General features: G+C 43.4%; 5 protein-coding genes and 1 long non-coding RNA gene across 21 annotated transcripts; 3 read left to right on the top strand and 3 right to left on the bottom strand.

Annotated features, from left to right (window-relative positions):
- Positions 1–11,411: 11,411 nt before the first annotated feature.
- Positions 11,412–134,174, bottom strand: SORCS2 (sortilin related VPS10 domain containing receptor 2). Its single transcript, XM_083448573.1, has 28 exons — positions 133,851–134,174; positions 124,240–124,307; positions 99,269–99,368; positions 75,945–76,109; positions 74,692–74,765; positions 67,382–67,446; positions 65,826–65,944; positions 64,394–64,483; positions 62,240–62,419; positions 61,077–61,223; positions 53,685–53,787; positions 46,433–46,509; positions 45,359–45,450; positions 42,101–42,208; positions 41,328–41,448; positions 38,780–38,913; positions 37,295–37,423; positions 36,414–36,585; positions 32,910–33,096; positions 31,143–31,276; positions 27,032–27,155; positions 26,510–26,622; positions 24,453–24,578; positions 23,226–23,325; positions 22,620–22,719; positions 20,222–20,379; positions 13,356–13,435; positions 11,412–13,067 (listed from the first exon to the last, which is right to left on the bottom strand). The coding sequence occupies exons 1-28, from the start codon at positions 134,139–134,141 to the stop codon at positions 13,044–13,046; spliced, it is 3,381 nt and encodes a 1,126-aa protein (XP_083304699.1). The 5' UTR covers positions 134,142–134,174; the 3' UTR covers positions 11,412–13,043.
- Positions 134,175–145,197: 11,023 nt separating this feature from the next.
- On the top strand, positions 145,198–150,091 carry GRPEL1 (GrpE like 1, mitochondrial). The gene is made up of 4 exons (XM_083448839.1): positions 145,198–145,338; positions 147,518–147,683; positions 148,339–148,420; positions 149,450–150,091. The coding sequence occupies exons 1-4, from the start codon at positions 145,235–145,237 to the stop codon at positions 149,794–149,796; spliced, it is 699 nt and encodes a 232-aa protein (XP_083304965.1). The 5' UTR covers positions 145,198–145,234; the 3' UTR covers positions 149,797–150,091.
- Positions 150,092–156,242: 6,151 nt separating this feature from the next.
- TADA2B (transcriptional adaptor 2B) lies at positions 156,243–161,216 on the bottom strand. 2 transcript variants are annotated; one of them, XR_014513140.1, is made up of 3 exons: positions 160,848–161,162; positions 157,795–159,819; positions 156,243–157,758 (listed from the first exon to the last, which is right to left on the bottom strand). XR_014513140.1 is itself a non-coding variant. In XM_083448762.1 (2 exons), exons 1-2 carry the CDS (start codon positions 161,115–161,117, stop codon positions 158,827–158,829), a joined length of 1,263 nt encoding a protein of 420 aa, XP_083304888.1. In that variant the 5' UTR covers positions 161,118–161,216; the 3' UTR covers positions 156,243–158,826. The 2 variants fall into 2 exon arrangements, 1 of the variants encoding a protein (XP_083304888.1); XM_083448762.1 differs by having other exon boundaries at positions 156,243–159,819; positions 160,848–161,216.
- A 276-nt stretch (positions 161,217–161,492) lies between these two features.
- CFAP184 (cilia and flagella associated protein 184) lies at positions 161,493–165,024 on the top strand (the record flags this gene model as incomplete). Its single annotated transcript, XM_083450328.1, has 3 exons — positions 161,493–161,789; positions 161,967–162,659; positions 164,384–165,024. 3 exons carry the CDS (start codon positions 161,493–161,495, stop codon positions 164,927–164,929), a joined length of 1,536 nt encoding a protein of 511 aa, XP_083306454.1. The 3' UTR covers positions 164,930–165,024.
- Positions 165,025–168,423: 3,399 nt separating this feature from the next.
- On the bottom strand, positions 168,424–218,132 carry KIAA0232. Of its 15 annotated transcripts, none has more exons than XM_083448536.1 (15): positions 217,974–218,086; positions 214,963–215,090; positions 214,489–214,599; positions 203,003–203,513; positions 201,792–201,877; positions 191,369–191,506; positions 186,032–186,098; positions 184,292–184,376; positions 179,623–182,893; positions 178,068–178,176; positions 175,861–175,965; positions 173,130–173,192; positions 172,819–172,920; positions 171,696–171,793; positions 168,424–170,922 (listed from the first exon to the last, which is right to left on the bottom strand). In XM_083448536.1, exons 6-15 carry the CDS (start codon positions 191,414–191,416, stop codon positions 170,746–170,748), a joined length of 4,125 nt encoding a protein of 1,374 aa, XP_083304662.1. In that variant the 5' UTR covers positions 191,417–191,506; positions 201,792–201,877; positions 203,003–203,513; positions 214,489–214,599; positions 214,963–215,090; positions 217,974–218,086; the 3' UTR covers positions 168,424–170,745. The 15 variants fall into 15 exon arrangements, with proteins under 15 accessions (XP_083304662.1, XP_083304664.1, XP_083304663.1 ...); XM_083448538.1 differs by having other exon boundaries at positions 203,472–203,513; XM_083448537.1 differs by lacking the exon at positions 214,963–215,090 and having other exon boundaries at positions 203,472–203,513; positions 217,974–218,125.
- On the top strand, positions 197,217–201,770 carry LOC310681281. The gene is made up of 3 exons (XR_014513200.1): positions 197,217–198,744; positions 199,097–199,987; positions 200,031–201,770. It is a non-coding gene; the product is annotated as an uncharacterized lncRNA (long non-coding RNA).
- Positions 218,133–218,448: the final 316 nt, after the last annotated feature.

The following is a 218,448-nucleotide window of genomic DNA, read 5'->3' as shown; positions in this document are numbered from 1 at the left end:
TGCAAAAAATAATTTTTTAATGTATTAATAATTCTGTATCAGTCTTCCATTATTACCAAACCTACCAATGGATCTGAGTTGTTTGACTTAAAAGAATACTCTTGTATTAAGAATGTAATTATTTTTATGATTGTATTTTCAAAGACAAAATCGTATTTAAAGTTTTCCATGAAGAAGGAACACTAAAGCAAGGGGATTTTTTGTGAGCTGTTATTATGTTTTCATATCTCCTATGTTTTATTTCATTGTATTTTACATTTCATTTCTCAGTGTTGGTGTGGCTGCTGTTAGTTATGAAATGCTGGGTCAAGAGCAATCGCGATCTTCCGAGAAAGACAATGGAGAAAAGGGCCACACGAAATGCAGGCCTTACTTGTTTTAGTTTTTTACCTTTCTTTCCCAGAAAATAATATGACAGGCACCTAATTGGTGTAACACATTAATTGACATTATTAATAAAAATACCCTGTGAAAACTCAGCCTTTGTATCTTAACTGTTTGCTTTTTTGTTCTGTTGCATGACAGCTTTTTGGTGATGTCTTGAAGGTGCTGGGAAGTTATTTCTGTCTCTGGGTTACACTGCCAACTTTAGATTGGTTTAGAATGGGGGGGGGGGGGACACAATAGCACGTTCCTGTGCCTTCCTCTGCTACCTGAACATACCTCTAGCATGCAGCTGCCATCCAGATCACACTTTGGTTTGATCTGGGCCACCTCCAAGGCAGGTGCCACTTGTGGAAATGAAAGCAGGAGCAGAAATAGGTTTGGAAGCTCACATTTCACCTCCAAGGTTAAGTTGGGTGATAAGAGTGGAAAACTTTCAGTGTCAAGACTGTGTTTTGCTTTCACCATCTTTGGCATAGAAGATGCCAAAGGACCCCTCTGGACCCCTCCTCCCGTTTCCATGCCCCCCCCCCGCTCCATGTTCCTTGTGGCCGCAGAGGGTGAGGCGCAGGATGTGATGGCAGTGATCCAATGGCAATTCCACACAGCTTTTTTCTTCTTGGGGTGTTCAAGGGTGTGAAGGACCGGCACCTCCTGGGATGCTGGAGCCAGAGGGATGGCTGTGTCCTCGTCACGGGACACTAGGCAGGAGCAAAGAATTGTGTGGTGTAGGCTAGGCTTCCCCAGTTTTTTTCCTCCTGCCTGGCGCAGCAGTTCATTCCTCCTGGCTCTCCTTTTTCGCCAGATGAGTCTATTTCGTTTCTTCTCATTTTCAGTTTAATTTCCTTCCCTGTCATTTTCTCTAGATTCCTGTCTTTAGAAAACAAAACCAAAAAACCCCAACTCTCCCTAAAACCCATCCCTACATTCTTCCATTTGCTGCATTATTTTTACCCTGTTTTTAGGTAATTGTTGCCATTCTGAAAATCCAGAGTTCCCGTGAACGTCTTTTTCTTTCTTTTCCTAGCCTCTCTCACCAGCGCCTCAGGTGCTACAGCTTTACTGATTGGAAAGATAAGGAACACTCTTTACTTCTGCAGCGCTTTGGTGGCTTTTGGTTTCTTCTTGTCCTTTTTTTCCTATTTAGTGCTTGGATTTAAGGGGTTTGTTTTCACTTCTGGCAGTTTGTTTCTTTTTGCTTCCTGTGTTGCTTTGGTGCACAATGGCCCTGAAAGCCTGCGCGCCTTTTTTCCTCAGATCACAAAAGCGGTGAGGGAGGAGCCCTTTCCCCATGGTTTCCTCCTTCCTTCTGCCACCACCACCACAGCCACTAGCTAGCCCTTTCTACATTGTGATTGACAACTCTGCCCTCCTGGTCCGTGGTATGGCAGATGGAGTGGGGCCTCTACATTTTTAATTTTATCCCCCAGGTGGCTGCTTGCGTGTAATTGAGGCAGTTGGTGGACTTTGCCTATTCCTCCTCCTGGTCCACAAAAATGGCATCCTGTTCCCAATTTACACTTCCTCAACCGTTACGTGGCTTAAAAGAGATTCAAGATGGAATCTGAGAACTCAATGTGAGAGGCCTTACACCATAGAGATTTCATATTGAGTATCAATCTCTTAAGACACATACCTTCACTTCTCACTCCATCCCACACATCAACAATATCCTCGATTCACCCTAGGCAACCATCATTTTTCAATTCAGGACACTCTTTGGCCTCTCCTCATCTCCAATAATTTTCTCCAAAGTAATGCGCTCGTGGCACAGCACACCTCCACTTCCAGGGGGTCCATATTTTTCCCATTGGCTCCAGAATCCCTACTCCCAAATCTACACTTCAGGTAAGACCAATCATTATTTCTACATATTATAACCAGAATATGGCCAGTTCTGATCAATGCAAAGCAACTGAACCAAATTCAGCCTCATATTATTACTATTGTGGTATATGTTAAATCCTAGCAGTTGTGCATAGAAAGGTTATAATAATAATTTATAATAATTTATTATTTATACCCTGCCCATCTGGCCTCTGCATGTACTCTGACTCAGAGCCTTAACTTTACCCCCACAAAAATAAAGACAAAATCAAGAGTGTCAAACAACTTTTAATAAAGGAAATTTTGTGGTACAATTTCTCAGAACAATTGCAGATTTGCTGTGGGATGCAGTAGTTGACCTGCTTACATATTTTGATGTAGATGTGCATAAAGCTGCATTGTGCACCTTATGTACTTATTTATCAAATCAGTGGCTGCTCCTCATTCAGAGTCTTCAGCTACTTAGATTGAACTATTGATTGTGCAATTGAACCATAGTTAAGTGTTAACATAAAGTCTCTTCAAATGTTTTAGTTGCTGCTGCTCAAAACCAGAACATATCACTACAAAATTGCCACTACAAATATACAAAAATATACTGGCTCCTCCATCCTACCCACCCTCCAGTCCAGTCTGGCAATCAAGACTCCTCTTTCTTCCCACCCCTTATGTACCAAGAGACCTGGCTAATGTTATCTACAACAGTGATAGGAAAGTGTGTCTGGTATTATCACATCAAAATTAGGTGAGGCAGAAGTAAAAGATTGGAAAACTTGTGATGGTTATTAAAAGCATATAAACATATTGAACATATTTCTGAAATCTGAGTACAAATCACTATTTATAAATTATTCCTCATGCTCCTGGACGTTTGGAAGGTAACTTACACCTTCATGGCCTGTATAAATAAGCATCACAGTTGACTCAAATCTACATGCAGGAGCTGAAAGCCTTTAGTGTTACTGTATTTCCATATAAAGAGACGCAAGCATTTCTCATGAGCCTAGAGTCTAGTTCACATTAATAAACAAATGTCATGGTTACTATAAGCATAGCGGCTTGCTGTGAGGGTGCTGTGATATGAGGGCAACTGAAAACTGAATTTGACCAGACTGATGAAATGGTCATGCATGAGCTCTCAACAAAGATTTGAGGGGCCGGATGTCACATTCTCATCACTCAGGACTGTAGTCTTAGAAGTGCCCAGACGGTAACAGTGGCCAAGACCACCTCCCTCCAATGCTATCCAATAAGAGCTGCACTTCCTTTTATCAGGAACCTATCAAGCGTACATCAATGGACTAAACTTACCGGTTTGCCTTCAGGGAAGATTCAGGCATGTCAACCAGTGCAGAATGCATTGCGTCAGTCTCCAGAACATTTAGAGTCTTCTATATTGTGTACTCATTACCTTCTGGATCCAAATTCAAGGCTTGTGGTCTTTGAGAGAAACACCAGGTTCAAACTGTCTAGAAAAGCATTCTCACTTCTTTTTTTAGTAGCTGACCCTTCTCCCAGATCCGCAGCTCCTACCTGAAGACTCCCAGAAGTCCAAGCCTGAGCACTTTTTGGATGCATTGCAAGATTGTCTTAATGGAATTGTTCTGCATGCAGAATGAGCTGGGCAATAATTCTAACAGGGCATAAATGCTAAAGCCTAATAATAGATGCAATACTATAAGGAAAGTTGCAGCACTTAGACTGAAGATTCTCTTATCTGAGGCATTGTTCATACTGGTGTGAAGATCAAGTCATGGAAGAAGCCTGTTCCATGGAGTTTTGTAGTTAGATGCTCATATGAAAAACTATTTAGAATATCAGCCAGGGCAGGCAAATTGGCTGGTGCCAAGCCATTCTGACTGCTCATCGTTTTATACATATAATTTTGGAGAAATCAGATTAATTCCTCACTTGTAGTTATAACTACGACAGTGGGCAGCAAGAATTAACAAAATAAAGCAAACTGCAATGCACACATCTCTCTCTTGCCAAAGCCCAAAGTCTGCACATACAGTGGATGAAATCCAGAGTACACTAGGTGTGCCTCAGTCCCATTGGAACCATCAGAATGAAAACACAAGACAGTTAAATCTCCACTTTAGCCACACCTTACTTTGGCAGGATTGCTTCACGGTTCCAAAAATGTTCTCAGGGCAGATTTCTGACAAGCCTTCAGGGGGTGGGGTAGGAAATTCCATAAACATGAAGCAGCTATTGCCTCTCTTTCTTTCCTTGATGTTTGTAGGTAGTGCACAGATGGAATCTTTTACAGAGATGCCTCTTGAGGAAAGACAATAGCACAGCAAGAAAGAAGAGTGTGATCCTTAAAGAGGCCTGTGTCGGCTTTTGGCCAGCATTAGTATGTGAGGGGAAAGACAAATCTCTCTTTCTCCCTCCCCCGCCTTATCTTGGGTTATTGCAGACTAAAATGGAGAGGCCGGAGTCCTAGGGGAGAAACCCACCCTTTGCTTCCCTGCCAATAATGAACCACAACTGTTTTTAGCCGTTCTGGGACCCGGGTTCCACACGCACATCACCAGTACCTCACAAACTACTGAGAATATACACTCTAGATTGTTGTAACACAGGGCTGAAAGAAAACTCACAGGGTGCTAACAGGAGTGACCCCCTTAATCCAGGTTCCTGGTGCCTACATGCTCAAAGATTGGAGGTTACTAACTGACAATGATGGAATGAGCCAGTTTACACAGCATGTTAAACCATAATGGTTTACAATGAATGGAGAGATCTCTGCTCTTTCACTCACCACCTAGTTTGAGTGGGAGCAACCAAGCACACTCCCTAGTTCAGTGTTAGGGCTGAAATGCAGACTGAGCAAAACCACAATTCGCAAGCCAAGAATGAACCACAACCTATGGTTTGGATGTGATGCTAATCACCTTTTGTTGCAATCATAGGCCGAGAGGGGAGGAGGGATGTCTGAGCCTTCTGCGAGTTAACAGTAAGCCATCAACTACGAGTGAATGTGGAGCCATAACATGCACTGTTGACCTTCATCCCTCAAAGTACATGCTGCACATTGCATGTGAACAATGACTGAAACGGCTAGATTCAGGTAGGTAGCCATGTTGGTCTGATGCAGTCGAAATATATATAAAAATAAAGAAAATTGTCCAGTAACACCTTAGAGACCAACTAAGTTTGTTCTTGGTATGAGCTTTCGTGTGCATGCACACTTATTCAGATACACTGAAACAGAAGTCACCAGACCCTTATGTATACTGGGAGGGTGGGGTGGGGTTTTTCTCAGGAGGGTAGTAGGAGATGGGTGATTGACTCAATGGGTATGGTAAACCTCTTGACAACTGGTAACGACTGCAATTAGTCCTAAAGGAAAAAGCAAGGGATAGTATGCAGATGCTTAGCATATGTAATGAGACAGGAATCCAATATCTTTATTAAGAGAAGGTCTCGCCATAGTTTTCAGTTTAGTGATAAGTTGTAATTCAGCAACTTCTCTTTCAAGTCTGTTTCTGAAATTCTTTTCTAATAAGAATTGAAACTGGGCTAGAAAAGTAGCAGGAGGCAAATCCTAAGCAGTCTTAGTTGCACCTCAGTTCACAAATTAATGGGTTTGGTCATTTAATTTTGATAATTTAATAGCCCCGCTCTTCAGGGGTTTCCTGGGTGTCTCTTATATTTCACAGAATCATAGAACTGTAGAGTTGAAAGGGACCACGAGAATCATCCAATGCAGGAATCTTTTGTAAAACATGGAGCTTGAATCCTTAAAGAGTCTTATGCTCTCCCGACTGAGCTATCCCAGAAGACTTTTCAAAAACAAAAAATGCATATGATATCACATATCAAATAGGAGTAGATCATACCCTCCAAGTGTCCCAATTTTCCAGGGACAGTCCTGGCATTCCGAAAGCCACCCCAGCTTCTGATTTGATCCTGGAATGCCCCTATCCCCCCCCCCCAGCACTGTTGCCACTAAGAAGAGAAGAAGAAGAGTTTGGATTTGATATCCCGCCTTTCACTCCCTTTAAGGAGTCTCAAAGCGGCTAACATTCTCCTTTCCCTTCCTCCCCCACAACAAACACTCTGTGAGGTGAGTGGGGCTGAGAGACTGTGACTGGCCCAAGGTCACCCAGCAGCTGCATGTGGAGGAGCGGAGACGCGAACCCGGTTACCCAGATTACGTGACTACCGCTCTTAACCACTACACCACACTGGCTCTCCAGTGTGGTGTAGCTGAAGTAGAGGAGGAGCCAGCACGTCCTGAGCAGTAGCTGTGGCGGCAGCTGCGAGGGAGCATCCCGTTGCCTCTCCAGGGCCGCTGTTGCCAGTCTCCTCCCTGGGCAGCTTGTAGAGGCTGCAGGAAAGTGGGAGAGGCGGCTGCCCCTGAGGCCCAACCTGCCTGGCACATTTGAGGGCAGGGTCGCCCAGGACAGCATGAAAGGGAGCGGAGCAAAGTGCCTGGAGTCTTGCTTTATTTTTATTTTTTTAATGCTTTGTGCATCCACACCTAATCTTTCTCAAATGTATTTATTGATGTGCGTTTTACTTTTTGTAAGCATACCAAAGAATAAAATAAAATAGGGATTAAGAGGGTTTCTCAGAATGGTGGAGGGCTTGTGTGCTGTGTCCTGTTGGTGAAGTGGTGGCGGCATTTCCCCTTCTGATAGGAAATGCGCTGTGGGTGGGAGCACAAAAATGGGGGTCGAGGAGGGTTAGCTGGTTGGGGGGTGGAGTGAGAAATGTCGCTATCTGCATCTGAAGAATGTTGGAAGGTACGGTAGATTCATCGGTGAAATAGGCTGTGAACACCACACAGGTGATGTTTTGCAGATTTTAGAGATGTTTTGAAGCAGCAACGGCTGTCTTGTTTGTTGGTGCATAGCTTTTTTCAAAAGGATGTTGATGGATAAATACTTAGCTTGGTTCTTGCTCTGAAGTATTTAGAAAGGGCTACGAAACTTGATAGAAACACAGACATCCAAGTCCACCTGTCCATAAAAATCAAAACTATCAGGAAATATATATGTTTTCTAGTGGGGGTGATGTGAAAGCCTGTCTTCTTGTTATGTATTTTAATGTACAAAATGCATGGCACATGGCAACACACATGCCCCCTTTCTCCCTTTCAATAATGTTTTCTCTGTATTGGTAGTGTTCTGGAAAGAATCTCCAGGTGTAGTTCATTCTTGCTGCAATAGCCACCCATTTTCTCTTAGTCATCAGAGAAGGTACATTCCAGCCAAGGCATTAACTCCCATTGCTTTCCATAAAGAAGACTGAACTAATATGCTAATATCTCCCACTGAAATCAGTGGAACTTTAAAATAATTAATTTCAACTGAATTTGCACCAATTAGTGATTTGATCAATTATATTAATTTGATTGTACTTAATTGTCTTCCCACAAGCTTTTCAGTCAGTTAATTTAAGATGGATTAATTTCCCCTTTCAAAATGTTAATTTTCATCATAATTATGAACAGAAAGATTATGAACTCTCCCAAGATGCCTGAGTCATCTCTTTAAATCAGAAGAAATTATTGGATATATTGTCAAACTCTAAAATGTGTCAGCTCTCCTGAAATTTTTCTTCCACCACAGCTTCACCCAGAGATAAAGTGAGTGGCTATAGGGATGGCAGTATTTTTAGATGATTCTGGCAGTGAAGAGAGATGTGGGTGGTGGCAGCCACTTCCTTCGTCTCAATTTAATCCATGGAGCAAATACCATGAGCTGTCACCTACTACCTACAAACAAGATGACAAAAGTTGTAGCAGAAGTTGAGGTAGCTGAGTTTTGCATTTGCTGTCACTGGTCTACTGGTGTCTACTGGTCACCTGTCTCTGCTTTATACTGCTCCCATTTTAAGTGGTTCATGAATTCAAATCAGGCATCTCAGAGCTTAACAAGCCTTTTGGCAGCTGCAGACAGTGGGGTGTGTGCATGCACATGCTATGAGAAACAGGATGCAAACTGAAAGACATGAAACTGCAGTACATACCTTAGGAGAGGTGAAAGTTGCAGGTCACCACAAAACCAATGAGACAGTGCTGCTTCTGTTTAATTTTTTTAAGCCTCCAACCTTGCTTTATGAAAAGAGGTGCTCCCTGCTAGGCGGCTTCAAAATTTCCTTACGCCTTCTCTTAAAAGTCTGGACAGTGAGTCCTGATTATCAACTGGTGAGTGCAATCATCAAGCCTTTCGAAAGGGCTGTGACCTGAGCTGCCCCCTTCTTGTCAGGCCTCCCTGAGTCTTATGCCCAGCTGGCCCAGGACAGGTCACCACTGCTCAAAGCTTCTACGCCTGAGCCATGCTTTCACATTGCTAGTATCCCTACCCTTGCTTCTTCCGGCCACCCTCACTGTCACTGTGGGGCTTTGCACCAGGCAACAGATCACGTAGCATCTTCTTATGATTTATATTATGTCATCAGTGTGCATTATGCTTTTGCAGAGTAAAAAACAAACAAACTGCTGCACCAAGGAGTTTACAATCTAATATTAGACACATGCGGGAGATTAGCTGCCAAATCTAACAAATGCATATTCTTGCTAGTTAGAAGGGGCTAATACCACAGAGCTGTATTGTTGAGAGGCAGAAAATCAGACCTTTAGAAAACATTTTCCTTCTTTTCTTTCTTGCTTTTTTTGACCAGTCTTGGATGCAGACATGTCTCTGCTTGCTCCAGCCTGAAGCTGGCTATACTGTAAATATACAGTATTTTTCGCTTTATAAGACACACCAGACCACAAGACGCACCTAGTTTTTGGAGGAGGAGAACAAGAAAAAAAATATTCTGAATCTCAGAAGCCAGAACAGCAAGAGGGATCGCTGTGCAGTGAAAGCAGCAATCCCTCTTGCTGTTCTGGCTTCTGGGATAGCTGCGTAGCCTGCATTCGCTCCATAAGACGCACACACATTTCCCCTTACTTTTTAGGAGGGAAAAAGTGAGTCTTATAGAGCAAAAAATACAGTAAATATTTTGCCTGCAACGGTTTGACTGTTGAACCAATGCAAGATTATAAGGAAGTAAATAATATTTTTAAACTTACTTCCCAAGTTGTTGCCTGATTGTTTGTTAAGGAAGAAAGGGGGAAGCCAGCCTACTTAGCTAGCTGGATTTGCTCAAAAGGCGGCTTTACAGCCTAATTCCTGTGCTTCAATTTTGCTGCTAAGGATGGGACTTTAAAAATCTATTCAACCCATCCCACAACATGGAGGAAGGAGGCAAGGGTAACAGGCATCCTCTTTTTGCAAACACACTCGTCTTACACAGAAGTAAATGTGACTTACTTTGGAGGCAGTGGGGTTAGGATTGCAGCCTTACCTGTCAATAAAAGAACTGCTAAAAGATTCCAAACTTTTTATTACACAGAAAAAAAACCTCGCAATCAGTACTGCTCCACTCCACTCTCATATAGGAAGAAGATACAAAGCTTGTTCACATGTTACACTGTACATAGGTACAAGCTGTCTTTACATATGTACAAGCGTTTCTGTGAAAGAGTGTACACATATTGATTGGCACACCTCAACTATTGTGCACACAGATTACACACTCCTAGAACGCTACATGTGAGTAGCTGTACGAGTGTACAGCTCAACTATTTGTGTACACAGGTACACAGATTGTACACTCTTTGAATGCAATGTGAAAACCCCTACTGTGTCAAGATTTCCCTGCTGGCATCCAAGCAGAAACTCACCCACAGTTCCCAGCAGTTTATCTGGCAATGGAGAAAACATCTCGCTGTGACTGCTATGCAAATATATATATTAAAAAGCACAGCAAAAGCTATATCAATATTATGTGACTTCAAATTGTCAGAATCTGAACTTTCTTGCAATAATAGTCCAATCCTTTTAATGTGTCCCCCCTCCTCCCAAAAAAGTTAGAAAAATGTTCCCTCTGCATTGCACTTTATCAGCCAAAGTCAAGGTTTTTTCACACATGCAAGAAAAGATAGAAGGTGATGGAAATGAAAGCTCAGTCACTTCAGTAAAGGGGATTGCATATTTGCACATGTTCTTTCGTATGTGCAAGGCTTCTCTCTTCACTAAAGAATGTAAGAAGCAGGAGTTCCATGTCTGTGCAACAATGCCCATGGAACTATAGGTTGGAATAATGGACTGGAACTCAGACCCAGCATGAACAGTACACCTTATAAAAACATTAAGGCAGGCACAGAAAACAAGTGTGCGTTTACAGTAAATGCATGCTAATGTTAAATAGTGCTCAAGGAACAAATCAAAAGCACAACAACCAAAACATCTCAAAACAAACACACCATTTAGCTTTTTTCTATTCCCTGTTTAGGGAAGGTTTTAATATTTAATGCTGTATTGTTTTTAACACTTGATTGGAAGCCGCCCAGAGTGGCTGAGGAACCTCAGCCAGATCGGCGGGGTATAAATAATAAATTATTATTATTATTATTATTATTATTATTATTATTATTAGAGGAGCAGAACTGGAATTTCCTGTGTGTTGATTCAAGGTGGGGATTTTCCATTCCAAGGACGAGAAGCAATATTTTTCATGAGGCAATACTAAAAATCTAGAATTAAGAGTTAGCACTGGACATCAACTGACTTATTAGCACTTTAAATACAGTTGTTCTAACAATCCACTTCTCCAGAAAGTGTTCCAAGAAACTATTGAATGCCATAAGATTTAATTTTGCTGGAGTCATAACACAGACCAATTTCCCCCCATTATTGATCTATGGGTATGGGACCTTGTGTTCTTCTAAACAGGGGCTTAATATTGTAAACAGGTTTTAAAAAATATATATAATTTATTGGATTTTTCCAGAAAAGGTAAATCCTGATTATCCTTGAAATAAGAGTTGGCATTTGATACCAATCGTCATGGAAATGCTGTGAAAAATTTGCACACATGTGAAGCATAAACACCCATCTGGGTGTACCCCATAGACCTGTGGTGATTTGCCTTCCTCATAGGGTTTCTAAGATTTCTGAAAAGTGTTGTCCAGCCTGGTGGACAGGAATTCTATCCTATATCCTACCTGGAGAGGTTTTGCTGTTTACAGTGCCAGCAGTACTATGAACAGTGCAATAAAGTCCTTGGGACTCCTCATGCCCAAGTTAAGCACTGTGCAGGCAAAGCGGCAGTCTGCATGGCTCCTTCAGAAGCAAATGTCCGGGGCATTAGTAGGTCTTGCGGCATCAACAAAGACAGACTGAGATCCTGAGCAAGTGGCAAAAAGACACAATTCATTCACAGCAATGTTATCATCCATTTGGATAGTCAGTTCCTGAATGCATTGTGCTTAACAGTTCTGCAGGATTTAGTGCTCACAAGAGGACAAAATAGAACATGACAAAATGGAATGTGCTTTCAGCAAAAATAAACATTGGCACCTTGGAGACATAGTAATCTAATACATACAATACTAGTAAGTGTGACATAACTCATTCTTATTTATGCTTGGTTATCCACTGCTATTCAGCAAACCTAAGGTAACTCTGCTATTTCTTTGCAAAAAGTGAGATAATTAGAAAGATGCTCAGTGCCTAGTTCCCAGCCGTGTTGTGGTTCATTTCCTACACAAGACTCTCAGAGCAAATACAGTTAGATGCAGGTTTGGCTGCAGCCTTGCAGTTCCTGCTCTATGAAGCTACTTGGGGTAGAATAAGCAAACACAGCATTTAACTTGCACACCTTCAAAACAAGAGTAACCATCACAGGAGACCATTGTCCTGCACACAGAAATAAGGTCTAGCTCAACGCAGGTCTCAGGAATGAAGCGTGACACCTAGGGGTAAGATTGAGAAAGTGCAATCATTTCAATGGAATTAATTCTCAGATTTAATTCACCAGATTGTCAGACACATCCAAGGCAGTGTGTTTTTTTCCAGTTTGTTCCGCCCCACAGTAGAAAAAGGAAAAAGACTAAAATAGCAAGTTCCAAGTATGCTGCTTTGACAGTACTATCCTGAGACAGGAATGCTTGTATAGCTATAAAAATAGAAAGTTTAAAAAGATACAAAAAAGGGTTACAGAAATAAAAAAAGTAATTACACTTGCTGTTATGGGGACCAAAAGACAGTAAGGCAGCCCAAGCTGCATACTATATAATTATGTAGGTTGCAAACTACCAGTCAGTCTAGTGGTACCCACTTACGGAAGGGTGGGTGGTGTCTGAAAAGGAGGAAACCTGGTCTGGGAACAAAACAAAGCAGAGAGTTTCTTAGTGGTGATGTACAAGAAGCTGTGAGACTTCCCACTTCAGCATCACCCTATGCGATGTTTTCTCACAGCTGCTACAGCCTGAAGGACTTGCACGGGGCCTGAAGAGGGATGCTAGTGAGTCATCAACGTGTCTCTTGACAGTATCTCTCTGAATTCTTCGGTTGTGCCACATCAGACCCAGGAGTCACTTCCTTGTAAAAGGAAACTATTCCCAACATTCCACCAGATTTCTGCTTCAACTAGCCAACAGCTTTTAAAACCAGTCTTCATGGCTCAAGAACTGCAGCCTCCTACTTGAAACTGCCACAGTGAGCTAAGTGCTGTATGCATTCAATTAAATGAACATTGAGAACTAGAGACACGGGAGACAGAAAAGGTGGTTGCAAGTGTGCCTAGGGCTACAGATCTGCTATCTTAGTTTGAGGTGTAAAAAAAGTCCACAGCCATGGAAACAAATTATATTATCTTTCTCTCCAAGTATTACACATCTGTGCCTATCTTCAAGACAACTTCTCCATCCCACCAGCAGTTTTATCTTCAGAGGGAGAAGGAGGGACGCAACAGAAGAGTCTATGTGTTCATTTGTGAGTATCAGCTAATCAGGTAACTGTGCTTCTCCCTGGAATTAGTGCTCAGAACCATGCCTGAGAGATTGCCTAAGGAACAGAAAAACAAAGCACAATGATTAGCAAATTACAGGATTTTGACAGGAACCCCACCCCCTTCTGTTCCAGGAACAATTCCACCAAATGGGATGGTGGGTTTTATCAAAATCGCATCAGGTGAGAGTGGTGCAGCAGTTTTGTGTTGCTAAAAATGTTGGCTTTCGATGAACTATTGGGAATCCCTGTAGTGTGGAGCCAAGTGACATCATAAAGTGGTTTGGGGGGAGGAGGCAAGGGAGAAGAATGGAACCATAGGCTCCCTTTTAAGATGACACTGACCTGGGACTGGACACTGACTGCCATCAGCAATAAGGGAACTCTGTAGCTGTTCAAGTTTCCACCTCTCCCAGAAGGAGTCACTGCAAGGTAATGGTGTGGAGAAGTCCCAAGGTGGGGGTGGCGATAAAGTAGGCAACATAAAATATATAAAAACAAAAGAAGTGAATGGGTGAGTCTAGAAATATGCCACTGTAAAAATTCCAAAATTATGAGAAGAGAGAACAGAAAGCTAGGATTTGTTTAGTCACACTACGCTGTAAAACAGAGAAGGCTCTGCTCAAACTGTCTCAAAGATGAGAAGGGAATCCCCATGGCAAATCTAACATTTGTCACATGTATTTCAGATCCTCATCGGAGGAAGCGTCCCCTGCAGTTAAGCTAAGAAAATTCTACGGCAAAAAGAATGAATGGAATAATTGAAACGTTTCCTTACACCATGGCCCTGACCTGACGATACATTTGCACTAAACGGGGGGGGGGGGGGGGCATGCAGGCAGCCCCAGTCAATCAACAACAAGAGTACCAATCACCTGGCTGGGAGTGGGAGGCGGGGCAGGGAAGGCTTAATCCAAATCCTGCTTCCCCCTTCAGAATAGTAGTTCTGGTCCATCATCTAAGCAGGGCTGGCCTAAGGCACTCCGGCACCTGAGTCGAACCACAAAATGTCCCTGCACCCAGCCAGGGAAGAAGGGATGAATGAAGATCTACATCAGGAACAAGGGTGGGAGGAGACCAGCCATGCCTCCTATGCGCCAAGATGCTGCGGTAGAGGCAGCATGTAGGGTGGGGGGACGACTGCTGAGGAGGCCCCCAAGGCGTGTGCCACAGCCCTTGCTGCTACCATGGCAGCAGGAGGAGGCTGAATCTGCGCCCCCTGTGGATCCTGCCGTCTGAGGCAGCCACCTCCCCTTGCCTCGTGGGAGGGTCGGCCCTGCATCTCAAGATGCCACGAGGGTGCTGGGAACCAAGCCTGGCAGCTGTTCCTCATCCACCTAGGGATGCTGCACTCACGTTTATAGGTCCTTATGCTGAATCAGAGTATATCACAGGGATCTCTCTCAAAAGAACAGCATGTCACTAGATCTCGAGAAAGGGAATGTGCATCAAACCACTATTGCGGCTAATTAGCAAAATGGAGGCTATAGAAACAAACATAAAAAATAAAAATTCTGGAATGGACCATTCACCAGAAAAATGCAGTTTCAGATAGGGTAGGGATGATATTACCATGAGGCTAAATGTCCCTGGCGTGGGGCAGAAGGAAACAACATTGTTTGTGCTAGGGTTGCCATACATCTGGGGAGAACTTCTGGGATTTCAATGGCGGAAGTGACGTCTGGGGGGAATTTCCGAAAAGCAGCAGTTCATCCTGGATTTTTTGCAACATAACCCAAAAATTGTTTTTCCAAAAAAAAAGGGGGGACACAATTTGTATGTTTTTGGATTTTCACTTCTTGAAATATGGCAGCTCTCGTTTCTGCTGACTTTCCATGGATTTTCCATGGGGGTTGGGTGGAAGGCTGCCCTATGTTTGCTTATAAGTTTTCTTACCTGCCCTTCACCATAAGGGCACAGGGCAGGTTACAACAAATCATGAAAGCAGTGATAAAACATGGAAAACCATTCCAGCCTGGCAGAAAGTGATGTGAATGCATCTGAACGTGAGAATTCATTGGGTTCATTTCAGTCTCAGACTGAACTGCAGCAGGTATTCTCAATGCCATCTCATCTGCCTGTTCTGATTTTGGACTCAATCTCAATAAGTTACTTGTACAAGTATACAAGGGTTGCTCAACTATAGGGTTCAAGCACAAATCAGGGCAATATATTAGACCACCATTGTCTACTGCTAATCCCACAGTTGGCACAATTAAAGGCATCATAAAAAAATTCCCTAAGAGAATCCAAAGACGAATTCCCAACATACCAATGCTATGTGAAAGCTGGGGGATTCAACAATGAAAGAGTATCTGTGTGTTTGCAGAAAATTACCCCTTATTATCAAGCAACTCAAGCAATTAGCAGGACCAGGCAAAACCAAGAGAAGACATATTTTGTTCCAGTTGTGTGCATCATGGACAACAACTTGCATTGTTTGTCTTTGGATTCGCTAATTATCTCACTGATGTCCTCTTTCATTGATGAAACTTTCAATCCCATTCAGGAACTTTACAAATTTGAAAACTTTGGGGATGAGTCTGTTACTTGGTATGAATTGTCGGCAAAAAGACTCACAACTTGGACACATTTAACTTGTGTGATCACAGTTTTACCTGCTTTGCAGCTGGCCAGCTGACATTGCACAAATTAAACACAACTTGTTGGTGCCAAGGGTTTTCTGACTAAATGTGATTTCAGTTTTATGCGTACCCCTCCCCCCACACCCTGGGAACATTGCCCTCGCACAAGCTGTGAGTCTACCAAAGAAATATAACCATCACTGGGTGATGTTTGGATCATGAGCCTTACTGAACTACTGGACCACAACAAAATGTGCTCTGCTATTAAAATGGTCATTCTCATAGCACTTTCCCTCCCAGTTACACAATGAACAATTAAACAATCCTTTGGTACATTGTGGAGGGTGAAGGCAGGGCTAAAATCGACAATGAGTGAAGACTAATTGTCAGGCTTGTGTTTGTTAAGCGTCCATAGAGAAAAATGGAAGAGCTATCCCAAGGATAAATTCATAAAAGAAAAGACCATTGACAACTTCACTTTTTGTTTACAGAATGATCCACCTAATACTGTATTTTATTTAGTGTCAAGGACAGACAACCCTCTTCCTTATCAGCCAACCCTGACCCGGCAACCCTCATCTGAGGCCCACAAAAGATCTTGAAGGTAGCAAAACAAGAATGGGCCTTTTCTGTGGTGGCTCCCCATTTGTGGAATGCTCTCCCCAGGGAGGGTCACCTGGCACCATCATTATATATCTTTAGATACCAGGCAAAACCATTCCTTTTATTCCAGGCCACCAGGTAATTAAACAATCTTTGGCCTTTTAAACTGGGGGGTGGGACGGTTATTTGTTTGTTTGTTACTATGTTATGCATTTTTGTGTTTTTATATTATAAACTGCCCTGTGATCCTCAGATGAAGGGTGGTATAGAAATTTAAAGGTAAAGGGACCCCTGACCATTAGGTCCAGTCATGACTGACTCTGGGGTTGCGGTGCTCATCTCGCTTTATTGGCCGAGGGAGCCGGCGTACAGCTTCCGGGTCATGTGGCCAGCATGACTAAGCCGCTTCTGGCGAACCAGAGTAATGCACGGAAATGCTGTTTACCTTCCCGCCGGAGCGGTACCTATTGATCTACTTGCACTTTGACGTGCTTTCGAACTGCTAGGTTGGCAGGAGCAGGGACCGAGCAACGGGAGGTCACCCCATCGCGGGGATTCGAATCGCTGACTTTCTGATCAGCAAGCCCTAGGCTCTGTGGTTTAACCCAAAGCGCCACCCATGTCCCTTGGTATAGAAATTTAATAATAATTTTAAAAGCATTAACAAAAAAACCTGAGTGGTTTCAGATCTTGTGTTTGGCATTCACCACAATGAATGTGTAAAAGTAGGGGAAATTCAGCCTTAGGGGTTTTAATTTGGTTTAGAATTCCAAGTATTGATGTTCAATGGACAAACTCAAGCTGTATGTTTTTCTCTGTTATTGGTAAATGGCAAATAAAGGAATTTGTTAGAAGTTAGTTCTGATATGTATAATCCCATAAAATGCAGTAAATTTCCAACAGGCACAATCCACTATGATTTCTCGTTGCTTCTCTTTAGCACAATGCAATGGTTTGTGGAATTACATTCTATGAAGACTGCAAATCATCAACAACAACCTATAGTTAAAAATCTTTTTACAAATCTACTTTGCCCCTGCCCCTGAAATTATTTCTGCAGACACCCATGTGCTTGGGAAGTTCAGCTAAAATATATAACACAGATCAAGAAATGTACCACCACAGCCTCTGTGGTGAAAGCAGAATTCAATTAGCTGTTAGAGACAAAAAGGTTTCCTTTTGAAAATGGAAGTTTGGTCCAAATGAAGAGAACAAAAAAGTAAAGAAATGCAAGCAGACTTATAGCAGGGGCTTAAAATGAATTTGAGGAGCAAATTGCTAAAAACATAAACAATAGCAATGAATTATTTAAATACATCAGAGGCAGGAGGCTAACTAGAGAAGTGGTTGGACCCTGGAATGACACGGTCAAAAGTGGGCTAAAGGAAGAAAAGGAGACTGTAGAAAAGTTGAATGAATTCTTTGTGTTCGTCTTCACAGTGGAAGAGGCAGCGGAGGCAGAACAAAGCCACTGTGAAAAGTAGCCATTGCTAGTCTTTCCTTCCATGAATCTGTATACAGTGGTACCTCGGGTTAAATACTTAATTTGTTCCAGAGGTCCGTTCTTAACCTGAAACTGTTCTTAACCTGAAGCACCACTTTAGCTCATGGGGCTTCCTGCTGCCGCCGCACGATTTCTGTTCTCATCCTGAAGCAAAATTCTTAATCTGAGGTAACATTTCTGGGTTAGCGGAGTCTGTAACCTGAAGCGTATGCAACCTGAAGCGTCTGTAACCCGAGGTACAACTATACAGTCATTCTCTTTTAAGCCATCCAAGTTGCTGGCCATCCCTGCCTCGCATAGGAGTGAGTTTTAACTATGCACTGCATGAGGAAGAGCTTTCATCTATCTGTCCTGAATTTGTGGAATTCATTGAGTCTCATTGGATGTCGTTGAGTTCTAGTGTTATGAGCAAGGGGGGAAATACCTCTCTGTCCACTTTCTCAATGGCAGGCATCATTTCATACACTTCTATCACGTTGCCTCTTACTTGCCTACTCTCTGAACTTGAACACCCCAAATGCTGCTCCCTTTCCTCATAAGGAGTTGCTCAATCATTTCTGGTTGCTCTTTTCCTTTTTCAACTCTGCAATATTCCTTTTGAGACGAGGCAACTAGAACTGTACACAGTATTACAAATGCAGTTGAACCATTGATTTGTGTAATGGCATTATATCAGAAGTTTTATTTTCCTTTCCTAATTATCCCTAGCAGGAAATTTGCCTTCTTCACAGCTCAACATCTTAGTTGAGCTATCCACTATGACCCCAAGGTATCATTCCTGGTCAGTCAGAGATGGTTCAGACCTCATTAGGGTATATGTGAAATTGGGTTTTTTCTCTTCACATGCACCACTTTACACTTGTTTACATTGAATTGTATTCACCATTTCACCACTCATCTTTTTTGGAGCTCTTCACTACTTCTTTTTGTTTTAACCACTTTGCATCATTAGCAATCATGGCCACCCCACTGCTCATGCCTAGCTCCAAATCATTTCAGAATAAGTTAAAAAGTATAGGTCCTAATACTGAACTTTGGGGGACTCCACTTTCTACATCCTTCTGTTGATAGATCTGTCCATCTATTCTTACTTAAACAATACCTGATACAAAAGAGGAGCCTGCCTCTTACTCCATGACTGCTAAGCTTACTCAGGAGTCTTTGGTGAAGTAGTTTCTCAACTGGATCACCACTATCTATATGGTATTGACACTCTAAAAAGGAGTGAGATGGGATGTATCCTTGCGGAAGCCATGCTGGTTTTGCTTCAGCGGGGCTTGTTCTATATGCTTGCTTGTTTTATCTTCAACTAGTATTTCTACCAGGACAAACATTAAGCTAATTGGCCCGTGATTTCCAGCCTCTCTTGCCACTCCCTGTAGCCCCAATCCCCTTTTTAAAATTGGTGCCACGGTGCTCACTTTCTAGTCCTTAGGCCTTCAGATTCACCTCTCCCTCAGCAGTGAGTAACTAGAATAGGAAGTACCGGTAATCCCTAGTCAAGCTAACAGATTTAGCTGTAGTCACTTTTTACAAGAACTAATAAATGTCAACCTAATTGACATATTTTATAAAGTATTAAATGTTAGATTACTTCAGCATATACTTTTTAAAATCAATATTTCCATTAATTAATAAAATATATAGATTGAAGAACCCAGAATGTATGTTTAATGCCACATCTACACCTTGCATTTAAAGCACATTTACAGTCATACATCATGTTATGGACACTTCAGGTTATGTGTTTTTGGGTTACGGACTGCAGGAAACCCGGAAGTACTGGAAAAGGTTATTTCCAGGTTTTGCCACTCACACATGCGTGCTGTGCGCATGTGCAGAAGCACCAAATTGTGCCGGCGCAGACGCGGCGCTTCAGGATGCGAATGCTGCGGGTTGCGGACGTGCCTCCATCACAGATTACACCCGCCACTCGAGGTTCCACTGTATAGCACTTTAACAGTCATGGCTTTCCCCAAAGAATCCTGGAAACTGCCATTTCCCCCTCACACAGTTACAATTCCCAGCACCTTTAACAAACTGTAGTCCACAGGATTCTCTGGAGGAAGTATGGTGCGGATGTAACCTTTGCTAAATCAGAATTCAGATATGAATAATACAGCTGCTGTGGTCTACAATGACCACCATATAATGAAGAATGCCACTCAGGCTGCTGGTACACTGGAAATGCATTTCCAAACGCTTATGGAATGGAATGAAACAAATGCTTTCATAATCAATGTAATTATAAAAGAAAGAGTGAGTTACTGCTGTATAGTGCTTGTCAAGCATACAGTTAGTAGTGATCTCCCCCCCCCCACCGCTGCCGTTATAATTTTCCTTATTTTATTCATTCAGCACTTGGGTCCTAAATAAATATTTGTTCCCATGGACTGACATGTGTACAACATATTTTTTTGGATGCTGCAATAATATAGCAGTTGGTATTATTGATTACGAGAACCCTTTTGAGAGCAGAGCAGAAATTTGCCAGTAAAGAAAGAGAAGGGTGTACTTACCTCTTGCATTTCCCAGTGTTTGACAATCAAGATCATCATCAATAAACTCCTCCCCCTGGATGATATTTTGGGTGTCCTCTCTACGGTTTACAGGGTTGGTCATCTCTTGTTCTTTTTCATTTTGCATCTGTGCATAGACATTTCTGCCTGGTAATTTCCTTAAGAGTACAAGACAGGATTGTAATGCAGTGTTGTACAGTGCTGCTCTGATCCACAAATAGGTGTGGATAATACTAGCTCATTAAGACTCAACTGAATTGGCTAGAAGCACCTTTTCATGCTGATGGGAATGTACTTGCCAACCTAGAACCACCTATTTTTTGCATGCTGCTATAGCCAGACTAGGACCTAAATCTGATGTTGGCAACCTAAGACCCATGGACTGGTTCTGGCCCATGGCCGTTCCGTGGATCGGCGTGCGTATTCCGTGCTTTTTTGGGGGGGCCACCATTTCCCCCCTCACCACGGGAACTGACTTCCTGGTTGGAAGAGCGCCGGAAACAGCGTGTGCGCATGCGCATAGGCACTCCTCCATCTCAGAAGAGCGCTGGAAATAGCTTGAGTGCACGCACGGGCACACACGCTCCAGCCCATTGAGAGGTCTGCTGGGGAGTGGACCGCCCCAGCCTGAAAAAAAGGTTGCTGACCCCCGGCCTAAATCTTTACCTCCAAAAGGAATGTTTAAAAGGTGCATTGAGGCAAATCCCTGGTTAAGAACATAAAAAGAGGCCTGCTGGATCAGGGCCATGGTTCAGCATCTTGTTCTCACAGTGGCCAACAAGATGCCTGTGGGAAGTCTGCACATGGGGCACACCACTGGCATTCTGTGTCATCTGACACGGTTCTATATGACTTGGTTGTGCACAATCAACATGCAGGTACAACTTGATGTTCTGCTTCTTCCCTGAGGCAAGCAGAGATACAAACCAGGAATTGTCAATTAAGCTTGGCTTCCTGTTACATCTGAACCCCTAGTCATGCTTCGTTTTCCCCATGTTTGTTTCTTTATTTGCATCAGGGGAGAAGCAAAGCATCAGGTTGCACCTGCGTGTTGATTGTGCCAGAAACAACGGTTGATTGTTATGTGTCAGTGTGGCCAAAGAATGGGAAATTTGATGTCTGTAGATTTCAACGTCCCAACCCTCAGTTCCAGAGAACTCTTCTATCCAACTAGGCCTGGACAGATCAATCTATTTACATTCTGTGTCAATTTTTCAGGTCTTCATTGATAGGTCCATTCCATTTCTGCATTTATTTGTGATTGTTCATTATTATCTCAATGTGCACATTTATAAATATATGTTATTTTTAAAAGTTTAACACTTTTTTGTGTATTTTATTTGAGTTGAGAACTACTTTTGAAGGATAGTTATGTTCCTTCTTCCATTTGGGAAGTGTAGATCAGGTTGTTTTGCATCAGAAATTGAATTCCTCAAGCATCCCCAGATCTAACCTAGTGTGTGTGACATAAGCTGACTAATAAAATGATTTGTTTAGCCCTGAAGTACTCCTCATTTGTATTTCCAGTGTTATGATGGCTCATTGCTCACTTGAAGGAATTCAATTTTGACCTTGGAACAACAGATTGCTCGTTTCCTGCTTACTCATTATTATGAACAATAGATCTTTAGTAACTCAGATTGGTACAGCTTGTGACTATAATTAAAGTGAAATGAATGCTACTGTCCTAACTCTACAATGCTGCTCTTAGGAAGCTGAGCACCAGGCAAGCCCTGAAAGATGCATGGAAGCACCAGGTTCTGCTCTGCTGAGTTTTGGTAGAGAGGAATGACACCAGCTCACCAGGTACTGTTCCTTTTCTCTTGTTGCAGCAGAGGGAATAACAGTCACATCAACCACTGCAAACCATTTTGAAGTCTAGTCATACAGTCTTATTCAGGACTCGCCCCCAAATATTTGATCAGGCAAGGGGGTATTTTTTTACTTTTTGATTTCTGGACCAAAAGGCTTCCACCCGGGACGTGGGGCAGGAGCCTAGCCCAGCCTGGGTGGGTGGGGGCAGGGAAGAGAACGCAAAGCCACTGGGACTTTTCTGCCCTGCAGGCACAGGGGTTCTGAAGCTGCTACACATCCTGGAAAAATCATTTCCCCACAGACTTTACTCACAACGTTTTGTACAGACAAAGTTACTTTCAGTTTAATTTTTTAAAAATCTGTCCCTACTGTGAATAATATTTTGTTTCCTAAAAAGGGGAATTATTATTATTATATCTGCTTTATATCTGTTTTGGAAGCTATTAACATACCATGAGAAGTTTATAATAATAGGGTTAGGGAAAAGATGTTGAAAAAAGGTGAAGATTTTTTTTAAAAAGAAAATACAATTTCTGCTTTATAAACATATTCTGCATATGATGCCAGATATAAAATCACTTGCCTTTTAAACTTGTAGAGGATGATAGCGCCTACAGCCACCAGAGAGATGACAAAAAGGGCCATTATCGCCCAGTACCCTCCTCCTCCAATACTCTGAGAATCTGAAACCAAAGGCACACACTGTTACATTCAATCCTGAGCACAATCAACCATCCTCTGTATTTAGCATTAGTGCAGATTCTTTTTTAATAAAGTGACCCTAAACTGTATCCACTCATCTTGTCCACAATGCAGTAAAGTCAATGGGACTAAGGTCCTGGGAAGGGCATAGCCATTGACTTAACTGCAATTCCCAGCACCCTTAACAAAGTCCCAGGATGCTTTGGGGGAGGCCATATGCTTTATGTATGGTGTGGAAAAGATCTAACTCCCCAGGCCTAACCTCATTTCTGGACGCAGGGAATCTTCACTTCAATAGGATTTTCTTCCATATAACATTTAAGAGCAAGATTTAAATTTTATTCAAAGTGATTGTTTTAATTGTAATGATAGGCTGACTGGTGTGTGTGTGTGTATGAATTCCAAACCAATATGGCGCTTCAATATTATTCTAACTTAAACATGAGAGGAACATCAACTCCTTGTCAAAAAAGGATACAAATTTTACCTGAATCCGAGCTAACTAAGGTCACAAAGACCCAGTGTCCTCCTCTCATGAAGAAACTGATGTTATGGGCATTCAAAGATTGCTTAATAGCAGCTATTCTCTGGAAACATAAGAAAAACTGCGTTAGGCAGGTCCTACCTTCCACAACCACCAAAAGGAAGTCATTGCTTGTGTGGAGTTATTCCCTGTTGAGTTGCTATGAAAATTCAGCCAAAAGTAAAATTCAAAATGAAGTAGGGGTTTCTTATACAGTGGTACCTCGGGTTAAGTACTTAATACGTTCCGGAGGTCCGTTCTTAATCTGAAACTGTTCTTAACCTGAAGCACCACTTTAGCTAATGGGGCCTCCTGCTGCTGCTGCGCTGCCGGAGCACGATTTCTGTTCTCATCATGAAACAAAGTTCTTAACCTGAAGCACTATTTCTGGGTTAGCAGAGTCTGTAACCTGAAGCGTATGTAACCCGAGGTACCACTGTACTCAAATCTGGGTTACCCACAGCAAATTTTGAGGCAAAACATTCATCTATGAGAAGGCAGTGAATCCTGACGCTGCAGAATCTGAAATAATTGCTATTAAAGCTGATGGCAAAAGATGAATATTTTAATACTATAGGGGCCCTGTGACTTCTGAAATATTGATTTTGTTCAGTGGTAGTCACAAGGACTTTTCACTTTATGCTTCAGCTGCAAGAGCACTGAGGCATGATTATGCATCCAGTAACTGCCCATATTAAAAAAGAAACGATAAGACAAGACTGAGCAGGGTTTGTCAGGCTAATATCTGTCTCAATTCAGCATGTACAGTATTTGGGGCACAGGGTTTTTTTCATGTAACATGATACGCTCTCCAAGGCTAATGCCTTGCACTCTTTCCAAGGAGGAGGAGGAGAAATAAGAAAATTGGAATGTGAATCTAGGGCCAATTCATACCTTACTATTGCAGCCTAACTGAATGGTTGCTTCCTATACCAATGCTGCACATCCCCAGATATGAGGAGTGTGCATCCTGGGGGCTCCAGTCACATAGAACAGATGTAGTCCTAGTGATGCATCAGCTGTTAGAGGGAACATGTGACAGTTCCCTCCTAAAATACTTTTAGGCCCTTCAAAGAGTGATTCTCTGCTTTGCTAGACACGTTGCAAAATCACACAGTGCTCTTAGTTTAATAAGGAGTGAGACAGTCAATGTGTATTGTGCTCTAAGTTACTATTCATCTGTCTTCTTACCTTGTTGCTAGGCATACTTATTTTGCTTTTGGTGTGGTTCATGGATAGAAGCACGTGTAAATCTGCAGTTGTGGGCAGTCCAGGTTTGACTACTGTAACAAGACCTTCTTCAGGTACGCCTGTTTCCTGAGGGGAGAGAAACCATTCAGAAATGGACTTGGACTGCATGGCTGCCTTTGTAATAAACTGCTCTACTATAGCTCCTTTAGTGATTTGATTTGATTTGTTTCTTGCCTCACATGAATTAGTCAAGGTTTGGAATAACTACTGGAGAAGAACAAACAAACAAACAAACAAATGGATGTAATAAAGAATAAAGAATAATAATAGGAAGATTTAGGCAATTTGTTTTAAAAAGTGGAAAATACTTATTAAGTTCAAGTGTCTTGTAGTTTCACCAGTGCCTTATTGCTTGCACTAATGACAGATTTAGTGCTGCGTGCTCTATCATCATCATCATCATCATCTAATTATTTATACCCCACCTTTTCCCCTGATGGGACTCAAGTTGGCAAAGATTCCCTTTTTTCCTCCCCAATTTTAACAGATGGTTATGCAGTCTGATCCATAGCTGTCAATTTCCCCCTTTTTAAAAGGGAAATTCCCTTATTCTGAATAGGATTCCTCGCAAGAAAATGGAAAAGTTGACAGCTATGGTCTGATCTTATGCATTTACACTATGTTAAGTCCCATTGTGTTCAGTGAGTCTCATTCCTAGCTAAGTATGCAAAAGATTGCAGTTCCATCTTCTAACATGGTAAGCAATATGTGTGTCTGTGTGCACCTTGCAGGGCAAGGTGGGAGATCTATTTATTTAGTTAGTTAGTCATTTTATCTTGCTCAAGGCAACTTCCAACTGAACAACCAACAAAACCCCATTGCATAGTTACATCAAAACCGGAGGCGGGAGGTGGTGGAATATGTATATATTCTTTTTTTAAAAAAACATTAAAACATTTATTCAAAAGTTACAATACAGCTTTGTCCATTGCCATAGTATCACAAAATGATCATTCTAATCCTCAGTCCCACATCACTGTCATGTTGGCTTGAACCCAACCAACAATCTGGCTAGACATTTTTAATCGATATATCCCCTCTATGATGATGATGACATTAAAATATCCTGTTCTTCTTCAATAAAAGAGAAAAAGGGAGACCAGATCGTGTCAAATGTATCTTTTTTGTAGAAACCTTTGATTAATCGCTGATGGTATGTGAGGCGTTTTGATAGAGCAATGCTCCAGATATTATTAACCCAAGCCTCTCTTGGTTTATTAGAGGTTCCTTCCATCGTTGGACAATAAATTAAAAAAACAATCTGAATGTGAAACATTTTCTTGTGAGGAGGTGATATTGAAAATTATAGTGATGTAGGTAATGTGTCTGAAATTGAGCAAAACAATTTAGTGAAATACTGATAGGAGGTGAAACATAACAGATCAAAATCATTTTTGTATCATAAGTATTCCACTATTCTTTTTACGATAGGCATTCCTCTCAAGCCAGTGACAAGTATTTTAAGAAAATTACTCCCGAATAATGAGTTAATCATATTCCTCTCAAGAGAAGTCAATTTGTGCTTGTTATGGATCCTCGCTGATGTACAGTATATCAAAGCATTGTTTGCTGTTGCTTGAGCCCTAAATTATATGCCATAATTTCAAATCTAATGCACACCTCAAATTTCAGAACCTTGAAACCAAAAAAATTATTTGCTGGTGATTGTAAATGTGCCATTGAATCAAAAGCATACCTTAATTTTTGTACCGCAATTTGGCCAAAAATGGTGAGCATTGGATTTGAGTAAATACAAGCAATTCAAGAGCATTTATTTACAATCACTCTGCAAACCTTGATAACTTGATAAATAAATAACGTAAAACCACATTCTCCCTGAAAAATGTCTCTACTTCATTTAAAGACACAAAGGGAACAAGAAGTAAAACCAAAACCAGTTATGTCATCCTGCTGCACTAACTCTATATACAAGCTTCTCCAAAGGCTCCACATTCCCTCTGTCCCATCTCTGCTAAATTTGCAAACCATCAGAGCACCTTTGCAATCTGTTGTGTTACGACACGGCCAACATCTTCCCGCCAGGCAGGTATGTTTGGGTTGTATAAGTCCAGGTGTTCAGAAAACCTTAGAGGAAGTACTTGAAAATTATCTGGAAACAGGAAGAGAGAACTTAAAAACAAATTTTGTATACATAAAAAAACCAATTCTGGATTTGCACAAAAGTTTCTCTGCACAAAGCTATTATGCAAAAGAAATATTCTATAACCACAGTCTTTATCTGAAAATTTTCACAACAGAAAACAAGCAACTAAGGGCAGAACTATATAGTACATGAACACACATGAGTAACAAAACCATGACAATCACTGGAAGAGTAGGATTAATTCCCCAAAGCTGATTGCGTGCCAGGATTTGTCATGTTCACAGCTGAAGCACCCACAGACTTGTAAATATTCAGAAAAGCCCAAGCTTTAACCCAAGCTGTCTCAGCTACAATAGGATGGAGGTGAAAGAATTTGCATAGTTTAAAATATATATTTGGAAGGAAAGTGTCTCACCCAAAACCCGGACAATCTTGGAATCCTGAAGCATGGAGTTCCCACAGGAAGCCTGAACTGTAACTCTGACTTCGCCCACCTCTGCAAAACTGGTTACCAAAAAATTCTCCAGTGACAGAAGTGGCTAAAAAGAAAAGAAAGAAAAGAAAGAGGAAAAAATAAGCAAAGTCCAAATGTTCAACTAAGAGCTTTCATCTTCAAATTGAAGGGGGGAACAAACCTGGGGACAATTTTCAGGGGAAGCAAAATTATTTGAAACATCTGAGGGAACTTCCCATTGGCAGCAGAGATGGTGCTCTCGTCTTTCTCCCCACTTTTAACCCTTTTATAAAAAAAAGTGTGCCCACATCACATTTGTCAGCAGAGGAGCTTCCCTTGATCACTACCAGCTGGCAGGTGCCATTTTTGTTCCCTGCAATGTCTCAGACGCAGCGTCATTCCAGGACATTATGAAACAAAAACAGAAGCCAACAGGTGGCAGCCGCCAAGAGAAGCTCCAATGCCTATGAGCAAGGGCACCAAAAAAGGTCTTAAAAAACCAAAAAGAAGACTGGCATTGCTGGCACCAATTCACAAAAACCTGCATTTTCTTTCAGTCCTGGTGAGGAACAAATGAAGGGTGAAGAAAAATGCTGAGAACATTGCAACTGGAAGCATAAATATTTCATATGGTAACAAACTGTTTATTTAATTTGGTCTAAGCAGGGCTTTGTTTGTGTGATGATTCACCAGGGCATTACCCTGGAACTTGTATTTGCTGCCAGGGCTCAACCCTGGAAAGCGCTCCTGGGTATTCTCTGGGTAGCGGCAGGTGCTCCAAGGCACTGGGGATTAGCAGCAGAAGATCCAAGGTCAGGCAACAATTATTTTCAGAGGAGCATGTGTTACATATTCTTGTTTCTATTTTTTTAGAAATTCATACGGGAAGCTAGATGCTGCATGCAAATGTGCATAACAAAACCTCATCAGTTTTGGGGAAAAAAGAAGAGCTTCAGGAACCTGCAATTTTGAGTGGAAGGACAGCAGGGGAGGAAAGGCGCTTAATCCTTTCTCAACTGGCTCCAAATCCTCCTATGGTGACTTTTCCAGTTCAGAACATTTTTATCCTGCAAACATGCATCTAGAACACACGGCAGGGGGAAGCAGCTTGGGAGGGGCTGTTCTGAGCAGAAAAAAGTAAATAAAGCAGCTTTCCCTCATCCCCTGCTGCCTCCTGGTGCTGCTTTTAATTTTAAAATGTTTTTTTTTTTTTTTACATGCATGCATACATACACACAAAATTATCGGGTGCATGTTATCCAGAACAAGCATGAGTAGAAGTATGAAAGATGTGAGACACTAAATTTTAAGGAAAATGCAAAAATATTAACTATATTATGAAGGAAATCAGAATGTATATTTGAATGGAATAAAGAAGGAAGACGAACACTTTAGAGCTGGCAAAAAAAGCATAAAAACTAACAAAATACCAGTTTCCTTAGACAAAAAGCCTTTCCTCACTGTCTGGCATGGGGAGGACCCCAAACTCCACTTGGTTTCAGGAGTCGTTTTGATTTCAGCCATTTCCAGTGGGGTTTTTTCTTGGGGGGGGGGGATGACAGTGCACAATGGGCTGGTTTCCAGAGCTCCCAAGCAAATGTAACACCAGTACAAAGATGCAAGCAAAAGCAGACAGCTGACATCATGACCAAAACCACTTCCAGTTTTGGATCTGCCAAGAGATTGCTGTTTGAATTACCGTATTTACTCAAATCCAATGTGCACCTTTTTTGGCCAAATCACATTGCAAAAATAAAGGTGTGCATTAGATTCAATGGCACATTTACCGGTACATTTACCAGCAAACAATTTTTTTGGTTTCAAGGTTCTGAAAATTGAGATGTGCATTAAATTTGTTGGTGTATTAGACTCGAGTAAATACGGTACCTAAATTCTCTCAGTTGTTTCAAAATCTTACCCAAATGAAATGAGCAGACAGAACATTAGCCAATGAGGGAAAGGACTAAAAAAACTAGCCAACTTAAGAAAAGTAGGCAAATAAGCTTTTGAAACCTAGGTCGCATGAACATCATACATTTAAAACATATTTAAAGCACAGAGCTTTCTCCAATGAATCCTGGTAACTGTGATTTACCCTCCACAGAGCTACAATTTCCAGCAACCTCAAAAAACTACAGTTCCCAGGATTCTTTGGACAAAGCCAAGCAGATGGTGTGGATGGGATAAAGAGCTGGGCAGCCATGAGGCAGGTGAGGCTGCTGCTTCTGCCTGCCCCACCACCAGTGGAGCAGTGCCGCCCCATCAGTGCTGATTTGGGACAATGTCACAGTCATTTTGGGTGAGATTTCACCAAAAACCGACGTGCCCAAAATTGGCATTGATGGTGGCAGCACTTCACCAGTGGTAGATGGGGCAGGTTACATGGCAACTGTGGGAGTAGGTCTGTGATGGCAGGAGCCATGAAAGCAGGGCAAAGCAGCACTTCCTGTTCATCTCCAGTGGAGAAACGGGAAACGCCACTCCTGGATGTGACCTTAATGTAGATGAAGTCTGTCTGTATGTGCGTAAGTGACAACGATTCTCCCTTCTGTGATTTGTACACGGGAAATTGAACACCCACATCAAACAGGTTGCTTGAGAATGGGCATAGTTTTAAGAAGCTGGACAGGTTAAGTTGGTCAAAGTAAGAAATTAAGCCAATTTCTATCAGAGCATCTAAGGTGACCTCTTACCCTCTCATACACTGAATTCCTAATAAAAATATTATTTACTTTTATAAAAGGATTATCACTCTTCCATACTGCTATACTTTGTATGTTCCTAAATTTATTGTTCTAGCCAAAGGCCATGACAGACTTGAAGAAGAAGAAGAAGAAGAAGAAGAAGAGTTTGGATTTGATATCCCGCCTTTCACTCCCTTTTTAAGGAGTCTCAAAGCGGCTAACATTCTCCTTTCCCTTCCTCCCCCACAACAAACACTCTGTGAGGTGAGTGGGGCTGAGAGACTTCAGAGAAGTGTGACTGGCCCAAGGTCACCCAGCAGCTGCAGGTGGAGGAGCAGAGACGCGAACCCGGTTCCCCAGATTACGAGACTACCGCTCTTAACCACTACGCCACACTGGTGTATTACTAAAATAATACAGGTCATACATCCATAATATAAGCCAACATCCATGATGTTAAGAGAGAGAAGTTACCAGAGACAACAAACTCAAATCCAATTTGATTTGAGATCAAACCTCTGAATTTCCACAACAATTTACAGCAATTTTATCTAACTCCCTTTCGCTGATTTTTTCAGCCCGTGTGTAGAGGGCCACTGTCTGTGTTACAAAACTATTATTGTCACTCCAAAGAAATCACATTTTCTGCTGGGGTGTGCTAGCTTGCTTGTGTGAACAAAGGCTTCAGAAAACGATCTGTTGGGTCTCTACATGAGGGGCAGGCTGGCAGATCACGAGTGATGTCTTCCATCTGAGGTCTGTCTGCATATGGGACCTTCTTGTAGTGACCATCCAAGACTGCAGGGAATCACTTGGAAATGCAGCTCAATAGAGGCATTTCTTAAGGAAACTGGTGAGAATTTGGTCAGGTAACTAGTTCTAAAATGCTCTGTTCTCAGGAATGGATATCAAGGGGGAAATTGGTGTTTCTAATTAGTTGCGGGTCCCTTCTAGATTCTATCCAGAAGAGCCAATTCCTTAGTTGACACTTATCCAAGGTTAATGCTAACCTTAGTTCTGGAAAATGATAATAGTTTAAAATCCTAAAGAAAAGACCCAAAAGGTCTTTATAATTGTGATTACTCTTGGAAAAAAAAGGAGTTGCAGTGCTCAGGTAAATACAAAGGATACTGGAGACAAACTTTTGTGTAACAGAATGGTATTGTATAAGATTGTGATGTTTCTCACATGTGCTACAAGAATAAGAAGCAAAATTTTAAAACAGGGGTGGTAAACCTCTTAAAGTTGCTGGATTACAAGTCCCATTATATCTGCCTATTAGCCGTGATGGCTGGGGCTAATGAGAGTCCAGTAATATCTTGAGAGCCACAGGTTAGGAACTCCTGTTTTAAATATTGGAGAAGTCAGAATTAATTACTAGTCAATACCTGAAGGTTGTTTCCAATCCACCAGTAAAACAGTGTAAAGTTCGCGTTTCTGGGAAAGATGATGGCTGTCAGGTTCACCTTCTGATTTTTGCCAGTAACAGGAACTACTTCTAGCTGTAATGCCTGCAGTGGAGCTAAAAAAAGTCCCTATCATTAATTAAGAAACTATTAATTTATCAAGCACTTCAGGTTCTGAAATCTTTAAACAATTCATCAGCAATATCATACTAAAGCGCTGAGACATATAAGCAATGCATTTCAAGCAAATCCCACATTGCCAACAGGTTGGGGTAAATGGCCAAAGCCAAGTGGTTAATCACTTTCCGGCAGCACTTTCTCTTGCATGCTAGAATATACAAGAAAATGGTCACTGAATTAACTCTCACACAGAATTAAATTTGAGATGCTCTTGCTTGAAAGTTCAGCATGTCCACTCATAGCGTTAAGGGACCCAAGAAATATTTGTGACACATTGAAATTTTCATCAAGAAAAAGAGAAGTGGATTTAATTATGCTTACACGTAGGAAGTAGATTCCAAAACCTTTATGAAGCCCCTCATATGCATGTTTAAGCAGCACTGAACACACCAACTTTGAAAGGCCTTTAAGGCTTCAGAGAATGGAGACTTTATGAAGTAGCTTAGCCTTCTGCTTCGAGAAAAGGAGCTGTGCAATCCCCAAAATTGACAGTTATAGTGCAACTCCCTAACCAGACTGAGCCAAAATATTGGCAGAGTCACTTTCAACACCCTATGGGACCAGAGAGCATACAAAGAGATTTTGCTTCAGCTTCAGCTTAGTGGGATGGGAAAAGTTTCTCCATCTTGGCCAGACAACCTCAGGAATTGCACATCTGAATTTCTGCCAAGTCTAGGAAGCATCACAGTTCCCTGGCTAAAAAATCAGCTTTCAGGAGGTTTTTGCAAAGATCCTTCTGTGTCCAAGACTTGGATGAAAAATAGACCAACTTCCAGGGGTGCTTTTTTGGTTAATAAAGAGAGCGGGGGGGGGGGGAGTATAAGAAGACTGCTTTGGTGCAGCTCTGCTAAGTGGGTGAGGGTGTGATATCTCTCCATCATCTGCCTGCCACCAGCTTCCTTATCCACCTCCTCTTTTAAAAGCTTAAGTCATGGTTTTGCTGGATGTCTGACCGACTAGACAATCTCTGTTCCCACACTAGTTTGATGCTAGGGCAACAAAACAGAGCATCTGATGGGCTTAAGTGTTACTGAAAGACTTTCCACACTATCTGTTTTGCACATCACCACAAAACAGACTGCACAAGAGGTACTACACTGACAAATAGTAATGTTGTAGCACCTAATGGTAGGACCTAATGGTCAGGGGTCCCTTTACCCTTTACCTAATGTTGTAGCACAGGGATCTGTGCAAAGCAGAGCTCATGTGCCACCTGTGTATGCTTCCATTGATTTCTAGCAGGTCGGCTTGGGTGCTGAACAGCTTTCAGGGATCCAGCGTACTGAATAAATGTGTCAGAGATCACCTACTAGTAGGAAGCACCTACTATGGACCTCTGGCAGTCCCTGACACACCAACACACTTTGGATTCTTAAACAAAAAGAGCACTTAGCTGGTCAAATTTAGCTGAGTCTCTGCTTCTTTCTGAAGTGACAAAAGCCTTCATTTCACAGGTTGCCAAGACTGAACTATGGCAATAGTAGTATGGCTATGACTACTTCTACTGCTACTAAGGATGTTGATGACAAAAGACTAGAGAAGAATTAAGAAAAAGAGGTAAAGACTTACACTGAACCTGAATAAACACAACTGCTTCATCTCGGCCTGCAGCATTCTCAGCTATCACTGAGACTCGGTAAATCCCGGGGTTTGCATAGCGGTGTCGTATGGGTTCACCTGTCAATGTGAGATTCACATAGATGGCCTTAACGCCATCGCCAAGGTTCAGCTGATACTTGGTGTTTAAAATATCTCCCTATGAAAAGCCAAGAACAGCAAAAATAAGAGACAGATAAAACCAAAACAAAGCCACACACACACACCTGCATTCAGCCCCATCATAAAAACTGGCACTGGGAAACAAACAGAATTAGTCATCCGGAGGATTATTACTGCCAAAAGATGATTGCTTTCATCTCTTTTAATACATAGACATTTGGAAGATTCTTAAATAAATCAGATGAAATGTGTGAGAATATTCCCTGGAATAATGCCTGTTCAGCATTCAGAATGTGGGAGTTCCTATGAATTTATCCATACTTGGCTTGGATTCAAATGTCAATGAGGACCCTCCTCAAAATGGGAATCAAGTCTTCCAACCCTCAAACTTCCTCACCACGCTCAGATCAAAATCCAAGTGTTTGGGACAGTATCATGCAGAACAACAGAAGTAAGTTAATCATCCAAGGCTCTCCCTCAGATTCAGATTTTTCTGATTGTTGTCCCCAGCTCAGGTCACTTTGGAATGTTCCCAAACCAACCTGAGGGTCTAAAAAACTGGACAGTGAAAAGTTTACATGAATTTCAAGGGTGAGAATGAATATCTGGCAATATATCTTAGTCTTATTCCAAACTCTACTAACCTGTCATATTTTGAAACACCTACATCTAAGCCAATAAACCCTCCAAACTACAAAGCCCCCGTGGGGGGTGGGGGTGGCTCAGCTGCTCCTGATCTCTCAAAATATTATGCAGCAGCCCAAATAAGGTATCTGATAAACTGAGCACAACACTAGAGAGAGATTATCTCAGAAGCAAGAAGGCCCTCTCTGCCATTGCACCAGGGGAAACAAGCCCAGTCACTCTCTCTAACATAGACTGAACCCCTTTTTGATGTACACCAGGGAACCATCAATCAATAAATACATAATCCTCCTCTTCCTCTGGAAATTCACCATTCCCACTGTGTGTTGGTTCCACTAAAATACTGGATCTTGATGAGGAATGATCCATCAAAGAATACTGCCTGAGGAGGGAATATTTATTTTCTTTTTGTTCCTTGGAAGAAGCCCCTTCTGTTTCTTTTCAGAGGGTGATTCAGCATTGCTCTAGATCAGGGATGGAAAACCCTGTGGAACTCCAGATGTTGTTGGATCCCACCTCCCACTGGCCCCAACCAGCATGGCAATGGGCAGGCATCATGAGACTCTGATACCAGAATAGTGGCTGAGGAAGCACATCTGCAGTCCCGCACCCTACACTTGGAACTGGAGTGGTTTTAGCAGCTCTTTGAGGACTACCTGCATGGGGAACCGGATCAGAACTGGTGAATATGTGGGTTCCCTTTCCCAAGTTTATGCAGCTCTGTAAAGCTTTGTTACAAGCTCCACAACAAATATAAGACCAGGAATTTGGGGTGTGCCCTATCTCCCCAGAGGTTTATATAGGGTCAGATGTCTTCTGGATGAGGATGTTCCTAGATTACACACCCTATTTTTGACTTTCCCTAGCTTATTTCACTCCGGGGCAAGGTATGCCATCCCACATGTTCCCCACCGCCACATTCCTTACACAGAAGGCAACTAGCAGTTGGCTCTTACTTCAACACTGGCAACAAGACAGCAGACTCCACTGCATTTGAGGGCAGCAGGAGACCCAGGACAGGACAGAGACAGAGAGGAGAATGGGGGAAGGACTCAGAAGGAGTAGCTATAGGGGGCTGCTGCTGCTGCTGCTACTCCTCCCTGTCCCCTCACCAACATTCCCCAACCTGAGGCAGCTGCATCATTTTAATTAATGCTAGGGTTGTCTTGCAAGCCTTTTCCAGCCTTGATATCAGGAGAGGACAGAGAGTAGGGCTGCCTGTAGCTTGCCACTCCTGCTCCATCTCAAGAGAAGAGACTCTGCAGTGTTCATAACAGCCTTGAGGGGGAAAACATCGTGGGGGAAGAAAAATAGACTGGGAGATTTCTGGAAGAAGTGATATTTGGATAATCCAAGCAACCTAACAAGGGGCCATTTTCTTCCTAACATATGTTAAGAGGAAGTTATGTGAAGACAGCAGAGGGGATTAATAGCAAGGAAGAGCTCTGCAGCAAACTTCTTTTCACATTAATTGGCCGGGCTGGATCTGGGAGGACAAGGAGTTTGAAAGGAATCTTTCCCTAGAAAGAATTGGCCAAGGTTCCCCCCACCCCCAAGTGGAAACTCTATCCTGAAAGAATAAAACACACGTCCTGCTTCCAAATGAAAGTTGATCCCAGCTGCAAGGATCATGGGCAACTCCGCTTACCCCCTAATAGGTAGGGGTGCGGTGGCTTTGCAGGACGGCCAGCACCTCCACCACACTGACAATGAAGGGCCTGATCCCTGCTGAAGCGTGAGCTTCAGTTCGTGCTCCCAGCTTGAAATCCTGCTCTGCGTCAAATTAGCCAATGGCAGACTGGCACAGAGAGATGGGCTCTCCGGGAGCGGGCTAGGGAGAACAATCAGGCTTCCCTCAGGTCCGCTCCCAGGGGATTTAAAGCAGCCCACACCGGCCCCCGACACCCAGCTCTTCTTCGTGGGATCAACCCACCACCCACTCTAGTAATTTTGCATTTACTCATTGAATTGACCTTCGTACAGCTGTGGTAGCTGTTGTATTTTCGTGGCTGGGTAGGAATTTGCCTATCAGGAGAACTGGCTATGACTTGGAGGTTTTGCCTACCTCGTAGCAATCATCACAACTTCAGCAGTTTAGGCACTGAGTGACCTTAGTCTTGATTGGAGGGGGGTTGTACCCCCGCTTTCCCCTCCAGAAACAGGGTATCCCATTAAAGGGATCCATGATGGAGTTGCTTCTGTTCATTTGCCCAGACAGTGGGCTTGGGTCTCAGTGCTCCTAGAGGCAGGGATCCCTGCAGGGATCCCCCCATTTGATGTAAGTCATAGGAATCCCTGCTGCTGGATTGACCCTGAGGTCATTTCCCATAGACAGCTCAGAAATTAAAATGCTTACTCAATGTCTATGCCAAACCACTTCATCTGTAGTCAATAAAGTTGTGGCCTGATTTGATCCCGTTCAACTGTGTGGTCTCTTTGATTGGTAGCTCAATTGAGCGGAGGAGTGGAGAGTGTGTGGCCTGGGCCTGCAATGGGTGCCACTGAGCTGCCCCAGTTAGCAAATACTAATATGGGGAATGTTTTAGAATGTGTTAAGTGTCCTGGTATTGGAACTGTCAGCACCTGGATTAATATGCCTTTTCTTCTGTGGTTAACAAATATGCAGGGTATCATGGCATTTCCCAGCTTCTATCCATTCACTAAGCAGATGGGAGACAAATATCTACAGAGGCAGGAAATTACAGTTACCTGATCTTGTTTGACAATGAAGGTGACATCTTCTCCAGGCTTAACAGCAAGGCTCTCCCCTTTGATGCTTATCTGCAGTCCTCTGGGAGCAGTCAGAGGGCACAGATGCTGAGATACGTTTTGCTGTAAATCCACACCACCCTCACATATATTAGATATAACTTTGCGATACCTGTAGAAAAAATGGAGAGCATATCTAAGTGCACAATGGGACTGTACGTCAAACACAGCATGCATCATAACTTGGAGGGATCTGATCTCTCCCCATGGATGAGGCAGGAGGAAAACAGGAAGAGAACCAGACCAAGGTAACCAACAGCACAATCCAGAAACACAGTGTTATACTGAGTGTTATACAGTGTTATACTGTGTTATACTGAGCCAGACTGCTGGTCCATCTAGCTCAGTTTTGTTCAGACTAACCAGAATTGGCTCTCTAGGGTTTCAGACAGGGGGCATTTTGACCCCTACCTGGAGATACCAGGAATTGAACCTGGGATGTTTTGCAGGCGAAGCACTGGGCTATATCTCTATTTGGATGTTATTCCCACCAAGGTCAAAGGGACTTGCTTCCACAAAAAGCCACATCCACACCATGCATTCAAAGCAATAAGATACCCCTTCAAACTGTCATGGCTTCAGCCAAAGAATCCTGGGAACTGTAGTTTGTTCAGGGTGCTGAGAGTCTTAGGAGACCCCTATTCTCTTCCCAAAGCCACAACTCTCAGAGTTTCCTGAGAAAAAGGCTTGTCTGTTAAACCAAACTGGGAATGGCTAACAGCAACCTTTCAATATCCATTTAGAAAGGCAATGGATTAACTGAAGAAAGGAAGGAAGCTATGGGGCTGCTTTCCACAGCAGAACACTCCCCAAGTACTTACCCTGTGCTGCTTCTGTAGGCCTGCCCTAAGACACAGTCCTCAGGAGGAGTTTCAGGGTGGAACCAAAAATCAGCAAAGCACGTGTTGGGCTCAGATTTTTGCAGTGCTGAACGCTCAAACCCATAATCACTACAGAACAACAAACAAGCATTAATCATGAAGTTGACTTGTCTTTACTATTAATTTGTAAAGTGTTATTTGTAGTGTACGTGGCCTGGGGAGTACGAGTACACAACTGGCATCTTTTGTAGCCCATAGGGAGGCCATCTCATGCCAAGGGTGTGAGGGTCAGCCAGCCCCCACCCCAGGGTCTCTTGTATGGCAGGAGTCTACTGAGCCCTGCAACCGGAATGCAGCCACAGTGCCCTGAGGACCCAATGCAAACAAGCTGCCTATCACCTGCAAGCTCCTTCCCAAACCCAAGCAGGCAGTGTGGTGAGTAAAAAGGCTCTGGAAAGAATGTGTGCAATGCCTCTTTCCACTAGTGTGGGCTGGCCCTACAGCACTCCATGCAGGAACAACCTTTATATAAGGGCTGGTCCAGACCTGGGCAGTAGGATTCTGGTCATGGCTGAGCCACTGTGTCCTGGGTTTCTCCCTAGTTTTTGTGGACTAAATGCAGGTGCCACCAGCTTGATCATTTGTGCTTGTAAAAGGACCATTGGTCTCAGCTGAAATATGGCTTTAGTGAGTTTCAGGCCATCACATGAGCTGAGTATGTAGCTACTTCCTGTCCTCACTCGGTCCATTTTCTGACTGACACAGGCCCAGAGCAGCTAGGAGCCAAACACAACACAATCCTTTTTCAACAAACCTTTTAAGTGTTGTTCGTTATCCTGGCCTGTATCTGTATTGGGTTTTAACTGTTCTTACATATGAAATTTGTTTCCAATTGTTTGCTGTGGAATCACTGTGAAATTCATAAATGGAATCAAACAAACAAACACAACAGCCCAACTATGGGGGCTGGGGGGCACCAGAAATTGCTTGGAGTTGTGACTGAGACACTGCCTTTTCAGTCAAGTCCTCACAGTTATGAAATGCTGTTGCAAGGAAGCTCCTCCAGGTTGAATAACTGCTCAACTTTTGGTGGGCAGTGAACACATTATGTGCGAAGGCCTTGGGAGGGAAGTTACTGCTGCTGCTGTATGTACTTCAAAATTCTACATATTTATACTTTATTTTCAAATGCCCTATATTGTTTTCAAAATCTGTCTGTAAGGTACCATGGGGGTCCTTTAGAACTGAAAGGTGGGGTATGAAGTCTTCTACGTAACTCTGACAAATACATAGGGGGGGTAGAACAGCTGGAGATATGAAGTGTTGACTATTGCTACCACCACCACATCCTCAAAGGAAAGCTAGAAATAATTTTCTCTTTCTGACCAGTGCATAACTACCACTTCTGTTAAATATTAGGGTTTTCAATAAGATTAATACAGAATATGTAGTTAAGCCGTCACAAAGACCTATAGAAAAGCTCACCATGAGAAATCAGAAGGGCTGCACTCACAAGCTGTGGAAGTGAGTGCTGATGTGAAGCTTCTTCCTTTAATGCACCACGAGGAAGTCTTCCTCTTCCGAAAACTTCTCCGCTGACCCATGATGCAGAGGTCGCCCTGAACATTGGAATGTGAACTCTCATAACTACCAGATAGGATTAAACATACAAAGGTTGTTTGTTTGTTTGTTTGTTTGTTATTTACCTACCGCCCTTCATCCAAGGATCACAGAAAGGTTTACAGTACAGTGGTGCCTCGCAAGACGAAATTAATTTGTTCTGCGAGTTTTTTCGTCTTGCGAATTTTTTGTCTTGCGAAGCATGGTTTCCCATAGGAATGCATTGAAAATCAAAGGAAACAAAAAAGGAAACAAACTTGCAAGACGTTTTCGTCTTGCGAAGCAAGCCCATAGGGAAATTCGTCTTGCGAAGCAACTCAAAAAACGAAAAAATCTTTTGTCTTGCGAGTTTTTCGTCTTGCGAGGCATTCGTCTTGCGAGGTACCACTGTATAAAAAACTAAAATACATAGCATAATGACAAAGAAAACAATGAAAACACCCACACACATTCAGTTTAAAAGGACATAGATTGTTTACTTAACCGAAGGCCTGGTGCCTAAAGAAGGTTCCCTGAGGAGAGCATTCCACAAACGGGGAGCCACCACAGAAAAGGCCCGCTCTCACGTTATCACCCTCCGGGTTTCAGGCTTTATAGGTCAAAACCAGCAATCTGAGGCCTACATGGCTTTTAATAATGCAGACTCTCTCACCTTAGCTAACAGCTAGCCAATTCTCTTTAGCACTAAAAAAAAAATTTTTTTTTAAATGGCCGACATTAGTAGAGGTAATATTTGATTTATACTAATCAGTGTTGGTGACTCCTTAATGGCCAGCTATCAACCTGAATTTTTGTCAGGCTGCTGCCAGTGACTCCTGGCTGGTTGCCCAGGAATGTACAAAGACATGGAAATGTTTCTTACCGTTTGCTTTCACTATCTACAGAGAGAGGCTATAGAACCCAGCCTCTTGGATAATGGCACTGTCCTAAGTGAATCTCCACCCCCCCATCTCCCCCACTTTCTCATTCGTCATTTGCATCCTCTCTCCTATGGGTGCTGACAAGGGCCTTCTGTCTTTGAGCTCTTTGCTCTTCTACTTTCAAGTCTTGCCGGGTTCTGGGAGATGGGGTGTCTGGAATGCTTTCTAAAGACACTTGTGTCCATCAGCTGCCCCCCCCCCACCCGATGCTTCCTCTTCCTCCTCCTCTTCTCCCATTATTTCCCAACTTTCGCCCTCATTGCCTCTGAGCTGTGACCCTTGTTGTAAATCTAAACTGTCTTTCTCTTCCTCCTCCCTGGAAGGGTCAAGCTGGGGAGGCGGTCTCCACCATTCCTCCTCTGCCCAGTCCCTGACAATTTTCTGGGAATAAACAAGACATAGATTTAGAAGCCCAAAGGGTAGGGAAAATTCTTCCCACAGGCTGGGTGGGGCTTATGAGGCTTCCCCATCTGGACTGCAACCTCCCCACAGGACAGTAATTAGGCTTGAGGAAAAGTATCTTACTGGAACCAACAAGTGGCTTTTAAAGTCTAATTACTCTAGGGGTCTGTCTAATTACTGTGGCAAGCTGGCTTTGTTTGAGGGGGGCACAGATAGGGAGGAAATGGTTAATGTGTGCTGTGACCCCTTTGGAAAATTTCCCCATAACACAATTAGGCATGAAAAAACTTCCTATTGAATCCTAGGCATGTCTACTCAGAAGTAAAGGCTGAGTTTAATGGTACTTACTCCTTAGACTGCAGTGCAGGACTGCCGCCTTAGTGTTAAATACATGAGCTGTTTTGAGCCTTGGCATCAAATGTTCCCTACTGCCCTTCCTCTACAAGAGGAGGAAATTAAAAAGTTTTCAATTGGTGTTTATAACAAACTGCAGTTTGTCTGAAATTAGAAAACTGCAGTTTTTACAGATCACAGTTAGTTAAGAAACCAAGATATTAAGCCAAGATGACACGATGACTTATTAAATAACTATGGTTTGTGCAAACCACCACAGTTTTCTGTAATTATATGAAACAGGCAACTGCAGCTTGTTATATCTAGACCATGAATGGAAGCTGTTAAGTTGTGGGTGAACATATCAGATGACACAGCGATTCTTCAAACAGCTCTTGTTTATTCACAGGCCAGAACAGAACTGAACTGAAGGGTTCAGCCAGCCTGCTTATACAGAGCTCCACTAGAATGCAACAGTAACCATTTTCTGTAACTATCCAATCACTGAACATCACTTTCAATCCCTTATTTGCATATGTGGACCTGAGTGAAAACTATCTACAGTATCCCCCTGCTGGCCCGGGTGAGAACTTCAGTACATAACACAAGCTTTACATATCCACCCTTTACAAACAAAAGTGGGAGGCAGGAGAGGAGAGGCACAGAAGCCCGGGGTTCACTCTAGTTTGTACATGTAACACTGAATCAGTCACCAGTGTCACCAGTTGTGGCAGCAACTATTTTAACTGAGGTTATACCTGTAGATTTGTCAGGTCCCATGATTCATAGTCCTCGTCGGTGCATTCTCGAGGAAAAGAAGGGCGGAAATCTACCTTCACTAACTCCCAATCTGAGCGGAAACTAATGTGTCCAAAGATTCTAAGAGAAAGATCAAAAGCTTCAGAATTAGATACCAGTTAAACAGGGGATAAAATGCAGGAGAGTAACACCAATCAATAAGTTCTATTTTGGTTGTTGGGTGTAAAAACGTACGTTGCATTTTCAGACTCTTAGTAGTCACAGTATTTTGTGTACAATTCTACGTATCAGTGACAAATTGCGTCCCTATCCCTCCCTTCACAGTGCCTGGGGACAATCAGGGCTCACCCACACTTCCGTTTGTCCCACTGATGTCACCAAGGAAAACCCATGGTTTAGCTCTGAATCAGAACAAACAGCAATCAGGGTTTTGGGAAACGGCTCTTACTCATGCATTCTAGGCAGAGGACGAGCAGAAGTGTGGACGAGTCCTTGTCACTAGGAAAGATAAACAGGGGCAAGTGGTGGCCAATGTCTCCTCCTTCCCTGCATGTATCTTTGTCATCCACAAGAGCCTTCTCTGCCCATCTCTTCAGAATTCTCAGAAGTGAGAATCTGTCTTGCCTGTGGAGGTTGATGTGATTCTTGTAACATGTATGTATACCCAGGTGTGTGCATGAGCACACGCGCACACACAAACAAACAAGGAATGTCTTCTAACTTCCAACTTTCCCCATGCAGTTTGTGTACTGGTGCAGTAGATTCTACTTACGTCATGACTAAAGTCTCATCTCCAGGCTCGCTGAGTAGGCCATCAACAAAAACGGAGATACTGGTGAAGTTATGAGTGCTCCATGTTTGGCCTTCATCGACACTAAACCTGTAAATGAAAAAAATATTGTTTCTTATTTATTGCAGGTCTCATTTATACAGAATGGTTTGAAAATAAGTACTGATCATCACCACCATTAGAAATAATTAATTAAGCCATAGGACTTTAAAAGCCCATAGTAGTTGAGTTGTGAATGTACGCAAGGAGGATGCGTGAATGTTATACAACAGTATTTTAATTCTTAGGTGCAGATTTTGCTGAGTGATTTTATTGTACTGAACCTTTTGGAGTTTTGTCTATATGCCAATAAAGGTTTGAGACTGAATGTACTGAATCCATCCCCTAAAAGTCATGGAGGAGGAAGACAGCAATGAAGGGAGAAGGTCACAATGTGTGGATGCCTATTTTGGTTGTTATCCCAGTCAGCTAAATCTCTCCACCAGTACATTTCCCTCAAACAACCATATCAGTTCTCCAAATTAGAAACTTAAAATCTTCACATTCCATTGTAGAATAGCATGTCTTGCACACTGCACCAGTAAATCAAGGACTGATAAGCCCCCCAGAGGAAAGAACACAGAATTTGCCATGCATAGACAAATTATGGTGGTTTAGTATGTACAGCAGTTTCTCTCTGAGTCACGACAGCTGAAGGGATTCAGCCTATAAAAAGAGATGAGAATCAACTATAGGGAATAGTGAGACCTAAGAATATGTGTTCAGTTGTGCTATGGATGTTACTACTTGTTTTAGAATAAAGTGTTTGTGATTTACTTCTGTCTTGATTCTTAGACATACATGTAAATATTTCTTCCAGCATTATAACATCTACTCTGGTGACCTGCTGTGGAAGTTCAGCTTCACATATGAGGAAGATGTCCATATTGTTACAAAAGTCAGGTGCCTGCCCCTCTCTCTGTGTTCCTTTGGAAAATAGAAGACATGGCGGAGACTGCTGTGCTTTAAGAAATATCCCCCCACCACCACCTATTTACACCTCAATTCTGCATGGAGGAAGTCCAGATCTTACAGCATGACCCACAACAGTGCAGGCAACCTTTCGCCTCCCTCTCCAAGATGGATCTTCACAATCCTTCCTCCTTCTCTCTCCCGGCAACCCCTTGCTTGAAAACTTCATTTTCCTGTCCCCTCAAACATGCACCCCATCAACATCTCACCCCCGCAGGCTAAAGGATTCCTCTCCTCAATGGCCCACCAACACTTTTTGTCATGTTAGGTTTGTTCTTCACTAAGCCAGCCAGGTTGCATAAGCCAACCAAGAAGTTCCTTTGCAACTTGTATTCTCCTTTCATATTACAAATGACCAAAACCCAAGCATTTGTTAATTTACCTTACATCTATGACACCATTCAGAGTGCCAGGCATGGGCGTCAACAACAAAGATACAGGCTGCTCTAGACAGATGTCTATGGAAGGATTACACTATAAGCTGCAATTTAAAAGTTGGTGTTAGCCCCTTTCTTCCAGTAAACCAACATGGTGGGTTTTATATTAGTCCAGAGTCTGCAAATTTTCTCATCTATGTGCTTATCCACACTTACCTTTTGCTCTGTTCTTTCCAGGCACAGGCCCGCATTTAAAAGCTCCATGTTCAAATGTGGTTTTTTCTTGCCTCTAAGCTTTCCCCACAAAAACCCACACTTTAGTGCTTAACCAGAGCAAACATCAATTCGGGTTTTCTGCAGACTGCTGTTTGCTCTGATTGAGCTTTAAAGAGCAGATTTTCACATGGACTGTGCCTGGAGAGAGCAGAGGAAAGGTAAGTGTGGATAAGCTCTATATTTTTCCAAGTCCTATAGTATTCTGGAGAATCCCAGGTTTATGCACCGGCCTAAGCTGCAGGAGGGTGGGGGGAACCCCACCCACAGTTTAAGGGCCTTGCTAGACAGGACACTAAGCTTGACGGTATGTCGTTTAAAAAACATCAATTAAGGGCAGGTGTGGGAGCCATTTTCATTGGGACTATGGCTTGGGGAGAGGGGCTAACTGAACAGTGTAGACAGAAACTGTACCATCTCACATACCACTCTCCACAACTGCTGATAAGTCCAGAGAGAGAAACTTCTATTAAGGCAAAGGGGAGTTTTCCTCATGGAGCTAACAACCGCTACAGGGGAGAGAGATTTTCATTGTGATACAGTTCTGATGAAAATCACACTGATGAAAATCACACTGTGCACCTGTTACTGTTTTTTTGAAAGATCCAGCAGCAAGTGATTTAGTGCAATGTCTCTTTTGGCTCCAAGTGTGTACTCAGACCTTGCATTCTCTAGTATCTATCAGTAGATTCTCTTTCATCCCTACCTTTAAAAAACAGAATTCATGAAGAATGGGTACATTCTGGAATCCTGCCTAACTCAAAAGCTTGGTGTAGGGCTCTACACTAAATATAGAAGCACAGGGCTGCAAAGGAGTGTCTCGTTCTCATCCAAACCTGCAGCCTATTCCAAGGTCCCCCAAGTGCCAAACCTATGCAGGGTGACCCAGGCAATCCAGTCCAGCTCGAAACAAATTTTCTCACACCACACCAGACACAAAACATATAACTCAGGGAATAATTAATTTTTAAAAATTTGAATGACTCAAGGAAATATTGCCAGCAATGCAAGAAAACAAAGCAAGCACTGCACAGAAACATGACTTAGCTGCTTTAACCTGGGGACAGTCCTTCGCAGTCTTAACCCCTACCCACTGTAACACTATTCCGGTGATCCTCATGCCTACAATGAATATTTATAGAAGGGGAGTACGATGGTAGTGATGTTCCACCCCTCAGATACTCAACTTCACAATACAGTCTGTGCTGCATGCATGTATGTTTGTAAATGTGGCTGGGTATCCTACAAAAAGTGTGATGATCATCTTAGTGAGTAGAGTTCATATCTTACCTAAAGGAGGTTTCAGTGGGATCAAAGCACTGCCCATTCAGCATCCTGCCTCTGTCTGCAACAGACTCTGATAACCCAGAGGAAGCACGCTCAACAAAAAGCCTGCCCCATCTATGAATGATCTTTGTATCATTCAGAGAGGTCCGGTGTTTATTACTGCATCAATATAACCAAACCATCATCTTTGCAGAGCAAATATTAGATTAGTAAATTCTTGGAGGGAAAAACTCATATCAACCAATAGACTTGTTCCTGAAAATGCGGCAATGGAAGTTTACTGTAGAATTACTTGAGTATTTTCAGTGGAATAGAGGTGTCTTTGATGGCCACAATCACTCCACCATGATCCAGATACAAGATGTGATGCTCCTCTTCAAAGACCTAGAAGGCAGGGGGGAAACCCAATAAATGACCATGCTTCGGGCTGGGGTGGGGAATGTATTACTAAAGTATCCCATGCTATATATTTAATTATTAATGAAATGTGTTGACCAGTCCTGAAAACACTGAAATGGTTACACATTTCCTTGAGCTGACTGTATATTGTGCTAGACTTGTTTAAATACAAAAGAAATATTTGAATATATGGGGTGGAATTCTGTGTCTATGGTGCTTATTCCATCAGAGCAAACATTCTATTCGGAACAATCTCCCCTATCCTCCCCCAGCTCACAGCTCTGTGAGGCTCTCCCAATCTTTCAGAGCAGATTGAGGTAGGGTGAATTACATGAGGCAAATGCAGGGGTCTGCAACCCGCGGCTCCGGGGCGGATACTAGCGAGGGGAGGAGGTGTATTGTGCGCCCCGACATTCCCCACTGTGGCGGGCACTGTACTGGCTGTGACGTCGCATGGGGGCGGTGCGTGCGTTAGTCACACACCGTCCCGACGTCACCTTCCCGCCCACCCGCCTGCTATATTGAAAGGGGGCATGTACGCTGGTCACTGTTTTGAAGGGGAGTGAAGAACACACACACACAAAAAGGTAACTTGTTAATTTAACATTTATTTCTATGAGGGGGAGTAATTCTGAGGGGTCAAACAAAGAAATAATAAAAAAGTGACAAAAAAGTTATTTTTATAATGACGAGTTTTGCGGCTCCCAGTTTTTTTTCCTTCGGAAACGGGTCCAAGTGACTCTTTTTGTCTTAAAGGTTGCAGACCCCTGGGCAAATGTTTGCACTGGTCACTTTATATTCCAACTTTACCAGAAGCAATCCGCCAAGGAAGAGTGGATGGGAGAGCAGTGTTAGTCTGACTAGGGGAGCTCTACAGCAATAATATGAGAAGAGACGCCTGAGCCAGTAAGGAAATGCAGAGAGCAATCTACACACAAACACAACATAACAGATTCATTTTCCTTACTTGTCTCCAGGTTTTGCCACAGTCAGATGTTATATACATTTCTTCTTTATATTCGACAAGCTGGGCACCCAGATTGCCTGGGAACAAAGGCAAAACAGGCAAGGCTTACTCGTGGTTATTTGTTCCGAAGCGCAAGAACCCACCTACCCCATAAGCAAGGGGCTTTCATCTTATGATGAGAATTAGCCTCACAAAAGCTGTGAAAGGCTGTCTATGTCTTCCAGGTTCCCAACAGCAACCCCAACACCCAATAATGAGTCAGGCAGCTCTGAAGAATTACATTTAAAGACTTTACAATTACCAGACCATTTAACTGCATGACTGAAATGGAATGACTAGGGGTCCAAGTTCTGTCTCAAAGCAGAATATCTTATTTCTTCTGCCAGGGGCTTGCTCAACTTTGGCTGCAGAGAGCTGGCCTTATTCTCTCTCATGTTAAAGTAATCCCTTCCTGGCACAGCCTCAATGCTAAGTTGCATTAACTATTCCCTCTCCTCGTATGAGAGCCTCTTAAAAATTTGCCTATGTCATTTTAATAGCAATAGCAATAATAATATTTATACCCCGCCCATCTGGCTGGGTTGCCCCAGACACTGGGCGGCTTCAACACATAAAAAATCATTTTAATCATTTATGTTGATTAAGCATGCCTGGTTCCACATATATGCATATTCCTCACTGTTACACCCCATACACTGGCTGACGTAGAGAAGTACTTTATGAGAACATAAGAACATAAAAATAGCCTGCTGGATTACCCTCTCTCCCCCAGTGGTTTCCACCCACTGTTAACTGTGGAGATAGCTAGTAGCCATTGATAGCCCCCTCCTCCATGAATTTGTCTGTCATGGGCCAAGAGTCTGCTTCACCTGCTGAGCAGCAGCCTGAAGGAACGGAAACACAGAGAGGGGCTGTGTCTCTACTGTGGAGGCTGGGGACATTCATCATTCCTGACCAGACCTTGCTGCTTCTTACTTCTCGTGACCTTGGACCCTCGGCTTTCTTGACTCCCAGACCATCTGACTTCGTGAACTGAGATCATAGAATCATAGAATCATAGAATCATAGAATCATAGAGTTGGAAGAGACCACAAGGGTCATCGAGTCCAACCCCCTGCCAAGCAGGAAACACCATCAGAGCACTCCTGACATATGGTTGTCAAGCCTCTGCTTAAAGACCTCCAAAGAAGGAGACTCCACCACACTCCTTGGCAGCAAATTCCACTGTCGAACAGCTCTTACTGTCAGGAAGTTCTTCCTAATGTTTAGGTGGAATCTTCTTTCTTGTAGTTTGGATCCATTGCTCCGTGTCCGCTTCTCTGGAGCAGCAGAAAACAACCTTTCTCCCTCCTCTATGTGACATCCTTTTATATATTTGAACATGGCTATCATATCACCCCTTAACCTCCTCTTCTCCAGGCTAAACATGCCCAGCTCCCTTAGCCGATCCTCATAAGGCATTGTTTCCAGGCCTTTGACCATTTTGGTTGCCCTCCTCTGTACACGTTCTAGTTTGTCAGTGTCCTTCTTGAACTGTGGTGCCCAGAACTGGACACAGTACTCCAGGTGAGGTCTGACCAGAGCAGAATACAGTGGCACTATAACTTCCCTTGATCTAGATGCTATACTCCTATTGATGCAGCCCAGAATTGCATTGGCTTTTTTAGCTGCCGCGTCACACTGTTGGCTCATGTTAAGTTTGTGGTCAACCAAGACTCCTAGATCCTTTTCACATGTACTGCTCTCAAGCCAGGTATCACCCATCTTGTATTTGTGCCTCTCATTTTTTTTGCCCAAGTGCAATACTTTACATTTCTCCCTGTTAAAATTCATCTTGTTTGTTTTGGCCCAGTTCTCTAATCTGTCAAGGTCGTTTTGAAGTGTGATCCTGTCTTCTGGGGTGTTAGCCACCCCTCCCAGTTTGGTGTCATCTGCAAATTTGATCAGGATGCCCTTGAGTCCATCATCCAAGTCGTTGATAAAGATGTTGAATAAGACCGGGCCCAAGACAGAACCCTGTGGCACCCCACTAGTCACTCTTCTCCAGGATGAAGAGGAACCATTGATGAGCACCCTTTGGGTCCGGTCAGTCAGCCAGTTACAAATCCACTGAGTGGTAGCATAGTCAAGACCGCATTTTACCAGCTTCTCTACAAGAATATCATGGGGCACCTTGTCAAATGCCTTGCTGAAATCAAGGTAGACTACATCCACTCCTGACCTTAGGACCGGACTGGACCTTGTATACTGTACAGACTCTGCCTTCAGGCAAGACCCCACTGAGACTTGGCTGGTTGGCTGGCTTCTCCCTCCACTAAGCTCTGCCGTGGCTGGAAGCACAGGACCACGACAGTCTAATTCTCTTTTAAAGCCATCTAAGGTGGTGGCTGTCGCTGCCTCTGGGAGAGCAAGATCCAAAGTTTGACTATGCCCTACGCAAGGAAGGGCATTCTTTTACCTGTCCTAAATCTTCCAGCATTCAGCTTTACTGGATGTCTGTGAGTTCTAGTGTTAGGCAATGCATAATTGTATAAACTTGTACCATGTCACCTCTTACTTGCCTTTTCTCTGCACTAACAAGACCCAAGCACTGCAACAACCTCTCTTCATAGGGCAGTTGCTCCGCCCCTTCATCACTTTGTTGCTGTTTTGTTGTTGTTGTTTTACTGATACTTTTAAAATATTTCTTGTAAATCGTTTAGAGGTTTCATTTCAATCAACATTTTGTTAAATAAAATAATTGCATAATGCAAATAGGGCCACAGTGTTCAGGCTCAGCATGGGAGACGAAGGGCTGCCAGAATTAGTTATCAGATATGCTAAGCCCCTCCCAAACACAGCACCCAAAATCCTGGAATGCACTCTACAAATTCACCCCATTTTTAATGGAACATAGCAGGATGTAATTCTGATTAAACTGAGTAAACTTGCCTAGGACTGGGCTGTATGGCAACTTCGTATAAAACCACACTCACCACTATTAATTGCTATATTTAATCTAGTTTAATGAGCTTTTTTGTTATTTCTTCTGGGACTGAAGGAATGGGTTTTCCAGGAATAGAAATTTCCTTCGTCATCCTTTTTCTATTTGCATCTAATGCAAGTGATGTGCATTTCTTAGAGAGGTGCCCTTTAAAAAAAAAATACTTAACTTTCATTTCATTATTTCCCTTAATTTTAGTTTTCAGATGGCAAGAGAGTTTTACTTTGGTCCTTCTGGAGGTTACCATTCCCCCCCCATCTCCCCCCCCCCGAGATGCTGTGTTATTTAAAATAGCAGACAACCTTTTTTCACTGGAATGCCCCAAGACAACGTAAAATTCAGAGCATTTCTTAAGGGTGAGGGAAATAGCAGCTATTAGGATGGGTCCCTGAGGTTAGCTCACTGCCACCATTGCCACTCCTGAAGGTCAGCCCCCAACTCTGAATGGTACCAATTAAGAACAAATAGATACAAATGTGAGTAACAAGAACCATTTTCATTCACATTCTTTTGATACTCTGTGTATTCTTTTTGAACAAATTAAAATTGAACTGAATGAATCCCATTCGATTTAACTGTTAATTCATTCTGAAAAGAATGCCCAGCCTTATTAAGATCAAGGACAAAATTTGTTTTTCTCCAGTCTTCTAGGAGGAAACTGGTTTCCCAGGAGTTCTGCTATGACAGCAAAGAAACTGGGAAAGCTCACCCGGCCTGGACACTTACTAGGTCCTGCTCATCTGAATTAATTTGGGATTAACAATGTACCCATGAGCATGCTTTTGGTTGGCCTCATCACTGTTTGGATCAACATGGCTAAATATCATGTCGCAACTTTCCTTCTTTGTGAAGTCAGAAGTTGAGCAGTCTCAGTAATTCAGGCTTGCCCAGAGTCTCTTCTTCTAAGCTGAACAATGGTCCCACTGTATTGCGTTGGCTTCCGCCTGTTTCTAACAACCCATCCTCTGCCTTTACTTTCCGATTCTGTTCTGGCAAGCTTGTGCTACATCAGTGTCTACTTCCTTGAAATTTATTCTATAGACAGTAAGTCTATACAAACAAACAGGAAGTTTTCATATAATTCTGAAGATCCCTATGCGGCCAGTTTAGTTTTCTGCCATTCTTTCCCCTCACTAGTGTGTGTCGCTGGTATCACACTTCAAAAAGGAAGCACTTCATTCCACAGGGGTTTACTTTCTTTCAGTGCTCGTAAAAATCCACTTTCTGAAAGACAATTCAATATATTATTTGCTGTTTCATCTTCTGTCTTGATGCCCATGTTGACTGTCTCCTCCAAAGCGACTTCCTATTGGTCAGACCCAGAACTTTAATTGCACAGCCTCTGGCTGTCTCTTCTGACTACCAGAGAACAGAAGGCTTTTTGCAGTGTATATATAGGCCGCTGCCTCTCTCTCTCGACGCCTTCAAAAGTAACTTTCCAAATATGAGAGACACCCCATTTCACTTCAGTAGTAAGAACTACATTTTAAAATCTAGTTTGCTCCTCAAACTGGTATAAAACAATACATATGACTAACAGGAAGCCACTAGTTGTCTCTTGCTGGGCTGCACAATTTACTACAAGCATCAACCCAAAAGTTGATGTTTTCTGATCAGTCGCTGATCTTGCATCTTCATCCTACACTTTGACAGTGGTCCTACACTTATTGTGTTCTGGCCTTGATCACACACATGCCTCTAAGTTTTGTAAGACCAGGAACATAAAAAAACACTGAAAGCCAGTCCAAGAAGCAAAGTAAAGAACGATCCAGGGTACAAATGCATGGAATATTCTCCAGTTGCAGGACCTTCCCTTCTATGTGCCATGAGGTCAGGTGAGGGAGGGCTTGAGCCAAAGGTCTGTTCCCAATCTCCCTGCACACGGAAGTAAGGCCTCAACTGGTTCTATGAATTATTTTGTGCAAAATCTGAGGAGAGAATGAGGTGCTAGAATTCTGCACTATACTGCTCCAGACGACTTTGAATGCTCCCACAGAACAAACTCAGGCATATTAACGAGAGGGCTATGCCTTCTGATATGCTAGCTTTTGATACTCCTACTTAAAAGAAAAGTAACTAATTTGGGTCCAGGGAGCTTTCAAAAAGATTATTACTCTCACCTGCTGTATAAAGTGATTATACTCATTCTGCATTAAAATGCTATATGTGATGCTCTGTGGAACACCCTCCTATCAGATGTCAAGGAAATAAACTACCACCTGACTTTTAGAAGACATCTGAAGGCAGTGCTCAGAGAGGCTGGGGGAACCCAGTCAGATGGGTGGTATATAATAAAAAATAAAATTACCATTATCATCATCATCAGGGAAAGAGCTCATCCACACTTCTGTTTGATCCGTTCCTAGAAAGCAAGGGTCCCAGTGGTTCCACGGGAATACCTGCTCTTTAGCAAAAGATCTGAACAAATGGCAATCCAGGGAAAACCTGAAGTGCTGTTTGCTCCAACTGAACACTAAAGAGTGGTTTTCCCTAGGGGAAAGCAGCAGGAGAAGAGGAAGTGTAGATAAGTCCAGGGTTCCCTGGGACCTCAAAAGGGCTTTGCCTTTTGTGTCTTGTTTTTTAATTGTAGGCTAACTTGTTTCTTTTTTTCCTTTTAATTCATACAGTGCAGCTTCAGTCACTTTCAAAGTACAGTGGTGCCCCGCAAGACGAATGCCTCGCAAGACGGAAAACCCGCAATACGAAAGGGTTTTCCGTCTGCAGAGGCACTTCGCAAGACGAATTTCCCTATGGGCTTGCTTCACAAGACGAAAATTGACGAAAAAATCGAATTTTTTTTTTTGCTCCAAAACCCCTTATTCTGAATCGCTAAGCTGCTAAAAGCATTTTAGCAGCAAAACCGCTAATCCCCCCCCTTAAAAAGCCCTTTTTAGCCCTTTTTTAGCCAATAGCACTAATAGCGCTACTCCGTCAATGGGCTTGCTTCGCAAGACGAAAAAACCGCAAGACGAAAAGACTCCCGGAACGGATTCTTTTCGTCTTGCGAGGCACCACTGTAATTAATAATGAACAGATGTGCATTCAATATTCATTCATTTAAATTTTTTGACTGAGAGGAAGGGAGGATTGGAAAAATTATGTGAAAAACACTTCCATCGTGAGAATATAATTTTTAATCCTGTTGGTGGTGTTCCCTGTTTTTCTCCAGGTGGTTGCTACAGTCTCTTTCCTGGGTTAGTCACATGTGTGATCCAAGCTAAGCAGGACCAGGTTCACATCACTACACTACAGAACATAGCCAATAATATTTGGCAATGTGCTATCACTGAAGGGAAATGAAGTCAACTGAGAGAAAGGACAAGAAAAAGCTAGTGCACTGAATAGGCAAATATTTTTTTCCCAGTGGCTCTGATAATTCTGATGTTGTATCAATGGCGCTTTTGGTTCACCCCCTGCAAGCAACACTACCGCAGTAGGGCCTTGGGAAAGTGCCTGCAATCAGTTACTCCAGGTGCGGAGCACTAAGGGAAAGAGCCAGGTTGTTTGTTCAGGCGGTGCTGATAGATAAATTTACCATGGCAAAAAGCATTTGCATGCACTTGGTAATTGTGTTCCACAATATCTCGGTCTGTCTTCAAACTTCAGCTAATTCATACATGAACTACAGTAGTGAAGAGGTAAAGGAGGAACGGACAGATTCAGTCCTTCACCCCCAGCTTCTGCCTCCCACCCCTGCTTTCACCCCCCTGTCCCATCTCCCCTTCTGCTCATGGGATTGTTTCTCTTGCTCCCACCGGATGTTCTGCACTCAAGGCAAGAGTGCAAGGGCTGCGAGTCTGTGAACTGCACAGCGTCATGTGGCTTCCCACTGGGCTCTCTCTCTCCTGCTGGGTGCAGTGCGCTCGATGCTCAGCTTGCCTGGAGAAAGAGGGGAACACAATACTCCACACAGCACCCAATGACTCCTACCAAGTGCTTATTATTGCCACTGCTTCTTCTTTCCCTTGTCAGGAATAAAAAGAATTAGATACACTGCATTTCCCTCTCCACCTAGGGTGTGGCATCTGTGGTGATGGCATCAACAGGTACAGCAAGGTAAAAGCAAGACAGAGGAGAGAGCCCCATCCGTGGTCATTTCTGTGCTGCTTAATCCTCCAAGCACAATGAAAATAATATGCACACATGAAGAAAGTTAACTGCTTTATATGGATAGATAATATGCAATGGAGAATTGGTTAAATGTCATATAATATTATGTAACTTTTTGATCCATGAACACCAAACACAAAGTGCACTCTCTTTTTTTACCTGCCCCCATTATGAGTCCTGGTGCTGTATCCTTGGTATGAACCATTCCTGACACATATGGATTGTCTGGCCAGCGGAGATGGAGGTGAAGGTGGCAATCAGGCTATAAAGATAACAAAGAAAAGTCTTTGTTTTTAGCAGAATGGCAGGAATGCCTCTAATTTTTGAAACAGCCACACACTATGGGTAAATGGTATGTAATGACAGCTCTCTCGGGAGAGACAAGGGTAATTATTTCATGAAGACACACTATTAGTACAGCTACTATTTCTGCTTCGACTATTGCTCCTGTGCTGATGTAATGTGCATTAATGCCAACAGCACAGTGAAGCAGACCCTGTACTGAGATATTACCCTATTGTATCTCTAAGAGCATTAGCACTGTTAATTTTGGTGGTCTTTGAAAAAGTCACCCATCCTTTGCTTAATCAGACTGAAATTGTAGCAGGAAAAAACATCAAGACACAATCAACTAACTAACCAGCAAAAATGTGTTGTCACATGGATGTTTTGCATAGTCACCATCGCTTTGAGAAATATATTTTAAAGAGAATTCTCCTAGTTCAGGGTAATTCCATTTATACTTCTTTCTGCACTGGAATAAGACATATCTCCCATATATATCTGACAACCCTGTGGTTTTCTACTGTATCTAATTTCTTCCTCCAGGCTTGGAAGTGATTGTGATTATTACAAGTAAATAAAGAAGATTCATTGCAAGATCAAAAGTAATATCCCTGTTACTCACACCCTTCTGCTTCCAAAAAAATAAAAATAAAATGCAAGGGTTATCCAACCACATTTTTCCAAAGATGATAATGTGTGGTCATCAGTTGTAAACTATGCTTATTCTTATTCACAATTTATTTATCACTGATATTTCTATCCTGCTCTTTACCCTAAGAGTGCATCAATAGAAATAAAAACCAATAATAATCAAAATCTGTAATAGAAACATTACATTTCCAAAAGAAAGATCCACAGTTGATGATTAGAGGATCTGACAAAAAAAATACTTTCTGCATTTTTTTCCAACAAAGAATCACCCTCTTGGTCATTCACTAGAGTCACTTCAAGCTTAGATCTGGGACTTCACAAATGTAGTAAGGGAGGGGTCATCTACACTTCTGATTGTCCTGTGTCTAGAAAGTTTGGGTCACAGCAGCTTTCCCCTTGCCCTGCTCCTTTCCCAAGGGAAACCCACACTTCAGTTCTAAATCGGAGCAAACATCAATCCGGAGAAAACTTGTAGTTTGTTCCAGCTGAGAGCTAAAGATTGGTTTTCCCTGGGGGAAGCAATTGGACAAGAGGAAGTGTGGATGAGCCCAGATATTGTGATTTTCACAACTCTTTTTTTAAAAAAGGCTCCCCCTTCCATTTTCCCTCTCTCCACCCCCCCTTTTCTTTTTTCTTTTCTTCTCCCCCTAATGCCTCAACAAATGAAATGGATTTGTAAAAATGTTACATGGAAAAACAACAACGAGGCATTACACTTACCGTATTTTTCGCCCTATAGGACGCACCGTCCCATAAGGCGCACCTAGTTTTTTTGGGGGGAAATAAAGGAAAAAAATTATTTCCCCCCCAGGCGCGGGGTTGGGGAAGCCCGAGCTTCCCCCGACCCCAGCCCCCAAACAGGCAGCTCTCTGCAAGCCGTGGGAGCCCAGTGCTGGCTCCCGCTGCTAGCGGAGAGGTCCGCGAAGCCTGGACGCGCTGAGCTCAGCGCGCGCAGGCTTCGGCATGCAGGCACCTCTCCGCCAGCAGCGGGAGCGCTCCCGCTGCTAGCGGAGAGGTCCGCGAAGCCTGGGCGCGCTGAGCTCAGCGCGCGCAGGCTTCGGCATGCAGGCACCTCTCCGCCAGCAGCGGGAGCGCTCCTGCTGCTAGCGGAGAGGTCCGCGAAGCCTGGGCGCGCTGAGCTCAGCGCGCGCAGGCTTCGGCATGCAGGCACCTCTCCGCCAGCAGCGGGAGCGCTCCCGCTGCTAGCGGAGAGGTCCGCGAAGCCTGCATTCGCCCCATAGGACGCACCCAGATTTCCCCTTCATTTTTGGAGGGGGAAAAGTGCGTCCTATAGGGCGAAAAATACGGTACTTCTGTAAAACAAGAAAATCCTTAATAAAATATCAAGATAAAAAAACAAAAACAAAAAAGGCTCCCATTAAGATTTATCAGAGAATCTCTCCTAACAGACACATATCTGTATGCAATTTCTCCCAACACAGTGCATACATTATTTTCACTAATATATGCATTTATATGCACACTTTACCCCCAGTAAATGCATTTTTGTACATACCACTTGGCTGTAGAATGGCATTGCAAAATATCAATTGCAAAAGTGTGAATTTCATAGGATGGCTGCATTTCAATGGATTGTTCCAGAATGTGCTAATTAGGTGGGGGGGGGGGAGGTCAGGGGGTTATGGCCCCAAGTGCACAATTTTGAGGGGGTGCAACCCTCAGGCCCAGTTTTAAACTCATTGTGAGTACTCTGGCATGATTCCAAAATACTAGCTCTAAATGCCAGTGACTCTGGAGATGAGTCAAAGCACCTTTCAGCGTCTTAACTTGGAAGCCCCGGGTGGGTGTTGTGCCTCACCTGGGGTTCCAGAAAGAGAGTATGATGTTGGGTTCTTTCCCCCTGCCCTCAGAAAGACCACAGGTGCCTAAAGTGTGTGCAGAGCCAGTTCCTTAGCTGCATCCTTGGCCAGGAGCTAAACTAACTCACAGATTTGTCCTGTACTGTTGCCCCCAGGCAAGGGGCATCAGCCAGCCAGCCTTCCCCCTGCACAGCCCCCCCCCCAGTCGGTGGGGGTCGCTCTGGCATCATCGGAGTTGGACATTCCTGGTCTAGGACACTATCGGGGGGACAGCAACAATAAGCAATGGTGAAGTAAAATGGTACAATGCTGACATGATGGAAGTCTCAGCCCCCAATATCTGCCAGTCTCTGGACCATATGCTTGAAGCAAGTAGGTGTAGCTTGAGCCAGACATGGGATTCTCTTCAACTTACCCTTGGCTGGCGCAGGAGCTCTAAAGGCAAAGTTTCCTGGGCACCATCAATGTGGTAGGATGGCAGGAAGCAAAGAGAAGCCCACTGCTACTAATGCTGCCCATTATTCCAGTTTCTCAATCCTCACTAAAAATGGCTGCCTGTAGAGGGACAGTCTTTCTTGTCTTTCTCTATCGTGCTTAGTTCAGATGAATTTATGAAATTCAGTTTCACACCAGGTCTCAGGAGGACCCAAGCACTTCTAATCATTATTTTAGAAGGCTGCACCAAAAGGAAACAAATCACCATCCTGAAGGTTAAGCTTCCACGAGGGAAGGCAAACCCATTTGCTCCAGGAGCCAGATTCTGCCCTGCTCTGCCCATGCTCTGCTGCCAGCCCTGCCATGGCTTTGCCCATGTCACCACTACTGCTGCCACAGCCCTCTTGCCGCCACCACTAATGTTGTCCCCTCCCCATTGCATTGTGGTGGCAGCATGAGTGCAGCTGCAGGCAAGAGGGCAGTTGTGGTGTTGGGGCGGGTGGCAGCATGAGCACAACGGCAGGAGCAGGGAGGGGGCCTGGAATTGGGGGGGGGGTGAGTGTCAGAGGTCGCTGGTGGGTGTGGCAGGGTGTTCTGCCTACTGTAGCAAAACGTCCCAGGTCACACCTGCCAAAGTCAACACTCTGAGAAGTTGCTTTAGGGTACTTCACCCCCTTTTGGCTCCCTAACCCACAAAACAGCTTCCACTTCCTTCCCCTCAAGCCGCTCACAGCCTCTCCTGGACCTGGGCTCTCTTGAGGCTGAGTTTCAAACAACTTCCTCTTTTGCCACTCTTTCTTCGCTCCTATGCTGCCCCTACCCTCCCTTTCCACAAGTTCCTACTTCTTCATATGCATTGCCTGTGTGTTCTAAGGTCCTTAAGCATTTTAGCATGACTCACACTCCCTGCCTGTTCAGCAGTTAGACCCCACCCCTCCCTGCCACCTCTACTGTCAATGGCAATACAGCCTGCCTTGCCCTAAGGACAGGATAAATTTCCCTCCTGCTCTTATCCTTGGCCCCATCTCTCCTCAGCAACCTGCCTCTTTTCTTCCCAATGCTTTTGCCTTTTCTTCCTTCCTTCCTTCCCTTCTGATTCTTGCTTTTACTCCACTGCTCTCTCCCCTTGTCCTCCAGCAGTCCCATCTCGGTTCCCTAACAAGTTTCTCTTTCTCCTGGTTAACCACCTCATCAGGTTTTCCTATTCTATGTCCTCCACACAGCTACCCCTGTTCTTGGGTGCTTCTACACTAGACATTAACTTTGGAATTGCCACGCTTCAGTCACTCACTTTTTATGGGACATCCACACAACAGTGTCGTCCAATCATTGCCACCCAGTATCTTTCCTGTGGTTCTTCTGCCTTTTCTCAGACCATAGGAAGTCCACCTTTTTTTGAAGAATGGAAGAACAGTGCAATTCTCATTGACGTACATGCCCTTAACACTACACTGTCTTTTTTTAAGGGTGAGGTTTGAAATAGGCAGTGAGGTTTGGGGCAGATGAACACATGACAGTTCAGCACATCTTCATTATAATATATGCAGTGGCTGGAATTTTATTGTCCCTTTATTTGCCTACCTTAATCAATATTTTAATCAGAGCTAAAATGATTCTCTAGCTATACTTGTTTCTTAAAGTGAAAGAGTCTTATAGCACTATAATCCTATCATTCTAATTGTTTTTAAAAATTATAGAGCTGTAACATTAAGTTATAATGATATTGCACTATAGTGTTGCAACATCTTATTTATATTTATATTTATAACTCTTATTTATATACAGTGGTACCTCTGGTTATGGGCGGGATCCATTCCAGGGGCCTGGCCGTATCCCAGAAAGTCCGTAACTGGACAACCCAAAGTTTACATATCCAGAGGGATACATAAGCAGAGGTACAACTGTACTAATTCCTGTGCTTATATTTATGTGGCTAAATTGCACCAAGAGTGGCAGATTTAGGATAACCCCAAGGTACACACAAGTACAAAAAATCTGAAAGGAAAAACAGAAGGGGAGACTGCCCTAACAGCCCCATAAGATCAGGCATGATAGCAGATGTAGCTCAGGTTCTCCAACCCTGCTCTAAGGTCTGTGTGAACCTGTTTTTCAAACAACCCGGTGTTTTGCATCAACTCAGACTGATAGAAACATTCTACAGCTGACTCCACAGATAAAATACTTATGAGTATTCCATGACATCTCTTCAGCACAAAACACACACAATCCCTTAATGCATAACAGTTTAGGAAAACACAATAATCAATCCTCATATAGGGGGGAAAGTGTGGGAAACAAAGCAAAAAAGGTCCTCCTCATGCCTTCTGTGATATAAGTGAGGAGAGGACCTGTGGGATCAAGCACACTAGCTCTGCCCTTCACCCCCGTCCTCATCACCCTCCATGAACTGGAGAGCCAGTGTGGCATTGTGGTTAGAATGTCAGACTATGACCTGGGAGAGACCAGGGTTTGAATCCTCACTTGTCCATGAAGCTCAATGGGTGACTTTTGGCCAGTCAGCCTAACCTGCCTCCCAGAGTTATTATTGTGGGGATTAAACAAGGAGGGGTAGAGCCATGTATGTTACCTTGAGCTCCTTTGAGAAAAAAAGTGGGATATACATGTGAATGAATGAATGAATGGTCTGAAATGGGGAGACTCCTGTGCTCACAGATGCTCCCCATGTTACATTACTCATGTAGGCTCTCCAAGTAATGGGGGAAACCTGATTTCAAATTGCAAAAATACAGGAGGTTCCCTGCTTCAGACAGCCGCTCTTCAACTAATGGAGGGGCACCAGGCGGGGTCACAGACAGTGTGCTTGTCCTCATGAACAATATTCACATGTGGAATTTCCAGATCACCATGATGCCCTAATAGGGCTAAGATACAAAAGGGGAAATGTGTAGCAGCTTCTGAGCTGTTATCCTTTATAATTACCACCACCACCACATGAGTATTGTTATTCCCATGTTCCAGGCAGAGGGGCAAGGCTGAGAAATAATGATGGAAAATTAATTACATATATTTACATGCATTATGAAGCCTTTACTCTGAATTGTAAGGAAGATGAAAGGATGGAAGAAAGTTGGATGGACTACTGTCAAGAGGTTGGATAGCTATCTGTCATTGATGCTTTAGCTGATATTCCTGTATTGCGGTGGGGTCGACTAGATGACCCTTAAGTCCCTTCCAACTCTGCAATTCTATGAACCTATGATTCTAAAATCGTTACAATACATTTCCTATACAAGAGAGGCTGGTGTTGAAGCCCACGTCACGACAGCCCCCACTTCCTCCTCTTTAGTGATCAAGTTCCGCCTTTTGTCCCAAATGCCAAATCATAACCTTTGGAGTTTTGATTTGTTTAAAATGAAAATTAGTGAAGTAGAAACAATTCAATCCCATATGGCCCAAATGTAAGCGGTGAATACTAGTAATTAGTCTGGCCTAATGGCAAATACTAATGGTGAGCTGCCCAGAGTGGCTGGGAAACCCAGCCAGATGGGAGGGGTATAGATAATAAATTTATTATTATTATTATTATTATTATTATTACTGATGCAGAACACATGAATCTTGATTTCTTTTATTTGAGACTGCTACTTTTCAGAAATCTTAGTTAATATAATAATTTAACACAGATCTCAATGGACCTGAAAATTTGTATGTGACTGGCCATTTAAACAAAATTAATGGGATTGTTGAGCTTAAACTTTTGCTCCTTTATTTTACAGCATGGATCGTTTTTTATTTTATTTATTTACATCAATTCTATGAAACAGCAATAGAAGAAGAAAAACTGCAAAAACCCCACTCAAGGGACGCTGAGATTATAGAAGAAAGACACATCCAAATTTCATATTCAAATTTCCTGGTCATACTATGCAAGAACAAATACTGTTTTGCTTGAAAGATATTGATTATTATTTTCTCACTCATTCTAATAGATTTGTATATTTGACCGATCAAAACTTGTTCCAAATCCAGGTAAATTCCAGAGCAGGAGAATCAATCTGAACATCCAGCAGAACCACAAGGCGCAGCTCCTTCCGTACTGGGTCCCTTTCAGGCGGCATCCCTGGGGGCTGAGGAATGCATCTGTGCCTAGAAAAGTTGCACGTCCAGGAGAAGCGTTCAAGGCTGGCCTTCTCACTGAATTGTCTCATGGAGGAACATAAAACTGTGAAATTCTTCATCTGGAGCTTGAAAAGGTACTAGGAAAATTGGATTGTTATGCTGAATGTTTAGATTAATTCCTGAAAATCTGAACAAACATTTTAGGGTGGGGGGGAAACCCAACACCTGTAATATATTATACCTATTTTTGCCATGACAAATGAGGGGTGGAGATGCTTACCGGTTTGCAGTCAACTGGTTTACCATTCATATCAACAGCTGGAGGTGTGAGATAGTCCCAGTTACGGCCTTTGTTGAATGTTATAAGAGTGGTAACTTTTCCATCTATTTTTTGATTAGCCAAAAACACTCCTTTGACTCCCCTAATCTACATTACAAACACAAAATGTAGGAAGGTTAATAAGCAGTATTCACAGCCTTCTCTAACATATATTTAATGGCAGTTTTTGCTAATGAATAACAAAAAAGTAAGTATGCCAGTTGCTTATCTACATAACCATTTATTTTTATATCACTGAAAGTTCTTTAGATTAAATAATGTGAAATCCATGATCATGCCCTCCAATCCAAGGACCAATCTGGGCATGCGGTAACTATACCAGATGCAGAATAAGTATTTCACATGCGTAAGACTGAATATTCCACTAAGCCTAGGGACAAAGGATAGGTCTAGAGATCTGTCTTCTGTCTATGGCTAAGCAGTGATCAGGATATATTGGGCACTAAATTTTTAGCTGTTTAAATAATGTGCAAATACCTTCAATACTTTGGGAGGCAATTATTTTCTCTTATTCTGAGAGAGTCAAATATGCAGCTCAGAAATATGTAGTTCTAGTAATCAATAGTAAACTAGTTGTATACCAAATTCTGACCTCCTGGAGGCCCCTTATCTATTTGGGGGCATTTGTCATGTCCCTTATTTTGAAAGGGGAGATAGTAAAAATGCCCAAATTTTTTAGTAATTAAGATTCTTTGGGTTACAGACATATAAGATTTCAGGTGTCTAGAAAAGATCGTGCGGAAAGACACTAACAGGTCTGGCACTCCGTGTGTGAGCCCAATGCAAATAGAGCCTACACACTGAACAATCCTCCCTCTGCAGGTTGGAGGAGCTCCACGAACCCCCAAAGGCGCTCTCTCTCTCTCTCTCTCTCTCTCTCTCTCTCTCTCTCACACACACACACACACACACACGGCCAGAGACAACAAGTTCAACCAGCACCCTCACAAAAGGAGTAAGGTGTATTTATACTAACATGACTATTCCACTATAGCAAAAAGAGGAACAATCGTTCTGATTCAAAAGTAGTCAAAGGAGCAGAAAGGATCAAGAATCAAGAAGAGTCAGCAAATCGAGGGCCTAATAAATGAAGAGCATTTTACCTCCAGAATATCTATTAGCACATTCTCCTCAGGCTGCTTGGTGCTCCTGACATTCTCTAGCACAATGGAATAGGAGACGCCCTGTGGGTCAGACTGGTAAAGGTTGTAAGTATCTGTCTGATACCATTCCTGGATAGCCACAAACACGTGGCTCTCGTCAGTGCTGATAATTTGTAAATCCTGAAAGGGAAAAGATCAATACAAAATAAAATGCATACCAGACAGGACAGCATTTACAACCAACTCACGCTTGCCAGATGCCAGGAAAAAAAACTATTATAATTCTCACCCCACAGACCAATCTCACATGTATTATTTGGAACAGAAAAACTGAAGGGTAAAGAATATGTAGCTGTATCTGCTAGCACATTATCTGCTATACAAAATAGATAAGACTCTGTTGTTTCCATATGATTACAAGATACAACATCTCTGAGGAAGATACATGGACTGAGGAGAACGGAAATGACAGCCTCTGCAAAGGGGGAGCTGGGATTGCTTGTGTGATTATACAGCAAGTTACCCATGTTGGATACGGAATGGGGGTATGACTTGTCAGAAAGACCATATGCATCAATCAATGCTGCAGAAGTGCTTGTGAAGCTGCAGGAAATCAGAAGTAGGTTGGGCCCCCGGCAATCCAAGTTGATAAATGAGAAGTTTGATCTTGTACCAGTTAACATAGGCAGTGAATACTCTGAAAGGCTGGTTCCCTAAACTGTAGTAACCCCCTCTCATCAGGAAACAAGCACCAAGAAATTATGCTCCAAACAACAACTGCCTGTCCTCTATGTTCCTATTTTGGTTGCCACACACATCAGGTGCCCAGTCTGAGGTCTAAACTTGTGTATGGGACTGAGACGGAATTTGTAGCCATGGTTGATGATATCTAATTCTGAGGACTGAGAAAGGCAGACTTAGCTAAGCCCATGGTCACTGTTGATAGGTTCCTGAGTTCAGTGCATCCTCTCTGGAACCTATAAGGTATCAACATCACTCACTCTCGCTTGACACAACATTGTCTAACACATCCACATACAAATAATAATGGATGCTCAATGCATAGTCAATGTTGTCAAATGTCCCTGCAGGGTGAATGTTTGATAAACAGGCTATCTGGCGGCAACCTGAGGAGGCCCTCTTTGCAGACGATATCCACTTCACCTCAGGAAGTGTGGGCCCATGGAGAAGGGCTTCCAAAGAAGATCCCAAAGCACGGACAGCATGTTGATACTGAAGTAGGTGATCCTCCAGAGATCTAGACCTCAAGCTCTGAGGTGACTATTACACACAGGGAGAATGTGGGGATACACTTCCCACAATTTCATATAAGGGTATTTCAGGGTTGGGCTGTGGGTGAAGTGGAACAACTACCAGTTTGGGGCAAGTAAACTACAAGCAACCCCCCTGTTTGCGTGGTGGTTGTGTTCTGACACACCGAGTGCTTTGATGGGGTGTGTAAGTAAATAACTTTTGTACTAGCCGTTGGCCATGACAAATCTGAATAAAAAATAAATATATGTAAAGGGATGCTGCATCACAAATAATCGTGTTTATTTAGATCTCTGTTTCCCTTACAGTTCAATGCTATTTTGTCCAGGGTCGTCTTTCTGATCTTTTTGGCCGCCAAAGCGAAAAGGGCTACTTTGTGAGTCATTGAAATGTTTACATTGCTAAGAAGTCATAGGATCTTCTCTGCCGGGGAGAGACATCTTTCCTGTACAGGTGGTAGGGTGAGAAATTGCCTCCGGGGTCCAGTGTATAGTGGGCAGTATAGTAAATAGTGTGAGATGTCCTCCACTGTGGTTGTCCACATATACAGAGTGTCTTCACTCTGTTGTATCGTCCATCCAGGCAGCTCAGTAAAAGAGAATCTTAATGAGGCTGGCCAGAGATTTGACACGTAACTGGCTCTAAAATGGACATTTTTTAGAAGGGTGTGTGTACAAGCCCGCCCTGCCCCATTCTGCCCCCTTCCAGAGATGAAAACAAAGCACATGTCAATGATCGCACATGTGCCGAACGCATGCAGCCAGGGAGCTAGCTACTTGTATTTAAACATTTGCACAGAATAATTAGTGGGGAAATCTAGCAAAGCACAGAACAAGTCTACTTTGGGCTAAGAAAAGGGACAGGAATTTTGTGGATAATTACCTTAGGCAATGCATACTTTGGCAATTTCATCTGTACAAATTCATTCCGAAGGTGAGACACATAATAGTTTGTTTGATTTACTGATGATGTCTGTGAAAGAGAAAAGGTTGGTGCCGTTTTATAATGGGTATCATCAGTTTCTAACTATTAAAGAAACAAAGCTCATTACTAATGATTAAAACTAGAAATTTCAATGTCACTATATAGCATCTCAACATAATGCTGGTATAGTGTAGAGGAACAAATCAAGAAGCTCTCAGTTCAAATCTTGCTTCCACCATGAATTCACTTGGTGGCCTCAAAAGAGACTCTCACTCTCTGAAGACAAATCCTCCTTTCCATATGAAATTTGTCCTGCTGAGAGGCAGTGGCTTTTCAAAAGTGGGGACTTGAAATGTGAATTGCTCCACTTGAAGGAGGCCTCAAATATCAGGGAGCAGCTGGATGAAGAGGCGTGGTGGGAGGCACCAGCTGGGGAATCCACTAGGGAGGCCCACTAGAGCTCTGAGAAGGAAGGCTTAGAGCCCAGAGGGTGGACAAGTCAGAGGATGAAGCGGAGCAGAAGGGTTGGAGGCTGCAGAAGCAACAGGCTTGAGTGAGAGCAAAGAAAGCAATGCAGACTCAGGACACGGAGCAGAGGAGGAGGGGCCAGAGGCTGCAGTCGCATCCACAGAGCTTGTCTTTCCTACTATAGTAAGCTCCCCCCCCCCATCTCCAAGGTCAAGAAGAACTTTGTGTTTGCATAACAACGAGCACAGGTGGCCCCTCCCCGACATAGGTGAAGGCTGCTTGGGAGACATCAGCTGGTGGGGAGACGTAGTGAGAAGTAAAAGGCAAAGACCTTCAGTTCTGGCAACTGTTTCATGGGGGCCAATCTTGTTTGTGGGCATTGCTGCCTGGTATGCTGTTTCCTTGAATAAAGAGCTAACACTTCTGCTTGTCTCTGCATCTTGAGCGCTGACCTGCATCTGAATCAACCCTGACACCAGGTCAACTTGGTTCAAACCCCATCCTAGCTTGGCCTGACTCAAATGGCTACTCTCGTGTGTGTCCCGTCCCCCCATGTCTTCCACCCTTTGTTACCTTGTCCCTAACCTGAAAAAGCCTTATTTAGGAGGGCAGTGCAGCAGGCAATGCAGGGACCTCTCATCAACTGCAAGTGACCCCTTGACTGAAGGCCTTATAAAAGGGGCAAAAGAAGCTGCATGTATTAGCACTTTTGCCTGTCATAGATCTTCAAAGAAACATAATGGGTCATGTGGCCATTTAAAAGATGTTCCTTATAATAAATTTCCGTTTTGGTTCTGATGGTCCTTATGTCACGTAGGCCACGAACCGAAAATTTCTGGCCAGTAAGCCCCACACTGTGGGAACAAATATGCTAAGGGTTGCATTAAAACTTTTGTAACTTACCTTCCATGAGTGGCATTACCTGAAGGAATATGTAGTCATCCTGCACTGTCAATGAGTTTTTGTCAATGCTATCAATGAAGAGGGCTCTCGGTGTTTTATCTGAACAGTTCTGAATTTGACAGGCCATGTAGCGAAAGCCTAGAGCGGGCAGGAAACATTTAGGCACCATGCAAATAAATAACAGATGCGCTATTTTAAACTGCTAACATTCTTTTCCTGAAGCAGTTTGACCTATTGTGAAAATGCACATGCCACAAAAGGTTTGCCCAACAAATCTATCACCCAGAAGCTAGCGATATATAAATGTGGGTGGGGGTCCTCCTTCAGAAGTCAGGGATTCTGGGGGATGGATGGGAGCCCATTAGAACTGCTTTGCTGCCTGACTTCTTTGACAGCTGCTTTTCTCCTTTTAAAGCAGTTTGCCAGTTGTGAGGCACACTACCCATGACACTGAATCACATAACTTTAAGCTGGGTGGATCTTTTTTACAAATGCAAGTAGAAGCTGTGGTGTGTCCTCAGGACTAAAGGGGTCAGTAGACTTAAACCCTTTCCCTGCTGTGCAGACTAGAGAAACCACACACACCCATGGCTGCCATTTGCATAGGGTGGGAATATCCCACCAATGAAGACTTCCCTCACAATGCAAATAGCAGCCTGGTGGCCAGGGGATTTATGCTGATCACAGCAGCTCCAGAAAGGTTAAAATTACCTCCCCAGTTGTAGTATTGAGCCTGGATTAGCATTATGTGTAGTATGGCCTACATCTTCTGGAGGTGGTTGGTACTGAGTAGTAGCAGTGGTAGGCCCCTCTTCCTTTCTTGGAGCAATGGGTGAGGGGACAGTCAGCTCCAGAAGCATATTCTGCTTGAACTCGTGGTTCTAAGCACTGGTAGAAGGAAGCAACTCTTTCTCAGGTCTCCAAATAGCCCAAGAAGGACCCTATCCACATATTATTTCAGCACATGAACTTGACCTTAGCTCAGCTTTCACTCAAAATTAGGATTACATGTTCATTATTAAAAGCAAGACCAGATCGCCATCTTTATAGCCCTTTCAATGAAGCAGGGTATGGTGGCTTGACTTTAACTCAAAAAGAACTTCAAATTCATCCTATAGTTTTACATTACAGTAATGTAGAAACATTCCTAACAAAGAGGTCTTGCACACCTCTTGGGTGGCTGGCAACGTTAGTATACTTAATGGAGCTCATCTTTGCTGGGCTGGACTGCTTGGTTGAAACCTCCATCAGCCTAATTTTCATTTGCGTATCCTCATCTGTAGTTGTGTACAAAGAAGGCCTGCACTGTAAACTCTGTGCCTCACACTATATATATTTGCCATGTGAGCTAGTATATCTGCAGCCAAGGATTTGACTTATCTCATCTGAAAAGCCGCAACCATCAACACAGGTTCACAATGACAATGACAGGTCATCCAGCCATTGCAGTAGCAAGGCAAGAGAGATAAAATAGTCCTGCTGAATACATATAAGTAAAACAAATTTATGATATATGAAAAGTGTGTTTCTAAATAAAACAAAGCAGGAAATGGGGATCACCTCCCCAATGCCTACCTCCTCTGGGATCTTGGACTTCCATGTGAACCAAATTAGGGTCTTCATCAACTCCATCAACTGCCCTGGGAGAATAATGAAACCAAAACTTATCTCAGGACAGCTATAGACCTTGGGTACTTACTTACTTACTTATTTATATTTATGCCCTGCCCTCCCTCCCCAAGGAGCTCAGGGCAGCAGGTAAACAGAAGGATTTATATGCAACTTCTCACAACATCAAGCAAAACATATTTTTTCTGCCTCCTGATTTTTGTATAATATCTCAAAAAATGTAAAAGGTAAAAAACACAAAAATAGGAGTCCAGAGTATCCCTAAAACTCCACTGTAGGTTACATGCAAGCAACCCATACATTCCCATAGTGCACACAAGCAAAAATATGCATTCCCATATAATACACAGGCAGTTCAGGGCAGTCAAGTCCCATCCCTTCACTATGACATAATTAACTGTTGGTTTCAATCATAGCAGACAGCAAGACAAACAACGTAGGTGTTAGTGGAAGCTGAACCACAGCGGAAAAGAAATAGGCTCTGAAATAAAGCTTGTTGCAGCAGCCTCTGTGTGGCCTTCTCCTCATGACACTTATTCTTTCCTTTCTACATAATCCTTCCTTTTCTAAAAAGTAATTGTATTTGTTTTCAAAGTAACAAAAGCAGGAAATAAATTTGAAAGCAACACACCATTATTTCTAATAGTCATGTCTGATTATTTTCAGAAAGGGTAACCATTACAAAATTCAAATCAATGTGCTGAATACGATGTGCTGAATACGATGTGCTGAATACGATGAGCCCTTGGCTCAGTCCACCTTATGGAGAATTGTCTGGGAAGCTTCTGCAGCAAGGAAGATTTCCTAGAGAAGCCTGCCAGGCGGCAGGTTGCACCCAGGGCTTCATGAAAAGCATTTCAGTTCTACAACAGGACTTGCCCTTTCTCTCCTCTGCTCCCCCTCCCTCGCAAAACATCTGGAGCAGATTTTGAGGGTGTTGTGGGGGAAAGAAGAGTAGGGGGAAGCACTGGTGCGTGAGCAGAAGTCTGGTGCATGAGCAGAATGGCAGCATTGGAAACAAACCAATTGTTTCTATTCTACAATTTTTTGAGTTCTTATTTGAACATGGTGAGTCTGCTTTTAGTTATGATGTTCTGCTTTTGTTATTCCTGTCTGGGTGTTCGTAGGCTGTCTCATTTCTTATTTCTTTGTATACCTATTTTTTCACTCTTGCATACCATTGTGGGTATTTCTAATGGGAAGTTAACTAATTTTAACAAACAAACAAACAAACAAACAAACAAACAAACAAAATAGCATATCAAATTAATAGATGTACATACAATCCTCCCTAAAGTCTTGAGGAAATTAAGGGTGTTAAAGAAAAATCTAAAATACCATTTTTGTGGTGGGACCATTTGTTCCTATTTCATGCAGCCGGCTTTGTTGGATAATTGGGTTGCCTCCAAAACCCACATTTAGCCACCAAGGCTGTATTATACCCAAAACAACCCTTAAGAGACTCTGGCCAACTTTTTCCTGCCTCTAGTCAACACTTGAAACCCAGCAGTGTGAGCAAATTCAGTTCTTGTGCAGATTTAGTTCTTGTAAACTCTTCTAAATTCATGCTGCACAAATGAAGCTTTCTAACCAGACAGAATCTGTCATATCTGTGTAATTATTATTTTCTAATTACCCCCTCCCACAGGGCATTCACTCTTATGTATCTGATCCAAGAGATTTCATAAATGTCATCCTTTGAATAACAACCTAAAACCCTCACTAACATCACAGATGGCCCTAGAGAATTTTCTCCCATTTGTCCTTCTGCACCAAGCTAACGTTGAGCTTACTCAAACACATAAATGGAGTCAAGATTTATTATTCGCAGTGTTGATTGACAAGTAAACCACTGCTTGATCATCCAGTCAAAACAGCATTATTCATAAGTACAATAAAACAACTAGCTCAATAGATGTTGTTGTTGCTGCTACATACTGTTCTATTGGGGATTATTTTTATATATAAAAAAAGTGTACTGAATAAGCAGTCTGCTCTAATTAGCATGAAAGGCTAATGTCTTCTGGCACTTTGAGTTACTTGGAGAGAAAGAAAATAACTTGATCTTCACAACAGAGTATGTTTAATTTATGGGCTCTGGGTTTTTTTTTTTACTAAATAGGCTTGCTTATGACATTTCTATCCTGCATTCCACACTGTGCATTTTCTTTACTTTTATTTTAATTATTTATCTCTATAAAGAACACAGAAGAACAAAGGCAAATGAGGTATAAGCAGAATAGAAAGCTATACAGATGTACAATGTTTCGAATAATATTAAAGACTGAAAGCTGTACATCAAAGAACATACAAAGTCAATACAAAGGTGGAGTAATTTAAAAGACTACATTTCAAAAAGTTAATCATTTGAAGACTTCCAGCCTAATTTTCTTTCAGATATATATCATTAATATTTTCATAGAATCATGAAATCAAACTCTATTCCTATAATTCTTTATTGCCACTTAATGTAGGGAGCCACAGGCTTCCAACCAATCAGTGCTTCCTAATACTTCAACATTTTGAGTATCACGGTTGGTTTTATCATTTAATTATTACAATGCCAACCCCTACTCTTCCAGGGCAGCAAACACCAAAGTGGTAAAATAATACAATTTACTACTACAACAAATATTTTAATATATCTTTTAAAATGTAAAATTCAATTCCAATCTGTTGCCTCCAAGGATGTGGACAGGCTGCTTGGACGAGTGAAACCAACCACCTGTCTCCTTGATCCTTGCCCATCCTGGCTCATAAAAGTGAGCCAGGAAGGACTGAGTGATGGGCTCTGCGGGGTGGTGAATGTTTCCCTCTGTGAGGGAGCCTTCCCAGACCCGCTGAAAGAGGCGGTTATTAAAAAAACATCTTTGGACCCAGCCAATATGGCCAGCTATTGCCCAGTCTCAAATCTTCCATTCTTGAGCAAGGTAATTGAGCAGGTGATTGTTGAACAACTCCAGGCAGGCTTGGAGGATGAGGACCATTTGGATCCCTTCCAATCAGGATTCAGACCTGATTCAGGGACTGAAACTGCCTTGGTCACACTGGTCAATGATCTCTGGTGGGTTAGGGACAGAGGGGGAAGCTGTTTCGTGGTTCTGCTGGATCTCCTAGTGGCTTTTGATACCATTGACCATGGTATCCTTCCGGACAATCTATGGAAGATGGTTCTGCTCCTTCCTCCTGGGCCGTGTCCAGAAAGTGGTGTTGGGGGATGAGTGTTCAGACCCCTGGGCTCTCACTTGTGAGGTGCCTCAGGGCTCTGTCCTCTCCCTGATGCTCTTCAACATCTATGTGAAGTTGCTGAGAGAGATAATCAGGGGGTTTGGGCTGGGTGTTCAGCAGTATGCAGATGACACCCAGCTCTACCTCTTTTAAATCAGAAGGCAGTGAATGTCCTGTGTGTGTCTGGAGGCAGTTGAAGGATTGATGGTGGCTAACAGACTGAGGTTCAATCCTGACAAGACATAAATACTGTTTTGGGGGGACAGGGGGCGGTTGGGTGTGGGGGACTCCCTGGTCCTGAACAGGATAACTGTGCCCCTGAAGGACCAGGTCTGCAGCCTGGGAGTCATTTTGGGCTCACAGCTGTCCATGGAGGCGCAGGTCAATTCTGTGTCCAGGGCAGCTGTCTACCAGCTCCATCTGGTACGCAGGCTGAGACCCTCCCTGCCCGTAGACTGTCTTGGCAGAGTCATGCATGCCCTGGTTATCTCCTGCTTGGACTACTACAATGTGTTCTACGTTGGGCTACCTTTGAAGGTGACTCAGAAACTACAACTAATCAAGAATGTGGCAGCTAGACTAGTGACTGGGAGTGGCTGCCAGGACCACATAACACTGGTCCTAAAGGATATTCACTGGCTACCAGTACATTTCCGAGCACAATTCAAAGTGTTGGTGCTGACCTTTAAAGCCCTAAATGGCCTCGGCCCAGTATACCTGAAGGACCGTCTCCACCCCCATCGCTCAGCCCGGTCAACTGAGGTCCTCCTCTGAGGGTCTCTGAGGTTCCCTCACTGCGAGAAGAGAAGTTACAGGGAACCAGGCAGAGGGCCTTCTCAGCAGTGGTGCCCTCCCTGTGGAATGCTCTCCCTTCAGATGTCAAGGAGATTTAAAAAAACTGCACAAACTACACAACTTTTAGAAGACATCTGAAGGCAGCCCTGTATTGGGAGGTTTTCAGTGTTTGATGTTTTATTGTGTTTTTATATATGCTGTAAGCCACCCAGAGTGGTGGGTATGATGATGATGATGATGATGATGATGATGATGATATATCCTCACAGCTAATAATTTCAAGCTTGCCAATTACTATTTATCACCAAGTTTTCTAATGAGTTCTATTCCAGCAGCGGGTTTTGTTGTTGTTCTCCCAACATTTAGGATATATTGAACTTTACATAATGAGCTAATTGACATTTGGATTTGCAAAAGTAGTTACTCTACTTCAGTGATCATACATAAACCAGGGGTGTCAGGAACTGGCTGGAGGCACCAGCCCTGTCGATGATCCTGCCTGCCTGACAGCCCTGATAAGGGGTGGGGGACCATTTTCGGGCCCAGGGCCACACTCACTTCTCAACAACCTTCTGAGACCCATATGGAAGCAAAAATGGGTGGAGCAACAAATGTAGTCAGCTAGGGTTTTTTCTGCAAATTAATTTTTATTCCTATTCAAATTTATAACACATCAAAACCAAATTAAAATAAATTTAATACAGTTTTTTTTCAAAACTGGTTTCCCACTCTTTGACATATACTGTATTCCAATTCATCCCTTTTACATGCTGCTTATTTTACAAATTTATCACCAATTAACATCCATTTTTAAAGCAAATTCCTCATCCCTCAGCTGCACCTTTACTAACTCCTGCATAAAAATAAAACAAAATTATATCAAATAACAACAAGTGAGGTTATAGTAGTTTAAATCTTTCATCTTTCCAACTTGCTTGTAGTTTCATTTTCTTCCAATCTCTGCACAGATCCTTCCAATGAAGACTCATCCTTAAACCAGATTCTTTCCTTTTAATGTTCAGTCTTTGCTCCAACCTTTCAAGGCCATTAGTTACATTCCTTTGGAGATAAAGCTTTTACCACCAACCCTTTGTGTTAGGAAGGAGATGTGCCATATTACCAAACATTAGGAAGAACTTCCTGACAGTAAGAGCTGTTCGACAGTGGAATTTGCTGCCAAGGAGTGTGGTGGAGTCTCCTTCTTTGGAGGTCTTTAAGCAGAGGCTTGACAACCATATGTCAGGAGTGCTCTGATGGTGTTTCCTGCTTGGCAGGGGGTTGGACTCGATGGCCCTTGTGCTCTCTTCCAACTCTATGATTCTATGATTCTATTCTATGATTCTATGTTTCCTGGAGAATTCCAACCATAAAAGACTTGGCCACCTACTTTTGTCTGAGGGCAAATGTATCTTGCCCCTTACAGTTCCAGATGAACCACTACACCAATATATTCACTTCTTCAGACCGACTTACTATTTACTTTAATCCCTCATGGCTATTCCTTGATCACAGTGATCAGTTCCAGTCTTTCCAACATAAGTTCAAATTTTGTTCTGCGGTCTTTTGTGAAGATGATCCACTGCAAATTCAGGCAGTCTCAAAGTCACCTAACACAACTCAGGCGATCTCTTTTCCTCCATTTCTCTAATGGAGAAATTATATGCCATTGTTATTTGCTTTGCTTTCACATTCCAAACACTTTCCTCACTTTTTAATCCTCATTTGGGGGTGGGGGGTGGGCAGTAAAATAAAGCCTTGGCAATTTCCAAGTAAAACATTAAAAAATCTGCCCCACTGCCTCTAATTCCAGTTAACAGCAGGAGTTGCCCTTTCAAGTCATTGAAATTTCGAATAAATACCTTCATAGTCCCAATCCTCTGAGCCGGCAGCTGATTTGCTTGTGGCATCCCTTCAATATGTTGCCCAGAGAGCGCCTTTTAAACTTTTATTCAAGTTAGCCAAAACTCGAAGAGGAGATCTACCACGCACTGAGGCAGACAATGGAGGAGCTCTCATCCAGCACTTCCCCCTGCCTGCCCCCACAGGGACAAACCTGGGCACCACAGGCACCTGCAGGTATCTTAGTCTCCCCAATTCCTACTGAGGAGGTTCAGGGGGCTTTATGGCCTCCTTACCCTCCTCCTTTTTGTCCAAGCCTCTCTTCAGCCCTGGAGGACTGGAACAATCCGTCGTCATCAGTTGAGGCAGAAGTGGAAACCAGTTAGTTTCTACACACACCAATACACTGCTTTCCATCCTACATCCGGGCAAGCAAGAAGCATCATCGGAGTTCATTCCAGCCAGGCAAAACCACTCAGGGTGGAAAGAAGGGCCCATGACGGGGCACGGGCCAAACAGAGGGCCAAACAGAGAAGTCAAGAGGGTTCTTGGGCCTGAGCATCCCCACTTCTGCCATATACCAAAAGCTTTTTGCCTTAGGGCACATGTGATAGAAGTCTCACATTTTTTTTTTTACAAAGCCAGCAGTGGTTACCTCCAACTTTGCACACAATATTATTTTTCCCAAGTGACCTGTGCCCTGATATATGTTTTTGTGTGTTTTATACTTCTCACACTCATTTTTCATCAGTTAATTTGCTATATAAATCCTCCATACAAGAATGGTAGTTTGATTGGGTTTTGTCACATAAAACTTAAAAGTAGTGATTCAAGGAATTATACTGAAATAACTGGATCAGATTGTGGAATCAAATATATAAAATATAAGTATATTATCTATTATCTAGTGTTTAGTGGAGCTGAGGAAGTTTCTCAGTTACCTTTGACACAGGGCTCAGATCTGCAGGCGCAAAATTTTCTGCTTTGTTGCAGTGAATTGGAAAGCCTTTGGAATATGCAAGTTCTTTGTCTAAATCAGAGCTCACATGCTGCTCCCAAATCAGTGGATGAGGGTGACACCATTGAAGAGTGGGCCATTGAAGAAGCAGGACTAGTTGTATCTATTTGTTCTACCATGTCTACAGAAACCACAGGTCACTCAATTGTATTAGCTCTCCAGAAATTGCTTGACTGCCAGTTCCCTGAATCCTTGAACACTGGACATGCTGGCTGGTGCTAATGAGAGTCCAATAATATATGGAGGGCCAAGGATTCCCCGGCCCTGGAGCAGTGTATTCCTTCATCCAAGGATAATTTTCATCAAACCACACTAACAAACCAACAAAAGATCTGCCTTAACTCTAATTTCTGGAGACCAACATTATGTTTCTTACCAAAATATATGGTCTTTTGACACGTGATCCTGCAGGAGTGTCCATTTTGTCCCCAAGTCAAGAGATGCATAAAGCTTAAAATATAATAAAAGCAGAACATTTTAGTACAGTTTTTATTTAATCCTTCTTACAAAGTACAATAAGCACAGGCAAATGAATTTTCAAGGCTGGAAGTAATATGCGAGTGAGCTGTCCAGGTGATCAAATTACTGGCTGCCATCCCTTAGTTCATTTCAATTTGTTTAAATATCAACAAAACATGACCAAAAAGGAAGCAACATTCAGATTCATATACCGTATTTTTCGCCCCATAGGGCACACCGGCCCATTGGACGCACCTAGTTTTTTGGGGGGGAAATAAAGAAAAAAAATTATTTCCCCCCCCCAGGAGCAGGGCTAGGGCGAGGGAAACCTGAGCTTCCCCCAACCCCAGCCCCCAGAACAGGCAGCTCTCTGCAAGCCGTGGGAGCCCAGCGCAACTTCCTGCCGGGCTCCCGTGCCTTGCGGATATCTGCCTGAAACCCAAACCAGGTCGGGGAACAGTGGGATGACGGCGTTCCGCCTCCCCGCTGGCCCGCGAGCTTGTGGGCCTGGCAGCAGAGAGAAGCGCGCTTCTCCCCACCGGCAGCCTCCAAACCAGGTTGGGGAACCGAAGCCCGGGGCGTGCTGTGCAGTGCGCCCCAGGCTTCTAGATGCAGGCTGCTATCCGCAAACCTAGGGAGCCCGACAGGAACTCCCGCAGGCTCCCAAGGCTTGCGGAGAGCTTCCTGAAGCCTGGAGAGCGAGAGGGGTCGGTGCGCACCGACCCCTCTCGCTCTCCAGGCTTCAGCGAAAGCCTGCATTCGCCCCATAGGACGCACACACATTTCCCCTTCATTTTTGGAGGGGGGAAGTGCGTCCTATAGGGCGAAAAATATGGTAAATAATCATAGCATAACAGAATGGCTCACACATGTACAATCATCGTCATGACTTTCATATACCTAATATCACTTCCTTACTGGCTGGTGTCAACTCAAAGCCAATGCTGTTCAATGGACTCTGCTCAGTTATTCAGTTGTGAAACACTAACTGTTGAAGAATAGTATGAGATGGATGTGTGTAGGGTACAGCCTACACTGAATGACCTGAATAATAATTTTCCATTGCTAAATAATGCCACCCTTATCTGAATACTATTTCCTCTAAAGTGGTTAGAACTTATTTTGGTATAACATTTCAGAAATGTCAAATGACTGCTTGACCCTTCTTACCTGCCCCTCCTTGGTGTAGGCAAGCACTTTATCCTCCTGCTTTGGATGAAAAATCAGGGTTTCCACAAAGAAATTAATAGGCTGCTTTTGAAAAGTTGCTCCTTCATCTGTGCTAATAAAAAGACTCTGATCCAGGTCATTATGGGAAGAACTTACAAGAATTATCTACAAAAGAAAAGAACAGCAGATTAGCCAGACTCTTGTTCTACCTACAGGAATCTTTTTCATCTTACTAAAAGGCAAAGAAATGTAGGAGCGGAAAATAGGCACACATGTACTGAGCTGATTCAGCTCAATCTTCCTTCCAACTGGTCCAGAAACCAAAAGAGGAACTATATCAGCCATTTAATGATAATCCCTTTAGGACAGGTCATATAAGCTACAATTATAACCATTGGTTTTATGCCACTTCAACTCCCATGGCTTTTCCTAAAAACAACAACCTAGGATTTGTAGGATGATGATGTAGGAATTCTGTATTTAGGATCCCCTATGCTACTTCTCCATAGAACTACAATTCCCAGGATCCCCTGAAGACGAGAAGGGACTTTTATAGCACAATAGTATAAATGTTGACTCGAAAGAAAGTTCCATTTTGTTCTACGGTGCTTATTCCCTAGTGGGGCTGCAGCCTAGAACCACAATTATCCTCGTGCTTTATCAGTGATCATATCACAACTGGCACAAGATGTTTGGAAGGAGAGCAAAATACGGGGGACAAGGACTGCAGTTGGAAGGAGGAGGGGATAACAAAATGTTGGAAAGAACTAATCTTCCTAATACTACCATTAATGCTGCAAAGCTGCTTCCTAAGACAGTATTTTCCTTACTGAGCGATACAATACATTTCAAAATGACAATTCTTTGCCCATGTGCTCATAATCTAAAAAATGTCAACATGTACATGGTAAATCTCTAGCGGTGGTGAGAGTCAGCAGTCAATTATTTGTCTTGATCACAATTCACTGCAAACTGCATAAAGGAACTAACTGAATTCTGCAAGAGGAATTGTCTCATGCAGGCACCCTGTTGGAGCCACACTGCAGTACCTTTCACGGTTCCCACTGGCAGACCTATTCAGGCATTTATGATTTTCATGTGCTAACAGCCAAGCAACAATGTCCTGGGGGGCCCTGAAGCAGGGGAGGCCCCCTATGTCTAGCCTTTGAGTGCTGTAAAAGGTGACCTGCCAGCAGGGTTGGGGCTTGGCAGCTCAGCCAGCCTGCTCCCCCTCACCTGCCAGTTTGCACACAACCCAGATGACAATCCACTCCAGATTTTGCTTGGAACTAGACTGTATCCACTAACTGCAGATCCAGAATTAGCCGTTTTCAACTCAAGAGTGAGAGTGTCACTCACTGTCCACAAGTGACATTTCAGAGGAGACTGAAAGGCTGTTGTACCATGGATTATGAAATAACACGGTGAAACACGGTGAGGTGAACAAATTAGTTCAAGATACATTCTGTGTGTAAGCAAAACCACTGAACAATTCCCCCTCCTCTTAGAGCCAAAGGTCAGATTATCACATTATTGTGTGGAGTGGCTGCTGCTGAAAAACCCCTGCAGGGTTGCGGAGCTGCAGGCAACATATGTAGCAAAATAACCATACTTGTTTGAGGGGAGGGGAGGGAGCCAGGGCTGCAACCCCTATGGCTGAATGCACGAGCTTAGAGATGCCCCAAGTGATTCCCTGGCATGTGGACTGTGGGTCCAAACAGGTGTGATGTAAGCGTGCAAATGCACACACTGGCTGTTTATTTTAGCAACAGCAAGCTGCAGAGACATTCAATCAGGATCAGGACTGAGCACACAAGGAGGGGGGACAGGTTAACCATTTCACACATGCAACAGTCCCAACATGCTTGCCTCCTGGAGCTAATACAGGAGTAGGCAGCCTAAGGCCCATGGGCCACAAGCAGCCCATGGAGGTTGTTTAACCAGCCCACGAGCTGCACCCAAACCGAGCTGCCTGCTTGGTGAGTGTTGGGATACTGCCAGGGAGACAGAGTCCATCTTGACTCCACTTCGTCTCCAGACGTCCATTGATCTCCCGTAGACACGCAGTATCAGCAATTAGTGACACGAGCTCCAGAAATAGCTTGCCACATTCCAGAGCCGTGCACACTCTATCAGCAGATAATGCACAGAGCGAAAGATGCACTCAGGAGAGCATTATTTACAAGTTTATTTCTGCGTTGATCAGAACAAAGAAAAACATGACTGCCTGCTTCAGTGTCTCCGGCAGAGAGAGACGAAAACAAAGACACAACAGAAACATCCTGTGAAACAGGAAATGCGCAGGCTGTGACACAAACATCTTGCTCCCTTTTAAGGTGGAACGGAAATATCCTAACAGAGTGTCCACGTGCTGCACTAAACCTGAGTGGCGTGGGGACTCGCTTCTGCGGCGCTAGAAATTGCATCTGCGCAGGCGCAGACACTGGAAATTGCTGGTGTGTGTGCACGCAATGCAGCCCACGGAGGGATCTCTGCTGGAGTGAACCGGCCCAGGCGAGGTAAACCTTGCTGACCCCTGAGCTAATAGAAGCTTCTGGAGGAGGGTTTTGGGCAGGACTGTAGAGGGAGGTAAGAGTTAACTCCATTACCACAAAGCTGAGGTTCCAATCCCTCTTGGAGCCACAGCTGTTATTGTTATAAGAAAAAATCAGGCATGTTAAATGCGTTCGCACATTCAACATCATGCCTTTTCAGTCAGATGTTATGAAAGTTAAGCGCTGCATACGGCAAGGGGCCAAGAGCATGGCAAAGAAGCGTTTTGCTTCCCTTCATGCTGCAGCAATAAGAGCAACAATGAAATCAGGCCAGAGTCGGCTAGTGCTACAACTTCAGGATACCTGCAATGGATACTCTGAAAATACTTAGTGTTCATTTTCAGGGCTTACCTTGAGCCTGAACTACAATATTAAGAGGAAAAGACTAAAATTGATTTTGGATTAAATAGGAGATCAACTTGTGAGGGGGTGGAATCCTAATATGAATTACCATAACTAGCTCACTATCTGGCAATTTGCCATTTCTCAATTTCCTTTCATTATTTGTAAAATTAGAATATTGCATTATCTCTAATGTTGCAGTAATCAGTAAGATTAAGGTTGTAAAACACTGTGCAAATTACACATGATCCAACACGATTCATAACAACAAATTGTGGTGTTCTGTTCCAAATTCATGTGCTGCACAGAGGGATTCTCAGTTTGCGTGCTTCCATCAGCCTCTGATAGTGGGAGAAAAGATTTCCAGTAGCAGCAAAGAAGAGAGTAAACTGGGCTCACTCTAGAAGACAATTACAGTGGTACCTTGGTTCTCGATCGTAATCTGTTCCGGAAGTCCATTTGACTTCCAAAATGTTCAAAAACCAAGGCACGGCTTCTGATTGGCTGCAGAAGTTTCCTGCACTCAAGCATAAGCCGCATCGGACATTCAGCTTCCAAAAAACATTCGAAAACCAGAACTCTTACTTCCGGGTTTTTGGCGTTTGGGAGCCAATTTGTTCATCAACTAGGCCATTCAAGAGCCAAGGTTCCACTGTAGTTATTCATTGAGTTCATTTTCCATCCCACCAATTCCTAAGAGTTGCAGCCTAGTAACAACAGTTTAGGAGGGAAATATAATGAAAGCAGAATGCTCAATTAACAAGCAAATCATGCAGAAATTAAATTATACCCCATGTCTGCTCAACACAGGCTTAAATAGAAAGACTATAAGCACTGCCTGGTGGTATTCAGACTGCATGCATTCCAGTGCTCTACTCCATGTGGAAGTGGACTGAGCCCCGCAAAGAAGCAGCTATGCTACAGGGTGAGTCCTTTAAAAGACACCCTGTACATTTAGAAGCTATACAAAAGAGGAACTGGCAACCAAGCACAGGAGCCAACTCCTAGGGGCTGAGTAGTCTTTAGCCCACCCCCAAAAAATATTTGAGGGGGCTACCCCCCCAAAAAAAAGTTGATGGGCATTGCCATTCAAATAGTGTTTGTGTGCCACATCATGTGATTGACTATGCAGGGTGGGGCTTACCTGGGCACCCCTGCAACCAAGCAACTCCTAACTATTCTGACATGTGGGCCACTGCTCCTGGAAAAACCAATCACAGGTAAATTTCCAGAGCCTCATGGCAGCAAAGCCAAAGAAGTTCTTTGATGCTTTACATCTCTTTCCAATGAAATGTCCATGTACCACCAAAAGAAATGTGCATGAAATGAAAATGCGGCATATCAAAACATGAAGAAGGAAATCCATAATGTTTAGAGATTCCTGTCCACAACCTTTTGACACACCAAAAACATACCAACCTTGCTTGCACCTATACAATAAAGTGCCAAGGACATTTGTAATACAACAGAAAGAGGAGTAACTTGTCAGATTTGTAATAATATAAAATTCTCCTCCTGCTAACCAGGTTTCTGGGATAAGAAATGTACCAATATACAGTGGCATTCTGCTCTTCATATATTAGTAGCCAGTTTTTTCTTTCAGATTTCTCCATGTGGTTGTGTAAGTGGGTAACAGGTACATGGAGAAAGTCTAGGGTGAGTCAGGGCTCATTCGCACTTCCGCTTGTCTTGTGCCAAATGATTTTGTCTTCGCCCTATCGCTTTCCCCTGGAAAACCTGCTCTTTAGTGCTAAATCGGAACAAACAGCAATCTGAGACAAACCTGGTTGTCATTTGTTCTGATTCAGCACTAAACCATGGGTTTCCCCAGGGGAAAGCAGCAGGCAAAATGGAGATGGGATGAGTCTGCACATGCAGCCCTCATCCCTGCCACACTCACCTCAGCCATTGTGATCACAGAAATGGCTGTTGACTTCCTGCATACACATCCAGTGTACACTAGTCTCTCTACATGGCAGTGCACCCGTGTATATAATCATATAGAGGAGTCTGTTCACTCCATTACTCATTAAAAAAATGAATTTAGGTAAATTGATCTCAGTTGACATATGCTATTCTATGTGCTACCTGGAGATGGCAGCATTAAATTTCCCTCTGTATTGTTCTAGCCTCTCACATTCCAGAAGTACTCTGCTGTGGTTTTTAATAACTACGTGAAAGAAATATCGTGCAACTGCTGTTAATTTGGGAGCGTTACCAAATTATGATCTTATTTTTGTACACTGTCAGCATATGTTCTGTGTAGCAGGTGGTATGTAGAAATGTCTTTTAATAAAAAAACCCCCCATAAAACGTGATGCAACAGAATTTACACCTTCTAGTTTTTGGCTACTGGAAAATTCACATTGCGTGCATATTAATTTTGTGTGCCTCCTTGGATAAGACGCTGCAGGTATGATTCCATGTGAACAGTATTCATCTATACCAGGGACATCCAACTCCCGATAGACTGCGATTTACTCACAGTATAAAAAAACTGGCAGTGATCTACCCATTGTCGTAAAAAGACTGGCAGTGATCCACCCCAAGTTGTGGAGCTTTTTTTAGGAAGCCAAAGTTGTGGAGCTTGAGCTTTTGGTGGGGTTTTTTTGCTTTTCCTTTTTTGCTTTTTTGTAAGGAGATCGCTGAGGAGCTAGAGGTCAACCAGGATCTACCGCGCGATGTACCAGTAGATCACGATCTACCTGTTGGACATGCCTGATCTATACCAAAGTGACTAAAAGTTTTGTCTGTTTCCCTCATACCATTAGTGGGTGTGGGAGTAGGAAAGCCAGCTGTGAGAAGGCAGGGGGCAGAAGAGAGCCAGGCAAAGAGTCACCATCCCACCTTCTCCACCAAATGGGACTGGCCTCCGCATCCCCTCACCATGGCCATGGCAAATCCAGGGCCCCCTCCCTTGCACAATGCACAATTCAAGGACCAGACATGCCTTATGGGGAGGGGGAGCTGAATGGAACCAGAACAAAGAATCCATTGTGAGGTCTGTATTTTAGAAGAATGCAAGCAACAGGGACAAGAAAATGTTAGGAGGAAGCAATTACTTATTTTAAAGTTCCCCAAACAAGTCATGACAGATGAATCTCATTTCTCTTTTTGATAAGAGTTACAAGCTTGGTGGATCAGGGGATGCTGTGGATGTAATGTACTTTTGTACATAGAGATGTCAGAACTGAATGAGGCAATGGGTGCTTCCAGAATGCACCCAAAATGATTTGTTTTTTAAAGTAACATGGCATTAGTCTTGGCTGTATCAACTATGTTTTATCTGATCCCCCACTGTTCATGCTCCTATACATATGTTTAAAAGCAGCAAGGTACAGCTTCTTTACTGATTAGGAAATTTTAAAAGTTCTATACAAAAGAGAAAAAAATCATTTCCCCACATAGTAACATATTTCTGTCTCAAACAAAGCCACACAGCCAAAGTCTAATGAGCAGTATAAGGTAAAGGTAAAGGACCCCTGGCCATTAGGTCCAGTTGTGACCGACTCTGGGGTTGCAGTGCTCATCTCACTTTATTGGCCGAGGGAGCCGGCGTACAGCTTCCAGGTCATGTGGCCAGCATGACTAAGACGCTTCTGGTGAACCAGAGCAGTGCACGGAAACGCGATATAGCATATACAGTATAAAAGAGTCTAAATATTTTGTTTTCTGCCCGAATACGGGAGATCAAGTGCTCCAGTCACATCTGTCACCTCAGTAGTTTCTCTGAGCTGTCCTGGTCTTTTTATAAAAGTTATTTCCATACAGACTGGGTAAATCTAACATTTATAGAGTAATTTGCTTGCCTTTGTTACTTTGTGTGTGAAAACATCACATTCAAACTCATTGATTTAAATGCTGGCACTTAGTTTTGATTTGAAATCAATGGGACTTAAAAGTGCTTAACTTTGGCTGGATTGTGGCCAAAGTAATTACTGTAATTAGCAATGCTTATGGCAGCCTCTAAGTAATAGCCCCGGGTGCATGTGCCACTGTGGCATCGAACATCATTTCTGTAAAGAGAAGAAGATGACAACAGGGTAGGAAGGTCATGGCTGGTCTACAAAATTACGACTGATCAAAGTGCCCCAGGCACATCATGTCATGACAACTCACATCAGTTGTTCGTTCATTTGTTCATAGAAAGCAGTCACTGAAAACAATAATGCAAAAATTCAGAAGGTAAGAAAAAGAATGTAGGTTACATTGTCACATTTGGTAGCTTCCTTTTCATACAAAATACACAGAGATGGATGCTAGAAAAATCTTTATGCAGTGGTACCTCGGGTTACAGACACTTCGGGTTACAGACTCTGCTAACCCGGAAGTAGTACCTCAGGTTAAGAACTTTACCTCAGGATGAGAACAGAAATTGCGCAGTGGCGGCGGGAGGCCCCATTAGCTAAAGTGGTAGCTCAGGTTAAGAACGGTTTCAGGTTAAGAACGGACCTCCGGAACGAATTAAGTTCGTAACCAGAGGTACCACTGTAGTTAATAGAAGAGTAAGAAGCAAGCTTATTTATATCAGAAAAAAGAAGAAGTATCACAAATAAGCTTAATAAAAGAGCATCTTCAAAAATTATGCTGAAACCATGCTTACAAAATGTGCAAGCAAAGGATCAATTTCCTCCCCCCCCCCCCAGAAAGTATTTATAATGAAAAGGTTGATTTTACTGCCTGCCTTAGTAGCATCCTAGCAAGATCTAGCTATACATAACTTCTAACTGTATGTGGGGCTGCCTTTGAAGAATGTAAACTTCAGTTGAATGCCAAATACCACAGTAAGAATGCTGGAAAGATTCAAACTATCAGACAAAACAAAACCAGTTTCAATTCATTTGTTTCTGGGCCCAATGCAAAGTGCTGCTTTCAACTTTTAAAGGCTTAAACCAGGGGTAGGCAACCTAAGGCCTGGGGACCCGGATGCGGCCCAATCGCCTTCTCAATCTGGCCCATGGATGGTCTGGGAATCAGTGTGTTTTTACATGAGTAGAATGTGTGCTTTTATTTAAAATGCATCTCTGGGTTATTTGCGGGCATAGGAATTCATTCATTATTTTTTTCAAAATATAGTCCGGCCCACCACATGGTCTGAGGGACGGTGGCCCACGGCCCATGGGCCACGGCTGAAGAAGGTTGCTGGCCCCTGGCTTAAAGCGTTCCAGAGCAGGATATATAAAGGCCCACCTTCTCCGCATGAGTCCACCCACATGCTTGGATCATCGGGGAGGTCTGCTCCACGCCCCACGGCCCTCCGAGGCAGAGAGAAAGTGGGGGCACCCAGGCTCTGAACTCCCCAGCCCTTTCTGCTGTTAAGGCACTGTTGTTTAGACAGCTATTTGCTCAGTAAATTACTGAAGTTTTCTCCTATTCTTCTTCTTCTTTTTTTGGCAGATTGCTTTTGCTTGAAGACTGCTGTTGCTGTTTTTGTATTATTGGTAGATTTTTTTATGGTGATTGTCGGCCACTTTGAAAGTCACAGAAAAAACTGGTATTTTAAGTATTCCAATTAACAAATAATTATTACCCAGGTAAATGAAAAACTGTATTTTTTGTGTTAATTATTGTGTTAATACAACATTCAGTTACACACACTGTCATTCAGAATAGTGATTGTGATTGACAATCAAATATTTGTAGCTGAATAGACTAATCTCAATTTCTATTTTAACTTGGCATTCATCCAAAGGCTTTGACAGGGGCAAAGGTGGCATCACATTGAAGGCTGAAATTGCTCAAGACAAATAAAGTCAATTTGCACCTAAGGCAGATTGTTCCATACCACCTCTCTACCCCTACTGGTTGTTTTGAATATTTGGCTTAAAGCATGTACAACTATCTCCAAGAGCCAAACAGTATTCTCTTTATCACTGCTTATGTCAATACACCTTGCATCAGGCTTATCTTTTCCTGTCCTCCACACAACTGTGTCATCTGGTGAAAAGAGAAAAACGTGAATGGGTTGCCTCTTCAACCCCACCCCCTCCTAGGCCTCTAAATAAATTGGGCGATGGAAGCACCTGTTACTATGGAGTTCTGGGTCTAGGGGTCTATTAAATGTGTTGAGCTAATAGATCTCAAGGTTCTAGGGAAGAAAATGAAGTAGATCCTACAAATCTGACACCTGCCCATCACTGTAGACAAAACTCAGCTGGAATAGTCTGTCTTGGTACAAAGAAGGTTCCTGTGTTTCACTAGGCTTGAGAAATACAGTACTGCCACTCTTCCATAGGCCCTGCAAGAATTATGGCTTGTGGAGATACAACAACAAACCACCATTTTATCATAACAGCATATGGGAACATCTTCACGTTGCAACAATACGGCCATCTGCTGCCATCAATTTAACAACAGGTTCTATTATAAGGGCAAGGATAAATGTGCTTATCTATATTAGGGTGACTTCAAGTGACTGAGTGTTATACACAAAAATAGTGTTTTTTATTTAGGCACGGAAAGGGAAATTAGAGGAAACATTTTATGCAGATTCCCTTCAAAAGCTGTGCTAAAGGGAATGTGCATATTCTCATTCTCTTTTCCAGTTTTTTGTTTTTAACTCTCAGACATATACGCCCAGGGAACTGACTGTAGCAATAACTGAGTATTGCTGAAACTGTGAGATAAATGTGACCGTCTAGTTTTCACCTCTGGAGCATCTTCCAGATAAATACTCCAACCTGAAGATCAGCCTTTTGCTATTTTAAAAAACAGAAAACAAAAGAAATCAATTTCCCACTTGAAAGGCTGCCAGGTTGACATTTTAGAAGAATAGTTAATGAGGGAGCCCAATTAGAAGTAAATGAAAATTTCCATATTAGGTAGAATGCAATCAACTTTTTGAGTCCTATAATGCAGTAGTACAATAAACATTGTTGGTCCTATTTGCATTTACACAGTGGAAATGAATGAGGGGAATGTTATGAACTGTACTTTGTGGCAACTGAGAGTTAGGGGAACTGACCTTTCGGTGGCACAGGAGCACTCAAGTGTGCAACAATGCTGTGACAAGATACATTGGCTAAGAAAACTGGCTACTGAAGAATGTCATTTTGAACAGGGAATTGCAGGGAACTGCACTGCTCCTCAGCTTCAAATCCCCCATGGCAGATGTTTCTCCTCTTGCAGGGCTCCCTTGCAAACATGCACACTATGTAGGGCTGTCTTTGGGAAGTGTTGTTGTTGTTTAGTCGTTTAGTCGTGTCCGACTCTTCATGACCCCATGGACCAGAGCACGCCAGGCACTCCTGTCTTCCACTGCCTCCCGCAGTTTGGTCAGACTCATGTTTGTAGCTTCGAGAACACTGTCCGACCATCTCATCCTCTGTCGTCCCCTTCTCCTTGTGTCCTCCATCTTTCCTAGTATCAGGGTCTTTTCCAGGGAGTCTTCTCTTCTCATGAGGTGGCCAAAGTATTGGAGTCTCAGCTTCACGATCTGTCCTTCCAGTGAGCACTCAAGGCTGATTTCCTTAAGAATGGATACGTTTGATCATCTTGCAGTCCATGGGACTCTCAAGAGTCTCCTCCAGCACCATAATTCAAAAGCATCAATTCTTCGGTGATCAGCCTTCTTTAAGGTCCTGCTCTCACTTCCATACATCACTACTGGGAAAACCATGGCTTTAACTCTATGGACCTTTGTTGGCAAGGTGATGTCTCTGCTTTTTGGAAGTGACCCAATGCTTATTTGGAGGAGCAAAGCTACAGTTCCCTTGAACATTTGTGGCAGCTGTGGCCATTACTGTCATGGAGGGCAGTGACCACGGTCGGCCCACCCATAGAATCATAGAATCATAGAATCATAGAGTTGGAAGAGACCACATGAGGCAAAGTGAGGCAACTGCCTCAGGCAGCAGGATCACAGGGGCAGCAGATCTGGCCTCCAAGGAATCCATTGCCTGCTGCCGCTGCTGCAGTAGCACTGATGGCTGTGGCGCGCTCCTTGGAGTCCAGATCTGCCTCCTCCTCAGCAGCACCCTCCAGCGCCACCTGGGTGTTTGTGGGTGTGGCACCACCATTTTGTGGTTCACCTTAGGTGCCAAAATGTCTTGGGCTGACTTGGGCAATGACTATGCCTTGCAGAAAAAGGAAGCAGTGGGTGAGATAAAACTCTATGGAATGTCATAGGAGACAATCCCCTGGTGCCGTGGAAGTATCGTTTGGGGGTGGCCTGGTGCTTCTTTTGGGATGCAAAGTTCTCTACTTCATAGCAGCAGGCTGAGGTCATCAGCATTGAAGTGCTCAAGAACAACAATCTTCATCCCAGCAAACAACAATGTATCTTGAAGGGGAGAAGTGATTGCAATGTACGATATGGGGTATTATAATTCATATTTTCTGGTGTAGGATCAAATAAACTATTGAGGCTATTAGTTTGGCTCTTTGTCGCATAAGGAACTGGGCACCAACTTTAGCATCACTGAAAATATGTAAGACAGTGAAAACTGCAAGATTACCACCTATCTTCCAACTACTGAGGTATAAATCTTGCAAAAAACAAAAACAAAAAACCACACACATTCAACTTTATCCAGCACCAATTGGTACCAATTCACCATTTTTAGTGGTGTGGCTCATATACTGTAAAGGCATAATGCCTGAACAGATCATCTATTGAAGATACACTCCACACTGGACCTATATTACTCAAAGGTCTGGAATCTTTTTTCCTGATTTTCCAGGGCCAGTCCTGGAATTACGAAAGCCATCCTGGCCTCTGAATTGATCCCAGAATGTCCCTATTTCCCCTGTTAGTGCTGCTGCTGCTGCTGCTGCCAAGCTCAGGATGAGCCAACGCTTATCAGTTGGGTGAGTTGGGCTGAGTGAGAAAAGTCCCTATTTTCAGTTGAGGAAAGTTGCAGGGTTCAGTTTCCTAGCACAGGGATTCTGTTCTCGCATGCCTGGGAACACCCACAAGTGCCATTAAAATTCTATATTTTATAAAAGGGATCCTAACAGAATCATAGACTCTTAGAGCTGGAAGGTACCCAAGTGTCATCTAGTCCAACCCCACACAATGCAGGAATCTCAACTAAAGCATCCATGAAAGTTGGCCATCCAACCTCTGCTTCAAAACAAACCTCCAAGGAAGGAGAGTCCACAACTTCCTGAGAGAGACCGTTACACTGTCAAACAGCTCTTACTGTCAGAAAGTTTTTCCTAGTATTTAGTTGGAATCTCCTTTCTTGTAATTTGAAGCCATTGGTTTGAGTCCTACCCTCCAGAGCAGGAGAAAACAAGCTTGTTCCCTCTTCCATGTGATGCCCCTTGAGATATTTCAATATGGCTATTGTATCTCTTTTCAATCTTGTCTTTTCCAGGCAAAACATACCCAGCTTCCAAAAGCACTTTGGCAAATGCACATATTCAATGTCTTTGCCCTTTAGTCCACTGCAGTTGCACCTCCGGTTTAGTTTTACAAGAAACAGATGGTTTCCTTCCATATGAAATGAAGCCCTTGCAACAACTTTGCAATATACTTTTGAACAGGAGTGCCATCAGGATTTTGTGTGCCTATGTGAATTGGGATTTCTGCTGCATTCACAAAACACACAAATTTGCATGAAACTTGCATATACGTTGTTATGTGGATATTTGTGCCCTTTTGCGATGGAGGTGAAGGATGCAAAAATAAATCAAAGACCACACACAAGCAATAAGAGGTCTGACAAACAGAATATCAACGTGATGCTTTCCCCACGATAGTATTTCCAGACCAGAAAATGTTTACCCTGTTACAGGTTTTTGTTTTTAATATATTTTAAAACATATCATCAAGTTGCCCAAATGTTTTCTTGGTTTTACTCCAACTTGAGTTCTTTACATGACTTAGAATTGGCACTGGGGGAGAGTGGGGCTCTTGGGCAGACAAAAATTACTTTCCCTCAGTGTAAACCATGTAAATAACTTAATCTCTTAAAATAACCAATTTTGTCATCCTTTCTGCTTGAAATCTGGCATCCTCAAACTTACCTCTTCTATACTGCCAAGTTTCAAATTGACCCATTGAACCATTTTGAACCGTATGACCTACTTAACCACCACCACCCACCAATTTCCCGTTCAGCCAACTCATTCTTAAACACAGGGCCATGGCTGGAAGTAACAAGCATTCTGAATAATGGATTCCTCAGCTAGTTTTCTCCCCATCTAAACCCTTTCCTTGCTGGAGACAACTGGTTCCCCAGCAGCATACGGCATACAGTAAATATTACCAAAGTAATAAATCTTTGGCAGATGATTACTTTGAGAATTTTGGAAGAGGGAGAGAGAGAGAGAGAGAGAGAGAGAGAGAGAGAGAGAGAGAGAGACCTTATAGATTCTACACACACCCTCCCAAAATGTGGTTGTTTATACCAACTTTGTGTGCTTATAGTTACAAAACTATGGGAGCTGGCAGGATTGCTTGATGTTCATATTAATTTCCTGACTGATGCAAGAGCTCAGGTTTTAAAAGTTACATATCCCTGAGGAGAAATCCAATTTGACAATAAAATCCTTGTCTTCCAGAGGAGTATAATGTGGAATTCGGTTAAATGTTCTACTTGCTTTCTATCTACAATTGTATTAAGTCACCCATATCATGTTCCATGATACTATTTTGGAAATGTTAAGGTTTCCTTCCCCTGGATTATAAGCATTTTGAAATCCTAAGTGGCATATCATAGCTCTCAATGCTCTTTGTTGTAGGATTGGAACTCCCCCTTTATCCCTCTTAAGTCAAAATTGCCTTTGGGGATTGATCTGAATTGAATTTGGGAATGTAAATCAGATCATCACCTTTGCTTGGCAGAGTCTTGCATCTCTCCAGCTATTTTAGGTTTGACAGGCAGCAGAGTCCAATTTGCTATAATTATTTGCCTTTTGAGAAATCATAGTCTTTTCTCCTTCACACAAAAATGAGAATATACTGTGAATTTGGCATGGAAGAAAACGTAGGGCAACACACGAAAAGATGAACAGAGAAGAGGGCATTGTGGTCAAGATGAGAGAGTGCAATGCACAAGATACATTTGGGGGTTTATATTTCTTTTTACAGCAAGAGATGACCTGTTGTATAGCCGACAACTTCTGGCCAGGAAACTTACTAGTCACAGCACTGCAGGTGTGCAGCTTTGAGAAAGACAGTGCATAACAAGAATCAGGATCAGAAACCTTCTCTACAAGACTTTTGTACTAAGTATATTCACGGCACAAAACCTCTGAAAGTGCTAACGCAGACTCACCAACTGATCTTCTGAACACATTCTGCCAGTAACATGTTAAATTTTTCAATACTTTGGGGAAGCAGATCTTTTAGGTGCAGAAAAAAACGGAAATGTGGGCCTTAGCACATCATGCATTTTTAATAATCAGAAAATGTGCTTGGGGGAGAATGACCACAGCTGACAGGCTGAACCCACAGGAGTAGCACATTTCTCACAAACCCCCTGGAAAAGAACAGTGTCTCACTTCTATAAAAAATACAATAGATGGGCAAACCACTGGTAACAGAAAAGGAGCACGTCTAGCTACTGATTTCAGTGCTGCCTAGTGACCTTTCAACAACACTGACTTTCCAACATTTTAGTTGGAAGCAAGTTCATATCCAATTTTTCACTAGTTTGGAAAATTTGGTAAAACTGAAAACTCTCATGGTGTCACACATGCCTGGCAAGATGTGGCTAAAATCACAGGCACGTCTGACATCATGGCAGTGTTCAATTTTACCAAATTTTAAAATTAATGAAACCTGGGAAATTAGTTTTTGAAAGGTGGTTGCATTTCATATTCATATATTGGTTTGAAAAATGAAAATAAGACAGTTTACATTAAAAAGCAAATGGAACCAAAGTTCTCCCCCTTTGGTACCAGAGCTATATGGAGAGAAAGAACTTGAAAGAAAGCGATCACATCTCTATCAACAATGCACAAAGAGAACTGCAACCTATTTGGTATTCAAATATGTAAGACATGCTTTTTGCTAACTTCTCAGCAATGTTTTCTTACCTTGCTGAGATCAGAAAATGTCTAAGTGCTTATTCAGACTTTCAAAATTTGCTCCATGCAACCTGTCCAAAGCTATCTGTGGAGCTATCACACGGAGAATGCAATGCCTTTCTCCAAACCTGTGACTTCTAGTCAGCTAGAAATGGATGGCAGTCAGCTAAGTTGTACTCAGAGTAGACCCATTGAAATTGATGGACATAACGTAGTCACGTTCATTCATTTCAGTTCCTCCCCTTGAGTAACAGCTAAGACTGCTGGGCTCTCTCCCACCCCCACCCCACAATCTGTATATATTCATGTCAGGTTGCTTGAGCTACAGTCATGGAAGAGCCACGTTGTACATTATATTGCAAATTCAACTGACATCCCTGGGGACAACTGAGATGCTTCATGTGGAGCCAGGCTGGATCTCAGGAACGAGTGAGTCCCTGGCTCTTAGCAACCTACTGTAAAACTCAGTCAGAAATAAGGATGAAAGTTAGCATTGCCATTGTGAGTGTTATCAATTTGCTTTCCGTTGCAACACGAAATTGGGGCTCGCTGTCCTGAGGTTTTTGCTAGAAGCTAGGCTCCCTGGTCAGAGCAGAAGACTAATAGAAAAGACAACCAGGCAAAAATCCATAAGCAAAGTGGGCTGTTAAGCCTTTGATCGTTTATTAGTCGTGACAAAGATTCAACCTCTCTAAAAGCAAAGAAAGGAGAACCTAAAGGGTGTTCTGCCTTCTGAAGGTTTACATTTCCCACAAAACAATAAGCAAAGCATCTGTGGCACAGAAAACGTCAAAGGTGCATCACAAAATTATAAGGGGTTACAGCAGGTCAGACAGGTCAATATCACAATGCGTCAAACCAAACATTTTATCTTACACCTTTCCAGACAGAATTTGCATGAAACATTCTAAACAGTTACATTCAAATAACAACATGAGCAATCAACAGGATTGGTGCATCCTATTCATTGGAAAGTCTGGGCAATCATTGCCATACACCTCCTCAATCATCTCCATCAGGAACTATTGTGCTGAAGAAACCCTGCCCAGATCCTTCCCCTGACAAGCTGCGGCCTACATGACAACAACAACAAACAACAACAACAGCAACAATTGATACCCCGCCCATCTGGCTGGGTTTCCCCAGCCACTCTGGGCAGCTTTCAGTACATATGAAAACATAATAAAACATCAAATGTTAAAAATTTCTCTATACAGGACTGTCTTCAAAGGTCTTCTATAAGTTGTGTAGCTCTTTATCTCCTTGACATCGGATGGGAGGGTCTTCCACAGCGAGGGTGCCGCTGCCAAGAAGGCCCTCTGCCTGGTTCCCTTCTTGCAGTGAGGGAACCGCCAGAAAACCCTCGGAGGTGGACCTCAGTGTCTGGGCTGAATGATGGGGGTGGAGATGGTCCTTCAGGCTTACTGGGTCGAGGCCATTTAGGGCTTTAAAGGTCAGCAACAACACTATGAATTGTGCTTGGAAATGTACTGGGAATCTTACACTTAGGGGATTATGGCAGCAGAGGTTTCCCAGAATACAAGTGTGTGGGGGTAATTTTGGAGGTTTATGATATAGAATAAATCATTTACAAAACATTCATATATACAAACTTTCCCTAGCAAAACAAGCTTGATTAATTGCTTCAGTTTAAATAGATAGAGTGGCCCCTATCCCGTGACGCTGCTTGCTAAAATTGCACAGTGGGGTGTTTCATTCATTGAAACCAGTGGCATTACCTGCTACTACCACAGAGTGGCCACTAGGGGCGCTGCGGTGCAACAACTTTGACACCACAAGTTTTGACAACCTGACACTTAACATTTTTAAGACCCGACAGGTGTGAGCCTTTATTAGAGAAATCTGTTTAGGTTTTTGGGAATCTGTTTGGGTTTTGGGGGTGTGTATGTGGTGTAGTGCATTGAGGAGACATATCATTGCATTTATGCCTATGCACTGGCGACTGTGTGAGGGGAGGCAGCACATATGATGGCACTCATGTATCGCCATGGGGGAGGGGCTTGGTTTCCGTCACATGAGTCACCAGAAGCAACAATCTTTGCAATCTTTTGGGGTGTCTGGGGTCTTAGAGGAGGGGTAGTACCTCTGGTGGGGGACACGTCATGCTCCTTCTGGGGTAGTTTGTCCACCTTTGCTCCCCCGCTCCTGCGCTCAGCTCTTACCTGTGGCTTCTAGAAGCTGTCAGCATGTGACAGCAGCCACACACCGGGAAATGGCCACCAAACTTTTTTATTGAAATGTGGTAGCAGCCAGTGTGGCATGGCTGAGCTGCGGGACCTCCTTCCCAACACTTGATGTTGCTGCAGGGTGGCATCATAGAGTGGTCAGGAGCACCAGGCTGGCTCTGCCATGGGAGCTGCAGCAATGCCAGTATCAGGAGGCCAGCTCTGGAGCTGCCCCTCCCCCCCCCACTGGCCACTACTGGTTAAATGCATAAAAAGGCGGCACTGATTTTGCAGCATGCTTAGCACGGGTCCTTCTTGTGGGTCCATTTAAGGAAATGTTTGTCAGTTTCCTAAAAAATTAAAAGTGTGAGGTCTTGTGGATATCTGGACATTACAATATGACACACAATTTATCTGCACTCTCCAGTCTTGTTTGTGCAACCCATATATTCAGTCAACTGCTGTTTCTAAGGCTAATTCAAAAGATACATTGGCAGTGTGACCGTGGTTGCTGCACCTTCCAATCTATGCAGCTCCAGCAACATGCTACCATCTTTGTGGGCAGGATGGCGTGGCTACCTTCTACATTAGTACTACTGGCCCTGATAAGCAACGATGGTATAGGAAGTAAGCTCACCAGCCACCTGCTCACAGGTTCTTCCAAGAGCAGCATGGGACCAGACCACACAAGGCCACTCCCACCCTGCAGACGCATTTGGCCTTCACCAGCCCTTGAACGAGCTTAGCTTTGTATGCCTCTGTGCATTTGTTTTTGCCTTCCTACCTTGCTACATGTACTGTCCTGATTTTCTCTTCTCTCCTTCTTTATCCCTTGGCAGTCACCGTTTCCTTTCTTCATATCTGATCGGTCTTAAACGGACAAGTTCCTATTTCTTTGCTTCTCTTTTTCTGTGGCCTTCTTAATTGCTGCTCAGTGTTTAACAAATTTGTAATTGTCGGCAACTCTTCTTGTTGGAACATCTCCACATATTGGCTCATGGTCAAACTTGGCTCTCCCAAGCTGATTCTGGTGCTCATGTTGCCCGAAACTCTGGCTCTTTGTCATTTTCCCACGCTCCCCACTATGATACTCATGATAAGTACCTTCCAAGCCGGCTACAGTCTTCCTCTTGGCAAATACCTTTTATCTTTATACTTTCCCCCAAGCTATTGCTTTGCTATATTTTCCATATAAATTATTATTACTTATAGTCTATTCCTACAGTCTCAATCTCCCTCCACTCCCTGTTTCTCTTATTGAATCCCTGCAATCTGGTTTCTTTTCAAACTATTCTGCTAAGGCCTCCCTTGCAAAACATGTCAAATGGTCTGTTGGTAGTTAAAGGTCAAGGTGTCATCTTTGTTCTTATGTTCCTTTATTTCTTCTCTGCATGTCACAGTTGCTCACGCTCATCTTCTGGAATTCTTGCCTGGTCTTTGTACTTCTCTTGCTTTTCTTTTTTGCAGGGCTAAACTACACAGATGATGTGCGAGCTTTAAAGCACTTATGGGTGTGGGGAAACTGAGTGGACTTGGGCACCAGTGCTGGGTGAAGGGGCACCTAGCAGCATTTGCCCCCGTGCAATTTCCTCAACTCGAAATCACTCTCCAAAATGGCTGGGCTGGGGGGGGGGGCATGCTTGGTGTCTGTCTTTAGGCTATTAGCAGTTTGTGCAGGTGGGAAGAAATACTGATGAGGAAAATGACACAGAGGAAGAGCTGAGCACTCCTTTCCCCAGCACTGCTGCCCCAAGCCCCATGACTTCTTTGTATTGTACCTGGGAGATTCAAGTAGCAATCATATCATGTTTATAAATAAATCCCAATGATTTCAACAGGGCTTACTCCCAGGTAAACATACAGAGCATTACAGTCTCAGTGACAGAGCTCCCGCATCATATGTGGCTTGGTCCTTGGTGCTCAGATATCATACTTTTTGTGCATTGTTTCAAGATTCCCCATAAGAATATTCCCCACTTTATCTCCTCAAGGTTCTTTCATTAAGGCATCTTTTGAGTACATTTCTCTCCCTCTCTGTGTGATCATATAGCTTCATTTAATCTGGATTGACTCTGCACTGATCAATAGATCTGTCTTCCTTGTATCTCAGTCTTTCTCTGCCATTTCTTTCTGGATATTCCAGTGCCCCCTTCAAGATCAATAGAATTCATTGGCTGTTTCTCCCAGACTCTCTTTCATTCCCATCCCCTCTCTTACTAGTATTGATCTGGTGGCCCATCCTTCTCCTGCTCAAAGTCATGTCTTATCCCTGCCTTTCTTTTATCTTCAAACCAGCTCAGTCAACAAGACCTGTATCTTTGTAATTTGTCAAAGGGCAGCAGTACCCAATGGGTGTGCAACTTGTGTAAAACCATGTGTCTTTACACTCTCATGTTCATACATCCGGGAGAGCTCAATTGTCCCATTTTTATCAGACACTGTGGGTTTTTTTAAAAAAATGCATATAAGCACATATTTTGCTTCCACACTTGTGACAGAAAACACCCGTGGTACACCATTGGGGCCTACAACAATTGCAGTGATGTCCCTCGAATATGTCAACTGATGATTGGACAAGTCTTTGAATAATCAAATCCTTATCATCTCATGTCTTGACTATTATGATAATTGCTTTCATTATATTTCTGTAACATAGCATTACAACCAATGAACAAACCACAAAGGCACACACAATTCTTTTGTCCCAAGGCAACCCATAATTAATGACATCTGTCATGTGAACTAAGCAGTATTCATTACATTCCAGACTCCAGCTTTATACATCTTTGGCTCCAGAAAAACAGAGATCAGGCCTTCAAACATCATTTTGAAGCAACTGATTGACAAATAAGCCAAATTACCAGGCATTATCAATATGCTTCCAGCTCGGGTCACCTCATTTAACAGCAGCCTGCAATTTATCCCAGTCCTTCAAGCATGCCTGATGGCCCCATCCTAACAAGACCAATTCTTGTCTGTCTTGGGCACTAAAACAAGGGTGACACACAGAAAGCCAGGAAGTCCTCCAATCTTACAAATGCCCAGCTCCACTCCTAACAAAGCAACCAGTGTGCTAAAAAGAGGAAATGGGAACTAGACTTTTTAAAAAGCTCAGAGCAAGAAGTGAAGATTTCAGAGGTTTTGTCAGCTTCAAAGCTAACTAAACTGAGAGAACTTGGTGTTTTTACAGCTCATTAGTATCAAAAGAATGGAAATACAAAATGTCACAGGCTGGAATAAATTCAGGGGAATTCAATGTGTGAACCAGAAAACTCAGGTCCACTCCATTCCACATGCACTGGAAAATATAGACCACAGATGCCCACCTTGTACACTGGGGATATACCCTGAACACTGGGCATTTACTATATTCCTCCAACCCGATTGGCAGCCAATTCACAACACCATGCAAAAGCAATCAGCAAGCCTCCATAATTGCTTTCTGCCAACCTCAAAATCTATTAAATTTACAGCTGAGTGCTGAAATAAAACCACCAATCAACAACTGAGTTGTTGTATCACTTGGACCTCCCATAGGAAAATGGTTACCTTTAAAGCAGGACAACTGATAAAGCCCATTTCATAAAGCAAAGCATCACCTGAAAATCTAATGTTACATACATGACTGAACACAGACACCATGAACAACACATCCAGGACACTGAAAAAACAGCTTTGTATATGATTTATAAACCATAAATCAGTCATCTTAACAAAAACAATGAAAATACTGTTTCACAACCCTTTAATTCTGATGGCCACAACCTCTCCCACTTGAAGATCTTTCCTACAGAGCATCCATCAAATCCCGGGATATTAGAAGCAACAACTGGAGAACAGCTCTTAGTCTGGATGACAATACAATTTCTATTTGTCTGTTCCTCTTTTTTAAAGCCCCTTCTCTTGTACATGACACACTCCTTAGAATTATTCAAGCTGCATTCAGACAGTGTTTTATTTCATTTCCCCAAAATTTCCTTACTTGATCATTTTCACATTTTGTGTGATCTTCCACACAATGTAAAAGCTACTTCTGGAAATAATAGTGGAATCTAGTAGAAGGTTAGCACTCATTTCTGTTGACCTGGAAAATTGTGGGATGAAAAAATTGGGAGCGGAATCCCAGCATCTGGGGTGCCAACTTGAAAAAAATATTGGGGGGGGGGAGAGTAAGCCCTGCCCTGCATAACTGATCACATGACATGGTGCACAGACACCATTTGAATGGCATTGCCCACCCACTTTTGAGGGGCAGGCCTGAAAACCCCTCAGCCCCTAGGAGTTTGCTCCTATGCCCAGCATACAGTTCTTTCCCACTGCTTTCATGGGTGAATCATGGGGGAACATAAGCACACATTGACATAAAGGGTGGGGAGTGGTGGCAACATGCTGAATGAGGCCTGCTGTTGTGTCGCAACTGACCCACAGGTGTGAATTAAATGTAGCATGAATGTCTCACTCAAAAAGCCACAATTCCATGCATAATGCAACTGGGAATGCCGTGTAAAAGGAACATCAGACACCAGCACAGAAGTGACCAGGAACTCTAATGCAATTATCTCCACGTCTGAATGGACCCTGAGTGGTCTTAAAACTGTTACCTTCTCACCACGTTCATTTGAAGTCACAGCTATGTTATTTAAAACTCACATTTAGCATTGCCTCTTGTTCCAGAGTTCCAAGAGCAAAGATGGGAAGTTTGTGTGCGCATCCACAAAAGGTCACAAGATTTCAGGCAACAAAGATGAGATTTCTTCAATTGTTCCATACAATGTTTTCAGTTAAATTATAGTTACTTCCTGCTCATGTCAGCACACATTTCCAGCTTTCCTTATGATCCTGCAGGCAAGGTTATCTATTTTTACCTTTTCATGCATGTTACTGTTCTTTCTTCCCACCCTTTATGTCACTTGCTAGATACATGAATATCTCAAAGAGTAAGGTTAAATAAACCAAACTATGGTTAATACTAAAACTATTTATTGCTAGCATCCTTCAAACATGATATTTAGGTATTGATACAGAGTTCTACAGGAGTCCATTAATCCCTATTTTACAGCTGCGCCTTTATGAGCTAAACATGGATAGCATAATCCAGCAGGAGCTAAATTCAGCCAAGTAGAAGGTAAAGACAGCCATTTCCTAGAATCATAGAATCCTAGAGTTGGAAGAGACCACAAGGGCCATCGAGTCCAACCCCCTGCCAAGCAGGAAACACCATCAGAGCACTCCTGACATATGGTTGTCAAGCCTCTGCTTAAAGACCTCCAAAGAAGGAGACTCCACCACACTCCTTGGCAGCAAATTCCACTGTCGAACAGCTCTTACTGTCAGGAAGTTCTTCCTAATGTTTAGGTGGAATCTTCTTTCTTGTAGTTTGGATCCATTGCTCCGTGTCCGCTTCTCTGGAGCAGCAGAAAACAACCTTTCTCCCTCCTCTAGGTGACATCCTTTTATATATTTGAACATGGCTATCATATCCCCCCTTAACCTCCTCTTCTCCAGGCTAAACATGCCCAGCTCCCTTAGCCGTTCCTCATAAGGCATCGTTTCCAGGCCTTTGACCATTTTGGTTGCCCTCCTCTGGACACGTTCCAGTTTGTCAGTGTCCTTCTTGAACTGTGGTGCCCAGAACTGGACACAGTACTCCAGGTGAGGTCTGACCAGAGCAGAATACAGTGGCACTATAACTTCCCTTGATCTAGATGCTATACTCCTATTGATGCAGCCCAGAATTGCATTGGCTTTTTTAGCTGCCGTGTCACACTGTTGGCTCATGTCAAGTTTGTGGTCAACCAAGACTCCTAGATCCTTTTCACATGTACTGCTCTCAAGCCAGGTGTCACCCATCTTGTATTTGTGCCTCTCATTTTTTTTGCCCAAGTGCAATACTTTACATTTCTCCCTGTTAAAATTCATCTTGTTTGTTTTGGCCCAGTTCTCTAATCTGTCAAGGTCGTTTTGAAGTGTGATCCTGTCCTCTGGGGTGTTAGCCACCCCTCCCAGTTTGGTGTCATCTGCAAATTTGATCAGGATGCCCTTGAGTCCATCATCCAAGTCGTTGATAAAGATGTTGAATAAGACTGGGCCCAAGACAGAACCCTGTGGCACCCCACTAGTCACTCTTCTCCAGGATGAAGAGGAACCATTGATGAGCACCCTTTGGGTCCGGTCAGTCAGCCAGTTACAAATCCACTGAGTGGTAGCATAGTCAAGACCTGAGCTGACCTATTGAGTTGTATAGTAAAGAGTAGCCTCTTACCTTTTTTTTGTTAGTGGGGCAGATGTAGAAATTTTCAATGACTGTAGCAATTCCAGGCTGTAGATTCAACTTGGTATATAATGTTCCAAAATCTGAGGACCTGGTATGGTGAAAAACAGAACTTTAAATGCATGGTGGTAATTAACCAGTATTTTTACATTTCAAAATAGAGCTGATATACAGCTCACATATTATACATTTGAAAACTGTTATAAACAAAAATTTTAGGTAAAGTAACTGCCCAATTCTGAATACAACTGCTGAAATACAACATATTGTTATAGATAGGGGGCTAAACCCTAGAAATTAATAAATGGTAAAGGACCCCTGACAGTTAAGTCCAGTCATGAACGACTCTGGGGTTGCGGAAACGTCCGCAGACAGTTTTTCTGGGTCATGTGGCCAACATGACTAAGCCACTTCTGGTGAAACCAGAGCAGTGCATGGAAATGCTGTTTACCTTCCCGCTGGAGTGGTACCTATTTATCTACTTGCACTCTGACATGCTTTTGAATTGCTAGGTTGGCAGGAGCTGGGACTGAGCAACGGGAGCTCACCCCACCGTGGGGATTTGAACCGCCAACCTTCTGATCGGCGGCTCAGTGGTTTACACCACAGAGCCACCCGCATACCTGTAGGGAAGGGAAGACTGCAGGCCAGTGAAAAAATGCAGGCTAAGCTTCCCAAGCCAGGGCCTCACCTGGGATAGAGGCATTAACATGGCAAAGGTGTTGATGGCCCATCGAAGGGGAATTTGGGGCCTGGGCAGGCAGAGGTTGCTGAGATGATGGGGTATGTGAGATATGACAGGAAAAGAGTGTCTTTAGCAAGGTGTGCTGGGAAGGAGGAGAGAACAAAGACTGAGAGCTAGGGGTGCCATCTATGGGGGGCATGCAAGCCGGGCCCCCCATATTTTCAAGAAGGGGGCCTGGGCTCACCAAAATTCCACAACAATCCTCAAAAGGACGTACCGGGATGAAGATGCTTGGCCTTGCTGCCTCCTTTTGAGGATCACCAGGGATAGGGCAGGACGAAAAGGTGGCTGGTGGCGGGTGGGGGATGGCAGGCTGAGTCAGCCCAGCTAGGTGGGGGGGGGGTCACACATGTGACATCATGCACTGCCCCCACTCACGTGTTGGGTGCAACTCAGTGCCTATGCTGAGCAGGCTGGCTGGGAAAAATGCCTTGGACTCGATGGTTGCACTGCTGTGGGGAAACAAGCCCCTCTCAAAAGGACCATGCCGTAAGATCTGGACTCCCTGAATGAAGACTGAAGCTGTAAATATGTGACTGAATCATGTTTCTTCAAAGTCCCAGCAGCATCTTCAGTTCCCCAAAGGAGCACAACCCCTGGGCAAGTGCCTGGAGCCCCCTGAAATCTTGCTACCACTTGGCGGGGGCGGGGTGCTACCCAACTTTTTTAACAATATGAATGAAATAAGCTTTACATAAATTCACACCATTTTGCATCATCCAGATTTATGAAACAGAAGACATTGACCTTCTATTGTAGGAAGAACCCATCAGAAAATGAACACTTGGTTTTGCCTCCAAGAGTAAAAAATACACAGGTATCCTTCCAGTTTTAGCCTTAGACTTGACCTTTTCAAAATACAACAGCCTATAGAAACAATAGTAGATGTACAAATAATGGTGAGTTCTGCCCTCAATGGGGCCCTTCAAGGGGAAGGACAAGAGAGAACATGATCTACATGATCGAAGAACAAGACACCAGGTGAGGCACACCAAAATATGCACAATCCATGCTAAGTTTCAATGCATTTTAATATCTGAAATAAATCTCCATTCTTACTGACCCTCTTGGGTGCTAAGACTGATGCTAGTTCTGCCGCCCTCCGTACCCTCAGCTTTCTCTGTGGCAACCCCCCCTCCCCACAGTGGTACATTGAGCCTTCACCAAATGTCAAAACATCTCTCTTTACCTTGGTTTCTGTCAGTTAAAATATTTTATTTTGTGGGACATACCTATTTTGTTGAATTTATACTGTTCTGTTCGGACTGTAAAAGTTTTACTTTTTTATAATTATAGCTAGTTTATCTGGTTTTATGATTGTATTTTACATTTGTGTAACCCATCCCGGGACCTTACAGTTAAGGGCAGGTAAGAAATCTAATAAATAGGATCACAGGGGAAGACGGCAAAGTCACCATGGAAATAATAATCTTGTAAAAATAATTATGCATTAACATCAACATCTGAAATATCTATAATATCTATGATTGTGAAGATTTTAAATTCTGCATAACCTGTTCATTTCACAGCCCTTGACATGCAAGGGGAAACTAGATTGTTTTGTTTTTCTAACCATTCAATTGCTTCTCACTTGGCTCTCCTTAGTGGTTAAAGGGTGTGAAAAATAAATGAATTCAATAACAGAATTTTAAGCAATTTTTCAACAGCACAGAAACTAGAACTTGTGAAGGAAAATTGGACATGACAGCATGCCTAACGTACATTTTACAACAGCTTCTCAAAACACCTTCAGATTCCTTATATATTCCCAAACGCTAAGTCAAAATGACATTGATTGCTGTTCTCCTCAGTCACATGTAACCAAAAGAAACCAAGGGGCATCCTAATTGGTATAATTAGTCAGTTCACTTGTCCGCCCGCACACTTACTGGGGGTTTTTTAGGCCTCAGAGCATGGAACAGGAAAAGTATCAGACCGTTAATGGTACAATGCCCACAAAATGCTGCTTAGTGGCAGGGGTGCAAACTTGAATAAAATATTGTGGGGGCCCAGGTAAGCCCCGCCCTACATAATCAATTACACGATGCAGTGCGCACACACAATTTGAATGGGAATGCCCATCAGCTTTGTGGGGTTCCAGCCGCCTAAAATACTTTGTTGTGGGGGCCAAAGCCCCACAGCCCCTAGGAGGTGGCTTTATGCTCAGTGAGAGGCTCAGATCGGCCAGCGCATAGAGAAAGTCAGTCCGCTGCTGATGGGCAATAGGACTGAGCCAAAATGATTCTTGCCATTTCCATTTCATTTGCTCAGAATATCGAAGCATATCTTCTTGTGGAAATCATTTATTGCAAATCATCTTCAGTTGCTTTTTATTTAGGTTGCACACCAGCATACTATTTGTATGTGTTGCCTTTTTAATAGAAGTGGCTGTTTAAGGCAATGTTCATATCCCTTATATCCTAGAAGTTTCCAAGTGCTCATGTTCCTACTTTGTTGCAAGGCGGCTTTTGTAGATATTTTTTTGGAATTGATTTGTGTGTGCGTGGCCTCCAGACACTTTAGCACACTGAGGAGCTCTGCTAATTCAAGCACGCATGCCATACCATATCATAACGGCAGCACAGGTAGCTGAGTACGTTCCTCTGTATTGTCTCTATCGGGATGTGAATGTGTACAGTATTACAATGAAGCTACATCAAGGATGCCTCTGCATCTTGAGATAGTGGCACGGGCTCCTCAACAAACACGTGTCTCATAATCCTTGGAGGCTGCCGTAGAACTCCTACCACCCACCTAGAATCCTGAAACACCCACTAGTGGGTGTTAGGGACCAGGTTGCCCACCCCTGGCCTAACAGAAAAGGTAGAAGCTGTGCATAGCTTGTCTACTGATAACAGTGAAAGAATACTGAAGGAATGGAATGTAAGCAGCTAGGCTATGACGATGGTGTACTAACGCTAGAAGATAAGTCAAGCATGGAAGTTACACTAAGTCCTAAGGTCGAGAAGAGAACAAAAATACTGACATAGGTAACTGAAAGCAGATGCTGGCAGACCACTAACAGAAGACAATGAGAGCAGACACTGAAAGATGGTTACATGCATCCACACATTATGAGACGGTTAGGGTTGGCTAGTCAAAAGAATCCAAGTATCTCCAAGTGATTTAAGAATGATGGCAGTGTGTTGCAGTTGTGTAACTGTCATAGGAAAGATTGCTGCAATTGTGGTAACTGTTTGCTTGGTTATTTTCTGCTCACGTGAATAGATTAGCAGTGTACTGTACAGTGGTACCTCTGATGACGAACTGAATTCGTTCCAGAGATCCGTTCTTAATCCGAAACCGTTCTTAACCTGAGGTGTGCTTTTGCTAATGGGGCCTCCCGCTGTGGCGCGATTTCTGGGGCAAAGTTCTCAACCCGAGGTACTACTTCCAGGTTAGCGGAGTCTATAACCCGAAGTGTTTGTAACCCAAGGTGTTTTTAACCCAAGGTGCCACTGTGTAAGAGGTGATGTTTGAGAACATAAAAATTGCTCTCTGCCTCTGATTTTTTAGGAGACTGACCTCTAGATACGTTTGTATCAATAAGAACATAATCTCTACCCCCCCCAATGAAGGCATTAACATGATTCCTCCTCTGTGTAACTATTACAGTGGTGCCTCGCAAGACGAAAAGAATCCGTTCCGCGGGTCTTTTCGTCTTGCGGTTTTTTCGTCTTGCGAAGCAAGCCCATTGACGGAGTAGCGCTATTAGCGCTGTTGGCGATTTAAGGGCTAAAAACGGCTTTTTAAGGGGTGGGGGATTAGCGGTTTTGCTGCTAAAATGCTTTTAGCAGCTTAGCAATTCAAAATAAGGGGTTTTGGAGCAAGAAAAAATTCAATTTTTTTCGTCATTTTTCGTCTTGCGAAGCAAGCCCATAGGGAAATTCGTCCTGCGAAGTGCCTCTGCAAACGGAAAACCCTTTCGTCTTGCAGGTTTTCCGTCTTGCGAGGCATTCGTCTTGCGGGGCACCACTGTACTACTTTAGCCCTTTAACTATGGTTTCTTTTTCCAGATTTTTTTATGATTGGAGAGACACACTGTCAGGGACTGGCTGGATGAGGAAGAGCAGTGGCAGCCAGTGGTTCAGGAGACACCTGAGGGGGAAGGGGACTTTGAACCAGGTTCAGCGTGGTGGGACAGGGAGAAATCATCATCATCAGAGAGTGAGGGCGAAGGGGAGAGGCTTGAGGTGGCCACAGACGCTGAGAGAGATGGAGAAGGAGCTGGGTTTCCTGCTTCACAATACAGTCCTGATTCAGCTTCTTCTCCTCCCTCTTTCAGCACAGGAATGAGGTGTCGTGAAAAGGCTAGAACAATTAAGAAAAGCTGAGTCACAGCAAAAAATGCAAGGAGGGAGGTATAAATAAGGGAGAGAGAGGACAGAATTTAGCTTCTGCAACTGACCTGCTTATCTGATGGATGTGATGGATGTTGACTCCCTGGTTGCTGAGCAATAAAATGAATTACTGACAAGTAAGTTTGCCTGCTTCTGATTACAGTGTTGGATAAGAGACAGCAGGCTTTTCCAGCAGCCTGAGAGATACTAGCAAGTGTCATAAAACCACATAAGGAGGGTTCTAGTGAACCAAAGAAATCAGTCATGCCCATTGGCACCGTGAGCCTAATAGAGGATACAGGACACACAGTTACAACTCGGAGTCCAGTGCAGGTACAAGTCCCTGTTCCAACAGAAAAACTTGCTCCCATCTGAGTCCTTTAATATAAGCTGCACAGACATACATTTAAAGCACATGCATTTGCATGTGAACTTTTCCCCCTCCTGGTTTCTCCTGGTTCCTTATTTCTTCATAAAAGCATTTATAAACCACTTAATAGTAAAAAATAATAATGTCAAAGCTGTAAGAAAAATCTACGTGGCCAAGCACCACCACCAATCCAGATGGGTCACTTTCAGAGACTAATGGAATCCAATGGATTCCTGAATGCTCTTGGGGGCTTTCCAGCACATAGGGGAGAGGACCCTGTTGAAGCCCTTTCCATTATGTAACAGTGGGGATCACTGGGTTTTTGACACAGTCACCCCAAGCACTCTCTCCAGAATTGAAGAGTGAGAGTAGAACAGTGTCATCTGTAATCAAAGCAGTCTTGCTGACTGCTCTAAACTTGGAGACTTTGGATTCTAGATAAAGGGATCTAATTATGTCTTGCTACCCTAATTCAGTCGGAAATGGCAATAGCTTCATTTTCTATTTTTGTTTATTTATAAACAGCAATAATAGCAATGTATTATATAATTAGACAGCATGTAGAGCAGTAGGGAAGGAGGTAATTCACAATCACATTGCTTAGTTGCGACACTTCATACTCCTTCAGCTACATGAGAATGACTGTCAGTCTATGTGACACTAAAGACAGGTTCCATCTGTTGTTCTATTTTTCCTCTCAACCTATCTTCCAGTTCATTTATCAGTTTCCTAGCAACCCATCTCAATTTTCTGTTCTTACATGTAATTCTTCTTTCAGTTCCTACTGAGAGGCATCCATCTTTCAAAGCAGTTGAGCTTTAATTTCTTCCCGCACAGTTTGAATCACATCAAGTCTTCCTCCTTTGCCCTTCCTGTTGTGCAACCTTGAGCTTTATTCTTGGATACTGAAAACAGTGAAGGCATTTGAAAAGCCTGCCTGCAAAACAACAGGCCACTTTTTGGGGTGGGGGCAGCGGGAGGGGACAAGCAACTAATGAATAGCTGAATGATTTGAAAGCAAAATTGTGGTGCACCTGAAGCTACAGGCATAGAAAAAGTAAAATCTGGAACATTTCTGAATTTATTTTTGTATTTATTTGAATACTTTTATCTAACTTAGTAACTAGAAATGCTCAAAGTGGTCTTAAAATAATTTTAAAAGGAACACTGAAATAAAAACAAAACTCGGAGCCAGCTAAAATTCTTAGAAATCAAAGTCAACATCTAGAAGCAGATCCAGATGCAAATGTCTACCTAAGCAACCACATATTGAGAGCAGCTCTTTAAGGCATGAATTCCACAATAAGGGGGCAAGCACCAAGAGGTGGGTTCCCAGCTCACTTTCAGAAGACAGCAGGAAGACTGCCTCCTGCACATGGGACCATCGTAATACACATGGCAGTATATTCAAGAGCAGATCTGTAAGGCGCCCTGATCCAAGTCACTGTGGATGTTCAAACTCAAAAAACTTTGAACTTGGCCCAGAAAACTAACAGTCAGAGTTCTTTGAAAACAGGCATTATGTGTCTTCAAAGGTCAGTTCCAGTTAACAATTGTTATATTCTGAATCCAGTGCTGTTTCTGAACAATCTTCAAAAGACATCCCCACTGATTGAAAAACTGTTGAGTGCTCCCTGAGAGCAACATTGTTCAACATTCACCCGCCCTTTAATAAAAAAATGATCCGATGGGCAAGGCATCAGAGGCTTAGTGGGGGGGAACATGAGGGCCATGTCCCAGGGCGCAATTTTGTGAGGGGGCACAAACAGGCACCTCCACAGCAGCACCTCCACACAAGAAGGAGCTGTGCTTTGGCTGTGGTGCTTGTGCCTGGCTGCAGCAGCTCTGCCCTTGGGTCAGGAGAATGGGTGGCAATGCTGCCCTCCACCCTCTTCAGCCACGGTGCGCCTTGCGCCTGGCTGCAGCAACTCCACCACCGGGTCAGGCCTAGGGGGGCGGGGCGGGAAACAGTGTGGTTAACTCTCAGTTCCCCAACTTCAACATAATTTTTTCCCAGACAAATTAGGCACAATACCACAGCTGTCTTGTGTCTGAAGATCTACATCCTCTATTAGGTAATAAAATAAATGCAAGAATGCTGCCCTCAGTTTTCCACAGCTAGAGAGAGTGGGTGGGGGGATAAGACAATGTCGTCTTTTGACAGGCCCCAAAATAGTGATAATCTATGGGCTGTTTCTCTTATTAAACTGCAGAGCTACTGCATGACTCCCACAGGTTATTCCTGCGTCTGAAAAGATGTAGCAGTGCCTTGGATTGATATTAATAATCCAAGTAACTGCAGGCTGTTCCTAGCCCTGTTTTACTCAATTCAGATTTGAATATATATGTTTAAATGTATATAACTGAATGCCATGGATGGTGTTTGGTTCTGTATACATGGTGCTACCGATACAGTCATACCTCGGGTTGAATGTGCTTCAGGTTGAGAGCTTTCGGGTTGCGCTCCGTGGCAACCTGGAAGTAATGGAGCACGTTACTTCTGGGTTTTGCCGCTTCCGCATGCACAGACGCTCAAAATGACGTCACGCGCATGCGCGGAAGTGGCACCGTCACATCTTACATTCCATTCAGGATGCGAACAGGGCTTTGGAACGGATCCCGTTCGCATCCCGAGGTACCACTGTATATCAGCCAGATAGGTGGGGTATAAACAATAAATAATACATTAGTAGTAGTAGTAGTAAAAAGGGTGATCAGGAGGGAGAGTTATTGGAGCAACTTTGCTCCTCTCCCAACCCAGATTGGAAGACTAGTGAAGAATCAAATTGTTCTTAACAACACAGTCTCAATTATATTCTAAAAATGGAAGAGAGGGACATCACTATTTTCTAGCAAAATTTAGGTGGGTAGGCGGCTGGAATTAGAAGAGTAACTGAAATATTTGATTTCAACAGGACCAATGTTGAGAAGCTAAAACAATTATAGAGGTAGGTGATACTGTATATACAGAAAAACATGTTGAACTTCTTTCAATCAACAGTGCAATAATTATAAGCAATTTGCATAGGAAGCACAGGTCCCATGCCAAATTGGATAAGTAATAATCTTTAAGTGTATTTATCCACAGGATTTCTCTTTGCTGCTTAATATGAAAGAAAAATCAAGAGTGAAATATTTGTGATACGAAATTACTATTCTGGCCAATGTAGTTGTTGCATTAGCATAACACCCTGACTGAGTAAAAAGCCACTTAAAGGTCGTGTAGGAGAAATAGTAAGAAAGAGATCAAATGGGGTGAATGCGTTCAAAAGGCCAGGTGAAGATGAAAGAACCTGTGGATGTACTTTAAATGCTCAACAGTTTTAATCATTTCAGTACTTAAGGTGTGTGCATCTGCACTATGCCAACCCACGTTAGATTTGACTGAGAAGGGAGATAGGCCAAAAACAAAGCATTTCCTCTTCCCATAAAGTTTGCTGGTACTGCATAGTGAAAGTCAGATCCAGGAGACTGTGCGGAAGATGCCCAACTCCCCTGCTGCCACTCAGACAAAGGAGAGACGTTCCCTCCATCCATCAATGCAGGAACGACTGGGACTACTTCTAGACACGGGAGAAATTGTGAATCTGGTTGCATTTCCCCACCCTTTCATGCAACCCCAAAATCTGATCCATAGGGTCCCCATCCAGATGGGGGGGCACATGGGATTTACTGTGGGGGGGGGAGAGGAATGAGGAGTCCTGTTGCAGGAGGGGATCCCTGCTTAAAGTACACTAGATCCTGCCCTCTATGTTGCTGAGGCTGGATTTCTTCTGCCTTTTTACTTGTTAGCAATTCTGAATCAGGGCCAGAGACAGAGAAGGGAAACAGCTGCAAGGCATTACAGGGGCTACTAAAGCTAATCTGATATCCTTTTTTTAGAAGGTAGATGGTTTTCCAGATAAAATTAAATTCAGCAGATTGAATCAGTTTAAAATTTCACAGAACATTTGGTTACATATGACGTAAGAAACTATTATTTCTGCTTTAAAAGAGGCATGTCAAATGTGTATTAAAGGGACTAGATAGGGGTTTGCTTAAAAGCAAACAGTACAGTTGAAGAAAAGAAAGCAGTGGATGTAATCAGTGATGGGGCCCACTTTATTAAATATTTGCATATTTTACAGAAGCCTGGGGGCTGAGGAGAAATGTTTTGGTTAGAATCTAACCATTAGATGACAGCAATCCCAAGCCATTTTTAATACAGATTATTAGGAAATTGCACAGGATGAATTGGTTGATCTCAAATTTGTGGAATAATACTAATTAAATTCAGTAATATAAGATGTACGCAGAGAAAATAGCACATTTTTTGTTGCTGGCTAGGGGCTCAACAGAGAAAAAAATTCTAGGCATATTGGCTGATCACTTAACTCGGGCTCAGCAATGCCATAGAGCAACAAGCAGTGCAAATGTAGAACCATAGAATCATAGAAACATAGAGTTGGAAGAGACCGCAAGGGCCATCAAGTCCAACCCCCTGCCAAGCAGGAAACACCATCAGAGCACTCCTGACATATGGTTGTCAAGCCTCTGCTTAAAGACCTCCAAAGAAGGAGATTCCACCACACTCCTTGGCAGCAAATTCCACTGTCGGAGAGCTCTTACTGTCAGGAAGTTCTTCCTAATGTTTAGGTGGAATCTCTTTCTTGTAGTTTGGATCCATTGCTCCGTGTCCGCTTCTCTGGAGCAGCAGAAAACAACCTTTCTCCCTCCTCTATGTGACATCCTTTTATATATTTGAACATGGCTATCATATCACCCCCTTAACCTCCTCTTCTCCAGGATAAACATGCCCAGCTCCCTTAGCCGTTCCTCATAAGGCATCGTTTCCAGGCCTTTGACCATTCTGGTTGCCCTCCTCTGGACACGTTCTAGTTTGTCAGTGTCCTTCTTGAACTGTGGTGCCCAGACTTGGACACAGTACTCCAGGTGAGGTCTGACCAGAGCAGAATACAGTGGCACTATTACTTCCCTTGATCTAGATGCTATACTCCTATTGATGCAGCCCAGAATTGCATTGGCTTTTTTAGCTGCCACGTCACACTGTTGGCTCATGTCAAGTTTGTGGTCAACCAAGACTCCTAGATCCTTTTCACATGTACTGCTCTCAAGCCAGGTGTCACCCATCTTGTATTTGTGCCTCTCATTTTTTTTGCCCAAGTGCAATACTTTACATTTCTCCCTGTTAAAGTTCATCTTGTTTGTTTTGGCCCAGTTCTCTAATCTGTCAAGGTCGTTTTGAAGTGTGATCCTGTCCTATGGGGTGTTAGCCACCCCTCCCAGTTTGGTGTCATCTGCAAATTTAATCAGGATGCCCTTGAGTCCATCATCCAAGTCGTTGATAAAGATGTTGAATAAGACCGGGCCCAAGACAGAACCCTGTGGCACCCCACTAGTCACTCTTCTCCAGGATGAAGAGGAACCATTGATGAGCACCCTTTGGGTCCGGTCAGTCAGCCAGTTACAAATCCACTGAGTGGTAGCATAGTCAAGACTGCATTTTACCAGCTTCTTTACAAGAATATCATGGGGCACCTTGTCAAATGCCTTGCTGAAATCAAGGTAGGCTACATCCACTGTGTTCCCTTCATCTACCAGGCTTGTAATTCTGTCAAAAAATGAGATCAGGTTAGTCTGACATGACTCATTTTTCAGAAATCCATGCTGACTATTGGTGATCACAGCATTCCTTTCTAGGTGCTCACAGACTGTTTGCTTAATGATCTGCTCCAGAATCTTCCCTGGTATTGATGTCAGACTGACTGGGCAGTAATTATTTGGGTCCTCTCTTTTCCCCTTTTTGGAAATAGGGACAACATTTGCCCTCCTCCAGTCTGCCGGGACTTCGCCTGTTCTCCAGGAATTCTCAAAGATGACTGCCAGTGGTTCTGAGATCACATCTGCCAGTTCTTTTAATACTCTTGGATGCAGTTCATCTGGCCCTGGAGACTTGAATACATCTAAACTAGCCAAGTATTCTTGTACTATCTCCTTAGTTATTCTGGGCTGTGTTTCCTCTGCTGAATCGTTTGCTCCAAATTCTTCAGGTTGGGCATTGTTTTCTTTATGGGAGAAGACTGAGGCAAAGAAGGCATTGAGGAGTTCAGCCCTTTCTGTGTCCCCTGTTTGCATTTCACCATCTTCTCCTCTGAGTGACCCCACTGTTTCTTTGTTCTTCCTTTTGCTACGAACATACCCATAAAAGCCTTTTTTGTTGCTTTTAACCTCTCTAGCAAGCCTGAGTTCATTCTGTGCTTTAGCTTTTCTGACTTTGTGTCTACACGTGCTGGCTATTTGTTTGAATTCCTCTTTGGTGGTTTCCCCCCTTTTCCATTTTTTGTACACATCCTTTTTTAATCTTAACTCAGTTAAAAGTTCTTTAGATAGCCACCCTGGCATGTAATCTCTGGATGTGTTCACACCTTTAGATCCTGTAAGAAATAGCAAGCAGGCAGGTGAAGTTACACAACTGGAAAGAGGGAGAAAGTTATGAGGCAGGGCTTAAGAGCTAGATATCAACAGTGTATGTCCAATATTGAAAGCTGTAAGTTTTGATGAGATCACTAATAGAGAACATGTAGAGAATGGTCCTGTATAATTTCTCTTGGAGAAGCTACTCAAAGATGCCACAAAAGGAGGTGTTACAACTTTGCTCTATTAGCCACCCTGAAAGTCCAAAGTTGCCAAGAAATGAAACTGGTTTTATATTTATGATAAGCCAGAAATGAGTGGAAAGTTATTGCTAACTGAGGTCTTAACTCTTCATCTATGGTGCCTTAACGGCCTCCTTCCTTCACTCAGATACATATTTTACCTTCACAATTATTTATGGACAGAGGAATCCTACGGTCGTGGTGGTGGTGCTGGAATTATGTGGAAGATAAACTGCCGCTCCCTAGGCCCTGCCAACTCACACCAGCTAGGAAGGAAGGGGCGGGGGCGGATTTTCCAGGAGTCCCCCTCCACCAGTTAGCCCTCTAAGAAAATTCTCCCCTTATAGACTCTAATGGGAGAGAAAACAACTGCACCAGCTCCAAGGCAAGCATACATTTTTCAGCCCGAGAGTGTCAGGGGAAGAGGGGGCTCCGGTTCTGGTGGGTCCAAAGTGCTCCCCCAATGTGCCCCTGGAATGCCCCACATGGTGATGGCCTCTGAGCACAAACCTCCCTTCTGGGAGTTCACACTTGCTTTCTACGCCATGGTACAAAATTGCTTTACAGTGTAATCTACAGTAGGACAATAATAAAATACAGTACATTATTTAGAGGCAATAAACAAACAACAGAATTAGCATGATATACATTTAAAATACCTATTTAAAAAGCAAATAATTTGTGTTTTAAAATATAGCAGCTCCCCCATACTATCCAACATCAAACCAATTAAAATGCCTAAGAGAATGAGATGTCTTCTTCATTTGACACCTAAAAGACAATAAAACGAAAGCCTCCTTGGGTGAGAGTTCCACAGCAGGGGTGCCACAAATGAGCAAGCTACCCACTTGGCTATTAAACAAGAACCCTATTTCAAATGTCTAATACTGAGGAGACAGTGCTTGCTTTATGGCACTTGCTTTGTAAAAAAATATAATAAAAAGGTGAATAGAAAATGAAAATCTGTGAGCAGTTCTGACATCAAGCATACTATACTGTGGCAAATTGTTGCTGTAGACATTGAATGAAGCAGAATAATTATGGCTGAATTCTTACAAAGTTCATAGGACGGTCAGGCCACATATGTCAGCATCCAACAACAGAAATGTTTGATGAGAAACTGGCAACCAGGAAGCCGTTCCACAAGTAGGAAAATTGATTTGTAAAAGCTTCAAGTTACCAGCTTGAAGCAGAGAAATAGGAAAGGCAAACAACCAGTCAGCATGTATCATATTTCCTCTGGCACTTCCAATATACTAAAATCTTCATGGAAAATAATCCTATCAAAAATATCACAATCCTTTTCCGCACAATTAATACCACTTTATTCTCTGTGTTTATCTGTCTATTCCAAAAAACAGGAAACGCGGTATTTCTATGGGAATGAGGCAAGAGAGAAAGGGGTACACATTCCATACATACCATTTGGACATGTGGGGGGGGGGGTTACTGTAAATGGGGCCATGCAGAACATGAGCACAGGAACTCTGGACCCCAGCCCTTATCTCATGTATACAGCTGCTAAAGGATGTATACTGCACATCTTAAATAAAGTTTCCTTCCATGGTACACCCTTTTTTTGTATATCATAATGCATTTAAAATAAACAAACAAACAAAAACAAACCACATTTGTGTCAAAGAAATGTGCATGAAAGCCTTGCTCTAATGTACTCACAGATATTCTCATATATAGATGGCTGGCAAAATGCACCAACAACTACACACCACAATGCTGATGCACAGAGCTGTGGCGGGAAAGGTTAGTAATTCTGTCCCAATTGGTACTGCAGCTGAAAGTGGTCTTCCCCAGCCCTTATGCCCCCCACTCCCTCGAACTCACACTTTACAGTTCCTAGCAGGAAATCGAAGTCTGTGGGGTGAAGGTGTCTATGCTATTTATTATTTATCAGGTGTTTTGAAAACTGCCTGTCGGTATTATCACTCCCAAGACAACTAATGAATCAGATAAAACTGATAAAAACAATAAAAACACATACGGACAATAAAAACAGCAGACTAGAAAAAGCAAAAATAAAATTGTAGCAGAAGAATAAAACCAATTCACTTGGGCTTTTAAGAGCTCTTGTTGCATGGTGCTAAAAAGACGTAATGATAGATGCCAAGTGAGACTCCCTGGGTAAGCTGAGAAATTGCTGATCTTGTAACAAAAATATGTAAGCTGTCCCTAAATTGTCCAAACCAGACGATTGCAAAGTAGTGCATATACCACAAATTTTAAAAGAAAGATCTAGGACCATGAGCATAACTTCTGTTCCTTGTAAATTGGAGGAAAGCAAGGTTAAATATAAAGTTATCAATCATAGAGAACAGCCTTCTCCAGCCTTTCTAGATGCTTGGACTACAACTCCTATCAGCCCTAGTTCAGCCCACATGGCCAATGGTGCTGGATAACCAGTCTAATAAAACCAACAAAAAAAGGTAAAGGTAAAGGACCCCTGACAGTTAAGTCCAGTTGCGAACGACTCTGGGGTTGCGGCGCTCATCTTGCTTTACTGGCTGAAGGAGCCAACGTTTGTCCGCAGACAGTTTTTCTGGGTTATGTGGCCAGCATGACTAAGCCACTTCTGGTGAAACCAGAGCAGCGCACGGAAACGCCGTTTACCTTCCCGCCGGAGCGGTACCTATTTATCTACTTGCACTTTTGACGTGCTTTTGAACTGCTAGGTTGGCAGGAGCAGGGACCGAACAACGGGAGCTCACCCTGTCTCGGGGATTCAAACCGCCGACCTTCTGATCGGCAAGCCCTAGGCTCTGTGGTTTAACCCACAGCGCCACCCGCGTCCCAACATGCTTAAGTCTAATTAGTGCATGATGTGGTTAATACCATAGAACAGGGATGTCCAACAGGTTGATCACGAGGGATCACTGGTAGACCCAGTGAGGTTTTGGTAGATTGCGGTCGATCGCTGGGTCCCTTTCCTTAGCACTGGTAAAACAGAACCCGCCCCCTCCTCCCGCCCTCCATTGTTGCACGATCTGCAGAACGGAAGACGGAGTTTACTCAACGAGGCTGTTTGTTTCCGCAGTGATCTTTGGATGAGTGGCTGTTCCCCTTTCTCCCTTGATCTTAGGCTCGAATTCTAATTGGGGGCTTTCCACCTCCCTATAAAAAAAGCTCAACAACTTTGACCTGAATCTGTGTGTAGAATGCAGTCTCTTGCGAGTTGGCCACCCCTGCCATAGAGTAAGCTGCCTTGCCAGGCTTAGTCTAGGTCACTTCCCCTCACCTTGGGAGGAAATAGGTAATCAAGCCTATTATTCACCTCCAGTCTATCTGAGAAACTCAACGTTTGAAGATGTTAGAGCTGGTTGTTCCAGCTCAGCTATATGGCTCTCACCAGCCATTCTTGAGTCAATAATTCTTATATCAATAATTTAGGAACTTCCACAACTTTGTAACTAAGTGAAGTTTTACTGCCTGTGCAACCTTTTCTGAAGCACATGAATCTGACCTTTGGAAAGATTGTAAGTAAAATATTTTTAAAATTACCAAATGTTTTTTCCTATGCTGAGGGAAGAGGGAAACTGGGGGGGGGGGGTACTTTTTAAGAGGACATTTTGGAACTCACTTTAAAGGGCACATATTTTAAAGGTCTAAACGCCTATGTTTCTATGCTTTACTTTGCTGCATATTTTGTGATTTTAAATCTCTGCTAGGGTTCTGTCACCAAAGGGCACTTGCCCCAAACTTGGATCTTGGCCTTTAGGGATTCTCCTTTCTATATATTTTTCTCCTGAACCAACTAATGGTCAGTGTAGTGGTAGTCTAGAAATATCTGGAGGGCCCCAGCTTGGAGAATGGCAGACATAAAAGAACAAGCCTTGCTAAAGGAGACTCAGTGTGGCTTCTGACTAGCCTTCCAGAGTTCTTTGAAAATATCAAACAGAATGTGGACGGGGTGATTCAGCAGGCAGAGTACTTGGACCTTTAAAAAGCTTTTGATAAAATCCTCATTGAAGGCTCCTAAACTGCACTTTATCATACGATAAAAGGGAAGGTCCACTTATGGATTAGTAGCTGGTTTAATTAGAACTGGATGCAAAGAGTAGAAATAAATGGATGGTTCTCACAATGGAATAAAGAAGTAGAATCTCCCCAGGGTTCTACGGGTGCTTTTAAAGTGGTTCATACGTGAACTGGCTTTTAGGGTGAAAAGTGAGGTGGCCCCAATTTTCTACGGCAGTGAAAAACAAAGAGCTCCCAAAAACTAGGTGAAGAGGCAAGCAGGAGCCAGGCGGGCACGCAGAGGCACTGCCAGGAGGACCGAGCCTGAACCCAGGACCTCATCAGTGGAGGGTGGGGGTGGGCAGGGCCAGGGAAGAGGCTGCATGGTGGTGGCAGAGAGGTGGGTGCACAGTGGTGGCGCCTCTCCCTCTCAGAGAATGAAAGGCGAGGAAGCTTCTCGCAAATGCTGCTCTCCCTCCCCGTCCCAGGAGCAGAGAAGTCCAGGCAGCCCGCTCTGGACACACTGACTTGGAAGGAAACACTGCCGAGATTCAGGCAGGTTGGCTAAGTGCGTGCAGGACTGCCTGCCAACAGCACCCCACGTGTGGCCCTGTGCCCCAATCCACACCTGGCACCAGATGGCACCGGTGGGAAGCATTTCGTCAAGTGTGGTGGCACTTCCTTGGTGATGCAGCTCAGAGGTTTTTGTGAGCAAACTTCAGGTGTAATCTTTGTCAGCTTTAGCCTTGGGTTGGGCTCAGCAGTCCTCCCATTTCTGTATTTGGATTTGAGGGTGACAAGTGATGAAAATCCTCTCTCGTACAGGGATGTGAAAAATAAAACACTTTCCCCATCATCATCCAATGCATTATGAGAATCATGAGGCCTGGTCTAGGGCCTTGCTAACCTTTTAATAATTCTGTCCTCCATCATCATATCAAGGAAAGTAAGTGCGGAGCTGAGTACAGATAAATTTCACTCTGCTGCAGCCTCTCCAGCGGCCTCCCAAATGGAACTCACAGACCATAGTTTAAAAACTTCTGCCTTAGCCCATAGTTAATACCATTTCGATCAATCAATCTTAGTCAATCTCAAACCTTTTTTGGCATATGGACAAGATTCTGAAAGGTTCAGTACAATAAAACCAATTAGCAGAATCTGCATCTAACAATTAAAATATGTTGTGTGTTGCAGCAACCTGGCTATTATCTCCATCTTATCCCCATCCCGAGTAAACATCAGGAAGGTCACCTTGCATACATCTGACTGCCATTCCCTGCTAACAACCAAATGATTAATGAACTTGACTGAATCGTCTGATACAAGCGGCAGTGCAAAAGAACATGCACAACTGGTTCTATATGAATCTTCAAATGTCTCAAGGGCTGTCACATGGAAGAGGGAACAAGCTTGTTTTCTCCTACTCCTGGGACTTGAACAAATGGCTTTAAGTTACAAGACAGGAGATTCCAACTGAACATCAGAAAAAACTTTCTGACAGTACAGTAAGAGCTGCTTGACTGTGGAATGGTCTCCTTCAGGGGGTGGTAGACTCTCCATTGGAGGTTTTGAAGCAAATTTTGGATGGCCATCGGTCAGGGATGCTTTAGCTGAGATTCCTGCATTGCAGAGGGTTGGACTAGACGACTTGGGGTCCCTTCGGACTTTACAATTCTATGATTCTATGACTCTGTCCACAGCAGCATAGTCTCTCTGCGAATCGTAATACCATTTCCAGTTCTACTGTGTGTGTTTCTCATTCTTGCATACCGGGACAAGTGAATTGTTGTAAGTGTAAGCTCCAGTCAAGCAATGTAGTTGAGATCACAGAATGATAGAATTGTAGTGCTGGGTGGTACCAAGGGTCATCCAGTCCAACCCCCTGAAAACAGACATTCCTTTGAGGCGACCGTAACCTAGGTTTAAGGTGCTCTTTGGCGACTAGCATTGGTGGTCATTAATCTGAAGATACCCAAGTGTGGATCACTGTGGCTGAGCTCCCTCTGCTTGGGAGGAGGAGCAGCTGCCACATCAGCCTCCGTTGGTGGAAGGCACATTGCGTCACAACTGTCTCTGGGCCTTCAGTGACATTTATCTGGGTCCCCAGACAGCAAACATGATCCTTTAGGTCAGAGGAGTAGAACCTTGTCCCTTCCAATAAACAAGGCCAAGGCCAAGGCAGGAGGCGGTTAAAACAACAGGGAATGGTCGCTGAGGTGACCACTCGTTTACCCATTCAGCTATAATTTATCATAGTGGCCATATTTTGATGCACATTGGTGGGCACCTTGCTAGGAAAACATCATTTTAGGTTACTGTTGCTTTCAAAAACTACAAACACATGCATGGAGTGAGCACCATCCTTAGCAATTTAACCAGGCCTTGGTCCTTACATAGACAATGCTTTGTTTTTAATCTGTGGCATTCTTAATTTGTTTGTCACCACAGCACTTAGTTGCAGCTGGCTAAATCTGCAGAAGCTTAACAGAACACTGGCATTTTGTTTCCTCTCAGCTTCCAACACCAGTTTATCACCATGGCACCTCCCTGAATAGGCCTGATATCAATTCTGCCATCTACTGAGAGCCTGAGAACACTTTCCTTTTAAATCTGTTGGCACTTTAGAAACTACCATGGAAATTCTTGTATAAACCAAGAACCCTTGAATTTTGGAGGATGCAATGAAACCCAAACCTTTAAAGTCCTCCCTACTTTTCTAAAATAAAAAGCAATAATTAGGACCAGGAGAGTCTCCCAACCACCAAATATATTAAAAAGAAAACTTTGTGGGTTAAAAGTTTTCTTGTTTAATTTTTTCTAGTTAGGGTAAATAAGCTTTATTGCACTAGCCAAAGGTCATGACAAAACCATACAAACACTTTCAGGAAAAGAAATATCTATATAACTGTATATAAAAAGCAGAGCCACTGCCTGAATAATCAATATCATAAAATGAAGATTCACACATAGAATGGGGACTCCACACAGCATACAGTATTTTCCTATCTCTCTGAATCTCCCTTACTGCAATTTTGTCCAGGTTCTTCTTCCTGATCTTTCTTGCCGCCAGTGCAAAGAGGACCACATTATAAGTTACTGGAGCATTAGCATCACTGAGCAGCCAGAGAACCCTCTCCACCAGGGAGAGGCAGCTTTCCTGGACAAACAAGGGATATGAAAAGTGCCTCCTAGGTTCTGTGTATGGTGGGCAATGTAATAAATAATTTTGGACGCTCTCCACCTGCGGTTGCCCACAAATACAAAGTCTACCTGCTTACAGGACCCTGTTATATGCCCTTACAGGTCAGCAGAAGGCATTATGTGTTAAAAGTTGCTTCTTTTTTTCTTCCTTAGGCAAATCAACCACTGAGAGCAGAACAATGTGTAGATAGGCAAGAGAGGGAAGCAGGTTTTCCAGATGCGCTGCTGCTTTCTCAAAGCTGCCCACAACCAGCCTCCCTCCACATACGGAGTGAGGGCAGCCCAGTCGGAGGGCTGTTGCCATGGCTGAGGTGAGGAAGCAGGAAGAGACTCTCCCTGGTGAGTCCAAGTCTTCTTCCCTGGCCTCTCTCTCCAGCAGTGGAAGCAGCATCCACTGCCTGAGAATTGCTCTTGTGGATGAGGTGTGGAAAGGAGCAAGGAAGGCAAAGATACACCCACACACTCACAGGAGAGCTAGAGGGCAAGGCTGCTGCCTCATGCAGCCTGCAACTTCCTGCCATAGAGAGAAAGTAAAACCACAGGCGTGCCATGAGGGTGGGAGCAGAACCTGCCCACTGCCCCTGAAGCTGCCACCTTCATGGTCAGTTTTAATTTACACAGAGGCTGAATCTACACATAAATAAAAAAGCTGTGAAAATGCTTTTTTTTAAAAAAAAACATTTAAAAATATATATGGAATTCCCCATAAGCTCACCTGCACCACCTAGTGTCACATTTGTATAATGCACTTAAAGTGCACTTAAAATGTTATCTTTCAGCTGTATAGCTAAGTCCCCAAAAGATATTTTTGGCAGTGACCAGTGCTTTTTTTCTGGGAGGACGCAGGGGTACGCATACCCCTAAACATTTTGTGTTGCCCCAACCGACCGACCAACGGACAGATTGACACGTCAGCTGTCTCCACAATAGCAGCACAGACTGGAGTTCCATCATTCTCCCCACCGGTGCCCAGAGAGGGGAGTCTGGGGCAGCCGCGGTGAAGATGATGGCGCCACCACTGCTGCTCCTCCTCTTGCCAGGCTAGAGTAAGCCAGACTGCACTGGCCCCTCCTTGCTCAAGCCGCCACCACCAGGGGCCTTCCCGTCCTCTCAGCACCACTGCCACCTCGAGTCCCTCGTCCAGGGGTTGGGGGTAGGGAAGGGGAAGGGGGAGCAGCCAAAATGAGAGTACCCCTAAACATTTTTTTTAGAAAAAAAGCACTGGCAGTGGCCATTCATTCCCCTGCCCTCCAATAAGGTGAATGGCACCCATTCACTTAAGATGGTGGGGAGAATGAGAGCCCTGATCTCAGGGACACCGCAGCCAGCTCCAGTCACATATCACTGCCTGCTCCATCCCAGCAACAAGGAACACAGAGTGAAAGTTGTATTTAAGCCAGCACCCTTGCTGGCAAACAAAATGAGCTTCTCCCGTGGCGTCTGCACAGCACTGCAATTATGAAGCGGCAAGGAGCAGCTGATGGCAGCTGGGAGGACGACTCATCAAAGAAGGAGAGCCAGTCTGCAGCTTCAAGAACAAAACCCTCTTGCAGGCAGGATGGGGGGAGCAGAGGGGAGCAGCTGGAAGGAGGGAAAATAAGGAAGGGAAAGAGGCAGGAGGCACCACCAGAGAAGCTAGGCTGCCAGCCCTCACCAGCCATGGTGGAAGTAACTAGGGCAACTCTTTGCCTTCCCTTCCCTGGGCTGGAGTGGCAAAACCACATCCTCTCCTGCAATATTTTTCCTGTCCCAGTCCCCGCCCCCCATCTTTTTCTTGTGTAAGCCCCTGCTAAGGCACAACTCTGGAGTGCCACAGAAAAGGTCATTGCCATCTACACAAAGACAAAAGGATTCAGTTGTCTTACAACAGACACCCTGAAGCAATAGCAAATCAGCCTCCCTTTTCCGACATTAAGGTCTGGATTCAACTACCTTGTACCTTTAGTGAAAGCCAGCACAAGGACTCCCATAATAGGAATTCTCTCTCCCTGCCTCGTGCCACCCCCAGGCCTCCCCAAATCTACTCTGGAGGGTTATGAGTGTTAGAAAAACACTGGGGCCTAATTTGAATAGTAGAATGTCTGGCATCTGGTGGGTGTGGCTTTGGTGTTCTGCTCCGGAATTGGCCCCTCCTTTTGTGTGCTCAGTTAAGTTCAGTTAAAGAGAGACAAACTGTCATTCTTCATTCTTGTCTCATTCCTGCCTTATGATGCTGTTTTAGTTTCCCTCAGATAGTATGTTATTGTGCTACAATTTTCTTTATTATTAAAGCTTTGCTTGACATAAACATGAGCTGCTTACTTTGCTGAAAGAAATAAACTCTGCTGAAGAATGGTGGAATATTAAACCGGGTGTGAGGGGATATTTTAATCATCCCACCCTCCACAACAGTGAGAACCCCCAGAACAGCACATGTGGGGAAGGGGAGATCATCCCATTAGAAGAAATTACAGAATTAGCTCCTTAGCACTAGGCTAAATTCCAGCCAAATTCACTGGGTCCCAGGGACTCCACTCCAACTGTGTCCTAAGTGCATTATTTTCTTAATATGAGTTTATGGTTCCCACTGAATTCTGAGGGCAAGTAGACTAGCTGTCAGAAGAAGCACAGTTCAGGTGGTTAAGTCCCCCCACCAACAATTCCTTTACTTTCTACCATGCAGGTGGATGGCGTTCATTTACTTGTATGTCCCCAAAAAAGTGTGTAGCACATGTGGCAGTGCTTGTACAAAATGCCCTTGACACTGGACATGGCCTCTGTGGAGAAGGACCCTGCAGTGGTAGAACTGGGCCTCTGTCCACAGCACACAGAAAGACTCTTTGCACCCCTTCATGGGCTCCCACAACACACTCCACCAACCTCAACCACAACCTCTCATCATGCCTGGCATTTTGATAATACCTATAAAATTTAATCACAGGGGTTTTAAAAACAAGCAACCATAATCTCAGTGTTTCCATGTTGATAAAATTACAGAATTAAGAGAGATGCTGGAAATGCCTTCAGAAGCATGGGTTGTATTTTGCCACAAATCTTGTTACTTCTGCGTTGCTCATGCATGATAACCAGTAATCCATAATAGACTGGATGGGAGCCAACCAACTGATGCTCAGCCCAGGAAATCAGAGGCAGCATTGGTAGGAGGCTCATCTGCACTAGGAGGTTTGATTTAACCTGTTCTGGGACAGTGAGTGATGCATAAGCTTTTAGCACATGTTCCAAAAGAAGTACAGTGTGTTTTTATTTTCTCCAGTGTTTCTGGACTAAGCCCATTATTTGATCGACTTCATGAATTTGTATCTTGCCTTTTAGGAAAACTTTCTTACAATAAAATCAGCTTACAGATCATATTCTAAATTACGCAGCAACATATACACAAAACAAATGTGCAGCTACACAGAAACATTATAATTATAACCAATAACACACGGTCACAAAACAATTAAACTGCAGCAGCCAGACAGGATATTAAAACATTAAGATTATTGTTATTATTTATTAGTTGCTTATTGCACAAATGTCTCTGACCGACTTACAGCAGATTTTAAAACCTAAGCCCAAGAAAAAAATGCATTGTAATACTACACAAAAACACATACATTATTTTTTAAAAATACACTGAGACATATACACAAACATACAACCCAACTCCTAGGGACCGTGGGGGCTTTGGCCACCACAATAAAATATTTGAGGGGACCGGGTCCCCACAAAGTTGATGGGCATTCTCACTCAAATGGTGTGTGTGCACTGTGTTATGTGATTGATTATGCAGGGCGGCGTTTATCTGGGCCCCCACAATATTTCATTCAAGTCGGCACTCTTGTACACAAAACAACACTCCCCAATAACAGTAGCAGAATGCTCTGATAGCATGCTAACAGCACGCACAAAAACATGAGATCACAAAATAAATTTGCAGCACAGTAACAGCAATCCCATCAAAATCCTTAAGGGTGTACACCTACGGCCTTGGAAGAGAGCCACAGGAGATTGCTGCTGTCCCTCTCACAGGTGAGGGAAGGAGAGGAAATGGAGATCTGCAGACAGAGCAGAGATCTGTTGCCACTGTGGAAGCCACCAGTGCCCAGCTGAGCCATAAGTACTCCAACTGGGATAGGAGGGGACAAAGGGCATACTGGGCCATGGTTTTTTTGGGGGGGGAGGGTTAGATGTGCCCACATGACACATCTAAGCCCCTCTTTTTACCTCCAGCCTTCCAGCCTGGGTAGGGAGAGCACAGCAAGGGTTGGGATCGGGCTGTTCTACTTCTACACCCCGCCCCTTCATCAGACTGGTGTGTAAAATTACAAAAAGGCAGTAGTAAACAAATAAATGTAAATGGCCACTTAAATGTAGTAGACTTGTAAAAATAGTTAAAGGCTATTGGGAAATTATATAGAATGAGATTAAAAAGATGTTCAAGTTGATGATTCCCAAGAAACCCAAAGCTTTTCTTATAGGAATTATAGATAATGAAGTATCAAAAGAGTTGGTTAACTTATTTATGTATATCATAGCAGCAGCACGAATACTGTATGCCCAAAGATGGAAAGAAGAAGTTCCAACAAAGGAAGAATATGTGGAACAGGCAAGATTAACAGCAAAGATTAGAGATCAATATGACGAAAAACTCTTTGAGGTCTAGAAACCTTTTATTGAGTATTTAAAGAACTACTATAGCAAGATGAAAATGCATGCAGGACTTGAAATATGAGCAAGCAACAGCATTAATTACTAAGATAAATAAGTTAAAATTGATGTATTGAATAGTATATGCGAAATATGCAGCATTCAAGAGTAAATATGGAAACCATGGAAGGGGAGAATGGGAAGTCAAAGGATAAAGTAATTTACAGTCCATCTTAAAATCTGTAAAGTTTTTTCTTTCTGTGTGAAAAACCAATAAATAAGAGTTCGAAAAAATAAAATAAATGGGCACTGAGATGGTGTACTCCCCCCAGCGCACAAAAAAATGCACCCCCCTTCGGGCGCCATGAAGGCCTGCTCTGCCGCTGAGTATGAATCACACTGAAGTAAATGGAATCTTAAGTAACTTGCAGTCATCTCTTGCAGATTTCCCCCCATTAAAATCAGTGGATGATTTAAATATAGACTAAAAAAAGTGCAGGAATATAGGAAGAAATTCATCACATCCATTAAGAACAGCTAGAAGCATTAGGCGGGGTGTGCGTGTGCATATATGTATTTGATCAAGGTTTTAAAGGTTAATCATCATTAATGTTGCAGTGTTTAACACTGTTAAAAAGTATTGAGTTCTGTATGGTTTACTTTTGAGTAAACATCTGCATAACTGCACATGTAAAAATGTTTATAAAGCAAACTAGCGCACCCAACCCTGAACATACCACATCCTGAGCTAATTTACTTGCCCATTTATTTACACAACTAAAATAAATAAGATAAAATAAGGCTAGAAGAGATCTGAACAAAATTAAGGCTCTGGAAGTTTACAAATAGGTTACACTCTTGAAAAAGAAATACTCTCCTGTAATCTCTAGTTATTATTAAAATTGTAACATCAGAGGAGTATCTATTGCTCCAAACCTTCAAATGTCTTTCCAAGTTTTTCAAGCTGCTCTTTGAAGAGAACAAAAGAAATAAACAGCAAGATGTGACTCTATCTGACCACATACTGAGTGCATGAGACAATAACATACCTCCACAAAGAGCTCTCCAATACTTTGCCCATATCACTGTGGTAATACTTGGTAAGGATCAGAATCACCTAAAGGAAAACAAATGAATAAGAGAACTAAGGTATTTATGTCAGACAACAAAAATAATAAACAGCAGCATGCAATTAAATAAATAAATGTCAAGACTTTGAGTTCTTAAGAGTTATTTTATGTTTGCCCTCATCTAAGACTGTCCCACTGAAATCAGGATTGGGTGGTAAAAGTGTTTTTTTAATAATAATGAATAAAACCACAAGCAAACACAAGAACTATGCACATGCTACAATTGAACTAATTTCCGAGCTTATATTTACATAAAAAGGTAAAGGGAAAGTGACCCCTGACCGTTAGGTCCAGTCGCAGACAACTCTGGGGTTGCAGTGCTCATCTCGCTTTACTGGCCGAGGGAGCCGACGTTTGTCCGCAGACAGTTTTTCTGGGTCATGTGGCCAGTATGACTAAGCCGCTTCTGGCGAACCAGAGCAGCGCACGGAAATGCCGTTTACCTTCCCACCAGAGCGGTACCTATTTATCTACTTGCACTTAAGGGTGCTTTCGAACTGCTAGGTTGGCACGACCTTCTGATCGGCAAGCCCTAGGCTCTGTGGTTTAACCCACAGCACCACCCGCGTCCCCTTATATTTACATAGCTAACATATATAAGAATTAATGGAAAGTACTCCCATGTCAGTGTGTGTGTGTGTGTGTGTGTGTGTCAGATTTCAGCCTAAAAGCAACACACTACTCCACAAACTTTTTGTTTTGAATATGATAAATTATTTCTCTGCTAAATTGAACTTCTGTGAGAGTCTACAATAAATAAATAAATTATATTATTGAAATAAGGTCAGAAATGCATAATGCTCAAAGAAAGAAGAGATTAATTTATTGGTTACTTCATACTATTCAATAATATTACAAAAATATAATTTTAGAAATTTCTGGCACTTTCATCGCACTACACCACAGAAGCTCTCCATTAGAGCAGCCACCACCATCTGCCTATTTTAGCTAGTTGTTTCTCTTCACCTTTCAATCCAGAAGGACCTTCAAGGCAGGACAGGGTGAGACAACCACCTCAGGTGACAGGATCCGCAGGGACAGCAGATTCAGCCCCCACCCAATGCATCACCTGCTGATTCTATGATTCATCCCTTCTTGCCTGGCAGTGTGTATGTGCACATCTTGTGGGTAGCCTCAGGTGCCAAAATGTCTTGGGCTGGCTCTGCTTCAAGGTAACTTATGTAGAATAATAAAATCCAACTGGAGCTGCTTCCATCTCCTCTGACACGTAGCACAGCTCTGGGTGTCATACTCATGCCTCAACACTCGCTGCCGCCACCAATCCTCATTAGGCCGCTGCAGCTGTGCCGCGTCCACTTTCATCCTACCTTATTCCTCAGACTGCTGGCAACTGGGTGATCAGTTGTCTGGCTACATGCATTCCACTGGGAATGCAAGCTGCTTTGAAATAATTCTTGTTAAGACGGCCATCAGCTTCAAACAGTCAAAAGAAAAGAAATCACTGTTCAATCCAGGGACCCACAAACACGCTGCCTCCTGTGGATCTGTGTTCCCCCACAAAAGTAATCACCAGGAGGGACAACAGGGATAGCTGGATTTCCTTCCTCTCCAGAATTTAGAGGAAGGCACAGCAGAGTCCCTATATGACGGGCCCTGGACAAGACCAGTAGCTGGTGTCAGGAGATTTCCCTCTAATGTAAGAGCTTCTTTAGCTTCTGGAAGGAGTGATCTTTGAACAGATAGCCCCTCACTAGACCTGTGAATAGTCAGATCTCACGTGAGAGACAGAAACAGGAGAAATTACAGTGGTACCTCAGGTTAAGTACTTAATTCGTTCCGGAGATCCGTAATTAACCTGAAACTGTTCTTAACCTGAAGCACCACTTTAGCTAATGGGGCCTCCTGCTGCTGCCACGCTGCTGGAGCACGATTTCTGTTCTCATCCTGAAGCAAAGTTCTTAACCTGAAGCACTATTTCTGGGTTAGCGGAGTCTGTAACCTGAAGCGTATGTAACCTGAAGCGTATGTAACCTGAAGCGTATGTAACCCGAGGTACCAGTGTAGTTTTAACACATGTGCTCTGAAACCCAACCTAGGCTGCATTCACACTGCAGTTTATTCAATTACCCTGAGGATTCCTTAATTGCTGCATCATATTATAGCTTTCATATGACACAAAAGCCACTTCTGTAAAACTAATGGGATATAGTGCATGTTTAGCACTTATTTCTGTGTTATTTGATCCCACTTAACCCAAAAAATAAAGGGGGGCAAAGTCTCAAAATTTTGGGCAGTATGTCAGCATAGTGTTCTTTCCTGCTGTTTTCATGGGGGGAGGGGGACATGGGGACAACAGAAGCATGCGTGTGAAGAAGGCTGGGGGAATAGAAAACTGTCCAAGGTTGTTCATTGTTTTGTCACACCATGGCCATGGGTGTGAATGAATTTCAGCATGTCATGCCGTTATATTGTTAAAAAGCCACAAATTCATAATGCAACAGGTACTGCAGTGTGAAAGAATCATTAGAAAACAGGAGAGAAGTGTTAGCCTTATAATCAAGAAAACTAATGCAATATTCTCCACCTCTGAATACACCCTGCACTCTTGCCCTCTGCCCCAATACCTCCCACCAGAATTTTTAAAAATATCTGTCATATGCCATGTTTGGTAAATTATTATGAAAGTAAATGCTAATGGTAACTAAATGCTCCAAAATTAAGTTCACAATGCTTCTATCAAATTAGTGCTCAAAGGAATGACTCCATTGACATGAAGGTAGAAATCCTGGGAATTGTGACCAAGAAGAGTGGTAAAAAATGTCGATACAGAGTTCACAGATGTACAGTCTTTTGTAAACCTCAGGTATCTATGTAGCAGACCACCTGCGTTCATGGCTGTGTTTTGGCAAGGGGCATCAAAAAAGCCACAGCCTACCAGCTTATCAAGCATAAAATACAATAGATACATTTTCCTTCTGCAACCATACCAGTAATCAATTTAAATTTTCCTTGACACTTCGCATGGAGCTCAATTTAAAGAGGGAACATACAATTTATTTGTTTCAGTTTCCTAAATCTTCCCTACATCAAACATCCTAAATATTGATAATGTACATTTTTGGTATTCACTGTCACCAATAACCTTTAGTCTTTCTCTGTAGCAGTGGTTATTCAATGAGCTGCATTAATATTTAGTATTTTATACTATTTTTATCACACATTTTTTCTTTATGTGCTGAAATACAACATTAGAGCTTCCTAAAATGAACTATGCACTGGCTGCCAATTACTTTTTGGGCCCAATTCAAATGCTGGTTTTGACCTATACAGCCTTAAATGGCTCAGGACCAAAATACCTCAAGACCATCTCTCCCCATATGAACCTGCATCCTGTGATCATCTTCTGAGGTCCTTCTTCATGTGCCCCCTCCATGAGAGTTTTGGAGGTTGACAACACGAGAACAGGCCTTTTCTGGGGTGGCTCCTCGCTTGTAGGATGCTCTCCCTAGGGAGGCTCGCCTGGCACCTTCTTTACAAAAACTTTTCCCTATAATCAGGCATTTGGCCTTTAACTAAATGTGGCCTTATAGAAGAGGGTGGGGTGTTTCTAATGTATTTCTCTGTCCTCTTAGTTTAATGTACTTATGTGGGATTTATTGTTGGTTTCATTGGTTGGTTGGTTGTAAGTTGCTTTCGGTTGCCCTGGGCAGGATAAAGTGACTAGCAAATTTAATAAATATATAGTAACAAAAATAACAATTCCCCAGCATCAAAATAAGCTTCATTGTCCCTTTGTCCTTTCCTGTGTAGAATTCAAACTGTGAATATCCAGATGAGAACATAAGAAGCCTCCCCACATCAAGTCAGACCTTTGGTCTGTCTAGACCAGAGCTTCCCAAACTTTTCATGTTGTTGACAAACTTTTTGGACATGCATCATTTCATGACACAGTAATTCAGTTTTACTAGCAACCCCTTTCCAGCCCTGGGAGGAGAGCGGGGAGCATCTGTGCGACACGCCAACACACTAATGTGTCACACAGTTTGGAAAGCTCTGGTGTAAAGAATCAGTCTCCCCTTCACTGCCAGCAGTCTCTGTTTTTCCTAATTAACTTTTGACACATTATCCCACTTCCTTTTCCCTCATGTGTTGAGTTTTCTCAGTTGTAAGCCTGCAGGCAGGGCCAAGTCTATTAATTTTTCATTTGGAATCTGGTACAGTGATAGACATAGTATAATCCACAGGGGATGATGTTGAATCTTTTTAAAAGTCACCTAATCTAGGTTGGTTTTTCGACGGGCCCATGGGCAAGAGACAATAATTGCTTTCTCCCCAACCCTACACTCGCCCCAAAGGAAGAGCACCAAAACCCCTCCTTCGCACTGCACTATAACAAAGCCACCACTTTAGAATTTTAACTCTGAAACCTTTCTCTCAAAGCCTCCGTCATCCCTTGGCAGCAATGAAAAGTGGGACAACCGTCTTCAGAAATGGTTGTACTCAGAATTTGCTTCTGTAAAAATGGAAACAAGGTCCAAAATACTCACAACTGATAATTATTGTGAAGACAGATGGAAGAAGGGACTTGTTTTTAAAAGTGGACCTCACTCTGTATCAACCTTCATAAAGTAGAGCATAGGTAATCCCAGTGTTTATTAGCAACGACTATATGGAATATGTTTATGACATATTTATTATAGAAAGATAAATTCAAATAAGCATCAAATCAAACATAAACTATGAAGCTGTAACATGGAACTATTTTTATTTTTATTAAAATATTAAAGATTCAAGGCACAATCTAGATCTCCTCCCAGTGTCAACACAGGTAAAGAATGGGGACCTGGGAGCAAAAAGGTTAATGGTGGTGAAGAGAGGTTGGAAGGAAAAGGATTTCCAGCACAGGAAAATCCCTTCTCTTCCTTGGCTACAGATGTAAGATTTTCAGAAATGTTGAAGGCACAAAAAATGGAAATGTTGGAAGAGACTGAAACATAAGAAACAAATACAGTGGTACCTCAGCTTAAGTAATTAATTCGTTCCAGAGGTCCGTTCTTAACCTGAAACTGTTATTAACCTGAAGAAGCACTTTAGCTAATGGGGCCTCCCGCTGCTGCCGCGCCGCCGGAGCACGATTTCTGTTCTCATCCTGAAGCAAAGTTCTTAACCTGAAGCACTATTTCTGGGTTAGCGGAGTAGGTAACCTGAAGCGTATGTAACATGAAGCATATTTAACCTGAGGTACCACTGTAACTGCATATGAGATGCAAACTTACTTTACGACATTAAGAACATAAACAACATTGTGTATAACTTTGCACATAAAAGCATACTATATGATAGACTAAAGGAGTAAAATGGTCTTCATTTTATTCAAACAATGACAGCACATACTAGGCGGAGCTGCTACATCCAACAGCTCCTATCTTAGTTTTTACCAGTTGTGGAAATGGGTTGGGGGGGGTACAGAATAAAAGTTGAAAACAGAAACCATCAGCAATGTAATAAACAAAAGGAAATGTCTATTATGTGGGTTTAAAAATGGTCTCCTCTCTGGAGTTCATGCTTGGCAATGTCCCAGTCTGCCATCGGTGCTGACTTTGGTGTGATCTTGCCTGAAATCGGTGCTGGTGGTTCTGCCACTTCTCCGCCATCAGCAAATTCTGCGGTTTCACAGCGTATTGCCAACAAGCACTAACAGGAGTGGAAAGGTTAATGCATATGTGCCTATGTGTCAGATAAATATTTTATTGCACCACCTCTTCTATCCCTTTGAATCTTCCATCACACAAAGATGAAGCAGAAACTGAAGGTAATGAACAAGCTGCTGGCACAGATGTATAACATCATTTCAGCTCCTTAAATTGCTTGTAAGACTGGATACCACCAATGGATATTCCCAGAGCATTTTTGTAAGCTGGCTACATTGGGGTGGGGGTGGATCACAACAAAATGTCTGAATTTTGAAAATAAAAGAAAAAACACAACCTGGGATTTTAGGAAAGGGGGGCAAGGATAATCCTTGAGGATGCATCTGTTGTTTTCCCAAGAAATGCCCTAGGACAGTGGCAAATTTACGTATCAGCTAAATGTATATAGATTAGGGCCCCGCTCTCTTGGGGGACCAAAAAATTTTTAAAGGGGAATAACCTGGATGTACATTTCCAAAATATAACATAAAAAACAAAAACAAAAAAACCTACATACAGCAACAGACTGTATATAGCATATATTCAACACAAAAAACAGCAACAATTTGTTGTTGACAAAGGGCAGCTAGACATATAAAGGGCCCCATCACCATCAGTAGCTTAGGGCCTTATCAAACTTAAATCCGGCCCTGCCCAAGGATATATGAGAAACATGGTATAATCCTGCTTAGGGTCAAACTACTTGTGACAGTAAATGTTGAATTTCCCCAATCACAAATAAAGCAGGAAATAAAGCAGGAAGAGGGGGTGTAATTTCAAGTACAACAGGGCGATTCTTCATCTTCACCTACACAGCCCTAGCCATGTGATTGGGTTAAGTCTGCATTTAAAGACACTAGCTTGTCCTTAGTGTTCTTCCATATGTTCAGATAATGCCAAAGAAAAATCCAGCAATTCCACGATTTGTCCTTATTGTCTGTAAGCAGACATCATACTGTGAGAGGGCAAATGGCTTGTTGGCTGCATGACCTAGGTAGTACAAAGGCTTTATTTATTTGCAACAACTATGCTTTAATTGATGTGTGATTATCAGTGTGCAGATTTGCGACGGAAATACATGGTTTACAAAATGGGGAAATTAATTTAGTTAAAAATCATCATTTCCTTGGTGATTTAAAAATCACTATCTCCTGAATAGTATGGAAACGAAGAGGAACAAACAAAAGGCAAGCATGAGGCAATGGTTCAAACATATTCTTAGTCTCCAAGAACCACCAACCCCCCATGTGGGCATACGAGGAATCTTCAAGTAAGTCCTGAAGAATCCACTCATTGAGAGCAGTCCCCAAATGCAATGCTAGTGCTGTTCAGAAAAGAGCATTGTGTGTGTGTGACCTCCCTTTCACTGCTTTCTGCACACACCAGCAGAAAACTGGTTAAGGAGATCTGATGCTCCCATCACTTCTGAACTTATATCTTCTATGGTGGAAGATTATGAAAAAGGGTGGCGCCAAACAGTCAAGCAGAATAGGGCTGGGCGATATATCGATACATCACGATGTTTGAAATAAGAATAGAACCATGTAGAGGTGAATGAATACACTTAATAGATCCAAATGGACAATGTTGGCCTTGGTTTCAAGATCTACAAATGTTCTTCTTTCCAATAGTTATAGAACTGCAGTTGACCTACCTCAAAGCACTTGGGATTGCTATGTTGCCTTGAGCCCCACCACCATACCATCCCTTTAGAAATACGTTGCCACTCAGTTGGACATTGAAAGGGAGAGGAAATACAGTTTTAAGGAGTAGCTTAAGTGAGTTTTCTACCATCATCAAATCCTCAACCCCCACAGAAATGAGTTGTCCTCCAGAACTGCCAGAGAGGTTGTGGGTTAGCTAATAATACTATCATATAGTCACTGGGAAACTCAATGCATTCCTTCCACCACCAAGAACTTGGGAAAACCCTGAAACTTGCAAGCGCTCTGCTCCACCATTCTCCTTCCGTATGCACTGAGATGTGTTGACCACAGTCCTCCAATCAACTATAAGAAACATCCAGAACCCTATGAGAAGACACAGGACTCAGTGGGAACCACAGGAGGTGGTGAGGGGGCCACAGCATTTGCATACACAAACTATTTATTAGATTAGTACATTATGTATTCTGGCTACCCCAGAGTGTAAGAAATGGCTTTCAAAAAGGCAATGGATGTTGATGCATGTAAGTGCACATGTGTGTCAGAGCTAGCCATAGCATTAGGTAGAGAGGTGCATCCACCTTGGGCAGGTGGCTATGGCTGTCACAAAAAGACAGCAAACTATTGTCATTTTTACAGCCAGGGAAGAAAGAAACAAGGGTTTTCATGGAATTTCCCACCCAGGTACAAAAATAACTTTGTGACTAAGCACCTTTTCTTGGCTGGAAGCAGGACTTTTGCTAATACAGAACAAAAAATGATACCCCCTTGCCCCACCCCCACCAAACCAAGTCAAAGTAACCCAAATTATTTTGGCACACGAGGCAGAAAATCATACAAGTGCTTCTCCCTGGGAACAAAAATGCAATAAGGAATTAAACAACTGGCAATTTGCAGTCTTTTCATGAAACCCCAAATCAGCTGGTCTTGGTTGGGAGGGGGAGCCATTTGCTGCTCTGTCAAAGGAAGCAAATTGTCTGGGGTGTGTTTAAATATCCACCATCCAGCTTACATGGGGATTACATGCCCAAGTAATTCAGTCATGATCCAGCAATGTGTTCTGGTCTAGACCATTCACTGGGCCCAAGAGGGACCCAACTACATCTACCACTCAAGCATCTTGCAGCCGCACTGGTGCTCACAACATCAACTTCACTCACTCCCAATAACCACAGCAAAGCACTAGCTTCCCTCAAACACCAGTGGCTGCCCTGCCCAGGGCAACTTTGTGTGTGACCAGCAAGACACTTTTCCCATATGTGTGACAACCTGGTCCTATGCCTCTGAAACAACTCCCAAGGCACCGGGGGAAGGAAACGGCATTCCTAAAATGATGTAGACTAGAGGACAGGTGTTGTGGCAAGCATGAAGCTCTTTGGCAGATCATGCATCATTTTTCTATGACCATGTGGAAGGCTCACCAGTAATCTAATCACCAGTAATCTAATTTCTATACTGCTTTATATTGTTAAGGAAAAACCCTCAATGTAGTTTACAGCCTACATTAAAACACCAAATAAAACAATCCAAAATAAAACAATACCAAAGAAAGTCAGATATAAAGTATACATAAAGATTAACAGGAAACTAAAATATTATACATTTCAAAATAAGACATTGCAAAGGAGGTCAGCCACAGAATGAGCATTGCATGCAGCAAAGTGAACAAAAAAAATCTGAAAAACGGTAAATCACGATTAGATTAATTGCCAGGGGCATTTAGGCAGACAATACATTTGACAGCACCAAAATACTGCGTGGCAGAAGAGAGCGGGGGCGTCTCCCATTGTTTCGCCGCAACCTATTCTGGGTCTCCCGGTGTTTCCAGCCGGCGCCGCGCAGGATTCCAAGGAATCCCCGTCCAGTCCAGAAGCCAAGGCGCGCGCGCCTCGCGAACCGGGCGTCGGAACCGGGCGAGAGGAGGCGAAGCCCTTGCTGGCGCGTCCCGCTTTCCGCCCGTCAGATGGATGAAGGGGGCTCCTTGCCGAGCGGCCACTCGCTCAGCTGGCGGGGAGCCTCGGAAGAAGTCTGAATCGGCAACCCGTCGCCCTCGGGTTAACTCTTCCGCTGCCGGAGTCGGGCCCCGAGACATGCCCGGGACATGCCCTGGGGTCGGGTCCCCCCTGCCGCCTCCCCAGTCTGACACGTGACTGCAATCCCCCCCCCCCAAAGCCCCACATTCTTTTCTTTCGCCGGCCGGGGGAGCCGCACTTACGCTGCTGTTCTCGCCCGTCCAGTGCACCATCGCCTGGTTGTGCGCCGCGTCGCCTTTCAGCACGAAGGAGGTGGTGAGCAGCGAGGCCGCCTCGGGAGCTCCCCCGCCGCCGGCGCGACCCCGCAGGCCGCCCGCCTCGTCCCGCGGGCTGCCGCGTCTCTGGCGCCCGCTCCGGTCCGGCGGGCGCGCCGCCCAGGAGGCGCCCAGCGCGAGCAGCAGCAGCAGCAAGCGGAGCGGGGCTGCCCGGCCCGACGCCCCTCCGCGCGCCCCGGCAGCCGCTGCTGGCGCCATGCTCGGCCTCCGCTGCGCCGCCGCTGCCGCCGCCGCCGCCGGGCAGGGATGCGAGTCTGGCAGGCGAGGCGGGCGCGGAGGCGGAGGACGGCAGGGAGCGAGCCGAGATGGAGGCGGGAGCGCGGCGCGGACGCGCGGCGTGGGAAACAACGTGCCAGCGGGGCTTCCACGCCCAGGCCAGGCGCAGCGCCGCCCTCTGCCGGCCGGACCCGCCGAGCCCCGGAGCCCGACCGACCGACCGCCTTCCCCGACGGCTGCTGGCAAGCGGACGGGAGCCCCGCGCCCGGCGCCTCCTCGGCCTCTGCTTGCCACCGAGGGCGAGGGGAGGCGGCTGCCTCAGGCAGCAGGATCCACAGGGGCAGCTTCGCCCGTCGGGGAAATTCGCTTCCTCCACTAGAGGCAGATTTGGGGCGCCTCACCCGCCCCGAGCCAAGGGAGTACAAAATAATGATAACGATGCCTATTTATTCTATTTTGCCTATTTATTCTATTTTGTCCTCACTCAGGGTGGGGGCCATATTACCAAAGTCCGCCCCGGCCCCCACCTCAATGGGATTTGAAATCCAATAAATTCCTGTCCGTACTGAGTAAGCCCCTCAAGCCCTAAAAGCAGAGGTCCCATAGCGCTGGGTGATACCAACTTTTCAACATCGTGATAGTGATGTTGTGATACGGTAGCGATATATTGCAATGTTGAAAAGCAGAGGGAGGAACAAGCAGCATTGGCCCCCGTCAGAAACTGGGGTGCAACCGTCAAATCTCCCCCAACTGCCATAGCTGTCAACGTTTCCCTTTTTTTAAGGGAAATTCCGTTATTCCGAATAGGGTTCCTTGCAAGAAAAGGGAAAAGTTGACAGCTATGCCCGCCGCCAGCGCCTGGCACAGGGAGGAGGCAGCAACAGGCGGAGAAGGAAAATAAGGCGCAGGCAAGCCCCAGCCACAAGACACAGTCGGGTGAAGGTGCCATCGCGCTCTGGCTCTCAGGCTGGGCCTGCACAATGTAATGATACATCACCACAGGGGCAGACTTTAGTAATCTTTCATAACGGGTGTCAGCCTGAATAAAATATTGAGGGGGGGCAGGTAGGCCCCACCTCACATCATCATCATCATCATCATAATTACGAACCTCACATAATTTATCACACGCCACACCACACACACCCCATTTAAATGTCAAAGCCCATCAACTTCGGGGGGCTCAGCCTGCTCAAATATTTTAGTTGTCCACCCTTCCATCATTGGGCTCAAAGCGGCATACGTGTCTCACCTGTTTTTAACCATAACAGCCCTCCCAGGTAGGCTATACCAAAAGGGTTGGCATGTGTGATGCCCACAACAAGGTCAGATCTATGATCAAACAAACCCAGCGCAAACAGGACATATTCTGTGGTGCTGTCACTCTCAAACGTGATAAGCATATACGGTACAGGTGTTACAGTAAGATAGACTAATGTCGTATAAAATATACAACTCACTTCATAGATATTGCAAGGAAGTGTGAAATAGTCCTGAACAACAAAGTTCCAGTTCAGTACAATATATTTTTCAAGTTGCATTTAACTAATGTAATTCCTCCTGCTACAACTTCCATCTCCAAAAAATAATTCCTATAATGCATTATTTCTATTTAATATCAAGCTACAACATAACTATAATCCATTAGCACTTACCATCTGAGTGCTAAACAGATTTCAGCAATGACCAACCCAACTCAATCTTTTTCCTTTATATCACCTGCTTTTCACAATATTAACTGGAGGAAAGAAAGATTGCAACTTCAGACTAAATGAATTTATGCCAGCCTTAACAGCTGCTCCGCGAATAAGACAATCAATAAAGCATTTTAAAGAACCAGCCACTTTTCTACATGGGTTTGTAATTAAGTATGTGAAAGTAGATGTTACATCAAATAAACCTCATTACAAATAGGCAAATAAATCACATTTTCCATTCATCCCATTAGGGATAATTGTCTACAAAGTTTAAAAAATCCAAAATGCTTCTCTTTGGGAAAATGGAGCCTAGATACTTTTTTCCTTTATGAATAGATGCATGAACTTGTTCAGTTGCTTTGAATCTTATATCTTCAGGTGTGCAGTTACATTTTTTTAAAAAATTGTTTTAATAGAGCCTCAGGCCCCCATTTGTAGCATAGTGATGATAATGTAAAATTCAGTTAAAGTACTAGAAAATGTTTGTGAAGAAATAGTGAAATAAATAGCTCCACTTGATCAAGGTGTCTCATTTTTCAGTTATGCTGCCCTCATTCAGAAGCTCCCCCGCATTGTCATCATCTAGCAGAACAATGTCCATATGCTTATTGGTAACTCCTTTGTCCCAAAACTGAAGGTACTTTAGCTGTGGACCGCGGGTGACCTGCTCACCAGTAGGACATATTGAAAAGGCCAGGCACATGAATCTGTATTAATTTATATATACCTTATATGCCAAAATGGAGAGATCATTGGTACAATTCAGGTGTGGGAAACATTTGGCTCTCTTGCTCTGTCTATGTTGCTGAACTACAACTCCCATAATCCCTGGCCATGCTTACTGGGGTTGATGGGAGTTATTTTGCTATTATTATTTATTATATTTGTATACCACCCTATAACCACAGGTCTCAGGGAGGTTCATAGAGTTGTAAATCGACATCTGCAGAGCCCAAGGTTCCCCATACCTTGTATGAGAGATTGGCAGAGAGATTAGCATATTTCATTGTAAAAAGTCCCCTGGAGAAAGTTGTAAAAGGAGGGATAGCTGTCTCTTGTATTTTTATTTTTATAAAAATACTAACAAACTTGAAAAATAGGTTTCAGCCTAGTGCATCTTGCATTTCAGAATAAAATAATATGTCCACACACTGCATCTTTAAAATTTATTTTGAGCATTTGTACCCTAATCTTCTTCCTTTGGACTTCCAGAGTGACTTACATACAATTAAAACAAGGCAGTCTCTGCCCTCAGGCTTACCATCTTACAAAAACAACACGCAAGGGAAAAGGGGCAAGGAGGGAAAAGGAAAACGCAAGCACAGTGGTTCTGATAATGAGCACCTGGACCAGCTCAGGGGCAGAAGGTGCCTGATGCAGCTGGCCTTTCAGCAGAGCTGGTGGAAGGAGCCCTGCTTCCCATCTCTCCCACTGAGGGAGGAGCCTGGGGGAATGGTTGGTGGCAGGTGAAAAGGGCCCCTCCAGACAAACGCAAGCGTGAGTTGATCCGGCATGCTGAGAAGGCCAGTTGTGGGTGGTTATGAGATGATGGTTGGAGCCTGGTCAAGGAGCACAGAAGAAAGTGGTATGTGTATGCAACTGAGAGTAACAATACACTGGGCTTCCACACTGGAAGTTGCCATACGTGGTATCTCCCGTACAGGTCCTCTTCTTCAGGGGATTTTAGTCCGGGTGGATTTTTTGAATTTGCCAAAATGCCTTGAGTTTTTGGAAACGGAGCCAGAAAGTGTGCATGAGAGTATCACTCCGCACTTTTTCCTTTCTCTATGGATGTGCCCAGCTCTCTGTACAAAGACTTGCTTTGCAAGCTGAGCCAGGATATATGCATGCAAGGATCACTCTCAACCTTTTTCTATCTCTGTGGTGCACCTGCAAGGTGAATATTGGGATTGGGCTCATCCACCGGCAAATCCAAGGCTGCTACTTAGAGGAAAGACTCCATGAGGGGGTCTCTCTCTCTGCCTCCCCTTCTCTCTCCCCCCCCCCCCCCGGTGTCCGGGTCTCTCGTATACTCTGCGTGGCTCAATGCCAGAATCCCCAGCCCACCCTCGTGCTTTGATTGCAATTAAGTGGACTCCATTTCGCAATATTAGAACGTTAAAAAGTAGAGACATCACCTTGCCAACAAAGGTCTGTATAGTAAAAGCTATGGTTTTCCCAGTAGTGATGTATGGAAGTGAGAGCTGGACCATAAAGAAGGCTGATCGCCGAAGAATTGACGCTTTTTAATTATGGTGCTGGAGGAAACTCTTGAGAGTCCCATGGACTGCAAGAAGATCAAATGCATCCATTCTTAAGGAAATCAGCCCTGAGTGCTCACTGGAAGGACAGATCGTGAAGCTGAGGCTCCAATACTTTGGCCACCTCATGAGAAGAGAAGACTCACTGGAAAAGACCCTGATGTTGGGAAAGATGGAGGGCACAAGGAGAAGGGGACGACAGAGGACGAGATGGTTAGACAGTGTTGCAGAAGCTACAAACATGAATCTGACCAAACTGCGGGTGGCAGTGGAAGACAGGAGTGCCTGGCGTGCTCTGGTCCATGGGGTCACGAAGAGTCGGACACGACTGAACGACTAAACAACAAAAGGATAAGAAAGAGAGAGCTCTCTCAGTTCTTTGTCTAAGGCCAATGGGCATTTGGAGAGCTGGTGTGGAGAAGATCCAAATCACCTGGGGCACCTCTAAACGCAATTCTTGAATGTAAGTTAAATACACATCTCATGTAATGTCAGGGAAAGCCCCCCCCCCCCATTTTTGTGTGTTAGCAGACAGAAGAACCTAGCAAAGAAAGTGCTGGAAGTTGGAGAGGTGGAAAAGAGTGGAGGAAATGGCTGAAGCACCCCATTTCCCCCAAAAAAACCTTTGTTCCTTTCCTTTGATCACTGTACTGCTTGGATCTTCATATTGTATTTCTTTTTGCCATTATACAAACCCCCAAACCAAGGAGATAAGTAAGGATACAACTTTTAGAAGACATCTGAAGGCAGCCCTGTATAGGGAATGTTTGAAATGTTTAATGTTTTATTATGTTTTTATATATGTTGGAAGCCACCCAGAATGGCTGGGGCAAGCCAGTCACATGGGTGGGGTATAAATATTAATTATTGAATAGGATGTCTATTTTCATCAGAGAAATGTTGGAACGTATGGTGTATGTGCACCATGGAAAGCGAGGGGGCTCCACCATCAGAAAGTGAGGCTGGGCGCTTGTCCATTCAAGCATGGGCTTCAAGGAAACTCCAGACAGAACCTTAGAGAAGATATTTGCAGCGATTGTGCCCTGTGAAACAGTTTGTTATGCACAGTGGGACATAACTTTACAGTTGTGATGGGTCTGTGGGTGTGGATGCTGAAGCAAGTGGCCTGAACCATTCAACACCCTTTCCCCCCTCTCTCCCCCAGGCCAGAACTCTCAGCTCCTGTGGAGGATGTGGGCAGTAGCCAAAACAGAGCCAGGGACCTACCTGTGGCTGAGGTAGCAGAGGTTTGCACAGAGAATGAAGGTGATGGTTCTGTGCCACTGGAGCATCTGTGGAAGCTGCCTGACCAGCTTGAGGGGATCACTTGCTCACCTTGTGTCTTGGAGGCAGCTGGTTCTGCTCCTTGTGACTGTGGTGGCCCCAACTAGCACTCTTGGGGCTCCCTGAAGGGGATTAGGACTGCCCCCCTGCTGTGATTGTGTGAGCAACCATGGTGCTTATTATAATTCCCCCCTCTTTTGCACACAAGGATGCCAAGAACCAGTCTATCAGCTGCCTTGCTGGACGCTGTGGCAGATATTTGGCAGGGCCCCTTTCTTCAGGATGCCAGAGTGCCAACAGCAGAACCCATAGAAGACCCACACAACCAATGCCTTTGCCACCAGTCAAATAATTGGTTTACAAACTTAATCCGTTCCGGAAGTCCATTCTTAAACCAAAGCATTCTTAAACCAAGGCGTGCTTTCCCATAGCAGCAGGGGACTCAATTTACAAATGGAACACACTCAACAGGAAGCAGAACATGTTCTGCTTCCAAGGCAAAGTTCACAAACCAAAACACCTACTTCCGCATTTGCAGCTTTCTTAATCCAAGTTGTTCATAAACTAAGCTGTTCTTAAAGCAAGGTACCACTGTACATGCCTGTACATGTTCACCCCTTGGATGTATGGAGAGCCCCTCTGTGGATGTAGTCCCCATGTTGCATGGGCTAATGTTTAAAATTCCCCAGCATGGTTAGCTTTTTTCATCCCTCCCTCAAGTCCATGGGAATATGAGGGTGAGAACGTATTTTGCTCACATACCCATGACATACCTTTCCACCTCACAACAATGCACTGCTGCTCTGTCTTAATAAAGATCCTATCCCTGCTTACAAGTAAGACCATCTGCTGTTGTGTTTTGGGACGGGAGCCAGGACACCCTTTTTGCTTCATAAGCAAGGGCCTCTAGGCTGATCAGAAGAAGAACACAAGGTGATAATGATGCCCACAGGGCTCATGAGTGAAGTTCCCATGGGGTTGCAGGCTGTCAAAAGAGTCAGAGAGGAGAATGATGGGTTCTGAGAAGAAAATCAATGGCAGGCGCTGAGTAAAATGTCATGTGTGAGAAATCAATGAGAAGGCTTATGTGAAAAATTATCCTTATTGACAATGAATTCTGGAAGAACTGACACAAATAAGCTCCAAGGTACACTATGTTCTTTTCAGGAGTAACTTCATGTCTATTGAGGCTTAGTGTGTATGTTTGTTTTTAAATTAGTAGGGTTTCAGTATCTTTCAGTTGATTCCTCTGGTCATTTAGATGGATCTTACTTTTTACATGGGAAGAAAGGAAGGAAGGAAGGAAGGAAGGAAGGAAGGAAGGAAGGAAGGAGGGAGGGAGGGAGGATCCCACACAATAGACTATTTCCACATGTCTGCTATGTGCATTCTCCACCCCAACCCCCATATTTGTTGACCCTCTTAGGGCCATTTCTCACAACAATGTCTGTGTGTGGTGGCCATGAGAAAACAGCAGCTCAAGCTGATTTCTACCAATCACTTGTTGAACACACTGCTAAATCCTGCTGCCACGTGCCAGATTGGGTTTTTGCACATCACTGCCACTAATCCTCATTTAGAGTGAGTTCAGTGTTAGAAACTAAGATATGAAAGCTAGGAGCTAAATGGCACCTCAAACCTAGGTTATGGGCACCACAACAGAATGTCTAGGTGCATTTTTTATAAGAATAATACAAAGCTGAAAATGAATGAACTGCAGCTAAAATCTTATGTTCATTTTTTCACATGGTCTAGCCTTCATCTGAAGAATGCAAAAAATGAAGCCATGCTTCCCCAGCCCGCCCCACTAATATTCTTATGAGGGTCCCTCAAAACACCTCCTTTCTGTAAGGCCAGCTGAGAGGTAGAACCTGTCAGCTTGCCTGACGCTGCAGCAATCTCTTGGAAGTCTTCAGTGGCAGTTTTAATCTGAAATCTTAGGCGCAGTCCTGCGCCCAGAGCTCACAAATGCTTGGGCTAATTAAATTCCCAGTCGCAAAATGCACCTAGAACAATGGGAGTTTTGAACGCTGAGTAGGTTGCACTAACATACCAGAAGCTGAATCTAGTCTGTAGAAGGATGGGGGTCAGCAAACTGAGCTTCCATTCTAGAAAGACAACGGCCTTGTCTGGGAAATAGGTCAGTTCTGGATGGGGCTGCATTCCTTTCTGAAGGAAAAAGTCTGCAACTTGGGGAAACTTCTTAATCCATCTTTGTCACTACAGCTGACCTCTGGGACAAGGAGTGCCTTCTATCAACTTTGGCTGGTATACCAGCTGCAACCAATACTGACCCACAGTGGTCCATGCATTGGTAACTCCCTCTAACATTTCTCTGATAAAAACAGGGACATCCTCTTCCATAATAATAACTTTATTCTTTATACCCCACCCATATGACTGGGTTGACAGCTTCCAACATATATAAAAACATAATAAAACATTAAACATTTAAAAAAACTTCCCTATGCAGGGCTGCCTTTAGATGTCTTCTAAAGGTGGTATACTTACTTATCTCCTTGACTTGGGGATTGCATAACTCCGTGCCCTCCAACATTTCTCTGATGAAAATAAAGGTAAAGGTACCCCTGCCCGTACGGGCCAATCTTGACAGACTCTAGGGTTGTGCGCCCATCTCACTCAAGAGGCCGGGGGCCAGCGCTGTCCGAAGACGCTTCCGGGTCACATGGCCAGCGTGACAAGCTGCATCTGGCGAGCCAGTGCAGCACATGGAAACGCCGTTTACCTTCCCGCTAGTAAGCGGTCCCTATTTATCTACTTGCACCCGGGGGTGCTTTCGAACTGCTAGGTTGGCAGGCGCTGGGACCGAACAGCGGGAGCGCACCCCGCTGCGGGAATTCGAACCGCCAACCTTTCGATCGGCAAGTCCTAGGTGCTGAGGCTTTAACCCACAGCGCCACCCGCGTCCCCCTATGAACTGATGAAAATAGGGACGTCCTAAGGAAAAGTGGGACGTTCCAGGATCAAATCAGAAACTGGTATGGCTTCTGTAGTGGGGTGTGGGAGCTTTTTAAAAAAATCACATCTGGCAACCAATGTTCCCCTTTGGTTTCAGATGGGTAAAGGTAAAGGGACCCCTGACCATTAGGTCCAGTCGCGGACGACTCTGGGGTTGCGGCGCTCATCTCACTTTATTGGCCGAGGGAGCTGGCGTACAGCTTCCGGGTCATGTGGCCAGCAAGACTAAGCTGCTTCTGGCAAACCAGAGCAGTGCATGGAAACATTGTTTACCTTCCCGCTGGAGCAGTACCTATTTATCTACTTGCACTTGATGTGATTTCGAACTGCTAGGTGGGCAGGAGCAGGGACCGAGCAACGGGAGCTCACCCTGTTGCTGGGATTTGAACTGCCAACCTTCTGATCGGCAAGCCCTAGGCTCTGTGGTTTAGACCACAGCGCCACCTGCGTCTAAAAAGTCTAAAAAGCCTGGGACACAACTTTCACAGCCCTCTAGTGGCTATGGTGGCTCATTTACCAGAAGTACAGTAATGTATTTAGCATTAACTCTGGAAGTGTATGCTCGATTTTGACCAAACTAAGCCTCCTAAAGCAAAATATACATCAAGATTACCCCTCCCCATCATACAACCAAAGAATCACATGATTTATAGACTTGGAAGGTATCCCCAAAGGTCATCCAGTCCACCCCACTGCAAATATTACCATAAAACCTTCATCCCCTGTTATTTAATCTAACAGCATCAAACATGAAAGAAAAGAAAATGCTCAGAGTGTACTTCATGTTTCAGAAAGAGAAGCACGCCCCCCCACTGTATCTAGGTCACATGATTCACACTGTCACAAAAGATATATATATATATATATAATATATAGATAGATAGATAGATAGATATAGATAAATTGTCTCATCTGGGCCTGAGTGTTACATATAATTGAGTGCAAGAAATATCAGCCGCAGTAACAAATGTACTGTGTAAACAATACATGAAAATGGTGTGCCCCCGCCCAAACAGTGTCAATATTGTTGCTGTTGTTGTTGTTTGTTTTATTTATACCCCTACCCATCTAACTGGGTTTCCCCAGCCACCCTGGGCGACTTCCAGCACATACAGTATAAAAGCATAATAAAATGTTGAACATAAAAAACTTCCTGATACAGGGCTCTTTTCAGATGTCTTCTAAAACTTGTAGAGTTCTTTACCTCCTTAACATCCAGTGGGAGGGTGTTCCACAGGGAGGAATAAAAATACTTCACTAACTGACCAATCGTGTTGCAGATATCTTGGTTTTGCCCACACCCCCCCAAGCCTGACTACGCCCATGTTTCTGAGCTATGCTTTTTGAAGCCTACGGCATGTATAGTGTGTCTCTTTGTGAGGAGAAAACTCAGGTTTCAAGCCATGATGGCAGTAGTTTCTTCTGGACTCTGTGCTGTTCATACATACAAGCCTTATGAGGAATGGTTGAGGGAGCTGGGTGTGTTTCGCCTGGTAAAGAGGAGACTGAGAGGAGCTACTGAAGATGGAGCAAGCTTGTTTTCTCCTGCTCTGGAGGGTAGGACCCAAACCAATGGATTCCAACTAAACCTCCGTAAGAACTTTCTGACAGTAAGACCTGTTGGAGTCCCTTGAAAGGTGGTGGACTCTCCTTCCTTTGAGGTTTTTAAGCAGAGGTTGGGTGGCCGTCTGGCAGGCATGATTTGGTTGTGATTCCTCCATTGCATCAGGTTGGACCAGATGACCCTTAGGACCCCTTGCAACTTTACCATTCTAAATTTTGTTCAGTGCCCACATATGACATTGCCTTAATCAGAATGCCATCACATATTATTTACAATTTAATCTGGATTTACCACAGACAACCCAGTAACACACACACACACACACACACAGCTCGCTGAAAACAGTAAACCCATTTTAAAAGCAGGGGTGGGATGAGATTGTGTTATGATGCGTACGTGGTCATTCTGTGAACGCTGCAAAAACAGTTGCGTGTGTCAGCCACACGGAGTTCACAGGTGCAGCAATAAAACTGCTAGCAGATTTGCAAACCTAGTATGGTTTCCAATTGGAAGGGGGACTGCATGTTGAGATTCCTGCATTGCAGGGGGTTAGACTAGACGACCCTCGGGAATCCTTTACAATTCGATAATTCTAGGAAACTACCGCATGGAAGCCCCCCCCCCCCGTCTAGTTTTCGGTTTAATTTGACTTCTCCATTTAACACTGTGAGAGCGATAATGCCCCACATCTGGGAATAATGGACTGCACTGGCACTCTTTTAAAATGCTGAAAAAAAATAAAACCCGAGTAAGTCCTGAGTGGGAAAGAACAGGAACTCTTTCTACGACTTCACTTTATTTTGGCATGCAGGCATCTGGAGGCGTCTAAGCGCCAGTGCGCTAAAAAATATTAACAATAAATTCGTAGATTTCTCAGTTGTTGCCTAACCCTTCTGCGTTGGCCGAGCAAGCACGCGTCTGACTGAGCCCGCAAGTTAAATGCCAGGGTGAGTCTAATTATTAGATCTAGAGCTGCCCTTTGCTCGGCTCTCGCCAGCCTCGCAATTAACTCGCTTTCGAAAGGCGAACTGCAGGCCCCGGATGTCGACATACCTTTTTATTCCCGCCCTCTCACGCACGTAGTTCCGAGGGCGTGGCTGATTGGCTGCATGGTCAGGGAAGAGGAGAACTCCGGTCGACCTGCCTGGTGATTGGGCAGAGGCTGTTGCTGAGGTGGTCGCTGATTGGTTACATGGCCCAATCTGCCGGCTCGACCTGCCTGCTGATTGGGCGGAGGCGGTTTCCGTTGGTGCGTTTGGGGTGGGGGAGGGGAGGAGGCCGAGCGGCAATATGGCGGCGGCGGCGGCGAGAGCGGCGCGGTCGGTGTGGCGGCTGGCGGGGCTGGCGGCGTTGCCGGGGCGAGGCGCCTTTCTCGCTCCACAGCACCCGCAGCGGTAAGGCGGCAAAGGCGGCAGGACTTCGCCCTGGGGGAAAGGCCGGGAGGGCTCCGCGTGCCTGAGGCGAAGAGGCAGGAGGCGGGAAGCCGGGCCCACAGCCCCACGGTCCCCCCGTATCCCCCCCCCCCCGTCCCGGAATCTGTTTTTAATTATTTTACATGTTTTCCGTTCGTCGCATTTAATCCCTCGTTTCCCTCCAAGGGACTTAAGGTAGTTCTCTCCCCGCCCCACAACCGCCCTGTGAGGCAGGCTGGGCAGAGAGGAGGGGGCTCCTGCCCCCAAGGTCACCCCAGGGAGTTTCACCAGCCCAGAGTCGGAATTTGAACCGTGGTCTCGCTCAGGTCCTACTCCATGACGTCACGCAGCCTGTCTTACTCCGGGAGGAGGTATCTTTCCCGGTTTAATTTCTCTGCGTGGACGGGGCGAATGGCTGCTATTTACCGCCCCCCCCCATTACCTTCTCTCTCTTTTTTTCTTTAGACAGTTGAATACTTTCAGATTCACCTTTGGCCGGTGCTTGGGGCAGTATTAAAAAAGCTTTTCAATACCCGATCCATCTTAATAGCAAATGACTTAATTCCTTTTGAGCAGGAATTGTCTACCTTGCACGTGCCAACGGGACGTTTTTGAAACCAACGTGGGCAATAGAGGGTATTGGTTCATTTAAATATGCTGGTACAGTGGTACCTCGGGTTAAGTACTTAATTCGTACCGGAGGTCCGAACTTAACCTGAAACTGTTCTTAACCTGAAGCGCCACTTTAGCTAATGGGGCCTCCTGCTGCTGACGCGCTGCCAGAGCACGATTTCTGTTCTCATCTTGAAGCAAAGTTCTTAACCTGAAGCACTATTTCTGGGTTAGCAGAGTCTGTAACCTGAAGCGTATGTAACCTGAAGCGTATGTAACCCGAGGTACCACTATACTTTAGAGCAGAGCTCACCATCCCCAGGTGAAACATAAAGGAGGAACAGTATAAGACTCTTTCATCCTGTATTTTATCTTCTATAAATAATAAATAACAATACTGTATAGATCTTTTAACTAAATGTGAACTAGCCCTAACTTTCCTGGGAGAGTTATGTGCTTGGCTGTGTTTTGCAGCAATACTGTTCATTGTAGACAAGGAATCTGTGGCCTTCCAGATGTTGCTGGACTGGAACTCCCATGATCCCTGACTGTTGTCCTTACTAGCTGGAGCTGGTGGGAGTTGGAGGCTGACAGCAACTGGAGCACTACAGGGGAACCCCACCTGCTGTACATATCTGGAAGTGATTCCTGCTGGGAAGGTGGTGAAATTTATGAGAAGACACTTAAAAGGACTGTGCTGCACACCTGTTCTTCAAAAATTAGTCAAACTTTGAAAAAACTTATATGATTATACACTTTTTTCTAGGTAACTAATTCTGTTCCTAATGGAGAAGTAGTGGGGCCTGTTTATGCATGATTAAATATTAAAATGTCAAGTTGTTTGAAGGAAGGTTATCCCTCTTTTTTATGTGGTTTTAAAAATATTTATGTTTTTATTGGTATCTGCATACCAGTCTGTCACCACCACAAGGGATATGGACTGGAAGGATGTGCTGCAAAAACTGCATTGTGGTTCTTGAAGACTGAGAACCTACGTAGACATTCCTTTTCCAAGAAAAAAACCCCAAAAGGGTTATTGGATTGGCCTCCCATTATATATAATCTTTTACTGTTAGTATAGTGTTTTGCCGCATGGAATTGTATTCAGTGTGGTGCTAAAAAAATCATTCTAGCAGCATTCATTTTTGCTTGTCTGATGGAATAACCACCCCTCCCCTCCCTATACAGTGGTACCTCGGGTTACATTCGCTTCAGGTTACAGACTCCGCTAACCTAGAAATAGTACCTCAGGTTAAGAACTTTGCTTCAGGATGAGAAAAAAAATTGTGCTCCAGTGGCACGGCGGCAGCAGGAGGCCCCATTAGCTAAAGTGGTGCTTCAGGTTAAGAACAGTTTCAGGTTAAGAACGGACCTCCGGAACGAATTAAGTACTCAACCCGAGGTACTACTGTATACTATTCTGGGGATTCTGATGAATCATGACCCTCCAGAGAAGATTTGGGGATAAGAGGTGGCAATGTGCTGGTGGCCTCTTGTACTCAGTCTTTAAAAGTTGCTTTGAGTTTTACTGAACCTGATATTGTTTCAGGACTTCTCAGCTGCTTTGCATAGTGACACAGGAGAAGGGCACTGGACCAAACTTGGAAGAAGAGCCAAACCAGACTCAACATGAACAAAAATCTAATACTGGCTCTGCTGAAAAGATGTTAATAGAGGAAAAGGCCAAACTAGAAGAACAATTAAAAGAGATTACTGTAAGACTCCTTTTGGTTTATATATTTGTATAGCCCTCAAACAGCAGATAGATAGGATATGCATATTACTTTTCAGTAGTTTCCTTTAGCAATTGGGTCTTGAAAGTGCTAGCGTCAGAAAAGTGAGAATGTATATATAACTTAAATGACTTGAGACTACCTGAGCTCTGTACATGCGGTCATTAATTTCCCCCCACTGGTGAACTAAAGTTGGATTTCATCTTTGTCTAAAAAGGGAATGGTTAGGTTTTTACCATGTATCTAGTTAATAAAAAAAGAGGAATAGGACTTTTATCTTGTTTACTTAAATGGGCCCTGGGGGCACAAAAATAGGAGTGTCTCATGGTTTGCTGATATTGCTCTTAATATTGCCAGATAATTGTAGGATTTAACAACATAGCAAATGGCTGAAGTAATATCTCTCCCTTTATATTTCTGTCTTGCTTTTAACCATTATCCCCTCACTTGTGGGTCACAACATTTATAAAGTTCTATTAAAAACCTGACACATCACAAATTCAGTGTATCACTGGGAGGAAAAGACAGCCCTTTTGATCCAGGAGCACAGTTAGGATGGTGTGTCTCCATTTCCTGGGAGTTTTTAACATAGGCAGTTGGTTTTACATTTCCCCTGTTTATTTTCCCCCTTGTCCAGGACAAGTATAAACGTGCCCTGGCAGATGCAGAAAATCTAAGACAAAGAACTCAGAAATTGGTAGAAGAAGCAAAGTTATATGGTAGGTATAGACTGTATTTGTTGTTACTGGCACTAGAATACCACATTAAACATAAATAAAAACTTAAGCTTGGAAATTCCAAAATGGTACTTCCACTCAGCTCATATGCTGTGCTGCTTCAAGAGATCTAGATACATACTTTTTCAGCTGGTACTTTGAATCAGTGAACATGATTCTTGTTTGGTTAGTAAGCATGAGAGAAAATATACAAGTGAGAGCAAGAACCTCTGTGGGCCGTTTTTGTGACATCATCATGGCACCAGGTAAAGCATTTCCCTTTGCACATGTGGTCTGAAGTCAAAAACAGCGCAGGCAAAGGCTTGGGTTTGCAGGTGCTGATGATCAGTTGATTGGTGGTACCTGGAAACCCTGCTTCCATTGCCCGGGTGATTTGAAGTCATACTTCACAGCACACAGGTAAACTGCAGTTTCACTTCCCCCACACTACTCTAAAGTCATATGTGTCAGGTGTGTGTGACTTGGGAAGCTGGCCTCAGATGCAAAATTAGGACCTCCGCTGAGCTTTAATAGGGATGACAGGTTGGAAATTCACCACTGATCTTAACTATAGGAAAAAGAATTTCACAAGGTGGAGATTGTTGCAGCTTGAATTGCTTACTGCTTTGCCAAATACCCCTTTCAGTTAAATTTTCATTGTCATTGTACAGAGCAGAAAAAATGCATGTTTATCATATACACTGGTACCTTATTAAAACTTAGGCTTGATGGTGGTTGTGAAAAGAGTTAAGTTACTTATAATTTTCTAGCTATAAGTTTTATGCCCCCAAATCGACAAATGTATCCAAATATATTTTCATTAACATAAGGGTAAATCTGAATTTAATGGAGATTCAGTCACACATCATTTTTGGTATTGGTAATACTTGATAATGTATCTTTAACCATATACATGCCTAAGCTTTGAATTCTGGAAAAAAATATAAAATTAATGGTTCCTTTCATTGTCTGATGAAATGTTGATGCATCTTTAAGGATTATCTGAAATTTTATTTGCTTTTCCTGTTTTAGGAATTCAGAGTTTCTGCAAAGATTTGCTGGAAGTTGCTGATGTTCTGGAAAAAGCAACTGAGAGTGTTCCCAGAGAAGAACTCAAGGATGAAAATCCACATCTCAAAAACCTTTACGAAGGTCTTGTCATGACTGAGGTTCAAATACAGAAAGTGTTCACCAAACATGGCTTGATGAAACTGAATCCTCTTGGAGCCAAGTTTGATCCCTATGAGCACGAAGCATTATTCCACGTTCCCATGGAAGGGAAAGAACCTGGCACTGTGGCTTTAGTATCCAAGGTGGGCTATAAGTTGCATGGCCGTACTTTGAGGCCTGCTTTAGTAGGTGTTGTAAAGGAACCTTAGCAGTCTAATCTTAGAGTGCCACAGAACCAATAGATGCCCAGATAAAGACTCACTAAACAGTGTGGGAGGCTAAACTAAACGGTGGAAGAAGCTTTAATACCAATGAAGCAATGTTGAAATGTGTTTTTAAAACGAATACCAATAATGTGGTGGGGAATGCAAAGTGAGTGGTATGAATTGCAAGCATGAGTCATCTGTGTCCCGTGAATAATATTATGGTGATTAATGAAAGGTATTCTGCATTGTAATTAGGCAATTTAGTAACAATAATGCAATGTAGATTGTTCAGAATGAATATCTGATCTTTTCAGTGTCGTGTTCTGTGTACAAATTAGCATTTTTGCTTATTCTTTTATGAATACAGAGTTGGACACCAGCCTAGTACTAACTTAAATAGCTTCTGTTCCCATGGAAAGCATCAAATTGTATGTCACATAACACAAGTATTTGGTATAAGTGCTGTTAGTCTTTTCTAAAATTAGGTTAGTATTGAATCACATTGCACGACCTTGAAATGACAATTGATCTAGAGATGTATTGAGACCATTACAAAGAAAAGAATAGCAAGTTCATTTAGTAACTGCTTGCAGACACACAACCAAACTAAGTGTTTTAAGAGTTCACAGACATCAGGTAGTTTTCATTGAAACCAGGATTTTTTAATACCTGCCATTCCCTGCCTGCTTCATCAAAGTCCTCTGGCACATAGAAGAGTGCATGGGAGGTCTGAGGCAGTTGACCAACATAAAATATGAGCACTTCATCTTCTAAATTATCTATGATACATTGGGAACAGCTTGTTAGGGATTTTGTTTTTTGAATCCTGCCAGTTAACCTTAAGAATGCCAAATGATCCCTACTGGATCAAACCCAAGGCCTATGTAGTCCAGCATCCTGTTTCCAAAGTTGCATATCAGATGCTTATAGGAAGTTTACAAGTGGGATGCGAGGACAGTCTCCTACTCCAGTTGTTCCCCAATGGCTGGTATTTGGAGACCTGGTGCTTCTGAGCCTTGAAGTAGCATGTACCCAGAGCTGGAGAACTGGAACCAGCTGGTGGGCCGAGTTTGACAGGTGGGGCTGCCCACTTGTCAGTTACCTGACATCAAATGTCCAGTTTCTGCCCACATGATTTTAAATGACACTGCAGACAAAACAGTCTGCAAAGTGCTTCTGACCAGCTGTTCATCAGCACTTGTTCTGTACCTGACATCAGGCATGTCTGGTGTAGAGCAGGTGGGCATATTGTGGTCAAAGTGACCTCATGGGCAAAATGAGGAAAACTGGTGGCCTTAAATAGGTCTGTGGCTTCCCTACCCCTGCACACAGCTATTGTGACTGGTACTTATTGTGCATGAATTGGTCTAACCATCCTTTTAAATCCATCAAAGTTGGTGCCAGTATTACAGATACTGCAAATGATACAATGATCACATTTCCACTTTCTTCATGCTTAATTTCTTACAATGTTTTCTTTTCTGTATTTGCATTGATTTCCACCAGATGCAAAGTCATCAGTTTTGCAATATTTGATCCCAATATTTGGGATGATGATTGATCCCAACAAGGATTAATATACAAATATTTTTACATTGATCAACAGATAATTAGGAAGGTGCATGCTTTGTTGCTTTGCAGACAAAATGGCAAACTTATTTTAAAAAATTGTTTAAATAATCTGACGTAGGCAGGTTACATCCAGGCTTACTTGTCTTCAGGCCTGAGCCTTGTAGCACCACCTGCTCCTAGACTAGGGATAGGGAACATTTGCCCCAACAGGCTGTCTCTCCCCATCCCTGCAGGCCAAGTTCAACAAGCAGATGAAAAGAAGCTTCCTAAAAGTTTTACTCTTGCATTTTTGGGGTCTTGCCTATAAACAAACTGTTTAGAACAACCATTGCTTTTTTTTCTGGCGGTACTCAAGGGTATGCAGCACTGGAACCTCCCCCCCCCCTTAAAAAAAAGCACTGAGAACAACATGCTCAACTTTTTATTCTTGTTTTGGTTTTACGTTTTTAAGCTGCAGATTTGGTAAATGGGTAAAACCCATTATCTATTTTTAGTGACAAAACTTTTTTATTAACTTAGGTTGATGACTTGTACCAGTCTCCTGAACTATACAGCATAAAGTTAAAGTTGTTTTGTTAAGGGGGAGGGGAGTAGTTTTCCAGTTAATGAGTTTGATTTGGATAGTGGATAAACTTGCAAAGGAAAAATGTCACTAGTAAGTACTGGATGGTGATTTACGGTGACAGGCCTTTTTAATTGTTCACTTCTTGAGCAAGCAAGCCCCAGTGCTGAAGTATCAAACCAAGGAAACAAGTGAGTTAAGCAATGAAGCAACTAGAGGGTAAGTACCACCACATGCTTGTTTAATTCAAGTACCTTAAACTAATAGGAGCTAAATCCTAGGGATGGAAAGTCTGTAGATAATCTAGTTTCATCTCTCCCTGTTAACTGGAATTGATTAAGCCCATGAGTTGAGCTACATTTCTTTCTGTGTTGTGCTTTTTTCCAAATAAGGTCTGCTTTACCTAATTGGCTGCATCAACAGCTGGGGAAGCTTAGCCAGGGCAATAAATTTGGAACAATCTAATGAGGGAGTGTGCTCCAAAAGTGAGAGGGAGCTCTAGTGATGAAACATCAAGCTAGAGAAACAAAGCAAGTTAAGCAGTAGGGTGAGGTTGACACAGTGAAGAGGTCATGGCAGATTCTCTCTCACTCTCCTTAGTGACCTAACAAAACCCAAGCTCCCAAGTAAACTACCTCAGTAAACAACAGCAACGGATATTCAGGTGGAGAGCCAGCAGGGTTGTGGGGGATATCCAGTGTGTCACAAGTGGGACAATGCATACTGCTTATCAGGAAAGGTACCATCCGGGCTAAGAGAAATGTAGTCGAATAAATGAGCGATGTCAAGGAAACTGTTAGAAGCAAGGCGGCTTCCTTCAGAAAGTGGACGTCTAGTCCAAAAAGGAACACAAACTTTGGCCAAAAAAATGCATGCAGATAAGGGATGCAAAAAAGAATTCAATACAGTGGTGCCTCGGGTTAAGTACTTAATTTGTTCCGGAGGTCCGTTCTTAACCTGAAACTGTTCTTAACCTGAAGCACCACTTTAGCTAATGGGGCCTCCCGCTGCTGCTGCGCCACCGGAGCACGATTTCTGTTCTCATTCTGAAGCTAAATTCTTAACCCGAGGTACTGTTTCTGGCTTAGCAGAGTCTGTAACCTGAAGCATATGTAACCCGAGGTAGCACTGTAATCATATTGCTAAAAACAAACCGAGGAAAACAATGATTACAAGATGCTTACGTTTTAAGCCTTATTAACAAATGAAAAATAAAAACAAATCACCAGGTGATCTATTTCACATTGTGTACTTCGGACTTTTAAAGGCTTTTGCCAAAGTACCTCACCAAGGATTCCTGAGTAAGTTTAGCAGTCATGGAATAGGAAAGGTTATCTTATGGATCAGTAACTAGTTAAAAAACAGGAAGCATGCTAGGAATCAATGGGTAGTTCTTCCAGTGGAGGAATGTAGAAAGTGAAGTCTCCCCGCCCCCAAAGATCAGTGTTGAGACATTTGCTTTTTAACTTGTTCATATGTGATCTGGAGGTTGGGATGAGCAGTGTGGGAGCCAAATTTACTAACGATACTGAATTGTTCAAGAGAGCCAAAACAACAAGAGATTGTGAGGCGCTCTGAAACCAGGTGAAAGTTACGGTATATGGCAAATCCAGTTAAATGTAAGCAAGTTTAAAGTGATGCACAATGGGGCAAAAATAAAATCCTAATTTTGCATATATGAGGTTGAGGTCTGAACTGGCAGCGACTAACTAGGAAAGAGATCTTGGGGTTGCAATAGATAGCTCATTGAAAACTCATTTGGTGGCAGCTGTGAAATGAATTCAGTCTTGGGCATCTTTAGGAAAGGGACTGCCAATATAATAATTCATGAGGTGACCACATTTAGAGTACTGTGTGCAATTCTTACTGCCTCACCTAAAAAAGGACAGTGCAGAGCTAGAAAAGGGCAACCAAAATGATCAGCTGCCCATCCTTTGAGGAAATGCTATGACATCTGGGGCTTTTTAGTAAGAAAAGGCAAGTAAGGGTGAGGGCATGACAGAGGTGTGTGAGATTGGGCATCACCCAGAGAAAGTGGATCAGGAGAGGATTTTCTTCCTCTTTCTAGATCCAGGGTCATCTAATGAAGCTGAATCAGTTTGCTGCCACAAGATATAGTGATGGTCACCAACTTGGATGGCTTTAAAACAGGACTAGACAAATCCATGGAGGATGGAGCTATCAATTGCTACTAGCCTTGATGGCTATGTATGGTCATTGTTGGATGCGGTATGCTTCTATACCGGTTGCTGGGAACCACAAAGTCAGGAAAGTGCATGACCTGCTTGGTCGCTCTGAAAACAGCATGCTGAACTAGATGGGCCTTTGGTCTGACTCAGCAGGGCTCTTGTCTTAATTAGCTGCTGTTTTTTAAAAAACAGAACTCAGATCTGTGCCTTGACTGGCCTTTTAAATGTCAGCTTAGATATTGCCATGCTTTTAATTTGTCATTTAGTTGACACTCGTGTCTTACTCTACTCCCAGATGCACCTGCAAAAATTCCTCCTCATACAGCCAACTGTGGTTTCCAAAGTTCTTCTGAACTCCAGACATACAAATGCATGCTTGAAACTGTTGTGAAACCCTCTTGAAGCTGCTCACTATTGTTATATGCTACTTGTTCTTTATGATAACATTTGCACATTATGATGATCACAAAGACTGAATGTGACTTTGTATATGAATGGGAATGCCCATCTAGGGCTAGCTGTAGTATGTGATAGATCACCCTCAACTATAATGGAGCATAGCTTCTACTTTTAAACATGAAAACATACAGCCCCAAATGATGATACAGGAAGGGAGATGTGTATGGACTTCTAGCTTTTCCAGCTGCTTGCAAAAACAAGCAGACATACCTCCCTCCTCCCCACAAGTCACAACTGCACAGCCAGAATATAGGCTTCTTCTCAACTATGTGGAGCATGAAGATTACCATTTCTCCTGCATTGGTCAGAAGCCTGGGAATTGTGCTCTCTAGAAACTGGCTCAGCACTTCCCATGGTGAATGAAATTATGGAGTCCTGCCAACATCGTGTATGGAAAAGGAAATATATAGTATAGAGTAATAGTACCTGTGTAGTAGGAGGCAGTGGAAGACAGAAGTGCCTGGCGTGCTCTGGTCCATGGGGTCACGAAGAGTCGGACACAACAAAACGACTAAACAACAACAAAGTAGTATATATTGCTTAAAAATGATTTGCCTCTCATGTGCACGGATACTTTATGCTACATCCAATTAGAAAAGAGAGTGGCAAGAAATGAATTGATAATTTTAACATCCTTCCCCTTCAAATTGTGAACTGCGCTAAGAGTGTTAACTTGACACATGCCTGTGAAAAGTATGTCTGATGTCTTTCCTGAACTATTTCTGTCAGAGCACTTTTTCCGTGGGTTACATTCCCTTGTGGGTGATATTCAGGGAAGCACATGCTAATAGTAGGTACACCCAGAGCCAAAATGTAGGTATAGTCCGAGGTAGAAATGGTTAGAACAGCCTTTGTATTATAGGCTGCATTCTAAGCCATGAAAAGGTCAGGGATTTTATCCTGCAAAGTTGTACCATTAGTTAAAGGCTTGTGTCTGCACAATAGGACTCCTTCCTCTCCTCAGCAGATTCGGAGGCCCATGGGGAAAGGAAATCTCATTGGATAGGTGGAAGTCCTTGTGCTACTGGGATACGTTCGCTGGATATAGCATCCACCTCTTCTGGCTTGCAAGAGGCACCCTCCAAGTTCAAAAACACATTCCACCTAGATAAAAGCACAAGGGTGTGTAGTATAATTTTGCTGAGGTGTAGCCTGGGCAGTCTTGAGACCTGAATGTGAAGGCCTGGAGTTGCATTTGGCCCCTGCAGCTGAGGTTTCCACCCACAATAAGCATTAAAAACTCAATGTTTCTTTTAACTGTTAAAAGCTAATAAATAATTATGTGTTCCTTAAAGGTACTCTGACTGGGGTTGCGCGCTCATCTTGTTCTATAGGCTGAGGGAGCCGGTGTTTGTTCGCAGACATGTGGCCAGCATGACAAAGCCGCTTCTGGCAAACCAGAGCAGCGCACGGAAACGCCGTTTACCTTCCCGCCAGAGTGGTACCTATTTATCTACTTGCACTTCGACGTGCTTTCAAACTGCTAGGTGGGCAGGAGCTGGGACCGAACGGGAGCTCACCCTGTCGTGGGGATTTGAACCACCAACATTCTGATTGGCAAGCCCTAGGTTCTGTGGTTTAGACCACAGCGCCACTGTGGTTCCTTACATGCCCATATTTCTCTATTAGATGTCAGTCACCCTTAAATAATTTTAATGAAACATTAGTTATATTAAAGTATTTATTCACTATAGTTTCGCTAAGAGGCTTTGCATGAATGTTTCCTTTCATGTGAAAATGCCACACTGTAAAGACCTTTGCAGAAGTGTAATAAATATTAACACATTTAAAAATTGTTCAGATTATCAAATAAGTTATATTTAGCACCAGTTGCTCCTCTTAAGCAACATTAAAAGGGCTGCCAATGAAATATAAGGCTTACATCAACCTTGTCTAGCAGATGTATTGATTAACATTCAGGAAACTACAGTTATGGCACTAGAGCTAAATAAATGCATTTAGATAGTGGCACTCATGTTAACAAAGTTTACCAGTTTTTTGAAGGGCAGGATTAACAAAACATGTCTGTCATCACTTAGGGTTAGTTGAGCTTCAGTCCAATTGGACTGACCTGGATGGAACAGTGCATTGACCATAAAACACTGCATAGTTTCTGACCGGAGTAGACTTATTGTCAATAACAAAGTATCATAATTAAAGTCACATATAAAATGAGAGAAAACCTTTGCTTTGTCAATCAGAAGAGAACACAAACTGAAAAAGAACACTATTGTTTCCTCAGGGACCTTTGTGCTATTCCTAGTCCATTAGTGGCCGGAAAGTGGAATGTGGAAGAGCTGCCGAGCTACCGATGTATACAGCTGAAAAAGAGTAGGGGTTAAACAGCAGCACATGCAACAGCAGATAAATGGATCTATAGGTGCAGTAGAATGAGATGGCAAATGGCATGTCCTTTCTGAACACTGGATGTGTAAGGAGCCACGTATCAGTGACAGGTTTGTGCTATGCCTCCCTCTGATGTGTTATTCATTGCACTAGGGGGGAGGTGACACATTTAAAATTGAATCCACCAGCTGGTGTAGTTTATAAAGTGGGAGAATTCAGAATTTTGTGTAAGGTGTATATCAACTCTGAATTCACAGGAGTTTGAGGAATAATCTGTAATCCTGAATAGTTAAGATTCTGTAACTGTGTTAGTAAACCCCAGTCATCAAGGAAGCTGGTGGTGAAACCTACTTATGGTAGAGCTGCACATGAAGATCAGTGTTTTCAAGGCCCAGAGACAGTTCAGCAGGCCAGAAGCATCCCTTTAGCCCTAGGCATTATCACCACAAGCCAATGAAGCCTTTGATGTGGACAGGAGAGCTTGTAGAAGTGCTTTTTTAAAAAACTTTTTCCATCTACACCATACAGGAAGCTGTTCTTTAGCCACAGCCCCACTTCATAAGTTTGTATAAAGGACAAGGCCCCTGGGCACACAGTCAACTGCCCTAGAATTGGAGAACTGAGAGGGACCATGAAGGTCATCTAGTTCAACCCCCTACAGTGCAGGAATCTTTTGCCCAACATGAGGCAAATGAAGAGTTTCATGCTCTCCAGACTGAGCTATCCCAGACTGGATTGTGGTAACAGCAAAGTTATACTTTGTCCCAACAGCTGATAAATGAGCATTTGCATTTGACACGACCCTTTTCAAGCTTACTCTTTTGATAACTATGCTACCTGCTGCATTAAGAGGCAATTTGGACTAAATCAGGCCTGCCTGCATAATTTGTAATCCAGGCAGCTGCTTAGAAAGCCTCAATATTTTTGCTTCTTGCCCAAGACTGAAAAACCAAGGAACCTGTTAAGATCCCACCACCTGTCATAGTTTCAAGTGGTGCAAACTTCCCATAAGCACATATTGTGACAGTGGATTCTACTGAGCCAGGTAGTGCCTACCACCATGTAACGGATGTGTGTGTATGAGATTTCTACATGAATCCAGAGAAAACCTTTGTGCATGCAAAGATTCTTCACTCTGTGTCTTTAGTCACAGAAATAGTGTCATGTAGAGCTGCTGGCTAACCACTACATTCAGAACCACAATGCCAGTTACTTGCCAAAGACAAGTCATGGGTTTATATTCAGCTAGCTGGTGGAGCCAGTCTACTCTTAAAATTGCCATGTGTACACTCAAGCAAGTGAGCAGATACCCTTTAATGCCCTCTTGAAATGTGTTCATTATGCTCTTCTACTGTTGCAGCAAAATATATTGTTTTGGCAATGAACCATAGCTTATAGCTAAGGATCTTCACTAAAAATCTTAATTTCTCTGTGCTTTTGAAGTTTAGTACCCAGGATTTAGTAAAAGACACATGCACCCCAATCCTATTCAAGTTTACTCAACAGCAAGTTCTTCTGAATTCAGTCAGATTTACTCCCCAAATAAGTGTACAGAGGACTGCAGCCTCACTCTGCACTATGTCCGTAAGAAGCTGAAGGTCTCCCCCTCTCCACACAAATAGCTTCTACAGCAGAGGTGGATCTCAGTAACTACTGCCACATTTGCTATACTAGTCAAAGATAAGTGAGTCACATATCCCACAATTATTTTAAAAGCAATTTCCTCCTCTCAAGGAAGCTGTCTGGGTCGCAAAGTATGATCTAGCATTTGCATGATTCAATACAGAAGAATCCAGTTCAGTGTAGGATTTTAAGCTTTTACAAGAGAATCCTAGGTTTTAAGAAAAGGATAAGCAAGTGAAGTGACTATTAGTTCATAGTATTTCAAGGGAGAAAGAACAAGATTCAAGAGGCATCCCTGGATATCCAACCACTTTCAGTTAAGAAGTTCAAAATCCTTTTCTTTAGTACCTTATCCAGGTAACTAGGAAGGCGACTTTTTGATGGAATGCCCTGCCTTTTTTGGAGATGATCTTTAATGATAATAGTTTTAACAGTCACGTAACGTGCTGGACTCAGATTAATAGAGCTACAAAGCACTTTCTCTCGGTCAGATAACAGTTCAAAGCCAGGTAAGTTTTCAATTGCTGCAAATTCCCCATCTTTACCATCTTCTTTCCCCCTCTTTGAAGTACCAATATTTTTATTTTCCTTCCTTTTCTCTCGTTTGTGTCTAGCTGCTTCATATTCTGCGGATTCTTCCATTTTTGTTATACCATTCCGCCGATATCGTTGTAGTTCCCTAATCTTGGTTCGAAGTACTTTCTCTTTGTGCAAGTTTTCAAAGAAATCATCAAACTCCTTGCAAGACATAAACTGATAGAGAGACCTTAATTTTAACCGCAGCTCTTTTTCTTCTTTTGTGATTTTGCGTTTTGAAGGTTTTTCTTTATCTCTTCTGTCTTTGCCTAAAAAAGCAGGGACCAAGTTGTAGTCACGGGCAATGTTCTTTCGTCTCTGTCTCTCCTTCAGTTTTCTTACATACATGTCCACATGAGCTCTTTTTAATTCTATTTCGACATCATCATCATCATAGTTTACTGAAAGGCCACTGATTAGAGTCTCTGCATCTTGGTCATATTCAATCTCATAATCATCTCGCAGTGGCATATATCCCAGCTGCTGTTGTTCAGCCACTGATATATCTAGAGGTGGCAGAGGCATGGTCAGGCTAGGTGAAAGTGGGCCACCAGTTGGGCAGGTGTGATCAGTCACTCTGTTGGGAATAACATCAGGGATGCAGGCCTTCCCAAGGTTACCATGTATATACATGCTTACATAGTGTTCCATCACTTCCTGAGGCGTTCGTGATGCTCCAACATGAGCAGCCATATCTTCCTAGAATAAAATTAAAATTAAATATATGAAGACCTTTAAAATTATAAGATTATCCCATATACAGTGTGTAAGGTAAAGGTAAAGGGACTCCTGACCATTAGGTCCAGTCGTGACCAACTCTGGGGTTGCGGTGCTCATCTCGCTTTATTGGCCGAGGGAGCCGGCGTACAGCTTCTGGGTCATGTGGCCAGCATGACTAAACCGCTTCTGGCGAACCAGAGCAGCACACAGAAACTCTGTTTACCTTCCCGCCGGAGCGGTACCGATTTATCTAATTGCACTTGACATGCTTTTGAACTGCTAGGTTGGCAGGAGCAGGGACCAAGCAACGGGAGCTCACCGCGTCGTGGGGATTTGATCCACCGACCTTCTGATTGACAAGTCCTAGGCTCTGTGGGTTAACCCACAGTGCCACCCACATCCCTATACAGTATGTAATAAATGTCAATTTCTAGATAAGAGCAGTGGCGTTCCTTCATAAAACTAGAGAGTAATATTTCACATTATAATACTTATAGTGTTAATGAATGCTAGGGCTTGTTCACACCAAGGATTTACCCCAAACAGCAATGATAGTTTGTTATATGCACACACCAAGATCATGTAGTCCCTAACTGTCCATTCCTTTCCCCACAATTTCACATCTTGATACATGCACGTTAAACTGAAGCTCTCTAAAAGAACAGTATTAAATGTATCCAATGGTGCCTTTTTTCTTGGGTTCTCAAACTGCCGCCAGGACCCTCTTGAGATGGCTGAAAATTACTCAGTCCACCAGTCACAACAGAGTGACAGATGAAGTCCTAATCGGCTGACAAGTAATGGCATTTTCTAATGATATTTAACCCGTCTTTGGAAAATTTTTAATTCTTGGCCACAGTTCTTCCAGAAAGCATCGCAAACGGGTAAATGGCCCGGGACGCGAATGAGGCGGGGGGGGGGGGCGCCCAGGGAACGCGAGAAGAGCCCCTGGCGCGCCGTGCGGGGAGGGCCGGAGCCCGAGGCGGGGAGCCCCTCCTCTCCCTCACCCAGTTGCCGAAGCCGAACTGCTCGATGGCGTCCAGCAGGAGCTGCTCTTCGCGGCTGCTCCAGCCGCCCTCGGCCTCGGCGCCCCAGAGCGTGAAGCGCCCGCCGTCCACCAGCTGGTAGCCGTGCCAGCGCCGGTGAGGCCCGATCTCCGCGCCCGCCGAGAAGCACTCCGGGCACAGCTCGATGTCGGCGCACTCGGTGCAGCGGAAGCGCAGGGAGCTCACTTCGGCCAGGCAATACACGCAGTACTTCTTGCCCAGCTCCGCCATCTTGGTTCCCCCGCCCTCGGGAAAATAAAAAGCGGGGAGGGAGGCCGGCGCACAGCTGACGTGCAGAGACTGCGCCGGGGAAGAGGCTGGGCGGGCCCCGCCCCCGCCCGGCCACCTCCGCCTATCGGCGCCCGAGGCCGGCGCGGCCAATCGAGCTTCGAGGCTCGGCGTCGCGCTTCCTCTCGCGCCGCCGCTTGAGCGGCTCTCCCCTTCGCCTATCAGCAGCTCCGAGAGGCCCGTGGGCGTGGCCCAGGCGAGAGCGGCCAATCGAGTTTCGCAGCTCTGGTCCGCGTTTCCCCCGGCAACCGCCGTGCCCGCCCCCAGAGCGGTTACTGTGGAGACGCGGAGACGCCGCTGCGCGGAGCCGGGGAAGCCATGGAGGAGACGGAGAAGATGGAGGCGGCGGGCGGGGACGCGGCGGCCGAAGCCCCGCTGCCTCCGCCGGAGCCCCCGGAGGCGCCCCCTGAACCCGCGGAGGCGCCCCCGGGGGAGGCCGAGGTCCCGGAGGAAGCGCCCGCCTCGGGCCCCGAGGAGCCTCCGCCGGCGGACGCGGCCGAGGCCGAGCCGGGGGCTGAGGAGCCGGGCGCTGAGGAGGCGGGGGCGGCGGCTGAGCCGACGGGCGAAGCAGAGCCGCAGGAGCCGGTCTCCGAAGAGGCGCCCGGCCCGGAGGAAGCGAGCGAGGCGGCGGGGGGGCCGGAGCAGCAGAGCTCCCGCGAAGGGGCGCTGGAGGAGAAGGAGGAGAAGGAGAAGGAGAAGGAGGGCGGCGGCGAGGGGGAGGAGGAGGCGGCGGCGGCGGAGGCCGCGGAGGAGGAAGGGGCCCCGCCTGCCGCCCCCGTCCCGGAGATCCAGGAGGCCGCGGAGCCGCTGCCCAGCGGGGTCACCTTCGCGGCGGGAGAGCTGCTGGAGCCGCCTCCGCTGCTGACGGGCGTGGACCTGGGGCGCCGCATCAGCCTGAGCCTGCGGGACCTGGAGCTGCAGCGCCACAGCGGGCTGTCGCTGGAGGTGGGCAGCAGCGCCGGCAGCTCGGAGGCCGAGGAGGCGGCGGCGGCGGCGGAGGAGGAGACGGAGGAGCAGCGCGAGCGGCGCCAGGCCGAGGAGCAGCTCCTGCGGCAGGAGCTGGCCGAGCAGTACCGGCAGCTGCTGGTGGAGCGGGCGCGGCTGCAGCACTACAACGCCAAGCTGCAGAGCAAGCTGAGCGAGCTGCTCAACAAGGCCAAGAGCAAGGAGCGCGTCCGGCAGGAGCTGGAGCAGCACATCTCCGACAAGGAGCAGCGCTACAGCCGCTACCTGGCCATGCTGGAGGAGCTGCGCACCCAGCAGGCCGACGAGGCCGCCTGGTTCCAGAAGCAGATCGACGACGCCCGCCTCTCCTGCAGCCAGAAGCTGGCCAAGGTCGAGAGCGCCTGGAAGGCCCACCAGGCGCTCAAGATGGAGGTGGCCGTCTACACCGTGGGGCGCCGGCTGGGGAGCAAGCAGGCCGCCATCGACAGGGTGGGCCAGATCCAGGCCAGGGAGCAGAGCAAGGAAAGGGAGATGACGGAGGTGAGATCTGCCCGGAGAAGCCTGCCCAGACGGTCCAGCGATGGATTAGACCTGCTTCTCCCCCTCACCCATGAAAGAAAAAACCCAAACTCATCGACCCCCTCCAGCCACTCACTGGCAGGAGACTGTGGTGCAGCTAGTTAATTCTCCCCTGGAAGTTACGCTCTTAGCAGCTTAGGCAGTTCATTATTTCAGTTGTGATACAGTTAATATTTGCCCTCCCCTTCCATGCTTTACTTCTGCATTCCTATTCCAGTGGAGGAGGGATAAGGCAATATGGTGTCCTCTGAGCAATCTCAGGCAACATAACCAATGGTTTTGGCTGATGGGAGTCATAGTCCATCAACATGTGGACGGCACAACATTAGCTACCCATGTTAGAGCAACGATACCAAAATCAAGTTCTTAACCCTGATAGTAATAGTACAGTGGTACCTCGGTACCACAGCACGGGTGGCGCCTAGGACTTGCCGATCGCATGGTCAGCGGTTCGAACCCCCGCGGCGGGGTGAGCTCCCGTCGTTCGGTCCCAGCTCCTGCCCACCTAGCAGTTCGAAAGCACTCTTAAGTGCAAGTAGATAAATAGGTACCGCTTTATAGCGGGAAGGTAAATGGCGTTTCCCTGTGCTGCTCTGGTGCTGGCTCGCCAGAGCGGCTTCGTCACGCTGGCCACGTGACCTGGAAGTGTCTGTGGACAGCGCTGGCTCCCGGCCTCTAGAGTGAGATGAGCGCACAACCCTAGAGTCTGTCAAGACTGGCCCGTACGGGCAGGGGTACCTTTACCTTACCTCGGTTTATGAACAGCCCTTTAATGAACTATTGGGTTTACAAACTCCGCAAAACCAGAAGTAGTGTTCCGGTTTGCAAACTTTACCTCGGTCTACAAACAGAAGCCGAATGGTAGCAGGGCACCGGCGGCAGGAGGCCTCATTAGGGAATGCGTGCCTCGGTTTAAGAACGGATTTGGTTTAAGAATGGACTTCATGAACAGATTGAGTTCGTAAACCGAGGTACCAGTGTAGTCAATAATAGGGCCACAGGTAAACAAGGAAAGCCTATGTAGTTATTTCCATCACATGTGCTTAGGCTTATTATAGATAGAAACTTATGGTGATAAAAAAGTGAGAGGCAACTTCCTGAGCATCTTGTAGTCTGAACTATTTTAAAAGTCAGTTTTATTGAGGTTTATTCATAGGTGTTACGGCTGGTAAAGACTGACATTGATGGGCTTGGATCCAGAGTTCACATAAGCTCCCGACAGTTCCTATTCCAACCCCAATCACCTCCCATAATACAGTTTCTCACCTGGAAGAGTTTCATCCCAAGTCAACTGTTCCACATACAGTCAATAGGGGAGTTGTGGCTGCTTCTATTCCATTCCTCGAGTTCTTCGAGTTAAATCCTTTGGGTTGTACTCTAAGTAGTACTAAGTCTATGGTTCCATCACAGCAACAGTTTTGTCTCTTTTTGTAGGAAATGTATATTTGTGCATGTTGTAATTTCCATTTTTAACATTTTAACTTTCCACCATGCCTCTCCTACCTGCTCTGGGGTTTCCTTATATTCCCTAGAACAGATTTGGGGAAAAGTGAGCTGTATATGGAGGAGACAGGGGTGGGGGAAGTCGTGTTGTAGAGGTGATCCTTGCATTTGCACAACTATTTAGTTGAATACCACCCTTGGGTAGGATATCTGTAGACTCACTTCAGTTTTTATCATGCTAGGTTCGACTGGAAAATATAAAGCTGAAACACAGGATCCAAAAGCTTGATGCAAGTTTAAAAGCCATGGAAGAGTTAGCAGAAGGTCTGCACTTAATAGATTTTGAGCAACTGAAAATAGAGAACCAAACCTACAATGAAAAGATTGAAGAGCGCAATGAGGAGCTTATGAAGCTCCGGAAAAAGATAACCAACACAGTGCAAATTCTTACTCAAGTGAAGGAAAAACTGCAGTTTGTGGAAGCAGAGAATCATGGCCAAAGGTCTCAACTAATGGCAGTTGAGGCTTTAGTGGCCCAAAGGAGAGAGATTCTAACTAAGACTAAGCAGGCTAGGGACAAATTGCGAATGGACAATCAGAGGCTTTACCAGAAGTGCGGCTTGCTTGGGAATACACTGCTGTTAAGGGACTTTGAAGATAAGGTAACTGCTGCTGAAATGCTGAATGAAAGGCTGGAGGTACTGAAACGCCATCATGCTGCCATCGCCCTTACTTGCAAAGGGGTAAAGAAGAAAATCAGAGGGGTGACATCTTTTCTGCCGCTCTAAACTTTATTTTAAATGTCAAAAAGAGCAAAGTAGAGAGTGAGTGTGTGCACTATAAAATATTACATTAAATAGCAATTAGTTGTTTGTCCTTAGAATCTTTGTTCCAGATATTGTTCCTATTTCCAGAAGATAACAGTGCTTTAAAACCAAATCAATTTGTCCAACTGGCTTCCAACTGTCAGTTAAAAGTTTTCACCAACTGATAGTTGTGCTTAGTTTAATTACTTTCAAAAAGTAACAACTTGAAACTATCAGTGCCTTGATGTGAACATATTTTCAATCAACTCTTTAGATTCTCCACATCCTCTTTCTGGGCCAACTGCTGCCTTCTGCGCATCTACACCAAGCAGCGTGGTGGGTAACAAACCTTTGCAGTGGGTACAGGACCAAAGGGGGAAAAGGCCCACTGGTGGGATTTTGCAAGGGTTCCTTATCTTTGGACACATGGGTGGGCTTGGGATTTTGATGACGTGTTGGTGTGCCACCACAAAAAGGCTGTCCTTCAGCAGCAATCCTACACAAATTTACATAGCAATAAATTCTTTTGTGTAACATTGATTAAGAGGTCAATATTTATTTGTAAGTTGCTGTAGGAGTCTGTCTTGGCTAAAGAATAGGATAAAAACATTGATAATGCTAATAGCAGCAAGTCATCCAGTGCCTGCCTTGGTACACAACAGCTCAAGTGCATGGATGGGAGAGCCAGATGCTTGGTTAAAAAAACTTTTAAAAAGTCTTTAAAAAAATCTGTCTTGTGTGGGTGGGGAGCTTCATGGATGCTAGGCCTATTGCTCAGGTGTGTAAAGTTTCTGAGGGTTTTGTGTGTTGTGCCTGAAAGATGTTGATCAATTACACCCAGAATGCAGAAGGTTCTTAGTGACCAAGTAAATCAGTGTTTCCCAATCGGGGGCCACATGGTCCCATGGTACCCCCCAGGATATTCCAAGGGGCCCCCAGGTGAAAAACCACATAAATGGGGGGCACAGAACGAGGCTAGGGGGCTACAGAGAAAAGTGAGAAGTGAAGGGGGGGAATCATCTTTTTTTTATGTAATTAAATTTTTATTGGCTTTTCCACATTTAATTTCCACAATTTACAAAAAACAACACCCATCCCCATTCACAAAAACATTTCAAAACCTTATCTTTGAGGTTCTTTAGACCTCATGACTTCCCTCTTCTGGTTCCTCCTTCTGCATTTCCATACACATACTTCATCAATTCTTCTTCTACTGTTATCCAACTTTTTGCTGATTGCAAGTGTGCTGTATAAGCCTGCCAATGTATCAATTTATTTACATTATTTTACACATATACAATAAGTGTTTCCCATTCTTTTCCTTAACTTTGGCATATTTAAATTTCACTAGAAGGAGGCTATCAGTTAAATCAGATTTAAAATCCTGCTCACTTTCCTCAGAGTCTCCTTTTAAGTCTCAGAGGCTGTAATTTCTGCCTCATTTCAGCCACCAAGGCATTCCCAAATATTTCCTGCCTACCACCCATGCCCCATGGCAGCCATTTTGTGAGTGGTGCCCAGAGCGCTCTCAAAATTTAACATGTGTCCACTGGTCTAAAATGTTTGGTGACCTCTGGGTCCACAGTGCGGCAATCATTCTTCCTCCTGATCTCAGCCTTTGTTGTTCAACTTACAACTTTCAGGTAGCTCCTTTAAATTTGATGCAGTGTGCCACTTTTTTGGATCATCAATTTAAAGGGGTGTAAATGCGTTATTTTTCCGCCAGTTTGATGGCCACTAGTTTGAGTTCTTGATGATGCTTCAGGGTTTCAGGTGACAGGTTTTGCAAAACAAGCACTGGTTGACCATTGACAGTTCATGTATGCTTCACAGGTGCCACATTATATCCCCTTTCTACGCGTAACATGCAAAATTGATCACTATGTCTTGAGCAAGTGTTTTATCTTGTGACTCGGGAACAACCCTGTGCACATGCTATGTCAAAAATTCCCACTACCATTTCAAGGCTTTAATCTAATACTGTCCCAGTCTGTAGCATAAATAGCATTTGTAGCAATATATTTTCTATTTTAGTGTTTCAAGTAACTATTTGCTACTTAAAAGGAGTTTGGAGAGTTTGGATTTGATATCCCGCTTGATCACTACCCGAAGGAGTCTCAAAGCGGCTAACATTCTCCTTTCCCTTTCTCCCCCACAATAAACACTCTGTGAGGTGAGGGAGACTGAGAGACTTCAAAGAAGTGTGACTGGCCCAAGGTCACCCAGCAGCTGCAGGTGGAGGAGCGGAGACGCGAACCCGGTTCACCAGATTACGAGACTACCGCTCTTAACCACTACACCACACTGGCCCTTAAAAGTAGGGATAGGCAATATATGATCCAAAACTGGTTTGAAGTCCATATTGTGATATCCTTTTCATAATTTTTGACCTGGCAATATATTGTGAATCATGATATGTGGGTGGATGCACACGCATGCAAATCACCATGTGGCAAAAACCGTAAAACCAGCCAATGCCTCTACATAGCTCCATCCTTATTTCAGATATTGTGATATACTTGTGATATAGCTTAGTGATATACTGTAATGTTGAAAACCAGATAGAGGCCACCCCTACCCAAAAGGTTTCAGAAATTTTTGTCCCATTTGGCTGTTGACTTCTTGGTAAGCTGTTAGAATTCCTTAGTAAATTCTTGTACAGTGGTACCTCGGGTTACAGACGCTTCAGGTTACAGACTCCGCTAACCCAGAAATATTGCTTCAGGTTAAGAACTTTGCTTCAGGATGAGAACAGAAATTGTGCTCTGGTGGCGCGGCAGCAGCGGGAGGCCCCATTAGCTAAAGTGGTGCTTCAGGTTAAGAACAGTTTCAGGTTAAGAACAGACCTCCGGAACGAATTAAGTTCTTAACCTGAGGTACCACTGTATACTTAAAGGTCTTGTTCCTCTGTTGGCCTGGGCATTTTGGGAAGAGCAGCAGGCACCATTTTTGAGTGCTGTATTCAGCTCTGTGTCTAGGTTATCCTAAGACAGGGGCCAGTGACCTTTTTCAGCCGTGAGCCAGTCCACTGTGCCTCAGACCTTGTGGGGGGCCGGACAATATTTTTTTTGGGGGAAATGAACCAATTCCTGTGCCCCACAAATAACGCAGAGATGCATTTTAAATAAAAGCACACATTCTACTCATGTAAAAACACGCTGATTCCTGGACCATCCGTGGGCCAGATTTAGAAGGCAATTGGGCCGCATCCAGCCCCTGGGCCTTAGGTTGTCTCCCCTGTCCAAAGACTTTGTTTCAACATAGGCTGTTAAAGAGTTCTCTCTTTGGGTGGGAGGGTCATGCCTGCATTCTTTGTCTCACCTTCAAGAAAATTGCTGCAGTCTGACCTTTTAATCCAACACAGGGATATGTCTCACCAGACAAGCCCAGGAGCTCTCAACCTATGTAACCTTGCTTCTCATAGCGAGTGGGAATTTTGTACATTGATTATAACAACAGAAAAACCAACAAAGCTGTCCTTTTATCTTTTTATTTGGTGTTAAGTAACTCCACAAAAAACAAATTCAGTTACTCTGGTGTATGTGAAATCAGAACAATACAACCACTTGAAGCAAAAAAGTAGAAACAAATTCAGCCCAGGAATGAAAAACTGATCCTTCAGTGCTATGGATATGCAATGCGCCTCAGACCACAGTGCATTTCAGCATCTCCACTTTTAAATTATCCTTGCAAAAAAACACAAACTCACACGCCAACCTCCTCCCTGGAAAGCTTCAGAATTTTCTCCATTCAATTATGGAACAAATAAATATTATTTGTTATTGCCCACACATGAAACATGTACATTTTCAAAGGTGTTAAAATATTAAATCATAATGTAACCAACAACCCTTTCACTGAGATCTACCTAAATAAGCTGAGTTTTAAAAAGGGTGGGTTCTTCTTGCCCACTGCAATATTTCCATTTGGTCATTTCTTATTGTAATAATGACTTACTAGCTTAGTTAATCATTATGATTTATCAGTTTCGCTCTTTTTGCTTTCATGTTGACAGACAATATTCTCAGTGCATGTGCTATACAACTTTTTGTAAGGAAGCTCCAGAAGAAAGTAAATATATAAAAACTTATCCCGAATCTCAAATAAGAAAAAAACCCCAAACACTCTAAAGATTTGTTGTATGAATGCTAAAATAATGTAGCTTAAAAGCAGTTATTAATAACATTTCCCTGGAAAGTACAAACCAAGCCAATGGAGTAAGTTTCAACAGAAAGGATACATGCAATCTTACAAGGTGTTGATACCCTAGATCTTAAGTCATGTACTATCAATTAAGAAAAGGCAACAAAACTCAAATTTAGTTCAGCTCACTAGCACAGAATAAAAATTTCAAAGCCAGTTCAGCTTAATATTTGAAACAACTATAATTGCTAGGAGTTTCTTGCCTATCAAAATTAATGGCTTAGCATTTTCAAGTCAATAGTAAACTTTCTGCACTTTCTGATGTCTTAAACATGCTGCTATTGTATAGATCTTTTTTAAAAACTATGAAATGGTACAAACCAATATTGCTCCTCCTGGCTCTTATGATTTGCATAATACGTTAGTAGCACAAGGAGTTGATAGTCTTGCACAGTTACAACTTGACAGATGCATTGACTATGTTAAAATAAACTTTAAGAGCAGGTCACATAAAGCAACAATCACTACTGCAATCACACATGTAAGTCGTCATCACGTTCCCCACTCCCACCCACAACACACAACTTACTCCTAACATTCTCTCAGGACACAAAGATCGCTACAAGATTTACTAAATTAGAACCACAATAGTAGCCAACTGCAGGAGCCACAGGATTTGTTTTGAGTGACACACTAATCCTTCGCCTATAAATTACCGAACACTGAATTCCGAGATTATTTTAGTTACTCAAGCAAAATCTTTGCAGCTTGTGAAAAAGCTCATCATCCATTAAATTTATCCATTGGGTTTAACAGTGCAACCCAAACTACACTTACACCTAAGTACCATTGAAGTAAGTGTGCTTGGGAATCAGGACATAGTGTCATTTTGTTTTTAATCATCTACTTTACAGTACTGAGCCCTGAAAGAGATGAACAGAGAAGAAATGAGGGGGAAGGAAGAAGAGAAAAAAAAAATAGTGTTTCTTTCCCAGGCCTGCAAAAATCCTTGGCTTCTTCAGTTAGCAAGAACAAACAATACTTTCAACTGTGTTAGTTTATATGCGAGTTAAGAGGAGAGATCCTAGAATAGAAAACACAGTTTCTGAAAGTCTCTAAAGCACAGCCCTAGTTTTCCTACTCCAAAGTTAGAAGATCTTAAAGACTGGACAAGCCACACATGTTGTCCTCTCACATTCAGAAAGGCACTGATAGATTACAGTGTTAAGTATTTATCTCCCAAATCTTAAAAGCCAAAAGATAAAATATCTGAATAGCTGTGGACACTGCAATGCTAGTTAGATAGTAATACTGATAAGGCTACAGTTAAAAATAAAAATAACTGCAGCTAAGATGCAAAAGAGCAGTGATACTACCATGACAAATCACATGCACATCCATTCTTGATTTGACAACACAATCTAATCTAGGTCCAAATGGCCAAGGAACTAACAGTTTGGAGGGAGAGAGAAAAAGCCTTCAATGGGACAATGTTCCCAACTATTGAAAATAAAATATCAAGAAGAGAAAGATAAATACACTTCTGAATCCATTAACCCAAAGGGAAAATCAATTCATTGCTGAGTCACAGACCTTCAGGAAGAGTTTTCCATCTCATGCTATTCTTAAACCATACTTTTTTTACTCTGCAGTTTTTATAGCTGAGTTCGAGAGAAAAGCTCTTCACAAGGATCTGCCCATCCATTTCCACCTTCTGACGCTGTGCCTTCAGAGCTGGGGCTGTCACTGGAGTATAGCTTTTTCCTAATACCATTTGATTTTGCTTCAGAACTTCTGGGATCTGCACACCTTGCTTCATGTACAGAAGAAACCTATAGATTTAAGAAATTAAAATTAAGAAATTAAGAAATTACTAAGGGAAAATAAAATTTCCCTTAGTAAATAAACATTCAAACATTGTAGAGTGGAACCTTGGTTCTTGAACGCCTTGGTACTGAAACATTTCGGCTCCTGAAAGCCAAAAACCCAGAAGTAAGTGTTCCACTTTTTGAACCTTTTTGGAAGGCAAACATCTGATGCGGTTGTCGGCTATTGTTTCTGGGGTGCCTGCGCCAATCAGAAGCTGCACCTTGGTTTTCGAATGTTTTGGAAGTCGAACGGACTTCTGGAACGGATTACGTTCAAGAACCAAGGTACCACTGTATAGTAATCCTATATACAGAAAAGCTAAATCTCAGTGTTATTGCGCTATGATTACACATTTTGACTGAGATCCAAAGAGAGTTACATGCACACAATAGGGACTTTCATTCTCCCCACTTCTCACTGCACCCTCTGGGGCCCATCACATCTATAAGAGGATTCAACAGGATGTGAAAAACTGTGTCTGAAAAGGAAAGTCAGCAACTGCTCCTCTGCAACCTCCAGTGCCTGCTATTCACACATGAAGCCTCTTCAGGCACTCTGCTCATATGAACACTTCTGCAGGGTCTAGCTTGGCAAGCCTTATTCTCCCTGCCCCTCTCCACAAACTGAGAGGCAAACTTCTGAAATGGGGAATCTCCTCTACTCACTGGGGTTCCACGTGTGATTTAGAACTGATTTCCAGCTGCGCTGGCTATTGCGAAATATTTGCCAAGCTTACCATATTAAAATCTAGAAGATGTTCTTCACACTGCGATATTTCTTCCACATCTGCAAATTCTCCAATACTATTCTCTCTCTTGACATTTGTACAGCATTCTTCCAAAGTTGTATTTCAGATAAGGGGGAGAGAGAAAAACAGAATTACATTACAAAAGGTTTTTTGTTTTTGTTAAAGTTACATTTCAGTGGCGTAGTGTCTTTATTATGTTTTAAACAAAAGTATCCAGTTTGGTCAATTAAGATGTCAAAAGACAAGGAGAACTGCAACAGAGGCTAGTGAAGGAAACAGAGGCATCTCTCATCAGTTCAATTGGTCAAGTGACTAAACAGAACCATGGTTTTAAAATGTTTTATTTTTTACATCTTATTTTAATACAGTGGACCCTCTAGATACATACCGCTCTGGATACATAACTTTTGGGTTATGAATGTGGCGAACCCGGAAGTGTATACTTCCAGGTTTCGCCATGCGCAGAAGTGCTCTGCATGCTTCACATGTGCACAGAAGCACTCAACTGCGCCGCAGAAGCAGCACCTCTGCCTACGGACTTTTCGGGTTGCAGATGGACCCCTGGAACTAATTTAATTTGTATCCAGAGGGTCCACTGTATCTTACAGTGTAGTATCAGTTCTTCTGGCTTCTTGTGCAGGCCAGTTTTATGATCCTGCTCTGCCAGTGCTCATGATGTCCACCAATTAATGACACACAGAAGGCACAAACATAAGGCAAGATACAGACATTCAACCCAGGTGGGCTGTTGTGGATAATCCCTTCCAGTGTATGTCCTCTAAAGACATCTGAGGTGACCAATAAGGGGAAAGGCTTCCCTAACTGCTTAGCCACCATAAGAAAAGCAATTCAGTCACAGATTTTGTTGAACAATATCAGTTGCGGAGTGAGGCCTGACAGTACCACAGAGTGGGGGTTGCCATATTTTTGTTTCCACAGGAGTCCTCTGCCTTCGAAAACATTGTTAACAGCCAGAGGGGTTCACTGGTGCAGACTTCCCCGAGTGCAGTTGCACCTGTTTGCCACACTGCCTGTCATTCAGCTTTCAAAGGCACAAAACCCTGTAGGAACAAAATGGTAGCAACTCTAGAGAAAAAAGCTGCTTTCTCACTGGCGGTTGCTGAAGCTGTAGACATCCCTTGTGGTCTGCATGTCTGCATGTTCTGCGAAGAGCATTCTTGCTTCTGTGTATGCAGGATGGTTGCCGGATTGCCTGAGGAGACAAGAGAAACATAGGCAAGGTGTTACAAGACTTTAGCTGTGACCCAGGTAATGAGTAAATGAAAAAGAGTCTTTTTATTCTAGATGCCACTGCCTGTGTTCTTTTTCTTCAGACAAGAATGCTCTCACCTCTTAGCTCTGCTGGTGTCAGTATTTGGAAAGACCCATTGGAGATAACATTGTTCTGGGCAAAGTACTTACTCATCAAATGTAGAGTGTCTCTCTCCTGCGACTGTTCTGCTTCAATGTAACCTGGTTCTGATCCTGCAAGGGAGAACACATTACAAGTTTTGCTAGCATTAAGAAAAGGTGGAGTGGATTGCTTGGCTTTTATTGAAGTTGGTTACATTTCCCTTTGTGGGGCAGGTGGGTGTGGACCAGGTGTGCAGCCTGGGAATCATTCTGGACTCACAGCTGTCCATGGAAGAACAGGTTAATTCTGTATCCAGTGCAGCTGTCTACCAGCTCCATCCGACATGCCAGCTGAGACACTACTCACCCGCGGACTGTCTCGCCAGAGTGATGCATTCTCTGGTTATCTCCCACTTGGACTACTGTAATGAGTTCTATGTGGGGCTATCTTTGAAGGTGACTCAGAAACTACAACTAATCCAGAATGTGGCAGCTAGACTGGTGATTGAGAGTAGCTGCTGGGACCATATAACACCAGTCCTAAAGGTCCTACACTGGCTTCTAGTACGTTTCCAAGCACTATTCATAGTGTTGTTGCTGACCTTTAAAGCCCTAAATGGCCTCGGCCCAGTATACCTGGAGGAGCATCTCTGCCCCCATCATTCAGCCCAGACACTGAGGTCTTCCTCCGAGGGTCTTCTGCTGGTTCCTTCACTGCAAGAAGAGAAGTTACAGGGAACCAGGCAGAGGGCCTTCTCAGCAGTGGCACCATCCCTGTGGAATGCCCTCCCATCAGTTGTCAAGGAGATAAAGAACTACACAACTTTTAGAAGATACCTGAAGGCAGCCCTGTATTGGGAGGTTTTAAATGTTTGACATTTCATTATGTTTCTACATGTGCTGGAAGCCACCCAGAGTGGCTGGGGAAACCCAGCCAGATGGGTGGAGTATAAATAATAATTATAACTATTTGCTTTTTCCAGCGCATGATGAGAGCTCACTGGGATTTGGACAGTCTTATAACCTATTAGATAAGGGAAGATTCTCCAGTCAGTTTAGACTCTTCCTATATTCTAGGGCACTGGTTTTCTTTTTAATATTTTATTGAGGGGAAAAATATATATGAACAAAGACGTACAGATACCACAAATACACATAGAAACCCATATGCTACCTATACAAACTAAAACAAGACACCTTACCCATTCCCGTGACCTCCCTCCACCACAGATCGACTTCCTTCTAAAAATCTTCATCTTTATCTCTTACAACCCTTTCTGATTTTATTTTCACCTTTACTTTATGCTTAATCTATATTTGCTAACCATATATTTATATTCATACACCCACTTTACACGTTTAATCTATGCATATTAACATATTCTTTTCAGAGCAACATTTTCCCATGTATTCTTCAAAGCATTTCCATTCTGATTTTAAATTTTTATTTGTTTGAGATCTTATAATTGCTGTAAATTTTGCCAACTCTATGTATTCACTTAGTTTATAAATCCATTCTTCTTTAAAGGATACTGTCTTGTCTTTCCATTTGCTGGCTAGAACTATTATGGCGGCTACTGTGGCATATAAAAAAATTCTTTTCTTATTCTGTGGGATATCACTCCCTATTATGCCCAATAGATAGGCCTCAGGTTTTTTTTTCTATGGCGATCCTGAGCATTGTTTTTAACTCATCATGTATTATGCCCCAGAAGGTTTTAATCTTTTCCCATCTCCACCAGACTTTCCGCATTTCCAATATAAAATAGATTTTAATTTGTAAATTTTTGCGAGCTTGGCTGGTGTCATGTACCATTTAAAGAACATTTTTATAAAGTTTTCTTTGATACAGTAGCAGGCTGTGAAATTAATATCCACTTGCCATAGCCACTCCCACTGTTCTAAATATATAGTCCTGCCAATGTCTTGGGCACATTTTTTCTCAGCCTCCTTTACTTGTTCATCCTTCATGTCTCACTCCAATAAGAGGTTAATATGGCTCCAATAAGAGGTTAATATCTGGTCCAGACTTTAAATAGAGCATTTCTGAGAATGAGACTAGTAAATCCGCTATGCACTTTAGCTTTATTATAACCGAGAAAGGCGTGCCATCCAAATCTGTTACTGTGACTCTCAAGGTCTAAAATGTCTGTTCTTTCCAGTGCTATCCAATAGCACCCTGGGGTACCGTGAATGATGGTCAGGGGTGCCATGGGCCACACTGGCCTCTGTCCCTCTTGCCCTCCCTCTGATGCCCTCTCCCATCTCTGCCTCCCAAAGGCTTGCACAGCTGTTTGTTGCAGCAGCTCTGGCTACAAACTCCCCAGGTGAATGGTGCCTCTGGGGCTGGCCAGGGGGTGCTTCCCAGGCAGTGTGAGGAGTGTCCTCACACTGTGGGACAGTGTGAGGAGGCCCCTCTCCTTCGGGCAGGGAGATCAACTGGGCTGCCCAGCGGACTCCCAAGGAGAGGGGAGAAGAGGAGGCTGAGGGAACACTCCACAAGGGAGGGTGTTCGAAAACGAGTGAGGGGCTGCCAGCTCTGCAGGCAAGGGGTGATATAACTGGGCTTCTGAGTCTCACAGGGGTGCCGCAAAAATAATGTTGTTGGTCAGGGGAGCCATGGACCTAAAAAGGTTGAAAAACTCTGTTCTAGGGTAGGAGAGGAAAACCTTCTGGCCATGGGTGCACGTACTCTGCACATTTTGGGATGCTTATAAGGAACAGAAGGAGCATGCTCAGGAGTCTTAGTTTAAGGAATGGGCCACCCCATCCCTGGTTACCCACCACCCACCCAGATTACCTATGTAGGGTGGCTTGTCCTTCAGCTTCCAGTTGCTGCAGTGGATTTGGGATTCCTGGTGCATGTGTGTGTCTGGAGTTCGGAAGCAGAGTACCTGTAAAGGGTCTGAGAGCACAAGAGTTATCCATCTACCCTTCCTATCTTTCTTGGTGGTTTGTTGTTTGCACAAAGCACCTTTTTATCAAGTTCATACTTGTATAGTCATGTGTTTCTGGACAGAGAGAGCCCTAGCATGATGAATGAGTGATGTTCCCTTGCCAAAGCTTATATACTCCTGGTGATGTGTTGCGCTTGGCTGCCAAACTGGAATCTTATTCTGGAATATGGGAAAGACAGAGGCGGCGGCAATCTGAAGCGCTCCACTAAGAAAGTGTTTGATTTCTTGTTAACAGCTTTTTCATAGGTGTAACACCAGGGGCAAGATCAAGTCCAAAGGATTCCAACTCGGCTCCATTCCTCTTCAGTCATTCCCCCCATCCCTTAGCCTGCTTGTTCAACAGAAGTCTTAACAATGGTTTTATGGTCCCCAGTTGTAGCCCCGCTGCACCCCAATCAGGGTGAAAACTTGGCTTCAAGAGAAGGTTTTTCCCCAAGCCAAATTGGTGTGTGTGCGCGGGGGAGATCTTCCTCAAGATTGCAGCTGGGGAGGAAAAATTAATCACTCTTCAGGAGGATCACTCCTACCTCCCAAATCAGGTTCGGAAAGAGCTAAAATGCTTTTTTTAATCTTAATTGTGAGGGCACTTGTGTGGTTGTGATGTGTGAGTGGTTGTGGTGTACACTAGGCCTGAGTGTTGTATCAATACATGGGCTAGGACCGGTATGAGGGCCAGAGAGCAATGGCTGCTTCACCTGCAATAAACACTGGGTGAAACCGCCATTGAGCTCTGGCCCTCATATCCCAGAGGGACTGCATAGGAAGGAGGCTTCTTTATATTGCTCTGCTGAAGGGTGTGCGGCTGCCGCGCCTCAGTGGAGCAGTTTAATGAAGCCCCCGCTGAGGGACACTCAAGCTGGAGGCAGGGGGCTTGATCAGCTGAGAAGCGGGCTTTCTTAAACCACCCGCCCCTTGGCTTGCGTGAGCTGGAGTGGGAGCTTCTTTCAACTGCTCCACTGATGGGCATAATTTTCTCTTTTGGCCTGTAAAGCTTACAATGGCACAGAGAGGACAAAAAAGACCCAAGTGAGGAAACGAATCAAACAGAGGCTAGATATTTCTATCATTTTCTTGGATTAGCAGGAAGCTGGTTTCAATGGTAACATTCCTTTGTAAGATTGTTCATTTTTAATTAAAAGCTAAAAGTTGCATTCCAGCTGACTGAAGCACAATTGTTAGTTAAAGCTCAGTATGTCTTGCATGTAGAACCTATGTAGAAGGAAGTAAAGCAAGATTACATTCCATAGCACTTACTCCCAGGTAGGCATGCTGCATAAGATGGTAGTCATGACACAAAATAATTTGGTCTCTAAGGTGCCATACAACTCCATGAAATACTGGGGCATTCGTACGTATTAAAAATTAAAAAGCCAAAATCCAAAATTCCCCATATTTTGATGCTTATACTAGAAATAACATTCACTTTACTATTTTTTAAACATTTCTTAAACATTTGAGTATACGGTCTTTGACGTACGAAGGAGAACTGTAAAATGCAGTGCAGCTATTCAGAAGTCAAGAGCTTTTTTTTAAAGCATGTGTTCATCAACCTACATAAAACCTTAGCTATGCAATTTCAGTTTTTAATCAGACAATACAGTGCTAATAAAAAACAGTGTTGATAAAATGTTTATAATATTGTTGTGTTCTCCTGGGGGGACTGGACTTCATAGCCAGCCATAATTTGTAGACCCTGTCTGAAACATCCCAGAGTTTCTCTTTAGCATGCAGACACCCCTCTTGTTTTTCATTAGTCCCATTGTAGCTTCATTTCTGTTGGCACTCGCCACTTCAGTTGTGAGATAGTAGCTAAGATTAAATATAGATGACCGTTCTTAATATGCCAGAAACTACTTTGTAGGCTCACAACACTATTGCAGTGATAAGAATGCATGGGAAGTGAGTGAGTGGCATTTCCCCTCCAAAAGTATGTTTGGCATACGGTACTTAATGGTTACAACTTGACACATGCTCAACTGCATTCACCTTCTATTTCTGCTCAGATATAAAGTGTTCAATTCATTTTAAGTAAGTTAAAAGATGCTGCTACCTTCAAACTGTGATGCAGGAAAGAGTGGTGTGTAAAGAGCTTTCTCCCACCAGGACTGCTTCGCTTGATTGTAGCTTATTTTCTGAAGATCATTATTCAATACAGGAAACTGTTTTGAGAATAGCTGAATTTTAGTTTAAGAGATAAAACACTGCACTTCTGCTTACTGATTAATCTGTAGCCAAAATACGTTTAAATGTTACAATTGCAAAGTTTGTGTCTTTTGATAGAGTGACGATATAGCACCAGTTACACTCACGCAGCGTTGACTGAGGGATCAGCCCCACTGAAGCTTTTTCCCAGATTCAAAGCAGTCTGTTTCCCAAGAAACAGAAGAGAATAGCAGAAGGCATTTGTGCTCAGCCTCGAGATCAACACCTGTTTGAACTGGATCCCAGTTCACATTTAATCCTGGTTTGGGGGTGACAGGTGGAAAGTCATGTGTGCTGAATTCATTCCGCTGCTCTGTAGTTCTCTGGCTTGGGGCCTTCAAAAATCCTCATATTGATAAGAGCAGCCATTTTTTAAAAACTCAAACAGCTAATAATTCATGCTTTAAATTAAAATTTTAAAATATACCATATATACTTGAGTATAAACCGACCCAAATATAAGCCAAGACACCTAATTTTACTAAAAAAAACTGGGGAAACCTATTGACTCAAGCATAAGCTCCACACCACAAACCTCCTTGTGGGCCGGAGTGTGTGTGTGTACGCACGCGCACACGGCAGAGGGGGCTTCTCTCTCCCCCCAGCCCCCCCCCGCCCCCCAGCCTACCTAGGGTGCTGCCGAGAGGCACAGGCTGGTGGCGGCAGCAGCAGTGGAGGAAGAACAAGCAGCCCAAAAAGGGCTGCTTTCGGGCTGCTCATTCCGCCACCGCCAGCGGCAAAGGAGGAAGGAGCAGCCCGAAAGGACCCTCACTAGAGTATAAGCCAAGGGGGGCTTTTTCAGCATAAAAAATGTGCTGAAAAGTGGGCTTATACTCGAGTATATACGGTACTTTAAAGTCACAAATTCAAGCCAGCCTTTCAGTTGCTAGATTATATAGCATGACTGGAGGATAAATTCTGAAAATCCTCCATCTTTTACCCTTCATAAAAAAATTAATTATAATAGTTGCATCAGAACTATACATTTTAGGCAGGTTGTCAAATTCTTCCAACAAGCAGCATAATACAAGAATAGAACAATCATTTTAAAACACCTTGGAATATTTACACAGGTTCTTAATACAGTGCAACAGCTATACCCTGCCCAACAGGGTTAGACAGCAGGTTGCACGAAAATGGTATTGTATTTGCTCACTGAGAGAGGTTTGTTCTCTTGGCAGTCTGGATGCCAACCCTGTCTTTCTCATGTTCCTCTTCCTGCTTTCTTGAGTATCTTTGAGTTTACATGTGTGAACAATGTTGATCACAACCTATTTAACACATGAATGTAATTCAAAGCCAACATGCCTTTTGTGACGGCATTAAGGTTCAGTTTTTCTGAAATATGTTAGATCTTTGAATTATACAAAAAAATGTACAGAATACATCTCTCAAGAACATACCTCTTTCAGCTGTGCTGAAGTAACAAGATTATCTTCATATGAATTATCTCCACAACTGCAAGACTTGTCTTCCTCTTCTTGTGGTTCTACAACATTGCAACTAGCGTCAGGGTTTTCCACAGCCATCACGTCTTGCAGGTCTTTTATACCGCATTCTAAGCAAGAACTCTCGTTTTCCAACAGCAATATTCCAGATGATTCTTCCTGGGAATCCAGAGATGTCTGCGCACTCTTTTCCATTCCACACTTCTTTAATCTAGGAAGGAACTTTCCAGACTCAAGTTCCAACTTGCCATAAAAATGCCCTTCTTTTTCTGCATCTTCTTCCAGTGGCTTCAGATCTGCTTGTGGATCATCAAACACTTCAGTCTGTGAAGGGGCAGGGATAACCCCCTCGTCTTTCTCTGATTCAAAGTCAGATTCACTTCCACCACATGGAGAAAGTTCAGATGCAGAAATGGGGCGAAAGTGAGTTCTAGGAGAAATTCGTATAGCTCTGTATTGTGTTCTCCCAGCACCACATATTCTAGGACGAAAAACTTCCCTATCAGAATCAGAGCAAAGAATAGATTTGGGTTTAAAGCAAGGGCTGAAGGATGCAATTCCTTCTGGTTCAAATGTACATTCTACATGAAGAACTTGTGAAAATGGATTATTCAAATCAAAGGAAGAGAATGAATATTCAAGACCAGACTCTTCACCTTGAAAATTACCACAAGCTTCTAACAAGTCTTCATGGAAGATAAATGAAAAGCCCCTATTTAATCCACGATCACCACCCTTCAACTGCTCACTCTGTTCAAATGATACTAAAGGTCGCCATAACTGTCTGTGACCAGGGGCAAAGCTGTTTCCTGGTGTCATGAAAACATCTGTGCCAGCTATTGTAACTACATCAGAAGTTGCACACTGTAGTAAGTTTCCTTTGGGATGGTTAGGCGGCACCACTGCCCACTCTCCATCACTGTTAAAGGTTTTGAGCTCCCCATACACACCACCAAGAATAAATGAACTTTCTTTATCTTGGTTAATATCCCATGGTTTGGAGGGTGTAGTATAATCCCCACAATCCACTTCTGATAAATTGTTTGAAGCAAAAGCTCTTTTCTCCAAATTCTCTTTCTGTCCTTCCCACAGATGATATTCTGATCTTTGCACTGCTTTGTTAGGGTCCTGAAGAATTTCTACCTTTGTGTCATTTAAGCAACAGCAATAATGATTTACATCAGTTGAAAACAGCTCCTCTTCTACACCATCTATTTCTATAATTGCTGCAGAATTTCTGTCTGTCATATTTGTCCAGATGTCTTTAATAACCCCTGAGCCATAGTCATCTTCATGTGGACTGCTGTCACTACACACTTGTGTAGATTCATATTCTTTATCTTCGGCTTTTTGTTCTAATTGTATACCACATATAGATTCTAGTTTTGATTTTTTTGTAAAAACTAAGGTAGGCATTTCTCCTAAAGGTCTAGTCTGTTCCGGGCAGGTTTCCTCCTGCAAAAAATCTACAATTTCTTCATCTATGTAACTTGAAGATACTCTGGGAACTACATAATTTATCTCATCCGAGTTAAATTGAGGGGATTCTTCAAATGGAATATTTAAAGTCTCATTGTCTGAACGTGTTTCTTCAGAGTACGACCATGGACTACAAGTTCTTGTTGATAAATTAGAACAGTGTTCGTTTTCATCAAAGGCACTATTTTTGGTCCATATTAACAATCTAGACTGTGTTTTCCCAAACATCCCAACATTGCTACTAGAATCTGTATTTTCATTTCCCAAACTGAATTTTTCTAAAGGAAATGGTAAGACAGAATTACTGCATTGCACTTCAAACACTGAAAAAGAATTTAAACCAGACCCTTCATTAGTATCTGAAAACAGCTCTTGATTGCCTGCAAGCATGTGAGAATTAAGCATTGTGCTGTCTAAAGGAGGAGAAAGTCTAATAGGAGAATCTCCGCCAAAGCTTTCCCCATCTGCATCGCCAGAGCTAGAAGACAAGCAGCACTCCCAAAATTGAGCTAAATTACTAAGATCTTGTAAGAACCACCCTTCAGCACCCGAGGTGGCTGAATCTGCCCATATTGCACTTTCCCCTTGCAACTCCATTCCATCAAACACTATGCAACATTCTGCCTCAAAATTAGTCCCCTCTTTACTTTTCTGCCGAATCATATTCAAAATCCGACTCTCTCCTTCCATCTTGCCTGAGGCACCAGAATCCAACATGGATTGGTCAATATCCACTTCATAGAAGTGCGTTAGTTCTGACAGATGAACGCCATCTGAGTGTGTATCGTCCTCTGGTTGAGAACACTTTGAGGTCCTAGTGAGGCCAATGTCCTCATTTAGAACTGCAGGCATTTCCACAAAATGGCCATCAATGAAAGTACCTGCTGCGAGGTATGTTTTATTAATATTATTGTTGCTAATGCAGAGACCTTGCACCGATTCAGCTAATTCTTCTACAGCCTCCGAAGTTGCATCACATGCCTCTTGCCTATTGCGGTACGTCGTCTCCAGCTTGCTTTTTCTACTCAGGGGAACAAAGTATTCAGTAATTGGCTCAGTATACCATAAGGGCTCTTCCTTATATTCCTTCTCATTTCTGCTATCAAAATATAGCTCTTTTCTCTCGTAGTTCCCAGTTTCTTTCCTTCTAATTTCTTTTAATGGCCGTTTACCTCTTTTACAGAGTTGTTTGATAGATCCATTACTGCTGCTGCCACCATGAATTTTTCTTTCAGACTTCTCACCAAATTTTGCCAAATGCCTGCTTTGTCCGTTGCGTCCTTTTTTACTCCGAACCTCCCTTGTTTTATGCCTGACTTTAACACACTTTGTGGTTGCCTTTAGTTCACCTTGATTACCACTAGAATTTGAACCTTCTTCACTGGAGCCAGAAGACCAGGATCGCGGGCGTATCTTTCCCTCAGATTTATGTCGGACTTGCTTTTTATATAAAACAGATTTATCTTCAACGCTGCTACTTCCAAACTTATTCTCTTTTTCATCTTTATCCTTTTTCTGTGTGGTTCTCTCATGGACAGTGGCATGCGCTTTGTTACCATTTCGCTCTTTGGAAATTTCACTTTCGCTAATACAATCCTTTGGAGATGATGTATCTGTGCTAGTTGCTGGGGCAGTAGAAGAAGATGAGGAGCTGGAGTAAGAACAAATTTTGGATTTATTCCACACTGTCATAATTTCTTGCAGGCAAACAGGTTTCTTGGAAAGAGGTGGGAATGCTTCATAATACCTGAATGGAGAAACAAAAAAATAAATACATCAGGAATAAGTTTTATATGCAGGACTTACTGTAGATATGGATTTGACACTCAATCCTTCTCTCATAGCTCACTAGATGAAAGGGGGATGACGACAGACAAGGGTTCCATTTATATGAAGGAGCAATTGGAATGCCTCAGACACTCCCGTACCTGTATTGCTTGGGGTGTGTGGGCATCATGGGAATGATTACTCATTATGCCCAGACATCCTGGCTCACTGTACATGCACATGAGTGTCCAAAGTCTCTCTGCAGAAATAGGTGGGTCCTTTCTGCCACCTCTGAAAAGCAGGGCAAAGTGGGAGGCAGAAGTAAAGGTTCCACCCAGTGCTTTTTTCTGGGGGGGGGGGGGTGCAGGGGTACGCATACCACTAAACATTTGGTGAATCTTAAGCTTGGCCTCATTGAGGGGCAGTATTTCAATACGAGTAGGAAAATGAGAGTACCCCTAAACACTTTTTTGGGGCGGGGGGGGGGGAGCACTGGTTCCATCCGTGTCAGGAGGGGGACAGAAACACAGATCTCTAGAGTCCCTGGTGCCCAATGTTGTCATCAAGCATGAAGGGGCAAAGAAGCCAGATGTCCAGGAGACCATCTTGTAAATTCATGTTATTTTCCTCAACAGGTGTCGCTGAAGACAACATTTCTGACACAACAAAACTAACTTCTCCAGCAAGGTGAAAGGTAAAGGACCCCTGCATGGTTAAGTCCAGTCAAATTTGACTATGGGGTGTGGCACTCATCTCCACTTTCAGGCCAAGGGAGCCAGCGTTTGTCCAGACAGCTTTTCCGGGTCACGTGGCCAGCATGACTAAGCCGCTCCTGGCGCATGGAACACTGTGACAAGTGCCAGAGTGCACAGAAACACAGTTTACCTTCCCGGTGTAGCAGTGCCTATTTATCTACTTGCGCTGAACTGCTAGGTTGCCAGGAGCTGGGACAAAGCAACAGGAGCTCATCCCGTCATGTGGATTCGAACTGCTGACCTTATGATTGGCAACCCCATGAAGCTCGGTGGTTTAGACCACAGCCACCTGTGATTCATCAAACCAATAGCTTTTCCCTGCCTATTTTTCTCATCCTTAGCACCTTGTTTGGTAGGACTGATAAACTGAGGAAGCCTGGCTGAGGATGAAAACCAGTATTATCCTTTGTCAAAGGAAAATATAACTTTCTCATGTATATATTTTTTTAAAATCTTATTTTATGATTGCAATGCAGAAGTAAACATTTTAATAGAAAACAAAAGACTGAAACCCTTATATTAAGACCTGTATATGTTTAACTGTCTATTTAAAATAGCATTTGGCTTTTACATCAACATACACAGGAAAACACAATACTTCATTTTAAAAGAGGGATACCTACATTTCCACCTGATCCTTTGCTGCAGGAGAGAAATCAACTTCAGGAGGCAAAGAGCCCTCAAGTTTTTTGTGAATCTTCTCCTCTGCTAAAAAATAAAATAAAAACAGCCTTCTGAAAATGTAATATCATACTTTCCCTACCAGGCTACTTCTTATAATGAGAAACATGCATCATATTAAGTAATTGTATTTACAGTAGTATTATTGCATAGTTTAATGGTTTAAGCACTATATTTTAAACCTTTCATCAAGTGAATTTTGTCCTCTAAAATTGATCAAATATTATTTGGACACAATCAGGGTAGCCTTATATACATTTGGGATTTAACTAATTTTAATAATTTTCAAAAACACGCTCATAAGTTACTGAAACCATTAAAATATATAGAATTTGTCAATACAGCCTTTATATCATGCAGGGGTGTAATTCAAATCATTTGCTCAAATAACCCACATTTCTTTTACAATATAGTATTCTGTTTGGAGACAAGCGGGGAGCAGTTATGAAAGTAATGGGTTAATTAATTTCAAGGAGGCCAGGAAAATTCATTTACCTAAGCTTTCCAGAAACACCAGCTACAGATACAGATAAAAATGTGTTGATGTTCAGCTATTTGGTAGATGAAAGTAAAACGTTTGGGGTTTGAGACCGGAACTAAGATGAGAACTCAGTGAGTTAAGAGTATGAGATCACCCAGATATTTATGGTGAACGACATTAATGAGACACAATGTGTTGTTTTTTGAAGCCAAGGGATGGATCCAAATGGGGTGATGGCTGGCTTTTGTCTGCTCCCCCGTATCAATCCCACAATTGTAAATTTGTATGTATTACTGCAGGTAAAAGTCTAGCTTAAAATGCAATCTAAAACAAGGTCAAGTGTAGGCTTTAACCTCCGAATCATCACTCAAGTGACTTAATAGATCCTTTGCTATGAAAAGAGAGAATGATGATGACCACCAACTTAAATCTCATTGATTTCAAAGGGACTAAAGTGACAATAATTTATTCTGGCTTGCCTTCCCAGGCTAAATACTTAAGTGTGTTACTGTTATAAGTATTGCATTTTCTTAGTTTCAATATAAAATTTTTCAAGTGCATTTTCAGACTTTTATCAACCCATTAACAACTCTAGAAAGCTGGTCATTGATTGGGGTAGCCAAGATAGACAGGGATGTTCCAAATTGTAATCCAGCAACACCAAGCTGGTCGCCCATGGATTACATTCTCTTGTTATGGCTTCACAATGCTCCTTATATATAGTGGGACGGATCTCAATTTACTAAGAAATGTCGCACATCATGACCCAATATTACATCTACAGTCCTTGAAGAACTTGGGTGCAGTCATCATAAAGAGCCAATAAAGTGGATTGTACTATTTCAGGCTGCAATGGAGGCCCACGTGACTGAATGCTCCATCACAATAAAAGTATTCCTGTGCTCAGCAAACCAGAGAAAAGGCTTGACTTCAATGTCTAAGACTGGGGTAAAGGGTGAAGCACTCTAAACATGCGAGTTCTCACTAGCAGCCTGAAATGGGAGACACCTTACGATTTGAGACCTGGGTTTTGTTCTAGCCTAACTGAAACCATAGAACAGTGTAAGGTACTGAATTAATGCATCTAAGAAAGGTCTAGTCCCACTGCCTTGTGATATTTTATATGAAAGTGTGGTTTATAAATACTTAAATAAAAATAAAAAATAACTCTGAAGATATGTAGTCCAAATGTTTTTCTCACCTTGTTCACTCTGGAGATCTTTCAACCTGCAGCAGAGCTCCTCCACTAAAGTCTCAATCCCAGAGCTCTGTGTAATAATAAAAAAGCTTATAATGACCACTTGACATTTACTTAATACATTTCAAGTACTGAAAGTGCTTCATATATATTTTCTCTGTAAGAGTCTCAGTATGTATCCCCCACTCCAAGGTAATGCTGGCAAAGAGAATAGTTAATTTTTGGTTGCAGTGTGAGTAAGTGAATTTCCCCATCTTTGCTCAAATTTGGAGCCACTGGAGCTGCTTTTAAGGAACTAATTGGAATGTTCAGCCAGTGAAATGTGCAGTTTGGCCTAGGTGTCAAACTAAAATGAAATGGAGCGGAGGGCCAGGTTACCTATCCAAAAGTTCCCCAAAGAACTCTAATTTTAAAACCAAAAAACATCAGTTCAATAGCTACACCAGATCTTATCCCAAGTTTTATTTATTTATTTATTTATTTATTTATTATTATTATTATTATTATTATTATTATTATTATTATTATTATTACCCCGCCCATCTGGCTGGGTTTCCCCAGCCACTCTGGGCAGCTTCCAACAAAGATTAAAAATGCATTAAACTGTCACACATTAAAAACTTCCCTGAACAGGGCTGCCTTCAGGTGTCTTCTAAATGTCAGGTAGTTGTTTATCTCTTTGACATCTGATGGGAGGGTGTTCCACAGGGCGGGCGCCACTACCTAGAAGGCCCTCTGCCTGGTTCCCTGTAGCTTTGCTTCTCACAGGGAGGGAACCGCCAGAAGGCCCTCGGCGCTGGACCTCAGTGTCTGGGCAGAATGATGGTGGTGGAGACGCTCCTTCAGGTATACTGGACCGAGGCCGTTTAGGGCTTTAAAGGTCAGCACCAACACTTTGAATTGTGCTCGGAAACGTACTGGGAGCCAATGTCAAAAGGCAATCCCAACAAATCTCTAATTTTTGAAATATTAGTGTTATTTAGAAGTATAGATACGGAAGTACAGTGAGGGATAGTGGCCAACCAGCTGCATTTCACTTGATCCTTACACCTTGTCACCTATTGCTTATTTTCATTAATTGTTAGTCTACCAGCTGAAATGTATTTTCAATCATTTATTCAACCCAATGTTCCACCACATGTCTAGCCTTTGGCACAACACTCTATGTCCCATGCTCTACTACTATGGTGAGAAACCACTGGCCCATGCGCCTAAACAGGCACACATATCCCAGATGGCCTGCAAGACGGCCACTTTGGCCAGACAACAGCTGTCACTCACCTGACATCAGGTGAAGGACAAGAAAAGCCACAGCTGCATAAGAACAATAGGAGCCTTAGAGAACGCTCCTGATGGTTCCTTTGCACCACGACTTAAAATGATTAAATTTGGCTCTAAATGTAAACTGCACAACTTTTGAGCAGATCATGGAGCTACCAAGAGCTCTGATCATCACCTCTGTCTTACTGAAACTCAGATTGTAACTATGCCCATCATATACAACCTATTTAGCCTCCCCTCCCCTTGGCCTGCTGCAGTCAAATGGCAGCTTGATTTCAAGTTTCCAGCACCCTGGGGAATGAATTTGCTTTGAATGTCTGCAAAATCACTCTTCTTCACCTTTCTCAGCACACCTCCTGAAAGGTAATGCTGCAGGGGCTGCATGGCCTGAAAGGTACCGTATTTTTCGCCCTATAGGACACACTTTTCCCCCTCCAAAAATGAAGGGGAAATGTCTGTGCGTCCTATGGGGCGAATGCAGGCTTTCGCTGAAGCCTGGAGAGCAAGAGGGGTCGGTGCGCACTGACCCCTCTCCAGGATTCAGGAAGCTATCTGCAAGCTTTGGGAGCCCGCGGGAGTTCCCCCCGGGCTCCCCCGGCTTGCGCAGAGCTGCCTCTTATCCCGAAGCCCCGGCATGCTGAGCAGTCGCGCCGGAGCTTCGGTTAGCTTTCCGCAAGGCGCGGGTGCCCGGCGCTGGGCTCCCGCGGCTTGCGGAGAGTTCCCTGTTCTGGGGGCTGGGGTCAGGGGAAGTTCGGGCTTCCCTCGCCCCAGCCCCGCGCCTGGGGGGGAAATAAATTTTTTTCCGTTTATTTCCCCCCAAAAAACTGGGTGCGCCTTATGGGACGGTGGCTTGACTGGTAGGAAGCTGTAGCTCCTGATTACTCAGAGCTCTCAGAAGAAGCTTGTGGGGGGGAAATGGCTCCAGGGCCTGAAAGCAAAAGGCAGGAAACCTTGTAGCAGCTTAGATAATAAAAAAGAGGGAGGGGAGTGTATTCATAAAATAAGAAAGACTTTAGCAACAGACTGAGCAGCTGCTTTGCAGTCACTTGAAAGCAAGATTGATATGTCATCTAATCAAATAGCTGATGTAGCACAAACAGCAAACGAGACCCTCAATACCAGCTTAAGTACCCAAACATAACTGCAAGCACTTAAGGTAAAATGGCAAATGAATATTTAGATTTAAAATTTGCTTCTCAGCTGGATAGAGAAAAATTTGAAAAAAAATAAACTACATGGGATTCTGGAAAAAGAGGAGGGGGAGAGATGACTGACTGGATTTTAAGTTGGTTAGACAGTTTGAATATATAACCCCCCCCCATCACTCTCCATGACACTAAAAGGGGACACAGAGTGGGTGCACCAAGAGCAAGTAACTCAGAGGCACCAAGAAATATTGTTGTCTGCTTTGAACGCTACCAAACTAAAACTCTGATTTTAAATGCCTTACGCAGCTATCCAGAACTTAAATACAACTCATTCAGTGTAGAGGCATTTCCAGATTTATGCCAGGAAACTGGCTCAACAGAGATAATTCATATGTCACACCACTGCGCTGAAGGCTGCAGGGATTTCCTACTGATGGGGGTTCCCATTTAAGTTGTTGGTGCAAGTCAATGGCAAACACATTGCTGCCTCTGATAAATTGCCTCTGAAAATACTACCCATGAACGTAAAATTGCAATCCCCAAAGTAGCTGCAAGGAGTGGAACTAACCTCCCCTCGTCTTCCTCACACACAGAGAAAAAGAAAATGCAAAGCTCTGCAGCAGACTCTCCTCGTTCACACCATGGCTCTTAGGCCTTTGTGAAGCACAAACGATAAAACCAAGCACTTAGCCATCAGGCTTATTATGACTAACTCCCAGAGGAGGAGAGGGTGTGGAGCAAAAGATCTTTCTCTGCCTCAGCCCCCCTTCTGTTCCTTGGTGTGCTAGCATAATGCTCTCCACAGCTTCCCCTATTCCAGCCACAGATAGCTGGATGCACCTTGAACAGTTTGCTATGTTAAAAGTTGAGGTTCTCTGTTCTTACTGTTCTCTCCTGTTGAGAGTTTATTGTACAGTGCAATCAACCCTCAAGCATGCTGCTGTGTTCTTACTTCTTCCTTTGACATATTGGATAAGCACCATTTGTTCTCAACTATGGTTATAGTGCCACCCACTGTAAAGGTTATTTCATTAAATGCTAAAGGTTTAGGCTCTGCTGTGAGGTGCTCCAGAGTAGAAACGCTCCTGAAAAAGGAACATCCAGATATAATTTTGATACAAGAGACACACCAAAAGAAAAACAGCAAAACAACTACACTGCTATTAAAGGGCAACTGGTTAGGTGACCAACCAAACCTGTGCCCTCAGCAAGGGGTGTGGCCATAATGATTGCAAAAATAAATAAATGCCCATTCACTATTCAGGACTCCATAGCGGACCCAAAAGACAGATACCTCACTAGGGTCTGAGAAAGTTTAGCTCCCTAAAGCCTGGTGAAGCCTTCACTAAACTTTTGCATGCCAATAATTTATGCAACCTCTGGCAGATCTGCCACCCCACTGACAGGGAATTTACATTTCATTCGTACATGTATGGCCCATTTGGACTATATCTTCATATCCAAAGATCTCTGGTATAAAGTGACAAAAACAGATATAGGAATCATCCCAGTCTCAGATGATGCCCCAAATTCTATCTCTTTAGCAGTGGACTCTCTAAGTCCAAGTTCATTTCGCTGACTTTTGATTCTCTCCTACTAACCAACAAATTGGCTAAAGAAAGTCTTCATCAAGCACTAAAGTTTTATTTCCTTTAAAATGCCATCCTGGACACTAAAATCTCGAGCCTATGGGATGCCATGAAACCCGTCATCAGAGGGCAAAGCCAAAGCCAATCTAGCAGAAAAATAAATAAAGGGAACTTGCTTCTTCCAGAAATATGAGACTTGGAAATCTTGGAGGAAGGAGTAGCAGAGTTGTCAGACTTTATCATCCCAGGACCCAAGGAGGTCTTGGGGTCCCATGTCTTAGGCTATGCTATGAGGCTTTTCAATTAAAGCAAATGGTGCACATTATTAATGGTTCATTCTCAGGGGCTACAATTAGTATGGGAGAGTGATCTGGGTCTCTGGATAGAGCAACAAATATGGGAAACGATGTAGCCTAAACCCCCACTTAAAACAATTTCTGTAAGAATACAGAAAGCCACACTGAAAACAATGTTAAGATGGCATTGGACTCCACTCCACCTGCCTAGAATTGGCAAAGGGTACTCTAATTTATGATGGCGGGGTTGTGGTCACAGGTGTGGTCACATTGGAACACTGCTCCATATGTGGTGGGATCGCTGCATAGTTCAGAGATTCTGGACCCAAATTTTTGAAACTATATCCACCATCACTCCTATCCTTGGAGCCAGGTACCAATTCACCCATCATGCACAAATCTCTTGTGTCTGGGCCTCCCACTGGAAATCTGACTCACCTCCTTTCCGAGAGGAGTGACCAGCAAAAGTATGGGACATTGGGACATTGGAGAACACCTGACACATAAATGGAGAGTCATTATTTGTTCACCAAAAATAGACCACTTTCATTTGACGGTATAAGTTTTTCTCCTATGTTAACTTGTCCACACAGCCTACTAAACCCCCTGCTCCACAGATAAATAGGTGGAGAGGCTTTATTGATAACTAATTTGACTCACCTTTTTCTTTTTATATGTGATAAATATATACAGCATAGCACTCTCAGTTGTTTCCCAGTTTTCCCCTCACCTCTGTATTTTCATTTCATTTTTCTATTTGTATTTTTACATTCATTATTCTTACTGCGTTTTGTATGTGCTTATGTCAATAACCATTCTGTATGAAAATGGCAATAACAATAATAATGAAGTTTCTTATTTTTTAAAAAAGATTAAACTTAAGATTTCATATTCAACTAGGATATTTTGAAGGGAAGCTTTCTATAACTGAAATTTACCAACATTACAAAACTAAAATTCATCCACCCCAATACCACATTAAGAATGAGAAGTTACATAGAATTAAACAAGGGTGCTAATTCTTACTTCATCAGAAGCAGAGCGAAGACACTGAACAGCAGCCTGTTTTTTCATTTCTTCTAGTGTTAGATCAGAGCATTTTTTCTTACTCTTTCCCCATTTCTTGTAAGCTCCTTTTTCCCAACCCAGGAAGATGTCATTCTCCTAAAAATAAATTAAAGCGAAGAATAAAAGTTAACAGCAGTATTTGGCTCCATGTTGTTTGCAAGATGCTGAAGACCTTTGTACAAGGATGGCACAAATGCCGTGGTGAGGAGCAGAAGCACAATAACTATGTACACGAGCTCCATGAGCCCATTACTTGCCCGCCTGACTCTTAGATTTAATTACAGTAGATGCAACCAACTAAATTTTCCAAATACAGCTTTACAATAAAGATTTTAAAACACAAGAGAATATAATGTATGCATCAAATAACATCAGCAACACTTACAACAGCACATGATAAAGCAGCACAAAAACTTAGGCAACACTTATTCTGCTAAATTGCCTCGGAGTGTAAGCACCTAGGTGTCCTAAAAGCAGGCACAACGAAAGCCTCACTGAGGAAAGTATTCCAGAACTGGATTGCCACCACAGAGAAATCCATTGCCTGGTCACTACTTGACATAGTTGTGAAAACAGAGGTACCCAAGAGAAGGTTCCCTAAAGATGAACTACACAGGTTGACTCAAAAGGAGACAGGTGGTCTATCAGATACCCTGGCTGTAAGATGTGAAGGGCATTAAAAAGAAACAGATTAGGAGCTAGTGCAGAGATCAATATCATCAGTGCCCCCAATGCCTGGTCCCAGTTGGCACACTCAGTTGGATTTTGCACTAAATGTAATTTTTCAATTGCCTTCAAAAGGCAACCGAACATATACAGTGGTACCTCGGGTTAAGTACTTAATGCGTTCCGGAGGTCCGTACTTAACCTGAAACTGTTCTTAACCTGAAGCACCACTTTAGCTAATGGGGCCTCCCGCTGCTGCCACGCCGCCAGAGCACGATTTCTGTTCTCATCCTGAAGCAAAGTACTTAACCTGAAGCACTATTTATCTGGGTTAGCGGAGTCTGTAACCTGAAGCGTATGTAACCTGAAGCGTATGTAACCCGAGGTACCACTGTAATGCATTAAGGTAAAGGGACCCCTGACAATTAAGTCCAGTCACGAACGACTCTGGGGTTGCAGCGCTCATCTCGCTTTAAAGGCCGAGGGAGCTGGCGTTTGTCCGCTTAAGCAGACAGTTTTTCCAGGTCATGTGGCCAGCATGACTAAGCCGCTTCTGGTGAAACCAGAGCAGCGCATGGAAACACCGTTTACCTTCCCACTGGAGCAGTACCTATTTATCTACTTGCACTGTGTGCCTTCAAACTGCTAGGTTGTCAGGAGTTGGGACCAAGCAATGGGAGCTCAACCCGTCACGGGGATTCAAACGGCCAACCTTTCAATCAGCAAGCCCAAGCGGCATAGTGGTTTAACCCACAGAGCCACTCGCGTCCCCATATAATGCATTACAGTAGTCTAATCTCTAGGCCAGCACAGCAGAGATAACTAAAAGTAGGCTCTGTCCCAGCAGCTGGCACACCAGTCAAACTGATAAATGGCACCTCATGCCACAGAGGCTACTTGTGCCTCCAGCAACAAAGCTAGATCTAGAGCAACTGATAAACCTGCTGCTTTATGGGAAGTACAACTCAAAGTGTTGCGTACCAGTACTGACAAGTCACCCAACAGCTCTTGTCTTATCTGAATCATTCAGTATATTGACAGTCATCCAGTCCATTACTGGGCCCAGTTACTGATTCAACATTTCTACCACCTTATATGAATCTAATGTAAATAGATTCACTCTCAAGATTCACCTCTCTAGTACTGGACATCACATGAATGGATACTTAACTGCAAGTGGTTGAAATCTTGCTCCAAAGTTGACTGAACACCTGCAGTCGTGTTTACCACATGGCAGTGAAGGCAGCAAAGTCATAATTTACCATGTCCATTACACCCTTGATAAGTGAGCTGGCAAAGTTGTTCTGTGTAGTCCAGAGACTAGTTAGCCCAAATTCAAGGGGCGGACTCCTAGAACACATGGTAACTAGCAGCTACTAGCTTGCAAGGCACTTTATCTCTGATATATGTAGCTCAGTCAATAGAGGTTGAGACTCTTAATCTCAGGGTCATGGGTCCGTGCCCCACATTAACCAAAAGATTCCTGCAATGCAGGGGGTTTGACTAAATGACCCTTCTGGTCCCTTCCAACTGTACAATTCTGTGATTCTATACTTCAAGGACAAAATCTCTAAACTTCATAGTGACATGGATGCTATTATTATAGCAAATCCTATCAGAGTTCCAAGGCAGTGTCTGGCCCATTGTTATGGGACCATTTCCAGTTGATGTGGCCTGAAGATGTGGACAGAAGAAATAGAGCCAAGCATATGCCCTCTGGACATATACCCTTCCTGGCTGGCTATAGCTAAGCACAGTGGGGTGGCTGGGTGGGTCTAGGGTGTTGTGAACACATCACTGCATGAGGGGGAGGTCCCAGCCGCCCTTAAATAGGCAGCTACTCCTTTAAAAGCCCACAGTGGACACAATACACTTATTTTTGAGAAACGTGGTGAAGATGGTGGTTATGGAGCAATTCTAGCATTCCTAGATGACAATGATTATCTGGATCCGCCTCAAACTGGATATAGGCCAGGTTTCAAGAGTATATTAGCCTTGTTATTAATAGAGGGCCAGGGGAGGGTGGCCCTGTTACTCTTATGAACTTTGATACCAATGATCTAGATTGCCAGCACAGAGACCTAGATTGCCACCACAGAGTAACCTCCTAGATTCATTTTGTGGGACTGGAACTGGTGGCACTGTATTACAGTTTTTCCATTCCTATTTGTGCAGTCAAATCCAGAAATAAACACTGAAGGAATGCTCTTTGACCCCCTGGCACCAGCGTTAGAAACTGGTATAGAAAAGCTAGGAGTCAAATGGCTTTTGGGACCTGGGCTGTGGGCACCAAAACAGAATGTCTAGTCATCAATGGGGTGTGTATGTTGACAACCATTTTTTTGTTATTATTTTGTTAAGTATGAATTAATACGCAATTCACATAAGTGACACATTGTCAATATCTCATTTTAAGCAGAAATTGTTAATACATTTTAATTTGGCGTTGACAATAAAAATATTGGTACCATACTTCAGTTTTCAAGCATTCTACTCTTATTGTTAAACGCCTTAACGTATTGTCTATCCTTAACATATACTTTGAGCACATACATTTCAGTAGTCCTTGCGTGTCAGCAGACACAAAAATGGCACCCAGACTTTTTGAGCTCGCAAATGGAGAATTTAGGCACAAAATGCGCCTGGCGCCCTGCTAATTTTGAACCCTGCCTGCAACTTGTGCTGTGGGGTTCTACATGGCACAATTTTGTCCCCAATGTTATTTAACCTCAGGACTAGATTGCTGCAATGTGCTCTATGTTCTTGGGCCTGGTCTAAAAATTCCAGCTATTGCAGAACGCTGATGGGGGAAGGCAGTCAGCATGTGCACTGCTGCCCAAATGCTACTGGGCCAGATTCAAGGCACTTGGTGCTGATATACAAAGCCCTGAACAACTTGGGGTTCACAGCACCATAAGCAGCTGAGTGTTTATACCCCATCTGGATCACTGAGATCATCTATAGATGCCCTGCTAGTCGTTCTCATGTTACCGAGGTCTGACTGTCCTCAGCTAGAATGGGGGCATTTAGTGTTGCCAGTCACATACTGCAGAACACTCTTCCACCCTTTAAAGCCTTGAAGACTTTTTATGCCAACAGAACTATGCAGCTGTTTAAAACACTATAATGATTATTGTGTACTCTTTTTAATGGAGTGTTGCTTTTTCTCATTATACACTGCCCTACTGTTCTATGATGTATATATATGTGTGTGTGTACGCGTGTGCGTGCTAACCCAGGCTTCCTCAAACTTGGCCCTCCAGATGTTTTTGGCCTATAACTCCCATGATCCCTAGCTAGCAGGACCAGTGGTCAGGGATGATTTGAGAAAAGGTTCTTAAGTCCATGTCAAAGAAATGATCAACATCTTAACTGAACAAGGAAATCCATTTGAAGAAACTGATTTGATGTCAATTGGGGCTCAAAAGTAATTCTAAGTGTCGAAGCTGTCAAGTGTGTCAAGAGGCTTTTAAAATAGGACTGAAAAAGTTTGAAGAATATGTCATGCCTCGTCTTGATCAGGTTCAAAATACAATTCATGAAGTTATTCCAAGGAGCAACCTTCACATTTTTAATAGAACAAAAAGCACCAGTAAAACAAAGTCCAAGATTACTAACTTGCTAAAAGACTCCAACTGGTTCTGCTAAGCATATGCCATATCTGAAGTACGGGATGGTGATATTGACACTTTCTTTTCCTATGAAAAGCAATTGTACCCACCCTCCATTTCAGATGATGGAAAACTCCGAAAACCAACCAACAAGTCTGAAATTATAGACTGTATTCAATCAAAATGTGATGACAACTTTAATCACAGCAAACCAAATCTAACAGTTAAAATATTTGATGGAGCAGCTGTAATCCACAAACGTAATCTGGGCAATGTCAAAACATTTTCAGAATACTATGAAAGTGTTTTTAAATCATATTTCAATAATCAACTGAAGGATATTTCACGACTAGATATGGTGCTTGATACTCTAGTAACAGTGTGAAGGCAGATACTTGAGAATCAAGAGGAAGTGACATCAGTATTCAAGTCAAAAACACTACAATTCCAATGCAATTTAAGCAATTCCTACATGTTAATGAAAACAAGCAACAGTTGTTCCAGTTGCTAGCCAAGAGAATGGTGTAAAAATGAGTGTCCAGGAAAACTTATTGAGCTTTTCGTTCATCTTTGATGCTGTTAAACTGAGTAAGAGGGTGATGAAGATTTTATAGTCATACAGTGGTACCTTGGGTTACATACACTTCAGGTTACAGACTCCGCTAACCCAGAAATAGTGCTTCAGGTTAAGAACTTTGCTTCAGGATAAAAACAGAAATTGGGCTCTGGTGGTGTGGCGGCAGTGGGAGGCCCCATTAGCTAAAGTGGTCTTTAGGTTAAGAACGGACCTCCAGAACGAATTAAGTACTTAGCCCGAGGTACCACAGTATTTGCAGGACATGGGCTTGATGATCCTTGAGGTCCCTTCGAACTCTACAATTCTACGATGGGGGGGGGGTAATCCTGATGTCTATTTTGCTTTAGGAGGCTTAGTTTGGTCAAAGTTGAATATAAGTTTTGAGAGCTAATGCAAAATTCATTACTTCTGGCAAATGAGCCACCTTACCTGCTAGAGGGTCGTGAACATTTGTGTCCCGGGCTTCTTAGACTCGTCTACCCATGTACTTACTATCTGAAACCAAAGCAGCACATTGGTTGCCAGATGTAATTTGTTTTTCAGCTTTCCCACCCCACTAGGTAGAACCCAGTGGAGCTCCACAGCATAGAAGCCATGGAGGTTAACAGTACAGTGGTGCCCCGCAAGACGAATGCCTCGCAAGACGGAAAACCCGCTAGACGAAAGCGTTTTCCGTTTTTCAATGCGCTTCGCAGGACGAATTTCTCTATGGGCTTGCTTCGCAAGACGAAAATGTCTTGCGATTCTTGAGATTTTTTTCCGCTCCCCACCCACTTTTTCTAAGCCGCTAATAGCCTTTTAGCAGCTAACCCGCTAATCCCTTAAGCCTTTAATAGCCGCTAAACCGCTAATAGCGCTAATCCGCTAATAGGGTTGCTTCGCAAGACGAAAAAACCGCTAGACGAAGAGACTTGCGGAACGAATTAATTTCGTCTTGCGAGGCACCACTGTACTTCCCTAGCACCACTGCTTAGAATTGACCACCCAGGGAAGAATGGAACCACCATAATACATTGCCCCCAATTCCCAGCACAAACAGGCTTTCAGAAGGATACTATGTTTAACTGTACAGTTGTACCTTGGTTGTCAAACATAATCTGTTCCGGGAGTCCGTTTGACTCCTGATATGGTTTGAAAGCCAAGGCGCGGCTTCCGATTGGCTGCAGAAACTTCCTGCACTCAATTGGAAGCCATGGAAGCAACGTTGGACATTTGGCTGCCAAAAAATATTCGCAAACTGGAACATTAACTTCTGGGTTTGCGGCGTCCAGGAGCCAAAACATCTGAGTATGAAGGCGTTCGATAACCAAGGTACTGTACCGAAAGTGGCTCAGAGGTACAGGAGAATAAGCATGGTCACACAGCCTCCTCGTTTGTTTCTCAGCATTAGCCATCCATCAAGGCAAAGAAAGTGGTGTTTGTGCCAAAACTATATCTGAATTCATTTCAATCAGATTTCAGGTCACCAGTCTCATCCAAGAGTATCTGGAACTCCATAACAACCTTGCTCAGGAAGGGAATACAGTGGTACCTCAGGTTAAGAACTTAATTCGTTCTGGAGGTCTGTTCTTAACCTGAAACTGTTCTTAACCTGAGGTACCACTTTAGCTAATGGGGCCTCCCGCTGCTGCTGCACCGCCACCGGGTGATTTCTCATCCTGAAGCAAAGTTCTTAACCCGAGGTACTATTTCTGGGTTAGTGGAGTCTGTAACCTGAAGCGTCTGTAACCCAAGGTACCACTGTACTAGCAATTGCCTGGTGGTGGTTAACTTCTTGATCCACAAAAGCTTCTTTAGGTGCAGCTTCATAGTTACTTCCTTCAAAGACAGAAGCACTCCTCCACAAAGTGAGGCATTCATCTCGTCTTTGACCCAGCTGGCCAATCCCTCCCTTCTTGATATAAAACAAGGGGGAAAGATCAAGCATACAATAAACTGGTTGAAGAATCTTGTCTACACCCCAACAGCTGAAACTCATCTGAAAATACTTTGATTTAAATATGTGCGGGATACATCTATAATCTGTACTCATCAACAGCAGCATCAAAGTCATGGAAGATATGAACAATTTCTGCCTCAATGCAGTTAGTATGCACATCACAGCATACCAAAGGTTGTCATCCCCTCTGACATTATCTTCCACACCAACATTTCAGTCTACCTAAGTTCCTCCCTCACCACATTCATACACACAACTAGCTGCCATACCCTCTTCTGACTCATTCTGCTCCTCTACCTACTGTCTAATTTCCCTCCTTCCCTCTGAACAGTCATCTCAACTTCTGGCTGCTCTCCACTGATATGATACACTGTATGTATGCTCCTCAACTTCTCTGCTGTCTTCTATACCATCAACCACTTTCTCCACTGCAACTTCCTTCATTCCTTTTTTTTTTTTTAACATATTGTTCTCAGCTGGCTCTCCTCAAGGCAGTGTTTGATCGAAGTCTTCCCTGTGGGAGGAAGTTTCTCTTGGCACAGTCTATGAATACAGTGGTGCCCCGCAAGACGAATGCCTCGCAAGACGGAAAACTCGCTAGACGAAAGGGTTTTCCATTTTGGAGGTGCTTCGCAGGACGAATTTCTCTATGGGCTTGCTTTGCAAGACGAAAATGTCTTGCGATTCCTGGGGTTTTTTTTCCGCTCCCCACCCCCTTTTTCTAAGGCACTAAGCTGCTAATAGCCTTTTAGCAGCTAATCCGCTAATCCCTTAAGCCTTTAAGGGATTAGCTAAACCGCTAATAGCGCTAATCCGCTAATAGGGTTGCTTCGCAAGACGAAAAAACCGCTAGACGAAGAGACTCGCGGAACAGATTCTTTTCGTCTTGCGAGGCACCACTGTACCTTCCAATTTTATGGCTTTTCAGGGACTCTTAATCTCAGGGTAATGGGTTCAATTCCCAAGTTGTGTAAAAGATTCCTGCATTGCAAGGGTTTGAACTAGATGGCTCTCGTGGTCCCTTCCAACTCAATTCTATGAGGTTATCTATATGATGATGGTACACAGCTCTTCTTTTCTACCTATGATCCTTCTTCCATCCCATTCCACATATGAATGCCCATCTGGTTTTTTTACTAACTGCCATCTTTTTACTTACTTACATCTAACTGCCTCCTCAAACTTTGTATACAAGAACACGATCGTCTTATCCACTGGCATCAACATTCTGTATCCACTGGCATCAACATTCACCCTGTTAAACAGGCATAAGCCTCATCTTTGATCACTAAACATGATGAACAAAAAGCAGAAGATTCTATTTGTGTTAAAGTGCTTCTATCTACATAATGCAAAGCAAAAATTCATCCTATCCTCTTCACTCTAGTCCAAATAGTTGCAGGCTTCTCTCTGAACCTTCTTGTCACATATTAGCCCTCTATCAAAAACTTCAAAGTGAAAGAGATTTGCCCCTCTTACTGCTCAAAATACATGATACCCCTTCTCCGTTTACTGCAATCCCATCCCTTTTCACAACATTCACACATGTATCTACCACATCTTTAGTTTTACAAACTTCCCCGAGTCTTCCATTCTATCCTTGTTCCCACTTACATCCCTACTGGGACCTCCAACTCTGCCACCAGGGGCTCCATTGGTGGCTGCCACATTTTCTTCCCAGATATCCCCATGGAATGATGCTAGATTAGAATACCCAATTATATTCTGGGATGAAAAAAAATGTGGCTATCTGCCACTAAAAGCAGCTGTGCCATGGACAAAAAGTAGAGGAGTGGCATACTCCATAACACAAAAATGTTTCTAGAGGAATGGGGAGAAGGGCAATCCCAGTGTTATCAGGGTGGCATTTAGACTATTGCTTGAGGAATTGCTGGTTGCTTTCACATCAGCACTAACATTCTCAGAAGGGTTACTTCATAATCTGTAAAAAGGTAAAGGACCCCTGATGGTTAGGTCCACTCGCGGACGACTCTGGGGTTGCGGCGCTCATCTTGCTCTATAGGCCAAGGGAGCCGGCACTGGTCCGCAGGCAGCTTCCGGGTCATGTGGCCAGCATGACCAAGCCGCTTCTGGCGAACCAGAGCAATGCACGGAAACGCTGTTTACCTTCCCGCTGGAGCGGTACCTATTGATCTACTTGCACTTTGACGTGCTTTCGAACTGTTAGGTTGGCAGGAGCTGGGACAGAGCAACGGGAGCTCACCCCATCGCGGGGATTCGAACTGCCAACCTTCTGATCAGCAAGCCCAAGAGGCTCAGTGGTTTAGACCACAGCGCCACCCATGTCCCCATATTATATTATAGCCATCTTCAAATATATATAGGGCTATCACACAGAGAATGAAGCAAGCTTGTTTTCTCCAATGGATTCAAGTTACAAGAAAGGAGATTCTTACTAAAAACAGGAAAAGCTTTCTGGCTGTAAGAGTTGTTTGACAGTGGAACAGACTCCTATGAGAGGTGGTGGACTCTCTTTCCTTGGAGGCTTTTAAGCAGAGGTTGTATGGCCATCTGAAATGCATGATCTAGTTGAGATGCCTGCACTGCAGGGGGCTGGACTAGATGACCCTTGGGGTTCCTTCCAACACTACAATTCTATGATTCTACAAGGATTACACGTGGGGTGAATTTAAATAAACAGAAATATATTTGATCAATGGAGAAATTTAATTTGTTTTAAATAAGGAACTTAAAATGGCTTTCCAGTATATTATTGTTTTTCTTGCTGTCTTTTGCAAATCGTGGTAAGAAAACTATAATTAAAAAGAACTGGCCAACAGTCAGGCAAAATGCAAGTTTTAGTCCCGCAACATCTTTCCCACTCTGGAAACCTGTTACTTTTGGTTTTGAAGTATACTACAAAAACAGTATAGCATAAACATATTAAAATAGATTTTTTTGACAAACAAACATCAGTAAAATAGCAACAGATGATAAAAACAATTTAATAGTTTTGAGAAAGTTTTAACCAAGTGTAAGAAAGTGGATACCTTAACAAACCATAGGTCTTAAGAGGTTTGCACGCAAGAGTGAGACTGGATGGGGCCTAGTTGTTAGTGTTCAGTCTCTCTCAACTCTACAGGAGTGTTTATGCTATCCAGGTGCAATACAGGGGACGAGGCTGGAAAAAGTGTTCCTCAAGCAGCTTTGTCTGTCAACTTTGCCATGTTGGTCCTGAGCAAAGCAACACAAGTCCTAGCTCAGAGGTCACGGCAATGGCCTTAACTTTTGTTTTCCTTTAATGTTATTAAGCTCCACTGTAGGAGACCTATATTACTTTTGAGCACCAGGCTCTGCAAATACAAGCTTGCAGAGTTGAGAGACTAGGGGCCAGCTCCTAGACCAATAGTGGAACCTTGTGGTTCATACTCCTGTGTGCAAACCTCTTAAGATTTATGCTTTGTTCAGGTAGAAATCGGATTACCACCCACATTCTCATCATCTAACTGGAGACCATTTATAAATCACATTTTCAAAATGCATTATAATTCATTCATACACACACACACACAAAATAACTACTAACGTAGGCGACTATTACTCCCATACTGAATATGCCACACTTGCCTACATTCTGGCTCTGGCCTGTCAAGTGTCCATTTGCTGCCACTGCTGGTATCTCCCACACCACAGATGAAGGAAGAAATTGTGATCTATTTGGTAAAACAGTGCCAACATTTTACTTGAGGCTAGCAACATACAGCACCAGTCTTAAGGAACAAATAAAAGGCATGAGGAAAGAACGGCATATGGATTGTGCCAAAACAACTGCCAGCCAAGCTGTTATCCAGGGCCTCTTTTCTGGTAAATAGACTGGCACAATCCTGGCCAAACAGGTAAAAGTTCTATTTCGGAACAGTATGGCCTGCACCAACTGACTGCCATGTTAGTAATGTCTGCCTGCTATTCCTGCTGCATTTGCTGGTGCCATTGCAGGAGCATTTAAATCCTGCTGCCCAGGATGTGCCCTCTTCCTTTCCATCATCACCATTGCTCATGTAATGCCCTTGTAAGTTCTCCTTTTTCAAGTTGCAGAACAAGTTTAAGTTTGTACATGCAATTGGGTTATGTAGATAGACACATGGACCTCTCCTATATTCTTCCACTGACTGCCAAGTAATGGGTTCAAGGAATATACGAGTCAATTTTCAAAAAGCAGCAAATTAAAGCTGCAAGTAACAATGAGCCTTCTCTGGACCCCACAAATTCAATGAACACCTCATGCCAAACAGCAACTAAGAAAGTTTAAACATGGCTTAATGTCTTAATTAGAAAATAATAAATATGAAAAGAAAAAAGGGGAAGCGAATTGGGACACAAAAGGAAATTAAGGAAGGGACTAGGCAACAAGGATTTGAGTAAAAAACAAACAAGCTCCAGCCTTTGTAGACAGCACCTAAAGGCTGATGCCCAAAGCTTCATCTATCAATTAGGACTTAAGCAGATGATCCACCCTTTCCAGATTTTTTTTTTTGGGGGGGGGTGCATTTGTAATGTGCCTATGCAATCAAGGTGGGGAGAGCTTGAGAAGCACCTCTGCTACTACACAGACAGGGATATGTGGAAAAAATCTGCCCTTTCTTATCCCTCCTCCATCTGTAAGATTTGGGTTGCCAGTCAATCAACCCTCAAGTCTAGTGTAACCACTCTGTACCCAATATTTGCTATTCAAATGGGAATCCGAAATCAGTTAACACATTTAGAATTTCAAACACGTGTCACACAATGAAAACATGCATTTGTTTTTCACTCAAACAATATCCAAAATATGCAAATACCTGTTCCTGCAGGTCGTAGTCATAACTATCATGCAGTAGAAGACTGAGGACATAGCGAGTATAAATCATGGCATCAATGCCACATTTTTCTAGCTCTTGTCCCAGCCAGGTCTGCACGGGGCCCAAAGCATGAAGCAGAGACATTTCAGAAACAGGTACAGAGCCCAGACAGGAGCTTGAGGAGCTTTCAGATGGCAAACCATCCACAACAACTGTATAGATTGGGTGCATGAATCTAGGTGACTGTCATCCTTAGAACGTGATGCATTTTCTGTAGATGATATTCCGTAGGAACCTGGAGATGGTTTATTTTTTTCACTCCAGCAAGGAGGAGAGAAGCTTGACTTCTAGGATAATCATTTATATTTCCTGGCAGTTATCAGTCTAAAGACAAGACCCACTCTTCAGGCATAACCACTGAGTACACTAAATCTTAACAGGAAACACATGTTTATGTGCATTTTTCTACCTTAATTTCACATTGACGCCAGATGTAAATCCCCAGCAGGACCTATAAATAAGAGGAAAAAAGAGGCTGTGATGCATATGAAGAAAAAAACCACAATTTAAGCAAAATACATGAATGTATAAAGGGAACAGAAATGTACACTTATGAAAAAAACAAAGGCTTGTTATAAAAAGGAACTGAACTGAAGTGAACATTATAGGCTTGAAAACTAAAAAGAGAAAGTTTTGGGGAGCACTTTCAGCTGAGAAAGGGGAACCTTGTCTCCCTTTCCCTTGCTCTAGGCAAAACTTCCTTTGAGCTTGATAAAAGCAATTCTTTGCTCAGGGGCAATTAAATATTTTGACATGTGATCCACCTGTAAAACTTACTCAACCTCTGAGCACTACTTTCCTGCTCTAAAAAAGGAGTGGTAAACTTTGAGTCTTTGAGTGGTAAACTTTGAGCCTGGCGTGCTCTGGTCCATGGGGTCACGAAGAGTTGGACACGACTAAGCGACTAAACAACAACAAACTGTGATTTTGTAATTCATTTTTAACCTTCCCTTTTACTGGATTCCAATCCCACAAGAGCCAAGCTTGCCATACATTATTAAATTAGCACATCTGTTTTGGTAATTATGGTTTTTCCTGCTATTCAGTTTTGTTAAAATTTTTATTATTAACTTGCTTCTGGAAATACTTGGGCAGTCATAAGTCGGCAATAATAAAATATTTACATGGAGAATTCTGCAGTACATTGAATTCAAAGGACTGGTTTGTTCCTTGCAACACCTGTAGTACTTAAGGCAACAGACTACAATATTAAAATAAGAAATATATCACACATTTCAATGGCTCAGTTGGTTAAAGCATGGTGCTGATCATACCAAGGTCACAGGTTCTATCCCCAAACAGGACAGCTGCCTATTCCTGCGCTGCAGGGGGCTGAATAGATGCCGTAATCTGCGGGGTCCCTTCCAACTCTACAATTCTTTTTTATATATAATTTTATTTTTTATTTTGACAAGGTAATAATAATAAATAAATAACAATAAAAATGTGCACCCCACCCCCGAGACCATCCATTGTAACTACCCAACCTCCCAAAATTTCAACACCTCTTGCAATGGTTTGACCCCATTGCATTTTAACAGTACAAATTCTACAAATACCTTCCATAGCTCCTCAAAATCATTTCTCCTGCATATTCCCCACCTTACCTTAATAGTGCATGTTAATTTATCATTAATACCTATATCCCACACCTCTTTATACTATTCTTCCATTTTAGCATCACCTTGCCCCTTCCACGTCCTAGCAATAATAACTTGTGCAGCTGTCAATAAATTTGTACCTTCCACCCCATCGTAAACTGATAATAATGCTACCTTGGGACTTTCGGTCAGCTTTAACCCAGTGTTTTCTGTTATGTCCTTAAACACCCTTTGCCAAAAAATTGTACATATTTGCACCCCCACCACATGTGAACATAAGTCCTGGCATCCCCTCTAACATAACACTGAATATTCCTTGTTTATTTGATTTAATCTGACTGGTGTTAAATAACATCTCCAAATTAATTTATAATAATTTTCTTTTATCCTTATAGACAACATTTTCAAAGTGTGTTTCTCCCCAGCTTTGACTATTTATCTGCCCTGCTGTCTCCTTATCCCCATTACAAAATTAATTAATCATACTTTGCCAACACTTTGTCTCTGTCTCTGATATCTAAACTGGCAACATTCCAAATAATTAAAAGGAAAATTTTGTCTAGTTTTTTTTTTATCACTATGCTTCCAAACCACGAAAGCTTAATTTTCTTATATTCCTCAAGCTTTTCTTTAATTTCCCTATTTAATTTGTTAAAATTCTCTTGTTCTAAATTTCTTGTTATATTTATTCCTAGGTACTTTATTATATTTCTTAATTTTATATCTATTTTTATTTCCTTCAAAAATTTTCATTTTTCATCATCACAGATGAAGGCTTCTCCTCAGATTGTACAAATCTTTCACCTTTTACAGCTCTACAATTCTATGATTCTGTGATTCTATGATCAGCTCTTGCTCCATTATACAGTAACAGAACAAGTTGATACGATATGGATATAAAAACAGTCACTTCTAGGAGACACAAATACAGTGGATAGATTTAATCAGGAGATTGTGCTGTTTTTTCAAATTAATATCATTTCAGGAGCACAATATGAGAAACCTTTAAATGTTTCCATGCAGGGTTATATCTGCTTCAGACTTTAGAAGCCAGAAAACAAATAAAAAGAGAGGCAACATTATATAAAAAATTCAAGAAATTTGTTAAGGAGAAAGAATGGAAGGCATTAAAAATACCACAAGGGCAATTAAAGGTGCTTGAGATTGGTGAAGAAGTCTCACCTTTGGCTTTCTTGAGACAAAGGTTTTTGGCTTTGGACAACAAAACAGGAAAATGTCGGCTCATGTACTAGCAATGAAATCTTTAGCTGGAATGAAGGTCGAATAACAAAAGTTTGGAGGGAGTAAAGAATTTTATATACATCAAGTAATCCAGTCAGACAGACATTGAAACAGTTAAGTCAAATATTATATAGAAAATTGTCTAATTCAATTTTTTTTTAGAAAAGTCACACCATTGCTTAAAAATAAACTATATTTAGTTATTTCAATTTTCCCACTCACCCACAGAATAGACTAAAAGTTTATTTGAGGTTCTATGGCACATATTTGCCCCCAGATGCCCCATGAATCCACAAACTTTTCCTGCAGTGGCAAAGAAAAATCCCTGAGCCCCAACTCTAGAATGCAGAGGTCTTCTTAAAAGGGCTCCAGTGTGCAGAGTACACACAGGAACTCTCTCCTTCTTTCTTCTAGGCTTTAAACTACTGTTCTCTGAAAAGAACATACAGTCTTGTGTACAGCTCCCAACCACAATTTCTTCCTCTGATCCTCTAGAAAAAGAACAGAAAGGGAGAATACAGATGCTAGCAACAGCTTGGGATGCCCTGCTGTGCCTACAAGCTAAGGGTCATGGCAGGATGCTTGGATATCCGGCCACTGTCCCTGGCCCCCCTGCCCAAGTGATTCTAGCCTAGAGAGAGACACGAAGCCTAGTAGTTGCTCAAGTGCCGGGCTACACTAGCCGTTTTCCCTATCATCTCTCAACAGGAGTGTGGGGAAAGGACAGCTGCAAAGTACATGGTCTGGTACTAAGGCACCTGCTAGTCAATTGGTCCATTTAGGTTAAGGCTAAAAGGCATGATCTCCATGTCCTTCAGAGGCCAACAGCTGCCTAAGTGCTCAGCCATGTGCTCTACAGCTGTCCTTTCCCCGTTTCCATCTCTCAACAGCAAAGGAAAAAGGACAGCTGCAGGGTGCATGGTGACTGCTAGCCTGAGGGGACTGGGGCTGAATTGTGCAGCGTTTCACAGAGGAATCCACTTTTCTTGTGATCCCCACAGATTTGCCTTTGACTCCATCTCCTACAAGCCTGTGAAAGTTATATGGCAGTAGATCTAATGGAGGAAGATAATAAGTAATGCCATCTTACTTACATGGCTTCACAAGAGTAAGAAAATAACTTTTCCTTTCTATGTCCACAAAATCTGTATAAATTTTGTGGTATATATATATATATATATATATTCTTTTAGTAAAGGGTTTCCTTATAGAAAGAAGACATAAGCAGAGAAAGTCAGGGCTAGTGGTAAACTGTATAAATGTTCCATTATTTTAATGTTGTATTTTACTTTTGTTTTTAAGTTGCAATCATTCATCTTGTTTTATTATTGCTTGTAAGTCGCTCTGAGCCCGGCCTTGGCTGGGGAGGGCGGGGTATAACTAAAAAATTATTATTACTATATTATTATTATTATTATTATTATTATTATTATTAAGCAGCTTTTAGTATTTTATTTTACATCTATCTGGCACAAGGGTGGGGAATTAGACTTGGTGAGTGGGCCAGATCATTATCTCCCACACAATGATCTCCTGATGTCACAATAACAGAAAGTGATCCATGTTTGCCCAGGCAGAGGATTGCTGGAGTTTGAATAGCTCTCTGTGATGCGTAGCTCCCTGCGATGAAGTGAACAGGTTCATTTATTTATAAAAATAGTGGTATGCCTCTATATCATAAAAAATATATCAAAGCAATAAAAACATCTCACATGCAATCTGGACACCCCCTTGTTCTTTTTATGTTGAGACCTGGATGCGTTCCAGACCCAAGAGTTAACACATAAATAACACAAAAGTCATTTTAATCCATCAAAAAGGGAATTAACATGCTGTCTCTAAGGGAAATTAGCATATTTACTAAATATATTGAACAAAATCAATGGGCAGCACACTAACAATGGGCTTAGTTTAGAAGTCTTGTTCCTAAAGCATGCCTGAAAATACAAAGGGTACACTAGAAAGAGGGGAAATTGGCTGAGGGAATGAAGCTGGTACCAGGAGAGTTTAGCAGTAGGGAGAGAAGAGGCGGCTGCCGGAGGAATAAGGAAGGTTTAGGCATTGGAGCTTTGGAAAAGTTTTTAGGCAAAAAATGGGAAAAAGCAGGTGAGAGACTTTGGGTTAATGGCTGAAAGTCAAAGATTCATTTTTGCAGTAGCTGGCAAGAGAAAGGAGACATAAAACCTGTCCAGGTTCAGTGTGTTGAAGTTGAATGTCCCTTTTCTGGCAGGAAAAGGGAGAAGGAAAAGCAGGGGAAGAAGTCTGCAGGACAGATGTGGGCTGCTGAAGTGAAAAGCATAGCCTCTTATGTTCAAGAAGGCCTTGAAAACTAGCATAAAGAACACATTTCCTATCTTCCTGGTAATTAATGGGTGTTAAAATATTTTGAGGCAGTGCCAGCCTAGAAGATCTTGGTCTAAAATGTTTGATAAATGGCTTCTAAAGATTTCTTCAGGTGAGTAGGGGGCAAGAAATAAACATATATTTTGGGCTCTACTAGAAGAAGCCTCAGGTCATTTAAAGTCAGGTCATCTGTGACATCAGGTGTAGGCCAGGTGGACACGGCATGGTCAAAACAGCCTCCTGGACGAAATGGGAGGACCTAATTAGGCCCACAGTCCAGAGGCTCCTCACCGCTGATCTTGAGAATACCAAAACCTAGTTAGTAGCATCTGTACCAACATTTGTTCTCTAACAAATATACTGTTTGCTTACTTACATTGGTGATATAACTAATATTTCCCAATTATTTCTACCCTATCTCAAGGACTCATAATGGACTACAGTAAATACACAGGGGTGCCATCTTGCCCTCAGGGTTGTGGGTTCCCACCACCACAACATGGACATGTGATGTCACATGCACACACCTGCACGTAGTGCATGATATCAAATGTACTATGTGCAGGCGTGTGCATATGTCATGGCACATCTGCACTGTGGCAGCCGGCAGTGATTTCTCTTCCTCCTCCTACCATCTGCAGCTAGCAAGTCATCCTTTTACATGGGGAGGGGCTCGTACACAGAGGCAGAGAAACACTGCATCTGAGCCTCACCCCTGCAGAAAGGGGGTGCCTCACTCTCTGGCTGTGGAGGGAGGAGCTGAATGCTGCCTGCTGGCTCTTTCCACTGACACTGTGGGTGCCCAAGCACCCACGGTCCCCTGGAACTGGCTCCTATGTAAATGCATATTTACAACAATCTTGCCAAGTAGGTTTCAGCCCAGTGCAAAGCGTATTTACTTAAAACATTCTAAAATAAATTTAATAATAATTGCTTCTAAGTTACATTCTCATAAACTAAGCAAGTAGTGCAAATAACAATTATTTGTACAAGTAGGATTAAAGTTCTACAGCCCAAACCACATATTTATGAATAAATTTCACTCCAGCAAAAACAGGGCTAACTTACCTAGACTGCACTCTTAGAATGAGAAAAGGAGTAATTTCATCTAATTTTATCCACGCTCCGTATCACAGGGTACTCAATAGCCTAACCTAATGTATTGATACACATTTCTTTACACAATATTGGAAAAATAAGCTCTTGCACTAGGCAACATTGCAATTCTAGCTAAATGTGGTCCTGAAAACCATGCACTCAAAGCTGGCAGCTTTGTCCATAAGTAGAAAGGCATTGTATCAGAGTTTCCTGTTCAACAACTGGTTGCAGGCACCTATGCACAGGTCCCAACTATCCACTCACTTCTTATGTGAAAAATCATTTACCAAAACATAAAGAATTATGCCCAAAGCTCACTATACACACCACAGATTCAGATACACAAACAATTAAGAGTTTGGCCACTTCCTTCCTTCTTTGTGTTTGTGTTCCAGATACCAGGAACCAAAAAGTCCGACTGACTGGCAGAAAAATGGCAACTAGGCATTCTGTTCTGGGAAGTGTAACCCTGGTTTAAGGAGCCATTTGGTGCACCTCCAGATCTGTGTTAGAAACTCAGATATATAAGCTAAGTGCCAAATGGCTCCTTAAACCAGGGTTACAGTTGCCAAAATGAAATGTCTAGTTGCCATTTTGGGACAAGATGGCTCTAAGGTCTTATTTTTCAAACGATTGACTGACTGTGATTATCAGTAAAACATCTGGCTAGTTCAGATGACAACCTTGAGCTAGGTTAAGAGCTTTGAGAACTTAAAGAAGAAATCACAGTTAGTCCATCATTTGAAAAGTAAGATTTTAAGGCCATCTTGGCCAAAAATGACAACCAGATATTCCGGCTTGGTGACTGCAGCCTTGGATTAAGGACCCATTTGGCATCCAGCTTATATATCTGAGTTTCTAACACTGCTTCAGGTGCCATCTTCACTTGATCACAAGTGGCTGATAGCCAGGTGCAAAATGTGCCTGGTGAATTTTGAACGCTGGTCAGAGGCAGCCATTTTCAGGCGGAAACCATGCAGGGAGGGAGTAAGGAAGATAAGACCAGACAAATCAGAGAGCAAGAGAGATCGGACTAATCAGTTCTGCTGGTTTTCTACAGCCATTTCAGGAAGAAACCATGGAAGAGGGGGAAGATTGGAGAAATAATGGATCAGAAATGTCCCCATAGCAAATTGTAGAATCACTCTGCAAACGCTCACCTAACAAACGATTTCCAGGGAACGCACTGCGTTTGATAAGCGGGACCTGTGTGTATAAAGTTCTATAAAGGTTCCAGACACAAACTGATTATGCTCCACATAGCTCTTAAAGATTTTTCAGAGTGTGTGAATGAGAACTACAATCAGCATTTTCACAGGAGAAAGAAGCTTCCGCCTTAGTTTAGTAGTTGTTAGTAGTGGTTTCAATGCAAACTGTGCCTGCTCCCTTGGTTAACACCCAAAAGGAACATCCCGATTTTTTTCCACTACCAAGCATTGAACAGAAACTTGAAGGAGAAAACAATTTCAGATCCTTCTCTAAGTGACATTTTGATTTCCCCATATTTATTTATTTACCTACTTAATTTATAGAGCTGCCCCACAACAGAAGTACTCTAGGAAGCATTTGGGATGTAGTGGTTAGATTGTTGAACTAGGACCTGGGAAATCAGGGTTCAAATCTCCACTCAGTTATGAAGCTCACTGGGTGACCCTGGGCCAGTCACAGTCTCTTAACCTACCTCACAGGGTCGTTGTAGGTATTAACTGAGGAGGGGGGTGAACCATGTATTCCTTGAAGAAAATATGGGACATACATGCAATAAATAAGCTCTCCTACAGGCCAGCCAGATGGAGATGTCAGTCGCCAACCAGGGATCGAGAGATCTCCATAGGGTGACAATTGGACATGCGTCAGTCACAAAATGCCGTTGTCGACTGGAGGGATTTCTAACACTGCTTGCCAGTACAGAAATCAACCTTCTCTGGTTTTCAGTGAGGAAGCGTTCTAGATTTGGTGCAAACCCATTTTAGAGATCTCACACAAGGCCATATTCTCAAGTTATATTCATTGTGCTAATTGCTGAGTGTCAGAGAGATCAATATAAAAGCTTAACTACAAGTTAAAATACATCACTAACCAATTACTATTTTCTGTGGTGGAATTAGCTGCTCAGATGAGCCACAAAGCGCACACACGAGAAAAAGAGCAAACTGAGAACCATGCTGTCATTGAGCAACCAGCTGAGTAGGAGCTACCTGTGACTAACGCACAGAGGGCTGCTTGACTTAGGAATACAAGGAAAAGACATTGTGTGTAGCCTCCAAGGGACATAGTTAAGGCCAAACGCATATTGGGAGGAGGATGGCAGAACACATATATGAGCTAGATAAAATAGGGAATCAGAGTGGCAACATTAGGACCTTCAGGTTGCTATGTAGTCAAGTTGCTTCTACTTCTAGAATTGGGGCGCATTGCAAGTTCATGACTGAAGCCACATCAGCTATGAAAGAATCTAATGTTGCCTTTAAGAGGCCAATGTCACTGCAGTTTCTGGAGAAAACAGGTGAAGCAATGCATGTCAAGCCAGTTGCACAACCACAAATGTAGCAGCATATGTGTCACCTGGGACACCAGAACTTACAAGACAACTATCAGGTCCTTCATCCACCCCTGCTTCCACTACAGCCTATTTAGTAAGTGCATCTAGTAAGATCCTCAAGATCTAATCTCCCTGGTAAACTTGCAGAGGAGTAAATGGGGTGGAGGAGGACAGACAACCCAAAGGATTGGAGGAAAGCCACTTTTCAAAAGGTTCGGGTTTTTTCATTGCAACTATGTATAAGTTAAAGAAAGAAAGATACTAGTGAAAACTATGGTTGAAAAGTTACCTAAAACTGGAATGTAAAAAAGCTAAAATCGTTAAAATAACTGTTACCCAGTCAAACACTTGAATTTTTGCACTTAATATTAAGATATTTACTGTTAATACCAGGGGAGACCATTAAAATACTTATGCTATGGAGAAAATTGCATCTCTAACAAGAGTCAGAGAACTATCACTAATCAGTAGGAAGAGCAAAAAGTTCCCTTATTTAGGTCATTTTCATTAAATCTTTCGGAAGCACATGGACCAGATTACTACAATTACATTTTCTATAGCATGGCTCTGCACGCAGTGGTGGACACAAAAGGAAAGTTGTTTGTTTGTTTATAGGAGACAAAGTCTTTGCTTGCCTGCCCTCCCTCCCTTTAATAAAAAAGGAGAGATTGGTGGGATGGAGTTTTTTGGGGGGAGGGGGCTTCTGTGTTGGGGGAAATGGAGGGGAGATGATTTAACTGTTGCCTTCTGCTGCAATGAGAAGTTGGGTACTGTGTGAGAATGGTATGGAGGGTGTTTGCTGGTAAGCAGTGCAAGCAAATGCATGTCTACTCACAAGCAAGCTCTACTGGATTCAATGAGGCTTACTACCAGGAAAGTAGAAGTTTAGATGAACTCAGTGGGGCTTATGCATGCATAGATTCCGCTTAGGCCTCCGAGTGGAGAAGTAGATGCAACTTGCCTTGTAAATCAGTTGAACCATTCTTAAATTGGCTGAAAAAATATTTAAAATATTATATGGAAGTTTATTAATATTTTTATGAACTCTCACACCTCCTTACACTGTAAAGCCCTCAGCTGCCATGGGCAGGTGCAGCAAAGCTTTCCGCCACCCCAGGGAAGTGTAATGCACCCTCTGCCATCTCAGAAAGGCGCGATGGTGGCCCTCAACTACTGTGGGAATGCCCAGTGAGGCCCTCCTCCACCCCGGGGATGCCTGCAAAGTCCTCCGCTTCCACAGGGAGGTGTGGTGAGGCCCTCCACCGCCATGAATAGGCATGGTGAGGCCCTCCTCCGCCCGGCAAGGCCCTCCGCTGCCGCAGATATATATCATGATATATCGAGATATTGTGATGTTTAGTTGGCGATATATCGTGATATTGAAAACCAGATACCGCACAGCCCTAATGGCATGTAATGCACATCTCTGCTTTCAGGCCGAGGGAGCTGGGGTTTGTACACAGCTTTTCTGGGTTATGTGGCCAGCATGACTAAACGTCTTCTAAACTTCTGGCACACAGAACACCTTGACAAGTGCTTACATACAAAGACTTTGCTTGAATGATTTTTACAAAATGTAGTTGGCTATTGATATTTACCTATCAAATTTTAAAAAAGAATGTAGGAGTATTTTTCATATATATTCATATATTGGGGTTTTTTTTCTTTACACATTTTTGTCCCTTTTTTTCTTTTCATCCCTTTTTCTTTGTACACTTTATTTCTTTATAACTGAAAACTTTTCAATAAAATATTAATACTAAAAAGCCCTTCATCTTCTGAGTAAGGCTGGCAGTCATAGTTCGTAATCAGTAAGAAGCAAATGAACTTTAAAAACTATGTGCTAGTTATTTCATCATAGGAGGTGGGTGGAATTAGAAGTCTGCTTATGCCAAGTATTCCTGAGCAAAACTTCCGCCTGGATATCAGATATATGCAGGCATATGACTTTGTGGAACATTCTATCTGCTCAGAGATCTTCTTTTTAAAAAATTACAGGTTTATTATTTTTTGAAACAGGCTCTGGATCAAAGTCTGATTAAGGGGGAAATCACATTCATATTTTAAAGAACTTAATACCACTTCACTTAATACACATTTTCACTCTTCACTTTTCCAGCTTTGAAATACTCTATCACAATGCCCCTTCCAGCTAGCACAAGAGAAAACACTTCTACACTATGTGTGGTATTTGACTAATTTAGGACTATTTATTTCAGTGGGTGTACTCTGAATATGACTTAAGTTGGATACTACAGTAATCTATTCTGGATACTGGACCACAATCCACTGCAATGAGAGCTGAATGCAATTCCATCACAACATGATTGGTGCTGGCTTCACTGTAAGCCTAGAAGTATGAAGGACTCTTCTTCATTGCTTGCTTATCTGCTCCATTACCTTTTCTTCCTTCATCTCTGATGTTCAGTGACACTGACATAGCTGAGGGCTTGGGAATGATGTGTTTTATTTCAGTTGTGGCATTCTCTTTCTTCCCTCCTTCAAAGGGGTGTTTCATATATGTAAGCAACAGCTCATATACCTGGGCTTTCTGAAGGAAACATGCTATAAAGTTCTGTGAAATTGACACAGCTACCCACCTAACTTGCCAGTTCCATCAGAGTGAAGAGACAAAGCAGCAACCAATCACATGGCAGTTGACCACAATCATAAGGAAGCAGCAGGAAGCGGGTAAGGGAGCAACATCAATCCTGTCAATATTGATCAAATATTAACTTCCCTACATGAAGTAGACATTTAAAATATGAGAAGCACTATTTTCAAACATGGATATAAAGAAAGTGGGAGACAGAGGATTAAAAATGCATCTATTTACAAGTTTTACAGTGTAACACAGTAAGGCTGAAATACAATCCTAAATCCTTCTTACTATATGGACAACAATCATTTAGAAAACGTTATATAACTTCATGTTAAGTCCCATTTCTGTCTTTCACAAATGCATACCAGTAGCGCAAGAAAAAAAATCAAATGTGCTTTTTTAAATGGGCTCATTTAAACCCCAGTGGCAGTAGTAGAAATTATCAGCATTCAGCTTGCAAATACAGGCATACTTCATTTTACTGAGCTCCTTAGGAGGACGTGGGTGCAGCTGCAGGCAGCCTGTCTGCTTCCAGGAAAGGAAGTCCTCTCTCTGCTGCCACCACCCCTCTTGCGGCCACAGGAGTGGCACTGGCTAGGGCTGGAGCAGAAAAGGAAAAATGCACTTTATTGTGATATATATTTGTTTTATTGTGGTGGTCTGCAACTGAAACCACAATATCTCCAAGGTGTGCCTGCACTGCTGTACTGTTCTACACTGAGTTAGGAACTTCTGTAGGGAAAGGGAAATTTTCTAATTCTTGGAATTTAGTGAAATATAAAAATATAAATTTATAACTTTTTGTTAAGTTTTTTTAGATCCTATATTCCTTTTACAACCACTGGTTTATTTTCACTTGTCTCAAATAGTAAGATACAGAACAAAATATGCATTACTTCCTGTTCAGAGATTTATTACTCTGATGTGGTAGGATATTCTGCATATGCTCAGGAAAAAAGTGCTTTATTCCTAAAAGAGAGACAAACATCAGTGCTCCAGAGTGCCTGAAACCTATGCCATCCATCCAGAAATGTTGCTCCTCAACTTAATTTGGTATATTGGGACATAATGCAGTTGACTACTTGGCCTCTTAAGGCTAAGTCCCTTGTGCATACTCATCATAGATCTATTAATCACCTTCTAATCAATCATTTCCATGTGATTTATGGGGGGGACCCAACAAAAAACAGTAAATTCATTTAAAAGGAGACTAAAACTATGCTGCTTCAGTATCAGAGCTTGAATCCTGGAATATATGGATTCCAAGACTGAATCCTCGAACAAGTTAATCTATCAGAGGTAAGCCTATTATTTTACACTAGCATTTAGGGCTAAGCAAGTTCTGGTTCAGTTTGGGATAGGAATGGTCACCTTCAGCTACTACAATACCCTAATCCAGAGGTTTTCAACCTTTTTGAGTCCATAGCTCCCTTGACACACTTTCTGTGGCTTCCCTGTGGGGAAACGCACTTTAAGCCTCAGAAATCCAGTTATGTCAACCCTTGCTTGCAGAGCTGGGAACCCTTTGCCCCTTTTTGAAGACCCTCCCTTGTGGAGGAGTGTCCCCTCAGCTCCCTCTCCTCTCCCTTCTCTGGGCAGTTGCTGATGCTGCCACACCCTATCCCAAAGAGAGATGCCTCCTGGGAGGAAGATGCCTCCGGCCTTAGCGGCCAGCAGCAGACCGGCTGAAGGTGAACATGAGGCCACCATCTTACTCACGTTGGGAGGCAGCAGTGGGCACCGCTGGGCCTGCATGGTGACAATGCTCCCCTTCAGTGCTGGGCACTCAGCAGCTCCCAGGCAGGCCTTGCACACAGCAAGCACAAGAAAGGCCAGCACAGCACCTGCCTGCCTGCCCAGCCTCCCACTTGCTCATCCATTCCTAGCAGCAAGGACTGGCAGGCTGGGTCCCCTCACCCACTTGCCTGCTTATTCCAAGGCCGCCCCAGCAACCAGCACCCCCTCCCTACAGGGATACCAAGAAAAACTCCTCCTTTGAAATCTCAGAGCAGAAATGAAATACCAAGTATTTTTGACTTTTCTTTTCAATCCCATATAGTCTCAGAATCAATTACGTTCTCCTTAAAGAATTATTTCAAAAATATTCCCATAAGCCTCTTCACCCTCTTCTGCAGAGCAGCCATGCTGCCCTCTCAACTTCCTCATATGAAGTAGCTCTACCACAAAAAGCAGCAGCACTTTTTACAGCATACATTTTCATCAACTCAAGTCATATGCTGCTCATTTCACCCATACTTTTATGTTTAAGTATGCCAACCAAGAATGTGGGTGTATGACTGCAATTTAGCATTTGCATCTTTAACTTTTTCAAGCCACTGACGATGCATGTTCACTCAGAACTGAGCCTTGCTCATCGTTACTCCCCAGTAACTATGCCTAGGGTGGCAGCCTACAGATAGGTTTGCAAGGGCAGGGGAACTACTAATACAGTTGTGGATTTGTTTAAAAGGCCAGACTAAACACACGCTTGACTTAAACTATCGGTAAAAAACGCTATCGGCTCCAATCTCGTTTTGAAAACCAATATACCGGTAACCCAAGCCATACATTAGAGTTTGAAACCAAAATGGCTCTGGCGGCCTTTCAGTCAACTCAGTAACGGAAAGGTGGGAAAGTTGGCAAGAACATTAAGCTTCATAAAAGCTTTGGAACGTTTACATTCAAGCCCGTGAGGACCTTGCTTGGCCCGAAGCGGGAGTCTAGTTAGAAGGTGAACCCAAAGAGGCGAGACCCCCCAGCCGCCACCGCCCTCCCAGCCCCGGGGTAAGGCTACCCTGTTTATACGCCTGTCCTCCTCTCCAGTTTACTTGGCACGAGAGCACAATAATATAAGCGCAGCAAACGTAGCGGCAGGTACATCGGAGCAGCGACGAAGTAACTTGAAAGTACTTTTTCCAGCAACCCCAAGCGAGGTCTGCAAGATCAGCGCAAGCGGGCGGGGGGGGGGGAGCAGTCAAACCGGGCCTCTGGAGCCTCCGCCCCCGTCGCCCAGTTCGACACCGCAGTGCTAAACCGGGAGGGGGGAGGAGGAGGAGCGCCTGAACAAACTCCACAGGGGCGTCGTGGGAAGCGCGCAGGAAGCCCTCCGCTCCGGCGGAGCAGGCGACCAACATGGAAGAGTCGCCGCCCGCCCGCCCAGCGCCCCCCCCCCAGCCCACTCCGGCCTCTCAGCCCCGGAGCCCGGGCGCAGAGAGGGCAGGCCCAGCTGCCCGGCCGTCCGCCCTCCCGACGCCCCGGCCCTCCCGCCTGCCCTTGGAGCGGCGCCCGCGCCAGACCGCCTGCGGGAGCCGGCGCGGCCCCAGAGCCCTGCCCAGCAGAGGCCTCCGGATCAAGTCGAGAGGCCCGGCCAGGCCGGTCCCCCCCGCGCCGCGCCGCAGGCCTCGGCCCGGGCCCCGGGGAGCGCGCGGGGGAGGCGGGGAGCGCGCCCCCGCCGAGGCGCCCCTCGCCCAAGGTCGCGCTTACCTGCCAGGGCCTCTGGCGCCCCGTGCCGAGTCAGGCGGCGGGACCGAGCCGGAATTTGCCCGGAGAGGCGTTACGTAAACCGGCGCCGGCCCCGCCGAGGGGAGGGACAGGGAGGGCTGGGGCGGAGCGCCCTCTCCTCCCACTGCGCAAGCGGGAGGCGGTCAGCTGACGCGACGTCACGATCCTTCCGCCGGCGCATTTCGGGGGGGGAGGGGGAGGAGGTCGCGGGCGACCCGGCTCAGGCGAGGCTGGCTTAGCCCGGCTTCCAGGGAGGAGATTAGCCTGCCTCTTTTACCAGAGAATAACATTCCCGGGGGGGGGGGGTCACAGCGACACGCTGTTATAAAATATTTGGCTTTAAGAGTTAAAACATTCACCATGAAGCATGCGTCTGTGTCACCTAAGAAATAAATACATGTTATAGTCCTGTACTGTATATTATACTCTCCTAGATTGTCTCCTTGCACTCCCACTT

This window comes from Podarcis tiliguerta (assembly GCF_965153285.1).
Source record: "Podarcis tiliguerta genome assembly, chromosome: 7".
In the NCBI taxonomy this organism is placed as follows: domain Eukaryota; kingdom Metazoa; phylum Chordata; class Lepidosauria; order Squamata; family Lacertidae; genus Podarcis; species Podarcis tiliguerta.
Note: the sequence above shows the minus strand (reverse complement) of the source record. Positions and strands in the feature narration are given on the sequence as shown.

Excerpts from the sequence above, each read along its gene's own strand:
- SORCS2 (XM_083448573.1), bottom strand. The coding sequence starts at position 134,141 with ATGGCGCCAGCAGCGGCTGCCGGGGCGCGCGGAGGGGCGTCGGGCCGG. Across the intron at positions 27,156-31,142 it reads GGATTGGAAACAACCTTCAG|CCACTTCTGTCACTGGAGAA; the intron begins GTATTGACTAGT and ends TTTTCTTTTTAG. Across the intron at positions 13,436-20,221 it reads AACACTGGGAAATGCAAGAG|TGACTCCTTCTGGGAGAGGT; the intron begins GTAAGTACACCC and ends ATTACCTTGCAG.
- GRPEL1 (XM_083448839.1), top strand. The coding sequence starts at position 145,235 with ATGGCGGCGGCGGCGGCGAGAGCGGCGCGGTCGGTGTGGCGGCTGGCG. Across the intron at positions 147,684-148,338 it reads AACAATTAAAAGAGATTACT|GACAAGTATAAACGTGCCCT; the intron begins GTAAGACTCCTT and ends CCCCTTGTCCAG. Across the intron at positions 148,421-149,449 it reads AGAAGAAGCAAAGTTATATG|GAATTCAGAGTTTCTGCAAA; the intron begins GTAGGTATAGAC and ends TTCCTGTTTTAG.
- TADA2B (XM_083448762.1), bottom strand. The coding sequence starts at position 161,117 with ATGGCGGAGCTGGGCAAGAAGTACTGCGTGTATTGCCTGGCCGAAGTG. Across the intron at positions 159,820-160,847 it reads AGTTCGGCTTCGGCAACTGG|GAAGATATGGCTGCTCATGT; the intron begins GTGAGGGAGAGG and ends ATTTTATTCTAG.
- KIAA0232 (XM_083448542.1), bottom strand. The coding sequence starts at position 203,233 with ATGCACCCAATCTATACAGTTGTTGTGGATGGTTTGCCATCTGAAAGC. Across the intron at positions 191,507-203,002 it reads ACTACGACCTGCAGGAACAG|GAGAATGACATCTTCCTGGG; the intron begins GTATTTGCATAT and ends ATTTATTTTTAG. Across the intron at positions 182,894-184,291 it reads GCAAAGGATCAGGTGGAAAT|GTATTATGAAGCATTCCCAC; the intron begins GTAGGTATCCCT and ends TTCTCCATTCAG.